The following is a 227,205-nucleotide window of genomic DNA, read 5'->3' on the forward strand; positions in this document are numbered from 1 at the left end:
CTGCACTCCAGCCTGGGTGACAGAGTAAGACTCCACCTCAACAACAACAACAAAAAAAAAAAAAAAAAAAAGAAAAAGAAACAGACATAAATCTTCCATGGAGGAACACATTTTCATCCAGGGCTCAATTCTCACAGATAAATTTCCAAAGAATGTGAGTTCACACACATTAAAAAAAAAAAAAGTCCTCAAACACAAGAGATAATAAGCCACTAGGTGTGAATTAACAGAAACAACACACAGCAGAAGCAGACCTGTACCTATGATAGCTACCAGAATTATTAGATGATTTGGCAATGGAACAACGGACCATTGAGAGGGATTAACCAGATTTGAAAAGAAACCAAACAGAACTTCTGGAAACTGAAAATAAAATGGGAAAAAAATAGAGGTCAAAAGGGTAGTTTATACACAGGTGGAAAGAAGATAAATCTGGGAAATTGCCCAGAATGCATTAAGAGGACATGAAGATAGTGAAAATATGAAAGGTTAAGAGACATGGAGGAGTGAATGAGAAGATCTCACATAAACCTAACAGGAATTCTAGAAGGAACAGGAGCTGCAATATTCAGAGACTGTGCCTGAGAATTTCAATACTAAATAAAAGATGCTAATTATCAATATCAGATTCATAAGGACACACTATTCCCAGACAGTGTAAATAAGAAGAAATATACATCAGCACACATCTTAGTGAAACTGTAGAACATCAAAGATGAAGAGAAGAGAGAAAAGACAGATTATTATACGATGAAAATAATTAGACTGAAAGCTGACTTTTCAATAGCCTCAGTAGAAGTTAAAAGATGGGAGAATTGGCTGGGCGTGGTGACTCATGGCTGTAATCCCAACACTTTGGGAGCCCAAGAAGGGCAGATCACCTGAGGTCAGGAGTTCGAGACCAGCCTGGCCAACATGGCGAAACCCCATCTCTACTAAAAATGCAAAAATTAGCCAGGCATCATGTCAGGCACCTGTAATCTCAGCTACTCGGGAGGCTGCAATAGGAGAATCACTTGAACCCGGGAGGCAGAGTTTGCAGTGGGCCAAGATCATGCCATTGCACTCCAGACTGGGTGACAGAGCAAGACTTCGTCTCAAAAAAAAAAAAAAATTAGAAAAAAAGAAAACAAAGCTGTCCAGCCAGTGCCAAACTGTGAACTTTCCATCATATCTCAGAATCTGCTATTCCCCAAACTACTTGCCATTTTCTTTTCAGTAATCTTTCTGAAGGGCCTGTTGTTTAGTGAATTTCTTTGTTATTTTAAGCGTTTAAACTGTAAATTCCATCTCTTGCAATAAATTTATTTCTTTTTTTGCCTCTGTTCAGAATTTCAGGTATTTAGCTCCCTTTTTATTATATGTATATATATATGCATATATGTATAATTTTAAGACAGGGTCTCACTGCATTGCCCAGGCTGGAGTGCAGTGGTGCAATCTCAGCTCACTGCAGCCTCAACCTTCTGGGCTTGAGTGATCCTCCTGCCTCAGCCTCCCAGCTACAGGTGCACACCACCACACCCAGCTAATTTGTGTGTGTGTGTGTGTGTGTGTGTGTGTTTTGTAGAGTTGCCTAGGCTGATCTTGAATTGTGGAACTCAAGGGTTCACCTGGCTTGACCTCTCAAAGTGCTGGGATTATAAGATGAGCCACCATGTCCAGCCCTTTTTATGTTATTTTTAAATTTTTCAAATTTTCTGTTATAGGGCATTCCTCCAGAAACAAAGGGCAAAATTTAACTGTTGTGATGAACCACGAGGACTCTAATTTTTAATTCTATGTATTTAATCATTGTCTCTTTAAGACTTTTTAAATACAGATATCATTTTTAAAGAAACAAAAAAGATGGGAGAATATTATCTGCAAAATACTGGAAAAAAGTAATTGTTCAATTGTATGCTCAGCAAAATCTTGTTCAAGAGTGAGAGCAGGCTGGGTGTGGTGGCTCATATCCATAATCCCAACACTTAGGGAGGCGGAGGTGGGAGGATCCCTTGAGGCCAGGAATTCCAGATCAGCCTGGGCTGGTTATGGTGAAACCCTGTCTCTACAAAACACACAAAAATGTTCCAGGTGTGATAGCATGCTCCTGTAATCCCAGCTACTCAGGAGACTGAGGTGAGAGGATCACTTGAGCCCAGGAAGTCAAGGCTGCAGTGAGCCATAATTGTGCCACTGCACTCCAGCCTGAGTGACACAAGGAGACCCTGTCTCTAAAAACCAGAAATAAAAACAAAACGGAGGACAAAATATAGGCATTTTTCAGGCAAACAAAACCAGAATACACTGTATTTACTTTCAGTTGACTAAAGAAACTGCTAAAGGGTAATCACATGACATACTCATCATTAGGGAAATACAAATTAATGCCACAGTGATACCACTACATACCCACTGGAATGGCTAAAATTTAAAAAGACTGACCTTATCAAGTGCTGGTGAGAAAGTGGAGCAACTGAAACTCTCATACACCGCTGATGGAAAATATAAAGTGGTACAATCACTTTGGAGAACGGTTTGGCATTTTCTTAAAAAGTTTAACATACATCTACTACATAGTCCAGCCATTTCATTCCTTGGTACTTACCTAAGACAGAAGCAAATCTATGTCCACACAGAGACATCCTAGTGTTTATAGAAGCTTTATTTGTAATTGCAAAAAACTAGAAACAGCCCAAAGTCTATAAACAGGTGACTGGATAAATAAATCGTGAATATACATATGATGTAAATATTATCTGGCAATAAAAAGAAATGAATACTGATACATACAAAAGGATGCACTTCAAAATAATTATGCTAAAAGAAGCCAGACCAAAAAGTGGACATTCTGCATCATTCTATTCATATGAAATGCTAGAATATGCAAATTAATCTTTAGTGATGGAAAAACATCAGTGATTATCTGGGGACAGGTGGGTCAGGCAGGGGTGGGAAGAAAATGAGGAAACTTTTGTAGGTGATGGGTATGTTCACTATCTTGATTTTGGTGATGATGATGTGAGAACTTATCTAATTTAAATACATATAGTTAATTGCACATCAGTTATACTTCAATAAAGCTGTGAAAAAAACAGAAAGAGAGAAAAGAAAAGAAAAAGAAACAATTCAGTGGTGTGCTGGAGCCCACACAATTTGAACATCTCTTCGCACCTGAACATTTAATGATGTTACATTGATGGCTTGGAATAAGCCATGGTGGGAGTACATTTCCACACCAGAAATTGACTACAATTCAGGGCCCTTCCCTACCCCTTACTCGTCACCACTGGATGTATATCAGGCATAAGGTAATATCGCAAATTTCAAAAGCAGCACCTTAAATGCAAGAAAAAAATTATCAACAGACATGAAAAGCATGTGAATAAATTTAAAAATAAAACTACAAAATTTTGTTGGTGTCAAATTTGTGAGGTTAAAGACAACAACATAGATCTAACACACAGGATGACAGTAGCACGTATGTCCGAAGTGGGGCAATTGGAGTCGTACATCCCCAAATCCTTGACTTGATTGGGAGGATGATACAGATATTGACTTTAGACATTTTTAGATAAAATGTGAATGCTAAACTGGTTTAGAGTAACCACTAAAATGAATGCATGCTTTCGAAACTTGCAGAGGAAAAATGCAATGAGAGAAAAACCTTAATTAAGTCCAAAAGAAGGCCTTGCCCATCACCTGCATTCCCTCCCATGCTCCCATCACTGATAATGTGGGTAATGATGTCACCACATGCCATGGATTACTCACTTCCTCATTCTTCCCCAGCAAGGTTATCGCTGTGTTCCTCAAATACATGAGCAACGGAATTCCAGAATCCCATTTTGAGGAACTATTTTCTGATTTCACAATTGCTATGTCAGCCTGAGTTCAAATAGGAAACAGATGGCACACTGAAATTAGTGTAATTCAAGGAGGCTTTTATGAAGGGGCCATTTATGAAGGTTTGGACAGGGTATCGGGGACTCACAAAGGATAATGTAATCATCCAGAATTAATAACAGCAGAATTACTGACATCCCTAGGCCTGAAGGGATGAAGACAGGGAATGGTTTCTGGAATCCAGAAGGAAATTCCTGTAGAGTGGGCCACGTGGAGAGCAGTGGTGACTTGTGGTCAAAGGACACAGCCAGCCCAGGACCTGTAAGGGAGCTCTCTGGCTGGGGATCTGCATTGGCTGAACCCAACACGAAGCCAGGAGGCAAGGACTCCACTGACATAGACCATGCGGGGGCTCTTCTAGGAAAACGAAAGAGGAGGAAGGGTGGAGAGTAATTTTTTTTTTTTTTTTGACAGGGTCTTTCTCTGTTCCCCAGGCTGGAGTGCAGTGGCGTGATCACAGCTCACTGCAGCCTCAACCTCCCGGGCCCAAGTGATTCTCCCACCTCAGCCTCCAGAGCAGCTGGGACTACAGGCATGTACCACCATGCCCGACTAATTTTAGTGTTTTTTGTAGAGACAGAGTCTCACCGTGCGGCCTAGGCTGGTCTTGAACTCCTGGGCTCAAGCAATCCACCCACCTTGGTCTCCCAAAGTGCTGGGATTACAGGCGTGAGCCACAGTGCCTGGCCAAGAGTATTTTATATCTTTCATATACATATACATATATATGATATATATCCATTTGTCTATATCCCCTCATTTATTTGTCATATATCATACATATGGTGTATGTTTAAATGAATATTGATTGTTTAAAACAACAACAATAATGTCTTGTGGAGTTTAAAACACACGTAGAAATAACAGGCTGGGTGCCGTGTCTCATGCCTATAATCCCAGCACTTTGGGAGGCCGAGGTGGGTGGATCACTTGAGGTCAGGAGTTCGAGACCAGCCTGGCCAACATGGTGAAACCCTGTCTCTACTAAAAATACAAAAATTAGCCAGGCGTGGTGGCAGGAACCTGTAATCCCAGCCACTCAGGAGGCTGAGGCACAAGAATCCCTTGAACCTCGGAGGTGGAGGTTGCAGTGAGCCGAGATCATGCCACTGCACTCTAGCCTAGGCAATGGAGCAAGATTCCATCAAAGAAAAAAAAAAAAAAAAAAAAGAAATAACATAGATGACAAAAATTACACAAAAGGGAGGAAGAGGAGGATAAATGGAATTAAACTGTTGTAAGTTTCTTTCATTGTTTGAGAAGTAATAAAAATACTAATTTAAGGCAAACTCTAGTGAGCCAAGGAGTTCTATTTTTAAAATATCCTTCTTATTTTAGATAGTTTTAGATTTACAGAAACATTGAGAAGATAGTACAGAGGGCTGTCCTGTGCCCCACATCCCCTTTCTCATTATTAACATCTTACATTATGATATATTTGTCACAAGTAATGAATCAATATTGATACATTAGCTAAAGTTCACACTGTATTTACATTTCTCTAATTTTTACCTACTGCCCTTTTTTTGTCCAGGATTTGATCTAGGATCCCACATTACATTTACTTGTTATACCTGCTTAGGCTCCTTGTGGCTGTGACAGTTTCTCAAATGGATATGTATATGACATACACATATACATTAACGTGTCCTTGTTTTTCACAGTTCTGAGCAGTACTGGTTGGGTATTTCGTAGAATGTCCCTCAGCTGAGATTTGTCTGATGTTTTTCTCATAATTAGATTGGGGTGATCTGTTTTCAGGGGGAGGAAGGAAGAACAAGTGGTAAAGTGTCATTTGCATCACATCCTATCAAGAGGAACACACTATCCACATGACCTATTGCTATTGATGTTGACCTTGATCACCTGGCAGAGGTAGTGTTTGTCAGGTTTCTCCACTGTAAAATTATTTTATTTCACCTTTCAATAGTGTACTCTTTGGAAGGAAGTCACTACGTACACCCCATAATTAAGGAGTGGAGTATTATTCTTTCCCTCCTCTTCAAGGGCAGAGTATCTACATAAATTATTTGGAATCGTGGTGCAAGGGAGATTTCTCCTCTCCCATTTATTTATATATTTAGTCATTCATTTATATCAGTCTGGAGTCCTGGATATTTATTTTATACTTTGAGTTATAATCCAGTACTATTTTACTTATTTTTTCTTTTGCTTAAAAATTTTCAGCGTTGCCCATTGGGAGCTCTTTGATTTGACTCCTGTGTCCTTTTGGCATACTCTCATCATTTTTTAACACTCCTTTACTTCCTGGTGCTACAATATGATTCAGGGTCCTCCTGTATATTTTCTGTTTCAATTTGAGCCATCCATTTCTCTGAGGAGCCCCGGTTTCTGTTATGAGAATGGCATTAGAACTGGATGCTAAGGGTGTTCTTTGCTCCTAGGGCGTCTCATCTGACAGAGTAAGGGAAGATATGTGTGTGCACTAGCCTGTGTACACACACATGTATATATATATGTGTATGTCATATACAAGTATGTATGATGTATGTGCCTATGTATATATGTATGTGTGATACATAAACATATTTTTGGATGTAATTATCTGTGTATATATTAAACTAAACATGAGTTCATAGTGATGTAAGGAGATATTTTAATCTCTATAGTAACCACTAGAAGAATAAAGAAAGAATGTATTAATAAAACTAACAAGGTAATAGAGGAAAAAATAGAATAATAAACGTAATTAGTCCCGAAGAAGGCAAGGACAGAGAAATAAAGGAACAAAAACCAGATGAGACAAATAGAAAACAAAGAGCAAGACAATAGATTTAAATGTAAAGAAAAATAAACAGTAACTGTATCGGAAAAATTTTAGGGGAACATTCACCAGGCCAAATCCACTCTCCACCCTTCCTCCCCCTTCGTTTTCCTAGGAGAGCCCCCGCATGGTCTATGTCAGTGGAGTCCTTGCCTCCTGGCTTCATGTTGGGTTCAGCCAATGCAGATCCCCAGCCAGAGAGCTCCCTTACAGGTCCTGGGCTGGCTGTGTCCTTTGACCACAAGTCACCACTGCTCTCCACGTGGCCCACTCTACAGGAATTTCCTTCTGGATTCCAGAAACCATTCCCTGTCTTCATCCCTTCAGGCCTAGTGATGTCAGTAATTCTGCTGTTATTAATTCTGGATGATTACATTATCCTTTGTGAGTCCCCGATACCCTGTCCAAACCTTCATAAATGGCCCCTTCATAAAAGCCTCCTTGAATTACACTAATTTCAGTGTGCCATCTGTTTCTTATTTGAACTCAGACTGACATAGCAATTGTGAAATCAGAAAATAGTTCCTCAAAATGGGATTCTGGAATTCCGTTGCTCATGTATTTGAGGAACACAGCGATAACCTTGCTGGGGAAGAATGAGGAAGTGAGTAATCCATGGCATGTGGTGACATCATCGTTACCCACATTATCAATGGTGGGAGCATGGGAGGGAATGCAGGTGATGGGCAAGGCGTTAAGAGATCAAGTGGCGCTGGGACTTAATTACTATGGCAACAACAGTGATTAAAAAATAGTAGAACCAACTGGATTCTTTTTACTATCCTAAGAAGTTTATATACAGAAAAACAGAAAATTAAACTATGGAAATACAATTAAAAAGACGCATGGAAAACCAGAATGCCTCCATGGTGGCCCTGAGGGGTTCCTTATTTCCGGTAATTGAAGGGTAAATATGGCTAAGAACTAAGTCTAGGGTCTGACTGTTAACGTTGTAGATTTGCAGCAGCGATTAAATGCATAACGCGGCCAAGTCTCTTATGCCAAGGCAAGGTTCTTGGGGAGGAGTGGGACTCTCAGATACAGGAAGGGGATACAGGATGCCCGAAAGGCAGGCCTGATGGGACTGAGACTCTTGAACCTCTGTTCTCCTCCGAACCTTTTATTCTGGCTGAAGGAGCTATCTCTCTTCTGCATAAAAGCCTTACAATCATCGTTCCCAGGGCAGTTGCCCCATAAGCTAATGCTAACTCTCCTCAGGTCCCCTCCCTTACCTCTTATTACCTTCAGGCCCATAACAAGGTACGAGGCCTGCTCCAGAAAAAGCTAGCTGTGCTCTTAAAGACGTGCGAAACCTTGACGAGGTGGACAGTCAGGATAGTCAAGGGAAAGGTCAGGGAGTGGACTGGGAGGATGGTAGACAGCCGCTTCTCTAGGTGTGGTCCCTGGACCAACAGCATCAGCATCATCTGAGAACTTGTTAGAAACGCAAATTCTCGGGCCTAACCTCAGATCTATAGAATCAGAAACTGTAGGGCTGAGACCCGAAATCTGTGTTTTAATAAGCCCTCCAGGTGATTCTGATTCGCACTAAAGTTTGATACCCCCCACTCCTTGACTTAATAGATCCATTAGATTCTCATGTTCCTGATCTTCAGACACCTTCCTCTACAGCATTGCTACTCAGAGCTGTTGTCCCAGATCAGAGGCACTGGCATCACCTGCATCAGAAAATGCGGAACCTTCGACCTCACCCTAGACTTATCAAGCCAGATTCTGCATTTAAAAAGATCCCTGGGTGCTGTGCCTGTGCATTAAAGTGGGAGAGGCCCTGGTCCACAGCGGTGGCTCTCAAAGTCCGGCATGGATCAGAAGCACCGCACTGTGAGCACCACTGTGCTGTGCAAACCTGCTCACTTCTCCCTCACCACGGCCCCCGAGAAGGTCTGAAGGACACTTCCCTCGCTAAGGTATTCGGAAGTCCTTAAAGAGCTCTGTGGTGACTGTCATCTATAGGCTGGAGATGACAGTTGGGGACAATGCAAAGGAATTGGGTTTCTTGATCTTAAAGAGAATAATGGGACCCCACAGTAGATGAGGCAAGGTGGCCATGCTTGCTGGTCAGAGAGGAGGTAGCCCCCGGTGAGCCACAGAGACAGAGTGGCCATCAGGGTGCTGTAATCTGTAGTGAATTGTGGTGCAGCTCTCTAGAAATGAAATACTTGGGTAGCCTGTGAAGGCACTGCCTGACAAATACAGAAAATTTCTAGGTTTCTGGGTAGAAACTGGAGGAGGATTCACGGCCTTTTACCCAATTCCTAGACCTAAGTCAGTTCATAAACTCGGAGATCCTCAACTGAGGAGGGACCCTGCAATGTGGTCACGGATGTATATTGTGTGTCTTCTCCAAAGCCTTCCTCAGAATGGCCTGCAGCCATTTACCAGGGCAGCTATACACTAGTGAGAAGGAAAAATACTAGATATTCCCAAGGTTAATAAATATTGGCCCTGAACTCACTCTGATCCCCAGAACCCTGAAGTGCCACCATCATCCACCAGTGAAATTTTGAACTTATGAAAATCAGGTGATATATGGAATCCTAGCCCATACATCCTAGTCTGTCTAACACAGTGTCCACAGGATCAGGTATTCATCCTGTGTTTTTCCCTGACTCCTAGAATGTGTAGAGAAAAGAGAGATAGATACGTAATAACTGGCAGTATGATTATATTGGTCCTTGACCCATGAAATGAAGGCTTTTGTAGTGAAAAGGAGGGCAAAGTGGAAGCTCCTGTTGATGGAGATCCCTCCAGCGCTCACTTCCATGCCCACCACACCAAGAAAGTAAAAAATACTTCAACCCGGGGGGAAATTACAGTGATTAATGCTACTACCAGCAACTTGAGATATGCATAGGTGGCAATTCCCAGTACATCCCCATTTAACTTACTTATCTGGCTAGTGCAAAAGCCAGATGGCGCATGGAGAAAGAGATCTTTGTACATTTATTCACATAGTGATGTCAGTCACAGCTACAGCACTAAATATGAAATTACTGTGGCAATTCAACACAGCCCATGATATCTGGCGTTCAGCTTCTGACCTAGAAAACATTTTTTCCCCCAGGAAAATCCGAAGCAGTTTGCATTTACATAGCAGGGCAAATAGTATACCTCTACTATCTTATACCAGGACAATATCAAGTTTCCTTTTCTCTGTCATAACACAGTGTGGTGGGAACTTGATCATCTTGATACCCTACAGGATGTCATTCTGGTCCATGACATTGATGGAATTATGTTAACTGGACCTGGTGAGTAGGAAGCATCAAGCACTCTAGATGCCTTTGTAAGACATATGTGTGTCTGAGGCCAAGAGGCATATTATAGAAGTGAAGTTTCTAGAGGGTCATTGGTCTGGGTAATCCTTCTGTAAAGTGAGAGACAAGTTGCTTGCCCTTGAATTTCACAACACAATGATGGAGACACACTTCGTTTGGGGTAAGCCTACCTTGGACTCCTCCATCTTGAAAGGAATACAATTTTGCTTTCATGAGTAAATATGTATTCTGGGTACACATTTGTCTTTTCTGCCCGAAGTGCTTCTTCCAGCATCACTTGTAGACTTACGGAATGCCTTATTCTTCACCACAGTATCAAATACAACCTCATCTCTGATAAGGGGACCCATTTTATAGCATAGGAAGTATGGCAGTGGGCTCCTGCCCATAAAATTCTCTGGTATTATGATATGGCTTATCAATTTGATGGCAGTGGCAGCCTGTCTGGAGTGGCTGCTGCCATCATGCCAGCTGCAGCAGGGAGGTGCGGCCACGGCTGCACACTCCACAGAGCCAGCAGGAGCTGGGGACAGAGTGGAAGCCCTGCCCCTTCTGCATTGGTGGGGAAGGAGCTCCCTGGGTGCTGCAGCTGCAGCTGCCCAAGTCATGGCTGCGGACTCGGGCCTTTCACTCCACAGAGCAGGAAGAAGCCCCACCCTTCCAGGTACAGCTACAACTGCCCAAGTCATGGCTGTGGACCCAGGCATCCCTGTGATCTTTGGGGGTCCAGGAGCAGGCAGGAGCCCCACCTATCTGGGTGTAGCTGCAACAGCCCAAGCCACAGCTGTGGACCCAGGCATCTGGGCACTCTCAGGGGCCTGGGAGAGTCCTCCTTCCTCCTGCAGACTCAGAGGTGTCTGCTCCCACTGCCTGACCTCTTCCCACTCCCATGTCTGCTCCAATCTCAGAGCAAGGTTGGGGCCAAGCCTGGGTGCTGCCATAGCCTGGCTGGGTGTGAGAACGCTTGGGGCAGTGCTAACACGCCAGCCCCCTGCCACCTTGGCCCCCTCCAGACTTTGGGCACTAATAAGCATAGGAGGGAAGCCAAGGGGAAGTTGAGGGCATCTTGGCACAGGCCTGCAGGTGCTCCTTGGCACAAACAGCCTGGGCACCATCAACAGCAGCAGGAGGCAGACGAGCTCCTGCACAGAAGGGATCCTGCACAGAACGGAACGGGTCTTTGGTGAGGCCCCACCTTCAGGCCAGGGAGGGCCTGAAAGCCAGGGGTGGGACTGCCAGTCTGAACTTGTGGTGCCTTTTCTGGGCCCACCCATGGCCACCCGTGGACCAATCAGTACACACTTTGTCCCTTCTGAGGCCCATTAAAGCCCCAGGCTCAGCCAGAGCTGAGCAGATGTCCCGATGACCAGCTGCAGAGAGGAGCTTCCCACTCCAGGGCCTCCTCTGAGCTACTGTGTCACTCCACACAGCTCCTCTTTGCCTTGCTCATCCTGCACTTGTCCGTGTACCTCATTCTTCCTGGATGCAGGACAAGAACTTGGGACCTGCCGAATGGTGGGGCTGAAAGAGCTGTAACACAAACAGAGCTGAAACACACCCCTTGCTCACCACATTGCAGGAGAAGAAGAAAGAAGAGCTGTGGCCCTTTGGGGACCCCAGACCTGGCAGCTCCCCGAGCCAGGGCTGTGACTCCCTCTTTGAGGCCCTGAAGTTCCTGAAGTCTCCAAGCTTCCGAGTGCCACCATGTTCCTTGGTGCCAGCCATAGAAGCTGCTTGCGGTGCACCTGGTCTAGCTGCAGCCTTGCAGAGAGCCAGCACCTGTGCTGACACCTGGAGCTGCCCACCCCGCTGCAGCAGCCAGCATGCTTGCCTGTAAGCAGTGGCCAGACCTCATGCTTGCTCACTCACATATCCCTTACTGCTCTACGCCTGGCTTGCCCTTGGCGGGCATGGCATCCAGGTCAGTGGCATAAGCCGAGTGCAGCCTGCCAGGTTGAGTGGGAGGAATGAGCCCAGTGGGCCCAAGCAAAACTCGGGCAAAGGCGCTACTTGCCACAGAGGTTTCCAGCCAGAAATGCAACACACCAAGGATCCTGCAACAATTTGGAAGCAAGTAGCTTGAGAGAATGGTGAAACAGATGACTAAAGGCTCATTGTAGTGCCCTCCGGAAGGCAACACCCTCCAATGTTGGGGTGCTCTCTCATAGGGTACAGTGTATGCTTTCAATCAGAAGTCAATATACGGTACCCATAGCCAGGCTGCATAGGTGTAAGAACAAAGGGATAGTGGTGGGAGTGGTCCCTCTCACTATCATACCTAATAATCCACTTAAAGGCTTAAAGACTATCCTTGCAATCTTAGGCTCCATGGATCTGAATGTCCTAGTGTTCAAAGTGGTAATTCTTCTACCAGGAAAAATGACCATTGTTCCAGTGAACAGACAAATAAGAAGGCTTCTTTCTTCACTGGGGCAATTGGTCCTGATTCCCAGGGGATAATTGTGTTGCTGGTATACGTTTAGGGCACCTCTTAGTCCTCTCTTGTTCTAAAGTCCTGGTCAGTGGAAAACTGTGACAACCCAATAACGTCAAGACTATCAAAGATTCAGATCCTACAAGAAAGAATGTTAGGGTCATTTCACTAGGTAAAGACACCCATCCACCTGAGGTGCTGGATGAGGACAAAGGGAACCTGGATCGAGTGATGGAAGAATGCAGAGGTGATTAGCAGTTTAGGCCCCATTCCCAGCTATGGAAATGGGGACTGTAAAAACTGGTTTTATGTTACCTTACTGTTTGCTCCCTGTATTAGCTGCTGCTGCTTTTCTTTTCTTTTTTTTTTTTTTTTTCTTTTTAGAAAGGGTCTCACTGTCACCCAGGCTGGAATGCAGTGGTGCAGTCTTGGCTCACTGCAGCCTCAACCTCTCGGGCTCAAGTGATCTTCCCACCTCAGCCTCCCAAGTAGCTGGGGCTACAGGTGTGCCCCACCACACCCAGCTAATGTTTTTTCTTTTTGTACAGATGGGGTCTCAGTATGTTGCTCAGGGTGGTCTTGAACTCCTGGGTTCAAGCATTCCTTCTGTGTTGGCCTCCCAAAGTGCTGGGGGATTACAGCTGTGCTCCTGGCCTCCTGTATTAGTTTCTAGGGTTATATAACAAATTATCACAAGTTAAGCTGCTTAAAGCCACACCCATTTATTAGTTCACAGTTTTGTACATCAGAAATCTAGGCCTGGTGTACACGGCTGGATTCTCTGCTCAGGGTCTCACAGGACTAAAATCCTTGTGCTGCATGGGCTACCTTCTCATCTGGAGCTCAGGGTCCTTTTCCAAGCTCACACGGTTGGAGCGGAATTCAGTTCCTGTGGCTAGAGAACTGAGGCTCCATTTCCTTGCTGGCTGTCAGCCAGGGGCTGCTCTTAGCTCACTGAAGCCACCCACACTCCTTGCCACAAAGCCCTCTCCATCTTCAAGGCCACCAATGGAGAATTTTTCATGTGTCACACTTCAAATCTCTTTCACCAGGAAGAGCCCAGTTCCTTTTAAAGGCTCACCCAATTAGGTCAGATTTACCCAGGATAACCTCCCTTTTCTAACTGATTTGAGAACTAAATTGCCTCTGCAAAATCCCATCACAGCAGCCCCTTGATTTGTGTTTGACTGAATAACTGGGAGAAGGTGTGCGGCACTGGAGGGTGCAGGAATTTGGGGAGGCTATCTCTGAATTCTGCCTGCCACACTGCACCTCACTTTTACCCAATTCCTTCTTTGAAGAACACCAGTGGAAGTCATGCTCTAGGTTTCAGGGGGAATTATGCCAGATTGAGATTGCCTCTTGATAAAACAGTAGCCAATGGGACTTTGTGCATTCCCTTTGATGAGGACATGAATTTTTCACCTGTACAGAAGATGAAAGTGTATACTGAGGGAAGAAAGTGAACTGTGCCAGATATATTCTATTTATGCCCCCAGATCTCTTTCCTCCTCTCTCTCTGCCCAAGTAGATGGACCTGTGTTGGTTACATCAATGGCTTCCCTTGCCCTTTGGCTCTGTTTGCTTTATCAAGCAGGGAGGCCTAGCAGGAGATTAGAGGGAGGAAAGAGAGTAAGGTCAGGTTATTTATTTCTCGGGCTTCCTCCTTGTAGGCTTGCCTTGGCCACCTGTGTCCCACAGCCAGGGGCTTCTGCTCCTCTGAGGGCAGCTATGACTCTCTCCTCCTGGATTCCAGTAACTCCTGTGCCCCCCATCACCCTTGTAGGCCTCAGGGGCCCTAGGTTGCTGCAGTATCCCCTGTGTCTCCTCTAGGTTCTGCCCACACCTTCATAAATAGTCCTGTTATTAAATTTCCTGAATTATCCTAATCTGAGCATGCCATCTGTTTTTTGTTTGGACTCTGACTGATTCAAGAACCTATTAAGAGATAGACACAGGAATGTGGCAGATGGAAATACAAATATTACTTTTATTACCATCAAAACTGATACTGGACAATATGGCTTAGGTCTGCTAGGCAGGCAGGTTTGCTAATATTTCACTCCTGAGGTCAACCGCAAGGGCTGGCTCCTGTAAAACTTACGGGTAGGCACGGAGGCAGAGCAGGGTGCATGCTTCTTCACAGAGGGGAGGGAGGATGCGGCTGAGCTGAGCGTTTCAGCTTCTTCTTCTGCCAAAGTTACCCACCAGTTGAATCACTCCCCATCCCCAGGGTAAGACTGGGGAGGTGGGGCAAGAGGCCAGGAGCCTTATTCTCGAAGGCTCCTTCCACAAAAGAACAGAGTCCCGAGAGTGCCAATATTTTGAATAGTGAATGACACTTTAAATAAAATCAAAAGATAAGCAAAAACAACCAAAGTCTTAATATCTAGAATTTTTATGAAGAACTCCTCTAAACTGATTAATTAAACACTGAGAATCCAACTGATAGCCAAGCACAGTGGCTCACGTCTGTAATCACAGCACTTTGAGAGGTTGAGGTAGGAGGATCACTTGAGGCCAGTGGTTTGAGACTAGCCTGGGCAATATAGCAAGACCCCATATCTACAAAAAAATATAAAAATTAGCTGGTGTGCTCCTGTAATCTCAGCTACTTTGGAAGCTGAGTAGGGAGGATCGCTTGAGTCCCGGAGTTCAAGGTTATAATTGCACCACTGCACTCCAGCCTGGGCAACAGAGCGAAATCTTACCTCTACAAAAAAAAAAAAAAAAAAAAAAAGAAGGGGGACAAAGACTTCAAATAAGCAACTCACAGAATTTTTATTACTATGACTCCTGAGGTTGAACATCTATCCAGATACTAATGGCCAATAAATATCTAGAGAGATGTTCAACCTCAGGAATAGTTGAGGACCTGATTCTTACAAATGTTTTTTTCCCCTTCAGGTTGGTAAACATTTTAAAGACTGATGTTATCCAGTGTTGATGAAGACGTAGGGAAACAGACACTCTTAGGGGTTGTTAGTAGGCATATAAGTTGATAAAGCTGAAGGACAATTTGGCAGTGAATTTGAACCTTAAATGTGCATAACCTTTGACCCAGAAAGTCCACTTATGGGGACCTAAGCTTGAGAAATATGCATACTTGTATGCCACAAGAAAGCATATACAAGGATGTGTATTGCTTGTTATAGTAAAGATTTGGAAACAATATTGTTATCTATGAGTAGGGAAATAACAAAAACATATTTTTAATATAAACACAGTTAAAAGACTGGCTAAAGGGAGAGAGCACAATAAGGTAAATTGATTTTTTATTTTTATTTTTTTATTTTTGAGATGGAGTCTTGCTCTGTCGTCCAGGCTGGAGTACAGTGGCATGATCTTGGCTCATTGCAACCTCTGGCTCCCGGGTTCAAGTGATTCTCCTGCCTCAGCCTCCCAAGTAGCTGGGACTACAGGAGCCCACCACCATACCCAGCTAATTTTTTGTATTTTTAGCAAAGCAGGAGTTTCACCATATTGGCCAGGCTGGTCTCGAACTCCTGATCTCAAATAATCCACCCGCCTTGGCCTCCCAAAGTGCTGGGATTACAGGTGTGAGCCACTGCGCCTGGCCTGATTTTATTTTTTAAGGGAAGACTTCCTATATATATTGCTAAGGGGAAAAAAACAAGTTGTAAAAAATACATACATAATACCATGGGTAGAATTCATGAGTGTAAACATTAAACGAAGGAAGGAAAGGATTGTGTAGTCAGGGTTACTGAGATTTTTTCCAAATTACAAACTTAATGTAAAAAACTGTTTACACCTGTACCCTTTGAGCTATACAAATGCTGGTTGTATTTAACTAAGTTTGCATGTGGTTGAGTGTGCCATTAGTTAACATTCCATAAACTGAGACTGCCAAGGCCCTTTGTGTGTTACCAACAGCATGCAAATGTAAGGGAGGGGCCCCAGAAAGGTTTCTGGATGAGATCCAACCACCCAGTTATAGAACATAAACTAAAGATACAGGGCCAGTGATAGGAAGTTCCTTTTAAAGACAAAAATGTATAATATGGAACAGCAAATATTATAATATTCTTCCAAGAATATAGATGATAGCTCATGCAAGCACAAATTTTGTAAAGTGACTCAGTGCTGTTTTGTATAATGCTATTATTATTCAATGTACTGTGTGTGAGATGATTCTGTTTAAATCTGCTGAAATTTTAGTTATAGAGTTCTAACGTAGATGTACCATGGATATTCCTGTATGAATGCTTGGATACAACAGAAAACTATGAAAGAAAAATTTTACCCAAGATTTAGTTTCCTTTTTGACATTGTTACAAGCTGTCATGAATCCATGTGATATGGACTATTACTTGTAAAATTGAGTAAAGTAGGAAAGAAAAATTCCGAAGCTTTAGAAATGCAGGCTTAATGGCTCAAAAAATAATAATAATAGAGTGACTCTTGAATGTTGATATTCCTAAATCTAGACAGCTATAACTGAACACATGGTTGGGTGTGAAAATATATAACATGATATATGGAATCTGATTTGAGCAGACTGTAGGAAAGTAGTAGAAAGATTAGTAGCTCAAACAAGAAAGTTAAATAGAAATGAGGATGCTCTTGTTTAGAGCAAGATAGGAAAGAGTTTAAAGAAGACTGGATGAAATAAGAAACATTAGTATAATGTTTGAAAGACAAAGATTCCTCTTAGACACTGAAGTCCCTAATGCGCTGTGGGGTCACCCAGCCTCCACTGTAAGTTATATTAAATTATATAAATTCATGAAATGATGTAAATACATAGCCCCAAAGCCCCAGGGTTTGGGTCTTTAAATTTCTTTTTACTGAGAGATCCAAGTATTTCCTGCAATGTGCACAATGCTAGATTTTTGGATGGGAAAAGCAAGTTAGTTCTGGGTTATCTTGATTTTGGAAAGGGTTAAGATGAAGTAAGAAGGCCAACCTAGCCAGGCGTGGTGGCTCACGCCTGTGATCCCAGCACTTTGGGAGGCCGAGGCGGGAGGATTACGAGGTCAGGAGACCGAGACCATCCTAGCTAACACGGTGAAACCCCATCTCTACTAAAAATACGAAAAATTAGCCAGGCGTGGTGGCAAGCGCCTGTAGTCCCAGCTACTCTGGAGGCTGAGGCAGGAGAATGGCGTGAACCCAGGAGGCGGAGCTTGCAGTGAGCTGAGATTGCACCATTGCACTCCAGCCTGGGTGACAGAGTGAGACTCCGTCTCAAACAAAAAAAAAAAAAAGAAGGCCAACCTGGTTGATTCCCTTATAGAAGCTCCAAGTGCTAAACAATGTAAACACAATGCATCTCTTGGTTTTTCTTTGCCACGTCTCTTTGTACATTAGCTTTATTCTCTCTGGCCGACTGTCCCCATGAGTATGGTTCTATTAGGATGAAGAGGAAACATGTATTGGATGGGCAACCTGCAACAACTGAAACAGGTATTATGTCTGGGCCAGCTTGGGTCAGGTGCCCGCTCATTGACCAATCATTAAGGCTCAGAAGAAAGAATCATATAAGAAGATGATAGCTCCATTCACACCTTAAGGTGAAGAAGCGGTGAAAGTGATATAGTTCCCCCAAACAAGGGAATTGTTCCCAGAAAAAGAAAGAGATCCTCTATTAATAATCAATTGTGGCTAATAAATTACCCCGAAACTCAGTGGCTTAAAACAGCAAACATTTCCTACCAAAGAGTTTCTGTGGGTCAGGAGACCAGGTGTAGTTTAGCTGGGTATCTCTTACAAGGCTGTAATCAAAGCATGGGCCAGGGGACAGGCATTTTAAGGCTCAATCAAGGGAGGATCTGCTTCAGAGCTCACTCATGTGGCTGTTGGCAGGCCTCAGGTTCTTGCCAGCTATTGGCCAGTGTATTAGCTTGGGCTGTGAAAACAAAATACCATAGACTGGGTGGCTTCAACAATAGTCATGGATTTCACACAGCTCTGGAGGCTGGGAAGTCCAACACCAAGGTGCCAGCAGATTGGGTTCCTGGTGACGGCTTTCTTACTGGCTTGCAGATGCTTCCTTCTCTATGTGTCCAGAGAGAGAGAGAGAGAGAGCAGGGGGTGGGGAGCAAGCTCTGGTCTCTCTTCCTTTTCTTACAAAGACACTTATCCCATCACGGGATCCCACCCCCATGACCTTATCTAGACCTAATCACCTCCCAAAGGCCTCATTCCTAAATGCCATCACATTAGTAGTTAGGCCTTCAACATACAAATTTTGGGGGAATGCAAACACTCAGTCCATAACAGCCAGAACATCAGCTCCTTGACACACAGGTGTTTCCACAGGGCAGCTCACAACATGGCAGTGGGTTTTCCTCAGAGCGAGTGAAGGAGTGAAAGGAGCCAAGACAGAAGCCACAGGCTTTTTGTAATGTAATCTCTGAGATGACATCATACCACTTCTGCAATATTCTCTTTGTTTGAAGTGAGTTGCTAGGTCCAGCTCACAAACAAGGGAAGGGGAGTACATGGGGGCATGAATACCAGGAGACAGACATATAGGGAACCACTTTTTGTTTGTTTGTTTTATTTTTTTGAGATGGAGTCTCACTCTGTCCCAGGCTGGAGTACAGTGGCGCGATCTCTGCACACTGCAACCTCCACTTCCAGGTTCAAGCAATTGTCCTGCCTCAGTCTCCTGAGTAGCTGATATTACAGGCACGCGCCATCACGCCCAGCTAATTTTTGTATGTTTAGTAGAGACGGGGTTTCACCATGTTGGCCAGGCAGATCTCGAACTCCTGACCTCAAGAGATCCGCCCGCCTCGGCTTCCCAGAGTTGGGATTACAGGTGTGAGCCACCGTGCCTGGCTAATTTAAATTTTTTATTTTATTTTCCATGAGTTATTGGGGTACAGGTGGTATTTGGTTACATGAGTAAGTTCTTTAGTGGTGATTTGCGAGTATTATATGCTGCACCCTATTTGTAGTCTTTTATCCCTCACCCCCTCCCACTCTTCCCCACAAGTCCCCAAAGTCCATTGTATCATTCTTATGCCTTTGCATCCTCATAGCTTAGCTCCCACATATCAGTGAGAACATACAATGTTTGGTTTTCCATTCCTGAGTTATTCCACTTAGAATAATAGTCTCCAGTCTCATCCAGGTCACTGCAAATATTGTTACTTCGTTCCTTTTTACAGCTCAGTAATATTTCACTATATATATAATATATATATAAAATTCACCATTATATATATATATATATATATAAATTTATATATATAAAAAATTCACCATTATGCTGAATTTAGTGATAATTATTCACTTGTACTTCATTGTTTTACCAGAGATGTCCATATTCCCACACAAGATACTGTTGGTTTTCCCTGTCTTTAACTTTATATCAATGGAATCACACTGTAGGTATTTCTCTGTGATTTGCTTCTTCCTCTAGATATATATATATATCACAGTTTCTTTATCCACTTGTTGATTGATGGGCATTTGGGTTGGTTCCACGATTTTGCAGCGGTGAATTGTGCTGTTATAAACATGCATGTGCAAGTATCTTTTTCAAATAATGATTTCCTCTGGGTAGATACCCAGTAGTGGGACTCCTGGATCAAATGGTAGTTCTACTTTTAGTTCTTTAAGGAATCGCCACACTGTTTTCCATTGTGGTTGTAATAGTTTACATTCCCACCAGCAGTGTAGAAGTGTTCCTTGTTCACCGCATCCATGCCAACATCTACTGTTTTTTGATGTTTTGATTATGGCCATTCTTGCAGGAGTAAGGTAGTACCACATTGTGGTTTTGACTTGCATTTCCCTGATCATTGGTGATGTTGAGCATTTTTTCATATGTTTGTTGGCCATTTGTATATCTTCTTTTGAGAATTGTCTATTAATGTCCTTAGCCTACTTTTTGATGGGATTTTTTTTTTTTTCTTACTGATTTGTTTGAGTTCGTTGTAGATTCTGGATATTAGTCCTTTGTCAGATGTATATATTGTAAACATTTTCTCCCACTCTGTGGGTTGTCAGTTTACTCTGCTGACTGTTCCTTTTATTTTATTTTATTTATTTTTTTTTTAGACGGAGTCTCGCTCTCTCACCCAGGCTGAAGTGCAGTGGCGCAATCTCAGCTCACTGCAAGCTCCATCTCCCGGGTTCACGCCATTCTCCTGCCTCAGCCTCTCCGAGTAGCTGGGACTACAGGCGCCCGCCACCACGCCCGGCTAATTTTTTTGCCATGCAAAAGCTCTTTAGTTTAATTAGATCCCAGCTATTTATCTTTGTTTTTATTGCATTGGCTTTTGGGTTCTTGGTCATGAAATCCTTGCCTAAGCCAACGTCTAGAAGGGTTTTTCCAATGTTATCTTCTAGAGTTTTTATAGTTTCAGGTCTTAGGTTTAAGTCTTTAATCCATCTCGAGTTGATTTTTGTAAAAAGGTGAGAGATGAGGATCCAGTTTCATTCTCCTACATGTGGCTAGCCAATTATCCCAGCACCATTTGTTGAAAAGGGTGTACTTTCTCCACTTTATGTTTTTATTTGCTTAGTCGAAGATCAGTTGGATGTGAGTATCCGTCTTGCTCTGCTGTCCAGGCTGGAGTGCAGTGGCATGATCTCGGCTCACTGCAACCTCTGCCTCCCAGGTTCAAGCTATTCTCCTGCCTCAGCCTCCCTAGTAGCTGGGGCTACAGGCGTGCACCACCACGCTCAGCTAATTTTTGTATTTTGAGTAGAGATGGGGTTTCACCATGTTGACCAGGCTGGTCTCGAACTCCTGACCTCAAGTGATCTGCCCTCCTCGGCCTCCCAAAGTGTTGGGATTACAGGCGTGAGCCACTGTGCCCAGCCAGCAGTATGATCATTTTCACAATATTGATTCTACCCATCCATGAGCATGAAATGTGTTTCCATTTGTTTGTGTTGTCTATAATTTCTTTCAGCAGTGTTTTGTAGTTTTCCTTGTAGAGGTCTTTCAACTCCTTTGTTAGGTGTATTCCTAAGTATTTTATTTTTTTTTGTAGCTATTGTAAAAAGGGGTTGGATTCTCGACTTGATTCTCTGCTTGGTCACTGTTGGTGTATAGAAGAGCTACTGATTTGTGTACATTAATCTTATATCCAGAAACTTTGCTGAATTCTTTAATCAGTTCTAGGAGCTTTCTGGAGGAGTCCTTAGGGTTTTCAAGATAAACAATCACTTTGTTAGCAAACAGGGACAGTTTGACTTCCTCTTTACTGATGTGGATGCCCTTTATTTCTTTCTCTTGTCTGATTGCTCTGGCTCGGACTTCCAGTACCATGTTGAGGAGGAGTGGTGAGAGTGGGCAGCCTTGTCTTGTTTCCGTTCTCAGAGGGAATGCTTTCAACTTTTCCCCATTCAGTATTATGTTGGCTGTGGGTTTGTCACAGACGGCCTTTATTACATTAAAGTATGTCCCTTCTATGCTGATTTTGCTGAGGGTTTTAATCATAAAACGATGCTGGATTTTGTTGAATGCTTTTTCTGCATCTATTGAGATGATCATGTGATTTTCGTTTTTAATTCTTGTTCAGGTGGTGTATCACATTTATTGACTTACACATGTTAAACCATCCCTGCATCCTTGGAATGAAACCCACTTGATCGTGGTGGATTATCTTTTTGATATGCTGTTGGATTCAGTTAGCTAGTATTTTGTTAAGGATTTTGCATCTATGTTCATCAAGGATATTGGTCTGTAGTTTTCCTTTTTAGTTGTGTCCTTTCCTGGTTTTGGTATTAGGGTGATGCTGCCTTCATAGAATGAATTAGGGAGGGTTCCTTCTTTCTCTGTCTTGTGGAATAGTGTCAAAAGGATTGGCACCAATTCTTTGAATGTCTGGTAGAGTTCTGCTGTGAATCCGTCTGGTCCTGGACTTTATTTTGTTGATAATTTTTAAATTACCATTTCAATCTTGCTGCTTGTTATTGGTCTGTTCAGAGTATCTAATTCTTCCTGATTTAAGCTAGGAGGGTTGTATTTTTCCAGGAATTTATCCACTTCTTCTAGGTTTTCTAGTTTATGTGCATAAAGATGTTCATAGTTGCCTTGAATGATCTTCTGTATTTCTGTGGTGTCAGTTGTAATATTTCCTGTTTCGTTTCTTAGTGAGGTTATTTGGATTTTCACTCTTCTTGGTTAATCTTGCTAATGGTTCATCAATTTTATTTTATTTTATTTTATTATTTCTTGTGACACGGTTTTGCTCTGTCACCCAGGCTGGAGTGCAGTGGTGCAATCATGGCTCACTGCAGCCTTGACCCCCCAGACTCAAGCGATCTTCCCACCTCAGCCTCTGGAGTAGCTGGGACTACACACACACATGCCACAACGCCTGGCCAATTTTTATATTTTTGTCGAGATGGGGTTTCACCAGGTTGCTAAGGCTGGTCTCAAACTCCTGGGCTCAAGTTATCCTCCTGCCTCAGCCTCCCAAAGTGCTGAGATTACAGGTGTGAGCCATTCCCTCTGACCCACTGGGGACCATTTTACAGGCTACCTGCCACAGGTTCTGGGCAGATAATACAATAAAAGACCACTATGCTGAGCAGTGACAAGTTGAGTCTAAAAAGTGATCATTATAATTCAAACCAGACAAACAATACAAACAAGCTGAACCTGTAGAAAAATCTTGAGATTATAATCATACCACAATGAGGATGTTAATATCAAATGTGCTGACAGATGGCAGTAATGCATACAGGTTTTAAAAATATGTTTTTATTAAATACAAAACAGATAAAAAATGATATTTATAAAATATATGTTAGCTCTAAAGAAGAGTAGTAAAATTAACATACATGAATGTGCTATCCAACGTAAGAGAAGGCTCCAATGCTACCCTCTTCTGTCCTCCTCTAGAGGTGGTCACCATTATGCTGAATTTTGTGATAATTATTCACTTGTTCTTCATTGTTTTATCAGAGATGTCCATATTCCTACACAAGATACTGTTGGTTTTCCCTGCCTTTGACTTTGTGTCAATGGAATCACGCTGTAGGTGTTTCTCTGTGATTTGCTTCTTCCTCTAGAGATTATGTTTCTGAGATTTATCCACTTGATGCTTTCATACTGATGTTTTTCAGTTCCATACAAACTTCACTAAGCTCTTCATATATTGTCCTAACACAGGAACAAACTCAGTTTTATCATTTGAGCCACCAGCTTTCTCTTGTACAACATGGTATGACTATACTATTACACAACTCATCTATGTATGGATGGATGGACATTTGGGTTAGTTCCATCTTTTTGCTACATAAATAATTCTGCTGTGAACATCACTTTACTTTTTTCCTGGTACACTTGTGCAAAACTTTCTTCAGGGGATACACCTGGGAAAGGAACTGTTGGATCACAGGCATATCAGCTTTAAGAGACAATGCCAAATTGTTTTCCAATTTGGTTATAGTGATTTACACTCCTATCAGCAGTTGTTCCAAATCCTATCCAATATTTGATTTACACTCCTATCAGCAGTTGTTCCAAATCCTATCCAATATTTGATAATGTCTTTTTTATTTTTGCCAATCTGGAAGGCATAAAATAGAATTTCATTGAGGTTTTGATTTGCATTTCACATGAGTTGTAATATGTTTTACTGCATTGCTAAATGCTATCCAATGATCAAATGAGACTCTGAACTCTGTACTGAAGTTTTTGCCATTATCCATGCAACTATTTACAAGTTGTTGTTACTTTAACATCACACCTGTGCAAATTATTTGGTTAAAAGTCAAATACGTACCTGTGAAACACAATAAAGCAAAAAAAGAAAAAAAGGCAAATGCAAAGAATCAAAACTTGTGATAACTTAGTGTCATGCCTGGGTTGCAAGGTGGGATAAGACATAGTCAAATGTGAATAAAGCAAATAATTTTCATGGACATTGCACTCCTTATATATTTATTTGGGCATATTATGTGAAGGTGGAAGGTGTTGTAAAGGAAGTAAGGGGAAAGTGAGTCACGTGTATCTAGTTTATGCATAATCTTTACTGCCCTAAGGGATGTCCAAGGAAAAAAGGGGTGGACCATTGGGAGTTGGACACATTTTGTTTCTGACGCAGAGCTCAGCAGATGGTGGTGCTGTCAACATCATAAATAGAATTTGCATACTCGGACATCAACAGTGAGGTGGTAATAAAGGAATTACTTCCTCTAGATGTTACCCTTTGTTGTCAATTTTGGATTGCAAACACAGTAAAGTTGGGATTGATTACAATGTTAAGCTTAGTGAGATCTTGATTGGACAAGAAACACGTTCCAAGACAAGGCAAAGGTCCTAGTGTAAAACCAGCTGCAAATGAGCAAGAAATCATGTGATCAGTGTCAGCTGGCAGCAGTCTGTTCTTGGAGGCGGAGCTGAAGAAACGGAACCTGCCAAGAATTTGGGTTCACCACGGGATCAGGCTGGATCCCTGGTGTCTGAGTTGGCCTCATTTGAGATGGAGTTGAGTGTTGACAGAACAATCAGTGGGAGCTGGGGGTTTCTAATGTTGCACTTTAAGTTTCTCTGTCAAAGTTAGCACAGACGATAGATCAAGATGACGTTTACTCATGAATTGTTGGGATATAAATTTATATTTTTCAAAGGAAATTTAAGATATCAACAACTTAAATATGTTCCTATTTTTGACCATGTAATTCTACCCGTAAGAACCTGCCCAATCAGTTGGGTTATTGTAGATGAAAGTCAAGTCATTCAAATTATCTCAAGAAACATTAAGAGGCTATACAGACACAGAAACCCAGGAAAGTCTAAGCACCCCAGCCTTAAGTGCACAGACCTGGGAGCAGCTATGGGTTTGGTCACCCCTGGGACGGCATGGGTTTCTCAGTGTGCTACCTCTGTTCACAGGACTTGGTTCCCCTCCTTTCCGCTCTAGCTTTTCTTTACCATAGGACTGTCTTATTTCGTTTCTACAGCCCAGTCACCCCCTGGCAACACCACCTGTTGACTCTCAGCATTTCCTTGTTTGAACTCTTGATTGGTTAGATTATCTTTCCAAACGACGCCAGTAAGAGGTCTTTGGCCAGTCTATGGATTGGCTGCCCTGGGATCAGATGACCTTCCTGGTCCAATCAGCTGAGGCTAAGGCTAAGAAGGGACAGCTCACCCATAGCTGCTCAATGGGGCGGTTTCCCTTGCAAAAGACGAGCGGCGTGAACGAGCAAACACTGTGATGGAAATCTCTAGAAAAAGACTCGGAAAAGAGTCAGAGATAGGGACTAGGAAGTGCCTGAAAGTGCGCTTGCAGCGCGAGCGCGCACACACGATATCCAACCACAAAGTACAATGACTTGCTGCTTAGGTGTGCCACAATGAGCAGCGAAGGCACTGACTTTGAAGGCTATTGGAAAACAAGAGCAAATGCTCACAAAATAATATTCCATGAAAAAGGGCTATAAAACCGCATATACCGAATGATCAGAATTTCCAAAGAAAAAAATTGCATATTTTAAAATTTGGACGGGGAAGCTAACAGGCTAGTGGTGAGATAACTGGCGGTATAAAAGTACTTCTTTATTTGGTCATACAGCTTTCAAATGTTGCTTAACGAACAGATAGCATTTTTATAATCAGAGGAAAGACTCAGTATTAAAGTGCGCCGACTTTTCATTGCAACCGGGCCCTCGGGCAGCCAGCCCTCTCTTGCCCCGCGCCCGGCTCTCAGGCCCTGGAGCTCGGCCTCCCCACCTTCTCCCGGCGCAGGCCCTGCTCCTTTTCCGGCCGCCCTCGCTCCGCCCCTTCGCCTCTCCCCGCGCTCCCTCTCTCGCTAATGGAAGGCGCTTTTCGTGAAGGCCCGGGTTTTTACAGCACTTCGCTTTTCTAACCACCAACAGTGCACGTTTGTTCGCAGGGCCAGCAAGGAGAGCCCCGCCCGCCGCCCGCCGCCCGCCGCCCTCCGAGCCTGCGGACTCCACCCGGCCCTACCTCCCCAGGCATGGCGCCGCTGCGCTTCTCCGCCAATCTGTCCTGGCTATTCCCCGAGCTCTCCGGCCTCCCCGCGCGGCTGCGGGCCGCGGGCAGCTCGGGCTTCGAGGCCGTCGAGGTGGCCTGGCCGTACGCGGAGACGCCTGAGGGGCTGGCGCGCGCCGCGCGAGAAGCGGGTCTGCGGCTTGTACTGATCAACACGCCCCCGGGTGCGCCGCGGGCCGGGAGGGCTGTGGGGAGGGGGCCGGGGAGTGCCCGAGCCGGGGGCTGAGGCCCGTTCTCTCTGCAGGAGACCAAGAGAAGGGGGAAATGGGGCTGGGGGCCGTCCCCGGGAGACAGGCGGCCTTCCGAGAGGGACTGGAGCAGGCCGTGCGGTACGCCAAAGCCCTGGACTGTCCCAGGTACCCCGCTCCACCCCACCCCCACCCCCCGTGACCCATGACCCTGCTGCAGGTTCAGGGAGTCGAGGACGCCAGATCTGAGACGCTCAGAAGTCTGAGCCCACTGGCTTCTCTCTGCCTTTGCGGTCCTGGTCCTTTGTAAATTGCCTTCTGTATTTTATCTGTCTTATGCCAGTCTGTTTGCCACTGTTTCATGCTCACCCCATGCTGGGATCCCATGCTGGGAGCTCAGTCTGCCTAGGGAGATAGGAGAGTAAACATATACAGTGATCCATTTGAGGACAGGCCTATTCCAGGAAGCTGTGGGAGCAGGGTAGGAACCTAACCCTGTCTGGATCAGAGAAAGCTGCTTACAGGTAGTGATGCTTGGACTGTCTTCAAGGAGTGGGCATTGCTTGATGGGCAGGAGGTAGAGTATTCCTGGCAAGGGTGCTGTGGCAAGAGGAGGCCTGGTGTATTTGGCAGCGTTCCTGAGGCTGGACATGTATGTAGCCTGTCGGGGTGGGGAGGCCTGGAATGTCTGCTTGGAGCTGAATGTGGCTGATAAGATCAGGGGATGATGGGAGGAGGTGGACGGCTCAAAGTGGGGCTGATTCAAATGTCAAATCCTGCAGAGACCAAACAGGCTCAGAAGGAACTGGCAAGAGGGGATCACTACTGGTCAATGGCGGGGACAGAAAACAGATGGCAAGAGGCTAAGAAGTAGATGCTAGGAGAGGAAGTAGAGACAGCAGCTTGGAATACCTGAGAAGGGCAAGCAAAGGTCAGGACAGTTTTTAAAGGTGAGAATTTAGCAGGTTATAGGTTGAGGAGAAGGACTGAGGAAGGAAAGGTTTTGGGAAGTACTGGAGGCAGGGGGCGGTGGGTGGACGCTGAGGTGTCTGGGAAAGGGCTTGCCCCTTGGCCGTCACTGAAGTGTCTCTGAAAGTGCTGGGATACCTGGGCATCGTGACCCAGGTGCCATGGACTGGAGACCTGGGGAGACAGACGAGGGCCGGCACAGTCAGGGAATCCTGGAAGAGGTGCAGAGAGAGCCAAGGGAGGCAAGGCCTCCAGTCCATCTTCCCCGCAGGATCCACCTGATGGCGGGCCGAGTACCCCAGGGGGCTGATCGAATAGCAGTCAAGGCTGAGATGGAGACCGTTTTTCTGGAGAACCTGAGGCATGCAGCTGGGGTTTTGGCTCAGGTGAGAAAGGTGGAAACACACATGTACTTACATGTCTCTGTGGGTGTGCGGAGGAGGGGGTGCACAGTGGGGACAGCACGTGAGGCTGCCAGCCTAGGTCAGAGGGACAGGTGAGGGCCTTGACCAGACTGACTGATGGGGGACAAACCTGGGAAGGAGCTCTATTCACAGCACCCGACATGCTGCTAGGAGGACCTCGTGGGACTGCTGGAGCCCATCAACACCCGCATCACTGACCCCCAGTACTTCCTGGACACGCCCCAGCAGGGTACGACCCCAGCCCTGTGTCTCCTTCTGTCCCTTTTGATTCCTGTGCTCTTGAGGCTCACGGTCCCCTCCCTGGCTTCTCTTACAGCGGCAGCCATCTTACAGAAGGTGGGGAGACCCAACCTCCAATTACAAATGGTAAGTGGAAGGGGGTACTTCGCAGATCAGGAGGAGGGCGGGGCCTGTGGTCTCGGACTGTAGTATCCTCTTCCCTAGGACATATTCCACTGGCAGATCATGGATGGGAACCTGACAGGAAACATCCGGGAGTTCCTGCCCATTGTTGGTGAGAGGACCTTCCTTTGCCCTCCCACCCTTTCAATCCCCACATCTGTCCTTCAGGCCCTGGCAGGAGCCTGGACCCCACATTTGTCCACATCTGTCCCCAGGGCATGTGCAGGTGGCACAGGTCCCAGGCCGAGGGGAGCCCAGCAGCCCCGGAGAGCTGAACTTCCCCTATCTGTTTCAACTGCTGGAAGATGAAGGCTACAAAGGCTTTGTGGGCTGCGAGTATCAGCCTCGAGGTGAGGTGTGGCCCTGGGGAAGGGAGCTCTGGAGGGACCTGGACAGGGGCTGTTTTCTCCTTGTGGGCTGAGGTGCCGAGGCCTCCCTCTCCCTGCAGGAGACACAGTAGAGGGCTTGAGTTGGCTACGTTCATACTGGGATAGGCGGGGCCACCCAGAGGCTGGCCAGTGAGGGCCTGCACACCACCCACGTGCCTCCAGACCGCGAGTGAGATCCCATCTCCTCCTCTGCATTAAAGATGACCTGCTGAACATTGTCATATGTCTCTGTTATGGGGTGGTGGGACACATAGTGTCTAACACTTCAGTTTCTCTGCTGCTTCCCTCCCATTGAGAAGCCAGTGCCAGGGTTGCTGTGAAGATGGGAGAGCTTCTGAACCCACCTTCTCATTAAAGGATGAGAAACCCAGGGTCCGAGAGCAAAGGGACTTGACGGTGGCCACAAGTGCTTCAAAGGCAGAGCTGGGATTGGAACCCAGGTGTCATCTCGATGGGAATGTCCAGCAGTGACGTCCAAGTGGGAAGTGAAGACCCAAGGGCTCAAGGGATACAGGTGGCTGACAGTGATCAAAGGCTAGGGGGCAGGATTCAGGCAGAGGAGCTCTAGGGGGTGTTTGCCACCCTGTGTGAACTCCCGAGACTCTACCGGGGGGCCGAAAGGAGTACCCCAGAAGGGCCCAAGGGGTCCTCGGGGTTGACCTGACCCTCTGGAATCCTGGATGGGTCAGTAGCTGTGGGTGTTTGGGAAGGGCGGTTCCTGCTGCCAGGCTGGGGCAGCAGACCCCCAAGACATAGTTACAAAGCCTTTGGTGTCACTCAGTGTCTGGCTTGCCCTGGGGCCCAGAAGGGCTGGTCAGTCCTGCCTCTGGCAGGCAATCTTGTAGGCCCATGATTCAAGGAACAGTGACATTCAGTGGTCCAGTCCACTCCCTCAGAGGAGGCGGGTCCAGAGGGTGAAACAGGCTGTGTTGATGACAGACTCCAGGTGGTGGTAGGTGGAGACCAGTTGGGCAGGGGGGCTCTCGCTGTCCTGGGGCTGTACTGGGAAGGGCTCTCGGAAAACCACTGTCAGAGACTGGGGAACACAGTGGGGGTGCACTGGTGAGAGGAGGGCATGGGTTGGGACAGGAGGCAGGGCTCAGGGTGGGCACCCCAACCTCAGCAGGCTCCGAGGTGGAGCATTTGGGGTACGGCCTCCCATGAGGCTGACACAAAGCCCCCCACTCGTTCTCACCGTCTTTCCTAAGTGGGAGTCCAGAAACACGAGCACAAAGCAGTCAGTGAACTTCTGATTCAGCACAACCTGCAGTGAAAGATGAGGAGGGGCCTGAGGTCTGTCGCCCCTGAGGTGACACAGACCCTACAGACCCTCCCACAGGGCATCCTGAGGTGAAGGGAGGATGAGGAGAGGCCTACTTCCATCTCCACACCTCACCCCGCCTGCACCCTGAGGTCACATAGGACCACGTCTCCAAATTGAGCCTCAGTCCTCATCCTCGCTGGCTTGCCGGTCAGCCTGTCTGAGCTGCGTCAGAATGAGGGGTAACAGTTGATCCTGGAGGCCCCACACAGAGCCTGGCACACTGAAGCCAATCAACGGAGAGTGCTGTACCCCTGGCACAACCTCCTTGCCTCCTGTCCTGGGACTCCTCTCTGACCACCCCTGGGATTGTCCTGTCGTCCCCTTATGTCGCCTGCTCCCTAACGCTCTGCTTGGTGATCCACCCCGGGATGATTTGCTCTCCCAAGGCTTCAGTTACCGCCTGTTCACAGAGCTGCTGCCTAGGACTCTCCTGAGCTCAAATCTCTGATGCCCACAGACCTTGCAGACAGTGAAGGGCCTTATGGACCCCAGACTCAGCTTGCCCCAAGCTGGGCTAGTCACCCTTCCCCAAAACCCACTCCTGCTCCAGCCTTCCCATCACCCGCAGGGGCACCCCCCTCTATTCACAACCGCCGACACTACTGCAGCCTCATCCTAACTGACCTCGACTTCTCTGGGAGACCCTTCCTGCACCCTGAAATGAATCCTCTGCACAAGCACTGTGCTGCAGGACCCCTCACCTGGCTCCACCTCCTACTTTCTCACTTGAAGTCTTCTCTTGTATTGCCTCCTCTCTTGAACCTCAGCTCTGGCCGGGCCCATCTCTGCGGGCTCCTTAATGCCCCATGCTCGTGTCCACCACGACAGCTCTCTCTACCTGTCCTTTACAGCAGTGCTTTCATGCCTCAGTGTGCACACGAATCACCTGGGGAGACTGTCAACCTGCAGATCCCGAATCAGCAGTCTGAAATGTGGCCAGAGAGCCTGCATTTCAGCAAGCTCCCAGGTGCTGCGGCTGCTGGTCTGTGGACCACACTTTGAGTAACAAGGCTTCAAAGCCCAAGGGGTCCTTTCTGGGGCTCCAGCCTACTGACGAAGTTCTGAGAGCTCCTTGGGTTGTCAGTGCCAGAGCCTGGCCCTCAGGATCTCAAGCCAAGGCTTGTATTCTTGGTGAGTCTTTGAGGGCAGAGCTGCTCAGAGAATCACATGCTGTAGCTCGACGCCCAGTACTGGAAGGGTTTTACATGTATCTGTGTAGTCCCATTCTGTCTAGGGCTCCCTCCAGAGCAGAGCTTGTTTGGTCAGGCTGAGGGGTGCATCTATTTGGTGAGGATTTCTGCTGTGTTTCCCTTTTCAGAGGAAGCTCAAGGGGACTTACCAGGTACTGAGTTCCCAAGTCTGGGCTTTGGAAATGGCGACAGCTCTGGGGGAAGCGGCTTAGGAGAACTTTGATCAGGCTCTGGTACCAGGAGACCGTCATGGATAGGAAGCAGTCCTGGGGGAGGAGCCACAGGCCTGAGTCTTCTGTGCCAGTCACCTCAGATTCGTGTGCCCTCTGCCCTGGCTGCCAGTGGAATTCCTGGCACCTATCCCAGCTCTTTCGGGAGCCCACAGTTCCTTACCAGCTGGGGGTCAATGTCCCCAATGGATTTGGCATGGACTGCTTCTAGGAGTTCCTCCAGCTCTGCCAGGGCCAGGCGCCCCCCGAGCCGCAGTCGATCAGGCCCTGGTGGCTCCAGCAAGAAGAGGCGCTTCCAAAGGGTGTCCCGACGGCAGTGCCCTCCAGCCAGCCGCACCAGCTGAGCCAGCCGTGCTCGTGCCATGCCCACCTCTGCAGCCAGTGGTGGGAACAGAGGAGCTGGTCCAGGCACTAGAACAAGCCCTGAGGCCTCCCCAGGGCTGCCAGCTGAACTCCCAGGAGCCTCTGGCTCAGGGGGCAGTCTGGGTGGCTTCCGGAAGCGGCGCATGTCAGCAGTGAGCCTGGGGAAGAGCTCTCGCTGGCTGGTGAGCACCACGAAGAACTGTAGCCTGGGGTGGGGAGCAGGGCAGGAGAGTGGCGGTTATAGCAAGACACACACAGGGCAGGGTGGGGCAGGCTGGGAAATGGGCATGTTCAAGGTAGGGGATCTGCTGACCGCAGAACGTGCCGCTCAGCCTCTCCTTGCTCCTCAAAGGGTGCAGCACAGTGACAGACAAGCAGAGACACATCAAAGTCATCCTGGTGGCGAAGTCCCTCAGAGTCCAGGTAGGAGCCAGAGCTGTGCAGGACAGGTTGGGGAGATGTCAACTCTGGGGTTCTAATGAAACAGACCTCACCCCTGCCCAAGAAAACACTGATCTCCCTACTGCAAGTATGTCCCAACCCCAGCTCCTGCAGTGTGCATGCTGGATGCCCCTCCCAGCCTTTTACCTATGCCATGCCGACACCAGGGCATACTCATTGTGTTCTGGGCCCCCTGGCCGCGCCATTCGCAATGGCTTCATGTGGTAAGAGCTGGCATGGTCAGCCACGTAGTTGTACAGCTGGTGGGCAGCAATGAGTGGTGTGGGGAGCTCCAATGTCCCTGAGGGGTAAGTAACAGGAGACAGCAGACACTAAGCCTAGGAGAGACACACTGATCTGGTGGGGCACAGGGATGGGAGTCTTTAAGGCTCTGACTGGCAGACAGAGTGGGTCTGCTTTCCTTAGGAGCTCCTGCATTCCTGTGGAACACTGAGACGGGACAAAAGTGAGCAGGGGACATGTGACATGGGGTCCAAATTCTGGTAAGAAACAGACACAGGACAGAAACATGGGGACATGGTATGTGTGACATGAGATGATTAACAACATGGGACCACTTGTCCAGGGAGGTGGTCCCACCAGCCCTGACCTGGAGGCACCTGTGGCCTGTTCTTTTTTGGGTTCACTGGCTTGTCCTTGGGCACTGACCCTGGTAAATGTGATTGCGGCCGAAGTGGGGTCCGTCAGGGTGGTGGGCCAGGAAGTGTCGCAGGAAGGTGGTGAGGTGGTAGCCGTGCCGCAGCACCAGGTGGGCGCCTAGCACGTGCTGGTGCACGAGGCGCAGATGGAAGTCATAGCTGAACGAGTGCACGTGCATCAGGTCCCGCACCTTGTCACACTCCTCTGTGAACAGCATGGACAGCTGGGGAGGCAGCAGCAGGAGACAGGGTTAAGGTGTGGCTGCACTGGCTGCCCAATACACATTTTCCTCCTTCCGTGGGAAGAAGCGCAAGATTTCCCCTGCTGCTGTGGCCCAGTGGAACGCCCTCTGCCAGAATGATTTCTGTGGGAAGGCCTCCCCATTCTAGCCTCCCTTTTTCATACTGTATTTTAACTATTTCCATGAAACTAGGGCCATTGTCAGAAACTGGGCCATTTTGCTCTATCCCAGATTCCACCAGGGTCTGCCACAGACTCTAGATGACTACAGGCCAGACCAGGCACTGTGCTGCCTCAGGGCTACAGCTGAACACGCTTTGGATGACCGATGGGGTCAGCCTGGTAGTGAGTGCAGTCACGGCACCAGAATGAGCACTGACCTAGCCAGGCCATAGCAGTGGATCAGTCACTGGGGCAGCCCGCCCACTGCATTACTCTACTGCCCAGCAAATGGGACATGGAGCCATGCTGCCCACAGCACACTGGGGTGCACTGACTGTGCCCGCAGCTCATCCACATACCTGTGAGTTGACAGCCTGCCCCATTGGGATTCGGGAACATTCCAGGGCAAACTGTTTGACACAGAAGTAACAGCCCTGGAGGGAAGGTGAAGATGAGATCAGGAAGGTGAGAGACAGGTGGGTCTGGTTGTCTCCACTCAGTGCTCCTCCTGCTTACCTGGAATGCCAGTTCCATGAGGATGATGCCCCCAGGCAGTGCCCGCTGCAGGTGGTAGGTGGTTACTGGAGAGCTAGTGCTCTGAAGAAAGGAAAAAGGGGGAAAGGTTTGGGGGCTCACCAGCCTCGAATCAGTAGGGTGGAAGTCCCCTGGACCCTGACTTTAATGGTGTCAGTCTGGGATCAGTGACCTCGGTACATCACTCAGGGTCAATGACCTCAGGCTGTGGGAAAGTAATTCAGCATCAGCAACTTTACCATTACATGACAAGTTACCTTGGGGCTCCCATCAGTCTTGGTTTTAGGGCAGGAGAAGGAGCCTCGACCCTCTGTTCCAAGGACAGCCATGGCCCGTGGCCGGCTGGTGCTGTAGAAAAGGAGGGATAAGAGGACGAGGCGGGCTAGTGGCATGCAGTCATGGTGATCAGATCCAGAATCCGTTTTATATGGAATCATTTTGCAAGGGAGGAAACAGGCCCACAAAGGTGCCACTGTGAGTGGCAAGGCTGGGCCTGGAGTCCAGGTCTAGACTGCAAGGCTGGGCTCTCTCCATAGCAGCTGCTGCTTTAAGGGAGGCAAAAACAGTGCTCAGTGGGGAGGTGGAGACTAAGCCTCTCTGCTACTGAGAGGGTGCGTGCTGGGCAGGCAAGAGAAGGGGGAGGGTGATGCCTGTCTACAATTTGATTAGGAAAATTCAAGGAGATGCTTGATGCCTGCTTAGGTACTTTCCTCTGAGAGGGCAAAGCTGCTGTCTTTTGATTGGGGGATGGCAGTTCCAGGCTTTCAGAGGCCTACTGCTCGTCACAGTTTAGTGCAGAGGATAGGGGAGAAGGGAAGCAGGGAAGGGACTGGGAAGAAGGGACAGAACAGAAGGGGTTGGGGGGACCCACTCACGCCAAGGGGCTATAAACTGCCAGAATTCTTGCTGGTGGTCAAAACCTCTGGTGGAAAAAATGTCCCACTTAAACCTCAAGGAAACTGGGACAAGACTTAGTGATCGGTGATTGTTAAAGATTGGTGGGAAGGGAAGGCCTGGCTTTAAATTTTGCTGTAGAAACATTTTTTTTTTTAACCCAGTGTCTAAAGGAATTCAGATTTGGGGGGAAGAGCATAACTGATGGCAAGTGTGCAAACTAAAGTCCTTTAGAGAAGCTCCTAGAGCTGGGAACTGGCTGTCAAGGTAGCAAGCTGGGCAGCTCCTCCCCAGGGTAGGAGGGGCCAGCCTGGCCTCTGAGATGGGATCACAGGAGGGGCAGGCACGCCTTCTCTTCCTAATGCCTGGAAGAGAGGAAAACCTGGGGAGTGGAGAGCTGGTCACAGAAACAAGAGAGAGTTGGAACTGGCATTTCTGGACTACTGGCTTGAAAAGGTTCTAACTGAAAACAGAGGAGGGAGGACATGCCTTGATAAACTCACAAATCTGGAGATACGAAAGTAGCTGTGTGTAAGGTGAACAGCTCATTTTTCGCATACAGCCACTGGCAAAGGGCAGAGAACACAGAATCTGGAGAGGAACATAGAGCAGGGGCCACAAACACGGGAATCTGAGATTTGACGGTAGATGAAAAGGTGGCTGCAGAGTTGTCCCTGAGGTCAGGGGAGATGGAGGTGGCAACAGACAGGCTGCCTACTTCCCAAGACTCAGACCTGTCAGTACTGGCCAGTGGGTGAACATGACCGAGAAGAGGCCAAGGACAGTGATGCCAGTAGGCCTAGCACAGAGGTCCTTGGTGAGAAAAGGACTTCCCTGGGCCGAGAACCACATCAAATCTCAGGAGAGGTCAGTGGGATGATGAGGACAGGAATCATTAAGGCCTAGATCCAGAGGCTTAGGAGCATGTACAAGATTCACATGGGCAGGCCGGGCGTGATGGCTCACACCTATAATTCTAGCACTCTGGGAGGCTGAGGTGGGTGGACTGCCTGAGTTGAGGAGTTCAAGACCAGCCTAGGCAACATGGTAATACCCCATCTCTACTAAAATACAAAAAATTAGCCAGGGATTAACCTGTAATCCCAGCTACTTGGGAGACTGAGGCACAAGAATTGCTCGAACCCAGGAGATGGAGGTTGCAGTGAGCCGAGATCGCACCACTGCACTCCAGCCTAGGTGACAGAGCGAGATTCCATCTCCAAAAAAAATTCACATGTGGGGATGTATGCAAGCGTGTAAGTGTACAAGATGTGTGTGGACATGAGCTTTGTGAGAATGGATACAGTTGTGTACGAGTGTCATGAGTTCCACAAAGCATACAAGGTCTGCAGGACACACATGAGGGCTGTGTGAAAGTATCCAAGACCCTCACATGTATGTGAGCCTGGTGGGATGAACATGCAAGGCCCAGCCCAAATTGTCAACATAGGACTTTGTAAAGAGAGGAAGGGCCTGTGGGGCCTCACTTGCAGTGCAGGAGGAGAAGACAGAAGGGAAAACAGGGACGGGCTTACCTGCGGGCGGGTGAGGGGGGCCGCAGTGGCACCAACACAAAACCTATGCTCTGCAGATACTGCACATATTGCTGCAGGAAAGCCAAGCTCAGCTCCTTCAGCCAAGGCTCCTCACGGGCTCCCGGGGGCGACACATCCAGGGATTCACAGCTTGTGGGGGCCTCTCGGCTCCCAGACCCTGACTCCGGGCGATGGCGCCGCTGTGAGAGTAAAGATCAGGGAAGACTCTCCCCACTATCAGCCATCCTGCTGGGGATGGAGGAGGGGGGTCACTGTGGGGTAAGCAAAGGTCTGCTAGAAGTCTGGGAGTCAGCCTCACCTGCCCGTCAGGGGGTCCAGAGGTCTCTGGGGGCCCATGCAGCCAGGCAGCTGGGTCAAAGAGCATGGCTGTTGCACAGTAATGCACCAGGCGGGATGACTGCTTCAGGGTCTCCAGCTCTCCAGCCTGGGGAAACAGGGCAGTGAGCATGGAGCAGTGACGGGGCAGGATCACAGATCCTCGAGGAAGATGCAAGCTGGGGTCACTCACACTGATGGGCATGGTGGCTGGGGTGGAACGCTGCTGCCAGGTTACAAACAGGTTTTCCATCTTCATCTGACGCTCCAGCTCTGAGGGTTGAAGGCATTAGTAGTAGCCCCAGGCATTGTTACCCCCTTCCTCCCAGACTGCACAGATTTCCTGTCCCCGCTGCCTGGCCCAGTATCCTCACCTCTGCGCTCTGCCATCTTGATCTCTAGGAACTGTTGTCCATGGTAGGTGACAGGATCAGGAGGTCTGGGCACAGGACCAAGTATGGAGCTGGGGCGGGCAGCCGTGATATCCCTTAGGGCCTCGTCAAAGGGGAATGTGTCCAGGGGAAGAGGACCCCCACCACGAGAGGACCCACTCAGCCGGCCCTGCTCACGGCTCAGAGGGGGACTTGCACTCCGGATGAGGGTCTCCACTTCCATGGTCGGCAGCAGGAATGGGTTTGGCTCCTGAGAGATGGAGCATTGCAATGGGTTCATAGCCTTTGCCCTCGGACCCTCTCTCCCATCCCAGGGCTTCCTCTCTCAGACTCTCCCTCCCCACTACCTCTGCCCTCAGTCTGTCCCATCTTTCCAGCTTCTGAGATGGTTTTTCCTTTAACTGACCCCTCAGTAGCCAAAACTATAGGAAGAGCCAGAGCAGCAGGCACCTTTTCATCTCGCACGGGGAAGTCCAACTGGCCATAATGATGGAAGAGTCCAAGCTTCTGGCTGAGTAGGCAGAAGATGAGATGTGCTCGTGCATTCTGCCACTGCACCAGGCGAACCAGCGCTCGGCCCAATGCTGCCCCCAGGTCTGGAGCCCAGTTGTAGGTCAGCAGCTGTAGCTGGAGGTCAGGGGTCAGGGTCAGTGAGATCATGGAACCCCTCTTCCCACCCAGTCCCTGGCCCCATATTTACCTTCTTGTCCACCACCTCTAGTAGCAAGAGCCTCTGCCGGGGAGCATTTCGCCCTGAGTTCCCATCACCTCCTGGCTCGAAGCGCTGCATGGCTTTGGCAGCTACAGGGTAGGGGAGGGGCACAATAGGGGCCTGGGAACAGATCCCCCTTGATCCCACCCTCCCCTCTGCAAGGTTGGAGACCCCACCAGTTACTCTTAGCCTACCTGCCCCCACGGCCATGCCCTCACCCTGCTGTGTTGGTCTCCTCCACTGCAAGAAGTTCCTTCCCAGAAGCAGCAGACGCCGCTCAGCTGCAGGGCGGGCAGAGGGGCCCAGTTGCCCAGGGGAACAAGGGCTGAAGATCTCTGGCTCTGAACCCCTATTGAAAGGGAGGACAGACAGAAAGGCCATCCATGACACCACTCCCTGGCCTAGCCTTCACCTCCCTGGGCCTCGTTTCCACCTCTCCTAGCTCAACTTCCTCAGGTTTGGCTTCCTATAGGCTCAGCTTTTAGGAAGTCTAGGGTAGTTCCCTTCAATTCTATAGGATCTACACTCACAAATGCTGCTCAAAGATGCGGACACTGGTGTCTCCAGCCATTGAGGTGACCAGTGTGGTGAACTCAGACAGGATGGATGGAAGGAGGAACCGGGACACCATGTGGGCGGAGCTTCTGGACACTGAGGCACAACCTGGGAGGCAGAGGAGTCACTGTGGAGCTGCAGGATGGAGGCCAGGCTGGGGTTGGGGGATGGGAGGGGAGGCTGGGGTCTCACCAATCTGAACCATAAACTCCATCCAGCGCTGAGCAACACGGGCAAACACAGGATGAAGGGTCCCCACCTCACCCTCTTCTAGCTGTGTTGTCCGGCGTCTGAAGACAGTGGGAGTAAGAGCCTCATGTCCATACATGACACTTCTTTGTTTATACAGACCAAGGCCCATCTGTGACTTCACAGCCATATCCTCCCAGGGTACACCATCACCACACACATACCTTTGTCTCTGGGCTCCAGAATCGGAGCCTGGTGCCCGCTCAGCTCCACCAGGAGTCCGAACACTCTCGGTTTTGTGACGCCTCCGGCCCCGAGTGTCTTCTGGCCGATCCAGGACAATGTCGTCAGTTGTTTTGGGGGAACCCAAATCCCCACATTCTGTTTTACTCTGGGGGCAATGCAGTGAATGAGGAAGGGCTACTAGGAAGAGGAAAGGTTTGGGATGGAGGCACTATGGAACAGCAGTGAGCTAGGAGGATTCAGAGGTCTGGGTTCAGACCATGGTTTCCCCAGGGGCTGGCTAAGGAGCCTTGGGCAGGTTACTCAACTTTCCTGAGCCTCACCTTCGTCACTGTAAAAGCTCTACTTATCTTGCAAGCTGTTGTGAGGATCCGACAAATGGAAGTGAAGGCACATAGTAAGTTAAGGCTCCCTCTACATCAGTGAGAATTGCCACATTCTACAAACTCCAGTCCAAAAGACAGAGCAGTTTTTGTTTTGTTTTTTTTGAGACAGAGTGTTTGTGTGTTGCCCAGGCTGGAGTGCATTAACAGGCATGATCACAATGTACTACAGCCTTGAACTCTTGGCCTGAAGCAAAATCCTCCCATTTCATCCTCCTGAGGAGCTGGGACTAAAGGTACATGCCATGGTGTCTGGCAGGACAGAGCAGTTTTATGTGAAAGGACACTGTGGCAAGGCCTATGGGGGACGGGGAGGCAGGAGGGAGTGAAGGAGGAGCTAGGAGGCAGGCAGAAAGGCAGATGCCCACTTCACCACTTCCTCCCATTACCAGCATATCCCAGAAGCTACGCCGGCCCGCTTTGCTGGGTGGAGTCACAGGCTCCCCAGGGACAGGGGCAGGGGGAAAGGTGCTAGCTCGGCCTGCAGAGCTCTTAGTTTCCAATGATCCGTTCCTGAGACTTCCTGTGGACATCAGACATTACAGACACCCATCACTGATTATCAATCCCCATTCTAGAAAACTGAACCTCAAGAGTGGTATGACAGTGACTTGCCACCTACTCTGTCAGTGAATGACAGTATATACAACTGATAGTGTGCTGCCGCATGTGTTTGTATGAAGTGAGCCTCTGATGCAATAGCCCTCTCTAAGTGGGTGAGCAGCTGCATCCGTTCACTGCTGCCAGTGTAGCACCTGGATGACGCACAGACAAGCTCACGGACAACTGTGAATAAGTGGTTCTGATGTAGTAGTTCTCTGTCATGCTTCCCCTCACCTGCCACACTGTCCTGCTTGCATCTGTGACATTCTCTGGGCTTCCTGACTTGCATACCTGTGGGCGTGTCCTCTGTACACAGTGAAGCTGGCAGCAGCTGAAGCTCGATGATGGCATCGGCCAGGGCCTGGCGAGCTGCTCCTCGGAGTTTCTCCTCCAGCTGCACAATACTGATGTTCCCCTTTTCCCACACATCCAGTCGAAGCCGTGGGGCCCCATTCTGAGCTGGAAGGAGAACGGGGACACTTGAGGGTGTCCCTAGATCCCACTGTACTCACCACCCTTACCTCCCACAGCAATAACTGAACACCTCATCCTCTGACCAAGCTGTCCCACCTGAAGCACTGTCCAGAACAACCGGGCAGCGGATGACCTGGGTCAGTTGCTCAAATTCCTCCTCTCGCAGTGGGTCTGGCGGCCCCGGAGAGGAGGGGGGCCACAACGCCAGTGACAAGGGGGCCCCTCCTTCATCCACAAAGGCTAGAGTGATGCAGGCAACCCCTGGGTAGAAATCCATAGGAAGGCTCAGCTCTGAGACTTGCAGACCACCCCTCCCAAGACCCTCCACTCAGCTGCAAGCCTGGGAAAGGTCCTCTCAGCAATAGGATGACAAAAGGCTTTCCCTCACCTGGTGGTGCCACAGGCCCGTGCCCTACGCCGTACCTTTGCCCCCAGTGCCCTGTCCACCAGGCTTGTTATACAAGTAGATGTCCAAGTCAGGGAGGCCACCCTGTGGTGGGAGTGGATGCTGGGGAAAGAACAGCCACAGAGCACTAAGACCAAGCAAATGGACAAAACCCTCAGGGATGGGTGCCCACAGTGGGGAATGTGGTGCAGGTAGACATGGGAGCACGAGAAGACACAGGCGGGTAATAATGGTCCCCGGGGGGGCATGGGTGTACCCAGGTCCATGGGCAAAAGTACATATAGGGGTATCAGTAGGAAAAGAGTAAGTAAGGGTGTGCGTGGGGCAGGCGGCAGGGGTGCACGAGTGTGGAAAGAGATGAGTGCAATCTCACTTGGAAGTGGTTCCGGCTGTTGCTATCTGTGTACTTGGGAGAGTGCAGGAAGATGAGCAAGTTCTGCCGTAGGTACCATGCCAGGGCTGGAAGCCAGGGCCTGCAGGAGGTGGGTAGGGCCAGATGCAGCACCTCTGAGGGGAGACTTCCAGGGGGCTGGATGAACTGCAGAGTGGGAAGAAGAGGGCAGAGCTGAATGCAGAAGTTCCAGCCTAGACTGTCCCGGCACCTGTGGCTGAGTCTGGGAAGGATGCTGCTGCCTGGAGGGGGGCTGACCTCCACATCAGCTGGTGTCAGCTTGCAGTTCCGAACAAGCATAACTGTGATGACGTCCAGCGTGGCCTCATCCAGGCGCCGACACAGAACTCGCACGAGCTCATCCGTGATCTCAGGACCTTGACACAGCCATGGTGGGAAGGTGGGGACACTGGTAGAGGATCCAGCTACCCCCATAGCAGCCCTAATATGCAAACACTGTATACTAGAGGCAGTGTTAGGAGTGCTGGCTCTGGAGGTAGCCAGCACTAGGTTCCAATTCTGCCAAACTACTCGCTATGTGACTGTGGACACTTGAGTTTTACTCTCAAAACCTCTGTGCCTTCATCCATAAAATGAGAATTATAATAGCATCGCCCTCATAGGTTTGTTGCAAGAATTACACTAGAGGTTATTTAATAGTCTCAGCCCAAGACCAGCACATGTTAATTGAGCTATAAATATTAGTTGGAAAATCCAGTTGCCTACTGGACACCTTGGACAAAATATATCCCAAATAACCATCCTCTTCACCCCGAACCCAGTCTGGTATCAAGCCGGTGGCACTACCAGTTCTCCAGCCACCCCAGCTCCGCTTCCCCAAGCTGTGCCTCAATCAACTGCAGTCCTAACCCTGAACATGGCAGAAGCCAGTCCCTTCCCATGCAGCTCCCGCTTGAGGAAAGCCCCGAGCACAGCAGGAACTAGAGGAGGGGCCCAGGACAGAGTAATAGGAGGTTCTAAGAGAAGTCCCAGAGGGTCTGGAGCCTCCAGCTAATATTTATGGCTCACTTAACATGTGCCAGGTCTTGGGCTGAGACTGTTACATAACTTCTAGTGTAATGCTTGCAAGGTTCTAAGAGAAGTCCCAGAGGGTTCTGGAGCCTGATGTGGCCACTCCCCTGCCCCCTCCTCAGACCTTACCTGCCTGCCCAACACCATGGACCAGCAGCTGGATATGTCTGTCCACTTGGCCCACAGGACGAGCAGCATCTGAACTGCGGCTGGAGGCCATGTCTAAGGGAGAACGAGGACCCTACAAGGAAAACTGTGGTCAGGGCCCCGGCTCCAGAGAGCAAAGGGCAAGGGGCACACAGGGGCATCAGGGAGTGGGAGTGATACATGCCGAGACTTCCTCAGAGTAGATGGGCTCTTGGCTTCGGGACAGAGCGAGGGAAGGGGGCAGCGCATCCCCTTTCCATGGCCGGTCACTGCAGGATGTCTCTAGGAGCCTGGGAAAGAGCAGCATGTCTTTGGACATGCCTCCTCCCATGCCATCCTTAATTCATGCCCTACTCACCTTCCAAGGGCCACATACCGAAGATAGTACACAGCTTTCGTTGCTCGCTCCTGGTAAACAAACATGTTTTTCCGGTTCACCACAGAGAAGGCATTGAGCACAGAGCGCAGGGCCTGGATGGCTGGGGGAATAATATGGGCTCAGGAAACTGCCTTTTCCAGATTCTTCCCATGCTCACCTGCCCTCTCATGCCAATCACATACCCCGAGAGACCCCCATGCTGGGCCCCATTTTGAGGCGTGAATGGACTCGGATCACAGTTCCCCACACAACGTCACAGGAGAAATGGCCAGGGACAAACTGCATTGTGGCTGCCAGGTACCCTCGGGGTGCACAGCTCTCATCAGCAGCATAATCTGGGTGAGGGGGAACAGGGATTAGAAATGGGACACACTGCCCTCTGCCCTCCACAGACTTCTCACCTGTGAACTGGCCTACTTGTCCTCACTCCTCCAGACTCCTCCCTGACTATTGCAGAGAAATGATGAACATTCTGGGTAACACGACAGGGCCAGGCAGACGCATGCCCTTAGGAACACAGGTCATAGCACAAAGGCTTCTGGAACTATCTCAAGGAGACTTAGAGAAGGAGCTAATGAGAGGTATCAAGGCAGGCAAAGCATGAGGAAATCCTCAAGATCATGCCAAGAGATTCTGACCCTGTCACAATATATGTCAGTAGCACTCTATGTCCTCCAGGGAGTTGCAACAGTAACCTCATTAAAACCAAAAGGGTATGGCTGCTTATGCACACCAGCTGCAGAGGAGGGATAAACTGTGTCCTGGGCTTTGGAAGACAGAAACGCCAATAAACCCAAAGGGTAGTGTGGCAGTACACAGGAACCCATGGCTACAGTACAATGCCTCCTTCGACCCTTTTCAGGTTTCCAGGGAGCCTTCCGGTGAATCAAAGTGGCAGTTTTGTTTCTCAGAGAAGCTGCTGTCAAGTGTGAACAGCACACAGGCTACCCAGGAGGCTGCAGTTTCTGTGTAGAGGCAGAGGCTCTGGAATGGAATACTGGTTGCTAAGGGTTTCAGGGAAAAATTCTGGAGAGACTAAAATGAGGAAGGGCTGCGTCTGGGTTCTGACTGGTCTTACATCTCAGGACGCCGGAAGTCATTTGAAGTAAAAGTGTTCACCTGTCCTAGCTCATCTTCAATTTGCAGAAGATGCCTTTGAAACCATGGGAGTCCACTAATTATGGGGACTCTGCTTCGATAATGGAGGAGATCCCAGGATGTGCTGAGAGATGCATTCTCCTGGAGATGTCAGAAACATTTGTCTACGACTTGCTGAGAATGTTAAAAATAAGGAGTGGTCTGATTTTACTTTCAAACCAGAGGAGAACTGCAAAGGAATGTTATGGTTCAGCTTTTCCTCTATCCGTTTGGGTGAGAGGTCATTAGGAGTAAGAGAAGGGAGAAGTGTTGAGTCTTCAGTTACCATCTCGAGTGGATTATCATGTTCCCTTACCATGACTAGAAATCCCAAAGCAGTCCTGTGGCTGCCTGTCTGGAGGAACAGCCAATCAGAAGGCAATTCTACTGGCCTTCAGGCTCCTCTCCTCTGGATTTCTCTTACTTGGGAACTGGCCTGCTTGTCCTCACTCCCCCAGACTCCTCATTCCTGTCTATTTCCCTGCCAGGGAAAGATGGTCATTCTGGGTAACAAGACAGGGCCAGGCAGAGGCAGGCTCTTGGGAAGACAGATCATGGCCTGGTGCCCCTTCAGTGATCTCTCCTCTTCTGTATTCTTCAACCTCTCCCCCCGCCTGGCTCTTTCCCTATAGAATATAAACATGCTCAAGTCTCTATTTTAAAGCTCCTTCCTTGCCCCCATCTTCCTTTAGTTACTGCCATATCTATTTCCTCTGTCTCTTCACTGCCAAGCTACTTGTAAGAGTAGTTATTCTCTGCCCCACTTATCACCCTCTTTCACTTTTCATTTCATCTGCTTTCTATTCCCATCTCTCTACTGAAATTACTTCCATGAAAATCACTGATGAACTCGCAGCAGCAGCCAAGTCCAGTGATCCTTTCCTGTCCTATCCTCCTTGCTCTCTCTCTAGTACTTGGCACTGATGACCAGGTCATGAGGATTCTGCCCTCAGCTTTCACCGGAGTATTTGGTAAAAGAAAGGGCGGCAGCACTGCTTTGTGAGGGAGGCTGCTGGGTGGGATCTCACCATCACTGGGCAGTGGTGCCCGCTGACGGGAGTGGAAGGGAGTCTCACTGCGCCACAGATCTTCTTCACTCTCAGCCACCAGAAGAGAGTTACACACGTGGCTGTCATGAAGGTCTTGAAGAAGCAGTCGCTAGGAGAAGGAGCACGAGGTCAGGGAACTGAAATATCTCCTCCTAAGTGAGTGGTGGTGGTCAGGGGTGATCAAACGCCAGAGAGAACGACCACTATCACTGGGGATTGGAGGTCAACAAGAGTATCAGTCATCACAGAGAGGTCAAAGCTCAGGCCTCTGAGAGTGATTGTCAGGAACACTTGCCCCTTTGGTGCCAGAATCTGTTCACCATCTGTTGAGTCTCAGCTTAAAAATCACTTCCTCTAAGAAGCTTTCCCTGATACTTCAGATGGTCGGATCCCTGTTACATGCTTTCATAGCAGCTACTACTGTTCCTTTTAGGATTCTTCACAATTGTAATTGAAATAAGTTGTGTAATTCAGTTGTTCAACTGTCCCCCATTCTACACAAGCTCCACAGAGTTACAGCGTACCTCTGTCTGGGTCACTAGTATATCACTAATGCTAGCATAGTGCAATGAGAGGGAGTATCTCATGGTTACTGGGAAGGTATGAGAGAGTAACCCAGTGTTACTGGGGGTGGGTTGTGGAGCACTCCCAAGGCTCTAGGGAGCTGGGGGAGAAACAGCATCCTACTAACTGGGGGAGTCAAAGACTTTCCATAATTATTGATTCTGAAATGGACCAATAGCCTCTGAAAATCAAGTTCTTAGAAATTTGGTTCTCATCTGCTCTGTGTCTCCGGGCCTGGAGAGTCCTGCCCCTTACCTGGTTGACCTCCCTGCAGATCTCCCCAACTCGCCTCACCAGGAGCTGCTGCAGGTGGCGACACTCAGTGCCCGGCCCCCCATCCTCCCGAATCAGGCTCCTGGGAAGGAAGGATAATCTGACCAGAACTACAGTGGCGAGGAGTTATATGTAATGGCATGATATGTATATGATATGACATAACTGCAGTTATACGTATCAAAAAGGGGAGAGAAAGTCATGGAGGTGGGGCCAAGAGAAACCAAGAAAAGAGAGCAGGCTTAGACAGAGGTAAACCTGGTGGGAAATGGAAGAGACAGAATTCTCAAGAGCAGTTCTGGATGCCGAGGCTCCACGGTTGCTTCACCAGCTCCCATATGGGCACCACACTGAGGCTCCTTTATGCTGTGCACCTCTTCTTTCTTCTCAAGTCTTCTTCAGAATGGTGGTCTTCCTTTCTTCTCAGCCCCACCTTACCCTGCACATGCCACCCACCCGAGATGAGAGCAGTAGTGAACCGATGCCTACGCAGGAATCCTGGCTCTATCACTTACTATGGCCTTGGGCAAGTATTTAACTGACCTGTGCTTCAGTTTCTTCACCCATATGATAAGTATATTAATACGCCCTAGGGTTATGTAGATAAATGAGTGGATTCACGTAAGCGCCAGAACAGTGCCTACCACATAGTATGCACTTGATAAATATTAGCTATTATGCCTTATTATTATTATTATTATTATTTTTTGAGACAGTGTCTCGCTCTGTTGCCCCAGCTGGAGTGCAGTGGCACAATCTCATTCACTGCAACCTCCACCTCCCAGCTTCAAGATTCTTCTGCCTCAGCCTCCCAATTAGCTGGGACTACAGGCGCCTGCCACCACACTGAACTAATTTTTGTATTTTTAATGGAGACGGGGTTTCACCATGTTGGCCAGGCTGGTCTCGAACTCCTGACCTCAAGTGATCTGCCTGCCTTGGTCTCCCAAAGTGCTGGGATTACGGGCATGAGCTACCATGCCCAGCCTTATTATGCTTTATTTTTATACATGAGCTTCTAAAGCTGCTCTGATCCTTAGATGTCATTAATGCTCAGCTAGAAGCCAAAATCCCCATCAGCTTTTCGACTCTCATCTATAAGACAGTTGAATGTGATGTGCTTAGCTGTAAGATGTGGGAAGTGATCGGGAGCCACCAACCTAAGAATACAAGTTGGATCTCTACCCAAGCTCTCAGTCCCAAGTCTTACTTCTAACAACACTGGAGAGAGGTACTGTGGGAGCAGAGAGAAGAGGTTAACGGGAGCATGAGGGTTCAGGCCCTGGCTTCTACTTACCGTGCATGTGCATACACTTCCACACGGTCCTGCAGGACCCGGACAATGAGCCAGAAGTCAGGCAGGCAGGGCCCAGGGAGGCCTGAGAGTGAAGGCTGTGGAGGTGCTGGCCCAGGTGGAGTCCGCAATGTGAAGGGGGCCTTCTCACCAAGGGTGTCATTGGGACCCTCACTGTCTGAGCCACTGCTGCCACCATCATAACCTGTGTCAGATGCACTGAAGGTCAATCCCACCCGAAGCTGGGCCTGACTCATCTGATCCTCCAGGTGCATCTGGCTTGATGCACTTCAGATTAGTCCCTTCTGATGCCTTCTGCCCAGACCGTTCCCGGTACAGCCCTAAGCCCACCTCCCATCAGCTTAGAGTCCTTCACCCCGTCCCCCCAGCTTACCTAGGTGGTCTGAGTCCACACTGCCCTGACTGGACATGAGACTTAGTCCCCGGCTGGGCCCAGGCTGACTCCCTGGATAGAGAAGGAAAATTCCTGGAGTCTCTCTCAATCCTGTCTAGGGCCTCCCTCCAAAAATGGAAGCATGGTCAGGGATCTGGTCCTGGCCTCCTGACTTTGCTGCCCAAGTCCTCTCTTACCTCCCTGTGGCACGCTGGGCAGGCTGATGAGGGGGACACCCTCAGAATCCTCTGGGGACCCAGGTGCTTGGGGGCTGGCTGTCAGGGTCTGAGGAATAGGAAGTCAGGACTGAGGTATAGGCCCTACACACCCACCACCCCCCTCCATTCCCAGGTGAGACTCACCTCCCCTTCGATGCCTTCAGCCCTGTCCTCATGACTGTGCCAAGCCCAGGCCGCTGAAGAAGGCTCCCCATGGGACCCACCTGGCTGTTGGCCAGCTGCCACAAAGAAGAAGCCACTGTCAGGGTCTTCAAGAAGAACATGGCCAGGGAGATGGAGGCGGCGGAACTCCTAGAGAGCAGGAGCCAAGATCACAGTTCAGGCAGGGCAGCCCTCCCTACACACGGTGAGCTACGCTTCCTCATGAGACGCTAACTACCTGGTAAAGCAGATGCTGGCACCCCCACTGCTGAGGTAAGAAAAGATTCAGTGACTTGCCTAAGGTTCAACAGGTTCAAGTGGGAGCTGGGTTTCCTTCCACTGAGTTGGGCTGCCAAGCACAGGGGTTAGGGCAGACGATGTGAGTAGGGAGACAGGAGGGATAACTCTATGAGCTCGAACTAACAGAGGGCCTTCCAGTCCTGTACCTGGGGCCCAGGGAAGGACGGGCCCTAAGGTGACCCTGCAGTGTTTGGAGGGCAACTTACCTCCTTGAATTGTGTGAGGGAACGCTCTGGCCCAAATACAAAACTCAGTGGCAGAGTTTGGCGAAGGCAGGTGGAGCGTCCAGGAGAGCTATGGATATGGGCAGCTGCACGGTGCAGGGCAGGGCTCTGTGGGATGCCCCCTCTTCGGAGTGCCCCTACCATCTCATCTTCCAACAACCAGCGGATCTACGGTTAGACAGCAAGTGACAAAGGGCAACTCCCTGGCTTCCTTGGGCATCCCCTTACTCCCGGACTAGAAGATACTTTACCTCACAGACTGAGAGGCCTCACTTCTATCCCAGAACAAAGGGGGTACCTTATCTCACTCATACGATGGAAAGGCAATCAGTTACAGTGTTGGGGGTGGGGGTTCACCTCATTCATGGTGGTCTCAATAGCCAGTCTGTGGGGCGTGGCCAAATTGGATAATCCTGGGTGCCTAATTGCAAGAAAGGTTAAGATATTGGTTTCCAGAAAATGAAATTGAAAAGCAGTAATGAACTCTGAGAGGGAGATAAGGAAGTACCTCTCTTCTTCTGGGGGTGGCAGTGGGGGCCCGAGGCCATCATCTGACCTTAAAGATGATGGCTGCCCTGGGGATCGTGGGAATGAAGCACTGCTTTCAGATGTTGACCTGAACAGGGTGGGAACAAAAGTCAAAGGTCAGGAGTTACTATCCTACCAGGGCCTCCTCCTTACTCCTTTCTTGGATTCCTCAAGGTCTCCTTAGTCCCCAAGTGCTCTAGATTCCCTTAGTGGTCCCCCTACCCTAACAAGGTCCCAAACCCCCCCACCAAACTTGCTGCCACACCGGTGGTGTTGAGCGTCCGAGGCCGTGGGGAGCTCCACTTCCAGGGGCAAAGTCAGCATGAAGACATCCAGAGTCACACTGAGGTCCCTCAAGGGAACTCGGCCTCCAACTGGGGGGCCCTCCAGACTGGAAAGCACCTGGCCTGGGAGAGGGGGAAAGTTAGCGGTTGCTGAGGGCTCTAAGACAAGCACAGACTCCAAGTTCTATGTGTTAAAAGACATAACCCCTAGGCTCCCCTCCACTCCCACTTAGGCAGGCTGTTCCAGGACCTTTGGCTTTCCCTTGGGCTGCCTCCAACTCACCCAGGCAGGTAGGCAGGCTGCACACAGGTACTGAGCTGTGTTGCCCACGTAGCCGCACGGAGCACGTGAGGTGCAGGAAGAGCGGTGGCAGGTCATGAAGGAAGCTCTCAGGTCCAGTGGGTGAGTCGCCCCCCAAGATACTGAAGGAGTCTTCATCAGGATTCACAGTGTCTACGTCTGACAGCGAGGCAGAGTCTAGCCCAGCAGGCCCCAGGTCTGATTCACGGCTCTCCCGGTATTCTACCTCTAGCTCTGGGTCACTCTCAGTGACCACACAGCAGGCAGATGTGTCTCCTAGTAGTGCATGTCACATGGTCAATGAGAGGCTGGCAGTGGAACCCTTGAATCTCGGCGTGAAGCAGCCTTCCCCACCTTGACTCACTTGCCCACACACCTTCTTCTCCCATAAGCTCAGCCTCTGAAAACTCCAGGTCACTGATTTTTCTGTCTACTGTGTCCCGAGGTCCCTCATCCTAGGCAAAAGAAAGAGATGGCTTTGATCTAAGGCAAGACAAGAGCCACATTCAGGCCTCAGGGAACCAAGAGTCAAGAGGGTCTGGGTGGGCCTCTGGGTTGAGGGCATGAGAGAGGTAAGGAAGAGAGCCACTCACTTCTCGCCTGCTGGATGGAGGGCAATAGAAGAAGTAGTGGGGATTGGAAGGCACTGTGCGGAAGTGGAGACGACTGATCTCTAGGAACTTCTCCTGTTGTGGGGTTTAGAAGGAGGTTAGAATGTCAGCCACCCCTCAACAGGACACTACTCTCTACCCTAGAGCAGGACACATGCATACCCCCAACCCAGGAGAGAATCCTGTCCCTCTGCACAGGCAGGACTCTACACCTCTTCTGCCCTCACCCAAGCTTCCCACCTGGATGACGTTATGAAGGGCACCATGGGCCTCTCCTCTGAGCTGGCAGACATCTGTCAGAGAGATCTCTGGCCCAGGGTCTGGAACGCCAGGGACACGGGTGCTCTGAAACTCAGGCTCGCTTAGGTCCTCGGTCTCTATGCTGAATGGTTGGGGTAAGGATGTTGAAGTGTTAAGAACCATCAAGTTCTGAAGTAGCCTGCCTCCCAACTGGGGAGCAGCACAGGAAGCCTTTTTGTCCATAGGAAGAGTACTTAGCGTAATGTCATGGGTGGTGAAAGAGGCAAAGAGAACCAACCTACACATTTTGGCTCTAACCTCCATATTTCTTTTTCTTTTTTCTTTCCTTTTTTTCGGGACAGAGTCTTACTCTGTTGCTGAGGTAGGAGTGCAGTGGCGCCATCACCACTTGCCCTCTGAGTAGCTGGGACCACAGGCATGTGCCACCATGCCCAGCTAATTTTTAAACTCTTTTGTAGAAACAAGGTCTCCCCTGGTTGCTCAGGCTGGTTTTGAACTCCTGGGCTCAGGTGATCCTCCTGCCTCAGCCTCCCAAAGTGTTGGCATTACAGGAGTGAGTGACTGCATCCAGCCTTAACCTTCATATTTCTTAACGGATGGGGATTTCTATGAAACAGAGTAGCAATAACTCCCAGTTTTCTGACTTGGATCACTAGATTGAGGGTGATATTTTTCACCATGAATGAAGAAAAATCAAGGGTTAGTGGGAAGAAAATGCATTCATTTGGGGGGCATGAAAAGTGAGTATCTAGAGCTCCAGAGAGAGAACCAGACTGGAGTTCCAACCTAGGAGTCATCAGCATATCCATCCTTCTGGTTCCTCTGTTTCCCCAACGCTAACACACTGCAGATGCTAGACCCATAGCTGTCTGCCTGCTTGCCTTTCTCCTTCTCTCCTCCCCTTCCTCCCTTCAACAGGGACCTGTTGAGCCCCTAAGGTGAGCTGGGGACTTAGCAGTGAGCAAAATACAGTTTTGGCCCCCATGAAATTCACAGATTGGTTGGGGAGATTCCTACTATTGTGTGGATGTCCTCAGAACAAGTCTCTACGTTCACGGTTAGCACCAGGGGACTCCCTATCCCTGACTTAGCTCATCACTCAACACCAAAGCAGGGGAGATGGGGAGAGCCTGGGAGGGAGACTGCTGCCTGTGCCAAATCGGGGTGGAAGGCTGCATGGGAGTCAGGGAGCCGGCGACAAAGCACTACTGCTTCTCAGGTGCTTAGATACTACCTTGCACAGTCATTCCCCTGGACTGGAAGGTCCTAGTTTATAGGGATTTGGTCTGTGTACCCTCTTATCCATCATTCAAGTATAATCCTAACCTGGATTCAGAAGCTAGGATAGCTCGTTCCCGAGGCTCAGCACCCTCCTCCATGCTGCTGCTGAAGGGCCCAGGGCTGAGAGGCCCAGGACTTGGGGGTACATGAGGCAAACCCCAAGTGTGGCCACACAATGCAAGGAGAAATGGGGTGATGTCTATTTCTTGTAGTAGCTCCTCACAGGCATCTACTGCTGTCAGCAAATCCTGGGAGGTCACACTCTGTGCTTGCTGCAAGCTGCGGAATAGCCCTGATGGAAGTGGAAGGGGCCATGAGGCTCAAGCTCTGGAATGGCCTCTCCAGTCCCCACCCTGTAATCCCTGTATCTCCCCCAGGGCCCCACTCCTCCCTCCCACGGCCCTCCTGCTCACCACGGACATAGCACCGCTGTGCATGCTCCTGCAGCAGGGCACAGTGGTTAGCTGCCTCCTTGTACCGGGGTTCCATCCAGGCTGAGGATGGGGAGGGGTGGTCGAGGAACTGAGTCCTAGGAAGGGGAGGGAAAATGGAACTTGACCAACTCCCTTAAGTGATACCTCAGACTCATTAGCCATCCACACTCCAATGGATCATCTACAGACACATATCAAGTGTATTCATGGCCTAGCAAGTTCAAGGGTTTGCTGAGGGAAATCAAGCAAGGAGCCAGCAGGATATGGCAGCAACTTACCTGCCCATGCCTGTTAGTGTGTACTTACTTCTTGGTTGGGAGCCATGGCCCGGCGAGGACACAGGTCAACAATGAAGGCACTCACCGGAAGACGAGGTCTCGGGGCGCCTGAGGGGGCTGCATGCCAACCATTTGTTCCCTCAGCGCTTCCAGTGAACAGTTGTAGATGTAGACAGGACACCGGGTCCGGGGCCCATCTGCACTCTCTGTCTGGGAAGCCTGACGCCCCGCGTAAGCCTGTAAGTCTCGACGGAAGGGTGGGCTTAGCTCTCCTTGATTCTGGGCATTGTCTGTGAAGAAAAGGTGTCACGTGGTCTTCCAGCCCTATCTGTTTCCCACTCCCACTCCTGCCCACCTTGAGTCGGCAGCCTTACCACTAGCCAGAGTCACACTGAGGACAGGGACTTGGGACTTTGTAGCTTTGACCCCAGTTCCTCCTAGATCTTTCAGACTGGGAGCCCCACTCCAATCCCCAAACTTAGGCTTTGTCTCCTCTTGAGGGTGTCCCTCCAGGCCACAGGCAGCCAGACGCTGGACATCTGAAGAGGATTAGACATAAATCAGAGCTGCCTGGTGGGCCAGTGAGGGAGCTCAGGGGTTTGTATCTGAGGAGGTTCGTGAGGAGGTCAGCAGCTGGCACCTGAGAAGGTAGCTGGGAGAAAAGTCAGAAACACATGCTGGGGGTTCACAAGCCTTGCATAGCAGCGCCACTGAGGGGGCTGGGCAGAGATGAGAGGCTTGAGAGTTTCAGGAAGACCTACACTCTGTAAGAGAAAAACAGAAATTAGAGCAATCTATAAGGGAATGTCCAACCCCTGTTCCCCTCCTCCACCCTAGAGCTGACTCATCTTAGGTATAGCTTGAAAGATCCAGGACAATGGAAAATGACGGCATTGTGTCATTGGCAGATGCCATTTAGTCTCAAGGGCGATAGAAGGTTGGGGCCTGAAGATGTGGTGCTGGAAGGAGGTCAGTGTGACAAGGGCTCAGGGAGAAGAATCGGTGCTGACCAGGGAAGTAAAAGTGGAGTCTCCTGTGGCCTGGGTGCTGCCGACTGCTTGCTCCTTCGGGATCCCATGAACCCCCAGCAGTGGCCCCTCGGCACCTACAATGGGGGTAGAGATGGGTGAAAGAGGGCAGGGCCAGCAGAGAGGCAGGACTCTGGGTTGAAGAAAGGGGGAGGAAGGGGAAAGCCAAAACTCATCAAGACAGAAACCACCCTGTGAGGGTGGGGGAAAAGGGCTGGGCCAGGTCTGGTGTCAGGAGGATGTGGGGAACTCACCTGGAACGTGGCAGGTCCGCCGCAGCACCTCACTCAAGAAGGCAGCCTGGTCAACGGGGGTCAGTGGGATCTCCCGGTCACTCAGCTCCTGCCCCAGGCAGCTGTGCAGCAGGCACAGCACCATGTCGTTGGCGGGACAGGACCCCTCGGCGAAAGGGACACCCTCTGGCTCTGCCCGACACACACTCTGCTCAGCACCAAGAGCCTCCTGCTGCCCGGTGCCCCCGGCTCAGCCCTGACCAGCAAGGCCCCTCCTTCAGCCTCATGGGCTCCTCCTGCCCCCGCCACTCATCTGCTCACTTGCTGACCCATCTGTTTGTTATTTTGTAATACTTCCAGGCTTGCTGGCCCTTTAGGTGTGGGGTGAAAGGGTACCAGGTTCACCTACCTCTGGCAAGCAAGAAGAAGAACATCTGGAGCTGCTGGCACTGTGGCAGCAATCCCATTAGGTCAAAATGGAAAGGGATCTCATGGACGCAGGTGTCTCCTCCCTGATCCAATCCTACGAGGGAGGAAAGACAGGACACAGTGAGACCCAGATTACCCTACCCATTCCCCTGCTCCACCAGTGGGCTGCCTGCCCCACTCACCATCAGAGACCCGCGGCTCTGGGGGCAGAGGACCCCATTCCTTGCTCTGGCACAGCTGTGTCAGGTATTCAAAGCTCAGCATGGAACCCATGCAGGCAGCATCCCGTGGATGGAGCTACAGGAAGAACATCAGAGGTCAGGAGTCAACCCCTCTTAGCCCAGGATACCCTGGGTTCCAGCTCTTCAGGAAGCTTCAACAGTCCCAGCCATTCAGAGGGACCAGGAAGCCCACAGACTGCAGTACTCCAAAAGAGATGGCACCCCAATCCAGTGAGAGAGGTGCGGGTACCGTTCTGAGGACACTCACAGCTTGCGGGATCTCAGAATATGTGAGGTCCTGGAGGTGCTTCCAGCTTCCAGGGCCAGGTCCCACTCGCCCATACTGTGGCTCCACCCACACCTCAGTGACCAGATTGAGCTCTGAGTCTCCCTCCAGGGCCTCCACTTCCACATCATTGTCATCATCTGTCGAGAAGCTAAAGGAGGAAGGGTTCTGAGTCCAATGCACAGCCTCATGGCAGGGAGTGAACCTCATAGAGGGAAGGAGGCAGGCACAGAGGACAGCCACGAGTCACACAAGGCCTTCCCAGACCAGCGTCTGCCTGATGAAGCATCTAAACACCGCACCCCTCCCTGACTTTGGGATCAAGATCATCTCAGGATATGGGAGCCAGACCTCTAGGGGATAGTGGGTAGAAGCCTGACTCTGCAGAGGCGGCCCTCACAGATGGCCTGTCTCACCTGTCTTTGGTGGAGGTAGAGTGTGGGGGGAAGAGGATGTACTGGACAACACAGGTGTGCTTCTCTTCAGCTGCAGCCTGCCCTGATGGTTCATTCTGTTGGCAAAATGGGAGATCTTGGGCAAATCCCAGCCAAGGCAGAGATCTGGCCTGGTCTAGCTCTGGCCCTCAGAATTTCAGTTTCCTCACCACATTGTCCTGTGACTACAGCCTCAGACCTTGAGCATCCTCTGGCCACATGGTCCCTGTGAGGCAGTTTCCAGTAGTCCCAACCCAGCTCAGAGGTGAGTGTCCCTGGGATTATGACAGACCTTGGCAGGGAGGTGTCATGGGGGATGGCACGTACCTGAATTGGAAGCTCCAGAACCATGTTGATGATTCCTTCTCCACTACAGGCAAAGTGGAATCCTTCAGAAAGTCGGACTCTGAAGCCCCATAAAGGCCGGGGCAAGGCCAGGATAAGATAAGGGAAGAAGAGACACTGAGTCTACAAGCTCTCCCCAGATACACCCACCTCCCAGCAGTCCTCAGGGAGCCAAGTCTGCTGGTGGCCCTGCTTAGACTGGCAGTCCCTCAGGGTATAACAACTCCAGTGAGGATGAGAGAGGACAGAACAAATTGGGTGATGGGAGGAGACAGGGAGGGCAGTAGCAGATGCTGCTCTATACTTCAGACTGGGAATTAGAGAAGGGAAGTGTGTGCTATAGGCTTTTTGCTAGTGTCCCAGTCTACACTTGCTCTCTCCTTGCCCTGAGTGGCCTGACAGGCTTGGATGACATACTCAGTGAGGATGGAGAGGAGCTGGGCAATGGCACTGAGAGGCAGCGCAGGGGCCAGTCCTGACGGGACACTCCAAAGCCAGCGCTGATGGTAGAGGTAGCGGGATAGTGACGCCAGGCTAGAAGAGGCTGAGCGGCCTGACACCAAGGGCAGTGGACCTGGTGGCTCCAGTGTCAGCAAGAAGGGTGCCCGGTAGTCCAAGGGTAGCTTCTCATACCTAGGAAATGGGACAACTCCCCAGCGATCTCTCTCATCCCCGGCTAAGCCATGCCCTTTCACACCTCTGTATTACTCATACCCCGCTAAGCCACGCCCTTCACACCTCTGTACCACTCATACCCGGCTAAGTCACACCCTTCCACACCTCTGTACCACTCATACCTGGCTAAGCCACACCCTTCCACACCTCTGTACCACTCATACCCGGCTAAGCCAAGCCCTTCACCTCTGTACCACTCATAGCCGGCTAAGCCATGCCCTTCACACCTCTGTACCACTCATACCCAGCTAAGCCACGCCCTTCACACCTCTGTACCACTCATACCCTGCTAAGCCACACCCTTCACACCTCTGAACCACTCATACCCTGCTAAGCTACACCCTTCACACCTCTGTACCACTCATACCCGGCTAAGCCACACCCTTCACACCTCTGTACCACTCATACCCTGCTAAGCCACGCCCTTCACACTTCTGTACCACTCATACCCGGCTAAGCCACACCCTTCCACACCTCTGCACCACTCATACCTGGCTAAGCCATGCCCTTCCACATCCCTTACCACTCATATCCCCCTAAGCCACACCCTTCCACACCTCTGACCTACTCATTCCTTGCTAAGCCACGCCCTTCCACACCTCGGTACCACTCATACCCCGCTAAGCCACACCCTTCTGCAACTCTGTACCACTCATACCCCGCTAGGCCAGACTCACACCGGGCTAAGCCATGCCCTTCCACACTTCTGTACTACTAATATCCTGCTAAGCCATGCCCTTCCACACCTCGGTACCACTCATACCCCACTAAGCCACACCCTTCCACACCTCTATACCACTCATACCCTAAGCCATGCCCTTCCACACCTCTGTACCAACCTGATGAGCAGTTTGTCCAGTGGCTTATGCAGGACCACAAGGCAGGGCCGGTCAGACAGGGCCTGCTGTGGCCCCAGCACTGGGGGTGACTTGGAGGGAGAGCTGCCCCCACCAGCGCCCCCTAGCCCTTTTCGTTTCACCTTGGGCGTTGGCTCCTTGCTTTGTACCCGGTGGGGGAAACGCAGCCGCAGGATCTCTTCCCTCAAGCCTGACACAATCTGAGGGGAACATGTGGTCATATCCTCTTACTCCCATCTCCTACAGGTCTGGGAGAAGGGGCTCACAGACAAAGTGAGACACAGCCCTCTTCTCCAGGTCCTCCTTGGTCTGGGGGCTCCTCCCTCTATTAGACCTGGCCCTGTGGGGTTTGGGGAGAGGGAGCTAGTCTACACCCTAGGACTCCTTGGTCAGAGTCAGTCAGGGCCCAGCTCACCTTGTGCCGGGCAGGTGCTGGTGTGCCAATGGGAAAACCCAGGCGAAGAACCATGCATGGGGCCTTGGAAATGATACGGACCATGTAGAAGGAATTGGGGGGCTGGTCTGGGGCACTGGGGAGAAATGGGAGTCAGTGAGCAGCCCAAGGTTGGTAGGAAGTAGGAGTGAGGTCTGGGGTTAGAGGGAGACGTGGGATGAGGTGGGGGGGTGAAGGGACATCACTTTGCCCACCTGGAAAGCAGCTTGACATAAGAATAGCCCTCGACTAGTACGAAGCTGCTCCAGTCCCGAAGCAGAGAGGTCAGGGAGGAGTGGGAGATCCTGCACTGGATAGTGCTGTAGCGCCCATTGCTGCCCGGGGTGTGCAAGTGCTTGGGGATTGGTCTAGGAAGAGGGGTGAGGACTGAGGTTAGACCTCCCCGCCCCAGTCTTGGAGAAAAGGAATAGACTACTATCACTCTCTTCTAGGCCTTGCCTGAGGTTATGGGGACTGAAGAACAGGGAGGCAAGTAAAAGGCTGTAGTTTTTCCTTGGCCACAGTAGGTAAGAGCTCATCTGCTGCTCCCCTTCCCATCATTCCCTATCCCCCTGACCCCGATACTCCACCCCAACTATGGCCCAGCCCTAAGGGCACCCACGTGTCGTGCTCCAGGATTAGCACCAGGCGATGCATGTGCAGCCATCGCTGCCAGGAATTTGCATCCATGGACAGCACTGGCTTCCAGTAGGCAGCAAACTGGGCATGGGATGAGTCAGAACCACTGGGCTGGAGGGAGAGCACCTGAGGACAGGAAGGACAGCACTATAGGAGCATTTGTAGAGGACCAGGGTACAAACTCCAAAGAGCAAACAAAACCATGAGTGGACTCCGTTCAGAGTCAGAGACAGCAGTGGTTTAAGGCTACAGCCCAGCCTGAAGCACAGGCAAAAACTGTTTCTGCTATGAAGGCTAGATTTGGATGACTGGGCCCAGGGACAGACTGTGTAGCCCTTTAAAGCTGAATCCAGGAGAAGGATGGAACCATGAGCCCAGCTTATGTCACCGACTTGGGAGAAAAGCCCCTAAATGGTGGCAGGACCTCATGATGTGGCCACTCCACACTAGCATAAGCCACCTGCCCGTCAGTGTTAGGGTGACAGCATGGACTGAGTGTGGAGATAGCACAGGACCAAGGAAGCTGTGGTCTTCAGGGAGTACACAGTTCATGGTGGCTGGTGGTGGATGCACACAGGTGAAGGTGGCTGGAGGAGCCAGAGTATGCCACATGGAGATGGGGGCAAGGGCTCACGGTCTGCTGGGACTGGGATACCACCACCTAGACACTGTGTGAGTCTTTGCCTCTGCCACCTGTGCTCTGTTCAGGACAGCCTGTCTGTATAGATCCTCCTCTTCCCTGGGGCCTTAGGGTGAGGGAGAAGAGAAGCTCTCAAGGTTAAAGCTTGGGCTTCTGGCTTAGGTGCCTTAGACGTGAGACAGAAAGGAATAGAAGGTGGTGGTCCTGGGCTCCAGATGCTGTGCAACCCAAGTTGGCATGAAATGGGGCTACTACACTTCAGAGCTACTCACCGGGGTGGTGGAGCCTGGAGGGATGTAGAAGAGTGGCACTCCGCTCTTGGTGCTGTCAGGAAGTGTGAAATGCTCAGGCACTGAGGAGAAGGACTGAAGGTGGGCAAGCATCTGGTCTGTCTGGTTGATGCTGTAGAATAAGGGCCAGGCCTGAGCCATATCTGACTCTGCTGGGTGCAGATGAGGGGAGCCTTAGGGGGACATGGGACCCTGGATATAAGCCTGGTTCTCTGGGTGATGCTCCCCAGCTCCCACTTTCGCAAATCTGTCCCTACACACAACAAATGGGGCAGCACTCATTGAGTGATGACTTCACTGACCTCTGCAGCGTGTTCCAGAAACGCCGGATAACATGGGTACGATACAATGAACGAATGGGCTGCCTTAGTGCACAGGACACATCATGCAAAATGTCGTAGCCGCCTTCCATCGTCACTTCCACCCGTGTTACTCGAGGGCCCTCAGGCTCCAGGGGCCAGGGTGCCATAGCCACATACTCAATGCGCATATTGTGTTTCCACAGCAGCACCAGCTTTACCTCCAATTGGGACCCTCCTTAGGGAGAAGCGGGAGGGCCAGTTAGGAGAAGGCATAGGACTCTAGGCCTGGGATGGAGTTCTATCTGAAACCCCCACCTACTTCATGGAACCTAGCCCTGCCAAAGGTTCCAAGCACGGTTCCACAGGTTTCAGGCCGAGAGCTGGCCAACTGACACAAACACAAGTTTGTAGAAACAATCCGAAAACCAGGCCAAGTTCATGACCCTATACCACCCTCAGCTGGTTCACCTTGGGCAAAAGGAGATAGAATTGGGAAGCTCTATGCTAAGAGAATCAAGCCCTGATGACAATTCAAAACCCACTGTCTCAAGCGATAAGGTCTTCACTGTGACACTCTTTCATGTGTGATACATGTGGGTCTTCCCACACACAAATTCTTGAGAGATCTGTGGGATTACAGCAGGGCTTAATGACCCTTACCTTTGGCCAGTGTGACCTCTCGGACACTGTAGCCCTCTCGAAGCCGCACGGACACGGTGCTGACCAAGTCGGCTGGCACCTCCTTCTCAGTGTGCTTCTTCCGGCGCAAGGCCAGGGCAGGATTGCTGCTTGCAGAGACCAGGTGCTCATTAAATAGGCGGTGCTGAGAGCCTGGAAGACCAGTGGAGATGGGGAAGGAGAAACTGGTTATCTGCCAACTGACAGATCTGTAGGGGGAAGGGGCTATGCTGAAATCACTGTGAGGTAACAGTGCCAGCAGAGCCAGCCCCAGTTACACTTTCAGTCCTCCAGGGCCCCATGATCTCTGGGCCCATTCTATATTCCCTCCTTCCCACACCCACCTCAGTGTGCCTCTCACCACAGTAATATTCAGGGTTCAGTGCTTCCCCACTGCGCAGGAAGGAATAGAGGAGAAATGCCCGGTGGTAGACAGTCAGACCCAGGTTGCCTGGCTCCGGCTCAGGACAAGTGGACAGGTAGGAACCAAATGTTGCCATTGCGATGAACTTCATTAATTCCACATTGGGCACATGGCCAAAACTGCAGTCATAAGAGTAAACTCCTCCCACCTGGAAAAAGTGAGCAACTGAAGACCTAGCTCTGACAGAGGCATAGGAGAAGGAAGAACAGGAGAGAAAGAGACTGGGCTAGGTGGCTGCTCCCATTCCTTGGACCACAGAGTGGGAAGTAGGCCAGTGTTTTCCCAGGACAGACCACTGTCTGTGTCTTTCCTTCCTTAAGCCCTTCTGTCTGATGCCCATGCTAACCGGCCACAGCATCATCCTCTTTGCTTCCTCCTCGATACCTAATGGCTCACCACCTCCTTCACTAAAGATTTTGGCAACTGGTTCACTGACTTCCTGTCATCATCCTGAGAGACTTCAACACTTCTCAACCTTTAGGGTGTATGAAAAACACCTGGGGATTTTGTTAAAATGCAGTAGGTCTGGGGTGGGGCCTGAGATTCTGCATTTCAAACAAGCTTTCTGCTGGTCTGTGGACTACATTTTGAATACAATAGCTGTAGGCGGGAAATTAGCAAACTACATATACCCTGAGGGCCAAATCTAGTCCATCACCTATTTTTGTGAATCGAGTTTTATTGGAACACAGCCACACACATTCATTTTGTATTGTCTGTGGCTGCTTTCATGCTTTAACAGCAGAGCTGAGTAGCTGTGACGGACCAAGTGGCCCACAAGGCTTAAAGATTGACTGGCCTTTGCAGAAAGTGTTTGCAGACCTGCTCCAGATTACTCATTCAAGTCTCTGCCCTCTCAGTTCCTTAACTCTCATCTCCAGTAACTTTCTCTATTACATTCACCTGCCTATAGGCTACACGCTGGCTCTTGGCTTCAGGTGGAACAAATTCATCTTTGCAATTTCAAATTGCCATAACCTACTGATTACATACAGCACTATTCCCATAGCTTCCTCCCACCCTCCTCCTGCTGCTGCTCTTTGACCTCACTGAGACTGCCAGGCCTTGAACCTCTGCTCTCTCCAAATCTATCCACATTGTCCTGACCCTCCTTTCTTGACCCAGCTTGGACCCTACGTTCAGACAACTTCATAAGCATCGCTCTCAAATCCCTGGCCCTCTTCACTCTCATCTGCTTCTTTGAAACCCCAACTAGGATGACAGCCTTTATTCTTGGCCAGTGGTGCCCAAACAGAGAAAACTGACAGTTGTGTAGGTTGGCACCACATCAAAACATATGACACCCAACTCAGCTAGTCCTTCAGGGCAGTCCTCAATACTGTTCCTTCTTCCCAACTCTGGCCTCTCTTCCTTACAGTACTCGGCTTCACCTTTTACTTCAGAGAGAAATCGGAGGCCCTTCGCAGACATCTTCACTTCTACTTTCTATTTTCAAAGAAAGAAACGACACTTCCCTGCTCCAAAAGAATCCCTCAATCTGTTTCTTAAGACAATGCCCTCCTGTCAGTTTAGAGACTTTACTCCACCAGCCTCCCTTTTCCTTCCTTTATTTTCAAACTCTTCTTCACTATAGATCCTTAGAAACATGCTTAAGTCTCTAGCTTTAAAAAGAAAACAAAACACTCCTTTACCCTGTACTTCCCTTTGGTTACCATTCTCTCTCTTGCTCTGCTCTTGATCTCAACAGCCAAATTTCTTGTGTTAACACTTGTCCCTATTTCCTTCCTTCTATCCACTCTTCAATCCCCTCACCACCTCTTCACTAAAATGGCTCTGAAAAAGATCCCCGTGACCTCCTAATCACCGAATCCAAAGGGCACTTTTCATTCCTCATTTTACTTGATCTTTTTGTTACTTCTCACAGTGTAGTTACCATTGTGAGAGGCAGCAGAAAGATCAAGTAAAATTTTCTTCCAAAAATTCTGACTTCTCTGACACCACAATCTTCTGGTTCCTGGCTGATTCTTCATTCCTTGCTGGTCCCTCTTCCTATGAAAGACCTTGAACACTGGTGTTCCCAAAGTTCTTCCTGGACCCTCTTCTGTTCTCAATTACCATCTGTACCCTGATAAATCTTAAATCTCTACCTCTCAAGCAGTGTTTGTCTCCTGAATATCAGGATCTGTGTATTCAACTGCTACCTGCTACCAATAGCAGCCATTTCTTAAGTGATTATGTACAATGCTACATACTTTAAATGCATCTCACCTCCCAGTGAGATAAGTACTTTTACAATCTCCATTTACAAATGAATCTGACCTAGAGGTGAAGTGAGGTTCCCAATGTCACACAGTTAGTAAGTGCAGTCAGGATTTAGACCAGCATGCCTAACTCCAAAGGTGATGTTCTTAACTGTCTGTGTTGAACCACAGGCACCTCAAACACAACATACACAAACTTGCATTCATCATCTTATCCTCACTCTACCACAACTGCTTCTCTTCCTTTTGCTCTGCTGCTACCCAGTCATCACTGGAGTCAGACTTGGAGACACCTTTAAGCCCTCTTCTCTCTCATCTCCTACCCCCATCTTGCTAATCATGAAGTCAAGTTGACTCCGCCTCTTCATTTTTCTCAATCCTCCTACCCCTAATTTAAGCCCTGATCCTCTCACTGCAATTAGTAGCCTCCCCGACTTTCCCCCGTCCTTCACCCAGCAGCAAGAGTGACCTTTATAAAACATAAACCCAACTAATGACTTTCCTTCTATCTATCTGCATCACCCACAGAATTATGCTAAACCTCATTAATAAAGCAGAACCAGATTTTCATGTTCTGGCCTGTGCCTACCCCTTCAGCCTTGTTTCCCATAGCTTTTTACCTCCTTCCCTACAGTCCATCAATCCAAATTAGCTGCAGTCCCTGACTATGCCTTTTCCCCCTTTGGTTAAGCTAGTTTGAGCGGAGTTTTCTGACCCTTGCACTCAAAACAATAATGACTAATCTACAGGTGGAGGTGGGACTGGAAATGACTGTCAGATTTCAAATTCTGCATTCTTTTTGCTTAACAGCTATTTCCAAAATCCTAAGGAAAGAGGAAAAAAATGGGAGTCCTCTCCCACCATGCTACCTACCTTCTAGACATGACTCCTTCCCCCCATATAACTAAGTAATTGACTTTACCTGGGAAATCATTGCCTGTAAGAAAGTAATCAGCCATCCCAACTTTGTGTGAGATATTCCATTTCTCTCTTGTCCTTTCTAAAAAGTCCTCACCTGGACAAAGGAACAAGCCACAGTGCCACTGCGAAGCTGGTTCAGCAGCGTCTCACAGACAGCAACATCAGGTACACTGGTCACCCCATCGGTGATCACGATAATCCCTGGGGCAGGAAACACCAGATCAGACCTGGAGACACTGGCCAGACCAAAGTCACAGGGAGACGCCCAACTGACAGGGTCCTTAAGGGCTCAATGTCTTCCCACCAATGTGGGCAGTTTCATAAACTGTGAAGTTTTATAAACTTCAAACACCTTTCCTTCTCCCTTACCCTCCTGCTTCTTCCTCTTGAGTGCCAGATCATAACCTCCTCTAAGTGATATCCTTGGAGCTCTACTCCTTCTAGGGTCTCTGATGGTTGTCAGAGCCGAGGGTTCCTGATACACACTAATACAGACTTACATTTTGCAAACAAGGAAACAGATCCTCTTCCCTGGGGCCCACTGATTCCCTCGAACTGCTATCTTTGTTAGCAGTCAGCCCCACCCTTCCTGTATGCTTGCTTCCCCAGTCCCACCAATATTCCTTCTACTGACCTGCACTAGAGTTTGAGGGTAGTAACTGCAGCGCCAAGATGCCCTGACGAATCATACTGACCAGCCCCAGATCAGCTGTCACCATGGAGACGCCTACCTTCCGGCCCAGTAGGTCCCCTGAGTCTGGGGACTGGTCTTCTGCCTGCCCCAAGTTACAGAAAAGACAGAATGGGGCAGATGGCATTGCTGCCCCATCCATAGCAAAGCCAGAATTTACAGCCCAGCACTTCTCAGGCCAGACAGGCCGAATCCTGTGAGAACCTCAATTCCCCTACTATGCGGCTGAGTCTTGACTGTGCTCCCTCCCTGTGTGTGCTCAGATACTGAACCTCAGAGGTGAAGGGAGTTCGGCACCAGGTGAAGCTTCAGACTGTACTGAAGTAGGGCTTCTCCATCTTTTGCCAAGAAGGGCCCCTTTCCAAATTTTTCCATCACTGTTACGAAATATTTTATACCTCAATCAAATTACATGACCAGTCATCAGGCACACAGAACTGCCATTTGCCTGGCTACTTCTGGGGTACCCAAAGGGATGAGACAGGGAAGTCTAGTGGGCCCAGACAGCTTTATCCCTCATTGTACAAAATGCTACCTAGAGGTCAGAGCCACGCACAATCACCTTCTCAGATCCACTGGAGGAGAAGATCTGGGGCTAAAAAAAAAATGCAAACAAATGGATTTCACATTTTCTCCCTGAAAGAATCTGTGTTTTGGGGAGTATATCTGAGTCCTGCTCCAACAGGGAGCGTGTCATGAGCATGCCTATCCTTGTCTCACTTTGCCCCAGTTCTTAGCCCTTTTTTGCCCTATTTGGACTATTCCTCCTCTCTGCCCTCTGTTCTTAGCTGCTCCTCTTTCTAAGTTGCCTCTGCCCACTTTCTCTCTTACATACCTGGCTCTGGGGATCGTACTGCTGCTGCAGCATGGTGGCCACCTTATCTTCAAAGAGGCAGAGCTGCTCATATATCTGCTGCAGGAACACCTCCCGCTGGGAAGGGTCCAAGAGGCAGCCCTGTACCAGCACCTAAGAAGCACAAGGGAAAGACTGAGACACGACGGTCAGGGTGGCACAGACCACCACACTTCTGCTCTGTTTATTCTCCATAGCTCCATCTAGGCGATCCTGACTTCCTACCCAACCAGGGTCTTAAGGTATGACTCCACAGCCAATTTCCCCCTTATCCAATCTCCATCAGTCCTCAGCCCAGGTCCCCAGTCATTAGTCATCTTTATCTGGGGTCACAACTTCCCTCTGCTTAGGGTCCTCCACACTGGGCTTCCCCAACCCCCCACATGGGGGCACCATAAGATCTTCTATTAATAGCTTCTTCTACCTTGGCCTACAGGATGTCTTATGAGCTGCCCCTCCTCAGCCTGGCAAAGCCTTTTTTATTCTCATACTTTTTAATGCTTTTTTATTTCTAAGCATACTGACCAGCCCAAGATCAGCTGTCACCATGGAGACTCCTACCTCCTGTACACACAGAGGCTATTCTGGACCTTTTCGATTTTACAAAAATTAGCTGGGCATGGTGGTGGGCACCTGTAATCCCAGCTACTCGGGAGGCTGAGGCAAGAGAATTGCTTAACCGGGACCTGGAAGGCGGAGGTTGCAGTGAGCAGAGATCACACCACTGCACTCCAGCCTGGGCTACAGAGCGAGACTGTATAAAAAAATTTTTTTTTATAAATTTTTGTGGCTACATAGGTGTATATATTTATGGAGCACGAGATATTTTGATACAGGAATACAATGTGTAACAATTACATCATGGTAAATGGGGTATCCACCACTTCAAGTTTTTTTGTTTGTTTGTTTTTTGAGACAGAGCCTTGCTCTGTCGCCCAGGCTAGAGTGCAGGTGCGATCTTAGCTCACTGCAACCTTCACCTCCCGGGTTCAAGCGATTCTTGTGCTCAGCCTTTCTCAGCTGGGATTACAGGCATGGGCCACCACACCCAGCTAATTTTTGTATTTTTAGTAGAGACGGGGTTTCACCATGTTGGCCAGGCTGGTCTCAAACTCCTGGCCTCAAGTGATCCACCCACCTCAGCCTCCCAAAGTGCTGCGATTACAGGCATGAGTCACCATGCCTAGCCCACCTTAGGCATTTATCCTATTTTTTGTGTTACAAATAATCCAATTTTACTCTTTTAGTTATTTTTAAATGTACAATAAATTACTGTTGACTGTAGTCAGTCTACTGTGCTATCAAGTACTAGATCTTATTCATTCTTTCTAACTCTATTTTCGTACCCATTAACCATCTCCCCTTCCACCTCCCCCAGCTACCCTTCCCAGCCTTTGGTAACCATCGTTCCACTCTCCATCTTCATTAGTTCAATTGTTTTAATTTTTAGCTCTCACAAATAAGTAACATGCCAAGTTTGTCTTTCTGTGCCTGGCTTATTTCACTCAACATAATGTCCTCCAGTTCCATCCATGTCGTTGCAAATGACAGGATCTCATTCTTTTTTATGGCTGAATAGTATTCCATTGTGTGTATGTACCACATTTTCTTTATCCATTCATCTGTCAATGAACACTGAGGCTGCTTCCAGATCTTGTCTATTGTGAATAGTGCTGTAATAAACATGGGAGTGCAGGTATCTCTTCCATATACTGATTTCCTTTCTTTTGGGTATACACCTAGGAGTGAGGATTGCTAGATCATATGGTAGCTCTATTTTCAGTTTTGTTTTGTTTTGTTTTTTGTTTGAGATGGAGTCTCGCTCTGTAACCCAGGCTGGAGTGCAGTGGCACTATCTCGACTCACTGCAATCTCCGCCTCCCAGATTCAAGCAATTCTCTGCCTAGGCTCCCGAGTAGCTGGGATTACAGGCATCCGCCACCACACCCGGCTAATTTTTGTATTTTTAGTAGAGACGAGGTTTCACCATGTTGGCCAGGCTGGTCTCAAACTCCTGACCTTGTGATCCACCCACCTCGGCCTCCCAAAGTGCTGGGATTAAAGGTGTGAGCCACCGCGCCCAGCCTATTTTGTTTTTTGAGGAACCTCCAAACTGTTCCTCATAGTGGTTGTACTAATTTACATTTCTACCAAGAGTGCACAAGGTTACCTTTTCTCCACATCCTCACCAGCATTTGTTATTGCTTGACTTTTGGATAAAAACCATTTTAACTAGGGTGAAAGGATATCTCATTGTAGTTTTTATTTGCATTTCTCTGATGATCAATGATGTTGAACACTTTTTCATATACCAGTTTGCCATATGTATGCCTTCTTTTGAGAAATGTCTATTGAGATCTTTTTTAAGAAATAAAAAAAATCCCATTTTAAAATCAGATTATTAGATTTTTTTTTTCTTATAGAGTTGTTTGAGCTCCTTATATATTCTGGTAATTAATCCCTTGTCAGATGGGTGGTTTGCAAATATTTTCTCCCATTCTGTAGTTGTTTCATTTGTTGATTGTTTCCTTTGCTATACAGAAGCTTTTTAACTTGATGTGATCCTATTTGTCCATTTTTGCTTTGCATGCTTGTGCTTGTGGGGTATTATCAAGAAATCTTTGAGCCAAGCACAGTGGTTCACATCTGTAATCCCAGCACTTTGGGAGGCCAAGGTGGGAAGATCGCTTGAGCCCAGGAGCTAGAGACCAGCTTGATAGAGACCTCATCTCCACAAAAAAAAACTAAAAATTAGCTAAGTGTGGTGAAATGCACCTGTGGTCTCAACTACTCAGGAGTCTGAGGGTGGAGAATCACTTGAGCCCAAGAGATCAAGGCTGCAGTGAGCTGTGTTCACACCACTGCACTCCAGCCCAGGCAACACAGCGAGACCTTCCATGGAGAACACAGCCAGTACCAGAGTTTATGCAGAGGGTGGGTGAAGCTGTTGATCTCTTTACAATCTGCACAGCCTATTGTGGGTATTTCTGGGCAGGCAGTTCCTTTGCCTGTTTCAGGAGAGGTTTACTGATTTGGGGCTTATATGCCAGGTCTTTGGTTTGGGTCTCATTTTAAGGGTTGTTTGGGGGCTGGGTGGTTGGCCTTACATGGGAAGCGGATAGACGGTGGATGAAGTTGCCAGGTGCGGTGGCTCACGCCTGTAATCCCGGCACTTTGGGAGGCCGAGGCGGGCAAATCATGAGGTCAAGAGTTCGAGACCAGCCTGGCCAACATGGTAAAACCCCGTCTCTACTTAAAATACAAAACATTAGCTGGGTGTAGTGGCAGATGCCTGTAATCCCAGGTACTCGGGAGGCTGAGGCAGGAGAATTGCTTGAACCCGAGAGGCGGAGGTTGCAATGAACCAAGATCATGCCACTGCATTCCACCCCAGACGACAGTGAGACTCTGTCTCAAAAAAAAAAAAAAAAAAAAAGACAGTGGATGAACTTTTCTGCTCTATCTTGTGGGCAGGTGATTTTGCTTTTGTTTTTGTTTTTCATTCTTCCCCCTCCACAAGCCAAAGTCATTTCACTTGGTTTCCACTGTGTGGACAGTGCTGGAGCTCAGCACTTGATGGGGCTGGGTGAGCCCTAGGTTGCAGACATGGCAAAGCAGAGAAACTGTTCTTCTGGTTCCTGCCCAATCTCAAAGGGGCTAAAGCCCTTCCCAGGGAGGAGGGTATTCAGGAGCCAGACTTTTGGAGAGGAGGCAGTTTCCAGTCTGCTGGGTGACTGTCATTCTGCATGTGTTCCCTGAGCTGGAAAGGGCTGGAAGCTTTACGTATGAACCATGGAAAAGTAGTCATCACCCCTGCCATGGGTAGAGGGGATCCCAACTGGGCCCCCTGGGTCAGGCTAGAACCAACACTGCCAGCTGCCCCCTCTGGCCTGCTGGCAATGCCACAGGTGCCCAAGAAGATGGGGGATACCTGTGCCAGAAGCCAACCTGGTCTTCCCAAGGGGCAGTGCCCCCCATGAAGACAGAAGTGAGAGAATAAAGTTCCCTGTAGATCCTCTACTTTTGGGTTGTGTTTTTCTTTTTTTTTCTTTTTTTTTTTTTTTGAGACGGAGTCTTGCTCTGTCGCCCAGGCTGGAGTGCAGTGGCGCGATCTCGGCTCACTGCAAGCTCCGCCTCCCGGGTTCACACCATTCTCCTGCCTCAGCCTCTCCGAGTAGCTGGGACTACAGGCACCCACCACCACGTCCGGCTAATTTTTTGTATTTTTAGTAGAGACGGGGTTTCACCGTGTTCTCGATCTCCTGACCTCGTGATCCGCCCGCCTCGGCCTCCCAAAGTGCTGGGATTACAAGCGTGAGCCACCGCACCCGGCCTGGGTTGTGTTTTTCAAATGTTGACATTTCAGAGGGGACCCTACAGAAGCCCAGCTGGCTTCCCCCAAGGACTCCCCCTTTGCTGGGAGTGGATTTCCACATGTGCCTTTGATTTCATATAGATCAGGCTTTACAGTCACCAATTCAGCTGCCAGAGTCCCTGGACTGGGGGTTGGCATTTTCTACAGAAGAGGAATGGCCTCCCTCACCCTGCTCCCCACCCAGGCAGGGCAGCACAGGATCCAGCAACTCAGTGCTATCAAGATCCCCCCAACCCCCAAAATACCCCACCTCAGAGGCCTTGCCTGAGCATCTTCAAGCCCCCCTGTTCCTCGCCATACACTGATGCCTGGCAGCTACAGCAAACGACTCATGTTCTTTGTCAAAGGCCTGTAGTGAGATGATTTTGTTTCCTTTGTTTTGTGAGTTTGTTTAAAATTGAAATTAGTTACTTCCTTCTGCTGAACAGTATTAAATAGAGCAGGATATTGAGTTAATCTGCTAGATTAGACACAGAAAAGAAATCTTTGCCCAGTCCAGTGTCATGGAGCATTTCTCCAATGCTTTCTTTTAGTAGTTTCAGTTTGAGGTCTTAGATTTAAGTCTTTTTTTTTTTTTTTTTTTTTTTGAGACAGAGTCTTACTCTGTCGGTCAGGCTGGAGTGCAGTGGCATGATCTCGGCTCACTGCAACCTCTGTTGCCCGAGTTCAAGTGATTCTCCTGCCTCAGCCTCCCAAGTAGCTGAGATTACAGGCACCTACCACTGCAACCCAGCTAATTTTTTTTGTAGTTTTTTAGTAGAGATGGGGTTTCACCATCTTGGCCAGGCTGTCTTGAACTCATGACCTCATGATCCACCTGCCTCGGCCTCCCAAAGTGCTGGGATTACAGGTGTGAGCCACTGCGCCTGGCCAGATTTAAGTCTTTAATCCATTTTGATTTGATTTTTGTGAGATAGGAGTCTAGTTTCATTCTTCTGCATATGAATATCCAGTCTTCCCAGAACCATTTATTGAAGAGACTGTTCTTTCCCCAATGTACGTTCTTGGCATCTTTGTCAAAAATGAGTTCATTGTAGATATATGGCTTCTGGGTTCTCTATTCTGTTCCATTGGTCTGTGTGTCTGTTTTTATGCCAGTACCATGCTGTTTTTGGTTACTACAGCTTTGTAGTATAATTTGAAGTCAGGTAATGTGATTCCTCTAGTTTTGTTTGTTTTGCTCAGAATAGCTTTAGCTATTCTGGGTCTTTTGTGGTTCCATATAAATTTTAGGATTGTTTTCTCTATTTCTATGAAGAATGTCATTGGCATTTTGATAGGAATTGTACTGAATCTGTAGACTGCTTTAGGCAGTGTGGGCATTTTAACAATACTGATTCTTCCAATCCATGAACATGGAATATCGTTCCAATTTTTGGAGTCCACTTCAATTTCTCTCATTGACGTTTTATGGTTTTCATTGTAGAGATCTTTCACTTCTTTGGTTAAGTTAATTCCTAGGTATTTTATTTTAAACTATTGTAAATGGGATTACTTTCTTGATTTCTTCTTCACATTGTCTGCTGCTGGCATATAGAAATGCTACTGATTTTCTGTATGTTGATTTTGTATCTTGCAACTTTATTGAATTTGTTTATCAGCTCTAATAGTTTTTTGGTGGAACCATTAGGTTTTTCCAGATAAAAGATCATATCATCTGCAAACAAGGATAATTTGACTTCTTCTTTTCCAGTTTGGATGCCCTTTCTTTCTTTCTCTTGTTTGACTATTCTAGGTAGAACTTCCCTTTTCTCTCTTTTACGCTCAAAATCCTCTCCTTATCCCCCTAATGAATGCTCCTTCCTTCCCTTTGCCCTCAGCAGATAACTCCTGCCCTGTGCCCTCTTCAAAGAGAAAGGAAGTCAGTCAACAGGAACGCCCTGCTTACCCCAAACTGGAGGGTACACTACTCTCTAACTCTCTGAAAGCACCCCAAAGTCTACTGAATGTTTACATCTGTGTCTTGTTCTTTCTTCGAGGTGCTGAAGAAAGGATTCCTCTTCCTCCTCTTTTTCCCTGTAGCTGAGCTGTCCATCTAATCTTGAGCCTTTTGTCTAATGTCTTCATTCTTTCTCCATGGGTTCCTTTTCTTCTACTTCAAACATAAGTGTCCCCATCCTAAAATTGTATATAGACCCAGCAGTCCCTGCGGTGGCCCTCAGGATCTCACCCCATCACACTCGTACAACCTGCCCCACATGCCCACTTCTCCCGGACCCTGACCCCATGGAACAACTACTTTTTTACTCCCTGTTCCCAGCCGGGTAAGTGGGTGGGGCGAGCCAGAAGAGGGAAAGTGGGACATTGTCTCACTCTACAGGCCCATGGGAAGGAAAATGAGCAGAAGTGGAGCCATAAAAAGGTGAGAAAGATGTTCCTATTCATATTGTTTAGAATAATGAAAATTGGGACAACTCAAGTGGCCAAGAAGGGGCTGGCTAAACATATGGTAAGATATGATGAAACAGTAAGTTAACAGGACATTAAAAATCACATTTTCAAAGAATATTTAGTGACGCAGAAGATTGCCCATACTGTATGTTAAAAAAAAAAAGGCAGGACAGGCTAGGCACAGCAGCTCGTGCCTGTAATCCCAGTACTTTGGGAGGCTGAGGTGGATCACTTGAAGCCAAGAGTTTGAGACCAGCCTGGACAACATAACAAGATCCTGTCTCTACAGAAAAATTTAAAACAATTAGTCAGGTGTGGTGGCATGCACCTGTAGTCCTAGCTACCTGGGAGGCTGAGGTGGGAGATCACTTAAGCCCAGAAGTTGAAGGTTACACTGAGCTATGATCATGCCTCTGCACTCCAGCCTGGGTGACAGAGTGAGACCCTGTCTCTTAAACAAAACAAAAAACAGGACATAAAATCATGTGTCTAGAATGAGACTCTTGATTCTCCCTTTCTCTTTGGGTAAAGAGATGGAGGTGAGGGAGGATAAAGACACACAAAATTAGAAGAAAGTTCCATAAAATGTTGGAATTTAAGCCAGGCACGGTGGCTCACGCCTGTAATCCCAGCACTTTGGGAGGCCGAGGCGGGCGGATCACAAGGTCAGGAGATCGAGACCATCCCGGCCAACACGGTGAAACCCCATCTCTACTAAAAATACAAAAAATTAGCTGGGCGTGGTGGCGGGCGCCTGTAGTCCCAGCTACTCGGGAGGCTGAGGCAGGAGAATCGCTTGAACCCAGGAGGTGGAGGTTGCAGTGAACCCAGATTGTGCCACTGCACTCCAGCCTGGGTAACAGAGTGAGATTCTGTCTCAAAAAAAAAAAAAAAGGTCAGAATTTAATACGATACCCAGAAACAACTACTGTTGTTTGCACAACTCCTGTTGTTTCTGGGTATTGTATTATAGATGGGTTTTGTTTTTTTCTTTATATTTTAATGTATTTTTCAAATCTTCGCGGACATGTATTATATATGTGAATTAACTTTTTTTCTTTTGAGACAGGGTCTCACTCTGTGGCCCAGGCTAGTCTCAAACTCCTGGCCTCAAATAATTCTTTCACCTCAGCCTCCCAAGTAGCTGGGATTACAGGCACGCACTGCTGTGCTGTGATTTAACAGGATGTATCTTGTTTTTTTTTGGAGACAGAGTCTCACTCTGTTGCTCAGGTTGGAGTACAGTGGCGTGATCTTGGCTCATGGCAACCTCTGCCTCCCAGGTTCAAGCAATTTTCATGACTCGGCCTCCCAAGCAGCGGGGATTACAGATATGCACCACCACGCCCAGCTAATTTTTTGTTGTTGTTGTTGTATTTTTAGTAGACAGGGTTTCGCCACATTGGCCAGGCTGGTCTCAAACGCTTGGCCTCATGTGATCAACCTGCCTTGGCTTCCCAAAGTGCTAGGATTACAGGCATGAGCCACTGCGCCCAGCCAGGATACATTTTGAGGGAGCCACAGAGAAAACGAAAAGGCTGGCTCAGGGCGGCCAAGTGGCCCTGGGGCTTTAACTGATGAAATCCTCTCCTTCCCTATAACTGCTGTCCTTATGCAGGCCTCCTCCTCTCTCCCATGCTACAATAATCCTCGTCTATTCTCCCATCCAGACTTTGTCCCAAATCCATCCTCCATATTAGCCACAAAATACTGTGATCTTCCCAATGTACACATGTGATCCTGTTACTGTCCGTTTAAAATTTTCAGTAGTTCTCCACTACCTATGGCTAATTATTTTAATAGCTAATATTTGCACATTTTGTATGTGGCAAGCACAGTTCTAAGTGCTTGACATGTATTAATTCAATCACCATATGATATAGGCAATGTTAATATCCCTTTGGAAAAAGGACACAGATGCACAGAAAGGTTAAGTAACTTGCTCAAGGACATACAACCAGTAAGTGGTACAGCTAGGAAGCAAACACAGGCAATGTGATTCCAGATCCAGTGCTCTTATCCTCCACACTGAACTCCCCCACAGAATAAAGCACAAAGTCTTTAGCGTCACATTCATGGCCTTTCATAACCAGCTCCCACTTATGTCTACAGTCTCCTCTTTACCATCCCTTTCCACCTTCAAATTTTACTCTGTTGACACTGAATAATATGTAGTTCCCTAAAACACCTGTGATTGAGAGTACAGGTTCATAGTACCACGTATTTGCTTTTGCTGGTCCCTCTGTCAGAAAAGTCCATTTCCCCTTCTTTGAATGGTTAACCTCAATTCTTTCTTCAAAACTCAGTTCAAATGCTGCTTTGGGCCAGGCACAGTAGCTCATGCCTGTAATCCCAGCACTCTGGGAGGCTGAGGCAGGTGGATCACTTGAGGTCTGAAGTTCAAGGCCAGCCTGGCCAACATGGTGAAACCCTGTCTCTACCAAAAAAAAAAAAAAAAAAATTACAGAAATTAGCCGGGTGTGGTGGTGGGCTCCTGTAATCCCAGCTACTTGAAAGGCAGAGGCAGGAGAATCGCTTGAACCCAGGAGGTGGAGGGTGCAGTGAGCCGAGGTTGCACCACTGCATTCTAGCCCAGGCAACACAGCAAGACTCTGTCTCAAAAACATGAAAAACAAATGCTGCTTTGTCCGAAAGACTTCTCTGTTGTGGCCCCATGCTTGGTTGGGTGCTCCCTCTTGGTGCTCCCATAGCACCTGAGTCATCTTATCGGTGTCCTTATCACATTCAACTACAATTACCTCCCTTTAGTATCTATCTCCCCCACTAAAATCTCAACTCTTCCCATCAGGAGAAAGACAAGGTCTGATTCATCTGTGTCTTCAGGACCTGCTCAGGCCTGGTATAGATCAGGCTTCATTAAGTGTTTGCCAACGTGAACCAAGTTTTGAGTGATTACCTAACATCCATGCTCTCCCTGCCTTGGCTATCAGTGCCTGCAAAACCTGGCCCGCACTCTGCCCGGCCGCCCCGTCCGGGAAGAAGTGAGGAGAGCCTCTGCCCGGCCGCCCCGTCCGGGAAGAAGTGAGGAGCGCCTCTGCCCGGCCGCCCCGTCTGGGAGGTGAGGAGCGCCTCTGCCCGGCCACCCATCGTCTGGGAGGTGAGGAGCGCCTCTGCCCGGCCACCCATCGTCTGGGAGGTGAGGAGCGCCTCTGCCCGGCCACCCATTGTCTGGGAGGTGAGGAGCGCCTCTGCCCGGCCGCCCCGTCTGGGAGGTGAGGAGCGCCTCTGCCCGGCCGCCCCGTCTGGGAAGAAGTGGGGAGCGCCTCTGCCCGGCCGCCCCGTCTGGGAAGTGAGGAGCGCCTCTGCCCGACCACCCACCGTCTGGGAAGTGAGGAGCGCCTCTGCCCGACCACCCACCGTCTGGGAAGTGAGGAGCGCCTCTGCCCGGCCGCCCCGTCTGGGAAGTGAGGAGCACCTCTGCCCGGCCACCCATCGTCTGGGAAGTGAGGAGTGCCTCTGCCCGGCCACCCCGTCTGGGAAGTGAGGAGCGCCTCTGCCCGGCCACCCCATCTGGGAAGTGAGGAGCGCCTCTGCCCGGCCACCCATCGTCTGGGAAGTGAGGAGCGCCTCTGCCCGGCCACCCATCGTCTGGGAAGTGAGGAGCGCCTCTGCCCGGCCACCCATCGTCTGGGAAGTGAGGATCGCCTCTGCCCGGCCACCTATCGTCTGGGAAGTGAGGAGCGCCTCTGCCCGGCCGCCCCGTCTGGGAAGTGAGGAGCGCCTCTGCCCGGCTGCCCCGTCCGGGAAGAAGTGAGGAGCGCCTCTGCCCGGCTGCCCCGTCTGGGAAGTGAGGAGCGCCTCTGCCTGGGCGCCCCGTCCGGGAAGAAGTGAGGAGCGCCTCTGCCCGGCCACCCATCGTCTGGGAAGTGAGGATCGCCTCTGCCCGGCCACCTATCGTCTGGGAGGTGAGGAGCGCCTCTGCCCGGCCGCCCCATCTGGGAAGTGAGGAGCGCCTCTGCCCGGCCGCCTCGTCTGGGAAGAAGTGAGGAGCGCCTCTGCCCGGCCACCCCGTCCGGGAAGAAGTGAGGAGCGCCTCTGCCCGGCCGCCCCGTCTGGGAAGTGAGGAGCGCCTCTGCCCGGCCGCCCCGTCCGGGAAGAAGTGAGGAGCGCCTCTGCCCGGCCACCCATCGTCTGGGAAGTGAGGAGCGCCTCTGCCCGGCCACCCCGTCCGGGAAGAAGTGAGGAGCGCCTCTGCCCGGCCACCCATCGTCTGGGAAGTGAGGAGCGCCTCTGCCCGGCCACCCATCATCTGGGAAGTGAGGAGCGCCTCTGCCCGGCCACCTATCGTCTGGGAAGAAGTGAGGAGCGTCTCTGCCTGGCCGCCCCGTCTGGGAGGTCTACCACGGAGGCCAGGGGCAATGTGGGGGCTGGACGTGGTGGCTCACGCCTGTGGTCCCGGCACTCTGGGGGGCGAGGCGGGTTGATCACTTCGGGCTAGGAGTTCAAGACCAGTCTGGCCAACTTGGCGAAGCATGAAAAATACAGCAGACAAACCAACCAACCAACTCAGTGACAACAAAACCGGTCTACCCTGGAGTCATACTCTAATTTTTTCTATTTTCCTCCCTTTCTGATCCTTTATCCCACTTTCTTTTTCTTTCTCTTCCTTCTCCCTCTTCTTTGTCAAATAGAGGATTGAGTTATTATCACTGATCCATATAAAGTCCCTCTCTCATTTATTTTAACTCCCACCCCCCATTTTTATTCCCCGACTTCCCATGTGCAACCTTCCTAATATGTTTGATACGCATCTTTTTGTTTGTATGTATTTTTAGAAAATGTTTATTGTTTATGTGTGCAAAAAAAATTAATAAAAAAAATTAAAAAGAAAAAATAATAATAATTAAAAAAAAAAAAAAAACCTGGCCCGCATCTGGGGATGCAGCCCACAACTGATAGTCCTAACGGCTATACTAGGAAAGCACTTTAAACTAGGGCAGAGGGCTGGCAATCCCTGCCCTGGGATCCAGGTATGCACCAATTTTGTTGCTGTATGTTTCAGACCCTTAGATCATGTTCCCAACATCTTATCTCTCAAATCCAGTTTGATAGCTAAGGTGACAATGCAGCCATCAGGGACAGTTTCAGGGAAAGCCTTTACCAATGAGTTAAGGGTAGTTAAAAGCAGATGAGGGGAAACTGGGTCAATGCTTATCTAAGTCAAAAACAGATATTCCAGTAACAGACTTGGCCATTCTCCAAAAGGAGTGTCTTGTGATAGCCTCCTTGAATGCTGGATAAGCCCTGTAATTATCTGTGTGGTCAGCATTATACCCAACAGTTCACATGGCCCTCAAAAAAAAATGACCCACGCTGGGCACAGTGGCTCACGCCTATAATCCTAGCACTCTGGGAGGCCGAGGCGGGCAGATCACCTGAGGTCGGGAGTTCAAGACCAACCTGGCCAACACGGCGAAACCCCATCTCTACTAAAATAAATAAATAAATAAGCTGGGCCTGGTGGTGAGTGCCTATAATCCCAGCTACTCAGGAGGCTGAGGCAGGAAAATCGCTTGAACCCAGGAGGCGGAGGTTGCAGTGAGCCGAGATTGTGCCATTGCACTCCAGCCTGGGCGAAAAGAGCGAAACTCCATCTCAAAAAACAAAAACAAAAACAAAAACAAAAACAAAACAACAAAAAACGACACTCCTCTATCCTTGAAACCAATTTCTGGGTTATTTGTTGTCTTTCAAAATCACAAAACTATTCCAAAAGACCATCTCCTGAGGGTACTAGCCGGAGCCAGCACATCAGGAAACCATCCAATAGAACTAAAGGAGAAGAGGGGAACGGAGAAAACAGACATCCAGTGGCCAGAACCAAAGAGATTTACAGGAGCGGTGAAAAAGGCAGTTGTCCAATCAACACCAACTGACCCGAAGTCTATAGGAAAGCCCTTTAAGTCCAGAGGAACTGGTTCTTCTCAAGGGCAGAGAGACTCATGAGGATGACTAGAAAACAGGTTCAAGAAGCCAGCAGAGCTCAGGACTTTGGGGACAAACAGCAGAGACAGGATAAGGACTTGGTCAGAGGACTAACAGAAATTTGGTCTGAGGGTACAAACTTGGAGAGATGATGCAATACCTGGTGGGACTGCAGTCCAATGATGGAGGAGTAGGCCTGGATAGTTACGTAGATCTCAGGCTGGAAGTCGATGCAAGATCCAGGCACTCGGAAGGGCCGAAGCAGCCCGCCTAGGCAGCGGGACAAGGCATGGAAAACTTCATCAAACAAGATCTCCCCTGTGGAATCATCCTGCGGGCAGAGAAAGAACACTCAAGGGGGTCCAAAGGCAGCCCTAACCAGAGGGCAGAAACATGCAGCTTCCATGGGTCAGTAGGACACTTATGGCTGATCGCACATCCAAATACAGTGCCACACACGGAACAGTTTCTGGGGTGTTTTTTGGAAACAAAAACAACAAAACCAGGGTCTTGCTTTGTTGCCCATGCCAGAGCGCAGTGGCCTGATCCCAGCTCACTGTAGCCTCGACCTCCCGGGCTCAAGCAATCCTCCCACCTCAGCCTCTTGAGTAGCTAGGACAGGTGCATGACAGCATGCCTGGCTAATTTTTGTATTTTTTATAGAGAGGGAGTTTTGCCACGTGGCCCCGGCTAGTCTCGAACTCCTGAGCTCGAGCAATCAGCCCGCCTCGGCTTCCCAAAGCACTGGGATTGCAGGCATGAGCCACCACAGCTGGCCCAGTTCTGTTTTTAAACACCCACCATTCCTTTATGAGCCTGTCTTCTCTCCAAAATGGTAGGCTGGGACCATTTTTCACTTCCCCACAGGCCTCTCCCTCTCCTCACACCCCACCCCATCCTTTCTTCCTACAGTCTCCCTTCAATCCTTTACCACAATGCCAGTAGATGGGCTAAGGTCCAGCTCAATGACAAACCGATACTGCCAAGCCAGGAAGGTGACCCGGGTGGAAGGTACAATGAGGAATGGCCTTGGGACCACTGGTTCATCTGGCTGCCACCCAGGGGGCAGGACACTGAGGACTTCCAATTCCTGTTCAGACTGAAGCTGAAAATTAGGATGGAAAGAAAAGGAAAGGATCAGGGAAGTACCCCTTTCTTCCCAGGACCTGCCTTCTATATCCCAAATGACACATCATTGGCTCTACCTCCCTCAATCTAACCATATACTCTTCCTCTCACTCTCTGGAAAAATTATTTTTTAAAATTTCCATCATCTTGTAGGCAGTCCCTTGCCCTAACCAGACTTAAGAGTTAGTCTCCCTCCCTATCTGTCTCTAGCACTCTCCTAAAAAACAGATCCTTCTGGGCTGGCCCCTCACATCTTTTGTGTGTCTAGGCCTCACCAGCATCTCCTGGGGTGTGGCCTGCACAGTTTGGTGCAGATGACTGAGGAACCAAGCCAGGCGAACATTTCGGGAGATTCGATAATCCTTTTTCATTAACAGGAACACCTGCCCAGCTTCTTCCACCTGGGAACAAAGAGACATTAATACATCTTTAAAAAATGGCACCGAGTACCTGGAACACACAGATCACTGTGCAAATAATTTGCCCATGGAACTCACCATCTGTGAGAGGGAAAGCAGCAGAAGTGAAAAGTTTACCCCAACCTCCATGCAAGGTGTTCCCAGGGAGTCACTTCTCAACTCTCTGTTCCTGTTTGCCCGATACAGACCTCCATATAGATGAAGTGACCTTTCCATATTGTTTCCACAAAGTTTATGTGAGTTTCACCTATAAACTATAAGCTTTTGAGGGCAGGGGCTGTGTCTGATTCTATTTTTGTGCCCCTGTGCTTGGCAAATTGCTACAAACAAAGCAAATACCAGGACAAGTCCCTAATACATTACATGAATGCCAGTCAGTTACTCCTAACAAGTCTTGACAACAGCAGGCACTGAAGAAATTTTCACCGAAGGAACAGCAAGCCTTCCGAATACCTCAAAATCAAACCTCTGTTGGGTCATAGTCCCCACCCCCGCACTTCTCAGTTGTCAGCCCTCTAGTTCTTGCCTCCACTGCCTCATAGGTGGCCACTTCAACAATGCTCTAACAAGCATCGGTTCCCTTGCCCATGTCCTTGTCCTTCCACTACACATGTCCTGTCAAATCTTATCTGGGGATGAATCTGACATTTTCCCTTATCCAGACATATACTATGTATGGCAGCTGCACTTGGACAGAAAGAAACTTGTCACCTTGCCAGCAGTGCCCACTCTAGCAGGCCTTTACCAGTCCTCTGAATTCTCCTGGCCAGCAGCCTTTCCTGTTCCCCACAGGAGGTTTTCCAATCTCTCAATCCCCTCCCAGCAGATAAACTTGCCCACAGTTCACCAAGGAAATAAAGGTCAATTGGTCTGAACTCCCCAATGTCTCTTCCTGATTAATCCTTATCTGTCACATTCCTTACTCCCTTTCTCTTGTCTGTCCTACACAAATGGCAAATTTCTCCTGTGTCCCTGATTAATGAGGGGAAGAACACCAGGCGGCAAGAACTGAAGAGCAAGTAGTAGAGGAGAAATGAACAGAAGTTAATAACTGCCTGTTGAGAAACATGATGTTGAAAGAAAGTGAAGAATTATTTTTTCCAAAATGGGGAGATATGCACGGAGAGAAGACTGAAAAAGCCCTGGAAAAGCAATAATGAAGAGTTTCTAATGTCAAAGTGTGGAGAACAGACACGATGGCTGTGAAGTTGTAGTCTTTCTTCTGCTCCAAGACAGAAGGAAAGGGTAAAAAGATACAGAAAGAAGTACTGGAAAGTGATAAGCATGATAGCAGAAGGCAAGAAGGAGGAACTCACATTTATTGAGCATCTAAAATACATGCAAAAGTACTATGTAAAAGAAAAAAAAAAAAAGGCAGGGTGCAGTGGCTCATGCCTGTAATCCCAGCACTTTGGGAGGCCGAGGCGGGTGGATCACCTGAGGTCAGGGGTTCGAGACCAGCCTGGCCAACATGGTGAAACCCCGTCTCTACTAAAAATACAAAAATTAGCTAGGCGTGGTGGCAGGTGCCTGTAATCCCAGCTACTTGGGAGGCTGAGGCAGAATTGCTTGAACCTAGGAGGCGGAGGTTGCAGTGAGCCGAGATCATGCCACTGCACTCCAGCCTGGGTGACAGAGTGAGACTCCATCTCAAAAAAATAAAATAAAATAAAAAGTAAGAAAAAAAAAAGTACTCTGTAGAGGCCAAGTTCAAGAATTTCAGTTTCAGAAAGTCTGGGTTTGAATCCCAATTCAGCCACTTATTAGCTTTGAGACAGTGGAAAGGTTGTATCACCTCTTTAAGTTTCAGTGTCCTCCTTTGTAAAACAGAGATAATTCTAATACCAGTCTAAAGTGCTGTTCTGTGGATCAAGGAATATCATGCATATGAAGTGCTCAGCACAATGCCTGGTAAGAGTAAAAATTAACAATAACAGCTGGGCATAACGGTTCAAGCCTATAACCCCAACACTTTGGGAGATTGAGGTGGGCAGACCCTTTGCACCTAGGAGTTCAAGACCAGCCTGGGCAACGCGATGAAACCTCAACTCTACTACAAAAAACACAAAAATTAGCCGGGCGTAGTGGCTCGTGCCTATAGTCCCAGCTACTCTGGAAGCTGAGATGGGAAGATCACCTGAGCCCAGGAGGTCGAGACTGTAGTGAGCCATGATGGCACCATGGCACTCCAGCCTGAGCAACAGAGCGAGACCCTGTCCAAAAAAAAAGTTAACTATTTATTATAGTTAACTATTACAACACTATACTAGGTTCTTTTTTTTTTTTTGAGATGGAGTTTTGCTTTTGTTGCCCAGGCTGGAGTGCAGTGGCACGATCTTGACTCACTGCAACCTCCGCCTGCTGGGTTCAAGTGATTCTCCTGCCTGAGCCTCCCGAGTAGCTGGGATTACAGGCATCCACCAACAAGCGCGGCTAATTTTTGTATTTTTAGTAAAGACTGTGTTTCACCATGTTGGCCAGGCTGGTCTGGAACTCCTGACCTCGGGTGATTCACTCGCCTTGGCCTCCCGAAGTGCTGGAATTACAGGCGTGAGCCACCACGCCCGGCCTATACTAAGTTTCTTACATAAGTAAGCTCATTCAGTATTCACAACAAAACATTTAACGGAGAAAACAGAGGTCCAAAAAGTTAAGTGATTCAACATAAGTAGTAAGTATAGGCTCAGAAGTCAAACCAAGGCCTGGTGAGCTGCAAAAGCCCATCTACTGAGAGTGACAAATGGATAAAACTGAGGGCTTATGAGCAGAAGAGATTTTAAGTCACGAAAAGGAGCACAATGGGGGTAATGAGCAGAAAGGATGTTTTGACATAATCAGAAAGATAAAAAGAGAATTTAAATATCAATATGTTGCGATTGCGTATTATATTCTCTCTGTAACATCTAAAATCACATCTTGCGGCTAGGCACTGTGACTCAGACTTGTAATCTCAGCACTTTGAGAGGCCAAAGCGGGCAAATCACTTAAGCCCAGGAGTTTGAGAACAGCTTGGGCAACATGGTGAAAGCCCATCTCTAAAAAAAAATATATAAAAATTAGCTCGGCATGGTGGTGAGCACCTGTAGTCCTAGCTACTTGGGAGGTTGAGGTGGGAGGATCGCTTAAGTCTGGGAGGTTGAGGCTGCAATGAGCTATGATCACACCACTGCACTCCGGCCTGGGCAAAAGAGCAATATTCTGTCTCAAAAAATAAGTAAAAATAATAATAAAATGAAAATACACCTTGGGAGATACTACTCTCTACTACACTGCTTTCCAATACAGTGTTGAGACAGGCCCTGGCTAGGATTTTGGATTCATCGTTTGAGTGAGTTTAAGCTACTAAAGGGATTCCACAAGACAGTAACATTATATCTGCATTAAAAAAAAATTCCCTCTGGTGGCCGGGCGCCGTGGCTCATGCCTGTAATCCCAGCACTTTGGGAGGCCAAGGCAGGCGGTTCACGAGGTCAGGAGATCGAGACCATCCTGGCTAACACAGTGAAACCCCCTCTCTACTAAAAATACAAAAAATTAGCTGGGCATGGTGGCGGGTGCCTGTAGTCCCAGCTACTCAGGAGGCTGAGGCAGCAGAATGGCGTGAACCCAGGAGGCAGAGCTTGCAGTGAGCTGAGACCACGCCACCGCACTCCAGCCTAGCGAGACTCCGTCTCAAAAAAAAAAAAAAAAAATTCCATCTGGCTACTGTGCGATTTAGAAAGCACCCCCGCACCGCCGGCTAACAACTAGGGGAGATGACAGTGGCTTAGACTAGAGCTACTCAAAGTAGCCATTCTGTTAACTGTGTGAGACTGGGTCTTGATGAGATAATGCCAGGATGCAAAACCACCACTATCTTTCACTGTGAAAGTCTTACCATGGAAAACAAAAAGTCAGCTGAACTAAACAGTGAACTTAGTTGCATTTCAAGGGATCTTTAAAACAGGACAGAAAAGAACTGGTGATTAATTATAAGTCAGGACATAGGAGGAAAGTAACAAAAAGGAAGGTGTCAAGGATGATTAAAGTAGCATTGGAAACCACTATGCTGCAAAATGATTTTTTTTTTTTTTTTTTTGAGACAGAGTCTTGCTCTGTCGCCCAGGCTAGAGTGTAGCGGCACGATCTCGGCTCACTGAAACTTCCGCCTTCCCAGTTCAAGCAATTCTCCCACCTCAGCCTTCTGAGTAGCTGGGACTACAGGGGCATGCCACCATGCCTGGCTATTTTTTGTATTTTTAGTAGAGATAGTATTTCACCATATTGGCCAGGCTGGTCTCGAACTCCTGACTTTGTGATCGGCCCGCCTCCACCTCCCAAAGTGCTGGGATTACAGGCGTGAGCCACCGCACCCAACCTACTGCAAAATGATTTCTAAGTTAGCTACAAAAATTAGATAGTTATTCCTGACTACCACATCCCATTGAAAAGTCCCATCAAATTGTACACTCTTATTGCCATGCTCCTAAAAACAGAAAAGGGGTCTATTTATTGGCAAAGAAGGAAATCACAGCAATTACTCACCCTTTCTTTCTCTGATCCTTGGTTTTAGGGTGGGATACTAAACCAGGCAACCTCTCCTTCAGGTTTGACTTAGCTAGTGTGGGTGGGATATTATGTGTTGACTATGCTGGATACTGCCAAAGTTCTTATCTAAAAAAGGATGTACAAGAGACTTACTGGAGTTTTAAAAAAGAATTTTTTTGTTAAGGGATGGTTTGGGGCTCAGAGCATTATCAGAACAGGAAGGCTATCCTAATTCAGCAGTCATTTGTTTATCACTCTATCTCCAGAGCCCAGTGCAGTGCCTGGCACATAGGATGTTCAATAACATTTCGCTAAATAAGTGAATTCGCTATGGTTTTTTCTCCCCACCACCACCTCCTCCCCTCTCACTATATGTTCTAAGCACAGTAAACTGGACATTTAAAACTAATCATAATTATTGCAACTTTTCTCAAGATGAGATCATCTTAACACTAGTGTCAATACTACTTTCCTTTTGTTCTTTGGTATTAAATACTTTTTTTTTTTCAAATGCCAGCCTGTTTCAGCTATGCAAGGAATAACCAAGGAAAAGCATTTTGGCCCCCATAAGGCTAGGGTTAAAAGGGGAAGAGCACGTGGCCGTGGGTCAGCACTATAAGGACAGAGTTGGGCACGTGGTCACCTCATCTTCTAGGACTAAAATCATGGCAAATCTAGGTTTGATAAATGAACCTTTCCATGACTGTCTGCACTAAGTTAGGGCCCTATGTTGGGCATTCACACAGCACTCTGTATTTTTTCTTCATGACACCTGCCAGAGTTTATAATTAGGAATTTGTAGGGGCCGGGCATAGTGGCTCACACCTGTAATCCCAGCACTTTGGGAGGCCGGAGCGGGTGGATGACCTGAGGCCAGGAGCTCGAGACCAGCCTGGCCAATGTGGCGAAACCCCACCTCTCCCAAAAAGTACAAAAATTAGCCGGGCATAGTAGAGCACATCTGTAGTCCCAGCTACTTAGGGGACCGAGGCAGGAGAATCGCTTGAACCCAGGAGGTGGAGGCTGCAGTGAGCCAAGATTGCGGCACTGCACTCCAGCCTGGGCAACAGAGCAAGACTCCATCCATCTCTCCATCTCAAAAAAAAAAAAAAGAATTTGTATACTTTAATGTTTGTTTCCTGTATAAGTCTGAAGATCCAGCGAGGTAGAGGCCATGTCTACATATTGTTTCTTTTTTTTTTTTGAATTGGAGTCTCGCTCTGTCACCCAGGCTGGAGTGCAGCAGTGCCATCTGGGCTCACTGCAACCTCCGCCTCTTGGTTCAAGTGATTCTCTTGCCTCAGGCTCCTCAGTAGCTGGGACTATAAGCACGTGCCACCACACCCAGTTAATTTTTGTATTTTCAGTAGAGACAGGGTTTTGCCATGTTAGCCAGGCTGGTCTTGAACTTCTACCTCAGGTGATCCACCGGCCTCAGCCTCCCAAAGTGCTGGGATTACAGGTGTGAGCCACCACACCTGGCCTATACATTGTTTCTTGCTATAACCCTAGAGCCTAGCACAGTGCCAAGACATACTAAGTGTTCTAATAATAACTGTTGAATACATGTATGAACAAGGAAAACTAATCTCACAAGCTGTATTTATTCTGTTTCCAGCTATTCTTAATTTGTTACCAATAATTTCTAATTTTTCACTCTTCTATCAACATGGTTTTTGTTGCTGAAGAGTTCCTGTCCTTTATTCACTTCACCTTTCAATCATTTATGGACAAAGTAAGCTATTCTATTTTTGGAGTTTTTCCTTTGCTTCCACAAACATCGTTTTTACCATGTTTTTACCAGTATCTTCTTTTTTATTGTTCCTGGAACCCTGGGGGAGTGCAAATGGGGGTTCTCATAGATTTGCTTTATGTTCCATTAGCTTTGTTTTAGAAAGAACAGTGTTATGGAAAGAAAGTGTTGTGATTTGACAGCTAAGACTGTGGGTGAGCTTCCTCCTGTATAAAAATATCAGCTAGCCCAATGATGTGTGAAAGCACCTTGTAAAACGTAACGTGTATAAATGCACAGATTAGTAATAACAAAGTGTTGCTGTTTACCTCTCTTCTTTGAGTCAGAAGTCCCGCACAGCCATTCACTTGTGTTGTTTTTTTTTTTGTTTTTTGTTTTTTTTGCCCATACCTGTTTAGTTGGCAGAGTTGGGAATGTCCTCACAAAAAGCCAGAATCTGTCTTTTTGATAATATCTTGACCTGCTCTTAAAATCTGTTGTCTTGAAAATATCTAACCCACTTTTTGTTTTACCTTGTAAGGCCACACAGGGAGAATCTGACCCTCTGCTAAACGAGAGTCTATTAAACATGTGATGACAGCCCTGAGTCTTTGCTTTTCTAAAACAAACATCTTTGGGTTCTTTAAGTATGCCTCAAATGGCATGGTTTCAAGTTTCCTCAGTATTTTATATCTTAGATTATGTGCCCATGAATGAATTCTGGCTGGTCTACTTTACAACTTAAAATATGGGGACCAAAATGGAACATAATACTCAAGTGAGGTCATAGATTCAGATTCTCCTAGGTTATACTTGCTCAGGAAACCTCCATGACTTTCTCACTTGTGCTGCTGTCCAAACACATCTCCCATTTTATCCTTATGCAGCTGGCTTTTTTGGACACATACGATCATTCAATTAGTCCTGTCACTTGGATAAATTCAGCCTATTATTTTATGGTGAAGCTTAAGAGTGTTGTTTCTTCTTCTACTAAATCTCTCCAGTTCGATTTCCATGCTAATTTGTTCAGGGTGCCATCATGTCCTCATTGAACTCCAAAAAGAACAAAGGCAAGGTAAGCATGCATGCATTCACTCAACAAATTTATGAAAAGCCTGGTACATGCTAGGCACTGGGCTGGGTCCTAATGATACAATGAAAAGCAAAAACATGCATTCCCTGCTCTCATAAAACGTACTCTATAATGAAGGACAAAAACATTGATCAAATAATCACTGTAACTATTGTATAATTACACACTAAGTGCTCCGAAGGATAAGAATGTGGTTCTACAAAAACAAGTAACAGCCACGTGCAGTGGCTCATGCCTGCAATCCCAGCACTTTGGAAGACCAAAGCGGGCAGATCACTTGAGCCTCAGGAGTTTGAGACTAGCCTGGGCAACATGGCAAAACCCTGTCTCTACAAAAAATTATGAAAATTAGCTGGGTGTAGTGTCATGTGGCTGTAGTCCCAGCTACTCAGGAGACTAAGGTGGGAGGATCTCCTGAGCCCAGGGAGGTTGAGGCTTCAGTGAGCCATGATCGTACCACTGCACTCCAGCCTAGGTGACAGAGCAAGACCCTGCCCCACTCCCTGACCTCCTCCTCCTCCCAAAAAAGCAAGCAAGTAACAAAGTAACCTGATTCAAGCTAATACCTTAAGAGAAAGTGATGCTGAAGGTTGAGCAAGGCTTGTTAAGTGAGGAGAGAATGGGGGTAAACGAGACGGAGGGCACAGACTATTAGAAAGCTTTCTTCCGATTACCAGTTAGTAGGCCACTAAGTTTTACTACTGTACAGCTTCCATTTTTTCCCACCTTTTCTTGGAGGTTATTTTGAATGATGGACTGACTCTCCAAAGGCACAATGAGGTCTAGCTCATCAATCAGTTCTTACAGAATCCACCTTCCTGAAATCAGGAACATTTGCTGAACATTTGCCTAGCCTTCTTGCAACATCTCCCTTTACATATGATCCTTCAAAGTCAACAACTATATTTTCTTTTCTTTTCTTTTTTTTTTTTTTTGAGATGGGAGTTTCACTCTTGTTGCCCAGGCTACAGTGCAATGGCATCATCTCAGCTCACCGCAACCTCCACCTCGTGGGTTTAAGCGATTCTCCTGCCTCAGCCTTCCAAGTAGCTGGGATTACAGGCATGCACCACCACGCCTGGCTAATTTTGTATTTTTGGTAGAGACAAGGTTTCTCCATGTTGGTCAGGATGGTCTCAAACTCCCAACATCGGGTGATCCATCTGCCTCAGCCTCCCAAAGTATTGGGATTACAGGCATGAGCCACCGTGCCCAGCTCAACAACTATATTTTCAAAACATCATTTCTAAGTTCTCTTCACTTTCAAGATGTAATTTATCATAACTAGAAGACTTAAATAATTTAAGCAGCTAGAATGGTATTTTTCAAAGTGGGATCCAAGGACCAGCTGCATGAAAAATCACCTGAAGTGCTTATGAAAATACAGCGTTGAGTCCCAGGCACCACCCCAGACCAACTGAATTAAGAGTTGATGGGCTCCAGACTGGGTGCTGTGGCTCACACCCGTAGTCCCAGCTACTCGGTTGGCTGAGGCACAAGAATTGCATGAACCTGAGAGGCAGAGGTTGCAGTGAGCCAAGATCACGCCACTGCACTCCAGCCTGAGTGACAGGGCAAGACTCCATCTCAAAAAAAAAAAAAAAAAAAAAGTTGATGGGCTCCAGAATCTACATTCTAAAAAGGTCTCCAAGTGATTCTTTCACATTAACATTTGAGAATCCCTGAATTAGTTCTCAGAGCATCCCACCCACATGGAGATTCAAGTCCTCATATTAATCCTCCTTGAGTCTGAAGTTCATTACTCTTGGAGTAGTCTGACAAGGAAGACAAAGTAGAGTTTCGGGGTCAGGGACCTGGATTCAAATCTGATTCTATCATTTGCTATATAGGTGACCTTGGAAAAGTTACTTAATTTTTCCAGGCCTCAGTTTCTTTATTGATAGCATGTGGATAAGAATATCTTCATAGGGATGTCGTTGCAATTAAACAGGAGAGGAAGGCTATCATTCTTTGGAACATTTATTGAGGCCTACATACCATTTATACCAAGATGAATAAAACATTACCAGGCACTGTGCTGCATACCATGTATACCAGGATGAATGAGGCATGGTCCATCTCATTAATTTGTTGCTTTGTCTTTTTGTACCTGTCCCTTTGTGATTAAGGTCTGATTTGTTCAGCCTTTTCTAACCCTTGTGCTGTCTTTTGTTAACACATTCGCACAAAATAATGTGGATTATTTCCCCCTCTTAAACTGGCTAAAATCTTCTTACCACTATACACCAAAGTCCTGAGCCTCTAGCATGGCCTCAAGCTGCATCTTCCCCAGCCTTATCTCTCACCAATCCCCACTCCGTTAAAAGCATGTATTCCAGTGTCAGAGCACCTAGGATAAATTGCTTGTTCTGCTGATTATTAACTATATGGCTTTGGCAGACTTACACTCTCTATGCTTCAGTTTCCTCATCTGTGAAACACGGATAATAAAAGTGCTTATTTTCAGATAATTTTTGAGTATCAGATGATACTCAGTAAGCATTCAATAAGTGCTAGCTATTCTCATTGTCATACTGCATCCACACTAGGAGTTGCTTCCTCTTAGTTCTCTGAAGGCTCCACTGGGCTCCTTCTCACCTGAAGATCTTCACTATTCCCTTTGCCTGCAATGCTCTCTGCCTCTTCTTTTAGAAAACTTCTACCTACTCTTCAGGCTTCAGCTTAAATGTCATTCTTCTGAGTCTTCCTATTCACGACCCCTTGCCTCCCCATTTCTTAACAAGGTAGGTTGAGAACCACTGTTAAACACCCTAATTCTCTCCTTTACAGCACTTATTATCCTAATTCAATCCTTGTTTACTCCATAAAGATAGGGAGCATGTCTGTCTTACACTGCTCTGTATCCCCGATACTCAGCACAATTCTGACTCCTACCAGCACTCATAAAATATTTCAAGAGTGTGATGAATGAACGATTTCCTAAATCTGACTATACCCAATCTTTCTCTCTTGGGATCCTAACAGCCTCTAAAAGTCAATAACTTTATTACACCCAGGGGCAGAACTCTTCAATCTCTTTACCTTCTGATAAAATTTTCAGAAATGCAAATCAGGAAGTTAAAAAATGCTTAACTTAGGCCAGGCGCAGTGGCTTACGCCTGTAATCCCAGCACTTTGGGAAGCTGAGGCGGGTGGATCATGAGGTCAGGAGATCGAGACTATCCTGGCTAACACGGTGAAACCCCGTCTCTACTAAAAATACAAAAAGTTAGCAGGGCATGGTAGCGGGCGCCTGTAGTCCCAGCTACTCGGGAGGCTGAGGCAGAAGAATGGCGTGAACCCGGGAGGCGGAGGTTGCAGTGAGCCAAGATCGTACCACTGCACTCCAGCCTGGGCAATGGAGCAAGACTTCGTCTCAAAAAAAAAAAAAATGCTTAACTTTTGGCTGAGACTCCCAGGATTGTGTGTCTTGACTTGAAATTACTTTAGCTCTGTACTGCTCTATATGGTAAAGACTACTATATGGGGCTACTGAGCACTTACAATGTTGCTAGACCAAAACGGGATGTGCTATCAGTGTAAAATACAACACTAGATTTTAAAGACTTGGTACCAAAAAAAATGTTAAACATCTCACGATGTTTTGTATTTTATTACATTTTGAAAATTTTGGGAGTTTTGGGTTAAATATATAATTAAAATTCATTTCATTTGTTTCATTTTTTTATGTGGCTATCAGAAAATTTAATATTACACATGTGGCTGGCTTTAGATTTCTACAGGACGGTGTTGTTCTAGACTATCTGCCTAAAAGGTATGCTGTATTTCCCCACAACATCCCTCCACCTCCTTTCACTTTAATCTATAATGAAACATCCTCTAAACTGTTTCATAGTTTTTCTTGTATTAATATTTCTGATTGATCTTGATTGATATTTCTGATGCATGGGCTATTCTACCACCTCTGTGAACATGACTATTTTAAATAAGGCATGGTTTCCTACCACCATATTCAATGTTGGGTCTTACCACACCAAATCCCAGTGAACTGGAGATTTACCATTCTGTGGCTACTTTATTATTTATACTACGAACAATATGGTTAAGAACACAAGGACTGGAGCCTGGCCATCTGTTTTGGAGTCCTGACTCTAATACTTAATAGCTGTGTAACTTTGTTATTTATTTATTTTTTTTTGAGATGGAGTTTCACTCTTGTTGCCCAGGCTGGAGTGCAATGGCATGATCTCAGCTCATCGCGTAACCTCCACCTCCTGGGTTCAAGCGATTCTCCTGCCTCAGCCTCCCGAGTAGCTGTGATTACAGGCCTGGGCCACCATGCCCGGCTAATTTTGTATTTTTAGTACAAACAGGCTTTCTCCATGTTGGTCAGGCTGGTTTCGAACTCCTCACCTCAGGTGATCCGCCCACCTCGGCCTCCCAAAGTGTTGGGATTACAGGCGTAAGCCACTGCGCCCGGCTTACTTTGTTACTCTTAATATCTCTGTGCCTCAGTTCCTAAACTAAAAAAAGGAGATGATAACAGTGTCCACTTCATAGGGCTGAGGATTAACTGATATTGGTAAAGAGCTTAGAATGGTGCCGAGCATGCAGTATGTATGCAGTAATGAATACTATTTGTATCATTATACACATCTCTCACCCTTCCCACCTACTAATATATTGGCACCTTTCCTGGTGGTGGTGTTTCATCCAAATCGGAGATTTTAAGCTCAGATCTTCTAACTCCAAACTGCTACTTCCTGGATGAGTGGCATTTGAGTAAGGTACTAAATCTTTCTCATTTTTCAGTATTCTCCTCTGTGAGAATGCCATCTTCCTTGCACAAGTCTGAATGACACAACACATATAAGGTTCCTTGCATGTTCCTTAGCATTTAACGAATATATCATATGACCTTTCTGGTTTATTACATGTGATCCACACAAAACACTATAAGACAGATATTTCATAAAGAAGGAAACAGGATCTGGGAAGACTCGCCTGAGGTTGCACAGATTAGCTACATGACAGCGCCAACATTGGAACAAGGTCTCAGTCCGACTCAAATGTTTTTTTCATGAAATTAAAGCTGTTTTTCTAAAAGCATGAGCCCTAGAACTAAATGAATCCATGCTGTCTACGGCATTCCAATGCCTAAAGAAATGCAAAAACCGGCAAAGTAAATCTACTGCCGTGTTGCCCACTGGAACGGCAACAGAAAGTCAAAATACAAGTTTTGTTAATACCACTATTAAGTCAAAGAGTCGACGACGCGGATGACATGTCAGTAAACAAAACAAAGCGAAGAGTTACTTCTTTAGCTCCCCGAGGAAACTGCGGACCGCGTCCCATAGTCCGCAGCGGTGCCACAGTCGGGCCTTCCGGGCTGGGCTGGTCCCTGCCGAGGCTACGCAGCCCGGCCACCCCCAGACCTAGAGGAGGCCAACGCCACGCCTGCCCGCCGGACCCTCCCCCTCGGATCTCCGGGCCCAGTGCTGCGCCCGCCCGCCCGCCCCTCACCTCCGGCTCGGGGCGCTCCGAGGCCATCACACAGCCCTCCCGCGCCGGCCCGGGCCAGTGAGGGTGTTCCACTCTTGACCCCTGACCTGGCTATCTCGGCACCCAGAAGGAACCGGAAGTCGGTGGGAGGTCCGAGTTCCAGTTTTCTGATTGGTGGACGAAGCCTTCTCTTAGGCGTTTGCTGACTGGAAAACCGGAAGTGGAAATCGTTGCAGCCGCCTGGGCCACCGCAATGCAGGTGAGAACTGCGTTGGGCGTACTAGCGGCTGGCAAGCTTCGGGTACGGGGACCGAGAGTGGGCTGGCTAAGGAGAATGAAGAGTTGGGACTGAGAAGAGAGGGCAGAACCCACGGCTGATAAGGGAACGTGGGTTGGGGGGCGAGGCTAATTGGAGAGGGAGCGGCGGAGATCAGAAGTGGGGGTGGAGCTTGCCTGACCGGAGACAGTCGGGCTAAATCCGGAGGGAGGAGGCAGCACCGATTTGCTTGGCGTGGGAAAGGATTAGGTTGTAATACGGGGAGGCTGAGATGCAGTCTAAGGAAGACGGCTCAAGAAGATGGTGGGGTGGCTCAGGGCCTGTCCTAAGCTGCTGGATGGAGGCTGTTGGATGCCGATATAGCAGGGGATCTAATTGGAAAGAAGCCCAAGCAGTGAGGGAATTGTGGGCCGCGGTGGCCGAAAGCTAAGCAGCTTATAATCAGAGGCCATGGTGGAACCCAGGATCAAGTTCCTGTCAGGCAGGTTTGCAAGACAGTTTTGCATCACTCTTCCCAGCCTGTGCCCTATAGTTGTTAAGGGTGAAGAAATGGAGTAAAACAGGAGACCACCGATGGGAAGGAAATGCTTTGCAGACCCCCAGCATTTTAATTTGTTTGTCCAGTGCTTAGAAGCATGTGTAGTTTTTGTTTTTCATTTGTCACTTAGTTTCTTGCAGCTGGTAGTCTCAATAAATGTTAATGGGTTGACCGAGCTTGTGAAAGAGGCACGGAAATATTGACACAGAGATAGATGAGTGCATATGAATTCAGCAAGGAGAAGGTTGAAACAAAATGATGAGAGCAGATGGAAAGCTGGAGTCGTTGGTGCGGGGAGGGAAAGGGGAGAGCAGGGCTGGTATTCAGAGAAGTCTTCATGAGTAGGCAGATTTCCCAGAGACTGACAAGACAGCCAGGCTCACAGATGCTAGGATGGAGGAAGCTGGAGTGCATGTGCTACAGAGGTGCACATGACAGAATGATCTCCTGGCATTAGGTCTGTCGAAAATGTCTCAGTGAGGGAATGTAGGGTGTACCTAACACAGAGAAAAACGAGGCATAGATTAGGAGGTGATGGGGAAAAGGAATCAGTTGGTGGAAGGACTTGGGGTCAGGCAAACAGGTTGAAAGGTCTCAGGGTTGATGCTGTCTATAACCCAAATACCAAAGATAGAAAACAACCTGGCTATCCTATGCCAATGAGATCCTGTGTTACCTGACTGGTGTTGCACACCATCTCCTTGGCTTTTCAGCCCTCCTTTCTGTGTGTCATACTCGTTTATCTGGGTAACCAACCTGTTCCTATTGGTGCAGAGAGAGGAGAAGCAGCTTGAGGCATCATTAGATGCACTGCTGAGTCAAGTGGCTGATCTGAAGAACTCACTGGGGAGTTTCATTTGCAAGTTGGAGAACGAGTATGGCCGGCTGACCTGGTAAGAGTTGCCAGGGCAAGCTAGGAAGGGCTTATGCGTGGGGGGGCCTAGCCTCCTGATGAATAGGACATTTCTAATGATGTAACCATTTATCAGTTTGCACACATCTTTTGATTTGGAAAGAGCTGAGTTTCCTAACATTTAGCAAGTGGCTTCCATGGCAAGGAAGTAGAGAAATGCTCAGTTTCCTAACCCAAGTTCTTTCTAGCTTTCAATTCTTACCCTTTGACTTCTCTGGTGAGGAGGTCCTCCCACTACAGCTCTATTTGTGCTGGATCTCTTGCCACAGATGTGGCTGAGTCTTTTAGAGCCAACCTACTCTGAAGTGTGGATACTATTTCCAGGCTGGAAAGGAGGCTTTTACCCGGTTTCTGAAGTTTTAGTTATAACAGTGTAGCCCTGGTTCCTATTTTGCCACTTTTCCTCACCCCATTCAAACAATGAACTGGGTTTTTTCTACATCTGTTTCATAAACTGAAACTGCGTCCCTCTTTCATATCCCTGTCATCCCTGTTAGTCTGTTCCCACTTAGGCTAGTCATAGGGCTATGAGACTTTTGGAGGTGAATCCGAGTGTTCCTAGCCTGAAGGAACTAGGACTATTTTACCAAGAACCACCCAGGGAAGGGGTACAACATTCTGACACCTTCTTACTGCCACCAGGCCATCTGTCCTGGACAGCTTTGCATTGCTTTCTGGACAGTTGAACACTCTGAACAAGGTCTTGAAGCATGAAAAAACACCGCTGTTCCGTAACCAGGTCATCATTCCTCTGGTGTTGTCTCCAGACCGAGATGAAGATCTCATGGTAAGAGGAGAAAAAGAATACAACTTGGGAAATTAAGGGGTTTTTTAGGCTTCTTTAGTATTTAGGGAAATTAAGTTATTAGCCGAGAGCCTAGAAATAATTTTGGAGGCCTTGCTTTTTGTTCTTCTGAAGGCAGGAGAGCCACTCCCAAATAGTGCTGTAATAAGCTGAGGGGTATATCACCAAGGCTGATACCTTTCTTCTCCAACATCTGTCTTAAGTCGCAAAGTTTGCCCTTTTGTGACTTTGTCTATTCCAGTCTTTGAAGCGTGGCAGACAGTGATAGTTTAATTTGCCTCTAGCTCTGGTAGAGATAGGGATGTGAGAAGACACAAAAAATGAAGGATGGAGTAAAGGAGAGTGTGTCCTAGCAAACTAGATATTATGTCTCAGGTTGTATTTTCCTTGAAAATGCACTGTTTGCCTGTGGATGGGACTGTATATCAGGCCAGATAGAATCTTCTTGGAGTACATAGTAGGATCAATAAAACCTGTGTGTTACAGCGGCAGACTGAAGGACGGGTGCCCGTTTTCAGCCATGAGGTAGTCCCTGACCATCTGAGAACCAAGCCTGACCCTGAAGTGGAAGAACAGGAGAAGCAACTGACGACAGATGCTGCCCGCATTGGTGCAGATGCAGCCCAGGTTTGACTGAGTCACTGCCTTGCTGCCCCATCCCCATCCCATCATGAGAAGCTAGGCATTACCATTCCGGTCTAGTAGGGATGCATAGTTGGTTGCATCTAAGTTGCTTCTGGCAGAACCCAAGGAATAAATTTCTCCATATCATTTCCTAGTTACTCTAATCTCTGCACAAATTTGTGTGTTACAGAAGCAGATCCAGAGCTTGAATAAAATGTGTTCAAACCTTCTGGAGAAAATCAGCAAAGAGGAGCGAGAATCAGAGAGTGGAGGTATGACGGGACTGGTGGTTAAACAGAGAAGGAGAGGTGTATAAGATCACTGGAATGGGAATGGTTGTTTTGGGAGTAGTGAAGTTAGGACACAAGAGTGAACTGCTTTAGGGTTTGCATCCATTCTGTTAGCCTTTTGTATTTAAGGCCAGCACTGAAGCAGGTGGAGGAAATGGGCAAAGTAAGAAGAGAGAATTCTGAGATAGGCTTGGGGGTCCTCTGGCTCTTTTTCTGGGCTGTGAGGGAGTCTAGATGTTGCTGAATTCAGAACTCCAAACCCTGGCACTCATACTGGTCTTCCAGCTGCCACGTTCAGTCATGCATCAGAAGCATACTTCAGGATCCCCACTTACTTTTTCTTCAGGTCTCCGGCCGAACAAGCAGACCTTTAACCCTACAGACACTAATGCCTTGGTGGCAGCTGTTGCCTTTGGGAAAGGACTATCTAATTGGAGACCTTCAGGCAGCAGTGGTCCTGGCCAGCCAGGCCAGGCAGGAGCTGGGACGATCCTTGCAGGAACCTCAGGATTACAGCAGGTGCAGATGGCAGGAGCTCCAAGCCAGCAGCAGCCAATGCTCAGTGGGGTACAAATGGCTCAGGCAAGTCAACCAGGTAAGGTGGCAGGGGTTGAAATGAAGCTGACTTTGAGCAGGGGAGTGGGAGCGAATAAGCTAGATTATCTGGGCTTCCAGCATCTCTAGACCTAGAGGTTTTCTCTATTTCTCCTTTGCACTGTGACCCAGGAAATAATTTTCAGAAGTAAAATAATCTCATCTGAGACTCTGCAACAGGCACCAGAGAGTGAGGAAGAACTTTGAGTAACAGAAACTGCTCTAATTTCTCATCCGCATCTCACATCTCTGTGTCAACTATCCTTCTATCCCATTTATTCTGGTATTAGATATGTTGTCAGTGTCTCTTGTTAGGTAGAGAAATCAGCAGTCAGATCTTAAGACCATTTGGTAGGTGCATCAGGAATTGACACGCAGGCCAGTTTTCCAGTCCTACATGTGTTCTTTTCTCTGTATCCTGCCTCTCTTGCTCTTGGCTTCCTGCCTTCTCTCCTACTCATTTTTAGAACGGTCTAGATGCAGGCAGCTAGAAGAGTTATTTCCTCCAAGCTGTCTAGGAAAAGGGACAATTAAAGAGAGATTCTGCACTTCTTATGATATAAAAAAAGAAGAACAATGAGAGAACATAGTACTCTTTTACCTGTGACATTAAATGGGAGTCACACAGGTTTAGCTATCTTTTCTAGGACTGGATGAACAGACTGTTCTCCCATGTCACTTCTTTCCTCCTGGACACCTTCAGGGAGACAGCTGGGTGAAGAATCATACTTCTGACCTCTGTCAAACAGGGTCAGATGCCACAGAGGTTCTGAGATGATAGAGGAAGTGACAGAGGGAGGCTGAGATACCACATTTCTGATTTGTCAGGAAAGTCTTACCTTGCTTGAGATGACTTTTTTCATGTTCCTTTCAGGGAAAATGCCAAGTGGAATAAAAACCAACATCAAGTCGGCTTCCATGCATCCCTACCAGCGGTGAGTGTGGCTGGCAACCTCGACTCCCTGGTGCTCTTTGCAGAGTTGGGAAGTGAAATTACCTTTTGCTCAAGGCTCACCTAGATGGGTACAATAAAAAGAACATGGGCTTTCAGCAGCAGACAAATCCCACTTCCACCACTGACTAGCTGTGTGACCTTGGACAAGTGACCTAATTTTTCTGAGCCTGTTTCTCATTTGTAAATGGTGATAATACCTGCCTCATAGGGTTGTTGTGAGGATTCAAATGAGGAAATGAATGTAAAGCACTTAGCACAGTATATGAAATAATGGGTATTCAATAAATGATAGTTTCTACAGATCCTTCTCCCCACCACCCTCCACAGTCCTTGATCCAGAACTTACCCTGATCTGATAACTGCCTCACGTCAATGGTGAGCTGATGGACACAAGATCAAATAAGGCTATGCTTATTTTGTGCTGCCAGAAACTGTAGCAACCTCTGTGTTCTTAGAGGCACACTGTCTTTTCAGGCCCTCCTGCCCAGGTTTCATTCTGGCTATCCCTCTAAGGTGCAAGGTGAAGAAGCTTCTGGGCCAGGAAGAAAAAAAAAAAATGCCCACCTATAGCTCTGGTGAAGCTTGGGCCTGCTCTCCTTTCTGTCCTCTAAGGAGCCAACTTGGCTTTTACCTGGCAAATAGTCATAAAGTCCCCTATCCTTTACCTCACCCTATACACACGAGGCTTTCTCAGGAAGTGGCTCTGCCAGGCAGGACTATGTGGAAAAGGGTTTTTCCTTAGCACATGAAAAAGCCCCTTCCCCTGGACTCATGTTTCTTACTTTGGAGGGAGAAGGGAATTGCACTTCACACTGCCATCAGGGTTTAGTTGACCTCATAATGGTGCCCAGTTTCTCGACTTTGGCCAGGATGGCTTTCCTTCATTTCCGTAATCCTGTGGCCCAAATGGTGGACCAGATTGATGGTGGGAGGGGGCAACCCCCAGTAGCTTTGCCTGCTTTTATAAAGTTGAACAAAGTGAATTTAGACATTCAGGCTAACCTGCCTTTCTTAGTACTCCTTTGTTGGCATGCGCAGGGGTTGAGTCAGCAGAAGTGGACCAAAAGATTCCTCTGAATAAAGTTATTTAAATTGATGTTCACTGGCTCAGGGTTGTCTGACAGTAATTTATGAGAGCACTACATAGGGACCAGAGGGGCAGTTTCAAGAGTGCTGCAAGGCAGTTCTAATTTGTTCTCCATAAAAAAATTTCTGTATCTTTAATTAGCTTTGATCTAAAAATCCTGCAACTTCCCTCCTGCTCATACCTTCCAGCTGCCTTTTTTCTGTTCTCTTCTGTCACACACTGGTACTTTGGCATTTGTTCAGTGCCAAACAAAGTTCTGCCAGGCTGTGGCAGCAAAGGACTGGAAAAGTGGTCCCAGATGTCACATCTGTTACCATTCCATCAAGATGAGGAATGGTATCCACAAAGCTCACTGACCACAATACATAGCAGTAGGGGAGTCTGGTCACCAGCTCTAAGGCAGTGCCAGACCTTTCCCCCACTTAAACTGTTCTGGCTCATCAGCCCACTCAGGTGTTCTTTATCTTCTCACCTCTTCCCTTCCCACTGGAAATGTCAGTTAACTGGCATATTGGGTAGAGTTTGAGCTGTGCTTCTCTGAAACCCCTGGAGCATCTTTTGGTGACTGTTGTCCTTTACTCCACCAAAAGATTCCCTCCTATTGAATGGCACCAACCCCAAGTTTTTTTGTGTCCCAGGCAAATACTGACTTCATCCCCACCATACTATTAAAATTGATTCCTTGTCATACAATAATGGAAATATCCTCTTGCCCCAACAGGAACATATGCAGGATGTCACCTACATCTTGTTGCCCTAAGCAAACACTCCTTCCTCTAGAGGGACTCCTCTACATTCATCACTGTAGGAGCACATGCTGTTGTTTTTATCCCCCATCCTCAAATCATCTGGAGTACACAAATCTCAGTAGTGTCTCCCACTTTGGGGTCCATACAGCCTAGTAAATGCCTCAATAGAGAGTATGTATCTCCCACCCCTAGCATACTCATTCCCTCAGGAGGGAATACATATACAGTTTTCCTTTGAAGAAGGGGACATGACCTATTTACTGGCTCAGATTTAGGATTTGCAAGAGGTGACTATTGGCCTACTCTGGTAACATTCCTCTGTTTTTGCTGCCCTGTTTTGCTTGGAGATCATGCTTTCTCCTATTCTTGGGTCCCCTGGAGAAAGAGATTAGGCCATTGTCTCCTAGGTTTGTGTCTAGGATGGAGAAAGAAGCAGCAGCTGTGAAATGTCAAGAGCTTACTACAGGACAGAGTTCATCCTGCTGAAGGTGGAAGCTTATCCAATCAATGTCAGCATAAGGCCCATTTCCTAGGACCTCTCCCTCTCCAGCCCTGCCCTGAGCCTGGGATTCAGTCATTGCTGAACCTCTCTTTTGCTCATTGTGCCAGTCACCCCATTCTGTTCCCCTTCTAGTGTTTATTCCTCCCTACTTAGCTGGTGTACCTCATTCAACCCTGTCATTTTTTGGGAAACAGCCAAGATAGATAGGTTGTAGCCAAGTGCTCCTTACAACTCCATAATGGGTCCTGGCATTAGGATTGAGCTGGAGGGGGTGTAATTGCCCACCTCCTGTTGTGCTGCCACAGAGAAGAAGCTCAACTCTGCAGGAATGCCCCAGTGCAAGGCTGGTCCCTTTTCCCACCCCCTCTCACCTCCCCCAGGCAGCTGGAAACAACCTCTCCCTTTGTCTGAGCTTCTTGTACAGAATAATCCTCCTTATGGACAATGTATTCTCTGTGCCCTGTGGACACAGGAGCTGTGTAAGCTGATCCCAGCACCAGGCAGGACGGAGGCTGAGTCCTTCCAAACGCCCACCCTGGGTCAGCTCCTGATTACTGTCCAGATGAACTACGAAGGAGTGTACATTCTCTTCCATCTGCGTTTCCTATCTGCTCCAGAATTAGGGGAATAGCCTACTGAAGTTTAGCATTGGGCCGGGAGTAGGAACGGGCTGTGGTCCTTTTCTGTTCAGTCTTGAGGGTTCACAGTGCCTGCTTATTGAGGCTCGATGTGGCTCCTGCCTGGAAACCTCGAACACATGGGGACTAACCCTTGGAAAGGGCTTGCCACTGTGCAGATGGGGCTTTATGATTGGAACAGAAGGCAAACTCCAACCCATCTGACGGGACCATGGTGCCCTATCACTTCAGCATGTGTTTTGTCCCACAAGACAAAGTTCCTTTCTTCTTCCCTTTAACTTCTATCTCTTTTTTTTGAGCTCCATGTGTCACTGAGGCAGCTCTTGGGTTCCTGTTGTGGTCTCTCAGTGAGTCACGTGCCATTTGGACGTGGCAGCTTCCCTAAGTACATCGTGGACAAGGCACCTCACTTCCCTAAGCCTCAGTTTTCTCACTTGGTGATCTCAGTGATCCTTTTTAGGTCTAAAGTCTGTGGCAATGATTTTCAAACCCATTTATCCCCAGGCATTTTGTTTTGTTTTGTTTTCCGTGGTGCATGACTGTTACATAAATAGGCCAAAATTTTCCTAGATCAGCCCCTAAGTCCCTCAAACTCCTATAAACTGTTCCTGAAGTTCCCTCGCTGTCACCTACACCTTAACATACCAACATCCTTCTAGACCACAACCTTGAAACTGTTTTCTAAAACATTTTTCTCTAAGTGAAGATTCATCAAAGAGATGGTAAGTTACCACAAAGTTATCACAAGTTACAAGTTCTGACATACCTTTTGTGTTAGAAGTCACCCTCCCCCTCTCAGACATCTCTCTCTCCTTGGGCAAGATACATGTACCAAAGAGACTCCTCCAGTATAGGCAATAAATTATACTTTTTCCACATGAAGATAACCTTTCCTACTGAATCAAATATAAAGTGCCTTGGGATGCTCGTCTTCCTGTGTTTTCTCTGCCATTCCACTGCTTTCCCTAATTCTCACCCTAATTTCCCTAGTTTGTGGTCATTTTGATTCTTCATCTTTTCTTGCCCACATTCCCCACGTAGATATCCTTTGTTCATTTTTTTTTTTGAGACAGGGTCTCACTGTCATCCAGGCTTGAGTGCAGTGGCACAATCACCTCTCACTGTGATCCTGCAACTCAAGTGATCCTCGAGGCTCAAGTGATCCTCCCACCTTTCAGCCTCCCAAGTAGCTGGGACCACAGGCATGTGCCACCCTGTCCAGCTAATTTTTAAATTATTATTATTTTTAATGGAGACAGGGTCTCTATGTTGCCCTGGCTGGTCTCAAACTCCTGAGCTCAAGCCATCCTCCCACCTCAGCCTCCCAAAGTGCTGGGATTACAGGTGTGAGCCACCACACCCAGTCTATCCTTCATTCTTTTTGCCAATTTCTCTAGGCTACATTTCATGGCCTTAGATAGTGGCATTTTAGTGTCTCTTCCATGTTAAAAGATCCTTCTTGACCCTACATCTCCTCCCACTGACTCACTCGCAGCCATGCTCTTGAAACAAAGTGCTTAGAATCATTGTTTCTTTTACCTCCCATTCACTTTTCAACCCCTGTGTTTGGGCTTCTATTTCCACCATTCCTCAGAAACTCAGAGATCATTGTTGACCTAATGGCTAAATCCAGAGTTTTTTCAATCCCCATAGTAATGTATCTGCAGCATTTAATGCTGACCATTTCCTTCAGTCTCTTTCTCCCCCATGGCTTCTATGGCACACGCTCTCCTTGTTCATCCCCCTCTCTGGCCATTCCTTCTGTGCAGCTTTTGGACTTTTATACTTTTGCCTGCTTCTTAAATGTTATTCTCTAGGACTTGTCCTTAACCCCCTTTTCTTCTTATTCTACCTGCTTTCTGTGACACCACTTTTATGTGCATAATATAAGTGAGTTTTATTTTCAGCTCAGACCTCTTTGCTGAGCTGCAGATTCCTGGTGGATATCTCTACCTATATGATCCACACCTGGTTGAATGTCCAAATCCAGTTATTCTAGCCTACACACCTGTTTCTCTTCTAAGCCAGGAATATGGAAACCATTCTAAACTATTCTCCCTCTGGGTCCCCAACCCCCTCATACCTAATCAGATCCTAAATCCTACCAATTCTGTCTCCCCAGTGTCCATCCACCCTGTCCTACAGTTTAGGCTCTGGGCCTCTCTTACCAAAAGTATTGTTCAGACTCCATATCTCTAGCCGTGCCCACTCTAACTCGTCTTCCAAAAGGCTATAGATAGGTCTTTCTAAACTGCAGATCTGATCACATTACTCCCCTGATTAAAATCCTTTATCTCCAGTCCTGCCCACTTTAACTTGTCTTCCAAAAGGCTGCCAGATAGGTCTTTCTGAACTGCAGATCTGATCACATTATTCCTTTGATTAAAAGCCTTTTGATAGTTTACTCCCAATGTAGGGTGGGTGTGCCAGACATACTGAAAATCACAAGATAAAATCTTCCTGGAATGTTCATTTTAAGGGTAATTTAAAACAGAATACACATTTAACATGTATTATTATTTTATTATTTTGAGACACGGTCTGTCTCACTGTCACCCAGGCTAGAGTGCAGTGGCGCGATCTTGGCTCACTGCAACCTCCACCTCTCAGGCTCAAGCGATCCTCCCACTTCAGCCTCCCAAGTAGCTGGGACTACAGACACGCACCACCATACCTGGCTAATTTTTGTATTTTTGGTAGAGATGGGGGTATATGGACAACATACCTGGTGGGCGAGTTGGTAGGGGTGGGTGTGCCAGGCATACTGAAAATTACAAGGTAAAATCATCCTGCAATGTTCATTTTAAGAGTAATTTAAAACAGAACACACATTCAGCATGCATTATTATTTTATTTTGAGACACGGTCTCACTGTGTCATACAGGTTAGAGTGCAGTGGTGCGATCTTGGCTCACTGCAACCTCCATCTCCCAGCTCAAGTGATCCTCCCACCTCAGCCCCCAAGTAGCTGTGACTACAGGCGTGCACCACCATAGCAGGCTAATTTTTTAATTTTTGGTAGAGATTGGTTTTGACACATTGCCCAAGCTGGTCTCAAACTCCTGAGCTCAAGTGATCCTCCTGCCTCAGCCTCCCAAAGTGCTGGGATTATAGGCATGAGCCACCACACCCAGCCAGCATGCATGCATTATTAAGAGAAAATAGTCTTCAAAGAATTCCTACTAGTCTGAACAGCTTCAGACTAAGCCACCAGATTCCCTAGGGATATTTATTTGCTCTGTTTGGCCATTACATTTACTTCATTGGAAAAGCTTAAAAAATAGCTCAGATTTTCTGGAAAGGCAAGTAAGATTCTGTGTGATGCAGCCCCCTTCCTCCTTCTTATTGTCATGCCACCCACTCAATTCCCAAGCCATCCACATTGCTTGCAGTTTGCTGAATGTGACAGCTTTTTCAAACCTCCATTCCTTTATTCCCACTGTTCCCTCTGCATGGAACAGTTTGCCCTATCATTCTGTCTGATGAATACCCAATCATCTTTCAAAAATCAGCTCACAAGTCGCCTCACTCTCGCCGGTGCAGTGGCTCACACCTGTCATCCCAGTACTTTGGAAGGCTGAGGCATGAGGACTGCGTGAACCCAGGAGTTCGAGACCAGCCTGGACAGCACAGGAAGACCCTGTCTCTACTAAAAAATCAGCCAGGTGTGGTGGCACACACCTGTGGTCCCAGCCATTTGGGAGGCTGAGGTGAGAGGATCGCTTGGGCCTGGGAGGTCAAGGCTGCAGTGAGCTGTGATTGTGCTGCTGCACTCCAGCCTGGGCAACAGAGCCAGACCTTGTCTCAAAAAAAAAAAAAGTCACCCCTGTGTGAAGTTGTGAAGTTTTCCAGTAACCCATAACTCAATACCACTCCCACCAGGTAAGATTAATTACCTCCTCTTTTATGCTCCACATTTGTACCTTGTACAAACTTATTCTAGCTCCTGGTGCACTTTATTGTCTCCCGGGTTCAAGCATCCTGAACTTTGAATCCAGCTCTTCCACCTGAGAACTGAGTGATCTTAGGCAAGATAATGTGTGTGCCTGGCATACTATAGCATCTAGCCCATCATAAGCACTATAAATGGTAGTGCTACTATTATTATTACTATTATGATTTCTTTGTCTTTGGAGAAGTAGTACAAAATAACATTTTGATTTAAAAAGCAGGTTTTCGTGTCAGACTGCCCCAGTTCAAATCCTAGCTGTGCTACTTACCAGCTGTGTGGCCTTGGGCAAGTTAGTTCACTTCTCTATGCCTTTGCCTCCTTATTCCTGGGGTCAATAATAATGGCTATTTCATAGGGTTGCTGTGAGGTTTAAATGGGTTAATACATATAAAGTGCTTAGGATAATGCTGACAACAGTAGAAGCACAATACATATTATCTATCCATAGGGTAACATCTGGGAATCTCTGCTCTCAGTGATTGTTGCTTGAATAAACGATTCACCAATTCCTCTAAGAGGTCATACCTCTCCTTCCCTCTGCAGCTCCCCTGTGCTCATGTCTCAGGAGCTTAGCCTCAGGAGACGCTTTTTGTGCATATTTCATCCCCCGTGGTATCTCCCTAGTAACGTGCAGAGTAGGTACTGGAGCATTTTGATATTGGATTACCTGACATGATAAGTCAATTTCAAATCTAGTTTTGTGAATTGTATTTCTCCCACCTACATTGTTGTTGCCTACATTCTTTAAGAAATTGTGTCCTTTTGACTTGAGGCCAAATGATAAGACCTCTCACCTGAAATACTCTTTTTCATGCCTTACGAACTGTATCTCTTCCCTGTCTAAACTAGCTAACCACTCAGTTCCATAGTTTTTCTACAGTCTGTCCCTAAAGGAGGCCCTTCACCACTCATAGCTTTCTCTGTGCAGTTGTGATGAATTCTTGCCTCGCTTGTCTGTGCTTGCTAGGTCGGGCTCAGTTCTTCGTGGGTGGCTGTGTATAATTCACTGGAGATCAAAACCGGAGCTCTTTGGTGCCATGCTTGCCTCTCTTCCCGCCACATTGACCACCAGTCCTTCAGACTGTTTTGTCATGGCATACTCCACGACTCTTGCCACTTTGCCATAAGTGCTCTCAGCTGTGCCACAAGGAAATAGCTGGGAGTCAGGTGTTGCCTCATACCTCCGTGGCTTACACATGCTCTGCCCTATGCAGAATACCCTCTCTCTTTCCTGCTCCAACCCCCTTATTCACCTGATAAACAATTCATCCTTCCAGTTCACATGTCACCTACTCCTGTAAAGTCTTTACTACTGCCTCCCCTGTACACTTGACCATTCTTTTTTTTTTTTTTTTTTTTTTTTGAGACGGAGTCTCGCTCTGTCGCCCAGGCTGGAGTGCAGTGGCGCAATCTCGGCTCACTACAAGCTCCGCCTCCCGGGTTCATGCCATTCTCCTGCCTCAGCCTCTCCGAGTAGCTGGGACTACAGGCGCCCGCCACCACGCCCGGCTAATTTTTTTTTTGTATTTTTAGTAGAGACGGGGTTTCACCATGTTAGCCAGGATGGTCTCGATCTCCTGACTCGTGATCTGCCCACCTCGGCCTCCCAACGTGCTGGGATTACAAGCGTGAGCCACCGCTCCCAGCCCCACTTGACCATTCTTAAACTGTACCTCTCCTGTGCCCTGTACACACTTCCATTCTAGCACCCATAGTTCTATTGCAGTTTATTTTCAAGTTCATATCCTGGTTTGGACACTTATCCATTGTGTAGCCTTAGAAAGTTACTTCACTCCCAAGAACCTCAGTTTCCAGCTCTATAGAATGGGATTATAGTACCAACTTCAAAGAGCACCTTCAACAAAACATATTTAAAGTTAAATTTAAATCTTTAAGTAGCTCTTAATTTTCTACCAGATAAAGTCCAAGCTTCTTAAAAAGGCTCTTCAGGCAAATAGTCAACACTCAAATGGTAACTGTTAGTCTCTTTTACTTTCTCCTGAGCAATCTCATTTTTATGTGATGGTCTAGTAGACTGTTTGGATTGCAAGACATTACAATTAAACTAGCCTAATCAAAATTACAATTAAACTGGCTTAATCAAAAAAAAAAAGGGGGAACCAGCTGTATTTGGGTTATGTGGATGCCTCTAGGTAGGCTTAGAGGCTCAAATGTTGTCTGGACTCTCTGTCTCTGCATTTCTCCACTCTACATTATTAGAACTCATCTCATGGGAGAGCTCTGGTTTTGCCTGGATTATGTGCCATTAGGAGGAAGTAGGGGAGAATACCAGCATTAATGAGCCAGTGGGGTGGGGAATTTCTCAAAGGAAATGAAAGCAGGGGATGGGAAAGTTTCTGAATACAGCCAAAACTAGAGCTACCACACTCCAGTCCACTTTGTGTGGTCTCACCTCTATATAGAGAATCCTCACATTTTTTTCTCAAGCTCCGTCCTTTCTCCTGAATGCACAGTATTGTGTTTTAGATTGCTTGTTGAATGGGCCATCTCACCTCAAACTCAGGATGTCCCAAACTGCATTCATTTTCTCCATCCTGCCCCACCTGAGTTATCCATCTGGACATCTGCTGTCAGTTCTGGGTCCTCTTTCTGCTATATCCCCTTTTCTTCCTTCTCACTGCCATTCTTCTAGGTCAGGCCTTTGTTATGTCACACCCAGACCTCTGAGCTGGCTCCCAGCTGGTATCCCTGCCTTCTTCTGCTTTCCTCTTGATAATATACCTTACTGTTGCCAAGTTTGTCTTTTTTTCTTTCTTTCTTCTGAGACAGTCTTGCTCTGTCGCCCAGGCTGGAGTGCAGTGGTATGATCTCGGTTCACTGCAACCTCCACCTCCCAGGTTCAAGCAATTCTCCTGCCTCAGCTTTTCAAGTAGCTGGGATTACAGGCACACGCCACCACACCCACCTAATTTTGTATTTTTAGTAGAGATTGGGTTTCACCATGTTGGTCCAGGCTGGTCTTCAACTCCTGACCTCAAGTGATCCACCCACCTTGGCCTCCCAAATTGTTGGGATTACAGGTATGAACCACTATGCCCGTCCCCGAGTTTGTCTTTTTAAGGTATAGTGGGGATCATATCAGCCTGCCACTTAAAATCTTCAGAGACAGGCCAGGTGTGGTGGCTCACGCCTGTAATCCCAACACTTTGGGAGGTTGAGGCGGGCGGATCACGAGGTCAGGAGATCGAGACCATCCTGGCTAACAGCGAAACCCCGTCTCTACTGAAAATACAAAAAATTAGCCGGGCGTGGTGGCGAGTGCCTATAGTCCCAGCTACTCGGGAGGCTGAGGCAGGAGAATGGTGTGAACCCAGGAGGCAGAGCTTGCAGTGAGCTGAGATCGCACCACTGCACTCCAGCCTGGGCAACAGAGCGAGACTCAGTCTCAAAAAAAAAAAAAAAATCTTCAGAGACACCCCAATGTAAAGTAAACTCCTCAGTTTTTAAAATTCAAAACATTTCATGATCTGGGGCCACTCATTAACCTTCTATCATATGAAGGCCTTTCATTAGCCATAGCCTTTAGCCCAAGGGTCCCCAACCCCTGGACCATGGACCAGTACTGGTCTGTGACCTGTTAGGAACCAGGCCGCACAGCAGAAGGTGAGTGGTGGGCATGTGAGCAAGCATTAATGCCTGAGCTCCGCCTCCTGACAGGTCAGCAGCAGCATTAGATTCTCATAGGAGCGGGAACCCTATCGTGAACTGTGCATGCAAGGGATCTAGGTTGTGCACTCCTTATGAGAATCTAACGAATGCCTGATGACCTGAGGTGGAACAGTTTCCTCCTGAAACCATCCCCTTGCCCCTTGCCCCCCACATCACCACAAGCCCCCATCCTGGAAAAATTGTCTTCCACAAAACAAAACTGGTCCCTGGTGCCAAAAAGGTTGGGGACTGTTACTTGAGCCAAATGGAATCCCTTGCAATTCTCTACCTGTCCTGTGTTTTCCTATATCCATTCCTTTGTCTGTGCTTTTTCCTCAGCCTGAAACACCTGTATTGCTTTCACCTTACCCAGTCTGTGACCTTAAGCAAAGCATTCAACCTCTGATTCCAGTTTTTTTTTTATCTGTTAAGAGGTGATCATAGAACTTACCTTACGGGATGGAAACATTTGAATGTAGGGAATGCATCTGGCTTCATCCTTGCCAGAAAAAGTACTAATAGAATAATAAGCTTCTCATTCCCCTCTTGGTCCTTCTCACGTGTCTTCTGGATCTTGCTAACTCCCTTTCCTCCATCTTGATAGCATCCCCTGGTTTGCCCCCTAACAAAAAGCCTCTCCTTTTTTCTCTCTGGAGCTTTTCCTGCAGGTTCTATCACATCCCTTTCCCCCTTCCTAAGTTTCTTTTGTTCAGTTCAATGAACAGTGAATGATACCCATAGTATGTAGGCACTGGTTACCCACTGATAGATCAGACGTTGGCCCTGACCTTTCAGGGTTCCAGGCCAACTCTCAAATTCCAGAAGATACACAGAATGTTTGCATGCAGTCTTTCCCCTCTGCCAGCCCGATGTCTTTCCAGCCCTGGTTCCTTCAGCCAAGGTCCCAGCCTGCTTCGGAAGAGGATACCAGCTAGCTGGCTGGGGCCCAGGGACGTGCAGAATTATTAACTGGCAAACCCTTTGCCCTCATCTTCACTCTCTCGTCCTCACAGGCTAACCCTCCCATCAGCTCTTCTGTGTGGGTACTGTGTAGGAAGTGTCCTTTGTCCTTTACAGGTTGGAGAATGGAGAAGCTTGACACAGCCCCCAGGAGGCTGCTTCTATCTCCACCTGCCAGTTCTGTTGCCCCTCAATCTGGACCTTCAGTTCCTATTCATAGCTGATACCCCGTCTCTTATTGTCTTTTCCCTCCACTCTTCCGCTCACTCACTCATGAACATGCAGGCATACCTTTTCCATTTTTTTCCTCATTGCCATTTCTGCTTCTCTATCCTACCTCCATTTAATATTTGTGCTGAAACATATAAAGCCTCAAAAAATCACGGGAATTGAGTTCATACAGATAGTGGTTTTCAGGCTGAACTTTTGGAGAAACAACATCCATGGTTTATCTTCTTGAGAAAGAGGATGGAGACGGGCCCTTTGAAGAGCAGTAAGTGAGGAGTGAGTCAGACAGGGTGGGACCCGGAGGAAGTCGCCACCTCATTTCCTATTAGTCAGGAAGGCTCCATGAAAGGGATGGAATTTTAGTTGTTGGACTGGGTTTTCTTTCCCCACTACACCTGGCCTTCATCCTTATCGAACCTATGAGTTCCTTGACCTCTTCAGTTTATCCAGTTCATCAATGTACCCTTGGTTTAGTTTCATCTACTCAGCCTTCACTGAACCCTCTCCCCAAGCAAGGCCTTCCATCTCACTTCCCTGCAGATCCCAAATGGTCCTATTTCTGCTCTCCTGACTCCCACTCACTTAGCTCTGCTGGAAAACATCACAGCCTCCTAAACTGGTACACTCCTTATGGTCTCCCACCCAGCTGGGCCTTACACTCTGTTCACCAAGCTTTCCCAGCATTCCATCATCAGTTACTCCAGACTGTACCACTTCCCTACAATTCTTTATCCCATCACCTACCCATCCCCCATGTTCAACAAATACCTAACATCTGACTGAAGGAAAAAATAGACTCCTTTAGACAAAACTCCCTCAATTCCTCCCATTCCACTGATGAACTTACTTATTTCCGTTCTCCTTAGCCAGAGGCTACTCTCTTCATGTGTGTGCTGGATCCCATTGTCTCTCTCCACACAGCATATAAACATGCTTCGGCTTCTTCCCATTAAGAACGACCATCTAGCATCAATCTGGAGGTGAGAGCCAGGCACTGATATTTTAAAAGCTCCCCAGTTGATTCTAGTTGCAGCCAGGGCTGAAAAACATAAACAGAATAAAATCCAGTCTTCTTACTGTGGCATACAAGGCTCTTCATAAACTGACTCATGCCTACCTTTCTTGCCTTCCCATATGCCCTCTGAAATGGAGTCATACCAAACTACTTAGCGTTCCCAAACCCGCCACATCTCTTGCTTCTATGCCTTCACATACATGCTTCGCTCCGCTTAGAATGCCTTTCCCTGCTTTCTAGAAAGTGTCCTTTTTTTTTTCTTTTTTCTTTTTCTTTTTTTTTTTTTTTTTGAGATGGAGTCTCTTGTCGCCCAGGCTGGAGTGCAGTGGCACAACCTCAGCTCACTGCAACCTCCGCCTCCTGCCTTAAGTGGTTCTCCTGCCTCAGCCTCCCTAGTAGCTGGAATTTCGGGCGCCTGCCACCAGGCCTGGCTAATTTTTGTGTATTTTTTAGTAGAGACAGGGTTTCACCATGTTGGCCAGTCTGGTCTCGAACTCCTGACCTCAGGTGATCCACCCACCTTGGCCTCCTAAAATGCTGGGATTACAGGTGTGAGCCACCTCACGCGGCCTAGAAAGTGACCTTTAATGCTCAATTAAGTGTCATTTTTGCGTCACCTTTAAGAATTAGCCTCCACACTGAGTTAAGGTGCCCCTGCAGCCCAGTGCTTTCATAACCCTCTGGGTTTATCTCTATGGGAACACTCACCACATGTATAATTGCTCATCTATATGTCTGTCTTTTCCATCAGACTGAGTGTTTTGCAGGAACCCCAGGGCCATGAAGATGCCATTTGGTAGGATTTGGGGCTAAGTGGTCTATATCAGATATTTGAGCATCCACAAATATTTGGCAAACATCCATTCACTGTTTGCCAAACTGAACAAAAGAAACTCAGGAAGGGGGAGAGGGGTATGATAGAACCTGGGACAAGAGCTGAACAACTGTCTTTGAGCATGTTCATTCATGTAGTCTGTCAGCATTTATTGAGGGCCTGCCATGGTCATTTACCAACGTGGTCCAGGTAAATAAAAACACAGTTGAAGTTTCCTATCACTACTGTGTTTGGCCTCTGGGACAGTTTCATCATCTATAATAGTCCGCTTTGTCTCTAGTGCACTCTTACGATGGACATTTAATCCAAAATCTCTCAATAGTGCTCTCACAACAGTGGTTTGCACACAGTAACTGTTTAGGAAGTATTATTAAAAGAATGCTCATGAATCTACATATAAGTATGTACCTTCCTGATATTTTGGGCACTTTCCCACCTTGTCCATTAAATATTGAGACAGAAACAGTGCTAAGCACTTTACATATGTTATCTCCTTCAGTCTTTACAGCAATCCTATGAGATAGGTACTGTTATTGCTCCAATTTTATAGCGGTTCAGCAACTTACATAAGGTCACACAGGTACTAACTGGAACATTTAAACTCATGGCTTTGGAGTCGGGTGTGAACCCGAAGTCATTAGAGTATACCTGGAACACAGGCTTTCAATAAATATTTATGGACTCAGTGATACTGTTCCCAAGGGAAATGGAAAGGCTTTCTAATTCTTATTGTCCTCTCCACTTGACTCTGGTTCCCTTGGCCTCTCTTTCTTTCCCACGTCATCCCATTCACACTAACATTCATTCAACAAAGGTAGAGGGCCAACTGAGTACCAGATAACGGGCCAGATGCTGGAGATACAGAGATGACAAAACATGGCCCATGCTGAGAGGAGCTTATAGTTTTGCAATGCAGATAAGCAGATAATTACAATTGTGGGAGCAAGAGGAGGGAGTGATTTACTGCCTAGGAGACCTGACTGTTCCTTGTGCTGAGCCAGGGGGCAAGGTCTGAGGGTTGAGGGGGGTATGAACGCTGCTGACATCCTCAGGGAATGGTTAAAGCACCAGGTGGGGCCCAGGAGAGTGTCACAGGTAGAATGAGAGGACAAGGCAGGGACCAGATCAGTTAGGACCTTAGTGTTGGAGCCTTTTAAATAGTGAATTCTTCTGCCATTTCCTTTCAAGGATGGGTACTAATAGGCTGGGTCATATCTGTACTTTGGCTCAGACCTCTTACCTAAACTCTAGGACTAAACTTTCACATAGCTATATCCCACCATTTGTGGAGTCATTTATTTATTTATTTAGAGACAAGGTTTCTATCATTCAGACTGGAGTGCAGTGGCGTGATCTGGGCTTACTGCAACCTCCACTTCCTGGGCTCAAGTCATCCTCCCACCTCAGCCTCCAGAGTAGCTGGGACTATAGGCATGCATCACCATGCCCGGCTAATTTTTTGTATTTTTTGTAGAGCCGGGGTCTCACGATGTTGCCCAGGCTGGAACTTGTGAGCTCAAGTGATCTGCCTGCCTCGGCCTTACAAAGTGCTGGGATTACAGGTGTGAGCCACCATCCCCAGCCTATCCTACCATTTATGAACATCTTTTTTTTTTCTGGAGACGAGTCTCACTCTGTTGCTCAGGCTGGAGTGCAGTGGCACGATCTCGGCTTACTGCACCCTCTGCCTCCCAGGTTCAAGCAATTCTCCTGCCTCAGCCTCCCGAGTAGCTGGGACAAGAGGCGCACGCTGCCGTGCCTGGCTGATTTTTTTTTTTTTTTTGTATTTTAGTAGAGATGGGGTTTCACCGTGTTGCCCAGGCTGGTCTCCGAATTCCCTCTTTTTTTTTTTTTTTGAGGTGGAGTCTTGCCCTGTTGCCAGGCTGGAAGTGCAGTGGCTGGATCTCGGCTTACTGCAACCTCCGCCTCCCAGGTTCAAGCAATTCTTCTGCCTCAGCCTCCCGAGTAGCTAGGATTACAGGCATGCGCCACCATGCCTGGCTAATTTTTGTATTTTCAGTAGAGACGGGGTTTCGCCATGTTGGCCAGGCTGGTCTCAAACTCCTGACCTCAGGTGATCTGCCCGCCTCAGCCTCCCAAAGTGCTGGGATTACAGGCGTGAGCCACCGCGCCCAGCCTTTTTTAAAAAAATGTGTTTATTTTCCTTGCGGAGCAGGGCTGCCCCATAAGCAGTGTGCCCAGAGTAGCCCAAATTCACTAATTCTGTCCGCACTTACACCATCCAATCCTACAAGCAGTTATTAGATCGTTGTGTGCTCCTGTTCCAGGGGCCGCTGGATGTAGAAATTCCATTTCACTAAAATCTAGTCCGTCCTTTGCCCCCACTAGTTGAGTCCAGTTAGTGAGTGTGGAGGTGGGGGCTGGGGGTGTAGAATAAATAAATATAGAGAGAGCCAGTCCAGCTGTCTGGAGGAAAGCTCGACATTGTCCGCCTCCTCCGATCCAATCAGTTGCCACATCTTTGGTCAGGCTGGCTTTCTCACCTGGTCTCCTTTGTGTTCCCTCCTCCCACTGGCTGCCAAAGTGATTCAGCCAGATAGACTGCAAGCCCCGTGAGTGCAGGGACGGTGGGTGGTCCATAAACGTCTGATGAACTAATGATACAAGCCTGATAATAGTCTCCTAAAAAAATCTTTACTGTTTCTCCTCTACTTCTAGAATAAAAATCAGATCGCCCCATTTGGCCTTCAAGACCTACTACATTCAGCCACAGTCAGCTTCATTTCCCTTTTTTCCTTTCACTACCTCGAAGGCCAGTTTAGCCAGTGATTCACTATGCTTGCCCCGGGCCACTTGTATCCTCCCACCTCCATTCCAGGCAGCCCTCGCAGCAGATCCTAACGCTTGGGGCTCCTCCAAGTGTACAGGCTCGTGAGGCTTCCCTCCCGCTAAGAGCACTGCGCCCTCAGCACACGCAGTGTGGTCTCGCCCGCCGCTCTGCGCTCACCCTGCAGGAGAGGGAGCTCTTTGAGGGCATCCGGCCGAACCCTCCCCCGAGCCCTGAGCTGGGCCTGCCGCCACAGATGTGCAGTCCTGCCGGGGAGCAGTCACCCGGGGACAGGGCCGGGCCCCGGGCTGCACGTCGGGAAGAGACGGCGTGCTCCCGAGTGGCCAGGCCGCTGCAACTGGCCAGGGCGGGCCCGGGCGGCGAGGGAAGGGGTGGGGAGCCCGGGCCGCGGCGCTTCCTGCTGGGACCCGGCGGCCCGCCCCTGCCCCCGCCCCGGCCGAGCCTGCGCTGCCGGCCTCCGGCCCCGCCGGCCGCCCAATCAGCGGGCGCCCCCCGCGCGTCCCGCCCCTCCCCCTCTGGTGACAGAAAGTCGGCCCAGCAGATGAGGAAGTGGCAGGCAGGCAGGCTGGCCCCGGGGACTTCTCTCTGGCCCTGCTCCCTCCGAGCGCTCCGCCGTTGCCCGCCTGGCCCCTACGGGTGAGTCTGGACCTTCCACGGGCTCTCCACGTGCCGGCGCCCCCTGCCTGGCCAGCCCGGCCCAGCTCGGCCCAGCCCTGCCCTGCCTTGCCCTGCCCAGGCTGTGGGCGAGGCTGTTCCCCGGGCCAGTGGGTGGGAGGTCCCAGCTCCCTGGGGCCGGGCCTTGCCAGCACCCTCCCTCCCCCACACCCCCGTCTCTGGCCCCCATTTGCCTACACCCGGGCTTTCCTCCACCACCCCTGCATTTACCCGTCTCCCTCCTCCTCTCCCCTCCCTCCCCCCGCTACCCTAACTTTGCCAGGCTCCTTTTCCCTTCCATCCATCTTAAAGGAAGGAAGGGACGGGCTGAGGTCCCCGACGAGGGACACACCCAGATTTTCCTGCAGCTTGGGGAGAGGTCCTCCCAGGAGCCTTGGTCCCTCCTGGCCTGCTGGGTGTGTGGGTTGATCTTGGGGGCTGGTGGTTGAGAGATAACAGGCTGGCTGGCTCCCATGTGTCGGGGAGGAACCGGTGTTGGCGCCCTCTCCTCGGTCTGGGCCCTGCCGGCGATGGGCGGCCAGCAAGCCCGATGGTGGGGGAGCAAGTAAGGAGGGGATCCGAGCGTGGCCAGGCAGCGCGCACACGTGTGTGAGTGGCCCCGCGGGTGAGCCCGTGCGTGTACCTGGGCGGTGGCCGAGCTGCGTGAGGGCCGGGAGCCATGCGTGTCAGCCCACGGAGGTGTTGCGTGGTGTGTCAGGCAGGAGACGTGTGTGCCAGCCCTCGGCGTGGTGCCTTCGCCGTTGGGGGTGGAGAGCTGGGTGAGAGGTGGGTGTGGACCGCAGGCTTGGGGCCTGACCACCGTGGGCCTAAAGAAGCCGGGCCTCCTGGAGGTGAGGGGTGTGCGGGGCGGGGAGGTGTCAGAGATGCGCCTCTTCACTTGGCACCTGCACAGGTGCTTCTCTGGAAGCAGGGAGTCTGGGGCACCTGCTGCCCTGGGCCCTGCTCTGTTCCAAGAATGCCTTGTCCCTCAGGGACTGTCAGTACCATGCTCTCCTGGGTCTGGCCAGAGGCTTTTGTGTCCCTGGGAGCCTTCCCCCGACGTTCCTTCAGGCCCTGAGGGGGAGGGGGCCTAGCCCAACGGGGCCCCTCCCTGAGAGAGGGGAAGATTCCTGCGACCTGCCCCACTCCCCAACCCCTTCACATGCCACTGGCTTCCCTGCCCTTCCCAGGAAGGGAAGAGTGATTGTACCCATTCTGAAGTAGGACAAACTGAGCAGTTATGGCCGGCTTAGGAGAGGATGCTGGGTGTGGATTTTCAGCAGTGCTTTGGGAGAGGGTTGGGGCTGGGGCTGGGGTCGGAGGAGGTTTCTGGCTCAGAATCTAGGACCTTAGGTCGCCAGGCTGGTCCCACGTGGGTGGATGGGTGGTGAGTCTGGGGCTTTACTTGGCTTTCCCAATCCTGGTGGGTCCTGCTCCCCCAGGCACTGACCTGTGGCCCAGACCCACCCTCCACCCCCTGCACAGTACAGCGGGGGCGGGCAGAGGGCGGGGCTGCTGCCAGATCTAGTCAGACAGGTGGAGCCGCCGGGGCAGGAGTCTGAAAGAGCCAGGCTCCAGGAGAGGAAGGGCTCTGCCAGAGGAGAGAGGAGAGCGCTGGAGAGGAGAGGCTGGAGGTGAGAGCCCCAGGGAAGGCAGAGGAGAAACGTAGGGAGATAAGTGTCCCAGCACAGGCAAGGAGGAATCCCAGGATAAGGTTCTGGAGGGACAGAAGGGCCCAGGGAGGTGAGAGTCCTGGCAGGGACAGGAGGGACCCTGGGGAGAAGAGAGTTCCAGGAAGGGTCCAGAGGGATGGGAAGAGGAGAGGGCAGGAGAGGAGAGATTGAAGGGGAAAATCCCTAGAGAGAAGAAAGACCCAGAGCTGGGGAGGTGAGGGACTCGGGTGAGGAAGGGAGACGGAATTCAAGAGCTCCCTGTTGGTGAGAAGGTAAGACTCTCCAGTAAGAGACCTGGAATTGAGAGTTATCTTGTGGAGGAAGAGGGGAAGGGAGGCCAGGAAGTAAAACTGTGGAGAGGAGAGGAGAGTAAGGTGTGGAGAGGAAAGGTGGAACAGCTCTTCCCAGGCAGGCAGGATGTTTGGGGAGCAGATGCCTCAACTAAACTGCCTCCTCCCCCTAGTTCCCAGTAATTCCTTCCTTTCACTGTTCTGTCCTTTCTGCAATGAGGCATTGGGAGTTGTCTTGTCTGGTTCTGTGTCTTATCTCTGTGGGATGGGGGTGTGCAGTGGGCTCTGTCTGACATCCGCCCTCTGTACCTCCCCAGAGTCCTTAGCCAGGATGGAGGCTGTTGTGAACTTGTACCAAGAGATGATGAAGCACGGAGGTAAGATGCTATCCACCAGCCCTTTCCTCCCTTCTTTCCCGGGATCCCTGGATCTAGGGCTGTCTTCTAATGGAGGGTTCCTATGAACCCCTTGACCCTGTGACCTGACCTCATGTCTGTAGACCCTTCGAATGAAGACCCTTCGAATCCTGTGACTCTTCCTGATTCCTTTGACCCTTATTCATAGATCCCCGGATCCAGGGCTACCCTCTGATGGGGTCCCCCTTGCTAATGACCTCCATCCTCCTGACCTACGTGTACTTCGTTCTCTCACTTGGGCCTCGCATCATGGCTAATCGGAAGCCCTTCCAGCTCCGTGGCTTCATGATTGTCTACAACTTCTCACTGGTGGCACTCTCCCTCTACATTGTCTATGAGGTGGGCCCCTGGGATGCCGGGCTTTAATTTCTGTCAGCAGGATAAGGAGCAGGCCATAGAGCCAGAGCATGGCATTTCTCCTTTCCAGAGAGGTTCAGATCCATGTCCTCAGCTAGCAAAGGGGAGGGATGGCTGGGAAGGGAGGTCTAATCCACATCCCTTCCTAGTTCCTGATGTCGGGCTGGCTGAGCACCTATACCTGGCGCTGTGACCCTGTGGACTATTCCAACAGCCCTGAGGCACTTAGGGTAAGTAGGGGCTGGGGCTAGGTCATAAGCAACCTGGTAGATAGGACCAGTTTGGGGCCTGTGCTCAAGGCCCAGTTTAGGGAGGCTCTTAGAATAGTGTATGAGGTCCTAAGGCTATCCCAACTTCTTGCAGATGGTTCGGGTGGCCTGGCTCTTCCTCTTCTCCAAGTTCATTGAGCTGATGGACACAGTGAGTAGTTATATGAGATGTGAGAACTTGGGGGGAGAATGAGGTGGAGAAGCCCAGGTTCTGAATCCCCTTCCCTCACTCTTCTCTCAGGTGATCTTTATTCTCCGAAAGAAAGACGGGCAGGTGACCTTCCTACATGTCTTCCATCACTCTGTGCTTCCCTGGAGCTGGTGGTGGGGGGTAAAGATTGCCCCGGGTGAGTGGTGAAGGCCACTATGGGAAAGGGTGGGCACCAGAGGCTGGACTCTGCTGACCCTGTCTTATTGTCCACTTACAGGAGGAATGGGCTCTTTCCATGCCATGATAAACTCTTCTGTGCATGTCATAATGTACCTGTACTACGGATTGTCTGCCTTTGGCCCTGTGGCACAACCCTACCTTTGGTGGAAAAAGCACATGACAGCCATTCAGCTGGTGAGGGGCTTGGCCTGACTTACCTGTAACCATCCCCCCACATTCCTAGCCTGGATCCTGCCTTTATCCAGTCTGTCTCACCTTTGACCCCGTCTCTCCCTACTCAACGTTTGTCTCTTTCTCTACCCTCTCTTTCCCTCTAGTCCTCTCACTATTCCCTCTGACCCTGGTCTTTCTCTGTCCTAGATCCAGTTTGTCCTGGTCTCACTGCACATCTCCCAGTACTACTTTATGTCCAGCTGTAACTACCAGTACCCAGTCATTATTCACCTCATCTGGATGTATGGCACCATCTTCTTCGTGCTGTTCTCCAACTTCTGGTATCACTCTTATACCAAGGGCAAGCGGCTGCCCCGTGCACTTCAGCAAAATGGAGCTCCAGGTATTGCCAAGGTCAAGGCCAACTGAGAAGCATGGCCTAGATAGGCGCCCACCTAAGTGCCTCAGGACTGCACCTTGGGCAGCGTCCGTCAGTGCCCTCTCCACCTACACCTGTGACCAAGGCTTATGTGGTCAGGACTGAGCAGGGGACTGGCCCTCCCCTCCCCACAGCTGCTCTACAGGGACCATGGCTTTGGTTCCGCACCCACTTCCCCCGGGCAGCTCCAGGGATGTGGCCTCATTGCTGTTTGCCACTCCAGAGCTGGGGGCTAAAAGGGCTGTACAGTTATTTCCCCCTCCCTGCCTTAAACTTGGGAGAGGAGCACTCAGGGCTGGCCCCACAAGGGTCTCGTGGCCTTTTTCCTCACACAGAAGAGGTCAGCAATAATGTCACTGTGGACCCAGTCTCACTTCTCCACCCCACACACTGAAGCAGTAGCTTCTGGGCCAAAGGTCAGGGTGGGCGGGGGCCTGGGAATACAGCCTGTGGAGGCTGCTTACTCACTTGTGTCTTAATTAAAAGTGACAGGAAACCACAGAGGCTGTGTGTATACATATGTGAATGGAGGAGGTGGGGGAACACAACATGCTTAGCCCTGTCCACAAACAAAAGGGATGGATGGTCCAGGCTCCCACAGGACATATCTAGCTCTCTGATCCCAGTAGAGTAGAGCCCCTAGGAAGGCTGCTGGGACATGGGTCATGAAAGAAGAAAGGCATTAGCTGAAACAGATTAAAAAAAAGAAAACATGAAGGGAGACATGACTTTATTAGAAAAATAAAAAACAACTGAGGTGATGGGTTGGTCTTCAGCGGATGCCTTGGTGGATGAGGCTGCTTTTGGCTGCACTGGCCTTCTCCCGCTCCCGCCGCCTCGCAGGGTCCAACTCAAAACAGCGCCATAGCCTCAGGGTCTCATCTGCTGCTGCGGATGCCACTGTGGCCCCATCTGGGCTCATGGTCAGACTCAGGACCCGGGATGTGTGACCTGGAGCAAATGAGAACAGTACATACGAATGCTGATGCGGCCATAGCCCTCCCATAAAGGAGGCACTGGGCCACCGGCCTTTTTGTTTTTTGAGACTTGCTCTGTCACCCAGTCTGGAGTGCAGTGGTGCGATCTCGGCTCACTGCAAGCTCCGCCTCCCGGGTTCACGCCATTTTCCTGCCTCAGCCTCCCGAGTAGCTGGGACTACAGGCACTCGCCACCACGCCTGGCTAATTTTTTGTATTTTTTAGTAGAGACAGGGTTTCACCGTGTTAGCCAGGATTGTCTCTATCTCCTGACCTCATGATCTGCCCTCGGCCTCCCAAAGTGCTGGGATTACAAGCGTGAGCCACCACACCTGGCCTCCTCCCTTTTTCTCAATGGTGTTACTGAGATATAATTCACACGCCATAAAATGCATCCTTTTAAAGTGTACAGTTTAGTGGTTTTTAGTATATTCACAAAATTGTACAACTGATAAAACTAAGACATTTTCAACACTTCCCATTACCATCTCTCCTCAGCCCCTGGCAACCATTAATGTTTTTTTTCCTCTGGATTTGCCTATTCTGGACATTTCAGTCATATATTATGTGGCCTTTTATGTCCAGCTTTTCACCTAGCCACTTACCTTTGAGTTCAGCCACCTTGGCCATGGTTGGGTACTTCCAAATAACTAGCTGGTTCTGTGCAAAGCCATGGCCTGAGATGAGCTCCTTGTAGTGGGGAGACCAGAGGATGGAGCACACCTGTGGAGAGGAGCTGGTGTGGGCATGACACATAGCCAAGGCTACTTATATCAGAACTGAGCCCATTCTAGTGTTAGGCACCCTGCCACATGCTCCAGACTCAGAGTTGAATGATCACGGTCCATACAAAAGTTCCTTCAGAGGCAAATTAAAGACACTCCCTGACATAACCATTTTTTAATTTTACAGTGGTTTACTGGGACTTAAATCAGGGAGCATCTGCATTATCCATTGTATAGATGAGGAATCAATCAGAAGGAAGTTCAATAGGTTGCCAAAGGTCACATTCAAGTTTAGTAGATGGCAGAGCCAGAATTTTAACTTGGGCCATCTGGCTCTAGAGTCCATATCTACAGTGAAGGCTGAATGTGGGGGGAGTGGAAGGAGACAGCCTCAAGTATCTTTCTAATGGATTTGGATTATATGCCATAAGTGATGGGAAGCCATCACAGGTTTAAGGACAGTACAGTATAACAGACGACAGCATGGAGGATGCATTGCAGGAGATAACAAAGAATGCTTGACACCAATGAGGAAGCCATTGTAGTGGGCCTCCACTTGGAAGGATGAGGTTGAGGGGAGGGGACAGATGTCAATGATATTTTGAGGTAAAACTGATAGATCCTGGTGAGGAGGATGAAAAATTCTAGGAGGTTTTTCAGATTTCTGAGCAGGTTCTGCCATTCCAAAGCAATGTGAGACAGGAAGGAACACATTTCAGGAAGGAAAGGGGAAGTGACAAGGTTAATTTGGGACAGATCAAGGTGGTGGTGCCTATAGGACATAGGATTGGAGATAGCCACAGACTGTTGGAAATGAAGCTCAAGAGTGAGAGCTGAGTTAGAAGTTTGGGAATCACCAGAGCATAGAGTTGGTGAAGCCATTGGAGTGAATGTAGTTGCCCAGTAAGAATGCATGTGGGAGAGGCAGGAACAGGCAAAAGATTACCTGGGAATGGGCATCCACGGCACTCAGACAGGCCCCAGAGCACACGTTCCAGATGCGAATGTGTCGATCACTGGTGCCCCCTCCTGTTGCCAGTACATTGGACTGCCAGGGACACCATGCTACGGCCTAGATGGAATAAAGGTGGGGTCAGCAGGTACTAGAGCTAGACAAGGAGCTCTAGGGGTCACAAATTAACCCAGTCCAATCCTACCATCCCTTCTCCCCTTAACAGTCCCCAGGTTATAGGTGAGGGTCTGCAGAGGCTTCAGCCCAACCCTACTCACCTTGACAGCCCCTTGATGCTGGGTGAATGTCTGCAGAGGAGCCCAGCCACCCTCTCCAGGAGCACTAGGCCACACATTGACCAAGTTATCATTGCCACCACTGGCCAAATGTCGTCCATCTGGGGCCCAGCGCAGCCCACACACTTCCTGGCTGTGGCCACTCAGTGTGGCCACATGGTGTTCTGCTACCCGAACATCATGGTGGTGGATGTGGCCAGAACGTGAACCACTGGAGGAGGAAAGAAGGGAATCAGGTTCTGTGGCAGCACCAAATGCAAGCAAGCCAGAGCTGGTTCAGTTCAGGGGTGTACAGTCAAGGGTAGGGTGGGCAAATATCAGACTACCATAGACCAACAAAAACCACTGACCTGGACAGGATATAGCTGTTCCAGCTTAGGGAGCCCACTCGGGCAGAGTGACTGGTCATATTTCGAAGCCGTTTCTGCTGCTGCACATCCCATAGCTAGAGAGAGAAGCCCACTAGGATCAGAGATTGGGACTTGGCATTAATATCCTCCAGCTGTGCAAGCCCATTGGGACTGGTGAGAATGACAGCACAGGACACGTCTCACCTGCACCTCAGCACTGCTGGTGCCCACAGCCAAGTAGTTGCCCTCTTTGATCCAGGCCACAGAGGATACATATTCCCCAGGCTGCTCCATTTGCAAAAGCTGCAGGATGTCACCAGAGCTTGCGCTCCACAGGTAAACACTGTTGTCCAGTGCCACGGCCAGTACATTCCCAGAGCTCCAATCCACAAGGTTCAGGTCTGTCAGAGGCGGAGAGAAGAGCATGAGCTTCCTTGTTTGTGTGGTCCCAGGCCCTCTTTCTCCATCCATGAGGCGAGGATAAGGATGCACTTACAATAGTCATTTCGGATTTCAGGCGCATCCAGGATACGGTCTGGCAGGGAAGGAATGTAACGGCAGGTCTTCCGACTGGAGCCAGGAGTGGCCTTTTGGCTGTAGAGTACTTTCAGTCTGTTCTGGTAACCTGTGGCAACGGAGTGAGTCTAGACGCTGGGAAAATCAACACCTCCCTTGCCCTCAATCTTAGATAGGAAGAGCAGACAGATATCTGTGCTCAGCCCTGGAGATGAACTGACACCTCCCTCCAGGAACCAGGAACTTCGGGTCTTACCCTCTGGCGCATTTTGTGGTTTTCCACTGAGCCGAAGGATCTTGGCTTCCTCTACATCAAAACCGTTCAGGTTCAAAGCCCAGGCTTTCTGATGTTCCTGGCATAAAGGGTAGTGGAGAGGCAAGATGGTATTATCCAAAGAACAGTCAGGTCCCGTGCCTTAAGCCCCTCTGGGACACATACCTTCTTGGTGGGCGTCTGGCTGTTTTCAGGCTGGTTCTCCTTGCTCAGGAGGAAGCTGGCCACCTCCATCTGGGCAGCACTGCGAAGGGGGATATAGCGGTCACCGCCAGGTTTGCTAGGAGTGGTCTGAACCTTGGAACTGGATTTGCCTGGGGCGGAGAAAGAGAAGACAGTCTGACCAGGCTCCCCGGGAAGAAAGTATGAAGGCTGCTCTCACTCAGTCCCTTTGGCACCTCACTGACCAGGAGTTCGGCCCGGAGTCCTGCCGGCGCTGTGGGATCGGTTGGCAGCCCGCATGGGTGAGGGGGCCGGCCCTGCGGCTTCCTTGGCTTTGCGCTGCCAGCGCGCAGGGGGTGCATTGGGGATGGGTGCATCCAGCTGAAGCAGCGAGTGCAGGTCACTCTCGAACGCGAACTGTGCCATGGGAGCGCCCGCAGGGGGAGGGGTCCTTGCAGTTGGTGCCTACGGAGCCCTGGAGGAAAGGAGGCGACGGTGCTCAGGGGACAGCATGGGACCCCTTCGCTCCTGGCCGGCCACACAATCAGGGCCACCCTCGGCTGCAGCCCCTTCCGGCCTAGCACCCCCTTCCCCCGGCCACGGCCCCACCCCGGCTCGGCCCCACCTCGGCTCAGCTCCGCCGCCTCACACCGTGCCCTCCGGAGCAGTTCCGACCGGCTTTAACACGCCTGGCTTACGCCTCTTAAACTCTCCGCTCCGAGCGCCTATTGGCTCCTTCAAAACCCAACCGTCGCAACCGTTGCCCTCGCCCATTGGCCTCTCCGGCGCAGGGGGCGGGCCTTCCGGGGCAAGTCTCAGCTATCACGAGAGTCTAGCCGCGGAGCGCGATTTGAAGGGTGCGAGAGAGGCTGGGAGCCGGCACCGGAGGACTATCGCCGGAAAGCCGGCCGGGGCCGGGTGGGGCCGGGTGGGGCCGGGTGGGGCCTGCGCTGCCTCAGCGTCCTCGAGTCGTCTCGGTTCGCCCTTCTGCGTCCCCTCTACCGCCGCGAGCTCGGAATGTCTGGCCCCGGGTGCTTCAGGGTCCGAGAACCTGCAGAAGTTCACACTTAAATCCTACACGAGGGTCGTATTTATGATGCAGAACTCGGTGCAGAACCCGATGGCGTGCCCAAGGCGCTTGAGCCGTTCCTAGAAGGGGAAGGAGAGCCGCGGGCGGCAGCGTGGCAGGGGACGGAATTGGGAAGCTTGGGAGCAGGAGGAAGGCCAGAGCTACTTAGGGTACATTCCACTTTTGCTTGGCGCCGGGTGGGAACCCTGCTAGAAAGGAAGTAACGTGTGTTTGTCTCGTTTGATGTTGTTTTACAAACAGGGAAATGAGGTTGAAAAAGGTGAATGAATTCCTTAAGGTCAAGAAGAAGGATCGGTATTCAAACCTGCCTATCTGGAAGATAAGCTTAGACTACCCTACAGGAGGCACTGTGGCTTACCCCCTTGGGGCTTTAAAGATGTGAGGACCTTAGAGATCCATTAGTCTAACCTGTGCGTGGTGCACCCTCCCCACCCCGACAACAAATCCATATTTTACAGATGGAGAAACGGAGGCCCAGGGAAGGGATGCGCCCGAGGTCATACAAAGAAGTTTGTGGGAATCCAGGTCTGAGTCCCACTCAATCTAGTGCTCTAATAACGACTTGAGTGAATTGTATGAATGTGCTCAAAGGTGGAGCAGCAATCATAAAAATAATAATGGTACCATTTATGGACCATCTAACTACTGTGTTAAAACAGTTTACAGGCCAGGCGCGGTGGCTCACGCTTGTAATCCCAGCACTTTGGGAGGCCGAGGCAGGCAGATCACGAGGTCAGAAGATCGAGACCATCCTGGCTAACAGGGTGAAACCCCGTCTCTACTAAAAATACAAAAAATTAGCCGGGGGGCGGGGGGGCGGCGGGCGCCTGTAGTTCCAGCTACTCGAGAGGCTGAGGCAGGAGAATGGCGTGAACCCGGGAGGCGGAGCTTGCAGTGAGCCGAGATCGCGCCACTGCACTCCAGCCTGGGCAACAGAGCGAGACTCTGTCTCGGAAAAAAAAAAAAAAGTTTACATACATTATCGAGTTCAATCCTTAATCCCATAAGGCAGATAGATACTCTATCTTCCCTTTACAGAAAAAAGAAACTGGGTCAGAAAGATTAGAAACTTGCCCAAAGGCATGCAGCCAATAATAAGTAGGGGAGCCCAGGATTCAAACTATCTGACTAATCCCTGCAATCTTAACAATACGCTATACTGTCCCAGAAAGAGGCTGGAAAAATCATTTTCAATCATTAGCCTAAATTCCACTCCGATGCTGACAGATAATGTTATTATCTTTGACTTGAAGCCTTTGCATTCTCTATTTCCAATTACCTTGGAAAATAAGGAATTGGATATGCTTAGGTTAGAGGTGGGGAGTTCCCAGAAAACATAGAAAAGGTTACCTCATGTCAAGTTGGTCAGGGTCTTAAATGTTAACCTAAAGACTTTGGACTTCATCTGCTAGGCATTGTGGTACCTGTGGGGTTTCTGTGTAGGGAAGGATCAAATAAAACATCTGAGAGGGGGAATATGGCAATAATTTGCAACTTCTGGTGGTAGCTGTAGAGAAGGATAAAGGGTATAGCCTCAGGGAATTTGTACATTTAAAAATAAAGGATTTGGGCCAGGTGTGGTGGTTCACTCCTGTAATCCCATCACTTTGGGAGGCCGAGACGGGCAGATCACTTGAGGTCAGTAGTTCAAGACTAGTCAGGCCAATGTGGCGAAACCCTGTCTCTACTAAAAGTACAAAATTAGCAGGTGTGGTGGTGCATGCCTGTAATTCCAGCTACTCGGGAGGCTGAGGCAGGGGAATCGCTCGAACCTGGGAGGCGGAGGTTGTAGTGAGCGACATTGCGCCACTGCACTCTAGCCTGGGTGACAGAGGGAGACTTTGTCTCAAAATAATAATAATAATAAATGAATGAAGGAAGGCAATGGAAATTATCCAGACATGGATCTTGAAGTGGGAGATACTCTAATATATGTAGTCAAGTGGAATGATGACAGAAAGGGTCAGATTTGGCCATTGAAAATCAAATCACCGATGACTTTGGAGAGAACAGGATCAGGAAAGTGGGTGCTTGAGATCCATTTTGGAGGAGTTGCAGAAAGAATGAAATAGGGAGAACAGGAAGCTGGCAGGTATAGGCCACTTGTGTAAGCCCATCCCCTGATATCCTCTGTATTCGTTTGCTAGAGTTACTGTAACAAAGTACCACAAACTGGCTTAAATGTACCACAAACTGGCTTAAATGACAGAAATTGGTTGTCTCACAATTCTGGAGGTTGGAAGTTCCAGATCAAGGTGTCATGAGAGTTGTGTGAGAACTGTGAGGAAGAATCTGTTCCATGCCTCTCCCCTGGCTTCTGGTGGTGGTTTGCCAGCAATCTTTGTTATTCCTTGATTTATAGAAGAATCGCCCTGTTCTCTGCCTTCATCTTCACTTGGCTTTCTTTCTATGTGTATATGTGTCTAATTTTCTCTTTTTATAAGAATACCAATCATATTGAATTAGGGCGCTGACCTCATCTTAACTAATTATATCTGCAGTGACCCTATTTCCTAATAAGGTCATATTTGAAGTACTGGGAGTTAAGACTTCTGGCTGAGTGTGGTGGCTTACACTTGTAATCCCAGCACTTTGGAAGGCCAAGGCCAGAGGATTGCTTGAGCCTATGAGTTTGGGACCAGTCTGGGCAACACAGTATCACCTTGTCTCTAAAAAAATACAGAGCCCTTCCTTCCTTCCTTCCTTCCCTCCTTCCTTCCTTCCTTCTTTCCTTCCTTCCCTCCTTCCTTCCCTCCTTCCTTCCCTCCCTCCTTCCCTCCTTCCTTCCCTTTAGGGACGGCCTCCCTCTCTTACCCAGGCTGGAGTGCGGCAGTGTAATCTCGGCTCACTGCAGCCTCCCTGCCTCGGGCTCCCATGATTCTCCTGCCTCGGCCTGCGGAGTACCTGGGATTGCAGGCGCACACCACCACGCCTGGCTGGTTTTTGTGTTTTTGGTGGAGGCGGGGTTTCACCGTGTTGGCCAGGCTGGTCTCCAACTCCTGACCTCGAGTGATCTGCCCACCTCGGCCTCCCGAAGTGCTGGGATTACAGACGGAGCCTCGCTCACTCAGTGCTCAATGTTGCCCAGGCTGGAGTGCAGTGGCGTGGTCTCGGCTCGCTACAACCTCCACCTCCCAGCCGCCTGCCTTGGCCCCCCAAAGTGCTAAGATTACAGCCTCTGCCCGGCCGCCACCCCGTCTAGGAAGTGAGGAGCGTCTCTGCCTGGCCGCCCATCGTCTGGGATGTGAGGAGCCCCTCTGCCCGGCCGCCCCATCTGGAAAGTGAGGAGCGCCTCTGCCCGGCTGCCCCGTCTGGGAAGTGAGGAGTGCCTCTGCCCGACCGCCACCCCGTCTGGGAAGTGAGGAGCGCCTCTGCCCGGCCGCCCATCATCTGGGAAGTGAGGAGCGCCTCTGCCTGGCCGCTGTGCAACCTTCCAAGTGTGAAGTGACAGCCTTCGTTGTAGAATGAATGAAGACACTGGCACTGATTATATAATAACACCTTGGCAGCTATCTCAAGTCGTTGATGGTGGAGGTATTGGAATTATAGAAGAAAGCAAACACACAAATTTGACTAAAGGCGATTTTGTGACTTCTTTCTATTGGCCCTGGCAAACCAAGGTTATTCTGGATGGAAATAGCCTTGAAAAGGTGATATATATATGAACGTATCTGAAAAAAAAATACAGAAAACAGGCCTGCGCGGTGGCTCACGCCTGTAATCCCAGCACTTTGGGAGGCTGAGGAGGGCAGATCACGGGGTCAGGAGATAGAGACCATCCTGGCTAACATGGTGAAACCCCGTCCTACGAAAAATATATAAAAAAATTAGCCAGGCGTGGTGGCGGGCGCCTGTAGTCTCAGCTACTCAGGAGGCTGAGGCAGGAGAATGGCGTGAACCCGGGAGGCGGAGCTTGCAGTAGGCCGAGATCGTGCCACTGCACTCCAGCCTGAGCGACAGAGTGAGACTCCATTTCAAAAAGAAAATACAGAAAACATTAGCCAAGCTAGCGGTGCACACCTGTAATTCCAGTAGTCCCAGCTACTTGGGAGGCTGAGGTGGGAGGATGGCTTGAGACCAAGAGTTTGAGGCTGCAGTGAGCCGTGACCACACCATTGCATTCCAGCCTGGGTGACAGAGTGAAGACCCTGTCTCAAAAAAAAAAGACAAAAGTCTTTTTTTGTGGTGTGGTCTTGGCTCACTGCAACCTCTGCCTCCCAGTTTCAATTCATTCTTGTGCCTCAGCCTCCCAAGTAGCTGGGATTTCAGGTGTGTGCCACCACACCCGGCCAAAAAAAAAAAAAAAAAGACTTTAACATGTGAATTTGAGGGAGAGGAGAGGAATAGAATTCAATCCATAATATCCTCCTATTGTTGGAACCCAAGCAGAAACCAAAGCCCAGGAGAATGCTTGGATGCCGGCCATATGAATCAGCCTTCCTAAGCATAGGACAAGATGGAGAAGAATGGAGAATAGGTCTGGGTGGGACAAATGGATGACATCCAGTATACCCAATCTCCATAATTCCTCCCCAACCACGTGAAAGGCTCTGACTTTACTCCTAGGGACCCAAGACTGGAATGGGAAGAGCATGAAATTGAGCTGTCTGTCCCCCTGGCTGTCTCATTGCCACCTGCCCATAGGTTGGCTGCACCCCTCCACCAAAGAAAGGCCATGACTCCTTCCTGGCTGCCCTGTCTTACAGCTACTCTCTGGTGATCTGGGAACCACTCCCTCCCTTACCCCTTGATGCCTAGGGCTAGTGCCAGCACCTTGTTGTTGTTAGCCTCAGAGGCACTCGCACTGTTCCTTGATGGTTTTCCCAAATCTTGCCCTCATCTTTGTAAATACTGTTTGCCATTTATTACACTGTCATCATATTACCCAGTTTGAGTGTGTCATCTATTTCTGCCAAGACCCTGACTGATACAGTGGCTATGTTTGGAGCCAAAAAAAACAATGACAACAAAACCATTTGCTTGAGAATTAGAATGTGTTAGGAGAGTCCATAACCAGAACTGTCTGAGCACATTTACTGCTGCCTATGAACGGTTTAGAGGATGAGGACAGCTGGCATGGGATTAAGGTAACCTTGTCCAGAAAGATTTCATTCACTTAGAAAAAATTTATTGAAGGCCCACTATCATGCACCAAGCACTACTCTAGGTGCTGGGGGAAAAGGACAAATAAATCATGGTCCTTTCCCTCAAGGAGCTCACAATCTAGTAGCAGGGGACAGATATGTAAACAGTTAGTTGCATAAAGCATCACAGTGCTGTAGTAGATGTCTGAGCTAGAGATAAGAACTTTGGAATGGCCAACATATGGTAAAGGCAGAAAATAGACGGGATTGGAGACTCTGTTAAGAAATGGAATCTTGAAGGACTGTAATAATTGGAAGAAATGCTAGAAGAGGAGAGTAAGAAGGAATAATTACAACAGTAGTTCTGATGTATTAATCATTTACTATGTCCTAGGGACTGTGCTTTACTTAGATTATCTCAATCCTCGTCACAACTCTATGGGGTGCTGTTATTATCCCTGTTTTACAGATGAAAAAACTAAGGCTCAAAGACATTAAGTTATGTGCCCAAGGTTGCACAGCTAGCAAATGTGAAGGACAGGAATTGAATCCAGCTCTGATTCTAGATCTAGTTTATTCTCTTAACTACTAGTACACTCAGCCGGGTGCAGTGGCTCATGCCTGTAATCCCATCACTTTGGGAGGCCAAGGTGGGTGGATCACCCGAGGTTAGGAGTTCAAGACCAGCCTGGGCAACATGGCAAACCCCTGTCTTTACTAAAAATATGAAAATTAGCTGGGGCCGTGTGCAGTGGGTCACACCTGTAATCCCAGCACTTTGGGAGGCCGAGGCAGGCGGATCACGAGGTCAGGATATCGAGACCATCCTGGCCAACGTGGTGAAAACCCGTCTCTACTAAAAATACAAAAAAATTAGTCAGGCATGGTGGCAGACGCCTGTACTCCCAGCTACTTGGGAGGCTGAGGCAGAATTGCTTGAACCCGGGAGGCGGAGGTTGCAGTGAGCCGAGATTGTGCCACTGCACTCCAGTCTGGCGACAGAGCAAGACTCCGTCTCAAAAAAAAAAAAAAAAAAATTAGCTGTGTGTGGTGGTGTGCGCCTGTAATCCCAGCTACTAGGGAGGCCGAGGCACAAGAATCGCTTGAACCCGGGAGGTGGAGGTTGCAGTGAGCTGAGATCACGCCATTGCACTGCAGCCCGGGTGACAGAGTGAGACCCTGTCTCAAACAAATAAAAAAAACCTACTAATATACTCAAAGAGGCAGGACCAAGGTAGGAAAGAATTTAAAGGAGAAGTGAGTAGTCAGCCTTGACAAATCTCACAGAGAGATCAAAGGAACTGATGATTAACGAGATCCTATTGGATCTTGGAATTAGAAGATTTGAGGTGCACTTTGCCTGGGCAGTTTCACTAGCAAAGTGTAGTAGGGGAACTAATTGAAGTAGTCTCAAGAGTAAATGGGAAGTGTGGGGAAGTGGAGGCTTGTTTTCAAGGCATTTGACATTAAAGAGGAGAGAGAAAGTAAAGGAGTAAAGTGAAATGAGCCTGCCTGTGGAGAAAGGGTCCTGGTTTCATGTCAGCAGCAGTAAAGTAAGATCAGTGCTATGAAGCCTAATTGTGAGGGCAGACAGAGGGGGATGGAGGTGAGGTCTGGGGTGCTTGTGTTGTGGGGGTAGGGTAGGGAAGTTCACAGAGAAGTCTCAAGAGTTTAGCTCTGTCCAGGGAACTGGGAGTGAGGAGCCTGTCCTCAAGGCTGCTGCCAATAGCTTAGTGGTAGGTAGGAATGGTTGGCAATGTGGGTGGTACAGCAGGACCCTGACTCAGCCATGGGTGGGCACACAGACAGGGGCATGGTCCCCAGGCAAGAAGGCTGCAATCTTCGGTAGTCCATCTGGGCCTGGGAGGAACAAAGGGGCAAAGGAGTCCTCTCTGAGGACTTGGGTAGGATTTCAAGGAGGCTGGGTTCCACTTCTTCACAGGTATCTGAGACTGTGGCCTTGGGCTGGGAGAGATGAGGAGAGGCGCTGGATTAAAGCAGATCCTGTGGGAGGAGGGGCTGGACTGTACAGGAAGGAGAAGGGCTGGGGTAGTGCTGGGGTAGTGCCTGGGGATGGCATACTGGTAGGGCAAGGACCTTGAACAAGTTGTGTTGTTGGGGCGAGGATCCAGTACCAGGCAGGGTTGGTGGTGGGCACAGGGGAGGGAAGCACACTCACCGGACTCAGGGCTGCAGTGTCCCTAAGGTACTGGCCTAGGACCCGGTGCAGGTCTGGAAGTGAGGGCCACAGGGCATGCCTCAGTCTCCTGGGGGAGAAGGAAGAGAAGCAGACTGAGCCATGGCAGTGAATTGGCAGGGAGGAGGACAGCAGTTGGGGTGGGGGAGCAGTGAGGCCAGGGAGTAAGGCTTGGAGATATAAGAGCATGGTCAAGGCAATAAAGTCAGGCAGGGGAGTAGAGTAAGAAGAAAACCTCAGGTAGGGGAGGGAAGTCAGTGGTGGGCAGATTCAACAAAGGGTGCTGCAGTTTCCTCAAATACTCCAATGTTTGTTCTGTCTGGAACACTGGATTCATTCCCTCACCTCATTGTAGGCCTCTGTTCAAATGTCATCCCTGACTACACTGCCTGAAACACAGTAGTCCCCCTTTATCTGCAGGGGATATGTTTCAAGACTTCCAGCAGATGTTTCTTCTATACGTACATGCCTACAATAAAGTTTATAAATTAGGCACAGTAAGAGATTAACAATGACTAATAATAAAATAGAACAATTAGAACAATATGCCAACATCACTACTCTTGTACTTTGGGGCCATTATTAACTAAAATAAGGGTTACTTGAACATAGCACTGCAATACCTCAACAAGTCAATCTGATGAGCAAGACGGCTGCTAAGTGATTATGAGGCAGGGAGCATATACAGCGTGGAGATGCTGGACAAAGGGATGATTTACATCCCGGGTGGGACAGAGCGGCATGGCAAGAGATTTCATCATGCTACTTACAATTTAAAATACATTAATTGTTTATTTCTGGAATTTTCCATTTAATTTTTTTCAGACCTTAATTGATTGCGTGTAACTGAAACCACAGAAAGTGAAACTGTGGATAAGAGGGGACCACTGTAGTGCCACTTCCTTTCCCCATGACAGGGTATCTCCTGCTGTACTTCATTTTTCTTTATAGTACTTGACTTGTTGTACATTTATTATATTGTTATATATATTTCTTTTTGTCTGTCTCACCCCACTAGAACATATGGTCCCCGAGAAAAGAGAGTTTGTCTATTTATTCACTCCTATATTTCTAGGGTGTAGAATAGTGTCTGACCCCATAGTACATGCTCAGTAAATTAGCTGAATGAATGAATGAAGAAAACGAGTGGAGCTTATTAGTAAGTTACTGGGGAGGGTAGTCTATCTGGGAAAAATATGGATTAAGGTGTGTTGAAGGAGGCTCAATTTTTTTTTTGTTTTTTTTGAGACGGAGTCTCGCTCTGTGGCCCAGGCTGGAGTGCAGTGGCGTGGTCTTGGCTCACTGCGAGCCCCGCCTCTCAGGTTCACGCCATTCTCCTGCCTCAGCCTCCCGAGTAGCTGGGACTACAGGTGCCCACCACCACACCTGGCTAATTTTTTTTTGTATTTTTAGTAGAGACGGGGTTTCACTGTGTTAGCCAGGATGGTCTTGATCTCCTGACCTTGTGATCTGCCTGCCTCGGCCTCCCAAAGTGCTGGGATTACAGGCGTGAGCCACCGCACCTGGCCAGAACCTCAATTCTTTAGCCTCATATTTCCATGTGGAGGGAAATCAGTAGAACATTTCAGGCCGCTTCAGTGACCTCACTCATGTCTCTCCAGGGGAGGCGGTGTGACTTACTTGGTAAATTGGGGAAAAGGAACTGAGTATGCCTGGCTCAGCAGACCACCTCCTCCTACTTCTCCAACTTTTTTGTTGGATCTGGCTACCTGCATGGAGGCTACCTTTCAGTCTGCTCATACGTATGGGCAGATTAAAAGTTCAAAGAGAGGTATGTTCAGAGGGAGATGGTAGCCCACGAGAGTGGCACCTGAACCAGCCCAGGACCATCAGAAGACACCATCTGGAGGAGCTGACTTCTGAGCTAAGTCTTAAAGAAGCAGCAGATGAAGGACGGAGGTGGGATGCGTTCTACCCTTCATGTTTATAGCCACCAATGGCATTTCTCCTCAGCCTTCGTCTTCCCACATAAATGAGTCACTCATTAATAACATTTATTTAAGGGCCTGCTTTTTGGCAGGCACTGTGCTAAGGATTTAAAGATGACCAAGTAAGGTATAATAGGGAAGATATATAAAGAAATAAACACAGTAAAACACTACTGGTACTGTATTGGAGCACAAAGCAGCGGCCAAAAGGGGGAGGGGTCAGGAAAGGTTTCTTAAGAGTTGGTGAAGAAAGTTATTTACAGATGAATGGGTTTAGTCAGACAGGGAGGCTATTTCAGGCAAAGCGGACGTTATGTGCAAAGGCACTGAGAAATAAAACCTGACTTGTGGAGAAAACCAGTTTGGAAAGGCTGATGCACAGGGGAGAAGAGGCCGAAGTGCTTGCTGGCAGGGGCCGATTTTGCAGAGCCTCGCTTGTCATCACAGGGAGCCTGGACTATAACCTGGGAGCTATTAAAAGGATTTAGGGAGGGAATTGATAGGTTCATGTGCGCATTTTAGAAAGATTATTCTGGTGGCTGTGTGAGGCTAGATCGGAGGGGGAAGAGGTTCTGTTTCAGGGAGTCCGGTCGTGTCTGTAGGGCTAGAGAAAGGCGGCCATTGTTTGGACTAGGTTTAGGAGGTGGGACCTGATGGCCGATTGGATGGGAGTGGACTGGGCAGTTTGGCTGAAGGGTGGACGGTGGCCTAGTCGCCGAGGTGAGCAGCAGGAGGCGGGGCTGTTCGAGGTGTGCGGTATAGTGGGCGTGTTAGAGTGTAAGGAGCAGCGGCGAGTCCCAGAGGTGACGTGCAGGAAGTGGCGAAGCCGTAGGTGCGCACGGGCGGTGGCCGGAGATCTGGGGTCACAGAGCGAACCAAGAATGCCTGTTTAGAGGCCTTCGGCTCCACCCGGTCCACCGCCAGTCTCCTGCCTGGCGGGGGCGGTACCTGTAGTGTGCAGGAAACTGCCACCTCAGCAGCAGCAGGCCCAGGACGGCGCTGAGGCCCAGCACTAGATGCAGAGCGGTCACCAAGGAGATCCAGGCTAGGAGACAAAAAGGGTCAGACCTCGGCCCACCCGGGCCGGAGCCCCGCCCTCAGCCCGCCAGCCCCTGCTCTGGCCCCGCCCCTCGCCGCCCCTTGGCACTGCGGGCACCCGCGCAGCTGTCGGCCCTCAAGGCCAGGGCCCCGCCCCTCTCCGAGCCCCGCCCCCTCCGAGCCCCGCCCCACTCGCACCGGCTCCCCGCCCTGGCGCAGGCGCTGTGCGGCTTTGGCGCGGCCGGGGCATGTCTCACCGGTCTCAGTGGCAGTCTCCACTCTAGCTGGGTCGGACCACGAGCTCCAGGGACCTTGGTAGGTGGGGCCGTTGAGCCTGGCGCGCAGCTGTAAACGGTAGCGAGATCGCGGGCGCAGCTCCAGGGTCCCTCCTCGGGCCCCGAGAGGCGGCTCCAGCACCTGCGCAAAGAAGCGTGCGGTGGCCCGGCGTCGGGGCTTCGATAGCCCGGCGTCTGTTTGACCCAAATCCTACAGCTCCGAATCCCCAGGCGGTCGGAGATCCCCACAAAGAGCCCCACCGGCAGAAAACACGCTTCCCGGCAGAAACAGGATAGAGCGCCCTAACCGAGAGCCTCTCCCTAACGGGGTCACGCTCTGCCCGAGAGAAACACGCCAGGCCCACCTCCTGAGACACAGACCTCACCTCAGAGAGCTACGTATCCTAACACCCACACCCAGGTACACCCTCGGCAGGGATCCCGGTACACACACACCCTGCCGGGTGTTCTCACAACTCCAGGTCGGGCGATGGACACCCCCAGAAACAGATATATTCAGAGCCACACAGACCATGCCACAAATAATACTCATGCTGCAGAGGATGCCAGATTTGCGTTAGGCGCTGGGGTACAAGCATCATGTGTACAAACAGGAAGACGGCAAACGTTTATGAACTGTGTGATACTCCAAACATTGGGTTAGGCACTGGGGAGAAAGCAATAAAACACCGTCTCTTACATATCTAATGAGAGAGACATCCAAACAGGTAAATAATCACAATTAATTAGTGCAAGGCACCGTGGAAGTCCAGAGAAGCATTTAATGCTTGGTTTTGTGCCACAGAGTAGTTTAGTGTGCTAAAAGCATGGATGACACGGCTGGATGGTCACAGATGAGTCTAAGGCAATCCTGGTAGGAATCTGAGGACTCTTAGTACGTTATTGCCATGAACTTAGTTGTTGATGAATACGGGGAAGGGATAAGGGAAGAGCAAGAAGAGTCAAGGGTGCTTCCGGGCTTGGGTACTGGGTAAGTAGCGGTGCCATTGTCAGAGACAGGAAACAGAACAGAAGTAAGTTTGAGGAAGATATACTTTAGGGTTCCATTTTATAGAGTTCAACAACAGTCCAAATGAATCAATGGTAATGTCAGGATGGTGATTACCTTTGGTGGGGGGGGATGTGTCCGAGCATTGGGAGCTTCTGAGATGCTGGAAATAATTTATATCTTGATCCTGGTTATGGTTACATGGATGTATACACAAGTACAGACTATATATTTAAAATTTGTACACTCTGTTTTATGTAAGTTTTATCACAATAAAAAAGTAAAGCTTCAGGAGGAAGAGGAGTTCCATTCTGGGTAGACTGAGTCTGAAATGTCCAGGGGGAGGAAGTTTTGGTAGAACCATAAGATGTTGTACATAGTTGTATATATGTGTGGCAAATGAGAATAAAAGTAGACAAACTAATATTTAAGTAATGTATATTGAGCACCTTCCTTATGCCAGGCAGTATGGTAGGTATTTAGATATAGTATTTAATCTTTACTATAACTCCATAAGGTAGATAGCTTCATCCTCATTTCACCAATGAGGAAACAGACTTCAAACATTTTGGTAATTTGCCTGTGGTTTGTAAATTCCTTTCCATGTGGGAGTTAAAATGGTAAAATTGCGATTGTTAATGTATGGACATTGAAACCGTGGAATTAAAGCACTCACCTGGGAAGAACATATTTATTTTATCAGAGGAGAAAAGAGCCTAGGATGAGACTCTAGGAAGCACAGCATTTTGTGGAAGGCTGGAAAGGAGGAGCCAGGAGAGGAGAGTGAGAAAGTTCAGTCAGAGAGGTAGGAGGAAAATCGGGGAAGACTGATATCCCAAAGACAAAGGGAAGAGAAATGTTAAGTAGGAGTAGCCAGAAGTATCGGATGCCCAAGAGAGACTAAGATACCAGTTAAATCTGATAAACATAGATATCCAGTCTGATAAGCAGAGACTGGATACATAGACACTTTCACTCCTGCTAACAGGCATGGCCAACCCCAGGGATCCCCTGCATAGTGAGGTCTGTGGGCATTTGTTGCTTGACCATACCTTCCAGTCCTGATGGCCTTCTCCTGTGTATCGGAGTTGATAGCAGGTCTCTTGGGCTGCCCAGGATGATGGGTGCTGCCACTCCAATTCCAGATGCCCGCTGGAGATCTCCCTCCAGTGCAAGTTTGGGGTGGGGAGGCGCACTACAGGGATGTCAGCAGGGAGCAGCTTAAGTCCTTCTGTGCACGAGGCATCGTGCCACCAGAGCCATCGGTCAGAAGAGTCAGAGTTGGGGATCCTGGGCACAGGGTCAGATTCAGTGAGGGTGGGAACTATGTGGGAAGAATGGGGAAGAAAGTTCTTACCAGCCTGGTGGATCCAGAAAGGGGAGCCCAGGTAGCTGTGAACAGCACCCGGGGCTGTGGTCACCTCCACAAGGATGTGAATAATGCTGTCATTTCGTGACTTGAAGTGGCAGCGAGAGAACTGTGGGGTCTGTAATCCTGGATTTGTTTTCTCTTCCTCTTCGCAGTTCTCCCAGATGGGGTACCTAAGACCCAGCCCCACAGAGTCATTGAATCAGGCCTGCCCCAGAGACTAATCCCAAGGCTTCCCATCCCACAAGAACGATGGCCTGCAGGGATTATCATCTAACTCCTTCCTTCGAGGGGCCTCCAGAGCTTTCCCTCTGTCTTTATGCCATGATGTTTTCTTTTTGTTTTTTCCTTTGTTCATTTGTTCGTTTGTTTGTTTTTGCTATTTTGCCATGATGCTTTCTGAAGTCAGCTTTGGTGTCTGGCCTCTTCCCTTTGAGGAAAGACCTAGCATGATATGTGAAAACAGCATGGGTTTTCACCACGAGTTCAGGTCTTGGCTTACCTTTGTATAACTTTGGGCAAATTACTTGGTTTATCTCTGCTCCAGTTTCCTTCTGTTTGTAAAATGGGTTAATGATACCAACCTCACAGGATTGTTTCAAAGATTAAAGAACCCTCATCTTTCTGGAGAAAAATATCCTCTATTTTTAACGTGTTCCCATATGTCATTCCTCCTACTCTGCCCTATGTGTTATTTTGCTATTAGATTATTACAATAGTCTCCTAACTGGCTTTTCTGCTTCTGTTTTTGCCACTACCTTCAAGTTGTTCTCCATACAGCTACCAGAATTTGTTTCCAAAAATGTTGATGTGATAATGTCCAGAATATAATGTCACAAACTATTGATTTTGATCTTTATCACTGCTATGTTAGATGAAGCCACTATTATTCCTTGCTTAGATTAAGGCACATTTCTAACTGGTGATCCTGCTTCTACTCTTATTTATTTATTCACAGAGAAACATATCTTTTAAAAATGTAAGTCAAATTGTCATTGTTTACTGCTTAAAATCCTTCAGCGGCTCTTCATCCCACTTGGAATAAAACCCAAACTCCTTGCCAGGCCTACGGGACTCTGTGATTTGGTTTCTCCTTGCCTCGCCATTCTCATCTCTTACGATTCTCATGCCAGTTTATCACCCTTCATCCGCACAGGCCTTCTTTCTGTGCCACAGATATGCCAAATGCGCTATCTTTGCACTTTGCCTTTGCCCTGGATTGCTCTGACTGTAGGTCTTCATGTGACTCATTCCTTCTTGCCATTTAGATCTCGGCTTATCTGTCACCTCCCTGGTGAGGCTTTTCCTGGCCACTCAGTCTAAATTAGCAACACCCACCCCCCCACCCACCACACGCCCCCCTTTAGTCTCTATTATAACTTTGTTCCTTTATTTCTTTACTTACTTGTCTCCGCCTCCTTTTCCCCTCCCCTCTACTAATGTAAGCCCCAACAATGCTGGAACCCTTTCCATTTTATTTATTTTTAAAAATGTTTTGAGAGTCTTGCTTTGTTGCCCAGGCTGGAGTGCAATGGTGCGATCTCAGCTCACTGCAGCCTCTGCCTCTTGGGTCCAAGCAATTCTCCTGCCTCAGCCTCCTGAGTAGCTGGGATTACAGGCACCCGCCACCACACCTGGCTAATTTCTGTGTTTTTAGTAGAGATGGGGTTTCGCCATGTTGGCCAGGCTGGTCTCGAACTCCTGACCTCAAGTGATCTGCCCACCTTGGCCTCCCAAAGTGCTGGGATTACAGGTGTGAGCCACCGAGCCTGGCCCCTTTTCCATTTTATTTGTTGCACTATTTATCCCCAGTACCTTGCACAAAGTCACCCTCAATAATTCTTTATTGAACAATTGAATCATGTCTCCCTCTTGATTGTCACCCCTAAGTGGCTCACTGTCACTAAAATGGGTATGTTTACCCATTTAATCAACAAATAATTGATACTATGTGTCAATTGGTACTGTGCCAGGCCCTATGAGTGCATAGAGGAATAAGCTTCAAAGAGCTCTAATTTCAGTGGGAAAGACAGAAAAACAAACATGATATTTTTCTGTGATGTGCATAGACTGGCTTGGGAGCATCAAAGGGGAGCATCCAACACAGACTGGGAGGGTCAGGGAATGCTTCCTGGATACGGCAATGTTTAGACTGAGTTTTGTACTAAAAATAGGATAGGCAAAAGGGACAAACAGGCATCCCAGGCACATGGTTGTGCATAGATAAGAGAGTGTGGTGCTTTGGGGGAAATTCTAAGTGGTGCAGATGGTTTTCGCATAAAGGGCCTGGTGGTAAGTGGTAAATGTGAGACTGCAGACCATGTTATGGATGGCCTTATGGCCTTTCTGGGGAGCTTGAACTTGAATTACTACTAACCTTGTAGTAGTTATGTAGATATTTAAGGATTTTAAGCAGGGAAGTGCCATAACTAGCTTTGTACTTTAGGAAGATCATTCTAACTACAGTCTGTAGAAAGGATTTGTGAGGGCCGACTAGAAGCAGAGAAATCCATTACGACACTCTTGTAGTTTTTCATGTGCAAAGTGATGAGGATGTGAAAATAGGGTAGCAGCAGTGAGACAGAGGGAAAGAGATGATTGAAGAGACATTGAAAAGGTAAAAATGAAAAGACTGTTTCTGGTTAGGCCTGGAGGGTATAGGAATGGGAGAAGTCCAGGATGATTTCTATTTTTCAGTCCAGGAAAACTGAATTCATGGTAGGATCGGAGACAATAAAGAAAAAGCAAGTTTTTTTTTTTTTTTTTTTTTTGAGAAGCAGTCTTCTCTCTGTCACACAGGCTGGAGTGCAGGGGCACGATTTCGGCTCACTGCAACCTCCGCTTCCCGGGTTCAAGCATTTCTCCTGCCTCAGCCTCCCAAGAAGCTGGGACTACGGGCACGTGCCACCACACCCGGCTAATTTTTGTATTTTTAGTAATGATGAAGTTTCACTATGTTGGCCAAGCTGGTTTCCAACTGCTGACCTCAGGTGATCCACCCACCTCGGCCTCCCAAAGTGCTGGGATTACAGGTGTGAGCCACTGTGCCCAGCAGGAAAAGCAAGTTTTGATAGAGGAAATGATGACTTCAGTTTTGCTACCCTTTAGTCCACTCAGGCATCTCAATCCTATGGATATCTATGCAGTTATTAAAAAGAATGAGTTACATCTTTTTGTAATGATCTCTGAGACATGTTTTTAAGCAAAAAGGTGAGTCAACAAACCATATATGTAATATAATCCAATTTATATTTAAAAATTAAATATTAGGCTGGGTGTGGTGGCTCATACCTATAATCCCAGCACTTTGGGAGGCTGAGGTGGGTGGATCACTTGAGGTCAAGCGTTCGAGACCAGGCTGGCTAACATGATGAAACCCCGTCTCTACTAAAAATACAAAAAATTAGCCGGGCATGGTGGCGCACATCTGTGATTCCAGCTACTCGGGGGGCTGAGGCAGGAGAATCGCTTGAACCCTGGAGGCGGAGGTTGCAGTGAGTTGAGATCGCACCACTGCGCTCCAGCCTGGGCAACAAAGCGAGACTCCATCTCAAAAAAAAAAAAAAAAAATTAAATATTAGGCCGGGCGTGGTAGGGGGGCTGAGATGGGAGGATTGCTTGAGCTCAGGAGTTTGAGACCAGTCTGGGCAACATAGGGAGACCTTGTCTCTACTTGAAAGAAAGAAAGAAAAAGAAAGAAAGAAAGAAAGAAAGAAAGAAAGAAAGAAAGAAAGGAAGAAAGGAAGAAAGGAAGAAAGGAAGAAAGGAAGAAAGGAAGAAAGGAAGAAAGAAAGAAAGAAAGAAAGAAAGAAAATGCCTGTAGTCCTAGCTAATCAGGAGGCTCAGGTGGGAGGATCGTTTGAGCCTGGGAGGTCGAGGCTGCAGTGAGCCATAATCATGCCACTGCACTCCAGCCTGGACAACAGAGCAAGACCTTATCTCAAAAATAATAAAATTTAAATGTTGTATAGAGATGTATGTAAGTACATAGAAAAAAAACTGGAAGAATACATTTAGTTAATAGTGTTCAACAATTTTTTACTGGGCACCTACTATTGGTTGGTGAGAATATATTGGTGAATAAAAACCCATTGATCTTGCCCTCATGGATCATATGTGGTCAAGATCAGCCTTTCTCAACTGGAGTTCTGAGAGATTTTTTTTTTGAGACAAAGTCTTGATCCGTTGCTCAGGCTGGAGTGCAGTGGTGCAATCATAGCTCACTGTAACCTCAAACTCCTAGGCTCATGCCATCCTCCCACCTTAGCCTCCCAAGTAGCTAGGAATACAGGTGCCACCATGCCTGGCTAATTAAAGAAATTTTGTAGAGACGAAGTCTCACTATGTTGTCTAGGCTGGTCTCAAACTCCTGGCCTCAAGTGGTCTTCTCACCTTAGCCTCCCAAAGTGCTGGGATTACAGGTGTGAGCCACTGGGCCTGGCCAGATTTTTATTATCAACCAAATAATCATATTAAGTATAAATATAAAAGTGTGACTGTGATAAGTGCTTAAGAAGGAGAGGTACGGCTGGGCGCGGTGGCTCACACTTGTAATCCCAGCCCTTTGGGAGGCCGAGGTGGGTGGATCACGAGGTCAGATCGAGACTATCCTGGCTAACAGTTACAGTGAAACCCCATCTCTACTAAAAATACAAAAAATTAGCCAGGCGTGGTGGTGGGTGCCTGTAGTCCCAGCTACTTGGGAGGCTAAGGCAGGAGAATGGCATGAACCCGGGAGGCGGGGCTTGCAGTGAGCTGAGATGGCGCCACTGCCCTCCAGCCTGGGCGACAGAGCAAGATTCTGTCTCGAAAAAAAAAAAAAAAAAGCGGTACATGGTACAACAAGAATGTATAATAGTGCTATTGGACTTAATAAAGAAGGCCAGGGGAGGGTCCCTAAGAAAGTGACGCTTGAGTTGAGATTTGGAGGATAAGTAGAAGTTAAGTAAAGACAGGAGGGCTGGGTAAACAGCAGTGTAAAGACTTAGAAGCAGGAGGGAATATGCCAGATATGAGGGGACCACAGAAGCCCTGTGCTGGAACATGGGGATCAAAGGGCAGCATAGCACAAGATGAAGCTGAAGAAGTAGGTAGGGGCTGAGTCTCAGAACTTTTCAAGTCCATGGTAGAGGTTTTTTTCTTTATCCTAAGACTAGTGGGAAGCTATTGAAGATTTTTAAGCAGGGAGTGTTACGTTCATTTTTGCACTTTTAAAAGATCCCTTCAAGCTAGGTGCGGTGGCTCACACCTGTAATCCCAGCACTTTGGGAGGCCAAGGCAGGTGGATCACCTGAGGTCAGGAGTTCGAGACCAGCCTGACCAACATGGTGAAGCCCCCTCTCTACTAAATACAAAAAAAATTAATGGGGTGTGGTGGCACATGCCTGTAATCCCAGCTACTTGGGAGGCTGAGGCAGGAGAATCCCTTGATCCCTGGAGGTGGAGGTTGCAGTGAGCCGAGATTGCACTATTGAACTTCAGCCTGGGCAACAGAGCGAGACTCTTGTCTCAAAACAAAACAAAACAAAAAGATCCCTTCAGCACCTATGTGAAGAATTACTTGGAAGACTCAGGGTGATCAGTTACTATGTCTTTTCTTTTTTTTTTTTTTTTTTTTTTTTTGAGACGGAGTCTTGCTCTGTCGCCCAGGCTGGAGTGCAGTGGCGCAATCTCGGCTCACTGCAAGCTCCGCCTCCCGGGTTCATGCCATTCTCCTGCCTCAGCCTCTCCGAGTAGCTGGGACTACAGGCGCCCGCCACCACGCCCGGCTAATTTTTTGTATTTTTAGTAGAGACGGGGTTTCACCGTGGTCTCGATCTCCTGACCTCGTGATCCGCCCGCCTCGGCCTCCCAAAGTGCTGGGATTACAAGCGTGAGCCACCGCGCCCGGCCTACTATGTCTTTTCAGTAGCCCAAGAGAGAATTAATGATGGGTTGTAGTAGGATAATGGCAGTGATAGACAAGTGGGCAGATTCTAGAGATAGTTAATAGGTAAAATCAATACAACTTGGTTATAGATTTAGATACAGAGAGGATGAAGAATTAATGAGGTGCTTGGTGGAAGTCTTTGAAGTCCAGTCTAAATTTTTTATGGCTTTGCTAATGAGAAATTGCAGTACATGTTTGAGTAAGGGGAGACCATGCAAAGTTAGAGCTTTACAAAGGTCATGCACAGTTTGAACTTAACAAAGATCACTCTGTTAGCAGCATGGGGAATACATTGGAGGTGAATTAGACTGTAGGATGTTGCAGTGGTCCCAGTGACATGATTAAGGCTGAACTAAACCGAAGCATTCCCAATGGGAACAGAGGGGTTGAGAAGATAAAATATCGATTGGAGGATGAGAGAATAGATAAGAGAGCATTGAAAGCTGTATGGTTTGGAGACAAAGGAAGGAGAGTGAAGAGGACCAAGAACAATCTCTTCCTTTTTTCTGCAAGATTGTGGCTCACTCCCACGACACCAACCTCAATCAGCAGTTCGGCTCTCACCTGTCTCTGGGGCAGCACCGTGCCCTGCTGTGGTAGAAGAAGCCTCGGGAGCTAGCATGGTCCTGTTGCTGCCATTGACAGGTAACATTCTTCAGGTCCAAGGTAAAGCATTGCAGTCCAATTGCCACTAAAGTCAAAGAAGTAAGTCCCATCAGGGTCTGTGTGCCCCTACTGTATAGGGTGTTCAGATAATTTCTACACATATAACTTAGAACATTGACTCCTATTCTCTCTTCTTTCCCTGAACATAGTTCATCCTGTCCAATGGCAAGCTCGAGATCATCAGGAAGGACCATGGTTCCCAGAGCTTCAGATCCAGCCCAGGCTTCCCTAGAGATATTCTTTTATCTCCTCCCCATCTCCCTATTCCTTTGTTGACTCACCTGCATCTCCAGGCAGGTCGACAGTCACAGGGAGGGACCAGGATCCCCAGGAGCCACCGAGGGAGATCCCATCAGGTTTGCTGCGCAGCTGCAGCCAGTAGGAGTTGCCAGGCTGGAGTCCTGAGATGAGGCAGCTTCCACCCACTGCTGTCAGAGCTGAAGCCTTGGGAGGAAAATCCCAGCTTCACAATCTAGGCCTGCCTGTCAGCTGAGAGAGCCTCCAACCCTTATATTTGCACAGCATCCCTGTGGAGAGGAGCTCAGCTCCTTGCTGGATAGATATGCACACAGACCAGGGGCCAAGTTGGTGGGTTGCAGGTGGTGTTCAGGGTTTTGTTGGGAAATCTCCATTAATTTGGAGGCCTGAAAGCCTTTGCTTTTATCAGTGGGAATGACCCAAAGTAGGAAGCCCCTAAGTAGGCATGGCTCATATCTGAGCCTATACTAACTCTTCAAGGATGAACCCAGGTCTGGAATCCCCAAAGTATGGTCTGTCCTTTCCTGGGGCAAGATTGAAGGTAGGAGAGAAGAGGTGGGGCAGAAGAAGGTCAGCATACTTCTCTACTTGGGGAGGTCTGCTTTGGTCCGTCTTGCCAGGGCACTGCGGGCTGAGCACATGGAGACTGGTCCAGAGCAGAGGCTGAGTGTGGCCTCTGCAGAACAGGGCAGCAGGTTTCTGTGGCGATCAGCTGTATGACCGTGGGACCAGTGGAGTTCTTGGGATCTCTGGGGCCATAGCGGAGTTCATACCTCAGGAAATCACTGATTTCTGGAGCTGGCTCCTCCCAGCTGATCTGAAGTTCCCCTGGCTGGCTCCCACTCATGGCCTTGATGATACTGGGGGGAGCCGGCAGGCCTGAGGGCAAGACAGGGCACATCAGAACTCTGAGTACCACAGTCTATGGCTCAGCCCCTGGACTGCAGAGAGGGGTGCTGGGGGCTGAATTGGGGCAGCTTCTGGATTCAAAAATTGTAGGGTGTCATTCTCCTGGAGGGCAGGCTAGGGAGGCTCCTGATTCTGCTCTTCCCTCATGAGAACAGTGACTTCATTGCAGTATGATGGCTTGCTAGACTCAGTGCTTCTTGGAAGCAGGGATCCCTTTTTCTCTCCATATCCCCATCACCTAGCCCAGTGTCTGGCACACAGTAGGTATTCTGTAACTCTTGAATGGATGAATAAATGATTTGTTGACGATGGGAGGGCCAGGGTGTGAAATGATTTGTGGGGCATTTCTAGCTCTAGATGCCAATGCTGGGAGGAATGACAAGGGAGTCTTGGGGTGCCTCTGGGGGTCTGGTAATAGGGGTATCCGTGCTGAGCTGGAAGGGCACAGGCAAGTCTGATTCCAGGAGCTGGACTGGGGGCAGCAAGTAGAGGGGGCAGGGTGACAGGAGGATGGCTCTTACCTACACTGTCCACAAAGAGGACTCGCTGAGTCCGATTCTGGTTTAGGAACACATTCTTCACCCAGAGGTGCAGCGGAAAGAAGAGACGCACTTCCTCCTGGTCTGGAAACTGGCACACGTATCGGGTTCCAAAGTGGGGCACACTCTGGGAACTCAGGGGGCAAGCACGGGGCTTCTCCCTGTTGGCATAGAAGAGGTCCCTCCTACACAGCCACCATGTGGAGCCCTGAGGACCCAGACCTGGGCCCATGCCCAACTTCTGTCTCTAGTACTGCCACTTTTCTTCTCACTGCCTGGGATAGGTGGCATTAGGGGTTATGTAGGGCTGGAGCTGGGGCCCACATACATCCAAAGCACATCTGTTCGAAAAGTAGGTACTTAGGGCTTGTATTCAGAGTGGTCCTCGGACAGGCAGGAAAGCTGCTGAAGTGGGACTCAGCTAAGTGCAGGGACAGATATATGGGGAGTGGGGCACAGTCCAGCACCTACCCCGGGTAGGCATACAGCAGCTGGTATGTCCCATTGGACGCTGCCTCTTCCTCATCCCAGAAGCAAGTGAGGTCCTCAAATGTTCGGGAGAAACACTTCAGGGGCTCTGAGTCTGATGCCAGCAAGGAGACATCTAAGGAACAGCTGGTGAGTTGACCCTGGGTCCTCCCAGGCATGTTTATGTGGAAGGGGAGGGGACCAGCAGGAGAGCCTCTTACTCTTCCTCCCCTCCCAGGGCCCTGCATCACCTCCCAGGGCTCCCTCTTCCTGGGCATAGGTGATCTCCACCCTCTGTGCACCTCACCTTGGCTGCTGACTTGGGCCAGGTTTTGAGGGGCCAGGAGGAGGCAGGAGGTGACCATGAAGAGGGCCCAGGAGGGCATCTTCTCCGCCACTGTGTGCCTGCCTTAGCCCATCCTCCTTTCAGGAAGCCGGGCCCCAATCCCCTCCCAGGCCAGCCCCTCAGGTTCCTGTCAGATACAGCCCCACGTCCTGTCCCTGTCCCTGCCCCTCTGGGGCCCATCCAGACCACACTGGGGCCAGGGGCCAGGGGAGGGGGAGTGGGCAGGAGGGAAGGAGGAATTTGAAAGAGAGGACATAGGCCTTTTGGTGGGAGGGAGATGGGGGTTGTATATTTGACCATGTACCAAAAGGCAAGTCAGCCTCTGTATCTGTGTTAACGATTATAGAATGGTATAATAGCATCAGAATAGCAACCTTTACTGAGCACTTACTATGCTGCCACGTGTTAAGCACTTTATATCCATTTGCTTAGACAATCCTCACAATAGTCTTGTTATTTCCATTATAGAGATGAGGAATCGGAGATGCAGAGAAGTTAAAGATTTGCCCAAGATTACATACTAAGACATAAAGCTCAGGGGGTCAACCTTCAGAACCCACGTGCATAACAACCATGCTGTGCTATGCTCTTGGAGGCTAATCTGCTGAGAAATGACTATCTGCCCCACAACCATGCCAAATGGTGGGTATTTCCACTTTAATAGTTCTGTGACTTTGTGCATGAATAAACACATTCTCGCTGGAACTGGACATGCCCTCTCCATTATGGGCGGCCTCCACGGCTGCCTCTAATCCCTTGCTACTCAAAATGTGGTCTGTAGACCAGGAGCAACAGCATTAGGTGGGCACTTGTTAGAAATGCAGAATCTTAGGCCCCGCCCCAGGCCTATTAAAGTTGAACCTGCATTTTACCAAAATCCCCAGATGGTTTGAATGTAACTTAAAGTTGGAGAAGCAATGGTCTTCAGTACTTTTATCCTGTTTGCTCAGATTGGAGATGGCTCACACTCCTTACCCTGCCCCCTTGTCTTGTATCCAGTAAATAACCAGCCTGGCATTCGGGGCCACTACTGGTTTCCGTATCTTGGTGGTAGTGGTCCCCTGGACCCAGATGTCTTTTCTTTTATGTCTTTGTCTTGTATCTTTATTTCTAAGATCTCTCGTCTTTGCACACGGGGAGAAAAACCCACCGACCCTGTGGAGCTGGCCCCTACGAAAATAGAATCTGCATTTTACCAAAATCCCTAGATAGTTTGAATGTAATTTAAAGTTGGAGAAGAAATGGTCTTCAGTACTTTTATCCTGTTTGCTCCGAATCAGTGGATGGGGCTGGGTGCAGTGGCTCACACCTGTAATACCAGCACTTTGGGAGGCCGAGGTGGGTGGATCATCTGAGGTCAGGAGTTTGAGACCAGCCTGGCCAGTATGGTGAAACCCTGTCTCTACTAAAAATACAAAAAAATTAGCCAGGCGTGGTAGCGCTTGCCTGTAGTCCCAGCTACTCAGAAGGCTGAGGCATGAGAATCTCTTAAACCCAGGGGGCAGAGGTTGCAGTGACCCAAGATTGCACCATGGCACGCCAGCCTGGGTGACAGGGTGACTCTGTCTCAAAAAAAAAAAAAAAAAATTCAGTGGATGGCTGGTCTCAGCTCTTCAGCTTGTGCTCATCTCCTGTCACTAAACCCCAAGCCTCCTCCTGGGATTGCTCTGTATGTGGATTTTATGCCAATTCTAGGAGCCTTGACTCTTGTGTGGGTGGAGGTGGGGACAGGAGGTGAGTTGTGGGGAGGGTGCATAGCCACATTAACTCCCATTTTTAGCCCCTTAGGCCTCAGCTGGGGCTCCCATTGCTGGCTGTATAGACTAAGTATCCTCAATATCAAGGAGGAGATGGAACTCCTTCAGCTCTCCTGTGAAGTCTTAGTTTCTCTGGCACCATTTCTCTGCAAGCAGTCCCTGACTCAGATTTGTCTTTAGCTGTACCTAGCTCTCACATTACGAGGACTGATGGTAATGACTTTGGATGCCTTCCCCAGTCCCCAGGCAAGGGCTACCCAAACTTCTGTGAGATAAGTGAGAGGGGAAACTCAACTTTAGTGTTCATGCAGTCCCATGGCTTTGATTCTCTGTGTATGCTGATGACTTCAAATGATATCTCTAGCTGTGACTTCTTCCCTGGGCTCCAGATTTGGATAGCCAACTGCCTACTTGACTTCTCCACTTACATATATAAAAGCATCTTATACTTTTTCTTTTTTTTTTTTTTTTAGACGGAGTTTTGCTCTTGTTGCCCAGGCTGGAGTGCAGTGGTGCAATCTCAGCTCACTGCAACCTCTGCCTCCCGGGTTCAAGCAATTCTCTTGCCTCAGCCTCCTGAGTAGCTGGGATTACAGGCACCTGCCACCATGCCTGGAGTGTATTTGTATTTGTATTTGTATTTTTAGTAGAGACGGGGTTTCACCGTGTTGGCCAGGCTGGTCTCGAACTCCTGACCTCAGGTGATCCACCTGCCTTGGCCTCCCAAAGTGCTGGGATTACAGGTGTGAGCCACCACACCCGGCAAGTATCTTATACTTAAGGTGGTCAAAATAAAACTCTGGATTCTCATTCCCACCCTTAACCCTGTTTATTTTGTTTTCCTCTAGCCTTGCCTACCTCTGTAAATAGCATTACCACCTACCCAATTGCTCGAACCAACACCCTCCATACTCGTTGATCCCTGCCTTTCTCTTACTCTGCATTCTACATCCAATTAATTAGCAAGTCCTGTCAGACCTTCCTTCAAAATGTACACTGAATCTGAACACATTTAACCACCTCCACCCTTATTGTCCTAATTCAAGTCTGGGTTACTGTAATAGCTTCCTAACTGGTGTCCTCACCTCCATTCCCACCCTCGCCCCCCAGGCTGTCCTCCACACAACAGCATGATTTGTTTAAAATGCACATCGGATTTCTTTACTCCCCTCTTAAAATCCTCCAAAGATTTCCCACTTAGAATACCACTCAAACGCCTTCTGATAGCATGCCTGGCCCTGCCTGACCTGGCCCCTGCCTACTTGAATCTTATCTCCTACTTTCTTTCTTCCCTCTCAGCCAGCCACAATCATCTCACTGTGTCTTTCATCTTAATCCTCTTCGTATTCAACCTTTCTGCAACACTTGATAATCTTCATCCTTCCAATGTCACATTCTCCTGGTTTCCTCCTACCTCCTATCATGTGCCCACTCAGTTTCCTTCTGTGGTTGCTCTTTCTCTTAAATCTTGCTGCCTCCAGGTGTCCCTGCTCAGCCTTTTCTGTTGCCAGAGTGATCTCATGGCTTCAACTCTATCCACACACTGGTAACTTGCAAGATCTCGTCAGTTTCTCAAACTTCAGATTCTCAATCGGACATCTCTATTTGTTGTCCCATAGGCACTTCAAATTCACCAAGCCCCAAATATAACTAACTCCCATACACCCTTTGGGCCCTCTCTTCAAGCTCTGTTCTGCATCTCTCATGGACTACCTAGGCTCCTAAGCCTGGCACCTGAGAGTTATCCTCAAACCTTCCTTCTCCCTCTACACCTATGTCTAAGTCCTGTGTCTTCTACAAGGAGGCAGTATAATAGCGGCTAAAGGTGTAGAGATTGCAAGGGGCTTGTGTATGACTGTCAAGAGAGTTGAGACAGGGGCTTTCTGCTTCTGCATGGGAGGAGGTCCACTCTCTGTCCCTGTCATTTTCCCATTTTCTTTTGCTTGCACACAGCTGAAAAAAAGCTGTCTTCTCCAGGCCTTGATTTCTCGCTCTCTCTCTCTCTCCCCCTCTCTTTCTTGATGGAGTCTCGCTCTCTCACCCAGACTGGAGTGCAATAGCATTGTCTCCGCCTCCCAGGTTCAAGCAATTCTTCTGTCTCAGCCTCCTGAGTAGCTAGGATTACAGGCGCCTGCTACAACGCCTGGCTAATTTTTTTTTTTTTTTTTTTTTTGAGATGGAGTCTCGCTCTGTCTCCCAGGCTGGAGTGCAGTGGCGCGATCTCGGCTCACTGCAAGCTCCGCCTCCCGGGTTCCCGCCATTCTCCTGCCTCAGCCTCTCCGAGTAGCTGGGACTACAGGCGCCCGCCACCATGCCCGGCTAATTTTTTTTGTATTTTTAGTAGAGACAGGGTTTCACCGTGGTCTCGATCTCCTGACCTCGTGATCTGCCTGCCTTGGCCTCCCAAAGTGCTGGGATTACAAGTGTGAGCCACCGCGCCCAGCCACGCCTGGCTAATTTTTGTATTTTTATAGAGAGAGGGTTTCACCATGTTGGCCAGGCTGGTCTTGAACTGCTGACCTCGTGATCTGCCTGCCTTGGCCTCCCAAAGTGCTGGGATTACAGGCTGAGCCACCACGCTTGGGCCAGGCCTTGATTTCTTTAGAAAATCAAGCAGGAACTGGGATATCTAGGAGAAAGGAGGCCATATAGGTCTGCCTGCTTTGGTGAAGGAGTCCAGCAGGATCTTGAAAGTCCAGTGCTGCTCAGCAGGCCTAGGCTTTCCTTTTGGGATGTAAGGCCAAAGACCTGGCTTATAAAACTGGTACTTGATCTCTGGGTAGCCATTGTTCAGAGAACTCAAGAGGTTGCTGGATGAGGATTGGCTCAGGCTGTAGTGTGCTGACAAACTGGCCGCGGTGAGGTAGGGTGTTCTGTTTGGTAGCATTTGCTGCTTTTTGTGGTGTAAATACTTCCGTCATGGCCTGTTTCAAGCTACTAACATGATGTCACTAAGCAGTGAGCTGGGAAGATACCTGGCTTTTGGCTCTCATGAGCCTGTACCTGTGCACTTGCCCTTTATCTCCCCATGTTTCCAGATTTCCCAGCACCTGCCAGTTTTTTCCAGTTAGAAAGTTTGGGACAGGTAGCTTTAGGCACTAGGATTCTCTATCGCCTCATCTCTTTCTCAACATTACTAGTTGTCTCTGTAAAATGATAGTTCCAGCCGGGCGTGGTGGCTCACACCTGTAATCCCAGCACTTTGGGAGGCTGAGGCGGGTGGATCACCTGAGGTTGGGAGTTCGAGACCAGTCCGACCAACACGGAGAAACCCCTTCTCTACTAAAAATACAACATTAGCCGGGCAAGGTGGCACATGCCTGTAATCCCAGCTACTCGGGAGGCTGAGGCAGGAGCATTGCTTGAACCCGGGAGGCAGAGGTTGCAGTGAGCCGAGTTCATGCCATTGCACTCTAGCCTGGGCAACAAGAGTGAAACTCCGTCTCTAAATAAATAAATAAATAAATATGATGGTTCTGTTACTTAGCAGCGTGTTAGGGTGCTGTATTTCCCCCACATCTTTGTCAACTTTTTTTGTTTTTTGTTTGTTTTTGATTTGACAGAATCTTAACTCTGTCGCCCAGGCAGTGGTGCGATCTCAGCTCATTGCAACCTCCGCCTCCCAGGTTCAAGCGATTCTCCTGCCTCAGCCTCCTGAGTAGCTGGGATTATAGGCGTGCACCACCATGCCCAGCTAATTTTTGTATTTTTAGTAGAGATGGGGTTTCAACATGTTGGCCAGGCTGGTCTCGAACTCCTGACCTCAGGCGATCCTCCCGCCTTGGCCTCTCAAAGTACGGGGATTACAGTCATGAGCCACTGCACCCGGCCAGTCAACGTTAAGTTTTAAGTTTGCCGTTCTGATAGTTGACAAATGGTATCTCCTTACTCAGTGCTTTTTCTGAGGTTCAAATGTGCTTTTGTTTATTTTCTTCCTGCTGAAAATCCTTCTGCAGCTCCACAAGATGAGGAAGGCTCATCCCTCAGTGCTGGAGCACAAGACCCCCATTGCTGGAATCTCCCCCTCAGGATGCTCCATTCACTAGTCCCCATACCCAATCCCCTTTCTAGGCACGGGGACTTGTTCCCATTGCTCCCCCAGTCACAGACCCTCCCCCACTTAGCCTGTTGGAACTTCCATTGTGATTCTGCCTGCCCCTAAGTCACTATTTCTTGGGAGTCTTTTCTTATCCCCACAACTATATGCAACTGGGGGAAAAGGCTAATTAAAAAAGCGAAATACAGCTTCACATTCCTTTTAGAGGCCCTGTAGCTCTTTTGTGATCAGAAACAAACTGGATGGGCCTTTGGGCATGGCCTTGATAGGAAGCATTAGAGAGCTGAGTTTGGGGGAGATGAAATGGATGGGAATTTTAGAATGTCCTGTGGTAACTCCAGAGAAAACGGAGGAGGGCCGGTAAGTGAAAGATGGCCACCTGAGGAGAAGAAAGGTCAACCAGTGAGAAATTCCAGGTAGGACGGTCTGAGGAGAATTCCAGAATGATGATGCCAAATCCTCAGTATGCTCCCTATTCTGTGAGTGCTTGGCTTCCCTACAGCATGCCCAGACATCCAGTAAAGTGTCCTGTACACAAAACCCTCCATTCATGGTGCTTTCAGAGCAAAGTAAAAGAGGTAACGACACCTGTCGGATGGAAACCCTTGGAGAGTCCTGGTAGAAACACGGAAGGCATGTGCCTCCCAAAGGATGTGGAACAGGCACTGAGCCATAATAATTAGACACAAATCAAAAGGGTGACCCCAAAGGGCACCCCTTGAGGTCATTTGGGTGCACACACATAACCTTTCCTCCTCTGAGTTCCCACAGAAACTTGAGCCTCTGTTGGGGGGTTCTTATCTATAAAATGACATGCTGTGCCCCCACCCTAGCTAGATAAGAACTGAATCCCCAAGTAGGGACTGTCATTTTTCTTTTTCTCCCCGCCGAGATGGAGTCTTGCTCTGTTGCCCAGGCTGGAGAGCAGCGGCGCGATCTTGGCTCACTGCAACCTCTGCCTCCTGGGTTCAAGCAGTTCTCCTGCCTCAGCCTCCAGAGTAGCTGGGATGACAGGCAGGCACCACCACACCTGGCTAATTTTTGTATTTTTAGTAGAGACAGGGTTTCACTATGTTGGCCAGGCTGATCTTGAACTCTTGACCTCGTGATCCGCCCACCTCGGCCTCCCAAAGTGCTGGGATTACAGGCGTGAGCCACCGCACCCAGCCCAGGGACTGCCATCTTAAGGCCCTCCTCCTGGGGTAGGTGCTGGGTGGGAGTGGGCCTGCCCCCTCCTCCCTGACTCTCTCTCTTGCCAGGATCCTGCCACCTAGCAGTGAGGAGCACTTGCTGTTTGCCAGCACTGTGGGAATGCATTGTCTCATTTCATCACACAACCACCCTGTTAGGTGCCCTTGTCCTCACTTCACAGAAGAGAAAGCTGAGGCTTAGAAGGAGTCAGTGAGTTCAAAGTCACTATCAAAGGATGGAGCTGAGATTTGGATTCAGGTCTGTTTGACTCCAAAGCCTGTTCTTTTACCTACTGCACAGATACCTCTGACTAAGACCATGTTATGGCTGTTTCCTCCATTTAACTCACTCATTTAACATTATGAGCCTGGCACAGGGCATGGTGTGAGTCTTCCGCTGGATGAGTCTGAGTTCAAAACAGGCATCTGGAGAGGTTTAACTCAAGTAAATGGAAACAGGACCAGTAGTTGCCCAGCAGTAACCCCAAGGGAGAGAGCTGCAGAGAACCCAGTTTGATCACCCCTCTGTCCTCTGCTCTCCATGAGACATCCTGGCTCTTTAAGCTGCTAGGTCTCTTCCTGACCCCAGAATCCAAGGCCCGCTGAGGAAATACGAGGACAGCCCCACTGCAGCCAGCTTCTGGTTTGCCTGCCCTGCCCTAGGAGAGGGCCTTGGGTGAGATAAGAGGATGCACAGCCCCTGGGAGGAGCCTGAGCTGCCTGCAGGAAATCACCCCTTCCCTGGGGGCGGGAGGGGAATGAATGACTCAGGGCTAACTGGTGGGAGTTCTGTTTTTGTGGCCAGGACGGGTTGTAGGGAGGTTCCTCAGATGAAGTACTCACTGGGTTCGCCTTTCCCAGCTGCCTCCTAATGAGGCTTTTCCTCTGGCCTTTTCCATTCTATCCCTGGAAACAAGTTTGTGCTGCTGGGCTGGTCTTTTGCTCCAAGCCCCACCCAACCCAGGCCATCTCCTGTGAGAATATGGCTGTTGAGTGAAGCAGTGAGAACTGAGGCTGGAACAGGTGCGGACAGGTGAGGCTGAGCATTTAGGACTGTGCTCTGGACCTGCAGTTTGCTGGCTTGCTTGTATTGGGGTTCTGGGTCTTCAATGCTACAGTGGGAATGGGGAGACCTTCTGTTGGGGCAGGGTATCTTTGGGGCCCACAACCTGGAACGTGGTGTGTGATTGATATATTTGTGGTGAATTTGGAAGTGTACTATATCCAGATCTGGCCCTTTCTACTGTGCCAGAGAAGCAGCATAGTACTGTGGCTAAGAGAGGGACTCTGGAGCCAGAATATCCAGGTTTAAATATCAGCTCTTGGCCAGGTGCAGTGGCTCATGCCTGTAATCCCAGCACTTTTAGAGGCTCGAGGCAGGAGGATCGCTTGAGCCCAGGAGTTTGAGACCAGCCTGGGTAACATAGGGAGACCCTCTCTCTACAAAAAAATTTTAAAAAATTAGCTGAGCATGGTGGTGCATGCCTGTAGTCCCATCTACTTGGGAGGCTGAGACAGGAGGATTGCTTGAGCCCAGGAGGTTGAGGCTGCAGTGAGCTGTGATTGAATCACTGCACTCCAGCCTGGGAGACTAAGCGAGATCCTGTCTCAAAACAAGAACAACAAAAAAACCCACAAAAATCGGCTCTGCCCCTTACTAGCTATCAGATTTTAGCCAAGTTACTAGCCTCTCTGGTCCTGTTCTCTGTAAAATGACAATAATAATGGTACCTACTAATAGGGTTGTTGAAGACTGAATGAATTAATACATGCAAAATGCTTGGAATGGTGCCGGGCAATTAAGTACTATGTAAATATTAGCTGTTTTTATTCTTTTAGTGACTGGTGTCACCACCCACCCATCATATAAACAGAAGCTTGGCAGTGATCCTAGACTCTTCTTTCAGTCCCATATTCAACCCCTGTCCTTTCTTTGTGTTATTTCTTCCAGTTTGCTACCACCACACCATCATTTCACCCACACTACTATATATAGTGGTCTTTCACTGATCTCCTTGCCTTCACTTAAAAAAAATACCCAGCTTGGCCGGGCGCAGTGGCTCATGCCTGTAATCCCAGCACTTTGGGAGGCCGAGGTGGGCAGATCATGAGGTCAGGAGATCCAGACCATCCTAGCTAACACGGTGAAACCCTGTCTCTACTAAAAATAAAAAAAAAAAATTAACCAGGCGTGGTGGTGGGCGCCTGAAGTCCCAGCTACTTGGGAGGCTGAAGCAGGAGAATGGTGTGAACCCAGGAGGCAGAGCTTGCAGTGAGCCAAGATCACGCCACTGCACTCACTCCAGCCTGGGCGACAAAGCAAGACTCCATCTCAAAAAAACAAACGAACAAACAAACAAAAAACAACCCAGCTTTATTGAGATATAATTCACACACCATACAACTCACCCATGTAAAGTGTACAAATCAGTGGTTTTTAGTATATTCACAGATATGTGCAACCACAGTCAAGTTTAGATCATTTTTGTCACCTCAAAAAGAAATCCTGTACCTTTTACACTCATCCTTATATCTCCCCAACTTCCTTCTAGTCCTAAGCAACCACTAATCTACTTTCTACCTCTATAGATTTGCCTAGTATGGAAATTTCATATAAATGGAATACGACTACCATATGTTGTCTTTTGTGACTGGCTTCTTTCACTTAGCATGGTATTTTCAATGTTCATTTACAATATAGCATGCATTAGTATTTCATTCACCACCCCCCACTCTTTTTTTTTTTTTGAGACTGGGTCTCACTCCATCGCCTAGGCTGGAGTACAGTGGCACGATCACAGCTCACTGCAGCCTTGACCTCCCAGGCTCAGGTGATCCACTCACCTGAGCTTCCCGAGTAGCTGGGACTACAGGCATGCACCACAACTCCTGGCAAATTTTTGTATTTTTTGTAGAGACAGGGTTTTGCCATGTTGCTCAGGCTGGTCTTGACCTCCTGGGCTTAAGTGATCTGCCTGCCTCAGCCTCCTAAAGTGCTGGAGTTACAGGAACAAGCCATCATGCCCAGCCTTCATTCCCTTTTCTTGGCTGAATAATATTCCACTGTATGGATATACCATATACCATTTATCCATTCATCAGATGATGGACATTTGAGTTGTTTCTACTTTTTGGCTATTATGAATAATATTGCTATAAACATCCATATATGTGTGCACATATGTTCTCATTTCTCTTGGTATATATGCCTAAGAGTGGAATTTCTGGGTCTTCTGAGAACTCTATGTGTAGAGTTTCCACACGTTTAAGGAACTGCCAGACTGGTTTCCAAAGAGGCTGCACAATTCTACATTCCCACCAACAGTGTATGACGGTTCATTTTCTTCCTTGCCAACACTTGTTATGTTTTTGATTATTGCCATCTTAGTGTGTATGAAGTAGTATCTCACATTGGTTTTGATTTGCATTTCCTGATGACTCATCCTGTTGAACATCTTTTCATGGCTTATTGGCATTTGTTTATCTTCTTTGGAGAAATGTCTATTCAGAGCCTTTGTCCATTAAAAGATACTGGGTTATCTGTCACTTTACTATTGAGTTATAAGACTTCTTTGTATTAATATATTCTAGATACAAGTCTCTTATAGGATATGTGAGTTGCAAGTGTTTTCTTCTATTCTGTGGTTTTCACCTTCCTGATAGTGTCCTTTGATGCACAAAAGTTTTCGATTTTGATGAATTCTAACTTATGTATTTTTGATTTTGTTACCCATAACCTTGCTGTCATATCTAAAAATCCACTGCCAAATCTGAGGTAATTATGATTTACTTCTATGCTTTCTTTAAGGGCTTTATAATTTTTGTTCTAATATTTAGGTATTTGACCCACTTTGAGTTAATTTTTTTATGTGGTGTTTGGGTAGGAGTCCACATTCATTCTTTTACATGTGGCTATCCAGCTGTCCCAGCACCATTTGTTGAAGACTATTCTTTCCCCATTAAATGGCCTTGGCACCTCTGTTGAAAATCAGTTGACCATACTGGATTCTCAATTCTGTTCCATTGATCTCATATGTCTCTCCTTATGCCAGTACCACACCGTCTTGATTTTTGTTCTTTGTAGTAAGTTTTGAAATCTGGCAATGTGAGTCCTCCAACTTCATTCCTCTGTTTCAAGATTGTTTTGGCTATTTTGGCTGGGTCTCTTGCAATGCCATATGAATTTAAAATGTTTGCCAATTTTGGCTGGGCACGATGGCTCACACCTGTAATCCCGGCTGAGGCAGGCAGATCACGAGGTCAGGAGATCGAGACCATCCTGGCTAACATGGTGAAACCCCATCTCTACTAAAAAAAATACAAAAAATTAGCCGGCGTGGTGGCAGGTACCTGTAGTCCCAGCTACTCGGGAGGCTGTGGCAGGAGAATGGTGTGAACCCGGGAGATGGAGCTTGCAATGAGCTGAGATCACGCCACTACACTCCAGCCTGGGCGACAGAGCGAGACTCTGTCTCAAAAAAAAAAAAAAAGTTTGCCAATTTCTTTTTTTTTTTTTTTTTTGAGACAGAGTCTCACTCTGTTGCCAGGCTGGCGTGCGGTGGCACAACCTAGGCTCACTGCAACCTCTGCCTCCCAGGTTCAAGCGACCCCCCTGCCTCAGCCTCCCCAGTAGCTGGGATTACAGGCACCCATCACCACGCCCAGCTAATTTTTGTATTTTTAGTAGAGATGGAGTTTCACCATGTTGGCCAGGATGGTCTTGATCTCTTGACCTCGTGATCCACCCCCCTCAGCCTCCCAAAGTGCTGGAATTACAGGCGTGAGCCACCGCACCTGGTCAATGTTTGCCAATTTCTACAAAGAAGCCAGCTGAGATTCTGATAGGGACTGCATTGAATCTATAGACCAATTTGGGAAGTATTATCATCTTACCAACATTAAGCCTTCCAATTCATGGACATGAGATGCTTCATTTTTTGTTTATTTATATTTTTAATTTCTTTCAATGATGTTTTATAGTTTTCAGAGTATAAGTCTTTGATAATTTTATTCTTTTATTCTTTTTAAGGCAATCATAAATGGAATTGTTTTATTTTCATTTTTAGATTGTTTATTACAAGTATATAGAAGAAATTGCTTTTTTCATTTTGATCTTGTATCTTGCAACTGTTCTGAACTCATTTATTAGTTTTTTAGGGGATTCCTTAGGATTTTGTGTATATACTATCATGTTATCTGCAAATAGAGTTTTATTTCTTCCTGTCCAGTCTGGATGTTGTTTATTTCTTTTTCTTGCTCAACTGTTCTGGCTAGGACCTCCAGTATGATGTTGAATAAAAGTGAGGAGAGCACATATCCTTGTCTTATTCCTGATCTTAGGGAGAAAGCATTCAGTCTTTTACTATTAAATATGATGCTAACTGTATTTTTTTTTGGTAAACATCTTTTATCAGGTTAACAAAGATTCCATTTGCAATTTGTTAAAGCTTTTTTTTTTTTAAATCACAAAGGGTGTTATATTTTGTCAGATGCTTTTTCTGTGTCTGCCGAAATGACCATGTAGTTTTTGTGTTTTAGTCTATTGATAGAGCGTATGGATTTTCAGATATTAAACGAACCTTGCATTCTTGGGATAAATTCCACTTGATTATGATGTATAATCTTTTTTTTATGTTTCTGGATTCTTCCTACTAGTGTTTTGTTGAGAATTTTTGCATCCATATTCATAAGAGATATTGGTCTGTAGTTTTCTTTTCTTGTGCAATCTTTGTCTGTTCTGGGTATCAGGGTAATACTGGCCTCACAGAATAAATTGGGAAGCCTTCTCTCCTTTTTTATTTTTTGGAAAAGTTTGTATAGAATTTTTGTATTTATTCTTTAAATGTTTGGTAAAATTCACCATTGAAGCATTTGGGCCTGGGCTTTTTCTTTGTGGGTTGTTTTTTTTAAAATTATTATTACTAATTCAATCTCTTTATTTGTTTAAGTCTATTTAGATTGGTGAATTCCTTCTGGAGTCAGTTTCAGTAGTTTGTGTATTTTTAGGAATTCATTCATCTCATCTAAGGTTTCTAATTTATAGCCATGCTCCTCACCTTTACTGTTTTTCCTATATAATCTGTTCTCCACAGGGTAGCCAGAGTGACTTTAAAAAAATGCAAATCTCATTATGACTCACCCCTGCTTATAGCTCTTCTGTGGCTCCTCTGCTCTTAGGATAAAGATTCATAGCCTATAAGGCTCAGCACAGCCTGGCATCCATCACCTCTCTGGGTTCATTACCCTGTTCTCCCTTTGCTCCAGCCACAGAGAACTATTTGCAGCTCCTGAACATGCCACATATCACAGGTGTTGTTTCCTGTGCCAGGGTCTCTTCCTTTGGTGAAACCTTGCTTCCTTTTCATGGTCCAGATTAAAACGTCACTTTCTCTGGGAAACTGTTCTGACTCCAGTTCCTGTTCAAGCCTTCCCCAGCTTCCCCCGCTCTCTTAGAGCATACACCACTGTATTTTATTGCTTGTTAACATAGCTGTCACCTCACAGAGGCATCCTTGTTTACATATTGGTCTCCATCAAAGACAACAGTTTAATCTCCACAGCCTGGACCTGGGAATATCCCTGCAGTGAATGTGGATCTGAAATGAAGTTTTATTCTAGCAGTTCCCATCTCCCTCATCCTACGTAGCCTCTCACTTACTCCAATTAATTACTTGCTCCTAAATTCATCCTCCTCCAACCATCCAAGTATTTTCAGAATACAGATCCTAATCATTACCTCCCTGCAGCTTCCTGCATTTGTATATAATGATATCAGCTGACACTGAGTACTTACTATGGCCCAGGCCCAGTGCTGTGAAAGATGGGCCTGTGTGGTCTCATTTAACACAAACAACGAGGTAGCTATTACTAACCCCATTAATTAGATGAGAAAACTGAAGCTCAGAGACTTGACCAAGGCCACACAGATGGTAAGTGACATAGCAGGGACTTGAACACAGGTCGGTGTGATCCTAGAACCTGTGCTCTTCATCGCAGTGCCACACCATGTTATGCCTTCTTTGATGTCTTCTGATTCACTGAAAAAATGTGTAAAACACAATCAATCTTGTTTCTTAAGGACCAATAGGGGAGAAATCTAAGGCCAGCCATGAGCAATCCAAAGAGTAGGCAAGCCCAGAGGTTGCACAGCATGGAGTAGTGTGGGACTCACTTTCAGGACCAGGAGAGAAGCACCTCTCACAGCACTATGAGACCCTGAAGATGGCAAAGGAATCCTACCATGGCTGGCTGAAGTTGGGAGTGGTCTCTGCCCTCCTCCTTTTGGGCTCATACATTGGGCAGTGAAGTGGCTGCCAAGCCAGGGAAGGCTGCCTGGAGGCATAAGGAAAAGGAGAAGGCACCTAAGGAAACTCTAGACAGGCCAGGATCCGTCTGGCGCTGAGATGCCAGGCAGAGTTGAGGCTGGCTATAGCTGATCCTGGCATGGACTATTTGGACAGAGCAAAGAATCCTAGGCTGGCTGCTACCTAGAGATACACAGGGAGACACGTTAGTGATGGAAGCTGGAGAGCAGGGAAGGGACGAGGGGAAAACCGGCCTTCTGATTAGGACAGAGGTAGGGGCTGGTGGTGTTTGTGTAAAATGGGTCTTCTAGAGCACCTCCCATCCTGGACAGGCAACCTCAACAGAGGGCTGAGGCCTCAGACAGTGTTTCTTTTCCTAGAAAGCCCAGTTTCTGTCTCTTTTTTTTTGAGATGGAGTCTCGCTCTGTTGCCCAGGCTGGAATGCAGTGGTGTGATATCGGCTCACTGCAAGCTCTGCCTCCCAGGTTCAGGCCGTTCTTCTGCCTCAGCCTCCCGAGTAGCTGGGACTACAGGTGCCCGCCACCACTCCCGGCTAATTTTTTGCATTTTTAGTAGAGACGGGGTTTCACCATGTTAGTCAGGATGGTCTTGAGCTCCTGACCTCGTGATCCGCCCACCTCGGCCTCCCAAAGTGCTGGGATTACAGGAGTGAGCCACTGCACCTGGCCAGTTTCTGTCTCTTGGGTTTAACTACGCCCCTCACCCCAAGATTGACCAGCAGTAAAAGGTAGACATTGAATGGAGCTTATTAGAACATTTATTTTTTTCTGAATGACAGGCTGGGAGTGAGAGTAGCTGAACAGGGCATGTTAGTGGTGTGAGTGCTGGCTTAAGCGAAGGAGCTGGAGTGGGGATTTGTGTTGGGGGAGCAGCGGGATGGGAAACACACCTGTGGGGCAGCTGAACTAGAAGGAAGGATGCCCAGGATAGCTATGAGACACCTACAAAGCATGGGGACCCAGTTCCCCTAAGCCCACCCCATCCCCAGATCCCTTTTTTTCTCCCTTAAGTTAAAAAAATTCCTTGAGGCAGCTTAAGTCAGAGGCTGTAAGGGTCAGACTGGTCACGGGTTAGACAGCAGAGATTGCTCCGGCCAGCAGAGCCAGGTTCTGGCTGGATGGCAGCTCAGGCCTCCTCAGCTGTGGCATCAATGCCCGCGTAAGTGAAGTTCTCAAACAGCGACATGTTCACATAGGCCTGGGGGCAGAGCAAGCTTTAGTGGGGGCCAGGAATGGGGGTGCAGCTGGCCTCAAGCTCTTTGACTTCCATGTGGTGGGGGCATTTGAACTGACACTGATTTGTTCTGGAGACCTAAGATGGCCCCATGGCCAAGAGTGGCCTTTACCAGCCCAGGGCAGTGAAGGCATCAGGCCACAGCTGGGGCCTCAGATGAGAGGCTCTCAATGCCATTGTTAGAGGAGGGTTTTTCCATGCATTCTTTCAATGAATTCTTGGCTTATGCATTCATTCATTCAGTAACTTATCTGTTCAAAAGCCATTTTAGACGACTCATCCATTTATATGGTTATTTGATCATTCCTTCATTCTTAAGATGGTTATTTAATCATTAATTTACTTGAAGAACTCTTCATATTTACTAATTTTGATATATTTTTCATTATATTTATTTGATAATTCACTTATTCACATGGTTAGTAGATTCAGTTATCGAATTACATGTTCATATGATTATTGTATCATCTATCCACTAATTCCATTCATTCATTCATACTGTTACTGTATCACTCATTCACCCATCCATCCATTTGGTTAGTGACCATTCATGCACTCTGCTCTGGCTCTGGCAGGTGGGGAGAGGTGTCCCAGATGAGGATGGGCTGATGGCCTCAGCAGAGGACAGGCAAGCAGTCTGGGACTTGGGGCTTAAGGGAGGGATTTGCTGTTGGGGCTAAGCAGTAGCCTTGGAAGAGTTTTGGAAGGGCCTGGTGTCTAACCCAGTGAGGGCTGGAAGGGCAGGCTGCATCCTGGGGCCCAGCCTAGCTGTGGTGACAGCTCCCACTGAGGGAGTTTGGGCAGGCAGTGTGGTTGGGACAGGGGTCATGGCACCTCTGAGAGGGCACTCTGGAGCACTCTGTGAGCCCAGCCCGCCACCTCAGCCCCAGTCTCCTCACCTTCCTGGCTTCCAGCATGCGGCCTAGCTGTAGCGCAATCTGGGCAAAGGGGGGTCGCTCATAGGGACGGTCCCGCCAGCACTGACGCATCAGCTCGTACCTGCGAGGGGGCATTGCTGAGATGAGGAGTCAGGCCAGCCTGGGGTATGGGGTCACAGGGATCAAAGCTGAGGTCACTCATCACAGAGATAGGATCATGGAGCTCAAGGATGGGGTGACTCACACTTCATCGTCACAGTTTCGAGGCTGCTCCATGCGGTAGCCCTGGGGCAGCTTTTCATAGAGCTCGGCACAGGTCATCCCACAGTAGGGTGTACCTCCTGCAGGAGGGGACAAAGTGCTCTCGGTCCAGGGCTCCACATGGGGTAAGGTGGGGCACTCTGGGGGACGGGGATCAGGAACTCACCAAGGCTCACTATTTCCCAGAGAAGGACTCCAAAGGACCAGCTGAAATAAGAAGGATGAACTTAGTTACCTTCTAGGCCCTGGCCCCTAGCAGTTTAGCTTCTACCTGCCTAAGATGTGCAGCGCCTCCCAGCCCCCGTGTATGTGTCTACTCTGTAAGTATCTGGCCTTGGCCAGCTGTTGTCTCTGTGCCAATGAAGCTCCTTCATACTGCCCCCATCCCTGGGCTCAACACAATTAGAGCTAAGTCTCTTTTTTTTTTTTTTTGAGACAGGGTCTCACTCTGTCACCCAGGCTAGAGTGCAGTGGCTTACTGCAGCCTCGACCTCCCAGGATCAGGTGGTCCTCCCGCCTCAGTCTCCCTTTTAGCTGGTGTGTGCCACCATGCTCAGCTAATGTTTTGTATATTTATTTATTTATTTATTTATTTATTTTTGAGACAGAGTCTTGCTCTGTCGCCCAGGCTGGAGTGCAGTGGCGAGATCTCGGCTCACTGCAAGCTCTGCCTCCTGGGTTCACGCCATTCTCCTGCCTCAGCCTCCCAAGTAGCTGGGACTACAGGTGCCCGCCACCATGCCCGGCTAATTTCTTTTTGTATTTTTAGTAGAGATGGGGTTTCACTGTGTTAGCCAGGATGGTCTCGATCTCCTGACCTTGTGATTTGTCCGCCTCGGCCTCCCAAAGTGCTGGGATTACAGGCGTGGGCCACCACGCCCGGCCATGTTTTGTATTTTTAGTAGAGACAGGGTCTTGCCATCTTTCCCAGGCTGGTCTCAAACTCCTGGTCTCCAGTGATTTGCCTGCCTGGCCTCCCAAAGTGCTGGGATTACATACGTGGGCCACCACAGCCAGCCGAGCTAACATTTTTATTGAGCACTTACTGTGTGGTCCAGGCACTGGTCATTTAATAGACATGTTAATTCATTTAACCCTCACACTAACCCTATGATACAGGTTCTATTAGTCTTGCCATTTTACAGATGGAGACACTGAGGCACTGAGAGGTTAGCTAGATTGCCCAAGGCCATACAGCTAGTTAGTGGCAGAGCAAGCGTTCAAACTCAGGCAGTCTGGCTCCAAAGCTCTTACTCTTGACTGCATCTCACACTTTAACAGCCTCTGTGTAGTGTGCATCAGCCCTGAGACCAGGGGAGAGAGTTCCAGGGGGTGGAGGGAATCTAGGGAGTGTTGGGGCAGAAGCAGGAAGTCGGCACGTAGTGGCCAGAGGAGCAATCAGTGTGGTAAGCAGTGAGCCATGTAGGCAAAGCCAAAGGGCTTGGGGCAAGGGGCGGGTTCAGCCCAAGATGGACATTCCTGGAGAGACAGGAAGAGTGTGCCAAGAGGGCTGTCTGCAGGGGAGGCGGCACAGAGAGGGAGACTTGGGGGTCATGCTCTGGTAAGATCCTCAGGTGGGCATGACCTTGGCCCTTCAAGGAGGAAGATGAGAGCAATTCCTGAGTGGCCTCTCCATCTACCTCAGGAAGCATCCGCCAGCATTCCCAAACCTCTCCAAGGCATCCCCCAACACTTACACAAACATAACCCGAAACTACCTTTACCCCAGTCCTATTCCTGAAACACCTTCCGAGACTCCTTCCAGCAAGCCCCACCTTGGCTGGGTACTTTATACCCAAGACACACCTGTGTCACACCTGGAACACAGCCCAGGTCATGCCTTAGACCACCCGTGACATTTCTGAGATATGTTTAGGTCAGGCCTGGGTGATTCTTGGGGGCCAAGCCCTCCTGTGCCCTCTCGTCTCACACTCACACATCACTCTTTGTGGTATAGACACTGTAGTTCAGGGACTCAATGGCCATCCAGCGCACGGGGAGACGCCCCTAGGAGAGAATGGGTTTGAGGGGCTGAGTGTGGAGGAAGGGCCTGTTTGAGGCTCCTGTGGGGCAGGGCCAGGCACAAGCCCTAAGGGTGAGGGTTGAATGAGACTCACCATCGTCTTCTTCACGTAAACCTCCTCTCCCCGAGAAAGGCCGAAGTCTGCAATCTTGGAGGCCAGGTTCTCTCCAACCAGCACATTCCGGGCAGCTAGGTCCCTGTGGATGAACTGTAGGCAGGGTCAGAAGTCAGGAGAGACTGGGGATGAGGGAGCCCAGGACAGTCGGGCCAGTAAGGAGTCAGTCTTCGTGGGTACCCTCATTACCTTCAATACCCCATACTCCTACCCTCCTGGCTGCAATCTCGTCAGCTGACTCATATCTGAGAAAGATCAGTGTTGGCTCTCACCCGCTCCTTCCTGGGCCATGGCCAAGTTCAGACTGGATCCCTTTTCCTGAGACAGTGGTGGCCATACTGCACCTTCTCCTCTTTCCGTGCTTCTCCCCCTCCCTCTTCCCATCCCCTGGGTTCCAGTTTCTCTCCCTTAGCCCTCCAGCTTTCCCAGAGACCTCTCTCCACCAGCCTCTTCCTCTGCACTGGCCCCTTCCCCTGCCCCTCTGCTTTCAAACATACTCAAAACTTTACTATCTTTAAAATGCTGGCCAGGTGCAGTGGCTCATGCCTGTAATCCCAGCACTTTGGGAGGCTGAGGTGGGTGGATCACTCGAGGATGGGAGTTCGAGACCAGCCTGGCCAGCATGGTGAAACCCCGTCTCTACTAAAAATACAAAAATTAGCTGGGTGTGGTGGTGCATGCCTGTAATCCCAGCTACTCAGGAGGCTGAGGCAGGAGAATTGCTTGAACCCGGGAGGCAGAGGTTGTAGTGAGCCGAAATCGCGCCACTGCACTCCAGCCTGGGCAAAAAAGTGAGACTCAGTCTCAAAAAAAAAAAGATAAAATGCCTTCCCTCAGTCTCACGTTCCCCTGGATGGTCATCCCCCTGTCCTTTCATTCAGGCATGAGCTGACTTGGGCTTGGATCTCTGCCCTTCCCCCCTCCGGCAGATCGCACCAGGCCCATTGCCATTAGGCACCATCTGTGGGGTGACAGCTCACACACAGATGCTGTCTCCAGCCTGGGCCTCTCTCCTGAGTTCCAGGCTAGCATCTAGACCTGCTCACTCAACACCTGCACCCTCCATACTGGAAGTCCCCACCTCCTCCAGACCTGCCCCTTGGCCCTGCCTCCTCGCTGTGCTTGCACCCACCCACCCACTTGGGCCAGGAACCTCAATCCCCACATACAGTGAGGGCCAGCTGACTTCTTCCCCTGACACCAGCCCAGTGGCTTCCCCGTCTGGCCTCCACCCGCCCCCACTCACACACCTGCTTCTCACTCAGGTACTGCATGCCATTGGCCGCATCACTGGCGAAACGCAGCAGCTGCCGGGAGCTGAGGGTAGAGGCTGTCCCATGCTCTCGAGCAAAAGCTGGGTCAGTCTCTAGGACCCGGCTTTTCCGCAGAAAATCTAGCAGGTTCCCGTAGGGGGCATATTCAATAGCGATATACAAGTAACCTGAGAGGCAAAGAGACAGATAGTGGTGATTGAGACACAAGCAACCTAGGGTGGGAGCAGACACCCGATGGTAACCGACAGGGATGAAGGAGGATCAAGGGTGATGCACAGGTCACCAGCAGCCCCTGGCAAGCTACTCATGTGGTGGAGGTGATGGCTGAGGATGGGGGTTTTGAAGAAGGGGTAGGTGATGAGCTGGGGGCTCACCTCGGTTCTTACAGGCCCCCAGGAGGTTGATGATGTTGGGGTGATGCCCCAATTTGCACAGAACTTCCAGTTCTCCCGCAAAGTCACGATGGTCATTTTCAGAGGCATACTCTGTGTAAAGAATCCAGTATTACTTTTGCCAGAAATAACTCTGGAGAAAGGGCTGGCAAGGGCTGGGGTCAATTGCTGGAGGAAGCCAGGTAGGGCCTGGGATTTGTGGGACAAAGGAGAGCAACAGGGCTGGGCCAGGGGTCGCCCCAGTGGACCTTTCAGCATCTTGATGGCTGCATTCATCTTCAGCCCGTCCTTCTTGATCATGGCCCGGATGACCTGGCCGAAGTTCCCCTCCCCGATGAGGTCCTCAAAGGTGATGTCCTCCCACTCCAGCACTGGGTAGCTCAGGGGCTCGGGCTGCAGTTTTGGCCGCCGGGTCAGTGTCAAGGTCCCTGAGCTGAACTGCAGGATGGTCTCCTCGCCCTTCACAGGATGAGACAAGAGGGTAGACGGTCCACACAAGAGTCAAAGGGGGCAGAAGGAGGCACAGACAGGCACACGAGGAGGTTTCAGTGTCAGACAAGTGGGCAGAGACCCAGATGGAGGGCACCCTGGTGGTCAGCCAGGGACAGACAGGCAGACAGAGGACATAACTGAGACAGAATCATAGGTAACAGGGCCACAGGTAGGCTGCTGGGTGGACAGATGTCCAAGGAGAGAAATGCAGAGGCTGCAGCCGGGGGATCTAGTGTACGGGACTCTGGAAGGCAGAACCAGGGCTTGTGGGTAAAGTTGCTAGAAGCCATGATGTGAGTCAATGGAAGGAAGATATTTCTAATATTTCAAACAGAAAAGGATCGGAATGAGTTTCCTGTGACTGTGCTAATCCCACAACCAGGCTTTTTTTTTTTTTTTTTTTTTTTTTTTTTTTTTTTTTTGCGGGGGGTCACCAGGGAAGCTCTGGAGAAGATTCCAGCCTTAGGGAGTAGGCCGGGGTACATTTATTGAGCACCTACACATGCTCAGCCCTGAGCTGCTGGGAGCCAGTGGAGGAGTTTTCTCCACAGTAGCAGAAGCAGAGATTACCCTGTCCACACACTTGGCTTCTCTCCATAGCTCTAAAATCAGGCCAGGACCTGAAAATAGCAAGGCTATAACAAAGAGGAATGTCCAATTCCCTCACTCAGTAGGAGGAGGCCATCTGGGCAGGGCTAATGGCAGGAAAAGGAAATAAGTGAACAGGACCAAAGAAGCTGCCAATATGAGAACTGGAAGCAGGGTTAAGACAGACCTTCTGGTGGGGCTTCCTAAGTGCACTGAAGCCCAGCTTGATGGGCAAGGGCTGAGGACCTGGGGCCCAGGGATTTGCATGAAGCACTGGTGCTGACGGCACACAGCAAATGCACATGATGTTCTTGGGCAGCACCATATGTAGGTGCATCATGTATAGGTCCATACACACATGCAGGCCTGAAGGTGCACAGGCATAAGGACACGTGCATCTGGGACACACGCATTTAAACATGCGGCACTCACAGGGAATGCACGTGTGCACTCATACATGGAGCACACACATTTGTGCACACACATTTCCTATCCATATGCAGGCACATGTACCAGGGATATATCTTTTTGTTTGTTTTGAGACAAGGTCTCACTCTGTTGCCCAGGCGGAAGTGCAATGGCATGATCTCAGCTCATTGTAACCTCGAGCTTTTGAGCGCAAGCAATCCTCCCACCTCAGCCTCCTGAGTATCTGGGCCCACAGGTGCACACCTCCATGCCCATCTAATTTTCATATTTTCTTTTATTTAGAGATGGGGTTTTGCCATGTTGCCCAGGCTGGGGGGATATATCTTGATATATAGTATGACACCATTTATGTTAAAGACTGCTTTCCCACCTCCTGCCCTCAACATCTGTACCCATTACCCTCCCCCACCACAGCAGTGAGGGCTTTCTGTGTGCACTGACCTCAGAGGAAGGGCCAACGCAGCTTGGAACAAAGAAGCCAATTGAATCTCTGAATGGATTTTTTTTTTTTTTTTTTTTTTGAGATGGAGTCTCACTCACTCTGTCGTTCAGGCTAGAATGCAGTGGCGTGATCTTGGCTCACTGCAACCTCTGCCATCCAGCTTCAAGCAATTCTCCTGCCTCAGCCTCCCTAGTAGCTGGGATTACAGGCGCCTGCCACTGTGCCTGGCTAATTTTTGTAGTTTTAGTAGAGATGGGGCTTCACCAGTTGGGCAGGCTGGTCTTGAACTCCTGACCTCATGATCCTCTCGCCTCAGCCTCCCAAAGTGCTGGGATTACAGGCAGGAGCCACCGCGCCCGGCCTCTGAATGGATTTTTTAAAGGCATAGCAGAGACACTAGCCTTTCTATCACAAGGATCAGCCCTTGAGAGAGAAAAGGGTTTTCTTTCTTTTTTTATTTTTTATTTGAAATGCCAAAGCTTAGCTCTAAATATCAAGAGTCCAGGCCTGGAAGGCCAAGGACAGAGTTCAGATCCTAAGTGACGACAATGAAGAAGCCCTCAGAGGAGACAGGACCTGCAGATGGGCGGTTAGAATATGGCAGGATGAAGTGACAGTGGGTCCCCTCGCACACCCCACCTCTAAGCAGGGGCCTGAGGGACGGAAGGGTGTGGGCTACAGGAGGACAGACAACTCAGGCAGGATTACAGGGAAGCCAGGGGGAGTGGAAGTTTGTGCTTCCTCTTTCAAGGAGCGATGGGTGAGGTTGCAGGCCAGCACAATTCTAGAGTGGTAGAAACAGTCGTCTAAGTGGGAAGGGGTTGTGGCAGTGGTCTGAGGGCCACAGAATATGCCTCCCTCCATAAGGTATAAGGAAGCCCCTACAGTTCTTTAGTTCTGTTTCTTTTTCTTTTTTAATTTTTTGAGACAGGGTCTTGCTCTGTTGCCCAGGCTGGAGTGCCGTAGCAACATCTCGGCTCACTGCAACCTCTGCCTCCCAGATTTAAGCAATTCTCCCACCTCCGCCTCCCGAGTAGCTGGGATTACAGGCGTGCGTCACCATGCCTGGCTAATTTTTGTATTTTTAGTAGAGACAAGGTTTCACCATGTTGGCCAGGCTGGTCTCAAACTCCTGACCTCAGGCGATCCACCCGCCTCAGCCTCCCAAAATGCTAGAATTACAGGCGCAAGTCACTGTGCCCGGTCCCTTTCTTAAGTCTCCGAAAGGAGGCCCTGGGATTTGCAAGAATGGAGGTTAGGATGAGAGCTCACAGCATGACTGGCCTACTGGCAGGTGGCCAGAGCAGGGCTAAGGACATCAGCCAAAGATGTGTGCAGGCAGAGGCTGGCTCCCAAGCCCGGGAAGGCCTGCAAGGACAGAGGCCAGCATGAACCCCAAGTGCCCTTCCATTTGATCACCTTGCTGTCTAGGCCTAGATAACCACTAGGGAGAAATAAAAGAGGGGAGAGGAAAATCTCCAGTTGACGGAGCCCAAAACTGGAATGTCCTTTGTGAAATATGGTCATCACGGAATTCTTTTGAAATGGGAATATTAAATAGTTCACCACTGATATAAATGGGCTTATGAGCTGAGTTCAGTTTTAGAGAAATAAAGAAAATTATATTTTGTACCCTTGAACATTGTTGAGTGTAATCTTATACCTGCAACACAAACACACGCACACACACACAAAGTGTCCAAGGTCTTGTGTGTACACAGGTAGAAACAGAAACACGGGCTGCGAGCATTCAGCCGGGGGCGGGGCGGGCCACTGACCGAGCCTGACTGGTAGGTGAAGGTGCGTCTCCGATGCAGGCAGCTTCTGCGGATGCACACCAGGGTTAAAAGGGCGGCCAGGATGGTGAGGCAGGTGGCAGACACGGAGCCCACCACCGCCAGGATCAGCTGCTGATCCAGGCCCTCTTCAGCTGCGCGGCTCTCTTGGACTGGGCCCTCAGCCTGCAGCCCTGGACACAGTGAGAGGGGCAGATTGTGGGGACACCTGGGTCAGGGAACCCAGAGGCCACCATGGGGTTACACAGAGGGAGAGGTGAAAGATCCCAGTGCCAGGACTGTCAGGAAATCACTTGGGCCACATGAAGGAAGGGATGAGGGGTGTCAGAGGGGCGACATGATTTTCCCAGCCCTGGGACAGTGGATCATGAGAAGGGAAGGCTGAGTCCCCAGGACCAGGGCTGAGTCTTTGTCGGGAGGGGCCTGGGATGCCCTAGCTCCACAGTAGGGGGTGATGTGGAAGGGGAGCATGCTGAGCTCTCCCGGCTCAGAGCCCGGGGGTCCTGCGGGCCCTGCCCTCTCACCATTGCCCAGGGTGGACTCTTCTACTGTGTTGCTCCAGTCCCCGAGCCCCTGAACGCTGGCCCGCACGCGGAAGAGGTAGCGTGTGCTGGCGTTGAGGCCACGGATGATGGTGCTTGTCTCCTCAGGCCTGTCCACGTCTATCCACAGTGGGTCTCCTGCACCCCCAGCCACCTGCACCTCCACAATGTACTTGGATATCGGCCCAGGCAGAGCCTCCGGGTGCTGCCATGTCAGCTGGATCTCGGAGTCTGAGAGGGCCTGGGCGTGGAGGTGTCGGGGGGCTGGAGGCCCTGGGGAGATGGGTGGGGAAGGCAAGGCTCAGATGGGACCGGGCTATGTAGCTGTGGGGCTGGACACATCTGCTCTAGCTGTGCTCCCTGCTCTGTGGGTCCAAGCACAGGAGCCACCCTGCCAACTTCCTCCTCCCCACCAGACTGAATTCCTCTCCATTCCCCCAGGCCACTTTCACCCTCAAGCTTCTGCTTCTCCTTGTACTTCTTGTATTCCAAGTCCTCTCCACATCCACCCATGCCCTGTGCTCCGCAAGTCTCATGCCCTCCCATGACCCTGATTCTCGCCATGAACCCTGACCTCCCCATGCTCTCCCCACATGCTCCTGGTGATCTGTGTCCTCCTGGTACCCTGGATCTTCCCCAAGTCCCATGTCCCCGCTGGGGTCACGTCTGCCTAATACCCTATGTGTGTCCTGTGTCCTCTCCATGTCCATTAATCTCCTATGGCCTCCCGTGTCTCCTAGGTCTTATGTGTCCCTGCGTCCCACGTCGTCCCCCAACCCCCAGCTATCCCTGCGCCTTGCACATACCACTGGGGGGCAGAAGCACGTGTGCAGGGGGCGAGGCCGGGCCCAGGAGGGTGCAGTGGTAGAGCTGCACATCCAGCTGGTAGTGGGTGCCAGGCGTGAGTCCCGTCAGGAGGGCGGTGCGGGCCTGGGGGGATGAGATGTTCTCCCGCCGCTCCTGCCCCCGTGCCCCGTCCCACAGGCGCAGCAGGAAACCGTCGCCCACCAGTGGCCCGGGCACCAAGGGCAAGGACCAGCTCACTCGCAGCCGGTCAGGGCCTTCCACATGCCAGCCCTCCAACCACGGCTGCAACAAAGGCTCTGGGGCCAGAGGTCAGGGGTCAGAACTGTCCAGTAGGTACTTGGGGCTGGACAGGACAGTGATCCCCAGTGAATAAGGAAGAACAACCTCCAATGGGAAAGGCAGGGGTCCCCGGGGTCGACAGGACAGTAACCCCCGGGGGGACAGGAAGGGATGACTCTTGGCCTCTCACCAGGACAGTCTGTGGTCATGAGGGTGGGAGGTCCCCAGGCCCCCTCTCCTCCTTCCCCTGGCCGGCTCAGCTGCACACAAACACTGTATCCTGTCTTTGGCCTCAGGTTCATTAACGTCACGTTCTCACTGGGATCCACTGGGCGTGGGGTGTAAAGCACACATCATTCAGCCCCCACCTCTTCTAGAAGCTGCCATGCTCCCTTCAGCCCCCTCGCACCATTTGCCCTCCCTCTCCTGCTCACTGCATCCCTTCACTATTACCCAACACCTCTGTCCTGCCCCAACTCTCTCCCTACTCACCCACGATGGTCGACCAGTCCATGGTACTCTCCTGGGGCCGGTAGTGCAGGCGGACAGAGGAGATGGGTCCATCCCCAGAGAACGAGACCAGCGGGGAGACCACAAGCTGGCGGCTCTGCTTGGTCAGGAGCCGAGGTGCAGCCAGGGGCACGGGGGGCACTGCCAGGAGACTCAGGGTAAGGCATGGACACACAGCCTATCCAGTCCACTTCTGCATGTTTGTTTCGAGCTGGGGACCCTCTGGGCTTGAGGGACACCAAGTTCAACAGGTGACCATAGTGGCCAGGGCCCAGGGAGGACAAAGTTCAGGCCCCTGGGTAGCTTGGGGCACAAGGATTAAGCAATAAAGGCATGAGGGTGTCCCAAAAGATGGTAGATGAGGAAGTGACATGGCCAGACATGGTTTGGGGGTGCACTCTTCCCATGCAGTGTGGGGGTGGACAGAAGGGGCCAAAACCCAGGGCACGGAGACTACCTGGGCATCATTCTGCTCTCTGCCCCTGCCCTCATTCACCACTCTCTTATTTAAAAAAAAAAATGGCACCGGCACTGAAGCACCTGCTCCCCGCCACATGCTTCACAGCATGACCTCTACTTCTCACAGCCACCTTTCTGTCAGGGCTTATTACCCTGCATTATGAAAACACGAGACTCAGAGACACCGAATAACTTGCCTAAGGACACACAACTAGGAGGAGATACAGCCATGTGTTGAACTCGCTCTGTCTGCGCAGACCACCTCAGATCTATCCAATTCTACTCCAAAACAGCCTCTTGTTCCTGCCCCACTTCCTCACCCCATGATTGCTGCTCCTATTCTGGCCCCAGCTTTTTCTCTCCAGATTATTGCATTAGTGCTTTTAACAGGTTCCCTTGACTCTTACAAATGTTTACCAGGTTGGCTTTTCGAGAGGAAAGGAAGGAAGGAAAGAGGGAGGGAGCCAGGGAGGAAAAGGACGCCGCGCTGTAAGCTGAGGGAGTGTCAGGCAGCAGTGGGCATGTCAGGAGGGCGGTGCTGATTTGGGGGAGAGGAAGGTCCGTTTTGGGTGCGGAGAAGCCCTTGGTGCCTTTGGCTCATGCAGGGGATTAGATGTCCAGGAAGTGGCTGGATATAAAATGGGCCTCTGAACCCTATACAGCAGCTACTTTCCACACCAACTTCAAAACCAGACTTCCAGAGAAGATGCCCCACTTCCTGGAGGCCCCACCAAATGATCTGGAGTCAGAAGAGGGGGCCCGGCTGCAGATCATATGTGAGAGCTGCCAGAGAACAATAAAAATCTAGGGACTAGGTGACATTTTAAATAATGACAACAATAATTATCGACATACATTGAGCACACACCCTGTATCGGGCACTGTGCTAAATGCTTAAATACATCATCTAATTTAATCTTCGTAACAACCCCATCAAGTGCTAACTATCCCCATTTCACAGAGAGAGAAACAAAGTAAGAGAGGTTAAGTACTTTGCTTAAGGTGATGGGGCAAGGAATTTGTGGAGAGAGGATTCAAGCCCAGGTGGTCTGGCTCCTAAGCCTGGGCAGAGTGAGAAGAGAAAGGCGGAAGGTGAGGCTTGATGGCAGGGAGGCATGCATAGTCACAGGATGGGGAGATGGCCAGGACGTGGGAGGCAGAGTGTGGCAACGAGAAAGCAGAAGGTGAGAGAGGGGACTTACATGGGGTGGCAGGAGCAGAGGGACAGCAAGGTCAGGGGGTGGCAGGGGTGTGAAGGTTAAGGCTTAGGGTGCTGGAGAAGGCGAAGGAAGCCTTAGAGCAGGGTGGGGGTGCTCTGGTCTGAGTAATTTTGGGCACTGGGAGGTCCCTCCTTATTTGCCTGGCAGATTTCTAGGCATGCACCACTTCTAGGAAGCCAAGCTGGTCACCCTCTGAGCTCCACAGCCCCATATTCTCCCCTGGGCTAGCACTGAGTGTCTGTGGGGTGACTCAGAGATGGGAGGCAGCATCCCAGAGCAGAGTTAAAGGTATACTTGTGTGTGTGTGATGGTTGGTGGGGGACAGCATGGCTGGGCAGGAGGAAGGGCGGAGCTGGAGAGTGTCCCCAGTTTCTGGGGCACGGGATGTCCTTTTCAGATGGGTCTAAGCTGTACTCCAGCCTTGACACTGCCCAGCTTGGACCTCTGGTTGACCACAACCCCTCTTTTTGTCTGGTGCTAGGCTATGACCTTAGATGTCCTTGTCCTTCCTGCTAGTACCTCCAGCCTAAGCAGCATCAGCTAGAGCCTACTCTGCTCACCGTCCATCCCCTGTGGACCTAGGACATCTGACCTTTCACACTGACCTTTCACATTGACCTTGAAGCGACGGCTGTCTTGGCCACCAGATGTGGACACACGGCACTCCCAGAACCCACTGTCTGCAAGAACCAAGCGGGGCACCTCGAACTCAGCTGTGGTCTTATCTGGCTCCACAATGGCCTTGGTGGACTAAAAGAGATGGGGGAAGGGGACAGGTCACAGGGAATGAGCACCCCTGTGGCAGGCACCCAGGTGTCCATCTGGACTGATGGCAGGACGGAGGCCCAGTGGCAGCCCCTCACCAATCAGCCTGACCTCATGTGAGCAATGGTCAGGCAGGCCAATGGGTGGGCCCTGCAGAAAGTTCTGAGGAACTAGGGGGTCTTAGGGATCAGCTGTAAAGCAAGTGGCCTGCGGGGCTGGTGGGTTGGGGTGATTGGGGCTGACCAGGAGCACAGTGCCATCTGGCTTGCGTAGCTCTATGCTGCCCCGCACTGGGAAGGGATTCCCTGCAGCTGCACAGTTGATCCGGGGCATCGTCTCTAGGTTGAACTCCAGTTCTGAGGCCATGTTGAGGATCTGGGGGATCCGGTCTGGGGAGAAAGGACACTCATCCTGGAGCTCCCACAGGGGTAGACACGTGACCACCAAAGTGCCCCTCATCCATGTTCTGTTTCTCAATGGAGGTATCTACCCAGTCCCTCCAGCCTGAAAACCAGCAAAGGCCCGCATGACTCCTCCAGCGTCCCAGCCCCACATCCCATCAGCTGCAAAGTCTACTTCCTAACCATCTCCCCACTTCCCGATACCGTCTAATACCTGCCAGCAGGCCCCTCACCATCCTCCCAGCCAGCGCACTAGCTCAGGCCTCATCATTTCTGGTCTCTAGGTACAGACTCCTCCAGGGTCTCCTGCTCCCGCTCCCCGGCCAGCAGCTAGGGGTCCTTTCTCCAACAGAGATCTGACCACCTTGTTCCTTTTTAAAAATTCCCTCTTGCCCCATCATATGAAGTGCAAACTCTTTGGCCTTCATTCAAAGGCCCCACGATTTGACCTCTTCTGACCATTTCCCCAATCTCCCACTCCACCGTCCTGGTACCCAAACCTGAGTCCCCAATCCCTGGGTCCCCTACTCCACTGCCCTGGCACCCAAGCCTTAGTCCCCAATCCCTGGGTCCCCTACTCCACTGCCCTGGCACCCAAACCTGAGTCCCCAATCCCTGGGTCCCCTACTCCACTGCCCTGGCACCCAAGCCTTAGTCCCTAATCCCTGGGTCCCCTACCCCACTGTCCTGGCACCCAAACCTGAGTCCCCAATCCCTGGGTCTTTGCTCTTGTTCTTTCCTCAGTTATCTCTCTCTTGTCCTTCATATATAATCTCAGATCACACCTGCTTCCAGACCCTTCTCTGACCTGCTCAGTCTGCCCAGGGGCATCCTCTGGGCTCCCACATTCTCTGGGCTGCTGCCCTTTCCGCTATGGCTGGCTGGCAGTGAGCTCCCTGCTGGACTGACTCCCTGCCAGAGCTCCCTGCCCACCAGACTCTAAGCTCCCTGAGGGCAGGACTTGGACCCTTGTAGGAAAAGGAGGGACCAGTCTCTTCCACCAGGGAGATGTGTTTGGTAAAGGCCGACTTATCTTGGGGGGCTCTCAGAGGTCATAGTGCTTATACCTGACTTTTCACAGTGCACTCCATGCCACCCAGAGGGGCAGACACAGCCACTGAACCGGTCACAAGTGCCACCATTCTGACACTGGCACTGGAGTCGGCAATCAGCCCCAAAATGACCAGGGGCACAAGCTGGGAATAGAGGAGGTATGATTAGAGGGGCACGGGACAGGGGGCAATGAGGGCACAGATGAGGGCACAGATGGGGCACAGGTTATACAACAGGCTGAGGGTAGAAGGACTGGTCAAGTGAGCAGGGGGGCTTGCTGCGTAAGTCAGAGGCAGAGTGAAGGGTCCGGGTCAAGCTCGTGGCCAGCTGTCTTGGTCAGGGACCATGAGGGTAGGTTAGGCATACCTTCTTGGCACTGGCTTCCTCTCCAGCCAGATCCACAAGAACAGCCATAGGGGTCTGGGAGGCAGAAGGTGAGGCCCCGGCAGCCTGATATGCCTGGGCACTGCTCCTGGCAGCTCTGCCCAAAACGGCCCTCTCTGCAGGCTAGAAAGAGAGTGTGTGGGGTGTATGGGCCTCTGTGGGCCCCCGGGCCCAGGACCTGCCAGTCGCCCTCACCCTCCAAGCTCCACCCACATGGTTCTAGGGTCTTCTCCCAGTCAGGGATCCTCTCCTGCCTGGGTCCTAGCTCCCCTCCTCCTTACCCTGTTCACAGCGGGTGCCGGTGAAGCCAGGGGGGCATACACATTCGCCGTCATGGTCGTGGCAGACACCTCCATGTAGGCAACCTGGGCACTCCTTGGTACAGCCTGGGCCCCAGCGCCCAGCCACACAACCTGGAGGAAGGTGTCTTCAGCAGCTGACCCTCACCCACCTGACCACTGAGGACTGAAGATCCAGGGGCTCCAGGGGACCCACAGGAAGTACCCATAGGGCTCCCAGCCTCCCACCCTACCCACAACCTCTGCCCTCTGCCTCTGACCCCGCACGATGAGCCGAAAGAAGGCGCTGCCAAGGGGGCTGGCTTCCAGGTAAGTGGCACTGTAGATGCCGCTCGATGATGGCTGCACATTTGGGAGCTGCAGCAGGAACTGCCCATCCTGGGCTTCGTGCCAGTCCAGGGTGTGGAAGTAGGATCCTGGGGGACATGAATGGGTCAGGGGCCTCAGCACTACATGAGGGTTGTGTCACCTCTCTCTGTCCACCCCTGCTCAGGTCACATCAATGGGCCCCACGCACAGTGATGAGACCTGGGGCCGGCACCACGAGAGCCTACGCCCACGCCAGAAAGCTCAGAAGCGCCCTCTTCTTCCTGCTCCATCAACCACTCAGTAAATCACCAAGTCCTGCTCAGTCCACCTCCTCCTCATCCCCTAACCCAGTCCGCTTCTCCCCACACCCACTGCCACTGCCCTGGTCCTAGCCTCCAGGGCCTCACAAGCCTCCTCTGCCTCCAGCGTCACCCTTTCTTGTCCCTCCTCCACCCAGCAGCCAGGGTCATTTTTCACAACAGACTCCTCTCTAACTCCTCTCCTGAAACTATCCTGGTTCTCCAGTGACCTCAGGACAAAAATCCAGCTCCTTAGACATCATTTTCACCAATTTGGCCGTGGCCAAGCCATCCAGCCCCATTTGTCTTCACACCCTTCTTGACTCCTAACATTCCTGAATTCCTGAATGGATTGTTTCTCTTCTAGAAACACCCTTGTGTTTCAGACCCCACTGCTCTTCTCAGTCCCTCCTCCTGGAATGCCCTTCCTTCCTTTTCTGCCTTCTTTGTCTTCCCACGTCTCCTCTGAGCACAATTCAAGTGCCGTCTACTCTGGGGTCTCTCCTCTGAGCCTCTCCCTCTTAGAAGAGTGCCCCAGTCGCTTCCCCACCCGCTTCTTGCCTCTTTGCTCAGGGCTGAACAGAGAGCCTAGAGACCCAGGTCTCCCTGTGCCTCTTCACATTTCCTGTCAATTCAAGGGGTCCGGAGCTCAGGAGGCAGCCCCCTTGGCCAAAGGGAAGGGTCTTCCTCCCTCAGGAGCCCAGGTATGCAAGAGTCAGCCAAGGGGTTGTGAATCTGAGGACTGAGGCAGGAATCTTGGGGCCACACAGGAAAACAGCTTCCTTCTATGGGGTGGCCAAAGGGTCAGGGTGGAGGACAGGCCTGGGACTGAGATCCCACGGGTCTACCCAGGCCTCAGCATGAGGCTTTCTTGGGCATCAAGGATCTGGGCTGGACCGATCTTTGGGAGACGCTAGACCCTGCCCTGCCTGTGTTAGGCATGATGTTACCAGTTCTGTTCTTCCTCAGGGGGACGGATGCGGTCCGCCAGGTGGGCTATGTGACAGCACCTGCTAACTCCCAGGGGAGAGTCAAAGATGAGAGTTTAACATCATGCTCATTTGGGGCCAAGAGGGAAGGGGCAGCTGACCACAGGCTCCTGGCCCTCTGTGTACAGTAGGAGGGCAGCTCAGAACTACAGAAAAGATGGGTGCAGGCGCATCCCATGGGACCTGGTCCACTACAGAGGAGAGGCCCTGGAGGTCGGGTGTGTCAGGGGCCAAAGCTGAAGGTTCCATGGGTGATGAAAGTGTTGAGGCCTCAGAACCATGGGTCTACCCGCCCCACCAGTTCAAATGCCCCTCTCACCGTTGCTTTTCCAGATCACGTCTGTCTGCTTCTCCTTGTGCACACGTGCAGAAAGTACAGCGGTGTCGCCTTTGTTCACAGTGTGTGTGACCTTGTCTGGAAGCAGGTGGGCTGCGGGGTGGAAGGTGGGTCAGCGGCCTGGTTTTCCCCGCGCCATCCCCGCGCCTGCCAGACTCACCTCCAGGGCTGTTGTGCACGTAGATGACGCGCGTGCGCCGCGCCCCGGCGCCGCCCACGCAGGAGAAGACGCCCACGAGGTCCGAGGGCTTTGAGAAGCCGCGAAGCGTGACCTGATGCGAACCGTTGCGCGCCAGGCGCAGGGGTGGCCCCGGCGGGGTGCGCACGATACGGTCGTCCTTCTCCAGCAGCAGGGGCGGGCCCCAGGCGTCCGAGCCCCTCCCTGCCCCGACCTCGCCAGACACGCAAGTCAGGAAGAAGCGCTGGGGGTCCGTGAGCCGCAGGTTGGCCAGCAGCGTCAGGTCCACAGCCGCGCCTGGGGTCAGGACACCAGTGACTCTATTGTAGTCCCAGCCAACCCTAGTGCCCCAGAGCCCCCAGCCCCAGCCCTGTGGTCTTACTGATCCACCGTCCACTCAGAAGAGGGTCTCCAACCTTCACCCCGCTTCCTTCCCCTGCCCGGTTCTTCAGACCCCACAGGCCTCACTTTATTATGCATTCCCATCCCCCTCCTTTCCCCTTCCATGCGCACTGGCCTCTTTCCCTCAAGTCTCTTCATTCTAAAAGAACAAAAACAAAACCACGAATCCTTCTCTGGCCGTGTCCCCTCCCTTCTCCTGCCAGATGGCTTCCCTTTCGCCCCAGCTTTCGGAAAGAATTATCTGTGCTCCCTGTCTCCGTTTCCTCACTTTATTTCTATCAGTCCTGTTTCCCCACTCGTCTCTAAAACTGCCCTGCAAAGGTTGCTGTGAGCCACTTTTCCCTGCCTCCACCACGAAAGTGCAGGCCAGGAGAGCCAGCCAGAACAGAAGTGTCCCATGGGTCCCCCTCTCTGTCACTATGGAGATCTAGAAATGTCTGGTGGGCTGGGATTTGAGGTGGGAGAGGCTGAGTTTTGCAGCCAGAAGGTTGTGGCACAGAAATGGAGCTGGGGCTGGGTGCGGTGGCTCACGCCTGGAATCCCAGCACTTAAGGAGGTAGAGGTGGGAGAATCCTTTGAGCACAGGAGTTTGAGATCAGCCTGGGCAACATAGCAAGACCTCATTCTCTAGAAAAAGAAAAACAAGAAGAAATGGAGCTAAGCTTGGGGCTGGGCCCAGAGCCAGGGAGGGCAGCCCCAGGACAAGGCCTGGAGCATAGACAGACACAGACATGAGTGGGTCTTGGTCTTTGTTTGCCTTCCAAAGAGCTCACGCCCTAGTTGGAGGAACAGTCGTGAACACAGCTGCCAAATGTAGGGCGCTGTGCTTTTGAGCACAGAGAAGGGACCCCTGATCCAGCCTGGGGGAGCTCAGGGAGATGAAGAGATGCCTCCTGGGAGGTAAAGTTGGAGCAGGGCACATTGGCGTGAGGACAATGGGGAGGGAGAGAAGTCAGGGGCAGGGAGAGGGCATCCTAGACAGAGGGAACAGCCTGGACAAAGGCCTGCAGTGGCAATATTATGGCAGGTGGAGGGGGCTCTCCAGGTTTGTGTGACTGGAGTACAAAATGTGAAGCTGCGGCAGGAGAGACCAGGTGGAGTCAGAGTCCAGGCTGGACGGTGGAGGGCCTGCGAGCCTGCCTTAGCTCCAGGACCAGGAACCCGTCCATCAGCCAAGCCCTTCCTTCTCTGTCTCTGCTAGCTGACTGTCAAGCAGCTCATTAGTTTAAATGCCACCTAGCTTATCAGTGTTTGAAAGGCTACCATGAGCAAACGAAGCTGGCATTTACTGACCGCCCACCACATACCAAGCCCCCATTTTCCACTGGATCCTCACAACCAGTGAAGTGGATATTCTTTCCATTTACAGAGGAGGATCATGGTAATTATTCTACTGGCTTCTTTGAGCAAGCTCGCCCACTCCCCCGGTTTTAACCATCATCTCTGAGTCAGTAACTTGGGGAACGGTCTTTCAGCTTGGACCTGCATTTCCATCAGCTTTTCCCAAACCTGCTCCTCTCCAGTGCTCCCTGCCTCACTGGACAGCACCTGCCACCTGAGACACAAACTATGGAGTCATCTCTACTCCCATGGTCATGATAATGAGTGTTTATTGGCAGCCAGTTACGCACCAGGCACTTTACTGATGTTGTTTCATTTTACCATCCCAGCTATCCTGGGAGGTGGATGTTATTATCCCTGTTTTATAGCCAAGAAAGGGAGGCTCAGAGAAGTTAAGTAACTTGCCCAAGGTCATACAATCAGTGAGTGGCAGGGCCAGGTTGTCTGATTCTAAAGTCCACATCTCTGAGCATTGTGCTGCCTGCCCCATCACACAGAATTCTGCACATTGCTTCCTGAACGCTTCTTGACTTCATCCCCACCCCTCCAGCCTGCCTTTGTTCAGCCCTCATCCTTACTCACCTGGACCATCCCAACAGCCACAGCCCCTCCTTCTGCAACTCATCCTCCACAGTGATCTAAGACCAAATCTGACCTTGTGCCTTTCTTGCCTGTGACCTCCCATGGCTCCCTATTGCCCTCAGGATAATGTTGGTGCTGCTGAGCCCCGCGCTGCTCCCACGCTATCCCTCCTGCTGTGTTCCCAACAGGCACCTTCTCTCCCATGCACCTCCATGCCTCTGAGACTTGCATTTTTTATGTTCTGGCTGCCTGGAATGAAGACCACCCCTCTTAGTGAAATCTTCCTTGACTCCCTTTTTGTCTCCTACCTGAGGCAGTATAAGCTGACCCCTCCTCAGTGCTCCTCTAGAGCTCCTGTGTCTGTCCCTGTTTAGCCCTCTTCCCCGTCCTGTGTTCTGCACTAGACCATGAACCACTCAAAGGCAGCCTCTGTGTTCTAATCCTCTGACCAGCAGACTGAAGGAATCAGCTGCCACTTACTCAGAAATCCTTACCAAGCGCAGTGCACTATGCCAACTGCTCTGCATCATTTTCTCATTTAAACCCCATAACAACCATAGGAGGCTGGCATCATTTAATCTCATTGTACAGACTTGGGGGTTGCCAGCCTCTCAACTAATGGCCCAGCACTCAGCACAACTCCTGGAATATTGTTGGTGCTCAATAAATGTTTGTCCAGTGAACAATTGAATGAATCCAACACAATGACCCTGTGGACACCCCCTGAAAATGGCCCTCCACGGATCCTCAGATCCAACACAGTCAGCGGCTACTCCTCACTCCTCCCCGATCCCAAGTGGCAGTGATTTCTAGCACTTGCCTGTGTTTTCCTGGCCTTGATCTCACTTTCTAGTGGATCAAAGTGACGGCAGTGATGATAGGGCTTGTTTTCCAAAGTTTTTTATTGTGGTGAAATGCATGTAACATAAATTCTACCATCTGTTTTTTTTTTAGATGAGTCTCGCTCTGTCGCCCAGGCTGGAGTGCAGTGGTGTGATCTCAGCTCACTGCAACCTCCGCCTCCCAGATTCAAGCGATTCTCTTGCCTCAGCCTCCCAGGTAGCTGGGATTACAGGCTCCTGCCACCACGCCCGGCTAATTTTTGTATGTTTAGTAGAGATGGGGTTTCACCATGTTTGCCAGGCTGGTCTCGATCTCCTGACCCTGTGATCCGCCCGCTCAGCCCCCCAAAGTGCTGGGATTACAGGCGTGAGCCACCACACCCGGCAAATTTTATCGTCTTAACCATTTATAAGCAGCATATAACCCAATGTGATTAAATATATTCCTAGTGTTGTCCCACCATCACCACCATCCATCCTTTGTTTTTTTTTGAAAAAGAAAAAAAGTTTAAACAAAATGGAGATGAGGTCTCACTGTGTTGACCAGTCTGGTCTTGAACTCCTGGCCTCAAGTGATCCTCCCATCTCGGCCATCCAAAGTGCTGGGATTACAGGTATGAGCCACTGCACCCGGCCTCATCTTTGTAACTCTTTTAATCTTGTAAAACCGAGTAAAACTCTTGTAAAAACTCTGTACCCTTTAAACAAAATTCCCCATTTCTTCCTCCCTGCAGCCCATGGCAACCACCATCCTACTTTCTGTCTCTACGATAAAATAGGGTTTCTTGGGTAGAAATCAGGGCCTCAGGGCCTAGAAATGGGGTGAGGGACTCAGGGGAGACTTACCCGCATGAGAAGCCAAGAAGAGGATGGGGAGCAAGAAAGGGGGCACCCGCCAGACCATACTCCAGAGGCCGACCCAGGCCAGCCAGGACGAGCTGGGCCTGGGGTCAGATGCTGTGGGCCTGACTGCTCAGCCTATGCTGGTCAGTGTGGGTCGGTGCCGGGGAGGAAGAGGAAATGAGGTGGCTTGGGTGGGAGGGGTGGCAGAGTAGGGGGTGGGAGGACTTATTCTGCCTTTGAGCCTCTAGGCCCCCCAGTCTGGCCCCCACAAGGCTGGGGATGGGTGCGGCCTGGGAGGAGTCACTTGAGGTGGGGGGAAGGTTATGGTAAGGGCAGACCTGGGGACAGTTGGACTGATTTTTCCCATCCCCTGTCTCCCTCCAGTCCTCAGTCTTGCTGGCACAAAGGAGGCAGGAGGCAGGAAAGGGAGGAAGCCAGTGGCTTCCGCCTATTGAGGAGGGAGGTGGGGTGGGGGACATTGTTCTGGGGTCTCCCCTCCCCCCAGCGCAAACACACAATACGGCCCACATGAGTCCTCATGTATGTGCCCCAGGACACAGACAGTTACATGGGTTTCCTAGAGAGCAGTTCACATATGAAACACAATGTGGGCCTGAGAAGCACATACACTCAAAGGAACACAGGGCTCCGGCAACAAAGAGCCTTCGAGTCTACCTTGTGTACCTCTCTCGTTGTACAGATGGGAAAACAGGCTTGCTGTGCTCGCGGGCACCCTGAGGCTGTGGCAAGGCTGGGACTTGAACTTCTAACTTAGTCCTTGCTTTCTTGGTCCCAGTCGCTCCACAAGGGCTCATATTAAGCAGACCCAGGGGAGCACACAGGGAGTGTCAGTTGCACAGATAGTCCTCAGCTTAAACTGCTAATGAAAGCTTAAGCTTATTGTCTGCCAGGTGTCATTCATTTTGCAGCAAACCCCTGCCTATCCCTGCGCACTGGGGCAGCAGGAGTCTGCCCAGGGAGGTGCACTCACTCTTGACGGCTGACAACAACCTGGGAGCAGTCCCGCTGCCTTGGCAAAGTCTCTAAAGCCCCATGGATCTTGCCTCTGCTTCCCTCCCAGACTCACCTCTCCCTGCCCTGGCACCCGTTGCTCCACCTCTTGCCACCACTGGGAGTTCCCAGAACAGAACAAGACCTGTAGGTATAGAATGCCCACGAGGAGGCCCTTCCAGGGAGCAGAGGGAGCAACCGTCGGATGGGCAGCCTTGCTGGTTAAATCGATGACCCCTCTGACCCGGAATGGAATGGTTGGGATGGATAAGACCTGGTGTCAGTTTAGGTGACTTAGGTCTGGAAGTACAAACCCTCCCCCTGGGCCTGGGACATCTTCCCAGAGTCTGTTCTGGGTGAAGGCTTCATTCTCCTCTGAATGCACTGGGCTCACATTCACTTTTCGCAGGAGGCTGGGTTCCTGCAGCTTGATGGAGCTGGTATAGGCCCAGGGCTCTTCTGAAGCGCCCTGAAAAGTCCCAGGAGACGCTTTGACTCCTGGAGTAGCATAGAAAAGGATCAGGAAAGACCTCCCTACCGATGTGTGACCCACAGAGACTCCCATTCCTGGGCCTGAGGCTGGGAGATTTCTCTGGACAAGGCTTTGGGTGGGATGGGAGTAGGAGCAGGGGGAGAGTGGTGGATGCCTTAGACTTCAGCTCATCCTGGTGCCAGACTATTGAATCTGGAACAAAAAAGGAGCTGGAAGATGCTGGGACTGTTTGTGTGGCAGGATTCACTTTTGTGGAACTTTTCCTTTGGTTCTTGGGAGACCTGGGGGGCCTGATGTCATTTTGCAAATGTATGGAGAGCACTTAGGCAGCATTCATTCTTCTTGGAAGTGACACAGATATTGGCAGAGGTATTTGCTTTGAATGGAAAAGTTTGAGACTGCAGGATCCTGGCACATGCAAAGACTCTGAGCCCATCTGCCCTCCCCACTCTCAAATGGGAAACAAAAACTGGTAATAATGATCTGTACATAAATAAAATGTTAATGGAGTTTGTACACAAGAATTTGTATTATAAAACAATATCCTACAAGTGTAAAAGTATTTTTACATGTGTTGAGATTATGCTGCAAGTAATTTAAATAGCATCAGTTTACAAACAATATATCCCAAATGAAATATTACTGCACAAACAAATTTTGAGTGGGTTGTGTATACATCTGCTGTTGCAGATGCATAAGAAGACTTAAGCCATAATGCACATCTTGAAGTCTCAGTCACTGGAAAGTTATAGGCCAAAAATAATGCAAATATGAAGTTCTACACATTGGAGGGCTAACCTCCAAACCCAAAACAAACTCAGCTGATAATGATAGAGTTAAACTCAAGGCGCCCGGTCAACTCAAGGTAATTTATTTTTTAACAGCCGGGCTCAGTGGCTCACACCTGTAATCCCAGCGCTTTGGGAGGCCGAGGCAGGCAGATCACTTGAGGCCAGGAGTTCGAGACCAGCCTGACCAATGTGGTGAAACTCCGTCTCTACCAAAAATACAAAAATTAGCCGGGCGTGGTGGCGCATGCCTGTAATCCCAGCTACTCAGGAGGCTGAGGTAAGAGAATCGCCTGAACCCGGGAGGTGGAAGTTACAGTGGAGCCGAGATCGCGCCACTGCACTCCAGCCTGGGTGACAGAGCTAGACTCCCTCTCCAAAATAAAAATAAAAATAAAAAACTCTTCCTCACTACCATACTCACCTATCAGTTTGGCAGAAGTCTGGGAGTTTTATAACACGCTGTCTGGGGAAGGTTGTAGGGAAACAGGCATGCTCTATGTAGGCATGTTGATGTAACTCTGATGGAGGGCAACTTGGCAATATCTGTCAAATTCATGAACACATGTATCCTTGACTCACAATTGCATTCTTGGGAATTTATCCTGCAGATATACTCCCACAGTACAAAATGTCATGGTTATTCATTGTAGCATTGTATGTAATGGCAGGAGATTAGGACCAATTCCTGCGTCAATCAATGGGGAAATGGTTAAATAAATTTTGATGTAGCTATATAGTAAAATGTAACAGCTGTGAAATTAGTTGAAGAAACTCTCCAAGTCTATGTATTGGTTTTTAAAAGCTATCCAAGACATGCTAATTAGTAAGTGATAAAAAGAAGGTACAGAAGTGTATATCGTATGCTAGCGTTTGCCTAAAAAAGAAAAAAATAGGAATATATATTCATACTGCTTGTACAGGTTGAGTATCCCTTATCCAAAATGCTAGGGACAAGAAGTGTTCAGATTTCAGATTTTCTGAATTTTGGGATATTTGCATATACATAATGAAATATCTTGGAGATAAGACCCAAGTCTAAATATGAAATTCATTTATGTTTCATGCATACCTTATGCACATAGCCTGAAGGTAATTTTAAACGGTATTTCATATGATATATATGACTCATCACATGAGGTCAGGTGTGGATTTTTCACTTGTGGCATCACAAAGTGTTCAAAAAGTTTCAAATTTGGGAGCATTTCGGATTTCACATTTTTGGATTAGGGGTGCTCAACCTGTATTTGCACAGGGTGAATATCTGTTGTGGTATTAAGTTCCACTTTGGAGGGAGTGCGCATTTGGAAACCAGTCAAAGAATTTTTTTTTTTATTTTTCTTTTATGTTAAGAAAGTAAAGGTCATCCCCTGTGGCCACCCCAGCGGGTTGGATTCACTGTTCTCCAAGTGACCATCATGATCAAGAGGGACAGGAAAGCCTGACTCTCCAAGTTCCACTCATTTCCCTTAACAGGTGGCTCAGACAACAAACTGCTTTGTGCCCCTTAGAACATTCATTTGGGTCTTTTGTGTAGCTTCTTACAATGCCCTTAGGGTTTTAGACCACATGTAAATACATGTGGAAACATCTGACAGACTCTTAAAAATGTCTATGAATTTGATTTAATTTTCTCTATAGACAAACTCCACAGTCTTCTTGCAGAAATGATGCTCCGTTGAGATCCATTTGGGTGAAATTGTTGTGCAAATTATGCATAAAAAAGCTGGTGAAATTTGGGACTGGATCAACAGAGGATGAGTCAGGGGGGAAAGAATGAACCTCTCCAAGTTGCTCCCCCAAAATGAAGTCAGGGCTATCTGAATTAAAGTGTCAAATTGGTGCTCTTCTAAGTAACAGAGACCTCTCCCAATTAAACTTGCTAGACTGGGATGGGTTACATGGGTGATCATGCAATTATTTTTCAAAATAAACAGTGAGGCCGGGCGCGGTGGCTCACGCCTGTAATCCCAGCACTTTGGGAGGCCGAGGTGGGCGGATCACAAGGTCAGGAGATCGAGACCATCCTGGCAAACACAGTGAAATCCTTTCTCTACTAAAAATATAAAAAATTAGCCGGGCGAGGTGGCGGGCGCCTGTAGTCCCAGCTACTCGGGAGGCTGAGGCAGGAGAATGGCGTGAACCCCGGGGGGCAGAGAATGCAGTGAGCCGAGATCGCGCCACTGCACTCCAGCCTGGGTGACAGCAAGACTCTGTCTCAAAATAAATAAATAAATAAATAAATAAATAAACAAACAAACAAACAGTGAGAGGCCCGGCATGGTGGCTCATGCCTGTAATCCCAGCACTTTGGGAGGTCGAGGCAGGCAGATCGCCTGAGGCCAGGAGTTCAAGACCACCCTGGCCAACATAGTGAAACCCCATGTCTACTAAAAATACAAAAAGATTAACCGGATGTGGTAGCACGCGCCTATAGTCCCAGCTACTTGGGAGGCTGAGGCACAGGAATTGCTTGAACACGGGAGGCAGAGGTCGCAGTGAGCTGAGATCATGCGACTGCACTCCAGCCTGGGTGACAGAGTGAGACTTTGTCTCAAAAAATAAAAAACAATAAATAAAAAATGAACAGTGAGAGTCCCATCTTTGCTTCCTAAAGTCAAACTATTATATATAAACTATGTAAAGTCAGTATGTGAAGTAGAATGCTGCTTTGTTTTGCTCAGTGATTTTAAAGCGAAGGGATAGTTGCAATTTTCCTCCCAAATTACATTCCTGTGTTCTCCTGAAGCATGCCCTTGTGGCTTGGCTCCTAGAATATTTTGAAAAGTATTTAAGATATTTCTTTGTTATGTGCAACTCCAAATGCTGGCATCTTTTTATATGCCGTAAGTGCCTTAACTCTCTGTACTGTTTGTCACAATTGCTTTTCGAAGAACCAAGTAAATGCTGCCCAAACAAATTAGAAAGTTTTCTTTTGGTTGAAATAAGCAATACTTTAGCCCAATTCCTAAGTTCTGCCTTTGCCTGAAATTGACTTTACTGATAAATCATTCTTCCTACTGATCAGCAAAGAAAGGAAAAATATCTTTTTGTTGTTGTTGTTGTCCAAAAAAAAGAAAAGAAAAAGAAAGTAATTCTTTTAAGATTTTGTTTAGGTTAATAGTAACAATGGTACTTTCACTTAACTTCAGCAGCAACTAAAGCCATATTGTCAATTCAAAAACAATTTTTGTTGTTCTTCCAGGAAATAACTCTGTAGTGAGAGGAAGTTTGCAGTAAATGCTTTTGGAGCATCAGGCTGAGGCTGCGTCCCTGAAGCTAGTGTGTGTGTGTGTGTGTGTGTGTGTGTGTGTGTGTGTGTGTGTTTTCACTCTGGTCAGAAAAGACGTGCCAGGTGTTTGTGACAAGCTGTGATGAGGACTGGAGATTACTTGGAATCCATTGTGTTCTTTTCCTTGTTGGAAAAAGAAAGCTTCTAAAAACAAGCCCTTATTTAAAGGAAGCCCCAGTTAATTCAACAAGGCTCTGAAAGAAGTCCCTTTTGTAGAAACTGCTTGACAAAGGCCATTTGGCCCAGAGGAGTCCTGTGAGGTCAGAAACTGAAATCAACCCCCACATAGGGTTCAGGCAGTTAGAAGCTCAGAGCGTACTTAATAAAGCATAACAAACTTTTACCCACTTTGGTCAGAATGGAATTTACCCAGCAATGCAGAGTCTTATGCTAGAACACCAACAAACCTCAATTATAATGGCTAACAGTTGCTATAGGTTTACAGGTGCCGGAAAAAGGTGCTGGCTACACCCTATGGACTCTCAGCCTTCTGAGATGGGTGTCACTATTATTATTATTATTATTTTGAGATGGAGTCTCGCTCTGTCGCCCAGGCTGGAGGGCAATGGCACAATCTCGGCTCACTGCAACCACCACCTCCTGGGTCCAAGGCATTCTTCTGCGTCAGCCTCCTGAGTAGCTGGGATTACAGGCTAATTTTGTATTTTTTTTAGTAGATACGGGGTTTCTCCATGTTGGTCAGGCTCAGGCTCGTCTCGAACTCCTGACCTCAGGTGATCAGCCCTCCTTGGCTTTCCAAAGTGCTGGGATTACAGGCGTGAGCCACTGCACCCAGCCGGCTGTCATTGTTATTATCCCCATTTTGCAGATGAGGAAACAGATGCATCCTCAGGTTAGTTTTTTGTTTTGTTTTGTTTTGTTTTGTTTGAGGAGTCTCGCTGTTGCCCAGGCTAGAGTGCAGTGGCGTGATCTCCGCTCACTGCAGGCTCCGCCCCCTGGGGTTCACGCCATTCTCCTGCCTCAGCCTCCCGCGTAGCTGGGACTACAGGCACCTGCCACCTCGCCCGGCTAATTTTTTGTATTTTTAGTAGAGACGGGGTTTCACCGTGTTAGCCAGGATGGTCTCGATCTCCTGACCTCGTGATCTGCCCGCCTGCCCCTCCCAAAGTGCTGGGATTACAGGCATGAGCCACTGCACCCGGCCTCCTCTGGTTAGTTAAGTGATGGTGTTCAGCTTTGACCCCAGACAGTTTGATCCACAGCCAGAGAGCTTAACTATGCCCAAGGCCTGTTAGACTACACTACCTAGACAGGAAGAAGGCCAGCACACCCAGAGAGGCTGCTTTCATCTGCATGTCATCCCTCAAACTCTTAAAAATGATTTAAGAAAAACAATCCTTTTGTATCCGGCATGCATCTGCGATTTTATTCTGGAAAACAATGAGCTCAACTCTGTGCTGTGTGATCATGGAGTGGTGCCCTTTAAAAGGCAAAGACTGACCAGGAGAGATGGGCAGGCATGAATTTTCAGGATGTCTTGCCTTTAAGTTCCATCAGGTCCTTGCTTCACCCCAGGTCACTCTGAAATCCTAGAAGAATAGCACACCCAATAGCACACGACACAAGTGACTCATTGTCCTTCTGCCTCAAACAACAGCAGCCTACTTCGCATACAAAACACATTCTATGAGACAAAGCTGCCTCGGGCCACAGCCATGCATTCTTCGCAGGAGCCGCACATGGGGGCTGCTTTCTGGTTGTTCAATCTTACTTTGTTTATTTTTTATTATTATTATTACTATTACTTTAGAGACAGAGTCTTGCTCTGTTACCCAGGCTGGAGTGCAGTGGCACAATCATAGCTCACTGCAGCCTCGAACTCCTGGGCTCAGGCAATGCTCCCACCTCAGCTTCCTGAGTAGCTGGGACTATAGGTGTGTGCCACCACCCCTGGCTTCAGTCTTACTTTGAGGATAAGAGGTAGTGACAACACAAGTCCATTAGTGCTCATGATGCATGATTTATTTCGTGATGACACAGGGATGACAAGGAAAGGCTTGAAGGCAGTGTCTCAACTCCTGTTTCCCTAGCCCTTTCTCCCTGAAGGCATATTGGTGCTTTGCAGCTCCACCCTTGCCCACACCCTAAGGAAGGGACACTGATTCCCACTGGGGAGTTGGAGTGAACTATGGCACCAGCACACGGGTGTGGGCTTCCTGCTCCCCTGGAGAGAGACCTCTCCTACAGGCCTAAGTGCTGCCTGCCCCCAGAGGATTTCTCCACGGGAACTGCTCCAACACCCCTGGAGTCTCAGAGCTGGGGTCTCAAGTGGGCACCAGCTTTCCTCCTTTCGCCTTTCTAACAGGGCCCCCATGAGAAAGCAAGAATGTGGCAGAAATGACTGTTGGTATTGCTGGGGCCCGGGGAGGCAGGGCTGGGAGGGGCAACGTGGTGGGGCAGCTCTGTCCAGTGGGTCTACGGCCTCTGGCCAGCTGCATGGACATGACATCCTCAAGAGAGGGTGTGGTAGTCCCTGGCAGACCTGCTGAGCTCTGTTCTTGCGAGACCTGGCTACCCCAGAGATAACAACCAAGGGGATTCATAGACTGCCATCATTACACCGTGCATGTGTGATATCTAATTATCTTCCTAGGTCAGATGTGGTGAGGTGGAGCTGGTGGCTTGGGAAGAAATTATCCCATGAACCCGAAGTTAGGTCCGATGTGGCAGCTCCATGACCTAATCACTCTGGAGTTTCAGGGTGGTGTGACTGGTGATCCATGGGGCTTGGTGGGCTCTCCCCCTCAGGGTTTCATGGCATACATGGCCCTGGATAGGCTGGTCTCCCCCTGAAGAAGTGAGGAAACCCTAGAAGTTGTGTCTCGAAACATCTCCTGGTCTCAGTCTCCTGGGAAGCTCCACTGAGGATAGATCCTTTGAGCTGACTCAGGGAACTGTGACTTCTTAGGGATAACTGGGTCAGAGGGCTCATTTTCGCCAAGCTTCAAGCACAGCCCTCAGTGGGACTTCCAATGCCAGGGCATGTCTAGGAGGTCAGGGAGGGCAGACTAGGAATAGGGAAAGGCAGCCTTCTGGGAAGGTGGAGCTTGAATGAAGGAGGAAGAGTGTGGTGTCCCTAAGGACAGTCATAAGTCCCAAGAAGGGGCTAATTCCTCTCTGGGAGGCCGGGGCTGGAAGAGGCTGGAAGCCTGGGAAATGGGCAGCCTTTCTCCAGAGGCTTACAAAGAGAAAGAAAGTGTCCTCTACTGATTCAAAAGGGGCATCTGCTTACAACAGAACAGAGGTCCCTGTACACAGAGTGGAAAGTGTTAACACCAGTTCCTTTTTTTTTTGAGACAGAGTCTCATTTCCAGGCTGGAGTGCAGTGGTGTGATCACAGCTCACTGCAGCCTCGACCTCCAAGGCTCAAGTGATCCTCCTACCTCAGCCCCCTTGATAGCTGAGACACAGGTGCATACCACCATGCCTGGCTAATTTTTTTAAAAATTTTTTTATTTTTGTAGATACGGGGTTTTGCCATGTTGTCCAGGCTGATCTCCAGCTCCTGAGCTCAAGTGATTGGCCTGCCGCAACCTCTCAAAGTGCTGGGATTACAGGTGAGCGTCACCGCGCCCAGCCCATAACACCAGTTCTTAATCTGGAGTGAGCAAGTGAGTTGCCTGGAATTCTAACCATTCATTCATCCAATAAGTTTTTATGGAGCATCTTATTAGCACCCGGCCTGTGAGCATATCTGTGATTGGGTGCACACATGCATTTTCCTGCATTCATTGGCTACTCAGAAGGGCTCTGTAGCTACCCTGAGGCGAAGGCCCTCAAGCTAGAAGTCCCATCTGCTGCAGGGAGGGCTTGTATCTGATGCGGAAGGGAGCAGGTGTGGGGAGGGGCTAGGGCACCTCGGTTTTTTGCTTGCTCAGCACCCATTCCCTGATCTTCTGGTGGCAGCACCCTGAGTTTTCTTAGGAAATACAATCACATTTTTTTTTAAAGGAAGTGATTGCGATCTGTCACTCCAAAGATTTTGAGGAGTCCAACACCTGGATGGTCAGTTTTACTCACAGGAGCAGAGGAACTTAGCTGCTGCGCCACTGAAAAGGTGCTGGACTGACAGTCGGAAGCCCGAGTTTGGATTCTAGCTCTGCCATTGATTAACAGAGTTTTTCAAATGTTATCTATAGACCTCTGATTTTGAAGGTTGAGTTAATCTTGTGCTTTGGGTAAGAGCAAAACCATCACTGGTCTGTAGACTGCACCTTGGGACCACTCCATCGTTAATATTCTAGGACTCGTCTTTGTCAACAGCTGCATGCAGCCAGGCACGGTGACTCAGGCCTGTAATCCCAGCACTTTGGGAGGCTGAGGTGAGAGTATAGCTTGAGGCCAGGAGTTTGAGATCATCCTGGGCAATAAAGCGAGACCCTGTCTCCAAAAAATAAAATAATTAGCTGAGCGTGTGGCACATGCCTGTAGTCCCAGCTACCCGGGAGGATTGATTGGGCCCAGGAGACAGAGGCTGCAGTAAGCTATGATCGCGCCACTGCACTCTAGCCTGGGAAAAGGTGAGACTCGGTCTCTTAAAACAAAAAAACAAACAAACAAACAAACAAATAAAACCTGCAGGCCAAGCACAGTGGCTCATGCCTGTAATCTCAGCACTTTGGAGGCCGAGGTGGGTGGATCATGAGGTCAGGAGATAGAGACCATCCTGGCCAACATGGTGAAACACCGTCTCTATTAAAAATACAAAAATTAGCTGGGCATGTGGCACGTGCCTGTAATCCCAGCTACTCGGGAAGCTAACGCAGGAGGATCGCTTGAACCAGGGAGTCGGAGGCTGCAGTGAGCCGAGATCACGCCACTGCACTCCAGCCTGGTGACAGAGTGAGACTGTTTCGAAAAAAAAAAAAAACACCCAAAAAACAAAACAAAACTGCATCCCTCGTGTAACTTCAATTTCCTTCTGCCGCCATCTGCCCACCACCTCCTGTTTATCTATTTTTTCTACTCCCTCTCTCTAGTACACCAGCAACCCATCCTAAAATCCATCGATCCTACCACCTTTTTGGGTTCTCTGCACCCCTCTGTACCCACTTCCCCCTTTAACCTGACCAGATACTGCGGGCCATCGCTACAACCACTCCCTTGTCTACAGCTCAGCTCCTTTGCCCACTCCCTTCTTGCTTTATCATATTTGCCCAGCAAATCCCTAATCTTGGTGAAACCCCTCTTTCCATCTTCTCCCCACCTGCACTTGGAGGGACTAGAAAAGGAAAAAACTCAGACACCCTAACTGACCATGCCCATCGACCTTAAAGGAGGCCTGAGGCTGTCTGGCAAGCCCATTACACGGCTGGGCCCATTCTCTCTGCCATGCTCTGGGGTGGTGAATTCACACCTCTTCTCTTCTTCAGTCTCAGCACCCCCTTCCTGCTGTTCAGTCAGCTGAGGACACGGCTTCTTATTTCTCTGGAAAAACAGAAGCCATCAGGGGAAAGCTTCCTAAGGCTCCATCACAGACCTAGTGCATTTTACCTGTCTAAGGCACCTTCCTCCTTTGACTCAGAGGGACTCTGCTGCTCCTGTCCAAGGCCAACCCTCCCCGTGCACTTGACCCCGCCCTCTCGATTCCTCAGGGACTCCACACTTGCCTTTTCCCTTCTCTTCCTTCTGCATCATCAATTTCCAGGCTCTCTTGGCTTATTCTGGCCAAGAGACCAGACCACACATGGTCTAACAGCCCCTCCCCTTAAAGCAAAATCCTCCCTTAGTCCCACACCCCCTCCAATGTCAGTCCCATGTCCCTGCTCCTTTTATAGCAAAATTCCTTGCAGGTGTGGTCTCCACTTCCTCTGGTCCCATACTTAATGCTTCACTCCAATCAGGCAGTTGTCCCCAGAACACTCTCTTGTCTCTTAAAACTGCTCTTGGCTGGGCGCGGTGGCTCACACCTGTAATCCAAGCACTCTGGGAGGCTGAGATGGGCGGATCACGAAGTCAGGAGATCAAGATCATTCTGGCTAACATGGTGAAACCCTGTCTCTACTAAAAATACAAAGAAATTAGCCAGGCTTGGTGGTGAGCGCCTGTAGTCCCAGCTACTTGGGAAGCTGAGGCAGGAGAATGGCGTGAACCCGGGAGGCAGAGGTTGCAGTGAACTGAGATCACGCCACTGCACTCCAGCCTGGGCAACAGAGCAAGACTCCATCTCAAACAAAACAAAACAAAAAAAACAAAACAAAACCTGCTCTCATTGCTAGGCATGGTGGCTCGTGCCTATAATACCAGCACTTTGGGAGGTCGAGGTGGGAGGATTGCTTGAGGTCAGGAGTTCAAGACCAGCCTGGCCAACATGGTGAAAACCCGTTTCCACTACAGAAATTAGCCAGGTATAGTGGCACATGCCTGTACTCCCAGCTACTTGGGAGGCTGAGACGGGAGAATCACTTGAACCTGGGAGGCAGAGGTTACAGTGAACTGAGATCACGCCACTGCACTCCAGCCTGGGCTACAGAGCAAGACTCCATCTCAAAAAACAAAAACAAAAACAAAAAAACCCCTACTCTTGTCAAGGTCACTGGTGATCTCCACTTCACCAATTTCAAAGGTCAATTCTCACTCCTTATCTTCACAAACCTTCCTGCAGCATTTGACTTACCAAGCTAGCTAAGCCCTTGCCCTTGAAACGCTTTCTTCCCTGGCCAGGACTGTCCCGTATTTGCCTCCTACCACGTGGGCCCCTCCCTGGTCTCCTTTCCTGCTTTTCCTCCCTACCCTGACCTCTACTCCTGGCACATCCCAGGGCTTTCCTCTCTTTATACTTATCCTTGAGGATCTCATCCAGATGCCTGGCTTTGAAAATCATCTACATTTTGTTAGTTCCTAAGTGTATGTTTCTAGTCCCCACCGCCTGTTGCATCCAGGCCACTTGATGCTACACTCTACTTAGGATGCTACCGGATAGCTCACAGGCATCCAATGTGTCCAAAACTGAAGTCCTAGTTTCCCTCCCAAAGCTTCCCTCCCAGACTCCTCCCACTTCATTAAACGACAGCTCCAGTCTTCCAGTTGCTCAGGCCAAAACTTTGGAGTTATTCTTGAATCCTTTCTTTTTCTCAAGCCCCACATTTAATCAGCCAGTCATGTCAACTTTACCTTCAAAATATATCTGGAGTCTGAGCACTTGTCCCCACCTCCACCAGACTTCCCGGCTGCCACATATCCTTTCCCCTAGATGATCACAGCAGCCTCCTAACTGGCCTCCCCTGGTCCGTGCTTCATGCAGAAGACAGACAGGTTCCTTTACAATGCAAACAGCTGTCTTCTGCTCAAACACCCAGTGACTTCCCATCTCCCAGAGGGATCCGATGAGGCCCCTCAGGAATAGCTCCTGACATGCACCTGGTGTAGCCCCTTGGATCTGCCCCCCTCTTTCTGTACTCCTTCAGGCAGCCGCCTTGCTGTAGCTGAACAAGCCAGCTGTGCTCCAGCATCTCAGCATTTGTGCTGGTGGTTCCCTTTGCCTGGAATGCTCTGCCCCCAGATATTGGCACAATCTCTGTCTCACTCTTAGGCAGATCTCAGCTCAAATGTGCCCTCTTCAGTGAGTCCCCTCTTCTGACTAACGTAGCACCTGCCTCTCATGTTCACATGGAGCTATCATGAAGCTGTTTTCTTCCCAACACTTACTGTTATCTGAAATAATCTTATTTATTTCTTTGTGTATTGTTCGTCTTATCCACCAGAATGGAAGCTTTATGGTGGCACAAATTGTCCCAGAAGCTAGCACAGAGCCTACTGCATGGTTGTCAGGGCTGCCACAGAAGGTTGTAAAGGTTGTTCACTGCATCAGAGCTCCTGGCTGAGGAGCCGCGGGTGCTGACACCTAGTCTGCCCTCTGTTCTCCACGATGTGGGGCCATTCAGCAGATAGCCATCTGCCATTTAGCAGTGTGTGACATATGGGCTGGCTGTGACTCTGGTGGCCATTCAAAAAATATTCATTGAGTAAATTACTGAATGATGGATATGCAGGCCCTCTGCTTGTTTTCCTCTGCAGGACTTCATACCAATTACCTTCTCACAGCCTCATTTTCCTTTTCTGTTAAGGGGACAGTTAACATCTATCTCATAGCATGGTTACAAGGATTAAGTGAAATCGTTCATTAAAAAGCTGGCACAAATATGATTCCATTTATATGAAATATCCAGAACAGGCAAATCCATAGAGACTGAAAGCAAATTAATGGTCGTGAAAGGCCAGGGGGAAAGGGACATGGGGAATACTGCTTAACTGGCCAGGGGTATCCCTTTGGGGGTGTTTAGATGTTTTAGAACTAGAGTGATGGTTACAGGACATTATGAATGTACTAAACACTACTGAATCGTGTACCTGGAAATGGCTAACATGGGGAATTTTATGTTATATGAATTAGGTTATGGTATATGAACACCTCAATTTAACAAAACCTGGCACAGTGTCTAGGACTCGGTAGGTGCTCAATGAATATCAGTTGAATCTCATGATTTCCTTGCTTCAAAAATAAAGTAAAACCCTAAGCCCTCCTTGGCACCGCATTGCCCCATCCAGGATAATCCTTTCTTTCCTCAAATTTGTTTCAGAAGAGTATACTGTTGCCATTTTAGCATATTATATGGGGGATATGATGGAAACAAGACAGATGCAGAGCCCATTCCCAGAGTTTACAGGTTGGCAGGGAAACTAAAGAGAAAATCACACCCCACATGTTCAGGGATATAGGGGAGAAGGGCCACCATCTGCAGGGGTGCAGTGGAGAGTGGGGAAGGTGGGAGTCCCAGGAGAAGGGAACAGAGCCTGCAGAGCCAGGGAGATGAGAGGGCATGGTGGGTTCTGGGAACAGAAAACAGTTTGGTGGCCGGGCGCAGTGGCTCATGCCTGTAATCCCAGCACTTTGGGAGGCCGAGGCGGGCAGATCGCTTGAGGTCAGGAGTTCGAGACCAGCCTGGCCAACATGGCGAAAACCCGTCTCTACTAAGAATACAAAAATTAGCTGGGTGTGGTGGCACATGCCTGTAATCTAGCTACTCGGGAGACTGAGGCAGGAGAATCGCTTGAGTCCAGGGGCTGGAGGTTGCAGTGAGCTGAGATCGCACCACTGTACTCCAGCCTGGGTGACACAGTGATTCTGTCTCAAAAAAAAAAAAAAAAGAAAAAAGAAAAAAAAAAAGAAAATAGTTTGGTGTAGCTGCAGCAGAGGAGGCAGGAAAGGTGGGAAGGGATGGCCCTGAGGGTTCAGATTTCATCCTAAGATCTTCAAGGCCAAGTGTGAACTGGCCTCCACCTTCCAGCCACAGTTCTACCATGCCTTGTTTGCATCTCCTCTCTGTACCCCTCTTTTATTTCTTTGAGACAGGGTCTTGCTCTGTCGCCCAGGCTGGAGTATGGTGGCGCAATCACGGCTCACTGTGCCTAAAATTCCTGGGCTCAGGCAGTCCTCCCGCCTCAGCTTCCCCAGTAGCTAGGAGTACAGGTGAGCATTACCACGCCCAGCTGATTTTTGTGTTTCTAGTAGAGATGGGGTCTCCCTATGTTGCCCAGGCTGATCTCCAACTCACGGGCTCAAGCAATCAACCCGCTTCCGCCTCCCAAAGTGCTGGGATTACAGGCGTGAGCCACCATGCTTGGCCTTTCTGCAGCCCTTGCTCCCACTGTGCCCTGCCTATCCTTGTGAATTTGGGGCCTCCAGGCCTTGGCACGTGCTGTCCTTCCTCCCTTAGGTAGTTACGGGGAGTCTGCCCTGGGTCAGTACTGTGCTGGGAGCCGCAGGCTGTCAAAGCCTGGCCCCACCCTGGGAGAGCGAATAATCACAAGATTATGAGGAATGCTGTGACAGTGGGTGCTCTGGGCATGGAAGAGTGGGGACTTGCAGGGTAGAGGGAGGGCTCAGGGAAGGTGATTCCTGAACTGGAGCTTGAAGAACAGGGGGCACCAGGCCCAGAGACGAGGAGTAAAGCTAAAGGGAATCAGAGAGCACCCAGGAGAGGTTCAGAGCCTGGCTTGTGGGGTCACAGGATCCTGAGATCCAGATGAAGGCTGAGCCCCCATCCAGATCCACCCCTCACCCCCTACACAGTTACACACACATTTGTAGGCAATTTGGGAGTGTTCTTGGTCCTTCTGGCTTTGCCTGGAAAGAATGCCCTCCCCACCCGCTCTGGTTCCAGCCCACCACCCTTACAGGCCTGCAAAGCTCCCTCTTCAACTCTGGACTTTGTACCAGTCACCGGACGTTCAGTTGTTTATCAGCCTGAGCACCTGCCTGCTGAGGTGTCTGCCCCTCTAGGGCCCGCTGGACCCTTCTCTGGATCCCAGCTGTACAAATCCCCAGCATTGGGGGGTGAGGGTGAGGTCTACACCCATAAAGTTCTTGGCAAAAGCTTGGGGGAGAGGTAGAATGATCCCTCCCCACTGGAGGCGCTGCCGCAGCCCGCCCTCTGCCCGAACCTGCAGCTTCAGCCCCGCCCACTGCCTCCGCAGGTGAGCCAAGCTCGGCCTCGACCCGCCCACCTGTCCAGGTTCTGCCGGCCCCAGCCGGAAGCTTACTCCGCGGATTGTGCACAGTTCTTGAAGGTGGGAACAGAAGAGAAGGCCCGGGGGGGCCGGGGAGGGGGTACCCAGGCTCTGCACAGATCCCCAAGGGGCTCCTGGCAGCAGGAAAGAAGCTACACATCAGAGTTGGGGTAGGTGTCTGTGCATGTCAGAGGGGGTGTTTGTTGGTGGAGGAAAGTGCGACCTGGGGGGAGGGGCTGTGCGTATGGGGGATGGGCAGGTCAGTGTGGGCTGTGAGTTCAGAGGCCTGTTGGGGAGTGTATATGCACCCTTGGAAGGTTAGTGTGTGTGTGTCTTCTTGGGAAGAATTCACAGGGCAGGGAGGAAAGGAATAGGAGTACAACCTTAGAAACGTCAGATTGAATTCAGTTCATTCCAGTGTAACACATTCTCATGTTTTGCGGACCTAGCGCTAGGATGAGGCCCACAGCAGGCTGAGGAATGAATGAGCAGCTGACCTCTCCTTCCCAGGACGTCTCTCGCGCTCCCACCTGTATATTCACTCTCACGCTCCCCTCGTTAATTTCACAAGCACCACACTGAGGGGCTGAGCGCCCAGCTCCCTGCAGCACCAGGGTACAGATCCGTCGGCCAGCCCTTGCCCACGGGGGGAAGCTGCTCGCCTAGCAATGACTGGTTCTGACTGGTGGCTGACTGGGCAGGATGGTGACAGGTCACCCAGGGCAGGTCCAGGGACAACCTCACAGGCAGGTATGGTCTGATTTGGCCTTGACAGACTGGCGCCCTAAAAACTGAGGAGGGCGTGGCCAGGGAGCAGGAGGGTGGCTGAGTGGGAGGAGGGCGTGTGTGTCTGTCTGAAGTGCTGGGGAGGGAACTGTGGAGAAGAGGAAGAAGAGTTTGGCTTGAGGGCCATATGCTGGATTGCAAGGCACTGTGGGGCATGGGGAGTTTTGAAGGGATTTTAACCAGGCTAGTGATGGGGTCAGATTTGGGTTGTAGGCCCATCACTCTGGGGAAGAGACCAGAGGTGGGGAGCCCAGTTAGGAGATTATGGCTAGAGTACAAGAGGAAGGTGGCTTGGACTCAGCTGTGGCAGCGGGGTGGAGAAGAGGGTATTGTCATTCCAGAGATGTTTAGTGGAAGACATGATGGGGCTTGATGCTAGGTTGGACGTGAGGAGGTGGGGGGGAGGATTTTGAAGGCACTTGTATCAAAGAATATATTGGGATACTCCCCTCAACTTCTCTCCTAAGTACTTCCCTAGCCCGGCTACTCTGCCCCCAAGGACTCCCCTGGTTCAGGTGCTCCACTGGCAGATATGCTGCTGCCCTAGCTGTTCATCTGCCAGGTACTTCTAACTTTCATGCTCCTCCTCTAGATACTCCCCAGATTCAGGTGTGCCTCCTCCAGACACTCCTTTGATCCAGGTGCTCCTCCTACAGGTGTTTCCATGCCTGGATGATCTTCCTCCAGCTACTCCCCTAATTGAAGTGTTCCTCCTCTAGGTGTCCCCAGCCCTGGGTGATAATTTCCTCACTCAGGTGATCCTCATTTGGATACTCCCTGGCTTGAGCCTCCCTGTGGGGGCAGAGCGTGGGCCTCCTGTGAGTAGAGGTGAAAGGACAGGGGTTTGCTTGAAGGGCTGAGGGTAGAGGTGGGCAGCAGCGGCTTTCAACTTAGAAGGGCCAGGGCCGCTCTGGCCGTGTCCAGGGCCCCTGTCCTCAGTAGGAACTTGCATCACCCTCCCCATATGTGGTCTCTGCTTTGGCTGGGTATGTCAAGCAATTGCTGTTTTCTGACCTTTGGGAGCCAGGACCCACCTCTGCCCCTGTCTCCCATCCTCAGCTTACCAAGCAGTGCAACAGACTGGGCTCTGGGTTCGAATCTGAAGACTTTGGTTGAGTCAGTTCACCTTTTTCAGCCTCAGAGCCCTCATCTGTAAAGTGGGGATGATGTTTATACCTACCTTACTGGGTTTTGTGAGCATGATGCCTGGTGCTTGAATTATAAGGAATGCTCAGTAAGTTCTACAATTTATTATTTTTTTTAGCAGCTTCCAGAGCCAAACCCTGTGATGGTCCCTTACAAATAGCCAGTTTCTCTTCTGTGGACAGCTGGTGTGGTCAGTTGTCCAGTCCCCAGAGTTTGTGCAGTGCTACCATGGCTGTGAGTGTGACCTGGAAAGTGTACCCTGTGACCGTCCCTGACACCCATACCTGTGTTATTTTCTAGGACTTGTGCCCTGGGGCTGCCTGGCATCTGGGGGCCTCCTCAGAGCCAGGGCTCTTTCTGCTTGAGGCTGAGACTCACTGGTGTCATCAGGCCCCTCCATGAATGAGACAAACAAAAGTGAGTGACAGTGGGAGGATGATGGGGGTGGGAAGCCTCCCCTTAGATGCTGGGGTTGAGGGAAGGACCCTACCTGCAGCCCTCTTGGTTTCTCCAGGGAGCCCCCTCTGGGGCTCACCTATAATGCTGTCCCTTTCTCTGCAGCACTTGTGGGGCCCTCGGAGCTCCCCACAGCGTCTGCTGTGGCCCCTGGCCCAGGCACTGGGGCTCGGGCATGGCCTGTGCTGGTAGGATTTGTGCTGGGGGCTGTGGTCCTCTCGCTCCTCATCGCACTTGCTGCCAAATGCCACCTCTGCCGCCGATACCATGCCAGCTACCGGCACCGCCCACTGCCTGAGACAGGAAGGGGGGGCCGCCCACAGGTGGCTGAAGATGAGGATGATGATGGCTTCATCGAGGACAATTACATTCAGCCTGGGACTGGCGAGCTGGGGACAGAGGGTAGCAGGGACCACTTCTCCCTCTGAGCTCCCATCTTTGGACCCTCCCCACTCCCTCCATGCCTGACAGCTTAAGGACAGTGGTTATGACATGGGGGCCTCGAACCTCAGGGACAGAGGTGGCTGGGGCTTAAAGGTTGGCCAGGGATGGAGTAAACCCCACTTCCCTGACACTAGCCAGCAAAGTGACAATGACCCTGTCTTGCTCAGTAACTCTCAATGGTTCCCTGCTGTTCTCAGGATAAAGCCAAACAAAGGCTTGAGTGTGGACATAAGGCCCTCTGTGATCATGCCTCTGGGCCTCTTGGTTTCTTTTCTTGCCTTCCCCTACTTTACTCTCTAACTAAATATTATTCTCCCTCCCACCACTTCCCACGCAGTTTCCCCAGGCACCTTTGCTCACATTGGTCCACCTGCCTATGCTACTCTTCTCCTATATCCTCTGTGACTGTGATGGCCTGCCTACCTGCCAGCATTTCAGATATGCCCAGATGGTAACATTTGTGCAGGTGAAAACCAGTGCCAAGCTTCATTTTTTTTTTTTTTTTTTTTCCTGAGACGGAGTCTCACTCTGTCGCCCAGGCTGGAGTATAATGGCACATCTGGGCTCACTGCAACCTCCGCCTCCCAGGTTCAAGCGATTCTCCTGCCTCAGCCTCCCGAGTAGCTGGGATTACAGGTGTCTGCCACCATGCCCAGCTAATTTTTATATTTTTAGTAGAGACGGGGTTTTGCCATGTTGGCCAGGATGGTCTCGAACTCTTGACCTCAGGTAATCCACCTGCCTTGGCCTCCCAAAGTGCTGGGATTACAGGCGTGCGACACTGTGCCCGGCCAGGTTCTTAATGAAATATTTTGCTATAAATAAAGTGGGTAATCTGGTTATAATATGTTTTTCACAGGAATTAATAAATCTATTTTCATTTTGAATAAAAATAAAAAGTTGTCACTCATTTTTATTTTTCTCGAGCTGGGCTTTATCACCCAGAGCTAGAAGACACTGTTCAGATGTTCCCCCTTCCAGGACACCTTCCATGAGTCCTTCTCTAGTATTGTCCTGTCCACATTTTGTTTTCATCTTTTTGTTTGTTTTGAGACGGACTCTTGCTCTTGTTGCCCAGGCTGGAGTGCAATGGTGCAGTCTCGGCTCACTGCAACCTCCACCTCCCGAGTTCAAACGATTCTCCCACCTCAGCCTCCCGAGTAGTTGGGATTACAGGCACCCACCACCGTACCCAGCTAATTTTTGTATTTTTAGTAGAGATGGGGTTTTGCCATACTGGCCAGGCTGGTCTCAAACTGCTGACCTCAGGTGATCCGCCCTCCTCGGCCTTCCAAAGTGCTAGGATTACAGGTGTGAGCCACCGCACCTGGCCATTTTTTTTTTTTTTTGACACAGGGTCTCCTGTCACCCAAGCTGTAGTATGGTGGGGCTATCACAGCTCATTGTAGCCTCGACCTCCTGTGCTTAAGTGATCCTCCCATCTCAGCCTCCCAAGTAGCTGGGAATACATGCATGTGCCACCGCGCATGCCTAATTATTTTTTATAGGTATGGGGTCTCACTGTATCACCCAGGCTTGTCTCGAACTCCTAGACTTTAGTGATCCTCCTGCCTCTGCCTCCCAAAGTGCTGGGATTTACAGGCTTATTTTAATCTTTATGACAGTTCATACTTGCCCCTTACTACGCCTGCCCCCATAGCTAAACTGGGAGCTCCCTGAGGCCCCAGACTGTGTCTTATTCTGTATCCTCAGATTCTTGCACAAGGGAGCTAGTTTTAAGATGGAAAAGACTTGAGTTAAGCTGTTTTTAATTGCAAGCAATAGAAAGGACTTTGGGGGAGAATCCTGACTGTTGCATAGAATCAAAGGGACAGTAGGAAGCAGGCGGTCCCAGCAGCCAGAGGTCAGGCATTTCACCTCTACCATCCTGTCGTTTAGGGGCACTGATGGGAGTCTCTGTAACCAGGACTTCCAGACTCTCAATTCCAAGTTTCAAGTGCTCAGACAAGAGAATCAGTTTGGCCCAGTTTGGGTCAAGTATACATGGGCTTAAAGCACAATCTGCTATGAGTGGGGGGCATAGTTTGGGGAGCCCATCTGTTTGTTCCAGATCATTCTCAGACAAGGGGCAGTTCTCATGAGCCAGGCAGCCACCCCCATGTGTTCCCCAAGTACAGTGTCAGCCTTTGAGGAATGAGCTGGTACAGAAGGAAAGTGAGGCATTGGCAAATGTAGTGAGGTGCTTGGGAAAGAGGCAGGAGATTAAAGAGGACTTGAGTGTCGTGTCTGAGGGGTGCCCATGGCAGTGAGGAAGCCCAAGAGTGGACTGGATCTGTTAGGGCCTTGGATGCCAGGCTCACACTTCAACCTGAGAGCAACGGAAGCTCATCTGTGGACTTTTTTTTGTGCAAGGGCATGACATAATCATTCTGGCTGCTGTGCAGAGACGGATTGGAGGGGAGACACTGAGAGAAGGTGATAAGACCTGACTAGAGAGTGACATAGGAACAGACTCTGAGACAAGAAGGAGGAAGAGCTGACAGGACCTGTTGACGTTGGATATGGGGAGTAGGTAGAGGTGTCAGAAAAAACCACCCTGGCTTCTGGCTTGGTTACTGGGTACATTGACAAAGAGCAGGTCGGGGCAATGGGGATTCAGTGTTGCATACGGGATTTCCAGGGAAGATGCCTTGGGGCTGCTGGGTTCACAGGGAGAAGTCTAGTCTGCAGACACGGGCTTGGGAACACTTGGCACCAGGGTCACTGAGAGCAGGAATGGATGAGATTGCCAGAGAGGAGCGGAGTGGGAAACACATCTCAAGACTGTCAGCGGACCAAGGCCTGGCAGGGGAGTTGGAGGAAGCAGAGAGGAGGGAAGCCCAGCTCACGTGACCCTCAACTTGGCCACGGTTCCTGAGTCCAGAGATGGTGTGCCCCTCACAGGCCTGGGGAGAGCAGAGGCTGCCCAGCCTGAGACCCTGGAGGAGGACCCCAGAGGCTGACCTAAGGGGCATTTCCTGGCCTACCAGGAAAAGCTGCTGCCCAGGCAGCTGGGCCTACCCCCTGCCCCTGGGCTCCTTCCGTTGCCACCACAGAGGAGCTGCCCTGCGTGCAGTTCTATGCTTTGCTGTCCCTGTTCTTCTGCACTCTTTGAGGCCTCAGTCAGAACATCTGAGGGACCCAGGAGAAGAAGGTAGGGGCCTGATCCCAGACTCGCAGTTGATTTTGCTGAGCCTATGCCCCACAGGGTGCCCGAGCTGGGGCTTCCCCTCAGAACCTGCTGTGGGTGGCAAGACTGGCTGAGCAGGGCCCTGTAGTCACAAGAACTTTGGACCCTGTCCTTCAAGGCCTTGATGCCTTGGAGGAATTTCTTCCCACTGTGATTTGCATCCCTGGCCCCAACTGCAAAGAGGGAGCATGACCTGGGCCAACAGGCGCAAAGGGCTGGGGGTGTTGGGAGCTTGGGATTCAGCCAGGCCCTCTCTGGTTTGGCCTCTTCTGGCTTTGGGTCCTGGCCCTGCCTGCCTCTGCCCCCAGCCCTGCACCTTGTCCTCCACTCCTTGGCAGCTGCCACTACCTACTCTGCCTTGGGAATCCCAGCCCAGCTACCCACTGTCTCATCCTGCTATCTCAAAGGCAAGGCCACATTCCTTGCACTGTGTGGAGGCCAAAGATGGAGTCACACAAAGCCACCAACATGGCGTTTAAGAAACTCCAGGAGTAAGCCGGGCGTGGTGGCTCACGCCTGTAATCCCAGCACTTTGGGAGGCTGAGGTGGGCGGATCACGAGGTCAGGAGATGCAGACCATCCTGGCTAACACGGTGAAACCCAGTCTCTACTGAAAATACAAAAAATTAGCCGGGCGTGGTGGTGGGTGCCTGTAGTCCCAACTACTCGGGAGGCTGAGGCAGGAGAATGGTGTGAACCCAGGAGGCGGAGCTTGCAGTGAGCCGAGATTGCGCCACTGCACTCCAGCCTGGGCGACAGAGCAAGACTCTGTCTCAAAAAAAAAAAAAAAAAAAAGAAACTCCAGCAGTATCCTAGCAGACTGACAAGGTGAGTTGAGGGCACATGTTACCTGAATTTAAATCCTGGCTCGGCCATGTATGCTGGGAGACCTTGGGCAAGTTACTTAGCCTCTCAGTGCCCCAACTTCTCCGTGAAATGGGGATTATAACAGTACTTACCTCATAAAGTTAGCAAGAGTAAATGAGTCTATGCCAAGTGGAACCGAGCAAGTGCTCTGCAGTGTTAGTGATATCCCTGTGGGCACTCCTCATAAGAGGTAACCTGTGTTCATCCTGAGGGAGGCGCTTGCCCCGTCTCCTTCCTCCTCATTCCCTTCCCGCTGGGGATTTGACTCTCTCTTTCTCAGGACTTAGGTTGGAAGATCTGGTCAGGACAGCAAAGGGTTTGAAATAGAATCTCTGATGCTGTAGAATAATAGTACTGATGTTGCTGTAGCACTTTTTTTTTTGAGATGGAGGTCTTGCTCTGTCACCCAGGCTGGACTGCAATGGTGCGATCTCGGCTCACTGCAACCTCCACCTCCTGGATTCAAGTGATTCTCCTGCCTCAGCCTCCTGAGTGGCTGGGACTACAGGCACGTGCCATCACGCCCAGCTAAGTTTTTTGTATTTTTAGTAGAGGTGGGGTTTCACCATGTTGGCCAGGCTGGTCTTGACCTTCTGACCTCAAGTGATCCCCCTGCCTCGACCTCCCAAAGTGCTGGGATTACAGGCTTGAGCCATCACACCAGGCTGTTCTAGCATTTTCTTACAACAGCCCTGCTTAATCCATGTTATAGATTGAGAAGATGAGGCTCAAACAAGTTCACTGCAATTTGCCCACCTCACTCTGCAATAACACCATTATCTCACCTTGAAGTAACGATGAAATAGACTCAGAGAAGGACCGTCTCGGCTGTTGGACTCTCATCTTGCCTGGGCTGGGTCCTCCCACCTTTACCCTCTATAGTGAATAGGGGCTGAGAAGTCTCAGCGTACAAGGTCCAGTTTTGGGAGAGCAGGTCATGAGGGTAGAGCTGGTAGAGCTGGTGTGTCCTGTCCCTGGCTGGGCCTGGCCCTCAGCTTCTGTTGCCCTCCTGGTATCTGGGGTGGCTGCCAGGGCTATGCCCAGGGGAGTCTCACAGGTCCCCTGCAAAAGGCAGGAAGGCAGCCCCTGTCCTTGGGCTCCCGCATGAGCTGAGTATGATGGGGCACGTGCAGGTCCCTTGGGGCCTGGAGGAAGCTCCTCCAAGGTCTGAGACCTGGGTGTCCAGAGGCTCGAGGTCTCCTGTGAGATGTGACTGGATGTGATGTGAGGGCCACCTGGACTGGACCAGATTTGGGAGTTTCTAGAGCATATTCTTCCAGGCTCAGATATGAAGGGACATGGCTGAGAACCTAGAGTTTGACTGTTAAACCCAGGAGGGACATGTGTCAAGCTCCTCTCTCCACCTCACTGCTACCGATGGGAGCCTCTAGGTCCAGACCAGGCTATGCTGTCTCTCCATCAGCCCCTGTTTTGGATTTTTCATTCATCCAATGCCAGTTTAGATTTCCAGATCTGGACCCTTCTTTGTGCTACTTACTCCTTCTTTCCGGGATACTCTTCCTAACCTCTCTAGCTGGGCCAGCTGCTTCTCGTCCCTCAGTGGCCAGCCGAGACAGGCTGTTTGGCCATTTCTTCTCATTCTTTTTCTTCTAAGGCCAGTCCCTGGCTCCACACAGCAGCCAGCATGTCCCAAATCCTATTCTGGCCATGGTACCCTACTCCCCTGGGGAAAGTCTTTCCATGTTTTCCAGTGTCCTGAGGACAAAGTTCAAATTCCAAGGCCATTGGACAAGTAGGAGTAAGGGATTTGGTGGGAGCCATGGTGAAGGGCTCCTGTCACGGGCTCTCACCTTCTCAAGAAAAGAGGAGGCTAAGTCTTCTGCTGAGAGTGGTGTTGGGGGTGGGAGGTGAGTGCAGAGGGAGGGGATGTGGGGGTGGGGGGTGGTGAAGAGGGTGGAGAGAACTTCAGAGTCACTGTAGGAGCAGAAGCCAACCAGGAAAAGGCAGTGTCACTGAGGAGCCGCAGTGCAGATTCAGCTGAGAACTTTTCTTTTTCGTATTTTTAGTAGAAACGGGGTTTTTGCCATGTTACCCAGGCTGGTCTTGAGCTCCTGGGCTCAAGCAATCCACCCACCTCAGCTTCCCAAAGCGCGGAGATTACAGGTATGAACCACCATGCCTGGCCTCAGCTGAGAACTTGATAGAGGAGTTCGCAGTGACAGCAGGCTGTCTGGCTATGCAGATTTCTCTAATGGCCACTTACAGTGGGGCAGGTGCCTCCAAGGCAGATGGGTGGATTGTCTCTGGAGGGGGTTTGGCTGGGAGGGTGGGACCCAAGGGTAGGGGGCTAAGGACTTGACAAGTCTGTCAAAGAGCAGGTGAAATGATGGCCACAGAACCTTAACTAGATGGTAAGGGGATGGGCAGGAGGGAGCAGTGAAGTCAGGAGGCAGCAGCTTTACAGAGGGAGAACGGAGATGCCAGTGGGCTTCTGTTTGCAATGGAGGCAGAGAAAGTATTTAGTGAAATGATTTGAGCAGGCTGAAGGCAAGAGGTTGTGAGAAGCCTACTTTAGTGATTGAGGAGGTAGACACATTTCTTCCCTGCCCGTGCCTCACCTAGCTGCTACCATCACCTGTCTCCTGTTACAGTTGGGTGTCCATTACCCTATGGGATCAGTGCTCTGGGGCCATAAGTCCTAGTCTGCATCCCCCGTCCTTCCCAGGAGAGCCTGGTGCTGGACTCACCCACGGCAGCTGCTCAGTCAGATGCTTATGCCAGGTAACCCTCTCTTTCCCCATTTTCTAAGCCTCTGTGCTTCTGTTTTTTCTTTAGTTTCTTAAAAGAAATATTGTAAATAGCCAGGCAAGGTGGCATGCGCCTGTAGTCCCAGCTACCCGGGAGGGTGAGGCACGAGAATCGCTTGAACCTGCGAGGCAAAGGTTGCAGTGAGCAGAGATCACGCCACTGCACTCCAGCCTGGGTGACAGAGTGAGACTTGACCTCAAAAGAAAAGGAAAGAAATAATGTGAGAATTGCAAAAGAGTCTAACCCTGTCTCAGATGAAAGGAAAGGGTATTTCTCCCCATATTACAGGAAAGCAGGACATTCTGTAGTCCCATATCAGGCCAGGAGTGGGTCATAGTGATAGATTGCTCTTGGGAACTCAGGAAGAGTGAGAACTGCGGTAGAGAGCAGGGGGCTTTGGGAGGGACAGATTCAGGGCCAACAGGGGCAGTGGCCTACCTTCCCTATCCCCTCCCAGTTAGAGGTGGGTCTCTCCTTGCTCTTTGCACACTCATTGCCATCTGGCCATGCCAGAGTCCTTCATCCATCCAATAAAGAACCTACTCTATGTCGGCTGGGCGCGGTGGCTCACGCCTATAATCCCAGCACTTGGGAAGGCTGAGGTATGGGCAGCCACAGATAGGCTCTGGGGCAGATTTTCGTTTTAGCTTTAGGATGATCACTCTGGCTCAAGGGACGTGTGTGTGCATGGCAGGGGGAAGGGGAATGAAGAGAAAAGAGCAGAAGCAGGGAGAGAGGAGGAGGCTGATGTGCCACTCAGGCAGGAATGAACAGGGTCCCTTCTGGGCAGTGAGCATGAAGATATGGATTGTCAGAGAAATCTGTGTGAGGCAAACCAGAGGAGTTGGTGATTTGTCACTGGACTTGGGTGAGGAGACAGTGACGGTGTCAACTAGCACTGCAACGAGTCTCTACCCTAGATGCCCCCTGAGCATGGCACCTCCGGGTGAGAGAGAGGAGCTCATTCAAGATGAGAGGAGCAGGGTCCGTTTTGAATATGGTGGGTATGAGGCACCCCTGGAGCACCCAGGAGAGCCATTTCTGTTTTCCTTGGCGTTCTGGGACACGCCTTGTCTTTCTCTCCCAGGTCTGTTCACGCTGTTCCCTCCCTCCATTGGCAACACTCTTCCCCTCATCTGTCAGCCTGGTGTTTTCTCCAGGAGACATCCTTGACCTTTTCTGCTGAAAGCCAACTTTTTGTTGTCAGAGCCTCTGTAGCTCTACTGTAACGTCTCTTTGGAGACAGGTCTCATTTCCCTGCTTTTCTGGGCATCTTCCACGGGCTTCATGCAGTCTGCACCTCGAGAAGCAGGAAATCATGAAACACTTGAGTGCTGCTTCCCGTGGAATTCCATCACCCAGGAAATGGCACCGCATGCTACAGAGGGGAGATCCTCTCAGGGCTGACTCCAAGCAGGAAGTGACTCTCACCACCCTAGGGGATTTGAAACACCTCTCCCATGCCCAGGAACCTAGAGCAGGCCAGCTGGTGCAGCCACTGCCCAGACGCGGGATGTTCTGGTTTCAGAGGTGGGGCAGGGAGCCGTAGCCTCCCAGCCACCCTCAGGGAATCTGCTGAAGAGGCACAGCCAAAGGGAGGTGCAGTTGCCAGAGAAACCAGCTGATAACACCAAACACTTAAGGCCTCATCTTGAACTAGCATGTGAGCAAATGTGAAGGACTGAGGTCCCTCACCTCTCCCTGGGACTGGAAACCAACCACCTTCCCAAGGCTGGCATCCACTCCGTCCTCTCCCTACCTAAGAGGAGAAACCACAGGCCTGACTGAGGAGACCCTCAAGGCACCGTTTATGAGGCTGAGATAGGAGTGAGGAATTCGCTTTGGATGGGGCGGGGCTTGGGGTAAGGGAGGAAGGGTCTCTGAGGTGAGATCCTGAGATGGAGACAATGACACGGCAGCCGCCATTTTATTGCACATCAGCCACGAGCCCCACCTTCCATACACAATGACATTTCATCCCCACAATCGATGAACACAACCACGATAGCCACGAACTCCCAACTCCTCCAGCTGCTAGTGCTCAACGGGAGAGTCCCCTCCAGGTGTGTCTCATTGCAGAGCCCATATTCCTTCTGCCTGGCCAGCAGTTACTCTCCTCAATGAGCAGGCACTGGTGCAGTCTTGGGTGGGCAGCAGTCACCCCTAAGGAAATCCTTGATGGATGTTACAGGACAGGATTGGATTTGACGGGTTTTGGAAACGGGGCTCAAGAATCTTCATCATGAGGCGTTTCTGCGCCTACTGACCTGAGATATAGAGAGGAAGTTCCATGGACACAAACACCCAGTTCCAAGGAGGCACGCATTAACTTTCACATGATACGGATATGTGGGAACACATGGGCTCTTAATCACATGCCATGCAATCCACAGAAGAGCTGACCCAGCCTGGGGGCATACACGCACTCATGTATACTCAATGTCCACATGCACTCACACCCTGGCTCGGCTCTGGGGACGCTGAGGCCGGTGTGGGAAGAAGGGCGGCTCTGGCTCCGTCAGATGAGGCTGGCGATGCTGGATGTGGTCTCGTGACGCTGGCCAGCAGACAACTGTCCTGAGATGCTGAAGATGCTGCCATGGCCACTGTGGGTGGAGGGAGTGGCCATACAGATGGAGGGGCAGTGTCCGCTCACGCTCACTTGATACAGCAGCAGGCCCAGCAGCAAAAGCGAGCCCAAGGCAGCCAGAGCAATGCCCACAGACAGCATGGCGGCCAGCGGCCGAGCAGGAGCAGGGGCAGCGGCCAGCCCGGCCAGGGTCAGACCGGTGACCAGCAGCACGAGGCCACTGAGCAGCACCACGAGGGCATCGGCCCCTCCACCACTGCGCAGCAGGGCCACATGGTGGGCTTGGCGGATGCAGTTCATGTCCTGCACAGCCGAGCTCATCAGCTGTTTCACCAGAACCAGCAGAGCCAGGAAACAGAGCACAGTGCCCGTTGCTAGCCGCCATTCACCCGAGCGGCTGCTGGTGGTTGACAGCAGTGCCACGCCGCCCGCGCCACAGCCTGCCACGAGGCCCACGGCCACGACAAAGCAGAGCGCCGAGCGCCGCGGCTGCTGGGACCACCACAGCTCCACCTGCTCTGCCAGCATATCCGGGGGCAGCCCCCGGCCCCCTGGGGCTTGACCCTGCTGTTCAGACATGGCTTGGTCAGGCAGGGGTCAGGGTAGGAGGTCAATGTCGGGCGTCAGAGGGTGCAGATCACAGCCTGGAGCACCTGCCACCTGCGTGGCAGCTACAGGCCCAGAGTCCCATTCCTCTCACAGTCCAGGATATGGTCACCCTCACCTGTAGGGGAAGGATCACAGTCTTAACTTCCCAGCCCACCTGTCCCCCATGGTCCCACCTGGGAGCCTTGGGGATGATCCCTGAGAATCCACCCCGGTGTTCCCCCCAAATCCCCCCGGGATAGCCCCCTCTGCAGCACTGTCCCTTGGGAATGGCTCTCTGATGACCCCAGGGGAGTACCCCGCCCATAGGGTACCCCCTAAAACCCTCCAGGGAATCCCCTCACCCAGGCCCTGACCTCTCTGCCTCTGGCTGTCTCAGTCGCTGGTCCCATCCCGGCTGGCTGGGGGAGCTGGTGCCACGGTGGACAATGGGATGAACAGCCAGAGATAAAGCCTCATTCAGGATCCTACTCACATGGCCTCAGCTGTCACCACTGGTTCCTGGGGGGGAGCTGTGGGGACGGAGGGGGTGCTTATGACTTAACCCTTCTGGAACCAGAAGCCTGACTGACCTTGACACTTCTCTTTTAGGGCTGTGTCTCCTCCTTCTCTGTGGGTTAGGACCAGACCCCTAACACCCTCCTTCCCCTAACATCCCATCCAATCTCACAGCCATGAGTTCGGTGATATAAGCTGCCAGTTCCCAAGTTCCTCTCTCCAACCTACATCTCCCTCCTGAGTCAATTGTCACCTTGATGTCCCTGTGATGCAACAGGTCCCAACCAAGCTCATTATCTTACTCCAACCTGTTCCTCCTGTGTTCCTCACTTCAGGCATGACATCACCACCCTCTCAGCCAGCTCCTCCTCCCTCTGCTGTATCTAATCCACATCCTGTCCCCGGGGCTCCACCTCTAAACATTTCTCTAGCCAGCTCCCTGCTCTTGTATCCTCGGCTCCTGCCTCCACCTCCTCACTGGTCTTTCTGCTCCCCTTGCTCTTCTTCACACTCGCCATTCCCCCATGCCATCCTCCTCCACGATTTCTCTAAAGTGGAGCAAAGGAAAAAGGAGGGCTCTGGATTTGAACCCCCAGCTCCAGTCCTTCCCACCGGTGGGATCATGGCCAGGCACCTAACGGTGGCTGCTGATTTAACCTGTCCTCCAGAGGACAGCATGTCTCACATTGGGCAAAAATAAAGCACATGAGGTCCCTGCCCTCAAGGAGCCCCAGTTTTGCAACGGAAGGCAGAGACAGAAGCAAGCAGGCTGGTGCCTGTGCTAACTGTGGGTGTGGGTTAGTCAGCTCAGAGCCCTGCAGAGCCCAGGAGAGGGGTCTGGGGGAGGGGCCAGGAAGCCTGAGTGGTTCATCTCTTACAGCCTCAGTCTCCTTGTCTGAAAAGTGAGGACAATAACATTTATCCTGAGGGGTGGGGATGAGTCACCTGACATCTTCGTTTCAGAATTCCAGTGGGGCCTAGAGCCTTCATAGATGCTCAAAGCGTGCTTTTTGAATACATGAAAACGATGTTACCCCTCCAAGGCAGGACAGGGCAGAAGACGTAGGTCCTGGGTCATTCTGGGAATATTACTGTGTGGCCGTGCATAGGTTACATCCTGACGAGGTATCTGTCCTCCCGGAGACTCCTCTGCAGAGGCTGACCCCTACCCCCCAGGTGGGCGGGGGCTGGTGCCGATGCCCTCAAGGAAGTGGGGGAGGTGGGCGTGGCCGTGGAGTCAGTCCCAGCATTCCCCTGGGCTGTGATTTCGCTGGTCTGAAAGTGCTTGCACAGGTGTGCTGAGACAACGGGGGCCAGAATGGGGGCGGGGTGGAGGTTCTCAGGGGAAAAGCGAGTGGGAGAACGTGGGGGCGGCGGGGCGTTGGGGGACAATGGGGGAACTCACGAGAAGCCTGGATGTGCTGGATCCGATCCGATAAGGCAGGGCCGAGCAGGTGGGGCACTCTAGCTTGGTTTCCGGGGAGACACTTCACCTGCCTAACCTGCACTCAGGTGAGCCTGGGGGGAGGAGGATGAACAGGTGTCGTTTCCAGGGCAGGGCCTGAGCCGATTGGCTGACGTGGCACTGCTCCTTCTGCTGTGCTGAGGCATTCCTGGGAAGGGAGGGGCTTCTGTCCGCTGCAGTTAGGGCTCGGAACACAATTCGCAGACCTGGGCAGCAGGAGGAATGTCGTCTATCTGCCCCAGAGCCTGGGCGCCAACCCATTTCCCAGCTCCCACCCCGATTTAGCTTTAGCTCCAGCTTCAAAACCAACCCCTAACTCCAGCTGCAGCTGCAAACCCTAGCTAGAACCTCCAGCTTCCACCCCTGCCCCAGCTCCTGCCGCATATCTCAGCCCCAACCCCCAGCCCCATTTCCAAATTCAATTAAAGTCCCAACTCCAGATCCAACCCCAAATCTGGCTGGAAACCTCGGCCCCCAACTGCTAACTCCAACTCAAATTCTGGACTAAGGTCCTAGATCCCAACCTCACGCTCAGCCGGAACCTCAACTCCTGTTCTTGAATCCAGCCCCTAAACCCAACGCCAACCTCAAACCCAGCTTTAGCCCCAAACTCCAACACCAGCGGACCCCCAAACACAGCCCCAGTACCTCCATCCCTTGGCCCTAGGCTGGAGCCTCCAAAAGCCCTTTGCTCATTCTCCGTCAAATGCCTGGCTTGCCCCACAGACTGGATCCTACTGGGGAAGCAGGATTTGAGTGAACAGGGAGGAGGGGTGAAGGCCTTTCAGGCGGGAGACACGAGCTCCCGGAATAAACACTTCAGAAGAAATGCCACAGTCCTTCATAAGGCTCATAAAGCCCCTTCCATATACACCAGGCCAGTCATTTGCCACTGGCACCCTGCCCTCCTCTCTGCCCTTCCAGTTTTTGAACTCAAGAGTTCTCCCTTGCCTGGGACATTTGCCACTCCCCAGCCTCAGTCTGGGTGACTTGCATTCTTCAACTGAGATGCCACCTCCTCCAGGAAGCCCTCTCTGACTTGCAGGCTGGTTTAGGTGCCTCTTTGGTGCACCCATGGCCCCTGTGCTTCCCCAACAGCTACTTTTACTGCAATGTGCTTAATTGCCTATTATGTATTTACCTGTCATTCCCTGCTAGATGTGTGGTCCCCAGCAAGAACACGGACAGTGCCTCTTTTGCTAATCATCATGACCTCGGTAGCTAGTGTGTAGGATGTAATCAATACATATTTGTTGAATGATTGATTAGCAGACTAAATGATAGCGTGAACTGACAGCTGTGGGGGTTTTGAGCAGGAAGCATGTGAGATGAAGCTGGAAAGACAAGTTCGGCTCAGGCTGTTCAGGGTCTTGAAGGCCCATAGTGAGGCACTTGGGCTGTGTAAGGGGCCCATGGAGGGTTCTGAAGTTTAACAGGGACATGGTTGGAGCTTCTAATAGGCAAATCTGGCACCACACACACCACCCTCTGGACTGGTGAAGGGCAGGCTGGCTGGAGCTGTTGTAGGCTGTCCCTCATCTCCTGGATCAGCCCCTGTGATGTCTCTTGCTTTCTCCTCCTGATGTGTATGAACTAGAAAAGAAAAACAAGATCACCCTTATCTTGTCATTATCAGTTCACAAAATAATGGTGCTCGACCTGCTTTTGCATCTGTTTCCTTTGTTCCGTGGAGATGACTGGAGGCCAGTCATAATTCTAGAACAGTCTTGTCCACTAGAAATATAGCCTGAGCCACCGGGCATGGTGGCTCACGCCTGTAATCCCAGCACTTTGGGAGGCTGAGGTGGGCAGATCACGAGGTCAGGAGTTCAAGACCAGCCTGGCCAACATGGTGAAACCTCGTCTCTACTAAAAATACAAAAATTAGCCAGGCATGGTGGCAGGCCCCTGTAATCCCAGCTACTCAGGAGGCTGAGGCAGGAAAATTGCTTGAACTTGGGAGGCAGAGGTTGCAGTGAGGCGAGATTGCACCATTGCACTCCGACCTGGGTGACAGAGCAAGGCTCCGTCTGGGGACCGGGAGGTGGGGCGCGGGGAAGAAAAAAGAAATATAGTGTGAGCCTCATATATAATTTAAACTTTTCTAATAGCTGCATTCAAAAATGAAAAAGAAACCCATGAGATTAATACATTTAAATTAATATATTTTAATTCCAAAACACATTTTTATATATGTTATTGATGAGCTATTTTACAGTTTTATTTTGTACAAGGTATTTTATTTTTATTTTTAAAAATAGAGATGGGGGTCTTACTATGTTGTCCAGGCTGTTCTCAAACTCCTGGGTTCAAGCGATCTTCCTGCCTTGGCTTCTCAAAGTGCTGAGATTACAGGCGTGAACCAAAAGTCTTGAAAATGTGGTAGGTATTATTTTATACTTACAGTGCATCTCATTTATCCCAGCCACATTGCAAATGCCCAGGCACCACATCTGCCATGTGGCTGTGTCCTTACTCCATGGCATGGCTTTAGATGTCCTTCCCCTCAGAAGAAGGTCAGTGCAGGCTGGATGGCTGGGCGGAGTGGGGTAGGGAGACAGTGGTGTGACATTGCAGGTGTTCGTCCCGCCACTTTGCAAAGCATTATAAAGGTATCCCCTTTATAATAAAGGGGCTTGACTCAGAGGAGCGGGGAAGCCAGGGGCCCAACAGGGCTTGCTGGCTGCAGATCCCTCTTGCAAACATCTGACATTTATTTACCCACCCTGGTCCTCAGGTCCAGTCCCAGCCAGACCCATGGGCCAGCTGTCCCAGGCAGAGCTGCAGCGGGGGACCCATGAAATTTTCCTTCCTTTTCCCCTTCCCTTAGGGGTTTGAAGGGAAATTTTTGGAGGGGAGAAACAAAGCCTAAAAGCTTCGTTGGTTTAAACATTGATTGGGCAAGTCTCTATTCTAGTTCTGGGTCTTGTCAAGTAACCTGGAGTCAAGTGGAAAGGCAGGCTCCTCACAGGGCTATTAAACTCCGCCCCAAAGCACAGGTTGTTGGGGTAATTCAGATTGGTGACGGTGAAGGTCAGGAGGAGGAGACGGCTGCGGGCACAGAGCGGAAGGTGCAGACAAACCACCCACAGATCCACAAGAAGGTGGCGAATGGGAGTACTGTGGGGAGAACACAGAGGCTGTGGGGCTGTCTCCCAGCTGCTGCCATGTTCCCACCACAGGCTGTTCTCAACCCAGTGGCCCGAGTGATCCAGTTAAGAGGTGCAGAGTCCCTCCAGCGGCCCACCTTCCTCAGAGGAACAGAGTCCTCCCACGGCCTTAAGACTCTCTCTGGCTTCATTCCTATTGCCTCAGAGCCTCTGCACCAGCAGCTCCATCTGCCTGGAATGCTTCCGACCCACATGGCTCCCTCCCTCCCTCCCTCCCTCCCCGCCTTTCCTCCCTCCTTCAGGAATGTTCTCAAATGGCATCTTCTCAGGGACACCTCTTGGCCACCTTGTCTCAAATTGCAACCTCCCAGTACTTCCTATCCCCTGCCCTTATGTCTTTTATCTCCTTATGTTTGTCCTTAGCACTATCACTCTGACATGCTATATATCTTTCTTATCAATCTGGAATTTTGTCTCCTAGACTGTAAGCTTCATGAAGAAAAGGATTTGTGTGTGTTTACTGTCCTATCCCTACCTGCTGGAATAGGACTGGCATAGAGTAGGTGCTCAATAAACATTTGTTGAATGAATGAATGAATAGTGGAAAGAACACTGGATTTGGAGCTAGATTGATCTTGATGGTTCAAGCCCCAGCTCTAGCTGTATAACCGGAGAAAAATTGCTTAACCTCCATGTGTCTCAGTCTCTTTCTTTTGTAAGATGGGGATGACAAAACTTAGTTTATATAGTTGTAGGGGGATTAAATAATATAATTAGGACGGGCACAGTGGCTCACACCTGTAATCCCAGCACTTTGGGAGGCTGAGGTGGGCAGATCACTTGAGGTCAGGCGTTCAAGACCAGCCTGGGCAACACAGTGAAACCCCATCTCTACTAAAAATAAAAAAAAATTGCCAGGTATGGTGGCACGCGCCTGTAATCCCAGCTACTCAGGCGGCTGAGGCAGGATAATCGCTTGAACCTGGGAGGTGGAGGTTGCAGTGAGCCGAGATCGTGCCACTGCATTCCAACCTGGGCAACAGAGCAAGACTCCATCTCAAAAAAAAAAAAAAAAAGAATTAGTTCATTCAGCATCCATTGATAGTATCCCTCCTGTGGACCAGGTGTTGTGCAGGTGCTGGAGATACAGTGGTAAGTGGAGAGGCACTGTTCTTGCCATCCTGAGGGCAGTCTCAGGAAACAATGGGCATAAGGCATAGTACCTACAGGCTTCCAATGCCTCCAGGCACCCATTCCCTTCTCAGTGAGTGATAGTTCCCCGAGATAGACATCTTTTGGAGTATTGGTCCCATCACCATGACCATCCTCACTGCAAGGAAGAATCCCAACACCCAGATTATGTTTTGTGACCCACCACTGCAGCTATAGTTGATGAGATAGAGCTTCAGACTCAAGCTAGGCACCCAGATGGGTGAGTGTCCTTTGTGGGTCCAGACAGCAGGATCTACTCCTCTCAACCTGGGAAATGTTTAAGGGAATTTCCATTTGTAGGTGGAACAAGCCCAACTGACTGAGAGGGAAACACCCTGACTGTTTCAGTATGGACACTCTTGGGGACTTGTTTGTACTTGTGTGTTATGTCCCAGCAAGTGAGCCTCTTTTTTGGGTACCAGACGGCAGGGTCAGCTCCTCTCAATTTGGGAAATTCCTTAAGGAATTTCCATTTGCTGGTTGATCAAGCCCAAACACAGAAGAGAGAGGAAGCACCCTGACTGTTTCAGTTTGGACACTAGGGGCTTGTCTGTTGCTGCAGTAGTTAGATAGTGTTCTGGTGATTGTGTGTATTTGATATAGGCATGAGGAATTAGAATTCAATTTGATAATCTTTTGCAATACTGTTTGGCCCCAATCTTGTTTGGAATCTGGAGTTTGCTGTTGAATGGGAAAGTGGGATGGAGTTGCAGGTATCCAGGCTTTTGTTCTGCTGTTCTAAGCAGAGTCGGGCCTGGTTAATATGTGATGTTTTCCTTTGATGCTGTTTAGCCCCAGTGTTCTTTGGAGTCTGGGGAGGTTTGGCCTTTAAAAATCAAACTGCCATGAAAACTGCTTTACCCAAAATTTTGGCTCATAGCCTTTGTTGGATTACCTGTCAGGGCAAACAAAGTGTAATTATGTAAAGCCGGTGAGTTTGTATTGCTATGGCATGGGTAAAGTTCCAAGGTAAAAGCTATTGGATTTTTGCTCATGTATGTGTCTACGTACCTAGATGTGTTTATTTGTATGTACACTTACTGTTATGTGTTGTGTTGGCTTATAAGAGCACTCACAAATTAAGTAAATAAGTCTAAGCAATTTTCAAGTTCACATGACTTAAGTAAATCTTTACTAAACAAACTGGTTTTAAAATTATTGGTAAAATGAAAATATAAATGTCTTCAGAATTGTCAGCATACATTTGTGTCTGGATTTTATATTTGTCTCTGTTAGATAGTTTGAGGTGTCAGAGTTTGGCATAGAAGGTTATAAAACTATAAACCCAGCCCAAACCAAATGATCTTTGTGCAAATTTTTTGATAACACTAATGAATGTTGTTGGTTTAATGAAAACAGCTGAATTTCTGAGTTATTGGTTAAAATACCTATGTTTTTAACTTGGAGGCTCTTTTTTTTTTTTTTTTTTTTTTGAGACAGAGTCTTGCTCTGTCGCCCAGGCTGGAGTGCAGTAGCGTGATCTCGGCTCACTGCAGGCTCCGCCTCCCGGGTTCACACTATTCTCCTGTCTCAGCCGCCCAAGTAGCTGGGATCACAGGCGCCTGCCACCACGCCTGGCTAATTTTTTGTGTTTTTAGTAGAGATGGAGTTTCACTGTGTTAGCCAGGATGGTCTTGATCTCCTGACCTCGTGATCCACCTGCCTCAGCCTCCCAAAGTGCTGGGATTACAGGTGTGAACCACCCTGCCCGGCCCTTAACTTGGAGGCTCTTAAGTGAGCACCTGAAGTTCACTGGCTGTGAAAAAACTGGTTAGGCCGGGTGTGGTGGCTCATGCCTGTAATCCCAGCACTTTGGGAGGCTGAAGTGGGAAGATCACTTGAGGTCAGGAGTTTGAGACCAGCCTGGCCAATGTAGTGAAATCCCATCTCTACTAAAAATACAAATTAGCTGGGTGTGCTGGTGCATGCCTGTAATCCTAGCTACTTGGGAAGCTGAGGCAGGACAATTGCTTGAACCCAGGAGGCAGAGGTTGCAGTGAGTTGAGATTGCACCACTGCACTCCAGCCTAGGTGACAGGGTGAGACTCTGTCTCAAACAAACAAATAAACAAAAAAAAAAAAGGAAGAAAAAGAAAAAAGAAAAAACTGGCTAACAAGGAAATAACCAACTTTAAATGATGGTGCCTAATAACTGTTTTCAGAAGTAATCTAGATAAACTGTTAAAAATGAAAGAATTGAGTACATGTAAATGGGATAAATATTTTAGGTAAACTTTTTGTGTAACTTTAAATCTTAAAATTATTTTTGAAGCTCATTAACATCTGGGTCATTTCCAGTCAAGAAAGGGTTATGATATGGGGAAATACGTTTCTAGAAATTGTAGAAATGTTCTCAGCTATAAAATGTTCATATCTGATAGTTCAGGATTTATTGCTTCCTAGGGTTTCACTAAAATTTAAGGTTACCAAGGATAAGAATTATAGTTAATATATAATTATGTCTACAAAATGTGCCACAAATGTGCTATTAGTGAGAAAAAGAATAATTATGTCTAATTCAGAAGTTATCTAAAAGTAAAGTTAATTCAAATTATGGACTTGAAAATGATTATTTATAAAACAAAGTACTAAGGAACCAGTAAGTAAGGGAGAGAGGTGTGAAGAAAGTCATGGATACGAAGATGTATTTTTGGCAAAGAAGATTGTAAAGAAAAGATAATAATTTTGTATGAGAAAGGGTCTTGTGTGGTGAGTTTTTTGTGTTGGAGTAAAATAACTGGTTATTTAAAGAAAAAACAAGAAGAAAAAAACCTGGGATGGGATGGAAAGCCCAGGCATGTTGTGCATAGTCTGTGTAAGTTGTATGTAGTTTTTCTTGTTTCTCCGCACATGCAGAGAAAAATAGAAAGTTGAAAAAGTTTTGGTTGGGTGCAGTGGCTCACGCCTGTAATCCTTGCTCTTTGGGAGGCTGACATGGGTGGATCACCTGAGGTCAGGAGTTTGAGACCAGCCTGGCCAGCATGGTGAAACCCTATCTCTACCAAAAATACAAAAATTAGCCAGGCGTGGTGGTGAGTGCCTGTAATCCTAGCTACTCAGGAGGCTGAGGCAGGAGAATTGCTTGAACCCGAGAGGCGGAGGTTGCAGTGAGCTGAGATTGCACCATTGCACTCCAGCCTGGGTGACGAGAGTGAGACTCTCTCTCAAAAAAAAAAAATAATATTAATAAGTTGAAGAAATTTAGATAATAAAATGTTCTTTAAAACCTGATAGAGAATTGGAGAAATTTGGATACTTAACATTTTCATAGTTAAAGCTCTTAGTCTTGATGAAGGTAAAGTAATAAATATTGCAAAGAAATACATGAGCAGTTTGGCAATTCCTTTTTAATACAGTTAAGCATGAAGCCAGATTTAGTGTGGTGCCAAATCTCACATACCTGCCTGCATTGCTTCACACTAGGTTTGCTGTTTTGCATGGATAATGCTGGTGCTAGAGTACTTACTGGTCATGTGCCTAGAGTGAATTTCTTGATTGCACAGGATGTATGGTGATATTGGTGGACTTAAGGATATTGAATTGTGTATGAGGAATATAATATTCATCACCTGTTTTTTTGGGGGGCTCTGGATAGCATGGTAGCCTCCAGGGTAGATTGAGTTGGGGAAAGGTTGGGGTTGGTTTCCTGTTTGTTTTTGCTTCTAATTTTCATTTGTTTGCTGTTTGTTCTGCTTTGGGTTTTGCTTGTGTATGTATATATATAAAACAATTTATGGTTTTTAGTTTCTAGTGGAAGGCTTTTATTTGGTTCTGTGAATAGTTATTTTGTTTTCTGTGCATTTCTAGGAAGTCATCATTTGTTCTGTTTATCTGGAATTCCTAAGCTACCTTTGTTGGGTCTGCAAGAATTGATGGAGCACACCAGCCATTTGGAATTTGGTTGGTTTTGCTTGCCTCCGATGATCTAGAGCTAAAAAACAAAAGACTTATTTTTTTAAGTTCTGAACAGAAATAGTACGTTATATATTTTGTTGTTTGGAGAGGTGGATGAGAGTGGAACTGTTTGCGTGGTGTTTGTTTCCAGGGTGAGTCAACAATAGTTTGGGTTGGTTTCAGATCCTTTCCTTTAATGAAGAAAAACTGTGATATGGATACAAAGTTTTAACGTTCAGGAAAGATTGGCCTTGTCCTTAATGAAATTATATTGATTAGAATTTCTCTCAAATGAATTTAAAGTGACATTCACTTGGATTAAGTAGTAATAAAAAAAGGTGATGTTTTCTAGTGATTTTTTTTTTTATCTCAAGTAGTTTATCACTGATTGACCTTCATGTGTGTAACTTGAAAAAAAATATGTGCAACTGTTGCACTGGTTTGAAGATTTTGGCAGTAAAATTTACCTAATCAGTTGTCAGTACTGTGTCTAGAAACCAGTCTTGGAAGTGTGATGATGTGTTTTTAAAATAGCTGAAAAGAAATTGTTTTGTACTTGTTCTTACTTTGTCCTTGTTTTGTTCTATAGTATTGTGTCCAGAATTGGTTCCTTCTGGTGGGTTCTTGGTCTCGCTGACTTCAAGAATGAAGCCACGGACCCTCGTGGTGAATGTTACAGTTCTGTTTTGTTTTGTTTTTTTTTTTGACGGAATCTCACTCTGTCACCCAGGCTGGAGTGCAGTGGTGCAATCTCAGCTCACTACAAGCTCCACTTCCTGGGTTCACGCCATTCTCCTGCCTCAGCCTCCCGAGCAGCTGGGACCACAGGCACCCACCACCACGCCCGGCTAATTTCTTGTATTTTTAGTAGAGATGGAGTTTCACTGTGTTAGCCAGGACGGTCTCAATCTCCTGACCTCATGATCCACCCGCCTCGGCCTCCCAAAGTGCTGGGATTACAGGCATGAGCCACCATGCCCGGCCTACAGTTCTTAAAGATGGTGTGTCGTGTCTGGAGTTTGTTCCTTCCAATGTTCAGATGTGTCTGGAGTTTCTTCCTTCTGGTGGGTTCGTGTTCTCGCTTGACTTCAGGAGTGAAGTTGCAGACCTTCGCAGTGAGCATTACACCTCTTAAAGGTGGCATGACCAGTTGTTTCTTCCTTCTGGTGGGTTTGTTGTCTCGCTGACTTCAGGAGTGAAGTCGCAGACCTTTGCAGTGAGTGTTAGAGCTCTTAAAGGTGGTGCGTCTGGAGTTGTTTGTTCCTCCCAGTGGGTTTGTGATCTCCCTTGACTTTAGGAGTGAAGCCGCAGACCTTCACAGTGAGTGTTACAGCACTTAAAGGTAGTGCAGGGCGAGGTGGCGGGCGCCTGTAGTCCCAGCTACACAGGAGGCTGAGGCAGGAGAATGGCTTGAATCCTGGGGGGCGGATCCTGCAGTGAGCCGAGATCGCGCCACTGCACTCCAGCCTGGGTGAAAGAGTGAGACTCCTTCTCAAAAAAAAAAAAAAAAAAAAAAAGGTAGTGCATGCAGACCCAGAGTGAGCAGCAGCAATTTATTGTGAAGAGCGAAAGAACACAGTTTCCACACTGTGGAAGGGGACACGAGCCTTTTGCCACTGCTGGCTCGGGTGGCCAGTGTTTATTCCCTTATTTGGCCCCGCCCACATCCTGCTGATTAGTCTATTTTACAGAGCACTGATTGGTCCATTTTTACAGAGTGCTGATTGGTGCATGTACAAACCTTTAGCTAGACACAAGCACTGATTGGTGCATTTTGACAGAGTGCTGATTGGTACATTTTTACAGAGTGCTGATTGGTGCATTTACAAACCTTTAGCTAGACACAGAGCGCTGATTGATGCATTTTTACAGAGTGCTGATTGGTGTGTTTACAAACCTTTATCTAGACACAGAGTGCTGATTGGTGTGTTTACAATCCTTTAGCTAGACAGAAAAGTTCTCCAAGTCCCCACACGACCCAGAAGCCCAGCCAGCTTCACCTCTCAGTATTTAAGTGAAAGGAGATTATTTCTCATATTGAATTTCCAAAACTGATATTTGCATTTACCATATTTCAATGATAGAGGAAAAAGTTGTCTTAGTTTGATAAGTTTGGCATAGGGCTTATCACATTTTTGATACTTTGGGTCACAGTTCTGTCACTAGAATACTAGCAGTTAGACATATGCAATGAGTAACCCAACTACTTTAATACACTGGTTTGAAATACTGCAGGCAGTTATTCCTAAACACCAAATCACAGTGTTTTAATTTGTAACATGTTAGAGAAAACGACAGGACTTTCTGTAGTATAAATATCCTATTAACTAATGCTTGTGCTGTTAAGTTACAGGGCTTTGACTCTTGAGCCTCAAGAAGGCACCAACCCGATAAACTTTCAGCATTGATACCAGTCAAATCCTCAGGACAGTGATGCAAGGCCAGCATCTGGGCCCATGTTTTGGAATAACAGGGTTGTCTTGGAGTATGGATCTGCTCTTTAATAGAAAATTGGGACCAGGCATGGGGGCTCATGCCTGTAATCTCAGCTCTTGGGAGACTGAAGTGGTGGATCACTTGAGGCCAGGAGTTCAAGACCACACTGGCCAACATGGCGAAACCCTGTCTCTACTGAAAATACAAAAATGAGCTGGGTGTGGTGTTGTATGCCTTCCAGCTACTTGGGAGGCTGAGACACAAGAATCTCTTGAATCCAGGAGGTGGAAGTTGCAGTGAGCCAAGATGGTGCCACACTGCACTCTTGAACACAGGTTTCTGATAACTTTGGAGATTGTGCCACTGGATTAGAGAGAAAACTTTCAGGGCCCTTATTGAAAGGCTAATGTGTTCATATCCCAATATGAAGCAGAGCAGGAGTTGATTGCATGGACTGAACTAGTAAGGGACTGAATTAAGTTTTTAATGGCTTTTGTTGTTTGAAATATTGCCGATTCCTTTTGTTTTTCAGAGTCTGGAGAATTTTTTTCTTTTGAGCTATTTATATCCTTGAAATGTACTTTAAGTGTATTGAGTATACTTTTGTAAACAGAATTTGAAACATGTTTCTCTCGCTGCCTAATTTCTCCAGAATTTGGAAACTATTTGTGAATATTCTTTTTTTTTTTTCCTTGAGATGGAGTCTGGCTCTGTTGCCCAGGCTGGAGTGCAGTGGCGTGATCTCAGCTCGCTGCAAGCTCTGCCTCCTGGGTTCACGCCATTCTCCTGCCTCAGCCTCCCAAGTAGCTGGGACTACAGGGGCCCCCCACCACACCCGGCTGATTTTTTTTTTTAATTTTTAGTAGAGATGGGGTTTCACCACGTTAGCCAGGATGGTCTCGATCTCCTGACCTCGTGATCCACCTGCCTCTGCTTCCCAAAGTGCTGGGATTACAGGCGTGAGTCACCATGCCCAGCTTTCTTTGTACTTTTTTTTTTTTTTTTTTTTGAGACAGAGTCTCACTCTGTCACTCAGGCTGGACTGCAGTGGCATGATCTCGGCTCACTGCAAGCTCCGCCTCCTGGGTTCATACCATTCTCCTGCCTCAGCCTCCCGAGTAGCTGGGACTTCAGGTGCCTGCCACCACACCCAGCTAATTTTTTGTATTTTTAGTAGAGATGGGGTTTCACCGTGTTAGCCAGAATGGTCTCGATCTCCTGACCTCGTCATCTGCCCGCCTTGGCCTCCCAAAGTGCCGGGATTACAGGCGTGAGCCACTGTGCCCAGACGAATATTCTTAATTCATGGCAATGTGTTTGTTTTCATACATTTAATAAGAACCTGTTTTCTCTTGTAATGGGACACACTTGGAGGAACTGGTTATTTTCCCAGTGCTTTGACTGAAATGGCCTTATGATAGGTTCCAGCAAAGCCAGTTTTGGAGAGCTTATGTTGGCAATGATTCTCGCTGTACTTTGTGTAGATAATCAGGTCAAGCATATGGGACTGAAGCCTATTGTACAGGTAGATTGGTCCTGCTGTGATTCGTCTTTGGTGGAAGTGGCAGACTGGAGACATAAAGATTGTGTTTCAGAAGAAAACTCTATATTAGCTTAACCTTTGATTCCTCAGTGGCCACATGGTCACTCAACCCCTCCTCAGCACGAAGCAGCCAGAAAGATCGACAGCCAGATTCCTTATGATTGAGCAGTTGATAAATAGAAAGTGAGCACTGAAACTGGCCCAAGACTCCCACAGACTGTTCTTTTGGAGGAACACAGAAATTGATGCTTCTGCTCTTAAAGCTTGAAACTTGTATTAGTTTTATCTGAGTTCCTCCCTCAGGAAAGGACCTTCAAAAACAGTATCAGAGAACTGAAACTCACCAGATCACTGCACCAGATGCCTCCTTGCCCCTCTGTAGTCCTTGTTTTCTTGCACATTGTTACATATCTTCCCTGGTATATAAACCCCTAGTTTTAGTCAGGGAGATAGATTTGAGGCTGAGCTCTCACCTCCTTGGCTGCAGCACCTGATTAAAGCCTTCTTCCTTGGCAATACTTGTCCTCTCAGTGATTGACTTTCTGTGTGGTGAGCAGCAGGACCTGGACCAAACCTCAGGTGTTTCCCTAACATTCTCATAGTTCCACTTACAATACACTTAATATATTAATACATGCAGTAGGTGTTTTAGCACTAATTCCTATTTGTAGTCCCTGCCAAATCCCATCATGTGACACATAGTAGATGAGCAACATATACAAATTCTTGTATGCTACTGGTCATAGTAGGTGATTAGTCATGCTAGTCCCTCCTGCTTCCAGGTGCACAGAGCAGGCTTATTTTCTTGGAAATCTGCTCCCCAGCCTACCTCAGCTCAGGGCAGTCTGGGCACATCTTAGACATGCTTGAAGCCTAAGTAGGCCCTTGAACCCCAGTGGTCTAGGAGAGCTCACCCCATTGGAGTTCAGAAAGAGTGAACCCCCGTTCCTGGCCCTAAGATGCCTTCCCTTTCACTTCTCACTCCGAATCCAAAGGAATGATTATAAGGGGGTCCTGCCTGGGCACACAGATGTTCCCAGGCCCTCAGGTACCTCCTGGGACCAGCAATGGCTGGCCATATTTTGTATAAGAAGCAGGACAGTGATGCTAGAACCTTCTGTAGGTCAGGCTTTTCAGTGTTGAGGTAACAGGACACCAGGGGAGTCTCAGCTAGGTAGCTCACACGGCTTGGCCACAGCTGATGCCAAAACTCTAGAAGAAGGTGAGAGGGCCCAGTGAGGAATTCTGGAGGCTATTATACCAAAGAGGCCCAGCACTCCCCAAAGGCAGCAGCCATCACACCAGAATTGAATGAGTACCTACAGCTCAATGATGGACTGCAACCGGGAGAGCAAGAGTGGAGTCTGTGTGCCAATGCCTAGTCACTTGAGTGGGGGGCCCTAAGGGGCCCTAAGGCTGCTTACAGGAGGAGGTGACTGCTAGGCCCGCTCCAGCACTGAGGGGGCTGAAGCAGTAAACTGGATGAAGAGACTCGTGAAGGAAAAGGGGGCACCAATGGGGTGAGTGCCTTCAGTTTCCCCACGGAGTCTGGATAGACAAAGTGGACGGAGGTCTCGGATGCTAGAGAACCAATGCCTCCCGATGGGTGGATTAGGAGCAAGCACTGAAGACAGAACATGGAGACATAAGCAAGATTGAACCTCTGGCCCTACATTTACTAACAAGAAGCTGTGTGCACCCCTGTGC

General features: G+C 49.3%; 9 protein-coding genes and 1 long non-coding RNA gene across 39 annotated transcripts; 5 read left to right on the forward strand and 5 right to left on the reverse strand.

The window, feature by feature from the left end:
• Positions 1-26,038: 26,038 nt before the first annotated feature.
• On the forward strand, positions 26,039-28,949 carry HYI (hydroxypyruvate isomerase (putative)). The gene is made up of 8 exons (XM_055255523.2): positions 26,039-26,527; positions 26,608-26,719; positions 27,792-27,906; positions 28,096-28,174; positions 28,262-28,311; positions 28,390-28,459; positions 28,563-28,697; positions 28,796-28,949. The coding sequence occupies exons 1-8, from the start codon at positions 26,329-26,331 to the stop codon at positions 28,867-28,869; spliced, it is 834 nt and encodes a 277-aa protein (XP_055111498.1). The 5' UTR covers positions 26,039-26,328; the 3' UTR covers positions 28,870-28,949.
• On the reverse strand, positions 28,946-91,940 carry SZT2 (SZT2 subunit of KICSTOR complex). Of its 15 annotated transcripts, none has more exons than XM_055255510.2 (72): positions 91,841-91,940; positions 78,861-78,986; positions 78,389-78,562; positions 77,618-77,788; positions 64,728-64,859; positions 63,836-63,977; positions 63,296-63,402; positions 59,996-60,206; positions 59,617-59,787; positions 58,957-59,191; positions 58,637-58,766; positions 57,708-57,850; positions 57,301-57,453; positions 57,068-57,182; positions 56,635-56,852; positions 55,538-55,753; positions 55,103-55,181; positions 54,758-54,852; positions 54,324-54,492; positions 54,017-54,131; positions 53,815-53,928; positions 53,427-53,597; positions 53,155-53,249; positions 52,785-52,908; positions 52,519-52,683; positions 52,230-52,434; positions 51,846-51,961; positions 51,478-51,724; positions 50,131-50,272; positions 49,873-49,965; positions 49,656-49,734; positions 49,262-49,555; positions 48,960-49,101; positions 48,675-48,782; positions 48,524-48,587; positions 48,149-48,334; positions 47,625-47,792; positions 47,460-47,547; positions 47,263-47,334; positions 46,872-47,073; positions 45,557-45,656; positions 44,717-44,846; positions 42,734-42,886; positions 42,549-42,651; positions 42,357-42,462; positions 42,155-42,266; positions 41,252-41,370; positions 40,976-41,140; positions 40,620-40,704; positions 40,293-40,457; positions 40,014-40,181; positions 39,509-39,642; positions 38,718-38,884; positions 38,497-38,594; positions 38,280-38,412; positions 37,968-38,098; positions 37,738-37,838; positions 37,488-37,664; positions 37,020-37,287; positions 36,839-36,918; positions 36,629-36,754; positions 36,310-36,509; positions 34,138-34,228; positions 33,863-33,943; positions 33,706-33,780; positions 32,954-33,167; positions 32,432-32,585; positions 32,157-32,279; positions 31,644-32,049; positions 31,400-31,516; positions 29,932-30,000; positions 28,946-29,772 (listed from the first exon to the last, which is right to left on the reverse strand). In XM_055255510.2, the coding sequence occupies exons 1-72, from the start codon at positions 91,865-91,867 to the stop codon at positions 29,629-29,631; spliced, it is 10,299 nt and encodes a 3,432-aa protein (XP_055111485.1). In that variant the 5' UTR covers positions 91,868-91,940; the 3' UTR covers positions 28,946-29,628. The 15 variants fall into 15 exon arrangements, 14 of the variants coding, with proteins under 14 accessions (XP_055111485.1, XP_063483641.1, XP_063483648.1 ...); XM_063627571.1 differs by having other exon boundaries at positions 37,944-38,098; positions 42,531-42,651; positions 45,557-45,674; XM_063627578.1 differs by having other exon boundaries at positions 49,644-49,734.
• MED8 (mediator complex subunit 8) lies at positions 91,934-113,443 on the forward strand. Of its 7 annotated transcripts, none has more exons than XM_055255516.2 (8): positions 91,985-92,078; positions 93,409-93,527; positions 94,190-94,334; positions 94,839-94,979; positions 95,167-95,248; positions 95,613-95,861; positions 96,735-96,795; positions 97,290-97,911. In XM_055255516.2, the coding sequence occupies exons 1-8, from the start codon at positions 92,073-92,075 to the stop codon at positions 97,555-97,557; spliced, it is 1,071 nt and encodes a 356-aa protein (XP_055111491.1). In that variant the 5' UTR covers positions 91,985-92,072; the 3' UTR covers positions 97,558-97,911. The 7 variants fall into 7 exon arrangements, with proteins under 7 accessions (XP_055111493.1, XP_055111491.1, XP_063483766.1 ...); XM_063627696.1 differs by lacking the exon at positions 97,290-97,911 and adding an exon at positions 103,304-104,506 and having other exon boundaries at positions 91,986-92,078; XM_063627694.1 differs by lacking the exon at positions 97,290-97,911 and adding an exon at positions 113,130-113,443 and having other exon boundaries at positions 92,051-92,120.
• Positions 113,444-113,763: 320 nt separating this feature from the next.
• Positions 113,764-118,402, forward strand: ELOVL1 (ELOVL fatty acid elongase 1). 5 transcript variants are annotated; one of them, XM_055255520.2, is made up of 8 exons: positions 113,765-113,895; positions 116,194-116,253; positions 116,441-116,631; positions 116,799-116,879; positions 117,013-117,069; positions 117,160-117,265; positions 117,347-117,483; positions 117,670-118,402. In XM_055255520.2, exons 2-8 carry the CDS (start codon positions 116,208-116,210, stop codon positions 117,889-117,891), a joined length of 840 nt encoding a protein of 279 aa, XP_055111495.1. In that variant the 5' UTR covers positions 113,765-113,895; positions 116,194-116,207; the 3' UTR covers positions 117,892-118,402. The 5 variants fall into 5 exon arrangements, with proteins under 5 accessions (XP_063483817.1, XP_055111495.1, XP_063483818.1 ...); XM_063627746.1 differs by lacking the exon at positions 113,765-113,895 and adding an exon at positions 113,902-114,329; XM_063627745.1 differs by lacking the exon at positions 113,765-113,895 and adding an exon at positions 114,338-115,547.
• Positions 118,403-118,614: 212 nt separating this feature from the next.
• Positions 118,615-124,192, reverse strand: CDC20 (cell division cycle 20). Of its 3 annotated transcripts, none has more exons than XM_055255515.2 (11): positions 122,805-124,192; positions 122,399-122,628; positions 122,157-122,305; positions 121,974-122,070; positions 121,698-121,826; positions 121,406-121,602; positions 121,202-121,296; positions 120,834-121,062; positions 120,550-120,675; positions 119,484-119,601; positions 118,615-118,852 (listed from the first exon to the last, which is right to left on the reverse strand). In XM_055255515.2, the coding sequence occupies exons 2-11, from the start codon at positions 122,577-122,579 to the stop codon at positions 118,674-118,676; spliced, it is 1,500 nt and encodes a 499-aa protein (XP_055111490.1). In that variant the 5' UTR covers positions 122,580-122,628; positions 122,805-124,192; the 3' UTR covers positions 118,615-118,673. The 3 variants fall into 3 exon arrangements, with proteins under 3 accessions (XP_055111490.1, XP_063483750.1, XP_063483751.1); XM_063627680.1 differs by having other exon boundaries at positions 122,779-124,192; XM_063627681.1 differs by having other exon boundaries at positions 122,763-124,192.
• Positions 124,193-128,349: 4,157 nt separating this feature from the next.
• MPL (MPL proto-oncogene, thrombopoietin receptor) lies at positions 128,350-145,350 on the reverse strand. The gene is made up of 12 exons (XM_055255514.1): positions 145,241-145,350; positions 144,937-145,069; positions 144,448-144,626; positions 143,598-143,896; positions 143,041-143,203; positions 142,658-142,784; positions 136,153-136,337; positions 135,848-135,990; positions 133,769-133,928; positions 133,422-133,518; positions 130,507-130,594; positions 128,350-130,292 (listed from the first exon to the last, which is right to left on the reverse strand). The coding sequence occupies exons 1-12, from the start codon at positions 145,317-145,319 to the stop codon at positions 130,038-130,040; spliced, it is 1,908 nt and encodes a 635-aa protein (XP_055111489.1). The 5' UTR covers positions 145,320-145,350; the 3' UTR covers positions 128,350-130,037.
• On the forward strand, positions 133,926-146,112 carry LOC129469193 (uncharacterized). Of its 2 annotated transcripts, XR_008652942.2 has the most exons (4): positions 133,926-134,207; positions 142,607-142,738; positions 144,997-145,083; positions 145,748-146,112. It is a non-coding gene; the product is annotated as an uncharacterized lncRNA (long non-coding RNA). The 2 variants fall into 2 exon arrangements; XR_008652943.2 differs by lacking the exons at positions 144,997-145,083; positions 145,748-146,112 and adding an exon at positions 142,909-144,247.
• A 14,235-nt stretch (positions 146,113-160,347) lies between these two features.
• Positions 160,348-182,523, reverse strand: TIE1 (tyrosine kinase with immunoglobulin like and EGF like domains 1). Its single transcript, XM_055255513.1, has 23 exons — positions 182,376-182,523; positions 178,345-178,659; positions 178,167-178,277; positions 176,511-176,666; positions 176,233-176,364; positions 175,934-176,074; positions 175,582-175,710; positions 174,357-174,502; positions 173,954-174,098; positions 171,652-171,810; positions 171,350-171,487; positions 170,880-171,176; positions 170,056-170,346; positions 169,514-169,704; positions 166,033-166,243; positions 165,767-165,877; positions 165,369-165,559; positions 164,098-164,211; positions 163,917-163,987; positions 162,147-162,187; positions 161,964-162,060; positions 161,741-161,840; positions 160,348-160,805 (listed from the first exon to the last, which is right to left on the reverse strand). The coding sequence occupies exons 1-23, from the start codon at positions 182,431-182,433 to the stop codon at positions 160,734-160,736; spliced, it is 3,417 nt and encodes a 1,138-aa protein (XP_055111488.1). The 5' UTR covers positions 182,434-182,523; the 3' UTR covers positions 160,348-160,733.
• A 15,394-nt stretch (positions 182,524-197,917) lies between these two features.
• On the forward strand, positions 197,918-201,565 carry C12H1orf210 (chromosome 12 C1orf210 homolog). Of its 2 annotated transcripts, none has more exons than XM_063627769.1 (4): positions 197,918-197,959; positions 198,454-198,656; positions 200,719-200,835; positions 200,980-201,565. In XM_063627769.1, exons 3-4 carry the CDS (start codon positions 200,817-200,819, stop codon positions 201,300-201,302), a joined length of 342 nt encoding a protein of 113 aa, XP_063483839.1. In that variant the 5' UTR covers positions 197,918-197,959; positions 198,454-198,656; positions 200,719-200,816; the 3' UTR covers positions 201,303-201,565. The 2 variants fall into 2 exon arrangements, with proteins under 2 accessions (XP_063483839.1, XP_055111259.1); XM_055255284.2 differs by having other exon boundaries at positions 197,927-198,243.
• An 8,478-nt stretch (positions 201,566-210,043) lies between these two features.
• TMEM125 (transmembrane protein 125) lies at positions 210,044-213,451 on the reverse strand. 2 transcript variants are annotated; one of them, XM_055255410.2, is made up of 3 exons: positions 213,244-213,451; positions 211,697-211,852; positions 210,044-211,458 (listed from the first exon to the last, which is right to left on the reverse strand). In XM_055255410.2, exon 3 carries the CDS (start codon positions 211,311-211,313, stop codon positions 210,663-210,665), a length of 651 nt encoding a protein of 216 aa, XP_055111385.1. In that variant the 5' UTR covers positions 211,314-211,458; positions 211,697-211,852; positions 213,244-213,451; the 3' UTR covers positions 210,044-210,662. The 2 variants fall into 2 exon arrangements, with proteins under 2 accessions (XP_055111385.1, XP_063483831.1); XM_063627761.1 differs by having other exon boundaries at positions 212,784-213,368.
• Positions 213,452-227,205: the final 13,754 nt, after the last annotated feature.

The sequence above is a fragment of the Symphalangus syndactylus genome, chromosome 12 (genome assembly GCF_028878055.3).
Source record: "Symphalangus syndactylus isolate Jambi chromosome 12, NHGRI_mSymSyn1-v2.1_pri, whole genome shotgun sequence".
NCBI lineage: Eukaryota > Metazoa > Chordata > Mammalia > Primates > Hylobatidae > Symphalangus > Symphalangus syndactylus.

Coding starts and splice junctions, on each gene's coding strand:
- HYI (XM_055255523.2), top strand. CDS start 26,329: ATGGCGCCGCTGCGCTTCTCCGCCAATCTGTCCTGGCTATTCCCCGAG. Junction 26,720..27,791: donor AAAGCCCTGGACTGTCCCAG/GTACCCCGCTCC, acceptor TCTTCCCCGCAG/GATCCACCTGATGGCGGGCC. Junction 28,312..28,389: donor CCAACCTCCAATTACAAATG/GTAAGTGGAAGG, acceptor CCTCTTCCCTAG/GACATATTCCACTGGCAGAT.
- SZT2 (XM_063627570.1), bottom strand. CDS start 91,867: ATGGCCTCGGAGCGCCCCGAGCCGGAG. Junction 51,725..51,845: donor ACAGCGGTGCTATGTCCGTG/GTGAGCAGGAGG, acceptor CACTTCCATCAG/GGCTATTCCGCAGCTTGCAG. Junction 36,755..36,838: donor CAGCCACCATGCCCATCAGT/GTGAGTGACCCC, acceptor CTGTTTCCCCAG/GCTGGAGAGCTGGAGACCCT.
- MED8 (XM_063627693.1), top strand. CDS start 92,073: ATGCAGGTGAGAACTGCGTTGGGCGTACTAGCGGCTGGCAAGCTTCGG. Junction 93,528..94,189: donor GAGTATGGCCGGCTGACCTG/GTAAGAGTTGCC, acceptor TACTGCCACCAG/GCCATCTGTCCTGGACAGCT. Junction 94,980..95,166: donor TTGGTGCAGATGCAGCCCAG/GTTTGACTGAGT, acceptor TGTGTGTTACAG/AAGCAGATCCAGAGCTTGAA.
- ELOVL1 (XM_055255520.2), top strand. CDS start 116,208: ATGGAGGCTGTTGTGAACTTGTACCAAGAGATGATGAAGCACGGAG. Junction 116,880..117,012: donor ACAGCCCTGAGGCACTTAGG/GTAAGTAGGGGC, acceptor AACTTCTTGCAG/ATGGTTCGGGTGGCCTGGCT. Junction 117,484..117,669: donor ACATGACAGCCATTCAGCTG/GTGAGGGGCTTG, acceptor TCTCTGTCCTAG/ATCCAGTTTGTCCTGGTCTC.
- CDC20 (XM_055255515.2), bottom strand. CDS start 122,579: ATGGCACAGTTCGCGTTCGAGAGTGACCTGCACTCGCTGCTTCAGCTG. Junction 122,306..122,398: donor GACTCCGGGCCGAACTCCTG/GTCAGTGAGGTG, acceptor TCTCCGCCCCAG/GCAAATCCAGTTCCAAGGTT. Junction 120,676..120,833: donor AGCATCAAGGGGCTGTCAAG/GTGAGTAGGGTT, acceptor TATTCCATCTAG/GCCGTAGCATGGTGTCCCTG.
- MPL (XM_055255514.1), bottom strand. CDS start 145,319: ATGCCCTCCTGGGCCCTCTTCATGGTCACCTCCTGCCTCCTCCTGGCC. Junction 133,929..135,847: donor AAGGCCATCAGGACTGGAAG/GTATGGTCAAGC, acceptor TTCTTTGCGCAG/GTGCTGGAGCCGCCTCTCGG. Junction 130,293..130,506: donor ACACTGCAGCCCTGAGTCCG/GTGAGTGTGCTT, acceptor CATCTCTCCCAG/CCCAAGGCCACAGTCTCAGA.
- TIE1 (XM_055255513.1), bottom strand. CDS start 182,433: ATGGTCTGGCGGGTGCCCCCTTTCTTGCTCCCCATCCTCTTCTTGGCT. Junction 174,099..174,356: donor CAGATGGCACTGTGCTCCTG/GTCAGCCCCAAT, acceptor CATCTCTTTTAG/TCCACCAAGGCCATTGTGGA. Junction 171,811..173,953: donor CTTCAAGGTCAATGTGAAAG/GTCAGTGTGAAA, acceptor GTCTCCTGGCAG/TGCCCCCCGTGCCCCTGGCT.
- TMEM125 (XM_055255410.2), bottom strand. CDS start 211,313: ATGTCTGAACAGCAGGGTCAAGCCCCAGGGGGCCGGGGGCTGCCCCCG.